This window comes from Zootoca vivipara, chromosome 8, assembly GCF_965207765.1.
Source record: "Zootoca vivipara chromosome 8, rZooViv2.hap1.1, whole genome shotgun sequence".
NCBI classification, from domain to species: Eukaryota; Metazoa; Chordata; class Lepidosauria; order Squamata; family Lacertidae; genus Zootoca; species Zootoca vivipara.
Window position 1 is genome coordinate 24,794,770 of NC_142591.1, and position 288,358 is coordinate 25,083,127.

General features: G+C 45.3%; 2 protein-coding genes and 5 long non-coding RNA genes across 27 annotated transcripts; 3 read left to right on the top strand and 4 right to left on the bottom strand.

The window, feature by feature from the left end:
- Positions 1–8,343: 8,343 nt before the first annotated feature.
- LOC148684769 (uncharacterized) lies at positions 8,344–12,981 on the bottom strand. Its single transcript, XR_015951686.1, has 2 exons — positions 12,645–12,981; positions 8,344–9,657 (listed from the first exon to the last, which is right to left on the bottom strand). It is a non-coding gene; the product is annotated as an uncharacterized LOC148684769 (long non-coding RNA).
- Positions 12,982–26,809: 13,828 nt separating this feature from the next.
- On the top strand, positions 26,810–46,990 carry LY86 (lymphocyte antigen 86). 2 transcript variants are annotated; one of them, XM_035126227.3, is made up of 5 exons: positions 26,810–27,147; positions 39,043–39,129; positions 40,595–40,723; positions 46,218–46,270; positions 46,431–46,990. In XM_035126227.3, exons 1-5 carry the CDS (start codon positions 27,033–27,035, stop codon positions 46,512–46,514), a joined length of 468 nt encoding a protein of 155 aa, XP_034982118.3. In that variant the 5' UTR covers positions 26,810–27,032; the 3' UTR covers positions 46,515–46,990. The 2 variants fall into 2 exon arrangements, with proteins under 2 accessions (XP_034982118.3, XP_088531271.1); XM_088675145.1 differs by having other exon boundaries at positions 26,859–27,270.
- On the bottom strand, positions 28,140–35,194 carry LOC148684770 (uncharacterized). The gene is made up of 2 exons (XR_015951368.1): positions 34,779–35,194; positions 28,140–28,526 (listed from the first exon to the last, which is right to left on the bottom strand). It is a non-coding gene; the product is annotated as an uncharacterized LOC148684770 (long non-coding RNA).
- A 24,176-nt stretch (positions 46,991–71,166) lies between the features above and the next one.
- RREB1 (ras responsive element binding protein 1) lies at positions 71,167–197,362 on the bottom strand. 19 transcript variants are annotated; one of them, XM_060277985.2, is made up of 15 exons: positions 197,070–197,362; positions 190,924–190,967; positions 129,298–129,394; positions 128,487–128,562; positions 127,473–127,578; positions 126,106–126,318; positions 119,163–119,252; positions 118,278–118,441; positions 105,352–105,499; positions 103,743–103,882; positions 94,902–95,091; positions 90,741–93,408; positions 85,195–85,359; positions 78,725–79,474; positions 71,167–77,163 (listed from the first exon to the last, which is right to left on the bottom strand). In XM_060277985.2, exons 6-15 carry the CDS (start codon positions 126,217–126,219, stop codon positions 76,649–76,651), a joined length of 4,944 nt encoding a protein of 1,647 aa, XP_060133968.2. In that variant the 5' UTR covers positions 126,220–126,318; positions 127,473–127,578; positions 128,487–128,562; positions 129,298–129,394; positions 190,924–190,967; positions 197,070–197,362; the 3' UTR covers positions 71,167–76,648. The 19 variants fall into 19 exon arrangements, with proteins under 19 accessions (XP_060133968.2, XP_034981400.3, XP_034981399.3 ...); XM_035125509.3 differs by lacking the exon at positions 197,070–197,362 and adding an exon at positions 196,645–196,783 and having other exon boundaries at positions 128,487–128,557; XM_035125508.3 differs by lacking the exon at positions 197,070–197,362 and adding an exon at positions 196,645–196,783.
- On the top strand, positions 196,673–200,963 carry LOC148684771 (uncharacterized). 2 transcript variants are annotated; one of them, XR_015951371.1, is made up of 3 exons: positions 196,686–196,807; positions 198,232–198,539; positions 199,959–200,811. It is a non-coding gene; the product is annotated as an uncharacterized LOC148684771 (long non-coding RNA). The 2 variants fall into 2 exon arrangements; XR_015951370.1 differs by lacking the exon at positions 198,232–198,539 and having other exon boundaries at positions 196,673–196,807; positions 199,959–200,963.
- Positions 200,964–202,258: 1,295 nt separating this feature from the next.
- On the bottom strand, positions 202,259–226,037 carry LOC148684772 (uncharacterized). The gene is made up of 2 exons (XR_015951372.1): positions 224,916–226,037; positions 202,259–209,826 (listed from the first exon to the last, which is right to left on the bottom strand). It is a non-coding gene; the product is annotated as an uncharacterized LOC148684772 (long non-coding RNA).
- A 236-nt stretch (positions 226,038–226,273) lies between these two features.
- LOC148684773 (uncharacterized) lies at positions 226,274–232,529 on the top strand. Its single transcript, XR_015951369.1, has 2 exons — positions 226,274–226,628; positions 230,297–232,529. It is a non-coding gene; the product is annotated as an uncharacterized LOC148684773 (long non-coding RNA).
- The last annotated feature ends 55,829 nt before the right edge of the window (positions 232,530–288,358 follow it).

Genomic DNA, 288,358 nt, shown 5'->3' on the forward strand with positions numbered 1-288,358 from the left:
TTTCCCATTTAATTCAAATTGACCATTTCCATGGAAAATCTGATGGAAAAAAAGAAATCCGGTGAAAATGGTCAGTCTGGATTAAATGGAGGAGGAGAGATAATGGTTGGCATATTAATGAAGATGACACCACACAGACGTCTGCACAAAACTTTCCTGCATGAGCAGGACCAATAGACCAATAGACCATAGTGTCTGACCAAAAAGACGCACCTGCAATACATTTGTGCCACCAAATGATGCCATTTCTCATTGTTTGCAAGATGACCCAAAGGTCCAAAACAAGCTATCCAAGGCACACAATCAAAGCTTTCCCTGGGCTACTTTTGCTTCTCGAGTACAACCAGATATTACCATGGTATCTCCAGGTAGGGCTGTGAAAGTCTCCTGTCGAAAACCCTGGTTAGATACACCAACAGTCAAGCTAAGTTCTTAGCCATTTTTCTTCCATGCTCCATGCAGAACATGGCTGTTCCACAGTTAGGGGAATGAAGCAGAGAGCAGAGGGTAAGGAACCATTGATTTTGCTGAGAGTTGTGAATATGCAGGTGACAAGGTAAAGGTAAAGGACCGCTGGATGGTTAAGTCCAGTTGAATTCGACTATGGGGTGCAGCACTCATCAGGGAGAAAGAGCCAGCGTTTGTCCGCTGACAGCTTTCCGGGTCATGTGGCCAGCATGACTAAACCACTTCTGGAGCAATGTAACACTGTGACGGAAATCAGAGCATACAGAAACGCTGTTTACCTTTCCACCGCAGCAGTACCTATTTATCTACTCGTGCTGGCATGCTAGGATGGCAGAAGCTGGGACAAAGCGATAGGAGCTCACTCCGTCGCATGGATTCGAACTGCTGACCTTACGATCAGCAAGCTCAAAAGGCTTGGTGGTTTAGACCACAGCGCCACCCATTGGAGCCCATTGCAGCAGCGTGAGGGCCCAACAGAGCCTATCGCAGCCCTGCCAGGCCTTTCAGTGGGTGCACGAGAGCCCCTTCCCTTTGTGACATCGCACACGATGTTGAGCAAAACCTGACATGCCTGGCGCATGCTCAGAGTATGATTATTTTTGGAGTCCATGAAACTTCATGCCATAATAAGATGTCCCGAGTCTGGTTTTGTGGTACTTTATCTCATCCTTTGCTTTCTTAGGGAAAAGGAGCCCTATTCTGGGAACTACACCAAGGTCCCCAACCACATTCCCCCCCATGCACTTTATGGATTTAATTAAGTACAGTGGTACCTCAGGTTAAGAACTTAATTCGTTCTGGAGGTCCGTACCACTTTAGCTAATGGGGCCTCCTGCTGCTGCTGCGCCACCAGAGCACAATTTCTGTTCTCATCCTGAAGCAAAGTTCTTAACCCGAGGTACTATTTCTGGGTTAGCGGAGTCTGTAACCTGAAGCGTCTACAACTCGAGGTACCACTGTATTACAATTATTCCATTATTATTCCATACAATTATTCCACATAAAGTAAGATACAAAAAGGAAAAATCAATTCAACATCATATGTCACTGATACATTAAATCACAGATAGATAACCTTCTATTCTTTAAGTGTGACTTCCAGGGCCGGCCCTATGGCAAGGCTGGGTGGCGCAGGGCTGCCAGGAAACGGGGCAGGGGGGGCGCCGGAGGGATCTTCGCGTCACAGCGCCAGATATGCTTAAGACGGCCCTGGTGACTTCCGTCCACCTCACTACAAGTCCTTCCTTCCTTTTTTTAACTAAAAAATAAAAATCTGAATTTGCATGAAATGTAGCATGAGAAGTTTCAACAGGATGTTTCTTTTCCTTCGTAGATCACTGTGGGAAATCCTATGGCAAGATCTGCTTGGGTGAGCAGCTTAGAACACAGCAGATCTCCGGTTGATCCAGGATCCTGGCTCAGCTGCGCTTAGACAACATTAAGGTGAAGATGACGATGGCATAACTTGCTCAGCCAAGCTTTAGCTGAAGCTGACAGAGCCAAGGCCAGTTTAAGTCCCCAAAGAGCGGCATTCTGGGGGCTAGACCAGAGAGTGGGGACTTAGCCTGGATCCGAACCCCATTCAGCTCAGTCACACGACCTGGCGACTTGGCATCGAAGACTGTTTGAAAGACTTACCACCCACTGCTGAATGGCTTTTGGATCTGGCGTAACTATATGGCGTCTTAACTTGCTTTGCGCCAGTTTCTTGTGCAAAGCCTTGGTCCTGTTCTGAATGGAAAACACCATGTATGAATTAGCCTGAAATTGTTTAATGGGATTGCACAAAAACACTGATAATATGCACAGAACCCTCTGTAGCGAGAGGGTGTGTTCAATAATTCAATTTTTTGCGCCCGAGGGAATCAATTGGCAGGCCGCATTTTTAAAAAACAAGCAAACAAACAAAAGAGAAACCTTTTTGCTTCATCATCTACTTTTCTAAAGTTGACAAAATGAGGGGGAAAGCTAGAAAAGCAGCCGTTAATGGATAATGACAAGTAGTTTCTTGTGGTCTTAAAACAAGCCATCAATTTGCAGGCAGCCTTTTAGATTCTACAGGCTAAAAAAAGAAATTCAATACCATTCAAGCCGGTTGCATGTTGCTGAGTGATTTTTTTTATATATATAAAAAAACAAAAAAACCAGGAGGGGAGGGTGGGGATGTATTAAAATGAAATGATGCCCTTGTACTTTATCCTATATAATAATGTCCATGTTGTCCCTGCGTCCAGATGTCCCGTGTGTCCCTGGGTCACTGCGCATGTGCCCCAGGGATACAGGGATTGGACAGCAGAGACTGCGCGCGCGCGCACTCTCCCCCCACTCTGCCTCCTCCAACCGCCGCTCCCGCCGGGGTGGAGGCCGGCGAAGGCCTCCTCACAACCCTCCCTGGCCGTGAGGAGCGGCGGTTGGAGGAGGCGGGGGGGGGAGAGTGCGCGCGTCCTTCCTGTCGGCGGCTGGGGGAGAGGAAGGAAGGAGGAGAAAGCGCCGCTTTCTCCTCCTCCGTTCCTGTCCCCCTGCCGCCGACAGCAAGGACGGGTCCCAGGGTTCGGAGAAGCGCTGCGCAAGCGCTTCTCCGAACCCTGGGATGTCTGCTTCCTGTCGGCGGCTGCGGGAGAGGAACGGAGAAGGAGAAAGCAGCGCTTTCTCCTCCTCCGTTCCTGTCCCCCTGCCGCCGACAGCAAGGACGGGTCCCAGGGTTCGGAGAAGCGCTGCGCAAGCGCTTCTCCGAACCCTGGGATGTCTGCTTCCTGTCGGCGGCTGCGGGAGAGGAACGGAGAAGGAGAAAGCAGCGCTTTCTCCTCCTCCGTTCCTGTCCCCCTGCCGCCGACAGCAAGGACGGGTCCCAGGGTTCGGAGAAGCGCTGCGCAAGCGCTTCTCCGAACCATGGGATGTCTGCTTCCTGTCGGCGGCTGCGGGAGAGGAACGGAGGAGGAGAAAGCAGCGCTTTCTCCTCCTTCGTTCCTGTCCCCCTGCCGCCGATAGCAAGGACAGGTCCCAGGGTTCAGAGAAGCGCTGTGCAAGCGCTTCTCCGAACTCTGGGATGTCTGCTTCCTGTCGGTGGCTGCAGGAGAGGAACGGAGGAGGAGAAAGCAGCGCTTTCTCCTCCTTCGTTCCTGTCCCCCTGCCGCTGACAGCAAGGACAGGTCCCAGGGTTCGAAGAAGCGCTGCGCAAGCGCTTCTCCGAACCCTGGGAGTTCTGCTTCCTGTCGGCGGCTGCGGGAGAGGAACGGAGGAGGAGAAAGCAGCGCTTTCTCCTCCTCCGTTCCTGTCCCCCTGCCGCCGACAGCAAGGACGGGTCCCAGGGTTCGGAGAAGCGCTGCGCAAGCGCTTCTCCGAACCATGGGATGTCTGCTTCCTGTCGGCGGCTGCGGGAGAGGAACGGAGGAGGAGAAAGCAGCGCTTTCTCCTCCTTCGTTCCTGTCCCCCTGCCGCCGATAGCAAGGACAGGTCCCAGGGTTCAGAGAAGCGCTGTGCAAGCGCTTCTCCGAACTCTGGGATGTCTGCTTCCTGTCGGTGGCTGCAGGAGAGGAACGGAGGAGGAGAAAGCAGCGCTTTCTCCTCCTTCGTTCCTGTCCCCCTGCCGCTGACAGCAAGGACAGGTCCCAGGGTTCGAAGAAGCGCTGCGCAAGCGCTTCTCCGAACCCTGGGAGTTCTGCTTCCTGTCGGCGGCTGCGGGAGAGGAACGGAGGAGGAGAAAGCAGCGCTTTCTCCTCCTCCGTTCCTGTCCCCCTGCCGCCGACAACAATGACAGGTCCAAGGGTTCGGAGAAGCGCTGTGCAAGCGCTTCTGCGAACCCTGGGAGGTGTCCTTGCTGTCGGCGGCTGCGGGAGAGGAACGGAGGAGGAGAAAGCAGCGCTTTCTCCTCCTCCGTTCCTGTCCCCTTGCCGCCGACAGCAATGACAGGTCCCAGGGTTCGGAGAAGCGCTGCGCAAGCGCTTCTCCGAACCCCAGGATGTTCTAGAGCCCGTTATTGAACGGGCTGAAATACACTAGTCTGGATAATAATACCATTTGGATAAGCATTCCACAGACGCTTGGCTAACTTTCATCCTGGTGAAAAAGAAAAACAACGCAAGGAACATTTGAAATGCTACAGCAAGGTATTCACTTAATTTGCTGCATCGATGTCGCCTGAGCTAGGAGTGAACTCGTTTTTTGAATGATCACAAGAGCCATGCTGGATCAGGCCAAAGTCCCAACTAGTTCAGCACTCCATTCTCACAGGGACCAATCAGATGTCCGTGAGAAGCCCAAAGGCAGAACCAGAGTTCAACAGCACTGCGATTCCCAACAACTTGCATTCCGAGGCATACCGCCTCCAAGAATAACCAGTATCATGCACAAACGTCAGCTTGGGGACAGGACCGGCCCTACCAGTAGGCAGAGCGAGACAGCTGCCTCAGGGAGCAGCAGCAAGGCATCAGAGGCAGATATGTGTTTGCCACACTGTCCGTTCTACATCCCCATAATGATCCTGCTGCATTTGGGCATGATGTCCTGTCGCCAGTGTTGAAGTGAGATACGGAAATAGGGGAGAGCCACCTTGTCCTTTGCTTCGGGCAGCACAATCTCTTGGGCCTGTCCTGTTTGGGGGCGTTGTGATTCCTTTATTGGGACTAAAATGCTGGTTTAAGGCACTTCAGGCAATACACATGGTTAATCCCATACAACAAAGGCAGCTGCTCTAATTGTCAAAGTGTTATAGACATTGAGCCAACACTGCCACCCCGCTTTGCTGTCCTATGTACAGTGGTACCTCGACTTATGAAGACGATCCGTTCCGCGGCGCTCTTCGTAAGTCAAAGTCTTCGGTTGTTGAAGCACCCGTTCTGCGCATGTGCAGACCGTATGCGCAGCAAAAAGACTTCCAGGGTTGTCAACTTCATAAGTCGAAACCTTCAGAAGTCGAGTCATTCGGATGTCGAGGTACCACTGTATAGGAATGGGGGGGGGCTCATTTTAGGCATTAAGTGTTTCTGTAATTTCTTGCTACACTTAGTCAGTGGAACCCTCTGTTCCTTTCTGTTTCAGCTAATCCTGGACCTAAGATCTTCTCGGTGGCTGCTCCCAGACTTTGGAGCTCCCTCCCTAGAGAAGTTAGACTGGATCCCTCCCTATTGTCCTTCTGCTGGCAGGGGGACATCCAAAATGGATGATGAGACAACAGAGCAAGTTGATGGAGACCCCAACCCCAACTTCAGGGTCCTTGCTAGCACACTGCCCCACATCCTACTGGAACACTTCCTCGGATTTTTGGCCAATCCTGACTCAGCCAGCCTGTGACAAAAATAATTATACTGGGTGCTTTCCCAGGGGGATTTCAATGTGACTGGATCACTCCCATTATGACTAAAATTGGTCAACAGGGAGTTACATTTGTAGATGAGGAAAGATATCCACGTATGACATTCAAAGATCTTTGCGGGATAGATTGAGAGACACAAGAAAATAAGAAATAAGGTGATGGGAGTGGAGAAAGATACTTAATTAAAAAGAAAGGAGAAGCTCAATAGAACACAATAACGAGAGGGAACCAATGATAAGTGTTTGGAAGTCATATCTTTATTCTACTTCACATCATACTTACCTTTACTTTCCCTACTCTTACTTTTCCCATTTTCTCTCCTCTTCCTTTTCCTCCCCTTCCCTTGTTCTCCCTCTTTTTATTTTATCCTACCCCCCTTTTTGTCTTGCCCCCCCCTGTTCCCTCCTCTTGCCACTGACTTACCTGGGATCTCTCCTTTACTTTGTCTTCTTTCCGCCCCTGCTTTCTTCCTATCTGGCTTTTATATCTCGAGCCTCTCGGTCCAAGATTGTAAAAATTGTAAAGATCAAATCTCAAATTACCGAGACTCGGAGGCCGATTTTATAACGGTACAATTTGAAAATATTGCTTATTTGTTATATATATTTTGTTTTGTTTTGTAATTGAATAATATGTGCTTTCTATGTATTTTCTTATGTATTTTGTTTTCTGAAATTTTATAAGTAAATAAAGGTTTTTCTTAAAAAAAAAAATTTAAAAAAAAAAAAGATCTTTGCGGGAAACGCAAAATGCAAGAAGATACAAAGAGCAATGTATTGCTGAGGTTATCTTACATTTCTGTGCTGTAGCCCCATGGCACTTCCAGCCTGACGGAGGCCCTGCTCAGTTTATCACAAGTGACAAAATACCACAAGAGATAAAATAATGCCGCCCCCGCCCCCAAAAAAGAAGAAGAAAAAGCCATTCCTGGTTGCCACTGTTCTCTCTTACCTCAAACAGATATTGTCTCATTGAGATATGCCGAGCGGTTTTTTAAAAAAAGTACTTCATAAGCGATTCTTGCTGTGGTCCGAAGAAGCCACCAGAAAATATATATATATATGCTGGCACATTGTTTAAATGTTTACAAAAAACAACAACAACCCCTGTGCATTTAAAAAAGTAAATAATAAAAACTACTTGTATTCGCTGAAGAAGAAGACGAAAAGGCAGGGAATTGCCTCATGGATTGCAAGCGGTGAGCAGCTATTTCTCCTTCTTCCTGCTTGACCTCCCCACGCCTCCCTAACAGATCACTCTGGGCTGCTCAGCCTCACCCAAAGCGATCCAGGGCTGTCTCAGCCCAAACCAACACCCAGATTCCCCCGAATCAGCCCAGTTTGGTTCAGGACTCATTCGAATCCAGTGTGCAGCCCTAATATAAACTCCTTGCATGTAAAATCTAGCACTTCAGGGAGAGAGGCTCCCATTCTGCTGTTTTCTGCCTTCAGGGATGCTTTTCGTATTATGTAAGGGAACATTCAACAAGACAAGTTTCCCGCCCACAATTTGAAGTGATACAGTCCATTCCACCACTGAAGAAAAATACACCACATTCTGTTTGCTCTGCAGGCCAAGCTATGTGGAAAAGCTCTGAATTTCTACAGGGAGAACGGACATTGCACTTATCAGTAAGCTGCACCTCAAAATAGCTAAATATTTCATTTTTAAAAATTTTCTGCACACAAAATGGGGTAGAGTGAGCTGAGCTCCAGCAACATCTCAAAGGCTGCAGGTCCCTCAATCCCCATTTTAAACAAATGATGTATTCAAGAAGTGTGAGCAAGCCATACTCTGGCTCCCACTTTCAGTTTTGCAGCTCCACCCAGTTATGAGTTAGACTTTAAGATCACATTTGGTACCTCTCGAGTAGCCTTTGAGAACCTGATGTCCTCCTGGTGTTTTTCGACCACAACTCCCAGCACTTGCTAGCTAGGGATGATGGGAGTTGTAGTCCTGGAGACAGGTTGACAATGGCCGCTTTGTGGACAGAGGAGAACATACAAGAACACAAGAAGAGCCTGTTGGATTGGGCCAATGGCCCATCTAGTCCAGCATCTTGTTTTCACAGTGGCCAACCAGATGCCTGTGAGAAACCAAGGAGCAGAACATGAGCACTAGAGCACTCTCCTTTCCTGTGGCTTCCAGCAACTAGTATGTGGAAGCCTTGCCGCCTCCGACTGTGGAGGTAGAGCATGGGTTAGTAGCCATTGATAGCCCACTCCTCCATGATAATAATAATATAATAATATAATAATAATTTATTATATATACCCCGCCCATCTGACCCACTCTGGGCAGCTTCCAACAAAATATTAAAATACAGAAATCCATCAAACATTAAAAGCTTCCCTAAACAGGGCTGCCTTGAGATTAGAATTTGTCTAATCCTCTTTTAAAGCCATCCAAGTTGGTGGCCATCAGTGCCTCCTGGGGGAAATAATATCTTAGAATTTTGAAGTGTCAGGCATAGCTCTAGTGGCTTTAGCCCAAACGTAGCAGAGTTTTCCTGCACAGCGCAGAAGCTAGTTGAGGTGGAAATGACTAGTCGGCTAGACGCAGAATAACTATTTACAGGATTTATTAAAAGAAAATAAAAGCAGCAGAGTTTCTGCATACAAAGCAAAGCAAAATAAATCCTCTCTGTCTCTCTCTCTCCAACCATACGCAGCACTCCTACTCCTAACACCCAACAAGAAACAACTGTGCTAGCATTCCTAGATAACAGAGTTCAGTGCTGGTCATTAACCAATCAGAGAGTAGTTTCCAGGCCAGGCAGACCTTGGCTTTCTGCCAAGAGTAAATTGACACTGCCTTGAGTTAATTGTATGAAGCAAGAATCTGTAAGTTTCCCATGAGAACCAATTAACCGAAACTGAACATAAAAATAGTAATTTTGTTTGTTTGTTTGTTTGTACCCCACCCATCTGGCTGGGTTTCCGTAGCCACTCTGAGTGGCTTCCAACAGAATATTAAAAACATGATAAAACATCAAACATTTTAAAAATTTCTAAACAGGGCTTCCTTCAAATGTCTTCTAAAAGTCAGGTAGTTGTTTCTTTCCTTGACATCTGATGGGAAGGTGTTCCACAGGACAGGCGCCACTACCAAGAAGGCCCTCTGCCTGGTTCACTGTAACCTCACTTCTCGCAGTGAGGGAACCGTCAGAAGGCCCTCAGAGCTGGACCTCAGTGTCCGGGTGAACGATGGGGGTGGAGACGCTCCTTCAGGTATACTGGGACGAGGCCATTTAGGGCTTTAAAAGTCAGCACCAACACTTTGAATTGTGCTCGGAAACGTACTGGGAGCCAATGTAGGTCTTTCAGGACCAGTGTTATATGGTCTTGGCGGCCACTCCCAGTCACCAGTCTAGCTGCCGCATTCTGGATTAGTTGCAGTTTCCGGGTCACCTTCAAAGGTAGCCCCACGTAGAGCGCATTGCAGTAGTCCAAGCGGGAAATAACCACAGCATGCACCACTCTGTCGAGACTTCCATAGTTCAGCTATGTGCTGAGAGGGGAAAGGGTGCTGAGCTATCCTAAGCAGGATGGAACTTTGTCTTCTACAGGGACCTGCCTCCTGTCATGCTGAGGGGTGGACAGGATGGGGAGAGGTCCTGATCCGCTTGTTTTCTTGTTTCAAAACTTCCCTCCTCCAGCCCTTCAGAGTCCTTCAAGGGCCTGGTGCTGTTCCTCAATAACACTCAAGCCAAAAGGAATGAAATGCAGGGAGAACGGAACTGTATTTAATTATTCATTTTATGTAATCTGAAATGAATGGGACTGGAAAGTATCATAGCAGCCTGGAACAAAGTCTCTCGAGATGGCATCACTTTAATCACACCACAAGGTGGTCCTCTTAAGCACCGTTGACATAAGCTGAAATAAATCAGAACTATTCTCCATTATATTACAAGCAAACAAAGCTCTGACAGAAGAGCCAGAAAACAAATTCTTAGGGAAAGAGCTGGGTGCAAAGAGCAACGTCATTTTTTGGCACATCCTCTTCACTCTTCATGTAGGGCAGGGAAAAGAAAACAGCTTAACGTCTTACAAGGTTCTTCCATTGAATCCTGCTAAAATGCCCCTTTGCCAAGAATCTTCCTTTGTTGGGCCTCATCTGCACTATACATTTAAAGTGGGATCATGCCACTTCAAACAATCATGGCATCCCCCAAAGAATCACGAGAGCTGTAGTTGGTTAAGGGTTTTCGGGAGGCACCTTATTTCCCTCACAGAGCTGCAGTTCTTAGAATGTTTTAACCATCAGTCCCTCTTCCTTGGGAAATCTGAGAATTGTAGCTCTGTTATGGGATAGAGGGGTCTCCTAACAACTCTCAACACCCTTAACAAACTACAGCTCCCAGGATTCTTTCGTAACTGTTTAAAATGGTATGGCACTGCTTTAAATGTATAAGTGCCAGGGACCGTGCTGAGGAGGGCTACACTGAGGAGGAATGGTGGGAGCCACCCCCTCCCCCTGCTCCTGCTCCTGAATCTTCCCAGGAGCAGGAGGACAGTAGAGATTTAGAATAGTGGTTTGCAAAGGGGCATAGTTCAGAAGGCAGAAGCTGGGAAATACTGGATGAGGAACAGCTAGGAGAAGAAACACTGGAAGAGAGATGGTTAACAGATTCACAGTCGCTGGACAGCATTCCTCCGCTCTCCCCAAGGTTAAGAAGAGCTCAGAAAGTCTCAGAACAGAAAGCTCAGAGGGTACAAGCTCAGATTACAAGACGTAGGAGTGACGTAGATTAATAAGGATGGAGGGGGTGTGATCCTTCATTGGGAGCACCGCCATTCTAGGGAGACGTGTTATTTGTTCTCTCACTATGATTATTAAAGATTCTAACTGGTAAGACCTTCCTTTCGTTTGATCCTTTGTTTACTGCCACGGGAGAGGAAGCTGATTCCCCAAAGCTTGACAATATGGTAGATGGGACCTAAGTGACCATAGCTATGAAACCTGGTGACAGGAAGGGTGTTTGTCAATGCTAGCAGAAAATAAACCTGCTTAGTCGTTGTTCACCATTCTTTGAAAGGCCCTAGACCTCGCTAACTAAACGTTCCCAACAGTTTGTGAAACCATTACCACAATTCTTTGGGGGGGAAGACATTACAGTGAAATTTTACACTTTCAAAGACATTCACATGTGTAAAGGCTGTTTGAACCAAGGCTAACGTGAAAGCTGTTGTATGCTTTCATAAGCCTGTATAACTCTATTAAAGGAGTAGGTTCATGAGCCAGACCACCAGCAGTTCATCTAGAGCAGTCTTCGACAACTGGGTGCCATAGGTGCCAAGTTCCGGATTTAAAGATCTGGGATCAGCAGCGCCGCGGCACTGGAAGTCACTTCTACCCTGTTTCTCATATTTTAAGACATACCCATAAAATAAGCCATAGCAGGATTTTTAAGCATTCAAGGAATATAAGCCATACCCCAAAAATAAGACATAGTGATAGGCGCAGCAGGAATGCCGGCCACGGCAGGAGGAGGAGGAAAAAAATAAGACATCCCTTGAAAATAAGCCATAGTGTGTTTTTTAGAGGAAAAAATAAATATAAGACATGTCTTATAATATGAGAAACACGGTATGCACTTCCGGACATGCATAGAAGCGACTTCCGATGTCGTGGACATTTTGGAAATGAGCACAGCGGCATCGGAAGTCGCTTCTACGCATGTCCGGAAGTGCGTAGGAGCGACTTCCGGTGCCAGCGCAGCACCAGAAGAACATAGCTGCCGGCAGGAGCTCCGTAATCCGGGGGGAATACAGGGTATTTTGCCATTCGGGACACCTGCGGGAAACAGTAAGAAAATACGGGGGTTTCCCGGGGGAAATGGGGTACTTGGCCGCTATGCTGGGTGCCCTTAATATGTTTAGGACTACAACTCCCTTCAGCCCTGGCCAGCACATCCCTCGGCCCAGTAAAAAATACAGAGCAAGACAAAGGGTGTTTATTATCATTAAAGAAAGCTACCTTTTAGTTAACCATTTGCTGACTTGCCTTGACACTCCAAATCAGCTGCCTGAGGGGACCATCTTACCCTGCCTAATGGTAGGACCGGCACAAGTGCAGATTATTGCTTCATAATCCTTCCCTGCTCTTTCCCATTTCCCACTGCATCCTGTGCTTTGCTCCTGTGCACATCCAGCAACATGCCATAATTAAGCACCTTTCTAATGATTTTCCAGATGCCGTAAGTAAATCCAGAAGAAGAAGAAGAAAAACCTGTGAAGTTCAGTTAGAGCTCGCCCACACTTCTATTTACTGGTGAATTAGAGCAAACATCAATAGGGTTTTCTGCAGATTGACTTTGTTCCAATGCAGCAGGTTTTCCCCGAGGAAACAGGTGAGACAAAAGAAAAAGCTCTCAGACCCATGCCTAGAAATTGTGTGGATGGCCCAGGAATCGAGAGATATTGTTATTTGGGAGGGGCATGAAAAACATTCCAGCTTGCAACTTGAGCAAAAGCAGGAAAGAAAGGAAAAACTAACTTGAAAAGATGCCCTATCTTCTAAGGAAGGATTCCCACCTCCCCACCCCTAAGCAGGTTTTTAAAGCAAAGGCTTTTAAAGCAAAGGTTCAGCCACTGGCTGAACAAATGCAAGCTGGTTCACATTATTGAATATGGCATATACACAAGGGAGAAAAGCCAATGACAGTGGAGAAGCTGACTGTGCTAATTTGAGCCAGCAAGCTGAAATTCAACTGTGCAGAACCGATTCCATCCACCCAGCCAATGTTTGCTATTTATTATTATTATTATTATTACTACTACTACTACTACTACTATTGAAAACTAAACATTTAGTTAACCATCTGCTGACTTTCCTTGACATCCCAAATCAGCTGCCTTACCTTGCCCAATTGTAGGACCAGCCCATGGGCAGATTATTGCTTCATAATCCTGCCCTGTTCTTTTTCCATTTTCCATTGCTCACCTTCCTCCCTCAGCAGCTGAAGCAAGGAGCACTTTCGTTTCCCATCCTCACCCTGCAGCAATGGGGAGAACCAGACCAGAAAGCACAGCAGTGACCTTTCCTGCTGCATGGGCAACACGGAAGGTAAGAGTGCAACCTTGGGTTGGCAACCTGGCAATGCCAGCTACAGTCATGTTCCCCTGATGCTGCTTCTCCTTCAGAGACTGTGCCAGTTCTGGACTGTTGGTCAAAGGGCAGCCCTGCAGTGTCTCAGCTCTTCACAATGCCCCTGCTGCTAGCGTTGTCAACTCAGCTCCTGTCCTTGCTTTTTATCCTGACACACTTTTGGGAGGGGGGGGGGTGAGCTTTCCTGATGACTTCTCTCCATGCCAGGAAAAGCTTCCTCTGTTCTCGGTGTATTAAGATGAAATTTGTAGGGATTCAGGGGAATGGAAATGTGTTTTTTAGTTTTGTTTTTCCCCGTTTCATAAGTTGTATTTTTAAGCCATTCACCACCCTGGGCTCCTGCGGAAGGATGAGAGAGAGAGAGACAGATTTCCCCCTACATATATCCCCCTCACCCATCTGTTTTTCATTGATTTCCCTCTCTTCCACCAGTTTGCAAAATCAGAACTGAGCCTGTCTGTTCCTTCCCTAGAGTGATGGGACGTTTGCCGGGGACAATTAGCCGGCACAGGAGGGAGTATGCAAGCACTCCTCCTCAAATCCTTCCCTGCCAATGTCCTCTCCCCAGTATTCTCTTATTCTTTTTTAGGATTTAATTTCTGCTGAGGATGGGACTAATACATGACTGTATATACATGGCTTCTGGCTTCTTAAGTTCTTATGACACCCGTTTGCCTAGATAATGTCTAGCTTGGCTCTAAATCTAGAATTCTAGGGGAAACTGTATTGACTCTTGGTCTCCATCATGTCCCAGCAGGATGGAGATACAAAGATGTTGTCCAATGTGGTCTGGGTTCTGCATGATACATTACCCAAGCCCTGAGTGGGCCAGGGATCCACTTTGGGAACTGCACTCACCATATGAAAATGCCGTTTTATTCACGGCAGACACCTGGAAATTAGACACCAGACATATTTGCCATTATGGACACTTTAACAATTATGACGTTTATGGGAGTCTGGGTTAATGATTTTTTTGTCTCACAAAGATGTCTTGTTACACAGGATGATAAGATTTAGAAGGCAAGGGCTTTAAACAGAGGTGTACTAAACGCACCCTGGAAAAATAGCACTGGGGATATATCTTTGATTTTTGCCTTGAGTCACTTGACGCTACATCTCTGCAAGTTTGAACAGTGGGCGTGTTTGCTTTTAGAAGCTGCCAGCTTTAGGACATAGAATTAGAATGTCTTATTTCAGTACAGAAGAGGGTGCCTGAACTCTTAGGGGGAAATCTCATTGCATGCAGCTCCTCCTTTCATTCCTCTATTACTACTGGAAAACGCACCAGCAAAAATTCTTTGTTTTAATTCTCCCATTAAAAGGACAGGATATCAATGCTGTAATCCTGTGTAAAGGGACTAGGAAGTAAACCCTATTGACGTCAGGTTCAAGCTGCAAATTTGCCAAGCCTACATAGAAACCCTGCCCTTTCCTCTTTAGATGAACAAAGTTTGGTCAGCACTCTGATTTTAAAAACATCCATTGAAATATTTGAACTTGCATGCACTGTCAACAATCCTGTGCTCAGGTCAAGTGTGCTTCCTTTTGAGTCTCATCCCCGTGAGTCCCTAACGCTCAGAAATCTGAATTTACAGGTACCTAGCCTGCTCTGGCAGCTTTTTGAGATTGGAATGGGTGCCATAGTTTGAGCCCTGTAGTGGACAGCACATAACTCACCTCTGCCATCTAGGGTAACAGAATCGTAGAATCATAGAGTTGCAAGGGATCCAGGGGTCATCTAGTCCAACCCTCTGCAATGCAGGAATCTCACCCTTGAACTGAGAAGAGCACAAAGCATTTTATTAATTTTTCTGAATTAGAAACAGTTGCAATACTGGTTAATGCCTAGCTATCAACCAATGGTTAAATGTTCTGTACAAGATGTTTTTGGACTGGAAAAGTACAGTCAAAAAAGGTCAAAAGGGAAAGTTTCTCTCTGTGTTGATTAGATTTCACAATAACTAGAATAAGAAGTTCAAGAGGGAGATTCGTAATTACAAGAGAGGGAATGTATAGCACCTGGGGAGGTCTCAAGTGGCTTGCCGAAAAAAGGGGGGGAGATGATTGTATAAATTCTGGAGTTATTAAATTGAAGGTGGGGGTTTTTTGTTTTTGTTTTTTTTAGTTTTCAGAAATTTGAATTTTTTTCTTATTTCTACAGTTCTTTCAGCTGCTGTGTGGACAGATGAAATAATGCAGGTTTGGGGTAGGCTGAGAGAAGCTGATGAAGTGACCTTTATGTGGGCATTTTCACATACAATTCGGTGAGGCATGGAAGGCTTGAAATAATTTGCTGCCTGTACTGGAGGAGTCCCACAAAGCACAGCAGCGGTGAGTGTAGCAGGGTCAGGCGCTATAAAAATCTGTGTGTGGCTGCCACATATAGTGAACTACAAGTGGAAGCCTTCTTAGCTTCCAGATTGAGTCCATCTACCCAACCATTGGATCTTTCCGGGTAGGAAGTAGAAGAAAGGATTTTGTTTTGTAGTTTAGTATTGCTTAAGCGACAAGGTCTTTCTGAGCACACTGGTATGTTCCTGTATTTCCTCTGTGGTCCTGACGTCTGCCTTGCTCTGACAGGTCCAGCTCAATTCATTTTCCTGCCTGAGACAAAGGACAAGATGGCTCCTCCTGGCGCCAATTCTATGCACCATAGCTGACTGGACTAGCAAATAAATCTTAATTCAGTACTGGAAAGAGGATGGTGCTCTCCATTAGTGTACCTGAGCACAGCTTGCTAGTTTAGGGGTATTATGACACACACAGCAGAGGACAATGGCCTGGGAACTCAGGAAGAAATGGATTGTGGGGCTGTCCCATTGCTTCCCAACATCTGCTTCACTCTGCCTAATGGTAGGCCCTGGCCTCTTTGGTTCTGACTCCTGGCTGGTTCCTTAATTCTGCATCCTGATGTGTCCCTCAGTCCTTTCTTCATGACCCATAACGTTTCACGTGACTCTTAATTCCCCGTTTCTGTCTCATCTCAAGCTGCTGCTTGTTCCCCTGCATGTTCTATTTAGAACTGGTTTTTACCTCAAACTTGGGTCCCTGGCTGTTGTTGTTGGACTACAACTCCCATCATCCCTAGCTAGCAGGACCAGTGGTCAGGGATGATGGGAGTTGTAGTCTGACAACAGCTGGGGCCCCAAGTTTGAGAAATACTGGTTTAGAACAATGGCCTTTGGTGATGCTTTGATAGTACCATGGACAGCTCCATGCAGCCTCTATAAGACCAGAGATGAGATGTTGCTTCAGCAGCAGTCAGCCTCCGACTGCACCTTAAGCAAGAGCAGCAGCTTTATCTCAGGTGCTATCCCTGCCTTTGATGAGCAGAGCCTCATCATTTTGAAGGACCCAGCCTTCCTTTAGCAGTTGGAGTCCCTCGAGTCAGAAGAGGAGACTGTGATGTCCTCAGGCCTGAGAGGTACTCGCACCAAAAGCTTATCTTGCACAAGATCTAGGCCTGAGGGCAATTCTATGACAAGAAGGAAAGATTCAATTCAATTCCTATGAAATACTGCTCTTCACAACCTACTGTTCATGCATATATGGCAGGGATGAGGATCATGGGGTCTTGGGACCAAATGTCGCCACTCTACCCGATCCTTAGAAATCTCTGCAGGCCAAACACCTCTGCCCAAAGAAAAACGTCATTTTCTGCCTAATTTTGCCTCTGGCCCTGCTCAGCACTAACACGTTGCCGCTGGGAGGTTGTTCAGAAATGAATGTGTCCCTCAGCCTTGAAATGCTTCCCTACCCCTGACATACAAGGACAAGCCAGATCATTCCCCAGGCCACTGATCTTTAATGAAATAGCCTCCCCTTCTCATTTTAATAATCCAGTTTTCTAAAAGTCTTGAGGGAATAGGCATCAGTCAGAGAAAGGTGTTGATGGAATGAAATAAACCTTACAGCCTTTAAAAATAGGCGCACACAAAATATTTTGCCACCTGCCGTGCCAGCAATTAGTATACATCTCGAAGACAGCAGCCATGTGGCAACCTGCTTCAGGTTGAGCACGCTGCTCGTGGATGCTCTGCCATGGAGCGGCGCTTTTGACGGGATTCCTAGGGAACACAATGAAATATTCATCAGCTCATATTTGTAAATGGCCCAGCAACATACTGAGTAAATGACCTCCGATGAAACGTTCGCATTAAAATGGAATAGAAACCAGGCGAAGCGAGGGAGCTACAAACAACCCGTGTGTTTTCTCAGTGCTGAAAAGCAGCAAAAAAAAAAAAAGAAGGATTTCCTGGTGTGGAGCCACTGCCTTGGCACTGAGCTACACACAAGGAGGATGCCTGTTTACCTGGGAGAGGCTCACCAGCGGGGCTGCCAGCACTAGATTGCTCCATAAGCATCTCCAGGAGTGCTTGTGCCTAGAAAATAGCTGCGGCAAGGAGAGGGTCTTGTTTTATTCTCTGCACTAAACACACACACCTCCAAGCTGCTTTGCCAATATGCAGGCCGCCAAAGCACATTCGGCAGCTACCTATTGCCATCTGAAAGGAAGCCTGTGCAATAGACAAGCCAGAGTTGCACCTCCTTCATACCTTCCAACTCCCTGTTAGAAAAATCCGGGATCAGCAGCGCTGGCACTGGAAGTTGCTTCCAGACATGCGTAGAAGCAACTTCCGGTGCCAGCGCCACCCAATTTCTGGTGCCCAGACATGGGCAGAGCACCCGACATGCGCAGAAGGATTCTCCCTGGCAGGTACTAAAATCTGGGGGATTTACAGGATTTTTTCCAATCCGGGCTGCCAGGGGGAAATGGTTTAAAATACAGGGGTTTCCCGCAAAAAACGGGAGACTTGGCAGCTATGACCTCCTTTCTTTCTTTCTTTCTTTCTTTCTTTCTTTCTTTCTTTCTTTCTTTCTTTCTTTCTTTCTTTCTTTCTTTCCTCCCTCCTTTTGGCACCTCTGTTGAAATTGAAATTGTGAGCTCTATAAGGCAAGGGTACACAAAACTTAGGAAGCTGCTTTATACTGTGGATCTGTCTAGTTCAGTATTGTTGACACCGATTGGCAGCAACTCTTCAGGGTTTCAAACCAAGATCCCCTCTGGTCCTATATGGAGATGCCATGAGCTATGGCCCATCTGAAGGACAAGATGTTTTCACTACATCACGCTGAAAAGTGCCTTGTATGGTCAAGGATGTTATTAAAATAGTAATGAAATAATGCAAGAGGCCCTATAAGATAAAGGCTGTCTTTCCCTTACGTAGATAGGGATACAGAGCTGGGCAGTTCTGCAAGATCAGTTCTAAAGCTTGTGATCTTTCATATTTGGAAAGCCAGCTCTTTTAAGGACTGCTTCCTTTGGGACCCTTCCCACCCAAAAAGAAAGTTGTGTAAGTAGGAACTTCTTTGGTCTTGCCTTTTGAGGCTGTGAAGAGAGATGAGTTTTCTCTCTTCCCTTTCAAGTCATCATCACAATGCAGGCAGTGAAATTTTCAAGGAGGTTTCCAGTTCTGCAGTGCATCACCGCTGGCGGTTAGGTCCCCGTATAGGAATGTTCCACTCTTGAGGTTGTGCAGGGAATACAAAACCATTTCAGAAACCTGCCAAAAAAAAGAAAGATGTTGGTGTTCTGAGATAAGCCCAGGCATCTGAGTCCAGCTGGTTTCCCCTCTATCATTCCTTACTTGTAGGCCTGAAATAAAAGTTTAAAATTGATTGCTCTGGCACCTGCAGCAGGGTGAGATACTGTCACTAAACCAAACTGGAGACAGACAGACAGACAGACAGACAGACAGACAGACAGACACACAGACAGACACACAGACAGACACACAGAGAGAGGGGGGGAGATGTACGTATGTTAAATGTTTCACATTGAGAAGATTTGTCTTTAGGTCAATACTATATTGTAGAATGAAGAGGTGGCTTGCAGAAATTAGAATGTAAACAGCACCATCTGGTGGCTAATAGAAGGGGGAAATGTCTGGAGCAAAGACATTTTCAACAATAATTGCTTTTGAACACTCCATAGTGCCCTGCAGATGTTTTGGACTACAACTCCCATCGTCCCTGGGCATTGGAAATGCTGGCTAGAGCTGGTGGGAGTTGTTGCCTACAACACCCAGAGGGTGTTGGCTATTCCCACTAACACAATGGGGACTTTGCCCCCGCCCCCCGTGGTGCCTCTTCTCCCCCATCTTACAAGTCTCTTAAGACCCACCACTCCTGCTGACTCCAATCTGCACCACGGCCCTTTTAAGCCCAGGTTCCTGTTTCTCTGCCTTCAGCTCCCAGTGGTACCCTGGTGATAGACATCATCAGAGTATGCCACCAAGCTCAGAGCTGACCGCCATGCTGCAAGGGGCAGAGAGTCAGGATCTGTGTGGCTTGTTTCCAAAGCACCTACAATTGGAGAGTCCAGTCCACCACGCTGATGGCAGGTGAGCCTCAGGCCCAATGTAGCTTCCATGATCCGCTGCTATGGTCACTCACTCTCTCACTCAATGCTGGGGCAGCGCTGCGAGGGATGGAGGGAAAACAAAGCCTTGAAATCAGGACGCCCCGATTTCAAGTCAGAAGCCGTGGTGGCTTTACCAATTACAGGACTGTGCTAGGAAAATCAGGGCAGTTGTGGGGTATGCCCCTCTCTCCACCCTCCATCAGGGTAGCCAAACAACATTATCACAGTTCAGCATCACACCTCACCCAAGGAAAAGCACTTGAGAAGGGAGTGGGGCAGGACGTGCCATGGGGAGAGGTGTGTGCCCTCCTTAGAAGAAGAGTTTGGATTTGATATCCCACTTTATCACTACCTGAAGGAGTCTCAAAGCGGCTAACATTCTCCTTTCCCTTCCTCCCCCACAACAAACACTCTGTGAGGTGAGTGGGGCTGAGAGACTTCAGAGAAGTGTGACTAGCCCAAGGTCACCCAGCAGCTGCATGTGGAGGAGCAGAGACGCGAACCCAGTTCCCCACATTACGAGTCCACCTCTCTTAACCACTACACCACACTGGCTCTCCTTAGAGTCCTGGACCCCTGGCTGAGAGCCCTGGAGGGCTGCATTTTGCCCCAAAGGCCTGTGGTTCCCATCCTTAATTTAGAAAGAAGGATAAACAAAAAATTGCAGCTTGGGGATTTTAAAAATATGTGGGTCCCAAAATGCAGATTCGGGGAGACCCTGGATCTAGAAAGGGTTGAAGAGCAACACATGCCTCTTTTCATAATGTGCTAACATTACCAGCAATGTTAGCTTCCAGAGTGGATGTTTTTGAAAAGCGAAGAACAAAAATGACGGAAGACACGATTTGCATTTGTACCATCATAGCGGCAAGTGCTGCTGTCAGCTTGAACAGATCTGTGACAAACCGTACAACTGGAAGGTCAGTCGATTGCACAAGCCTCCGCCTCTGGGGCAATGGGGTTCCTGTGTTCCATTATAAGTGGCGACCCAAAGCAGGCACAGGTCACCGTTAAAAGGCGCTGAAAATGGATGCTGAAATTCTCTGTTTCCTCTAGGCATAGTTGACTAAGCCAGGCTGCATTACAAACCAGATTCCCCACCATAATGATCTGGGTATCACCTGCCTCTTATGAGGAGGATCTTCCTGCACATTTACCTCAGATCTTCCGTACAATTAGTGCATTGAATTTTGAAGTGGCATCGGTCCATTTAAAATTTAAAATAATCATTTTGCTACTTGGGTGAGATTTCACACATGCACAACGAAGCTTTGTCTCAGTACCAATTTTAAATGTAGATCTATTTCAATTATTTTGTCATTGCTAGTGCATGTGGTTTTTCCTTCCCAAACTGCTAATTGTGGCAGCTTACTGTCTAACAGCACCACAGGCCTACTCAGAGGTGAACCCCATTGATTTCCATGGGGATTACAAGCCAAATATATGAATTCGCGCATGGCGGTAAGAGGTCGGGCAGAGAAAGAATGTGTAAAATTGACTTTGCAAGCTAGCATCCAAATTGGACTCGCACGAAATTCTCAGTTGGAACTTTTTGTCAATATTAAATACAGCACATTTGCCGCCAGTGCCAGACACTCCTTCTCCATCACATTCCCTTGGATAATTGTTCTTGCTTTAACCAGACATTGCTATTGGTTTGTTTGATCAATTGTTTGATCAAACTAGACAGATCTATGGCCCCGCTATCCCTCTCCTGGGCCAACTTACGTGATCTGCACTGCAGCTCAGGTGTAGATGGGCTGACTCTGAGCCTGCCCACTTCTAATAGGAAGTGAAATAACACCAAGAGTGCAAACCTTGACTTGTGCTCACATGTGCCGCTCTGTATATAAAATGAACTCCCAATTGTTACTTTGCAAGCACTGATCTGCGCTGACAGTGAGCCCCACTGAGATCCTCATGGTGCCATGGGTCCCCTGGTGGGTTACCACCAATTGGGAACCACTAGTCTAATACCAAGTCATCGCAAAATATAATGCTATGGAAGCAGTAGGTTATGGGGAAAGGACAACGTGGGCAGCATGAGAGAGGTGTGTCCAATTATTCATGGTGTACTGTAAGTGGGTGGGGAAGAAATTATTCTAGTTCTCTCATAAAGCTAGAACCCAGTGCCATCCAATGCAGCTCAGTGTTTCAAGACATACATTTTCACACAGCGCACAGTTAAGCGATGCAATTCACCCCCACATGATGCTGCGATGGCCACCAACTTTGGATGGCTCTGAAAACCATCCTGGAGGATAAGGCTATTGTCAGGGGGTTGTTGCAGGGAGTAAAGACGCTCCAGTCTGCGCTGTCTTTAAGAGTTTTATTGTGCATACTATTTACAGTGCAGAGATATCGGAAAACATGACCGCCTAGTCACTTTCAGAACTTGGCAATGGCTTCTGTCTGCTTTTCGGCCAGCATAAAAGCCTGGGCACCCCAAAACGCCGCCCCTTCACCCTAGGTGTGGGCGCGCACCTCAATTCGGGCACCGGAAGGAAAGGTCTCCCCTCTTGCTGGCTGGGGCGGCGCCTGGGCTCCAACGTCTCGCTGAGCCCCTCATCTGCTGACCCTTGACCAGTGTCCCTGAGCCCCTCCTGCACTCTCTGTTCCCCGTAGCGTTGCCAGGGCTCAGGCGCCTCACTGAGCCCTCTCTCCATTCTGCTCCATTCCTCATTCCCTCCTCCTGACTCGCTGCTCGTGCTATCGCTAGGCAAAGTGCTGGTCAGGATGACGGGGGGGGAGGCTCCCTGTAGGGTGTCCCCCTGACAGCTATCAACAGCTACCAGCCACAATGTGTATATATTGCCACCAGATTCTACTCAATATTGATCCAGAGCAGATTCCAGCATATAGTTAGCAGAGTAAAAACATAAACATGCTGCAGGATTACCAAAAAATAGACCAGAGGCAATTGTATTTCATCCAGCAGAGCTTTACTGCTACTGAAGGCAAATGAGCAGAATGGTGACAAATCCAATACAGTAGTACCTCGGTTTTCAAACATAATCCATTCCGGAAAACCGTTCAAGTTCTGAAAACCGAAAACTCAACAGCCGACAGCTAGGTCTCAGGATCTTGGACTCAGCAGAAGCCACATGGCATGTTCGACTTCTGAGGCATGTTCAAAAACTGAAGCATTTACTTCCGGGTTTACAACGTTTGTAAACCGAAATGTTCGTCAACAGAGGTGTTCAAAAACTGAGGTACCAGTGTACATTCAGGATTGGCACTGTCCATAAGAAATCCAGTTGCAGCAGACTTAACTTAAACTTACAATAAATTATAATAAGACTAAACCTTAACACTATAGCATACTGTGTACAGAACACCACATCAGAAGTAAAAAAAGATAGAAAGTGAAAGTGAAACCCAGGCTCCTTCAGGCCTCTTATAAATAGACTATACCAGATCACAAGAAGTTGTTGTTGTTTTCTAAAAAACAATAACCAATGAAAGAGAATATTATTGAGTGGCAGAACATGGAACCATGTGCTTCAGCCTCCTTTGAAATTGTTCAAAAAACTTACTCTAAATACTCTGCCCACAAGCAGAGTGCAGCAACACTTTCCCCACTTGTTATTGTCAGTTTGCATTTCTAAGTGCAGAAAGTATTGATCTGATGTGTAGAGATCTTTCCTATTCTAATTAGTTCAAGAGGGTTCTGGAAGCTTCTCTGTGTGAAAGAAACAAGCAGAAGGTTCTTGATGCTTGGGTCATTCCTTCCGAGAAGCTGAGTACAGCTGGTGGCTTAAACTGGTTCTGTTATCTCTTCGGTCAAGGTCATAGTGACTATTCTCACATCATAGAACTATACTGGTGAAATATCCGCAACAATGTAGTAGGGAAACCCTAACCCCTTTCAGATATTTACTATGTAGATGACCACAGCATTCTTCTCCACAAGATTGAGAAGCCAACCGTGTAATGATTGCACATAACCGAAGGTGGAGCCGCTTACCACAGCGCCACTGCCTTGTTTCCATGCATGTATCAGTAGTATGAAGAATGTCTTTAAAAGGAGACCAGGAAGAGACTTTCTCCCCTGTAGTGAGATCCCTCCCTTCCTCACACTGATAAAGTTCTCAAGAACATGCGCCAGAGTAGTGTCCAAGGAGAAGTTGCTCCCATTGCCCTCTGGAAGCAATCATTTCTGCCTCACCCGAAGCTGACAATGCTCACTTGACAAATCAATATCAACACATCTTTTAAATTGGGATTTTTCACAGTATTGATGGACCTCATGCTTGCTTTTTTTCTGAAGTCATTAGGGCTCTGGTGTGTCAATGCAGTAGAGGGACATGAAATGTTTTTGAAGCTTAAAGTGAAATGATGATGGAGATGATGATGATGTTGGCTTTTGCTTTGCATACAGTGGAAACTTTTGATTATCCTTATAAGTTTTTCAGCACATAAGAATAACTCTCCTCTGTTCCTAGGATCCTTACACAGCATTACCACTGACGTTTTTTAATCTGTGAATGTGTTTAAATGCAGTCAATTCATCGAGTGAGAAGCTGCATTGTAGATCCATTCAAAAACATTAATTTCATTAATGCACATCTCTGCAGTATCCTCATTTCCATTAGTCTGCTAACACCTTGCTTTGCAAGTAGTTCCATCGAAGTAAAGTGGACCACTCAAGGCAAAACTACACATTTTATGGGGATCCATTCCCAGACCCATCAGATGTATAATTTTGCTCTTGTTAAAACACACACACACACACACACACACACACACACACAAATTAAACACATCAAAATATGCAATTCTTATGTAATACATTAAATTTAAGATAGCAGCATTTTGTTGTTGTTGTTTAGTCTTTTAGTCGTGTCCGACTCTTCATGACCCCATGGGCCAGACCACGCCAGGCACTCCTGTCTTCCACTGCCTCCCGCAGTTTGGTCAGACTCATGTTGGTGGCTTCGAGAACACTGCCCAACCATCTCGTCCTCTGTCGTCCCCTTCTCCTTGTGCCCTCCATCTTTCCCAACATCAGGCTCTTTTCCAGGGAGTCTTCTCTTCTCATGAGGTGGCCAAAGTATTGGAGCCTCATCTTCACGATCTGTCCTAGCAGCATTAAAGACTTCCAAATCCAGACCAGGGAAATGAATCCCAAGAGCAAAAACACTGTGGGATGGAACACTGGGGCAGACAAGTCACAACAGTTCCTAGAGTGTCCACTAAGAGGGACTCACCTGAAGGGACACCTGACTAAGTTCAGCTTCCTGTTCCTCCAGATATGCAAATGAGATGGATTAACTGGCAGACAAAAGCTCCTAGCCAGCAGCCATTCTCTCTCTTAGCCATTTCTCCTTCAACGGGAACACATCTCCAGAGAATCTACAGTTAGGATGGTTCTCCCTCTTGGCCTGCAGCCAAGAGAGAGACCAAATGGAGCCTTACTTTACTAAGTAGTCTCCACATGCATACATTTGTAACTTTTCTACGTAAACCTGCCTTTCTGAGATTATGCTGTTAACTCAGGATGAAACTGTAAGTAAACTCTATCTTATTTTATAAACACTGTGTTGTGTATTTCTTTTAAGAGGGACAAAGGGGACTTTGCCAGGAAGTATAATATTGTACAGGTTCTAACAAACCTGAACGCACACGCTTTGCTGCGCACAAAAGGGGAATGTCACTCTGCTGATATTGGAAGATTGCTAACACAAGCTTGGATAGGATCTATCTAATAATATATCCTAATCCACATCCCTAACATTCCCACAAACACCACCTTTAAAACTCCAGATGAGCTGTTTCTAGAAGGGTTGTCCCTAGTACTACCCAATCATTACTTTTCTGTTGATGTTCTACAAGGAGAAGTGGAATTGACTTTCCACACCTTCCCTTTGCACTTCTTCTGTGTGTCATCAACACCAGTGGATATGATTATAGCCGCTGCGTGGTTGAGAACATTTAAAACTCAGCACTTATTCACTATAACCCGGGGCAGGGGAACTTAATGGTCCAGGGTTTTGTTTTGTTTTAAATCAAGCTACTGCAAAACAAAATCTGACATCTGGTTGGGGGGGGCACATTATGCTCCTTCTTGAGTAGTTTGTCCACCTTTGGTCCCCACCCTGCACTCAGCTCTCACCTGTGGTTTCTAGAAGCTGGCAGCACGCAACTGCAACCACATCCTAGAAAGGGCTCCAAATGGCTGGCTAAACCAAGTGAGGGAAGACAATAGGCCTCAAACTCTCAGTGAGTTAGGGACTTGCCCTGCATGCAAAGTCATGCTCTGGCAGTTACAGGTAGGTAGCCGTGTTGGTCTGACGTAGTCGAAACAAAATAAAAAAATTCCTTCCAGTAGCACCTTAGAGACCAACTAAGTTTGTCATTGGTATGAGCTTTCGTGTGCATGCACACTTCTTCAGATACCAATCATGCTATGGCAGATTGAGCAGATGAGACCAATAGTGGGTCCAGTGGTCAAGAAGGCAGTTTCTACACATGCAGGGGAAGGTGGGGCTTGTCAACCTGGGAAGGCAGCCCATCAGGGAGAAGAATAACTCTTATCCTAAACCCATATGCAAATCTGGTAAACCATATGCAAATCTGGAGTGGAGTCCCTAGGACAGTTGGATAGCGCCTTGTACAGCTCCTTCCAGGAATTCCTGCATCCAAGCCAGTGTCAAACATATTGCTCTGCTTTCCTTTGGCAAACATCAGTGAGGCCAAGAGAGAGGTCTTGTTGTCTGGGCTGCCCAGGACCTCCATACACACTGGCCAGGCTTGCACACCATGGAAGGTCACTTTGGTGCTACTAATGCAACGGTTTGACTTCACCCCCAGAAGTGCACTCCATTGTCTCTCAAGACAGACAGGTGAGACATCCATAGCTCAAATTGACACATGTAGTTCCTCTCTTCTCACCTCTTCTCATCTCCTAAACACCCGCAAGTTTATAATACAAGTTATTCTATTTTTTTAAAAAAAAACCAAAGCAAAACAATAGCAGAAAAGGGCTATTGCTATGTGCACATTCGTAACTGTGACATTTACTGGCTGGAGGAGCACGAGGCTACATAAGGGATGAGACTACAGCCACATAACTTTTCTCAATTCAGACACAACCTGTCATTGGTCTGGAAAAGAAAGCCCTGTGTTCACTCTCTAATAACAGGGATACTCAACCAAAGGTGCAGACCATCAGCTTCAAATTCCCTCTTAAAAGCCTTGCATCACACAGCAACTATCCCATTTTGTAAATGGAAAGAGCAGAGAGGCCCTTCCTTAGAAGTAAGTCCTATTGAACTCAGTCAGTAGGTTTTATTTCTGAGTGGATTATGTATGAGACTGGACTGCAAAACTGGTTGGACTTTTCCTTGTAACCTGATGAAGCATGAAGGCGCTATAAAGGCTTTTGGGGACTGCATGGGCGATAGCATGAGTGTTCTTGCCGCATGGAATTGAGGTTTAGCGAGTGACTCATTCTTGGACCCTTCATTATTAGCACACAGTAGCAGGAAACACAGCACAGAGATCTTAAAAGAGGAACACCGCCCCTCTGGTTAGCCAGTTGCTCACTCTTTTATACCATCTCAAGGCACGAGTCCTTATTGGATTAACATTTGTTTAAGCAGTTTGTGTAGTGGCTTGGAGCTGCTGCATTTACTAGAGGGAGGAAGTAGGCAAACTGACTGTTTTCAAGAAAGAGACGCAACCACACAGTCCCTCTTCAACAGCGTGAAGATGTTTAAAGTTGTTTCCTTTGTCTTTTTGTTGGTTTATACCACCCCCAGCGTTGAATGGCCTATGCACCTCCTCTGCAAGACTGATCGGCTGGAGGTAAACTACAGAAGCTGTGGTGAGATCTTTTCGCTCCATTTAACTTTTCCTGATCAGCAGAAAACAGGCAGCTGCAGAGCAGTAGGTGGCTTGCTAGAGTTGGACATGGCAGACCTGTGGCAGATACCACATTCAGCCAGAGGTGTGTGTGTGTGTGTGTGTGTGTGTGTGTGTGTGTGTGTGTCCCTTTCATGTGCAAGAATCTCCATCTTTTTCCTCTTTTTTTGGAGGGACCTGATCGACATACAAAAATGATCCAGATACAAAATTACATTGTGTGGATTGTTTCCTCCCATTTATCTAAACAGAGAGACCATTCTGTGCAAGGAGCTTCTTGCGTACATCAGAGTTCCTCTGCTTAGAACTCATCACTAGATTGGAGCAATTGTTTTCCAACCTACTGGTGGGGGGGGATGAACCATAACTAAGTTGTAGAGCATATGCCTTGCGCACAAAAGGTTCCAGGTTCAATTCCTGACTTATCCTGGCACTGATTTGAAAGACTTCTGTCTGAAATGCTGGAGAGCTGCTCCTGGTCTGTGTAGACGATGTGGAGCTAGGTGGATCAATAGTCTCATTCAGTGTATCATTCATTCTGTGTTCTTAATCTGCTTCCACTGGGCCATGGGAGCTTTGCATCAGGTAAAACTGTGCCATGATGAAACTTTCAATCGTCAAGATTAAAAACAGTTGTAATAAAATAAAGAGATAAAATATTTGAGGGGACCAGGCCCCCCGAAATTGATGGACATTGGCATTCAAATGGTATGTGTGCCGCATCTTGTGATCAATTATATGGGAAGGGACTTATCTGCCACCCCCCACAATATTTTATTCAAGTTGGCACCCCTGCAGAGATACAAGAAAAGTCCCTAATATATGTCTTTCACCAATTCAGCATGAATTTGGGCTTTCAAACCAATTTCTAATAAAATCAACAAGGAGGTAAGGATAGGCCCACTGCAAAGATGACCCATGAGCAGTCAAAAAAATAGGTATAGCTCGGAATAATGCAATTTTGTAACTTAAAAAAAAAAGATTTAATCATGCTTGTTTATATACCAACTTATTTTCTCTCTGTAGCTGCTTGCCACAGTGGTGCAAAATTCTGGATTTCTCTCCCCCCCCCATTCATACACCCTTCCATTCCACCTGACATGAGGCTTAACGTGCTACTCAGAAGGAGCCATGTTATCGAAAGCTGGCGCCGTGCTCAGCCATGCGGCAGCTGCTCCTCGCAGCGGCATTTCCCATGGACTGTGGGCTTGTTTGTTCTTCAGGTCTGCTGGAAAGAATGAGGGAAACAAGCTGCTCCGAAATGAATGGAAACGCAGCCGCTTGGGAGTGCTTCCTTTTCAACTCGGCACCTCGGCTGGCCTTGTGCTGCGCTGATGCGCCCTGCAGTGGGGACAAAGGGAATTAGCTTCATAGGCATCTCATTCACAAGAGGCACGTGACGTGAAAAGTGATTAATGGCAAAGGAAGAACCCGAGCGTTTGTTTTTCCAATTCATCCAAACACAAAGCCTGCCCTCCCTGCTGCCGATGGGGCCTCTCCCCTCCCCTGAAGCTCAGGCTTTACACATCCATTAAAATAAAACCAGTGAGGGGCACGAGGAGCAAATAAATATTTGGAATGAAATCTTTTAGCAGCCGGTTCTTAGGAGACAAAGTTAGCTTTCAGGTATTATAAGCGGATTCCCCTCCTGTAATAGGAAAATAGAACTGGCGCTATGAAACTGGCTTGTTTTCTCCCTTGTTTTCAGATGAGGAAAAACACACAGGTATCCTCTTACTGGTAGTCCAGTACCTGCCAGCCTTAGCTTTCCTAGACTTGCTACCTGTGACCCTTTTCTCTAGTCTAGACACATGGGGTAGGGGGCATTTACATTTTTAAAAACCCATGAGGTAATTTATATGCATAGCTTCATATTTAGAAACGATTACTAGAATTCAAATAGAAATACAAATTTGCATCTCGCCACTGCGGAGAAGGTTGGGAACAGGAGACCTGGGTGCCGGCTCAGTCTGTTGTTCAAGTGCTGCTCGCCATTGATGGGAAACCTTGTGGTTCTTTTGCCTTTAAACTGGACTTTAAAATAGAAGAGTCCTGCAAACAGGGGACTGTCAACAGATGAGCCACTTTTTACAACCCAGTTGTAAAAGCCAGTTGTGAGTATCCCTGAGATCTAAGGATGAAGGGCAGTATACAAATACAATAAAACAAAACAAAACTCTCTCACACACATGATAAGCAGACAGGTTTATTAAAAAGTATTTTCCTATATATATATACCCCAAACTTTATACCATCTGGTTCGTGCCACAAACATTGACTAGTGAACACAATCCTATACCTTGGTAGAACATGAGGTTTTCATCAGCCTAAACATGGTTAACCCAATGCTGCATGTGTTTTTGAAATGTGTTAGCCAACCCTACTTCCTTGAATGTTTGATTTTTCCTTACAAATGGATGAGTAAATGAATTAACTCTGGTTGGTTAGCAAATGGGGGCCTCTAGACCAAATGTATGCCCCCAAGAGCATAGATTTTTGCCCATCCACTAGGTTAACTGTGGGGAAAGCGAAATTTGTGGCAGGCTACTTTAAAAGCTGGTGGCGTTGTAGTGTAAACCACTGAGCCTAGGGCTTGCTGATCAGAAGGTCAGTGGTTCGAATCCCCGTGGTGGGGTGAGCTCCCGTTGTTCGGTCCCAGCTCCTGCCAACCTAGCAGTTCAAAAGCATGTCAAAGTGCAAGTAGATAAACAGGTACCGCTCCGGCAGGAAGGTAAATGGCGTTTCTGTGTTCTGCTCTGGTTTCACCAGAAGCGGCTTACTCATGGTGGCCACATGACCCGGGAAAACTGTCCACGGACAAACGTCGGCTCCATCGGCCAGTAAAGTGAGATGAGCGCCGCAACCCCAGAGTCGTTCACGACTGGACTTAACTGTCAGGGGTCCTTTACCTTTTACTTTAAAAGACAGAAAGTGATAGAGTGATCCATCGCCACACTCATCCATGTCCATCCATTTCAAAATGGCCATTCATGAAAACTGCTTGCTGACCAGTCCTCCGACCTCTTTACTTATGGAGATCATGAGGAGAAATAAGCCCTGACAATCATCTTTCCTGAACAAAAGTGGATTTGAAGGGTCCCGTTTTGAGCAGAGAAGCAGCTAAAAAATTTTGTCTCCCTGCCATCCCCAGCTCCTTTTCTCATTGTGAGGTTTTACGTGCCAGCATTTGGAATCCTGTAGGAGAAGATGCAGCCAGGGAAGGGTTATTTGGATCAGAAAAATAGTCCATTAAGGATTCCTTCCCCTATCTGCCACTTCTCTGATCAAATTGGGACCCTCATTGAGGGGAGAAACCAGCCATATTGGAGCAGGGTTATGCACATTAGTCCCTGCCCCCCAGCAACAGATTGAAGGACAGTGAGCTTTGGCTGAATAAGGGCTTGGACCTGGATTAAACATCCAGCCCACTGGATGTACTTTGGCTGTGGCTCTCATGAGTTTTTTCTTCAGCTCATTTCTCAAAAGAGCTTAAATCTAAAAGCATGTGATTCGGAAGATTAGGCCTGTCTGAATTTCTGTGCTTCCCTTGTATCAAATTAGCGGGCAGAGATACAGAGAAAAATAAGAAGTTCATACCTGAGGAGAAAAAGGATCTCTCTCTCTCTCTCTCTCTCTCTCTCTCTCTCTCCCCTCTACACACACACACACACACACACACACACACACACACACACACACACACACTTTTCTCTCTCCACAGCCAAAGTACTGTTCCTACCCTCTCTCTCAGTCACTCTGACAGATTAAAACCCGGGCTCATCAACCATCGTGACAAGAGATCAAGAAAAAAAACAAACCCAGAAGCCAGTACATTTCAGATTTGTCTTTCCCAGAGGTTGTGGGCTTAGATTAAACTCTGTCATTTAACATGAAGCATAACCCGGTGCTATTTCCAGAAATCAACACTGTGGCAGCAGGAAGAAAAATATCCCTAAGCTTCAAGGTACCAAAATGGCTCCCCAGTGCATGCTTAAGGAGAGTCAGCAATAAAGACAGATTAGGCGCCAGATGATTTTACTGATCATGTGAGGCACAAATCAGGGCATGTCAATAGAGGGCGACTTATAAAGCACTCAGGTACCTGACGCACAGGATGACCTGAGCAGGCCCCAACCAGGCTCTGCTCTTCGGGCAGGCAGACGCTGCAGTATAGGCAGCCCTTTCCTTGAGGGCCAAATACCGATGCCTTCACACTCAACCAAGCAATTCAAGTTATATTGCTTGAAGTAGGCTCACGAGAACCGTTTCAAGTCTCAGCAAAGGGAGAGGAGGGGAGACAAAATTCACCACTTGGATTTAAACACTTCTGGATGTTTCCTAGATTAAACCACAAAAAAGTATTGTTGTGAGTTCGTGGGGGGGGGGGTGGGCTGTTTGCCTGAGTTCCCTTAAAGGGTTGCCATACATCCAATTTCCCAGACATATCCAGGATTTAGCCCTTGTATACAGTTTCTGGGAATTACGGACGTATGGCAACCCAGATGTTTGGGCAAAACTCTTTTTTTTTTAAAGCTCCCTTTTGGAAATATGGCAACCCTACCTTCATGTTCCTGAATCCAGCAAGGATTCCATTGCTGGAATAGCCAGGCCAGCTTCTTGGTGAGATAATGGCACAAAAAGCACAAAATCCAGAGGGGTGTGTGTGTGTGTGTGTGTGTGTGTGTGTGCTAGAAGCAGGAGGCTGCAGGCTGAAGTCAGTGAGGGAGAGCCATGCTTGATTTCTGATGGAATTCAAGGCAATGAGAGAAGCAAGACCTTCTTGGGGTGTTAATGCTGTGAGCACTGTGAGCACTCCATCATATGCTCAGGCAGTGTTTCTTTTCTGGGGGGGAGGGGAGGTGCCAGTACTTCACTGGCACCTCCTACGCCCTCACTGCTCTACCCATCATGAGCATCACCAGCAAGGAAACCAGGGTGCACATGGCAGGCAGCAGAGCGCACTGCATGGTGGAGAAGCACATGCCATGCCATGCCATGCCACCCATTCAATCTAATCTCAGTCTAATCAGCCATAGTTTTTTGCCTGTGTATTCTTTCCTCCCCTAGCATCCTTCTTTTCCTCACACATTTCAATAAGAACACTTCTCAGGGCAGGGTTGGGTGGGACATATCCTGGTTTGCAAAGGGAAATTAAATCATCATTTCCCTGTCAGAGTGCCTTAAGAAACTGTGGTTTAACAAACCACAATAGAAGTACCAAAGTCAAGTGTGTGCAGGGCCACATGCTTCATTCTTGGTCTAAAAAGCCCAGGTGTCTGAGATTTGAGTTCGTCATCACCAAATGTGTCATAGTCTTCATACCACAGGCAAACTATTGTTTGCAGTAATCAAAGTTTGCCCTACTCAATTGTTATAGAGAAGATGAAGCACATTTCCGAGCGCAGTTCAAAGTGTTGGTGCTGACCTTTAAAGCCCTAAACGGCCTCGGTCCAGTATATCTGAAGGAGCGTCTCCACCCCTATTGTTCTACCCGGACACTGAGGTCCAGCACCAAGGGCCTTCTGGCGGTTCCCTCGCTGCGAGAAGCCAAGTTACAGGGAACCAGGCAGAAGGCCTTCTCGGTAGTGACCCCGCCCTGTGGAACACCCTCCCACCAGATTTTTAGGAGACATCTGAAGGCAGCCCTGTTTAGGGAAGCTTTTAACATTTAATAGATTATTGTATTTTAATATTCTGTTGGAAGCCACCCATGGGCGGGGTATAAATAATATATTATTGTTATTATTATTAGCCAGAAAATTAGGGAGAGGAGACAACGGAAGCACATCAGGGGAAATGCAGGCATGAAACCATGACTTGGCTGTGACACCTGAACCAAATGCCAGTATGCCGAATTAGAGTGAGGAAACAGGTGTTCCTGAGAGACAAGGGTTGTCTATTATGGCCAACAGTGACTCTCTAGGGTCTCAGATAGAGGTCTTTCCTTTCACCTGCTATCTGAGATATTTAAGAGGAAAACAGCAGCAGCAGCAATAGCCTGGAGATGCCAGGGATTGAAATCTGTAAGGAAAGCGTGTACTCTGCCCAATGGCCTTGCATCCCAAGCCCTTGGGTGTGTTGGGGCACACATGCCTCATAACCGATTGACTGCCTGAAATGTTACAACTTCCTCCTTTCTCAGGCAAATTGTTTGGGGGGGGTGTTTCATCCCCCAGCAGGAAGTGGGGTGGCAGAAAGCCCAAAGTGTGTTCACAGTGCTGCAGACCTCTTAATAATGACCTTCTGCAACTATGCAAGTGTAAAGCTGAAATGTGGGGGGGGGGGAGAGAGCTTGCATCAGCTGTCAGAAGTTTTGGGAAACACTGCGTTCAGCAAAAACATTAAACTATGATTTTTTTAAAAAAAAATGTCCTGCAATCATTTTTTCATCAGTGCTGTTGGGAGTATTAAATGAGAGGGTGTATTTTTAAGGGCTTTGAAAGCACTATGTAGGTGTTAATAATTATTCGTTCATGTGTTTGTTTCCAGCTTCCTTCCTGCTCTATTTTAGTGTGAATCTGGGGGATGGGGGGAATGAGCTAAAATAATTCACTGCCCTGCCATTGTTTCACTGCTCCCAGAAGTGTAGTACGGAAAGGCCAAAGGATTCCAACCACCACCACCACCACCAAGAACTACATGAACTCAGCCAGATCGATGCCTTAGTAGAAACCCAAAGCAATAATGTGTTAGAAAATTATCCACTAACCGTTCAGGGTTATTGAACCAAATCATGCATGGGCAGTAAGAGGATATTGGTGGAGGAAGTGATGGAACAAGTCTAAACCCCTGTTCAGGTATTCAAAGAACAAAAGGGGAGAAAGAGTGGAGGGGGCAGGAGGTTGTGGATGCTAGCCCCTCCCCCAATGTCCCTGTAGGCTACGCCCCCCAACCTTCACTCATTAATGCTAAATGCCTGAACGGGAATTATTTATGGAAGGAATTCAACTTTGTGCTCTTCTGACCATTAGTATTGCAGCTTGACAGGCAAAGCGATTCCCCCCTCTCCTTCCTCTTAGGAGTTCTCCTGACCCCTCCAGAGCTAATTTCAGGGGGACAGGATGCACAAGGAAAGGATCCCTGCACACCCAGAGTTCCTGAGCACAGGGAAGGTTCTAAGCAGGCTCAGCCAAACAAAGAACCGCCATCAGATCTTCAACCTTGATATCCAGGGGATCTGGGTTGGTTCAGGTGGAGAAAGGGGGCATTGGGGGAGAGCTGGTACATGCTTTTATTCCCTCCTGTTTCTTTGAACACCCGAATTGGGCTCTAGCATGCTTCTATTAGTGATTCCAAAATGCTGGGAGGGTCTCCTCTCCCCAGTGGGTCATAGGAGCATCAGATACTTCATTGTTTGGGACAGAGCAACCTGTTGCTTAGATCAGTGTTTCCCAACCAGTGTGCCTCCAGATGTTTTGGGACTACAACTCCCATCATTCCTGACCACTGGTCTTGCTAGCTAGGGATGATAGGAGTTGTAGTCCCAAAACATCTGGAGGCACACTGGTTGGGAAACACTGACTTAGATTATTCGCTGAAGGGATGAAAGAGATGAGAATACAGAGTTGGACAGGCAGCTAACCAAGTATTTACCCAAGTTGTTCCCTGGCTTATGGCCTTTTTGATAGGGTGTCATTGCGCGCACACACACATCTCAGCAAGCTTCGTTTCCAGAACAGGAGTCCATTTCCTTTTACCAAGTCAGGCTGTGGGTCTATCCAGCTCAGTGTGGTCCAGTGTTCTCCAGGGTTGCAGATTGGGGGTCTTTCCCAAACCTATCTGGAGATGCCAGGAGCTGTCCTTGGGACCTTCTGCATGCAGAGTTTGTGTGGCACAGCATATCCCATCCTCAGAGGATGTAGGGTCCAGTTTGCCATTTTTTTCCTTTCTCTTGGGGCATTTCTGCTTCTCGTTGGCTCATGAGGCACAAGGTGCATATGCAGTTATTCTATGATCAAAAGGATGAAGTATGACGAGTAAACTTTGGATTCTGCGAGTGGGAACAGATTGGAGGAAGTGGGTGGAGGGAAGGCTGTGAATTCAACAGTGCCACTTTTTTTCTAGAATGTGGCAGCGAAGTGAAAAGTTGAAGTAAGAGTGTCATTTTCTCCTAGGAAAGAAGGGTAAACATTATGACTCTGTGAGAACGGAGGATGTGCACATTTGCAGCCTGCAGTTGGACAGGTGGGTGGATGGGGCTCCCTCAGTGAAATAAGGAGAAGACTGGTGCTTAGTCAGGACTGCAAAATTGGGCTGGGCTTCTTTGATTATAGTAACTCACTCTATGCGGGGCTGCCCTTGAAGCTGACCCAGAAACTCCAGCGGGTGCAGAATGCCGCAGCGAGGCTCCTTACGGGGTCCCGGCCGCGGGATCACATTCATCCAGTGCTTTACCAGCTGCACTGGCTCCCGGTGGAGTACAGGATCAGGTTTAAGGTGCTGTTTTTGACCTTTAAAGCCCTATGCGGCTTGGGACCCTCATACCTACGGGACCACCTCTCCTGCTATGCCCCGCGGAGGACCTTAAGGTCCACAAACAACAATACTCTGGAGATTGTTTAGGTGGCTAGATTGGCCTCAACTAGGGCCAGGGCCTTTTCAGTATTGGCCCCAACTTGGTGGAACGCTCTTTCACAGGAGACCAGGATCCTGCAGGATTTGTCATTTTCCACAGGGCCTGCAAGACAGAGCTGTTCCACCTGGCCTTTGGGTCGGAATCAGTCTGACCCTTGTGTTTTCCTCCCTCATGGTTTGGATTAATGGACTACTTAAAATGAGGCTGCATTTTAAATTTTAATATTGTATTTTAATCTGTATTTTAATTAATTGTTTTCTTTTCTTTTACGTCTTATTGTAATTTTATTGGTGTTAGCTGCCCAGAGCCTGGATTTGACTGGGGAGGGCGGGGTTATAAATAAAAACTTATTTATTTATTTATATTTCCAGTCTGTGCATTTCAACGTAAGAAGAGTTTGCTGGGCCATCTAGTCAAGCATTATATTTTCACAGTGGCCAAACAGATGACTGCAGGAAGCCCACAAGCACAACAACACTCTCCCCTTCCTGTGGTTTCCAGCAATGAGTATTCAGAAGCATTGCTGCCTCCCACAGTCCACTGCTTAATCTGAGCCAGAGCTCACCTGGAGTTAAGCCCAGAATCCGCTTTCAAAAGCATAGCTCAGCATCAAAACCTGGGAAATAATATAGACAAGAATGCATATATACAGCACCTTTCCTTTATCAGCTGAATAATCACCAACAGCCTCCCCACCACACAACCTGGGGAGCGCAGAAACACCAGACAGACGTGCAAGTTAGACGGCACAGCACCCAGGCTATTTTGAGCATCAATATCCATTAATCAAGATGGGTCGGGTTAATTGGCTGTCCCAGGCACAACTCACTAGCTTGTGTCTCCCAAGCTACACAGTTTTCTTAAATGGCCTGCAGCACCCTGTAGAGCAAGCATGGCCAAATTTGCCCCTCCAGATGTTTTGAGACTACAACTCCCATCATCGCTAGCTAACAGGACCAGTGGTCAGGGATTATGGGAATTGTAGTCCCTAAATAGCTGGAGGGCCAAGTTTGGCCATGCCTGCTGTAGAGGATAGGAAAAAATGCTGCATTGACTGAAATTAGCCCAATTTGCCATTCTGTGGATTGCACACACACACACACACACACACACACACACACACACACAAACACACAAACAAATATACACAGAGAGAGAGGTTTCATGGCATCTGAAACAAAGTACAACATGCCAGCTGCTGTACATCTCTCCCCACTGCAGGTGCGAAACTAATCCACACTTGAAGGCACAATGCACAGATAGAAGAATTACTGTTCTCAGATCTGTGACTTGTGCAGCATACAAGCAACATTTTGAAGAAGGAAGGAAGTGTCTCTCTTCCCCCCCCCCCACCACCACCCCTGACCTTCTGCACAAAAATAAAAAAGAAGCGAAACCTTCTCTTGCAGAAGTCAAATTATCATTATCCAGAAGAGGCTGAGGAGGAAATGGGAAAGGGGTAATGAAAACGCCGAAAAGAGAAGTCAAAATCAACCTGGTTTTGTAGGTCCTTCCCTAAAATACAATGACAAAATGACTGTCAGAAGTTTTTTAAATTAAAAAACCCATCAAACAATGTTCTAATGCTAACAATGTCAAAAAAGAAAGAAAAAGATTGCTGCCAAGTTTCCAACATACATTAAAGGGAGGTGCCTGGGTGCTTGTCTCTTTATGTATCTCCTTGGCTGAAATAAATGTGCGACATGGCTTCAACTGTGTTGGCATTTTCCGCAACCCGCACAAAAGGCAGCCAGTGAAGAAGACTGAGGGAACAGAGAAACACGAACGCCAGGAGATCACATCTGCAATATTTGAAAACCAGTAGGGAAATCTCGAAGCCTAGCTAGCTTTGACATGTAACCACTGAAAACAGAAATAGCAGGAATGGTGAGGGGCAAAAGTAGGGCTCCATTTCAATAATTGCCCCATAATTCAGGGCTGGCCTGCAGTCTTTTTTCTATAGCATTGGCTTTTAAACTGTGGCGTGGGAACCACCAGTGGTCCTTGGTGCCCATAAGGCGGTTCTCAGCACATAATGAAAGCAGAGGGAAACACTATGAGGTTATTGGGGGTTGCTCTGTTTCAAGTGCCATCTCAGCAGTAGGGGAGGGGGGGTCTGATGCCCCCCAAAAAGAGTTCAAGTTTGGATAAAATCTAGAAGGAGAGAAGAGGTGGCAAGACAATGGTTTCAGAATTCTGAGTGACCCTGGACAGCTCTGGACAGCTCCGTACAGAGCTCAAGTGGGAGACTCTATAAAAAGTTGTTTCAGATGTTGTTTCAGCCTCAGACTGAACCTCCAAAAGGAGCTGCAAATCTGAGTAACTGGGTCTGTCTTCTTGCTTTAGTAGTCGTCAACTTCAACTGAGATGGGGAGACTGTGGTCCCACTTGAGTTTCTGACCTGGAGTCCTCAAAGTCTCCAGGCATGACCTCCTTGGACCTAAGGAGTACAGGCATTGTGGGATCCTCTTGCACAAGTTTTTCTGGATTAATATGGATATCAGGGACAGGGGGCAATTGCTAAGCTACGCTACGCTACGCTACGCTACGCTACGCTATGCTATGCTATGCTATGCTAGAGTTTATTTATATACCACTTTTGCACCCAAATCAGAACAAGGCAGCTTCCTATGCTGCTATGTAACTGCAGCAGGTTTTGAGGTTCCTTGAGTTCATAGAATAAGGAAGAGTGGTGGCACTCATAGAGAAATGGAACACCACATCATCAGACCAAAATAGTGGTTCTCATTGCAACATTTCAGAGTGGCGCTTTCATAGGACATTTGATCTTAGGGCCCCTCCAGACTGGTGTTTTATTGCAGGTTTTATTCTTAATGCAATTAGTGCATTAGTGGGAGATATCTTTTACAGTACAGTACTTTATTTTGTCCTGTGATGCTTTCCCAGTGCTACCATATTATTGCCGTCCAGAGGGGCTATAGCCCAACAAAAGCCAGACAAAAATAACCAGAACATTTGTGGTCTAAGAAGTGACAAGATTTCAGCGGGAAGTTACAGCATTGGTACTGACTGGAAATACAGCAGTGTGGCCAGCCCAGAACCTGTGTAACTGCAAGAAAGGGGGGTTGTGTGTGTCCACCCTAATAGCATCAAATCATCATGAATGAGTATTCAGTGGAGCCACCAGATTAGCAGAACAATATTTTTTGGATATCTCTACCAAACCTGCCATTTAGGGGTCCACTTGCTCCTAATTCAAGTCTCCTTTGTAATGTATAGAAAATTGGTTCACCTGTGGCTTTCATTTTCTTTTCTTCACAGATCCACTACAAGATTTGGCTTTTAGCATTGACACCTGCTCCAGTGAAGTGCCCGAAACTCTTAACATCAGAATAGCAACCATTTTAAGTAAGTATAACATGTTTGACTGTCTCCCAGGATCCTCAGTCCTCAGAACCCAACCACAGCCAGATGATACCTCCAAGGATGGGGATTACTGAGTCCCTGAAGCTCCCAAGAGGCAATTGTCCCTGGACAATGAGGCCTCCATCCCTGCTCTCCGAAAAGGGCATTCTACTCTCCTTCCTTCTCAGACTCAGATGACTCCTCCCCTGAACTATCACCAGCTTAAAAACGCCCTCTTCCTATGCTACACCAAACACAAGGGTTGCAGGGTATCTTTCAAATATGGCATAGCACATACCTATGTAATGGGACACATAACCTTTATTTTCCAGAACAGACCCCTGCCAGGGAAGTGGGGGGCTCACCCTGACCTCTCTCTGACAGTCTGTATAATGCACCCATCGACTTCAGGCCAGTGCTGAAGCAACGCTCCAATTTCCTTACTTCCAAACTTGCTTTTATCTATGCAATAACAAATCACACGCGATGAATTGCCATTGCAAGAGTCCAATCCAGATCAGGACCCAGGGAGCAGGACAAGACTGAGTGTGTGTCTAGATACATTCAGCCAATCTGAGCCCTGATAATTGGCCTTTCCCCCAACATGTACTTGTCTAATGTGGCAGTTGTGGACATATGTGTTTAGTTGGACTTACTCCCAAAAAAGTTGTCTAATTTTGGAAACCATCACTATTTATTACACTCAGAAATGCATAACATCTTGGTGTCACCAAGGTCCTCTTCAATATGCGTAAATTTGAAGGATATCCTTCTTGGAATCAGCATCCCAGTAATGGAATTCCTTCCCTTTTCAGATTCATTGGACATGGGCTTTGTTGGGTTTTCAGGACCAAGCTGAACTTGTTGTTCATACTGTTGATTTCAGCTTGTTCATTGTGTTTGTTTTAAATGTGTGTTTTGTGTTTGTTTATTTTAATGTAGGGGACCCGTGTGGTGCTGTGGGTTAAACCACTGAGCCTAGGGCTTGCTGATCAGAAGGTCGGCGGTTCGAATCCCTGTGACGGGGTGAGCTCCCGTTACTCAGTCCCAGCTCCTGCCAACCTAGCAGTTCGAAAGCACGTCAAAATGCAAGTAGATAAATAGGTACCGCTACAGCGGCTTTGTCATGCTGGCCACATGACCTGGAAGCTGTACGCCAGCTCCCTTGGCCAATAATGTGAGATGAGCGCACAACCCCAGAGTCGGTCACGACTGGACCTAATGGTCAGGGGTCCCTTTACCTTTACCTTACTATTTTAATGTAACCCTCTCTGGGGTTGTCTTGGCAATGATGAGCAAGTAGGAAATATTTTAAATAAATAAATAGTGGTGATTAAACCCATTATGTAAACAAAGAACAAGATTTCCCTCCCTCCCTCTTCTTTAAAAAACAAAAACCTAACATAGTGACAATGTTCTGATTTCCATACAATTGCTCATTAGATTTATATTCTGTCTCTCTCTACAGGGTACAGCATCAGGAAACTGTCTGTGGAAGTAACTCTTGGCCTAAATGGGGGGAACTTTCCATTTTTCTCCAAGGAACTTTGCGGAGAAGATCACCCAGAGTTTCGTTACTGCGGAAAGAAGAAAGGAGGTGATTTATTTTTCAGGAATAACATGCTAAATGTTCAGTGGCAAGCAGTTGTAGTGAGCAGGGAGAAGATGCAGTGTCAGTTGAACACACCAGGTTGGAAATATCTGACCAGCCTGTTTAATTTCACACAAACAATTTTCCATGTCGAAATCTTATCCTACAAAAAGCATTGTGCTAGAATTGTCTTGTAGGAGGTTCTACTTACAAGGCAGAGCACAATGTGAAGGTATACAAAGCTTACAGGTAGACAGGTGTTGCTCTGGTCTGGTAAATGCATGGACGGAAGACTACCAGCAAAGCTCATGGGTGTCTTGTTGAATTCCAGGATGAGCAAAGATAGGACACAAACATCTTAAATAAATGCAAGCCCAAGGGATAAGTGAAGCACAGCACCTTTAGCAAGGAAAGGGCAGTAATTTAGTGGTAGAACACCTGATTTGAATGCAGAAGGTTCCAGGTTCAATCCTTGGCAGCTTCAGGTAGGGCTAAGACTGTCTCCTACCTGAGACTCTGGAGAGCCACTTCTGGTCAATGAAGACAGTTCTCAACTAGACGGATAAATCTTACTACTACCATTCATTCCTTATTACTGCAAAATGTCTACAAGTAGAAATATGACTGGGTTAAATTATGCAAGGAGCATGGAGCAATTGCAAAACACACAGCTGCCATTCAGTACATATGCAATAGCGCTGTTTTCGTTACACTGGTATGCATGGTATTGGTCACATTCAACAACACTGAAAAAATATCAATAGTCTTTGCGATAATGAACAACATTCCCACTGCCAAACATGCATTTCCACAGCTATATACCATAGGGGTAAAACAAATCGTATTCTTGGCATACATGACTGGTAAGCAGGGTGATCAATTCGTTAAAGATTTGTCAATCGATCAATCAATCAATCAATCAATCAACTGCCTTGCTCGGAACAATTCACTAATGAATTTTCCATAAATATAATGACCTATTGCAAAGTCATACTAAAACAGCCTTTTTAAAGCTTCCTTCCCACATTACTTAAAATAACTCCTCATTTTATCCTAGCTTCTAATAAAGACAATAAGGGGAAGGCATATTTTAATTTTCTCAATCATCAGATTTGGCATTTGGAGGAATGCCTGGCCTGCAGCGTGAGAAGTCCTTCAGGAGTTTTAAGCGTTGTTATGGGCCCTATCAATTAATCAGGAGGAAAATGGTCATCTGCCATTAACACGTTAGTTTATTAAGCCTGAAATGCTATATACCAGGGGTGGCCAACTCCCAAGAGACTGCGATCTACTCACAGAGTTAAAACTGGCAGTGATCTACCCCCTTTTTAGGGGTTCAGGTCAAAGTTGTTGAGTTTTTTCAGGGAGGAGGTAAAATGTTGAGCTTTTTTCAGGGGAGCCACAGTTCAGCTTCTTTGGGGGGAGCCAGTGATCTACCAGTGATCTACCGCAGAGGTCCAGTGATCTACCGGTAGATCACGATCTACCTGTTGGACATACCTTCTATATACACTTACCTGGAATTTGGAGAGTCCAACAAGTTCTGCTGCACTGGGTGCCAGCACTAGAGGGCACTGCAGGGCTTCCCAGCTACAACATAGTGACTTGAGCAGAACGGAAGGTGAGAGGTGGGGCGGGGTGCCAAATTTTGGCTTCGTATAGGGTGCTGTCGAAATGTTAAAGACCAACACCTGCCAGTGAATTTGGGGGACTCAAAATGTCAAGCTTCAGTGACCAGGAAAAGGCTGAGCCACAGAAGCAGGTTTTTAGAGTTTAACTATGAGGGTAGGTTGAACATGCTACTGCTTGGTGGAGCATCAGATATTGCTCATTGCTGTGCAGCCCTGTAGCACACGCACAGACAGTGTGCAATAAATGAGAAACAAACGTGCTTTGGTAGCACAATAAGGTAATCATGTGCAAAGGCCCCCGTCGCTCTTTCTCTGCTGCGGTCACATCTCAATCTGAAACATAATAAACACTGCGCTGTGAGTTTCATGACCACGCAACAGTTCATCTACTAAGATGGCCTCGGAGGAATTGCTAGCACTTTTTAAAAAATATGTCACAGAATAATAGACAAATACTACATGAGCAACCAATCATGCAAATTATAGAAGTCGGACTGATGGAAACATTACATTCTGAGTCTCTCTTTCTCTCTCTCAATTGTATATTGAATTAAAGAAAAATGAGGAGGAGGAGAATAAAGGCACCCACAGATCTCCTGGCCGTCTGCCTTATTCTGATGAAGTGCTTAATAAGAACCTGTAGAAAATACATTAGAGAGTACTGGAGTCCGTCCGTCCCAACACAAACTGCTGTGCACATATTAAATCAGAAGGCCACATTTTTTCTGTGGGTTTGCAAATCCTCAGTAAGACAGGAAGTATTGTTACACACACACACACACACACACACACACACACACACACACACCAAAGTGAAGCATATTGTGGCAAAAAGTCACAGCTAATTCTATTAGATATTACTATATATCTTCATCTATAGACGCTGCTCCCAAATGCTAATAAAACTTTTTCCTCAGTGCTTTGAATTGAAGCTACTTTCCCTTTAGTGACATGTGATTACCGGTACAAATATGTCCACCCACATGCTCAAGGAGGATAATAGTACAGGTTATCTATCTATCAATCATCTATCTCTACACTCTAGATCAGGCATCCCCAGACTTCGGCCCTCCAGATGTTTTGGACTACAATCCCCATCATCCCTGACCACTGGTCCTCTTAGCTAGGGATCATGGGAGTTGTAGGCCAAAACATCTGGAGGGCCGCAGTTTGGGGATGCCTGCTCTAGATTCTAGTGTGTAGGACAGAGGTAGGAAACCTTTATGTCTCACAAGGCAATACTCTTACCAGGATGGGTAAGAGTTACCAGCACTAACCACCTGTCAGTCACATGACATCATTATGACATCGCAAGATTGCCAGGTGGATTGTCCTGCCCACTTGTCAAAATCCCCTGCAGGCTTCCCAAGCCCCAACTGCCATGGAGAAAGAAGCCTGCATTTTAAGGTGCAGGTTACAGGTAGGTAGCCGTGTTGGTCTGGGTCGAAGTAAAATAAAAAAATTCCTTCAGTAGCACCTTAAAGACCGCTACTGAAGGAATTTTTTTATTTTACTTCGACCCAGACCAACACGGCTACCTACCTGTAACCAGAACTATGGAAGGCACCACATTGAGCCGCATGAAATGGAAGTCCATCAACCTCACCAAGAAACTTGCACAGGTACAAACTGACATCCTCTTTCTGTCTAAATGCAAAAACCTGGACAACCTACCTAAGGGTCTTAGAATTAAGAACCCTCTTCAATCAACTTATCCCACAGAATATACTAGAAAACTATGCCACACTTTATCTAAGAAACTGCTGAAACATCTTATCGGCGTTCTGTATTCCAAACAGAAGTTAATAAAGGAGGAACTCTCTGCACTGGACAACTCCATCAGGAATCACCCAGCCTGGCAGAAGTTCCACAAGGAAAAACAAACCATTTACCACTCTCAACTGGAGTTACTGAAGAACCAGAAAAATAAAAAAACTCTGCAACCTTTCCAACCTACAGGCCACCAATCAAAAAACTTAGTTGGTCTTTAAGGTGCTACTGAAGGAATTTTTTTATTTTAAGGTGCAGTTACGCTTGCTTTCCACAGTGGCAGCAGCAAATGGGGAGAAAGATGTTCACACTTCAGCACTGGAAGAGGGAAGGATCAGCACAGGGCAGCTTCACAGAGCCACACTGGGAGGGATAAGTGGCTGCCATCCTCGAGCAAGGCTTACACCTACTGCTAATAATAATAATAATTTATTATTTATATCCCGCCCATCTGGCTGGGTTTTCCCAGCCACTCTGGGCGGCTTCCAACAAAATATTAAAGTATAATAGTCTGTCAAACATTAAAAGCTTCCCTAAACAGGGCTGCCTTCAGATGTCTTCTAAAAGTCTGGTAGTTGTTTTTCTCTCTGGTGGGAGGGCGTTCCACAGGGCGAGTGCCACTACCGAGAAGGCCCTCTGCCTGGTTCCCTGTAACTTGGCTTCTCGCGAGGGAACTGCCAGAAGGCCCTCTGTGCTGGACCTCAGTGTCCGGGCAGAACGATGGGGGTGGAGACGCTCCTTCAGGTATACTGGGCCAAGGCAGTTTAAGGCTTTAAAGGTCAGCACCAACACTTTGAATTGTGCTCGGAAAAGTACTGGGAGCCAATGTAGGTCTTTCAAGACCAGTGTTATGTGTTCTCAGTGGCCGGTCCCAGTCACCAGTCTAGCTGCTGCATTCTGGATTAGTTGTAGTTTCCGGGTCACCTTCAAAGGTAGCCCCACATTGCAGTAGTCCAAGGGAGAGATAACTAGAGCATGCACCACTCTGGCGAGACAGTCCACAGGCAGATAGGGTCTCAGCCTGCATACCAGATGGAGCTGATAGACAGCTGCCCTGGACACAGAATTGACCTGCACCTCCATGGACAGCTGCGAGTCCAAAATCATTCCCAGGCTGCACACCTGGTCCTTCAGGGGCACAGTTACCCCATTCAGGACCAGGGAGTCCTCCGCACCTGTCCCCCCAAAACAGTACTTCTGTCTTGTCAGGATTCAACCCATTATGGGTTGTAGACAGTGCTTTTTGATTTTATAAAAATGTTTAGAGGTACTCTCATTTTGACTCAAGAAAATCACCATTTTATAGTTCAAATCGGGGGAAATAAATATACAGTAAATGGACAAAAGTACAAAGATTCACATAATGTTTAAGGGTATGCGTACCCCCCCCCAAAGAAAAAAAGCACTGGTTGTAGGCAGCAAAGGAGCAATCAGGAGTCCACATTCAGCTCCCAATCGTTCCTCTGCAGCCTTGCCATTACCTGAAGTCATGCATGATGTCAGAAGTAGGGTGAGTTGGCATGGCTTCCTCAAAACAGCCTTGTGGGCTAAATTGGGAGGCTGGCAGACTAAGTCTGCCCCATGGGGCAGAGGTTCCCCACCCTGGTCTAGAGCAAGGAACTGTATTCCACAAGATGGAGGCAACAAGCAAGAAAGCCCCTTTTCATGTATCTTCCAGACATGCTTTGGAAATGAATAGCCATCTCTCTCTCTCTCTTGGCCCTGTTTTGGTTCCTGTCTTGTTGGCACTGGCCACATCTATTTGATATTCAGGAGGAGTCCTACTGCCCACACTCAGTTAAAACAGCTAAATACCCATATGTCCCGGTCACTGTGATAAACTGCTAGATGTCCAAAAAGTTTGTATGTTCTTAATGCACCAGGGAAGAAGCGAGCTGGAGAAAGCACATTAGACATCTACTGGAACAGCAACTCTGGATCTCAGTTCGTTTCTGAGCAGGGATTTCATTTCTAGTTTTCTTCCAGTATATTGGAGTTATCCATTATAACCATGGATATTATGTGCTCAGACAGTACACTACCTAGCTGTAAAATCATTTCTGGCTCTCTCACTTGCTACTGATTTATTTCCTTTGCAGAACTAATCTACTATGAAGGGCCTGTCTCGGTGGGATTCCATGAGCTCCCTCAGGTAGGCTTTTTCTAGTTTGCCCTCTGAAATACAAGTATTATTCAAGTAGCAAAACCACCAGGGGCAGTGATGACATTATAAGTGAACATGCCCCCCAAAGGGGTGAGCCAATCATTGCAGGGTTATTCTGATCTAATGACTTCCTCTTCTTTCTTTCTAGGGAGACTTTGATGTGAAGGTGGAGCTTTTAAATCAAGACCATCGCACTATTATTTGTGGTAATTTCACTGTTAAGAGTCACTGAAAGGGTGTTGCTATATTTTTGATGCAGTCATTAAGGGACATGACTAAAGGCACCATGAATTAGAGAGGGGATTTGTTTTGCTTTTGGAAACCCTACTGTCTGCAGTCTGGCAGATGTGGCGTGGCAAAATAATGTAACACAAAGGTTTAGTTGCAATTGCTGTTTACATTCTGTTGACCTAAAGAAAGTGCAAGATCCCTGTGCGCCAATTTGTCCCGCCAAGGTTCAACGCAATATATTCAGCTTTCCTTCCTATAACACTCTGCTTCCTTTCATTACATGTATTGTTTAAACTCAAGAGTATGAATCGAAGGATAAGTACATTGAGGTTCTCTCAGTTACTCATTCTTCCAGTCTGAAATTCAGTTCCCCACATTTCTGCAGCTTTTTGCAAAATCCTATTTTTTTAAAAAAAAATCATGAAATTTCTTCAGCATTTTGCGCAACTTTTTCCTAATAAACATATTTTATACGCAGTTTTGATTTGTATACGCTTATGTGCAACCAATTTCTCATCATATAATGTATTTTAGTATGTTATTTTCTTGAATATATTCATTTTTATGCAATTTCCCCTCAATATATGCATTTTTGGAAACATTGTTTACAGTAGTTGGAAAACTGTATCACAAAATCTGCTGTCTCAGGGAAACTGGTGGAAAGTATTATTAAAGATAAAGTAAAGCATATGGAAGAGCAAGTCTTGCTGAAGAGCCAGCATGGCTTTTGCGAGAGCAAGTCCTTCATGAACCATTAGAGTTCTTTGAGAGTGCCAGCAAGCATACAGGAAGAGGTGATTTGCATGACATAGTATACTTGGACTTTCATCAAGCTTCCAGCAAGCCTCCGTGGTTTCCCACATTCAGTTAAAGCCCAGAACATGATGTCATGAGGTAACAGCCAGGGGCTGGCTGGTGACCCACATGTTCCACCCTGAGTGCTGTTGGTGGGGAGGAAGGCAAGGCGTAATGTAAAAAAATGGAACCTAGAAGTAAGTCCAGATGAGGCAAAATCAGAGCAGGAGATAGGAGTTACAACCATTTGCAGAGGAGATCAACAAGCGCAAATGAAGCTAAGCACCTGCCGATTCTCCCTTTGCAAGGCACCCTGTCCCTGCCTCACCTTTGTTTCGGCAATCGTGGGTGTGTGAACACATGCCTACCAAGGTAGCATGAAGTCCTGTCCTAATTTAGAACTGACTGCATCTGGCTGCCTGAAATAGCTTTGCAGAGCCAAACACAGCTATGCTTAGCAACCTCACAGATCCCGATTATAACCTGAGCGAAAAGAACACCCTATGGTGACACACAGCTCCAGGGAGGAGGTGGAAGATGCTTTTAGAGAAGCAAGGAAGCCCACCATCTTCCTGAATATCAAGAGAGGCAGAGGCTCAAAAGCTTTCTCGGTGTGTTGGAAAGAACTTTGAAGTTTGCGCCCCGCCCCCCCAAAGAGTAAGGATTGACTGTCTTCAAAAGGAGCGCTGGAGGAGGGGGTTGCGCAGCATGCAGTGATTTTATTTTTAACACCTTTGTGTTATCACTTTATCAATGAATTTTGAAGCAATGTCTCTAAGGCTGTTGCTCTCCACCTCTTTTGCACATTTGGAGACCTAGTGCTGGCAGCTCTCACAGCCAACTCTTATGAGTATAAATACTTAACAGGTTTTGCTAGGGTTTGACCATTTTCCTTGTCCCACCTTTTGGGGGGGAATACGTTGCATTATGCATATATTACCAGACTTGCATGGTCACATAAACATCATCATGACATGCATTGTTCTTATTTATTTGATATGATTTCTGTACCCACTTTCACCAGAGGATCACAGGGCAGTTTGCAAGATAAAAATTACCATCATGGAAATTTATGTGTAGATTACAGAACGATGTGTTCGCGGCCTGTAGTTTGTGGTATGGTTATGTACTATTTTTGTGTATGATCCCTGGACCTTTTTTGGAGGGGGGGAAAGAAGATGCTAAGTAGGCAGCTTGAACAGAACTGGGTGCTCATTGTAAGAAGGGATAGCATAGGAGACAAATCTCAAACACAGTGGAACTCAAATTCTTACTGAGATTCATTTGTACCTCATTATTGGCCCATCCATACTTCACACAAATGGCACCTCAGTACACAATCACATTCCTGAATCTCTTGCTTATGCTTAGAAGCTAGCGGCAAGTGCAAAGCAGCCCTACGCTGCAAACATTTCAAGCTACCTAGATACAGCCGTTGCACAGAGACCAGATCAGATACAGTGTCAAACTATGGTTTGTTGCTGTGCGATTCAGCCCTGTGTTCAACAGTACTTCAATTTATCTCATACACTTTTGATTTAGCAGTGCAAGAGGGCCCCTCCAAACAAGAATCGTGCATTGCAGGACAACCAATAAAATAGATTAACACCACCACAAATGCACTACTATTGCATCAATGACATTTTACAGAATACACCTGCAAAGAAGGAGGGGGAGAAAATGCTGCTCTGCATTGGCTCTTGCTTAAACAGCAATCCTTAAAACCAACTAGCAGGTGGCAGTGTTAACCTGTCACACGGCCTTGAGGCAGCCATAATCTTTTGGCGGGAAGCCAGGTTCTAACTGACCAGAAAGCCATTGAAATGGCTACTTAAGCTTGTTGTTGCTGTTGTTGTTGTTGTTGTTAAATGACAGAAATGGGAATTTTTGAAACATGCAGCAGCATTATGGCTGTGCTATAATCTGCCGTGTTTTTTAAAGCACACACCTTCCAGGCTTCTTGACAGTCATTGGTAAACTACCTAAAATCCTAGTTACTGAATGGAAACAGAAGTTCAGACAGGGCTTTTCCCTCACGTGCCTAAACTGCTAAATTTGGAGGATTCTGGGCACTGTAGATTACCGCTCATAGAATTACAAGTCCCAGTAAACCGTCACAATTTACAGTGCTCAGAGGAATGGGGAAATGTGCTTTGAATTTGCTTTAAAAGCATAGTGTTTATGTATGTCACCATCAATTTAGCAGTAGCATTTCTCACAACTTGCATAGGTTTGTGTGAGCAGGCCCTGCCCTCTGTCGGGAGCATGCATGGGTTTTGATAGCCCAGAAACAACTGTTAATGTAGAAGCCAAAATTCTCAGAATTTTTGGAACGGCAGGCTTTCAGAGAAAAACTTGCAAATCATTCTGTGATAAAATTGAGGTCGTAACAAGTTGAAGTGCATCAAACTCTTGGGGCCCCGTTTGCCAATTTGGTATGTGTGTGTGTGTGCGTGCGCGCGCACGCACGTGAGTTTTCCGGTGGGGATGCTGGAAGAATCATATTCCACTGTTATATTATTTTGTAAATTGCTTTGGGTTACTTTTTGTAAGAGGAAAGCGACCAGTCAGTGCAACCGATAAATAAAAATAACAACAGCATCCTTCCATGCAAACATAAGAACAGCTATTTGGGAACTGTGTTTGGACAGTAATATGCCAACAACATCACCAAATCTTGGCCAAAGGCAGCAAAATAGCCATTTAGCTCCGTCCAAGCCACTAGCAAACTGCCAAGTGATTTGCTACTCCAGCTAATCTGAATCGCTGGTGGGCATCTGAATGCTTTCTCCTCTTAATTATAGCCTTTGTGTTACAGTGATTTAGACTGCTCTTGCCTTTTGTTTGCGATGAGGGCTGGGCGTGCATAATAGCAGGTAACACAGTACGGCTACAGGAGGGGAGGGCAGGCCATGCCAGCATGTGCAAGAGCGAGCTAAAAAAACAAACCAGTTCATCTGGAAACGAACAGCACAGCAGCAAAGGAGTGTTACTCATCGTCCATCATCTCCCCTCCATACTCATGCAAGGACAAGAGGCAGGAGGCCAGTGAGTCTTTGTCGTCCCCGCCCCCCCCCCCCACAGTGTTTGCATACAGCTAATTACTGCCACCAGTCTCCTTGGCAAGATAGGAGGGCATTCCTTCTGGGTGCCTTTTGAAAGTCAGGCCAATTATGTTCAGTGCACTGTCCCAGACTTTGCGTGTTGTGTTGTTGTAGCTAACCAAGCGAAGGAAATGAGAACCCCACTGCGTACACACAATTCATTCAAAGAGCATATACTGTAAAGCACAGCCCCCTTCCAAACCATCCAGGGAACTGTAGCTACAATTCCCGGCACCCTTAACAAACTACAATTCCCAGGATTCTTTGGGTGTGGGGTGTGCTTTAAAAGCATGGTGTGTGAGCGCTTTCACTTGTCAGCAATTTTGTGTTGTTTTTTTAATGCACAGTGCCAGCTATCATTAGCAAGTGCTGAGCTCAAATAAATTTGCTTGCTCATTTGTTTGTTAATACGTCTATATTCTACCTATCTTCCAAGAGTTCAAAGTGGATGGGCTTAGTCTCATAGGCCAGATGGGAAATTTTGGTCTCAATAATCTGGATTACAGTGGTACCTCTAGTTACGAACGTAATTCGTTCCGGAGGTCTGTTCTTAACCTGAAACTGTTCTTAACTAGAGGCGTGCTTTCGCTAATGGGGCCTCTTGCTGCTGCTGCGCCGCCAGCACACGATTTCCATTCTTATCCTGGGGCAAAGTTCTCAACTCGAGGTAACTCTTCCAGGTTAGCGGAGTTTGTAGCCTGAAGCGTTTGTAACTCGAGGTACCACTGTATTGGTATTCCAAAAGTTGGCAAATTGCCCTTCTTTTTTTGGGGGGGGGGAATCTCACATAATCTAGAAGTATTCAGGGGCAACGTTTTTGAGATCACTTCTTTGCCATTTGTTTGAATTTTATTTTGTATACAAAGGGTATCAGGTTCCACTAATTATTGACCACACATCCTTTCCCTCTTGGTATGATATATTATTAACTCAGTAAATTGCACACCTGAATGCTACACTTCTTTATTGGCAATTGTGACAACTGAATCTCTCTCTCTCTCTCTCTCTCACTCATAATGTTTTTTTCATTATTTTTATTTTTGAAACTTGTTTGTTCATATTAAAACTCAATTTTAAAAAAATGGGGGAGGGGAGAGAATTAAACCTGGAGGGTTTAATTCAGGCATCCCCAAACTGCGGCCCTCCTGATGTTTTGGCCTACAACTCCCATGATCCCTAGCTAAGAGGACCAGTGGTCAGGGAAGATGGGAATTGTAGTCCAAAACATCTGGAGGGCCGAAGTTTGGGGATGCCTGGTTTAATTCCTCTGAAGAGCGCTGGTTGACATACATAGTCAGGATGAGAGATGGTAAGCTGCCCAAGGCTGCTTTGGTGGCTGAGCACAGATCCCAGGTCTTCCTGGTCCAAGTCCAACGCCATGCTCCACACACCACACACACGCTTCAAGCTCTCTAATCATGCCTTCATCCATTTTGTTATCATCCTTCCTCCAGCCCTGAACTTTTGTCCTAAGCAACATACTTGGTTCCCTGCCAAAGATGACTGGATTATATTTTGCAATTGTTCTCTCCGTTTCATTAGTCATTAACCCAACACCACCTTTCCACTCCCCCTTGTGTTCTTCACTCTACATTGTGCCCGGATCACTTTGACATCTTAAAGTCTCTCCTGGGCTTGCCAAGAAAAAGAACATGCTCTGCAAGGCTGATGAGGCACTCCCTTGCACCACAAAGAAATGCCAGTTGGTCCTTGGAGGCAAGGCATCGTACCTTACTCCCAACAGGTGCAAGTTCTTCAGCAAAGAGCGGGGTGTTTAGTCCCTGGTCCTGCTCACCCAGGTCGGATAGAGTACAGATCGCTTCCTGAGGACAGGACAGGAGTTGTGACATGTCCAGTTGTAAACTAAACAGAAGTTCAGAAGCTGGCTCACTCCTACAATAAAGGTTTGTTGCTAAAGTAAACCACCTGTTAAATATTATCCAGCTAGATCGCTAGTTCTCAACCGTACAAGCTGCAAAATTACAGATGTGGAAGTTACTCTTTGAACTCCAGGCAAGAATGGATTCAAAGAGAGAAGATGTGCATTTATTTACGGAACAAATTCCAGGTCATGCAGGATGGTGGAGCTCAGCCGGCCAATGTCAGACCACGTGCTGTGAGGGGATGCAAATCTGGAAGATGTGATGCAAGATGGAACCGGCAAATTCTGGAGCAACAGCAGACAGCCTGGTGACAACTCGGACCAGAGACAAAGTCTTTATGGGGACAGGTATATAACCCCACTGACCACCTCAGGTCTGAGCTAGAAGCTGCAGTTCTGCCCTTTGGCCATCTGCAGTGAGGGCTCTTGAGAGCAACTCCCTCCTCTGTCGAGCTGCCACAGTGGAGCAGATAGCACTGGCCCTGGTTCTTGCCATCAAATCCCTGTTTCAAATCCAACAGCCCCTTTCATTCAGTTGATTTACTGGCTTCCATGTTGGACCATTGGCTATCTTCTGTGTCTGTTTCCTTGCTTACTTCCTGTGTGCCATGCACACTGTCAAGATCCCTGCAATTTGCATGCTGACTCTCCAACCTACCCATCGTAATCACAGGAATTTGCTAGCAATAATAAACCAGGTATTTTCTCCACAGCATTGGCCGTCTCAAGCCAATCAATCAGGACAAAACTCAGTAAGAACCATCTCCCTTAAAGAACAGCAATGCTCCAATAACAACAACAACAAAAAGTGTAAAAAAATGGGGTGATGCTCTCTCACCTTTGGAGTGCCCCAAAAGGGAAGGTCCCCACTGGTGTTTTCCTTTCAGAATCACCGCACAGAGTGGGGCTGAATTATGGTGATAGGTGACTGAGTGACAGAGAAGTTGCCAGGTCTTATAAAGCCCACTGACCACTACCCCTTCTTTCTGATTCATGTGGGTACCAAAAATACTGCCATACATAGCCTGCAGCACATAGCAAGGGGCTATGGGACACTGGGCAGGGAGATGAAGAGACTTGGGGCACAGGTAGTCAATCAATCAATTCTTTATTGCATTAGCATTTAACAAGATAGAACAGAACAGTGCCAAATGCATGCCACCCAAACTTAAATCGATCGATGCTACAGACAAGACATGGCATAATAAAACTAAATTACAATAAAATAGGTAGAGCTAAAATCTAAACACTAAAGACCAAATATCTAAAATTACTAATAGATATATAACAAATAAACCAGGGGTAACCTCTACAAATTAGACTAAGAACAAAATAAGGAGGGTGATGATGGTCCAGGGCTGAATCGCGCTACCTTGTCAAAGAAACCATGAATTTCAATGCCTGTAAGATGAAAACAGCATGAAACTTGCGTGTTTGCGTCCACTAATAGGAATTTCAAACAGTCTACCTTAGTTATAATGGTGGGTGGGATCAGGAGAAGCAGCTTAGATCTTATTGAATCATATAAAGGGCAGTTTAAAAAAATGTAAAAATTCCCCCATCTCTTTCATATTACAGGGGCAGAGGCGCTGATCAATAGGGATCTTAAGGTATATACCCTGGAGGAAGGCTGTGGGTAAAGCATGCAATCGGGCCATAGAGAAAGCTCTTCTTAGATTGGGCTCCGTCAGATCACTCAAATAGTTTGCAAGTGATCTTACGACCTTCACTCTGGGGAACTACATAGAGAGATGGGCTGTCTTTGACCGCGCCAAATCCATGGCTTCGTCTTTAGCTAGGATCCAATCACGAATTTTGTTTTTTCATCAGTCCTTCCTGTTGAAGGTCGTGTGGCCCAAGAAGAGAGAGGAAAATCCCCTTACTGTCAATGTACGGGCCTCATGGCATCATCTCAAAGGAAGGAGTGGAGATAAAGCAGAACGCCTGGAGAAAAACTAGCCTGATAGGCGCAAGGGTCATCGCCAGGGTCATAGCCAGCCACTGCATGGGTACCCGCTACCACTTATTTTAAGGAGGCCATATATAACAAAAGAATTTCAAAGGGAGGCTCCAGCCTGATTACAATCCGCTGGATCACAGTGAGTCAAGACATTCCCCTCTGTTCCTTTGGATATGAATAACAACAATGGTTTCCTTTCCCATTGAAGATGTTAATTAACACAGCATTGCAAAGTTGCATTGTTTCATCAGCTATGACTACTGTTGTAAAGGCGCACAGTGCTTATCTTGCATACATGCTGGTTCTAGCTGAATTGTTACTTATCTGTGCTTCTTGTCTTCCACTTCCCTTTGATCTCAATGCTTACAGCTCTTCCGCCTTACTACCGTGTGTGTGTGTGTTTCTGCAACTGAGGATTATGCCTCATCTAATGAAATCTGACGAAGTGTACTCTAGTCCAGAAATGTTTGTGCCATTTGTAAGTCTTCCAACTGCCACCAGACTCTCTGATGATTTTGTTTGCAGCAGACTAATGCAGCTGCCTCTCTGGAAACTGATACTGTACGAAGGTATGGAAGTACGACAGCACCCAGAGAGGTTAGCCATAAGAGGGCAGCATGCACTTAAGATAGATATACTGTATAACAAATTGAACAGCGCTTCCATTCAAAATGTCCTCAGCTAGAGGAACAGAGGTAATTTAAAACAAACCACACAGGAAAAGGAAATAAACTCCCGGGATAACAGTGTGTGTGTGTGTGTGTGTGTGTGTGTGTGTGTGTGTGTGTGTGTAAATAATATTTAATATTAATAATATTTCCCATATAATATTCTTATCTGTTATTTAACTAACCAGGAGATCTGGCAACTGCAGTTTTAGCTTAAAGGTAAAGGGACCCCTGACCATTAGGTCCAGTCGTGACCGACTCTGGGGTTGCGCGCTCATCTCGCATTATTGGCCGAGGGAGCCGGCGTATAGCTTCCAAGTCATGTGGCCAGCATGACAAAGCCGCTTCTGGCAAACCAGAGCAGCACATGGAAACGCCATTTACCTTCCCGCTGTAGCGGTTCCTATTTATCTACTTGCATTTTGACGTGCTTTCGAGCTGCTAGGTTGGCAGGAGCTGGGACCAGACAACGGGAGCTCACCCCGTCACAGGGATTCGAACCGCTGACCTTCTGATCAGCAAGCCCTAGGCTCAGTGGTTTAACCACAGCGCCACCTGGGTCCCTGCAATTTTAGCATAAGATGGGTTAATTTTCACTCAAACGAAGGAGAAACTTACATAATTTTGTCACCTTTTTTGTTGTTGTTCTGTCACGCCACCGTAATAGGGAACAAAAAGGGGAAAGTAGGGAATGCTGGTCTCTGTTTCTGCTGTTCAATGGGTTGTTCCTTCAAATCTCATAAAAGCGTTTTGCAGACAGGTATCAAAACACGTAAATTTATTTAACTGTAACTAGCCAACGAATGATTTAAAAGGCAGAGAAGTCATCAACTAAACATTATTCGTTAACTGACAGTTCTGCTTTCCAACCACCTGATGCCAGGAATCTTACATTTGTGGCTGGGAAGCCTCCAAGAGTTACAGGCATTAAGAGGCTGAGAAAGAGGAAGATGGAGGCAGACAAGGACCAGGTTCTCACACAGAGTTAGCATGAGAGGGTACATGGAGAGAAAATCACGGCCATTGTGCTCATCCCCCAAGTCCTGAAGCCAAACTCAGAGAGAGGGAGCATACCCTCACATGAGATTGTCGAAATGGTGAATAGGAGCGTGGAGCCGGGGTTGAGAGGAGGCTCCGTATTATGTTCAAGCAGTGAGAGAAATAAAGGGCATGGCCCACCCACCTCATCTTCATCTTCTATTACTGTCTGTGATGCAGGTGAAATCCTTGGTGGGTTGGGTTCAAAGTCAGATAAGGATGTTGAGTCGATGGTGACCCAGCGAAGGCCACAGTGAGCCCTGAAGCGTGAATGACTCAGTAGAGAGAGGAAGGAAGGAAGAGAGAAAGGACAGCTAATTAGGACTAACGATGACCAGGCAGCTCAGGGGTTAAGTAGGCAGCTGGGGGTACAATAGGCCAGGGGCTAGCAGTCATAGAAATGAAGCCCAGGGTTTTCTGCTGGAAAGAATAGCTATCCTGCCATCTACAGATGTTGAATGAGAAGGAGGCTGAGAAGGAGACATTTTTTCCAATCCATTCAAACCAGGGTCCTGCATTGCAGGGGGTTGGACTAGATGACCCCCGAGGTCTCTTCCAACACTACAATTCTATGATTCTATTAAATGGACTCTTCAAGGTTGCTGACTTTCCGCTTTGTGATTAGGAGCACTGCTTGGATCATATATTCTCCGAAGTACATCCAGGAGCTTCACCTAAGGAAGAAAATAGCTTTGTACATGCAATTATAAACACAACAACGAGCAGGGTTCATCTAATGAACCCCATCAGTAGGACTTCTGTTTGTGCAATCTCCCTGCGTGCCCCCCCCCCCAAAAAATGGCTCAAAGGAAGTTGGGCGGACCTCCAGGACAGTTCAGGGAGAGGACGTTCCCTCTGACAAGGTGATATGCTTGCATAAAGGAAACATTTGCAATAGCACAAGATTGAATTTCACCCAAATATTCTCCTTATAGCAGGCAATAGAGCCCACGTGCAAGGTCTTAGCTTTTCTGCCCTCTCCCCCAAGCACAGTGTGACGTTAATGTACTTCAATGGAAACCCAACACAATGACAAGTTTGAAGCCTGCGTTGCTTGATCATCCCACAGCACAAATCAATAATGAAGTGATGCTCTTTCCCAGTGTCCACCCCAACTGCAGAAAGGCCCAGCTGAGAACAAATGGGAGCAGTCTGCAAATCGCTCTGTAGAAAAGAGCAGGCGTCGGATTAATGGGGACTACAGCGATCTATCACTCTCCGTGAAAAGGAAAGGAACCCTGTGCTTCCTCCTCCATCCCTTTCTCACCCCCATTTTCATCGCAGCTAATCGGGCTGCCACAGCAAACACTCTCATATTCCAGTGTCTTCAAGGCATATTGAAGGGGGGGTATTATTATTATTTAGAAAAAAAGAACAGAACAGAACAGAACAGAAAAACCAGCAGGAGTCTCATTCCTGCTCAATAACACATCGTCATTTAAATTGATTTAAACTGCACTAATTTCCCCAAGGAACCATGAGGATGATTGCTTAGCGAGGAAATTCCATTTTTTAAAAAACTAGCTTTATGGCGGAAGAGGGTTACCTAAGGGGGAACCCTCAGGAACCAGCTTGTGCTTCTCAAATAGAAACAGTTTAAGTCAGCGGCATAGCTGCCAAGTTATCCCTTATTTTAAGGGATTTTCCCTTATGCTGAATAGGCTTCCTCGCGAGAAAAGGGAAAACTTGGCAGCTATGGTCAGCGGTGGTCAGTTTGGGTCTAATGCAAGCTGGTCAAGAGACCCTCCCAAGGAACTGGAAGCGCAGTGGACCAAGAAGAGTGCCATATACCCAAGCTAAGGAACCTGCCAAGTGCCATTTCAAATATGAAATATGATGCCCTCGAGGCCTCAGGACGGGAACCTCTGCAACCCTCCATGACTATCTATCTGGCCCTTGGGATCATCCGAACAACACACACCCATCTCAGGCTATAGCCCTCACCATCCCTGCTTTGCACCTCCTTGGCTGTTTTCGCCTTGCTGGAATAATAATAATAATAATAATAATAATAATAATAATAATAATAATAATACCCCGCTCATCTAACCGGAGTGCCCCAGGCACTCTGGGCAGATGGGTGGAATGTGTCCTGAGATCTGTTCAGGGCCGACCTGCGCATGAGGCAAGGTGAAGCAGTGGCCTCAGGCAGCAGATCCAGCCTTCTCTGCAGTGGCAAGCTGGTGGTGGCAGTGGTGGTGGGCAGTGGCAGTGGCAGAGGAGGTGGCTGGGCCACAGATGAAGTGACCACAGTGGTGGGCGGCCATGGAGGAGACAGGGGTGGCATTTTCTGTTTTCTTGAAGCAACAAAATGTTCTGGGCTCGCCCTGACTCTGTTAATACTGTGACAAAAAATGGGTGCCACCCTCAGACACCCCTCTCTGCCCAGCAGCAGCAAGATTCCAGGGGGTTCCAGGCACTCACCCAGGGTCTGTGTTCCTTTGAGAATCAAGACTTGGCAGAGACTGTTGTATCTTTAAGAAATATGATTTATTCACATATTTACACCTGAGATTGAAGGGAGGGAGTCCAGATTTTTACAGCATGGTCATCTCAAGAGGGATTTGTTTCCCACAGCAGTGCAGCAAGGCATCTCTCCCAGCCAGCCTTCAGCCAGCCTTCCCAATATGGATCCTTGTCTTTTTCTCCTCCTCCTCCTCCTCCTCCTCCTCCTCCTCCTCCTCCTCCTCCTCCTCCTCCTCCTCTTCTTCTTCTTCTTCTTCTTCTTCTTCTTCTTCTTCTTCTTCTTCTTCTTCTTCTTCTTCTTCTTCTTCTTCTTCTTCTTCTTCTTCCCCCAGCACACCTTGCTAAAGACACTCTTTTCCTGTCACCTCTCTCACACACCCTGCCACCTTGAGCCACCACCACCTTTTGTCATGTTAACGCCTCTATCCCAGGTGAAGCCCTGACTTGGAAAAGAAGTTGAGCCTGTATTTTTCCACTGACCTGCAATCTTCCCTTCAATACTCCACGTGGTTGTTTTGCATATCCCACGAGGTCAGGGGATTTGAAATCTGATCCCCAAGCATCTGTATGTCAGAGAGGTGGGTGAGAGGGTTTGTAGAACCTAATACATTTTTTATTGGTGCAACTGATGCAATTCATTTGCCTCCATGAGATGATGTTGACCTAGAAGCACCTACGAGGGCTCTTAAGTCTGCACTGTGTGTCTCTGTACTTCTGAACATAAAAGCTTAAGTGCATCTCAAAACGATGACCTTCCTGGTAGTTGTACTGCTCTGTCAATCTATACAGTATATCTAGCCAGGTCCTTTTCAACCCAGGTGTTCAAGGGCATCAATCCTGCTCATTGGTTTAATCCCCACCAAAGTTACAGATGAAGTAGAACCATATAACGTCTGGATGAGTTTTAACCTCCAAGGTCCTTTGTGCCCCAGTTCCCAAACGTATTATATGAATGAAGGAGCACTTCCTTGCATGCACACAAGTGGCTATTGTCAGAATCATTAGCTGTATGAAATGAAAAGGGAATTTACGGTGCTGGGTTTCACAGTGGCATTCTGAAGCTTAAGATCAAGGGCTGTGACATTTTTATAGTCCTTTTCCTCTATCCCCAACATAAAGATGAAGCAACTTTAAGGGAAAACATCTGGTCTCACTTTTCTTTTCTCCACCGCCGTTCCCATCTGACAAAACTGCAACGCCCGCCAGTTCTCCCTAGCAAAATTAGCTGTTTGTGCTTGTTCTGTTCGAGAGCCCAGGCTCTCTCGACTGCATCATCTCAGCGAGGCGAAAGAGCTCTAAGCATTGCGAGAGTGCACTCTGCCTCAGGCCAGAGGCATCCTTGGTCTGACCACTTGAAAAAGCAACACCTGGCCCCCAGGGCTTGGGCTACCATACATCTGGATTTTCCTTGACATTACCGAGATTTCAAAAGCGGAATTGACATTTCCAGGGAGAGTTTCCAAAGGGTGGTGCTTTGTCCTGGATCTTAGTATCTTTGTGTTTTTGTAAAAAGCTCAACAACTCCAGTGGTTTCCTTAAAAAAAGCTGAGCCAGGGGTGTCCAGGTTTTGGCAACCCTACACAGGGCCCAAAGCTGCCTTGTGAGCCACGCTCAACATCTCTACAAGCCACACTGCTTGTTAAAAGCATTAGGAAAACAAGCCATTTAAACTGAAACTGAGTCTGTGGGCTACTGCCACAACATTGAGATCATCTTTTACAGTTCAAGAACAGGGCTTTCTTTTTTCCCTTCAGAGCAGATTTGGTGAAGAAGCCAAAAACAACTTACTCCAGATTTCTCCTGTTAAGAGGTCCTATGGTAGCCTGCAGGTCCCCATACATGCCTCTTAAACGTCTCACGACCTCAATACTTCAAGGACTGTCTCTCCCATATGAACCAACACAGACCCTACGGTCATCATGAGAGGGCCTTCTTTGTGTGTGTTCTTTGCAAGAGGTCCGGAGGGCAGCAACACAAGAATGGGCCTTTTCTGCAGTGGCTCCTCATTTGAGGAATGTTCTCCCCAAGGAGGCTTGCCTGGCGCCTTCATTATATATGTTTTAGGCACCAGGCAGAAACATTCCTCTTGTTCCTGTCCGCCACCCATCCAGAGCAAACAGGCACCTGTTGCTGCCACCCCAGCCATTGGCCATGCTGGGAGGAGCTGAAGTCCAGCCACAATTGGGGGGCCACTGGTTCCCCCTCCCTGCTCTAAACAGTTGCGCTAGGAGACAAATGGTCTCCGACTCTGAATAAGGCAACTTCATAGAGGCTGCTGTCTGTACCCATCGATTCATGCCAACTAAAGGAAACAGTTTGTGCATGTGACAATGTGGATTTTTACCCACGATGAAACTTTAAGCCACCCAAAAATAAATTAAAAAAAATGGTTTAGTCTGTTAAGGTTTCACCAGAAAGTCTCCTTCAGCCTCTGCAATATGTAACAACAAGGACAACTTTAAGCCACCCAAAAATAAATTTTTAAAAATGGTTTAGTCTGTTAAGGTTTCACTAGAAAGTCTCCTTCAGCCTCTGTAATATGTAACAACAAGGACAACTTTGATGATGTGAATTGGCTGTACCCACAATCCACAATTCATTCCAGTCAATGTAAACCCTTCCGTTCCTTCCAAATCAGAGAAGGAAGGGAGAAGGAAGTAAATGCTTTGCAATCTCTTCCTTAGCTTTATATGCTTTTTTTAAAAGTGCTTTATTTATTTATTTTTACAAGAAACACACATAAAAAGAAAAAGGGGCCGAAGCACTGAGACACACACAAAAAGGCCTCTGTTTCTCTTTGATCTGTTGTTGTACAAGTACCAGGGAGAAGGGATCAAAGAAAAGCAGCTAAATTAAACATGGTCTTAGAACAGTTGTTGCAAAAAAAAAAATGCCCCAAGTGTAAATATTGAAATATTTCCACAGAACCACCTTCTTATTTCATAGCACCTTAAGAACTCCTCTATCCCAGATACATTTCCGAACTATCTTCATGGAGGGAGATCCCATAGTTCTAACTGCTCCTATCTACTAGGGATAGTTCCTGGGACCTGCAAATCACTGTCTCTTAAATCGTTGTCATCATCATTACCATCAAACAGGATTTATATACAGCTCAATTATCAAAACCTCAAAGCACTTTACATAACATGCACTTTAAAATTACCGATAAAATCAGACAACTGACACCATATTATTGTATAGAGCAGGGTTGGCTAGCTCAGATCCAGCTGCTCTCCACACCCCACAGCAGACCCACACAAATTTGGGCAGCGGGGACAAATGGGACAACAAAGGATGACACTGCCCTGGGGTAGGTGAAGAGGTTTGAACTTCTCTGCCCTGCCCAGTGCCCTGATGAGGATGTGAAGTATCCCTTCCCCGGTCATCGGATCAATTGCCTGATTATCAGGGAGGAGAAATAAAATACATACCGCCTCAGCTGATATCAGGTGAAGAGAGAGAGAGGCCGGTTTGGTGTGTGTGTGTGTGTTGGCCAGCCACACCTGCTCAGGTGACTGGCCAGGGGTGAACCATTAGCTGCCGCCGCCCCATCAGAGTGTCAGACTAGAAGTCCTGGGTTCCAATCCTTCCCCCACCATCTTCACTGGTTGTGAGAACGAGAGGGGGGTAAGAACTGTACATAAATCACCCAGAGCCACTTGGAGGAAGGAAGGCTATAATTAGAAGAAGCAAAATAAATAAAGGCAGCACCAGATACAGCACAGTGCACTCTAAGAACTGCCCTGAAGGATTTCTTTGTGCTTGCATTAAACTCTAGATGAACTCCCACCTTTCCATTGCGAAGGGTTCCTTGCGTCAATTCTGTTATCAAATGCCCCGTCTCCTGAGAGCCAGTGTGGTGTAGTAGTTAGGAGGGGTAGACTCGTAATCTTGTGAACCAGGTTCGAGTCTCTGCTCCTCCACATGCAGCTGCTGGGTGACCTTGGGCTAGTCACACTTCTTTGAAGTCTCTCAGCCCCACTCACCTCACAGAGTGTTTGTTGTGGGGGAGGAAGGGAAAGGAGATTGTTAACCGCTTTGATACTCTGTTGGGTAGTGATAAAGCGGGATATCAAATTCAAACTCCTCCTCCTCCTCCTCCTCCTCCTCCTCCTCCTCCTCCTCCTCCTCCTCCTCTTCTTCTTCTTCAGCTTTGCTCAGGCCGGTTTTGCAGCAGTATGTGAATGACAGCTCTTGTAGGAGACTCCCTTTATTTCCTCAGCAAACATTTTTATTTTTTTTATTTTTGGATGAAATGCCATCAATGACAGTTGCAGATTATATAACCCTAAGGCAGAGCAGGATTTCCTGGTGTACAGGAAAAAATAGTAAAGATGCACCACAAATGCCCTGGATTGCAGAGAGAAACTAAATGCAGCAAAGCAGAGCGAACTGGTTCTGGATCCCCCTTTGTTTGCTCTTGTCTCCAAAATACAGAAGAAGAGCCTAGCAGGGAGCAGCGGATGTCAGAGTTGGCAATTTCCCTTCCTTTCTTTGCTTCAGCTCCTCAAAACTGCCCTGGCTGCCTAAGTGCCCACCCACAGGCCTGGCTTGGGAGAAGCAGCCAAGCATATTCTGCCCCAGGAGCAAACCGTGCGAGGCTTGAGCCACACACCTGTGAGCCACACATGCAGGCACCTGTGCGAGCCGCTCACTCGGCCTCTCCTCTGCCGAACCTACTGCAGGACCTGAACCGGGGCTGGGAAATGCCAGCCCATTCTGCAAGCCACGCCAAAGGAATCACAGCAGCTGTCGAAATGCAGATCGCCCGCAGCCTGACAGTTGGGAGGCTTCGAGTGCAGCGGTTTTTTCCCCTGGCAGTGGAGAAAGCTGCGTAGAGGAGAAGAGGTTAACAGGGACAGGAAGCCTCCAGAGTTAAGGTAGACTTCCGGATGTTTTCACGGAGAGAATCAGAGACACAGTAGGCCATCTAGACCGGAGGAAGATAGTCTCCAAAAGAAGACTGTCGAGCATCACCCTTTAATACAGGAATCAGGGCCGCATTCCATTCTGAGCAATCCTCCGAGGACCATATGGCATGGATGGGTTCTACACTCACTCAACTCCATCCCAAAAGGCTCCAGACTCTTCTCTGCAGGCAGATGCAAGGGCAAGGAGGAGATGGGGAAACTTTCCACAAGCATCCTTAAGTTAACAATATTTTAGGATCCAAGGGTACATCCCCGAGGGTGTATCTGGCCCGAATTAGGATACATCCCCGAGGGTGTATCTGGCCCGAATTAAATTTCTAAGCCTTTACACAACTATCAGATTTGCAAGGCAGTTTATTCATGTGATACTAATTCCAGCAACAATGCCATCACATTGTTAAATCAGCCACAGTAATGCACTAAAGCTCGACTCTGTAGAAGTTCTCACATATGAAACAATCTTCGAAGCGCTGTTTTAGCTTCATTGCATTAAAATCCACTGGGTCCCATTTAAACATCAGTGGTGCTGCATAGCTGATGTCCGCAGGGATCTAGGACAACCTTCGAATCTTCTCTTTAAAAGCAAATCACACCAAAGTTTTTCCCACCAAGCTGCACAACTGACATTGGAAGTTCTATCTAGTGTGACCGGGCAGAACCGTGGGGGAGATGTTTTTACAGCCACAGGAAACTGCAGCCCAAGATGGGCAATTTGGGGCAACCATGAAGCTATTGATAAAATCTTTGAAATGGATCTGAGTGGGCATCTGAGATGATTCACTTGAGCAAATCCACTTTTATTGTTGTTTGTTTAAGCAAGAATGATTCACACACATACCAGGTCACAGTCAGGCAGGGGTGTGGTTAAGTAATTTTAGATGCTGAAGTTACAATGGTCACGGCCATCTTCCTTAGATGGCAATGTAAATTACTTCACTTTTTTCACTACTGATTTTTAAAAGCACTTTTTCTTTTCTTTTTACCAGATCTGCCTAGTATACCATTGTACTGTAATATTCAAAAGGGAACCTCTATGGCAAATCCCTGCCAATGCAAGAGGGTTTTGATTAAAGACCTGTTTGTTGTTGGTGGTCTTTGAGCGATAATATACGTTCCCTTCAGGTTTCCACTTAATGTGGGAAGATCAGGGCGGAGACACTTCCTTACTCCATGTGTAAGAATACCAGAGGTATCCTTTGAAGACCTAAATAGGGCTGGTGACGCTTGGAGATTGGGTAGGGTTTCCTCGCCATCTAGGCTCCAGCCCATGGCAACTTCCAGTCACTGCTGACCCTAGCTGTGACACATCTGTCCAAAGTATGCAGGTGGTGCTGTGCTCTAAACCACTGAGCCTCTTGGGCTGGCCGATCAGAAGGTTGGCAGTTTGAATCCCCGCAACGGGGTGCTCTGTTCCAGCTCCTGCCAACCTAGCAGTTCGAAAGCACACCAGCGCAAGTAGATAAATAGGTACCGCTGCGGCGGGAAGGTAAATGGTGTTCCCGTGCGTTCTGGTTTCTGCCACGGTGTTCTGTTGTGCTAGAAGCGGTTTAGTCATACCGGCCACTTGACCCAGAAATCTGTCTGCAGACAAATGCTGGCTCCCTCGGCCTGAAAGCAAGATAAGTGCCACAACCCCATAGTCGCCTTTGATTGGACTTAACCGTCCAGGGGTCCTTTACCTTTTACCTTTTTTTTTACCAGCAGAAACTGACCTCTGGAGGCAACACTGCAGATTTTATTTTTATTTGTTCCTTTGGTCAGGCATGGGCCCACACTGTGAGAAATTACGCTCGTGACTTTGTGCAAAGGATGCAGTGTACTTGTAAAATGCTGCAACACAAGATAAGACACCTCAATTCACTCCTATCCGGCACTTGTGTTTTGAGAATGTAGACAAAATTGCTTTGCAACTTAGAAGGCCAACCAGACCCAACCAGTAACTGAACGCTTTTCTTCCTTTTTTTTTTTTAAAAAAAAGGAATAGGCATTGAAGCTGCAGGAGGCCAAGAAAACAATGGAGCTCACGCTCAGATGCTTCCCTGAGCAAATGGAAAATTGGGAGTGTGTGTGTGAAGCCGCAAGTACCATTGCCTTGTGCTGGACCAGAACGGATGGAGGCCTGCCATTAGGTTCGCTGAATACAGCAGCTGATACAGAAGCTCAACTTTTCACCAAACGTTGTTAATTCCAAATTCTGTCTCAAAAGCTCTTTGCACTTGGTTGCTTCCGTTCCAGAAACCGAATGCATCAAGCTGCCTAGCTAACAGCCTGCTGGGTTTTTCCTTCCTCACAGAGCAGAGAAGGGAACAAGAGGAGAAGCTGTTGGGCTTGTCGGGTTTCACAGAACTCTGCGTGAACCACTTTTCCACATCCATTCAAGCAGCTCAGGGGAGCCTGTCAGGGTCAGGAACCAGGACAACAGTGGGAGGGTCCTCACCACCCTGCTGTAGCAACAAAAGGGGACCGTTTATAGAAAGGAAGGAAGTTCTCTCTCTCTCTCTCTCTCTCTCTCTCTCTCTCTCTCTCTCACACACACACACACACACACACACATATAGGAGTCAAACTTTCAGACTTCCACATCAATCATGGATGTTAAAAAAGGAGGGGGGGAGATGAGATGTTGGAGAGGAAATGCTATTTAAAACAAATTCCCATGTGCAAAATCACTCCGACACACTGTTCCTCGGTGCCTAGCAGCTCTTGTTTGGTTAGAGCAGTTTCTACATGAGCTGCAAGGCAAACCCATCTCTCTGCCTGAGAGGAAAAATGTCTAATCTACCTTAGGGGGTTTTTCTGAGGATGAGACAGAGAAGACTCAAGTAGTATGTTCCTTTTTGTGCGTTTAGCAGAGGGTACATTCTTCCTTAACTAAAAGCAGCTTGGGGGTGGGGTGTGAGGAGAGAATCAGTGTTGGATCGCTTGCACTCTGGACCGGTGCCACCCTTGGCTGATAAACATTTAGCAGGGAGGGGACAGGGAGGAGATAAACGTCTCCCTGCGAGAGGGGGTGGTCCATGCCTGTTTGAAGGGGGCAGAGGTCAAACCACTCCTTAGATTCGGAAAATCTAAGTAACTACCGGCCAGTTGCCAGTTTCCCCTTCTTGGGCAAGGTTCTTGAGCTGGTGTCTACTTCAACTAGGCCTTGGGCTGATTAACATTCTACGGGCTTTTAAATGTGTTTGTGGGAGGAAGTTATTGGTTTGTTTTTTTGTTTTATTATGGGTTTTGTGTTCCCATGTTGTATTTTTATATTGTGAACTGCCCTGCAAACTTTGAATGAAGGGAAGTATAAATTATTATTATTATTATTATTATTATTATTATTATTATTATTATTATTATTATTATTCCCAATTGTGACTGCAGTGTATGTGTGTGTATGAACCCTTTCATCCCATGGTACACCTTAGGCATGCTGCAACTGGCACCCGTTAATTTGGGTTTTCAGAAATAAAATGGTTTGGTTGTGTTCCGGTGAGGAGCAAATGGAAGGGAAAGGGTTGTGGTAGAGGCTACCCACCAAAATATCACCCCACACATAGCAAACCACCCACCAAAGGGGGAGGGGATGCATGAATGAGCTTACACATCAGGAGTGACAGTGGCTGTATAATGGGTTTATTAGTACAACACAGAGAGACACACACACAATTAGATCAGTCGGCATTTTGATGATGATGTAGTGTGAACCCTGCAAAAAAACTTGCATACCTGTGCAACACTGATTCCTACTATGGCGCAATGGGTCTGGCTGTTGCCCAGAAGGCTGGTGGTTCGACTGTGAGCAGGATTCCTGCATTGCAGGGGGTTGGACCAAATGACCCTTGGGGTCCCTTCCCACTCTACAGTTCTGTGATCCCTGGTCTGGAAGCATTCGAATTAAACCAATTGTTCGTTTTATTTTAAGCACCCATATATTGACTTTCAGGTGTACAGCTTCCCCAAGGTGTTTGTAAAATGTAGAATAGAGTGGGGGCAATGATGATAGTATTCAATAATGATGTATGCAAATAGCAGACTGGATAATAATAATAATAATTGTCTTCATATGACACTGAAACACCCCCAGTTGACTTTCCCTGGAGAGTTTCAAAGGCAACACAACAAGTCATTACTGCAGATGACCCAGGGACCCACAAATGGGGCTCAGACGAACTTTATAGAATCTGCAGTGCTGTTTTACAAAAACAGATGCCTTCCAGCAACTCGTAAATGTACCGACTGTCAGCAAATACTGTCGCTGCTGGGACGGGGTGGGTGGGGAGCTGCATTAACAATAACTGTTCGCTTTCCCTGCTGCATGGGCTTGTAAACAACACTTGCTTGGTTAGCTCTCTGGCAAGCAAGCATCAACCTCACCCCCTAAGTGACCATGCAGAAAAGCTCCCTTAAAACATGGAGAGTGTTGTGCCATTCCTTCGCAGCCCCTGCTCTTCAAACTGCTTTTGAACCACCAATGAGTAAGACAGTGGGCAAGTTGGCAGGATTTGGGGGGGGGGGGGCGCTACTAACTTTTACAGCTCAATTTCCAAGGCTGGGTTCCTACATTTGTCATCAGGTACCAGAAACTAAACAAGAATAATGATGGCCAAATGTTGTTTACTTGCATGTTTTTTTTCCCCCAAACTGCCAGCAAGAGACATGCTGGCATCTGTTGGCAATTCTGATGCAAAGCTTCCACTACACACCTGGGTCTTTTTTCGGGCTTTTATGCATCCCGAGTGCCACAGCAGGCTGTCAGCTGTTATTTTAGCAGCTCACGCTAGCCTTCATTACGAAACCTGGAAGGGGTGCAGAAGCTGAAACTGGAGAGGTTTCAAACAAGAACCAGAAGTGGCGTTGGAAGACGTGCGGAGATATGACGACACCCCACGCTCAATTTTGGGTGGTCCGCTTTTCAAAGCTGCATACACGGGAGCCACACACATGCACTCTCTCTCTGTGAATGGCTTAGGCATCTGAGCACTCCACACGCCCCAAAAGCAAAGGCAGATATTTCAGTTGCTTAAAAAAATGGACTAAGGATCGACAGTCATGAGAGCCATAAAATTAGAACTTGCAGCAGATGCTTCAAACTCACATTTGCATCTGGCCCTTCCTCAGCCATGCAGTTCACAGGGCGACCTGGGACCAGTCAGTGCTTCTCAGCCTAACCTACTTTGCAGGGCCATTGTGAGAATAAAACTGGGGAGGCAGAGAATCAGTTGGACGAAAGCTGGAATAGACATGAAATAATATCAGAAATTATTCCATTCCTCCGATAAGCTAAGCAACAAGCATCATGGTGTTATGAGTTGTGAGGGGCCAAAAACTACATAACCACTATATTCAGTGAAAGGTTAGAATTTGGACAAACTCATAAACTCACGAATTTCGCAAAGGCTAGGAAATAATAGTGGCTATCTTCCTCAGGAGGTCAGGCTAGCAATGGCTCACTGGGTCATTGAAGAAACAAAAGGCTGAGAATGGCCTGGGTTTGTTTGATAATGGTAAGCCATGGGCGAAGCAGAAGACCCTCTGGCCTAGTAGTTTTGGGGAAGGGCTACTGTTGGCTACTGATGTCATATCTGCCAAGTGTCCCGGAAAAAGCAGGACATTGTGGCAGCTATTTTGGGTGCCACAATCTCTCACTGGGCTCACCGCCTGAAAAAACGCTTTCTTCAGGGCCAAGTATTTGGGCGCGGGGAAGAGCACGAGGCGCAGGCCACAACTTGCCAGAGTGTATGTCCCAGAAGGTGTGCATCCTGGTTTTGGGTCTCCAAATTTGGGCAGTATTTGATGTGAACAGTGGAGGGAAATGTCTTCTGCAATGGGCTTGGGAAAGAGGGGTCGCCAGGGTGACCAGGTTGGGATGCTGGAAGCAGACAGGGAGCTGCTGTTTTCAGCAAGTGCTGCTGGGAAGGAAAATGAACTCCATACAGGAACTGAAGGGCAGCTGACACAGTGGATGGTTGGTGAAGGCTGTGACAGAGAGACAGGAGATGGTGCATAGGATGCCTCTGAACCCAACGCCATGCTGGATCCAAGCCCCTCTTAGGGTGCAAATGCTCTGCATCCCCTCCATCGAGGTGCAGGTTGCATATGTGTGTAAATAAATCATCTCTCATAAAGACACCATAGTCTCTAATGTGTCTTAATTGCCCCCCAAGGGAACGCGGACCCCAGTAAGTGCCCCTTGCATCTCACCCTGCTCATTGAGATTGGGCTGGTGTGGAACATTTAAAACTTGATGCAGGCTCGAAGAGCCTCCCACACAAATCAAGGCGGTGACAGTTCAAGCTACGCAAACCTACGCAATGTTGGCAAAGCTTTAGAATAGAGGCAGGGAAACGTTTTAAGTCTGAGGGTCAACTTTCCATGGGGCGCATGTCTGTGTGGTGTGGTGCTAGAGGCATTTGTGGGTGCAGCAACAGTACGCTACAAACTGCCTACCTCCTGCCAACCCGCCCCCCCCCCCAAAAAAATCTCAAGAGGCAAGCAAGCTTTGCCACATTTCAAGGATAAACTCTAGTCTGGCGCAGAGGAGGCCTGTGAAGAATTTAGAAAGCCAATAATTTTATCCCAATTCAATCTGGCTTCAGACCTCCTTTCAGCACCTGAAACTTGGAACATGTTGGCGGCCCACTTCCTTGAGAAACAGGCTCTCTCTGGGCCACGTTTCACGGTCTCCACATCAATTGCAAAACTGTATTTGAGGGCCTTAGGCATCTCAAAAGCCTTGTTATCCACCTCCTCCTCTGCCCTAACTGCATTTACACACATTGTGGGATGGGCTTTTCTCGATTTCCACCCTCCCTTCTAACCAGATCTACTGCAAAATGGGCAGCTTATTTAAAATACTTCTTAAAATCACACTCAAGGCAGTTCCCAATAAGAAGAAATTATTAAAAGACACCACAAATCAAACATTAATGCTGCTAGGACTGCCTGTTCTTATTTTCAAATCCTTCTGCACATGGAAACTTGGCCGCTATTCCTCTATTGTGTGTGTTGAAGTTAATTGCCTCCAGGGGGGTTACGAGTGTCCGTGGCCAGTTTTTACAAGGAAGTGTCAGCGTGTGAGAGAATTTAAAAGAAGCCTGATCTTCTTCCACGGTTGCTTGTCCTTATAAGTGTGCCTCCCAGTGGTAAAGGAGAAACATGACCAAGAGCAATTCCTCCCATTTAAGAACTAAGAATCCTTTCCCTTTCGCTATTATTTTTGATTATTAGTCAGGCAAAGGCACTGTTCCTCTAAGCTGGATTTTGGTGGCATAAATTAAAGGGAGGAATGAGGGAAAGTAATTATGATATTATCTATTCCAATGGCCTAACAAGCTATACGTCCAACTAAATAAACGATCAAATGATTCAACAGAGGTGAAACAGCAAGCACGACCAATTTAAATCACTACTAATAAACATAGTGTTTTGGCAACTTAACTCATTTTTTTAAATAATGGCATAACACTTTCATGGGCTAAAGCCTACTTCATTAGATGTACTCTAGCGCATTAAAGTTTACACCATTCCAAAAGTTGCTAGCCTTTCAAGGTGCCACACAGCACACTGTTGTTGATTTTGATGCAACAGACTAACACTGCAGCTTCACTGGAAATTAGTAGTGAAACACACATACGGTTTTTATGTTTGGGAGAAAATTTACTTAGCTGCAGTTGGCAGGACAGAAAGAAATGTGAACCATCCCTCAGCACATGTTTCATTTAGAAATGTCACCTGCAACACACTGGATTAAAATACAATACAATCACATACAACACCCCCCCCCAAGAAAAACAGGTGCACATTTTGCGACCTCCGAGGTTGTTTCTTTGTTTTTTAAATATAACATTTTATTGCAAAGATTGTTTGATACAGAACAGCAATTACTTTCATCGTGTTGAATTTGGAAGTAACATACAACTGAATGAGAAGAGGAATAGAAATAACCAAACAAAACGCGTGATTCTCTGTTCATGTGGCATAAACCAGTCTTGTACATAACTTGTAGCAGCAGTTTTTAAAAAGAAGTTCCCTTTAGAAAAAAAATTATATATATATTTCTATATATATATATATATATATCTGCATGTGGATTCTACACACTAATTGTTGTTTCCTTGCACAGGCTGAAAGTTTTAACGATTGAACTTCCTTCTCGAGGGGACAAGGGGAGAGGGACAACAGAGACAGCCCATGCCCCGTCCTCTTATCTCTAGCGAAACTTGACTCAACCAGCCCAGGGACAGTGCAAGGGGGAGAACCTGCAATGGATACGTTGGCTCCTCAAAACCATTATGATGTTACCCGGGCTAAAAGAAAGAAGGCAAGGATTTACCACAACACATCAGTGTATAGACCTTACTGTATTTCCTTTCCAGGACCTTTTCCATTAATCGCTTTGAGGGGCTAGATAGAACAAGGATGACAAAGCTTCGAAATCTTCCTGGACTCCAGCTCACATCAGCACCACTCAGCATGGCCAACTGTCAGGGAGAATGGAAGATGCAGCCCAAATGCACCTGGGAGGGCTGCAGGTTCCCTACGCCTGCACTAGTGGATCTGCTCCAAGTGTCCTGCTCTGTCCTCACAAATCATCTCACCACAGTTTCATGATCTAACCAACACAGGGGGTAGAAAAACAAGAGACTCATCATGGGGCATGGAGGTAACTCCAGTGTCTGCTCTAGGGTGATGGGAGAATTGGGGGTTTGGGTGCTAGGTGCTAGAAGATAAAAGACTCTATAAATCATTGGGAAGCTGAAATCAAATCAGCAGCAGAGCTAGCTCCAGATGAACTATGCCAACCTTCCCCAATCTGGTGCCCTCCAGAGGTTTTGAACTAGAATTTCCACCAGCCCTGACCACTGGGGCTGGGGCAGGTGGAGGCTGCCAGCCAAAGAATCTTGAGGTTGCCAGGCCTGAGCTATGCCATTACAGCTGCAAACGTCAATTGTCTCTTTTAAACCTTGCTTCCATTCTTCCACATGTATTGCTTTCACAGTCAGGTGCTTATTGTAGTGATTGAATTTTCAGCATTTGCTCCTTTGCAAATCCAACAAGAGAATTTCATAAAGGGGGGGAAGGGGGGACATGTTGTTTTAAAAAGCCCTGAGAGAAGAGGAGGTGGGGAGGGAATAAAAAACAAAAAAACAAAAAAAGGTGTAGAGACGAATTAGCTGAACATGCAAACTAAGCCTAAGATTCACCCATAGTTTAAACACGTTATAAATTTCACAGTTTAATATTGGGGGGGGGGGTTGTGATGTGAAGAGGATGGAGGGGGGCAATCAACAAAAGGGGGAGGGAAACAAGAACAGAGGGGTTTTCTTCCTCCATCAAACGCGACTAAATAAAAACATCAATAAAATGTGGCAAGATTTTATAATCTACTAGGATATAGATAAAGGCTAAATAAAGCTTTAAATCAATAGTGATTATTGCTAGCAGATGTCCCGGCAGGGTGCTGGGAAAATATTTGCCACATTATTCCTGCAGCATAGAGTTTAGTTCACGTCTGTCAAACCTGCGCCCGCCCACCCACCCCCAAAAGACAGAAATCATGTGAATTGGCCTGCGATGAGCCTTGGCATGTCCATGGAATGACCCACACAGTCTGGGGTGGGGGGGTGGGATCAGTTTTTAACAGTCCTGGTTTAGTTAATGGCTTCTCCCCCACAGTATTGCGCAGTTTAATGTGGAGAGCTGCAAATATATATATCTATATATTTTTTAAAAACCAGACCAAGAACAAAAATACCCCCAAATAATAATAATAATAATATAATAATAATAATATAATAGCAATTAAAAATTAAGGGATGCATTAAATTGGCTTTGATGAAAAGACTCATTTAACAGAGGGATTTTGTAAAAAGAATCATTGGTACTGATTTTATACTAATCTGGAGGAATGGTTTCAAAACATATTTTTTTTAAAAAAAATCCTCAATAACAACAAAACCTTATCTATACCTCAACACCTTTCCCCTTGCTTCTTATTATATATTTACTATTTTCAGCTCAGAATGATTTCTACCCTCTTCCTGTGCAGTCTGATTCGAAGTGCTAAGAAGCAGCAGACATTAAAAGATGATCGGTGTTGGGTTTTGTCCTTCCAATTGCCAAACTGAATACAGCTGTGTGAGTGCGGCTGTGCAAGATCACTTGAGGTACGGAGCCTCACTGAGGGCAGGAGAGGTTAGCAGTGTGGTGGTGAAGAAGAAGAGGAAGAAGAGGAAGAAGAGGAAGAAGAGGAAGAAGAGGAAGAGGAAGAGGAAGAGGAAGAAGAAGAAGAAGAAGAAGAAGAAGAAGAAGAAGAAGAAGAAGAAGAAGAAGAAGAAGAAGAAGAAGAAGAAGAAGCCGCCCAGGGTAGAAAAACAGCAGGGGCTCCAGAAACACTTAACTTCCCCCTTACCCTGGAAGACTAAGGGGCAAGTCTGGTATCCAACTAATTCTACTCTTAAGACGCATTGAAATTAATGGAACGGAAGCTAGCCATGACTAACTGATTTTAGCGGGTCTCATTTGAGAGTGACTTAGTTGGATACCACCCAGAGCATCATTTCCCAAACTTGGGCCTGTAGCTGTTTTTGGACTACAATTCCCATCATCCTTGACCACCAGTCCTGCTAACTAGGCATGATGGGAGTTGCAGTCCAACAACAGCTGGAGACCAAAATTTGGGAAACCCTGATCCAGAGCTTTCTGCACAATGCCCAGCTACTGCAGCAGAATGCTTATGCTTGATCCACAAGTCAATCTGAACAAGAATACTTGGGTCTAAGCTGGTGAACAGCCTGCTGCAGACTACAGGTTTAACCCAGCAGAACCCATCCTACAGAAGTTGGTTCTGTTCTGTTTTCAGTTTTGAAGGTTCGCACACCTACAGTTCCACTGCCCACTTCCAAAGGCTCCATTCTTACAGGAGAGATGGGAAGTCAATGTGTGGGAACTGGACTCAATTGAACTGAGGGACGAGCCCAATGTTACTTCCCAACATTTTAAAAAAGGAAGCGACAGAATTGGTGAAACCATCCAAAGATGTGCGCTTCCATCAAGCTGGAAAGGTGGAATATAGAGCATGACACACAGGCATCGGAAAACTCATGAAATGTATCTGCGAGAGCCATTCTGCAGAGCCTGATGGCAGCAACATGAGAGGCACAATTTAAATCCAACTCTGTGTCTGTATCTTTAAATGCAAATGAAGGAATGTAACAATGCAGGTAATCTTGATCATGTGATTCAAGAGAAGGAAGTTCAAACTAATGGATTATTTTTCTCCCTCTAAATAAATAGGTTCAGGGTGAAAATAAAGCTTACATCCCAGCATGCCAGCTTAACTGGTCTGCAGGTCACAGTCCTAATGTGGTTGACTTGCAATGGCTCCTGCTGCCAGCAACAGGACATGCAGTCTAATCCTGGCTCCCAACTTCATGGGAAATTTTGGGAAGGAAATTTATTTTGTCAATCCCTATTTTTTTTATCGCCGGTAGTATTTTCTTTTATTTTCCTTTAAAGCACGGTAAGGTAGCTGCATCATTTAAGGCTTGCAATTTTATTTTCTACATTTAATCTGGAAGACTGAATCATCGTGCTCATTAATGTAAGAAATAAAATAAAAATGGTAACGCAACTATTGCAGTTTCGAACGTCAACTTCACAGAATCCTGCAGTGCCTTCCTCATGCAATTCGGAGGACCTCCTTGCCCCTAGCATCTCTCTCCACGCAGTCTGCTGCTAATTCCATCAGTCCTTCTCCTTTCCACTAACTCACATTGAACTGTTCACCCATGAAATGCCCCCGTGCAATTTCGACAACGGCTTAGGCCTTGTCAACGCAACCAACTTGGATAAACTGAATGCACAGCGGGAAGGAGGGAGTGGGAGGAGGGAGCAGCAGTGCTCAGATGACCATGTGAACAACCCTACAGTCATGCCACCTGGATGGATGGATGTGAGCTTGTCCATACAACCAGGGATCCTGCAATTGGGGGGGGGGGAATCACACACACACACACGTACAATGTGTATGCGCATAGGGCACAAGTGGTGGGTTTTCCCCCTACAATTCCACTCTCTCCCTCCCTGCCACACTCGTTCGGTCTACCTGCTCTGGTTGTGTGAACGGGGCTTGATTCCCGAAATCACTTGATTCTCGAAATCAGAGGACTCCGTGTAAATACAGTAGAAGAGTTGCCGTCCCGACAGGGAGAGTCGGTGAGAGATTAGATCAGAAACATTTAAGCAGGCAATCCAAACTGCGTTGTAGATTTCCGTGGGCAAATATTGCCCATTGGTTTCTGCTGAACGCAGAGATTAGCAAACTGACAAAAAAAATTTTTTATATAAAATATTAAAATAACAATAATATATTGAAGCACAAATCAAACATATATATATAACAAGTGGGTGCATAATTTCCATAGGGTTTCTTTTCTTTTTTTTTAAAGTCGCTATGCAACTCTTTCTGTAGAGTCTTTTAAGTCCACAAGGGCCAGAAAGAGCCTTTTACAAAAGGACAGTAGCTAGGACATCATCATCATCATCGCTAATGCGGAAGGGGAGAGGCAGAGAAGCAGAAGTGAGTGAGGTTGAACATTTTCCTTTTCCTGGTTTTTTGGCTTGGACCAAGTTTAATCAACCATGTTTATACCTGGAACTGGTTTTAACTCTCCCCTCCCCCCATGTGGCAAAGTACAAAAAGAAAAGTAGCAAATCAAGAATAGGAAAACAAAATCAACACCTTATTTCTAGTTCCTCCGTAGGGGGTTTCTCAAAATCTTCTTCCAGTTATCGGCTGCAGTTTCCAAGGGCTTCCTCGCCCCAGTGACTCCTTGTTTCCAGGTCAGAGAACACACAAAAGCGGCTATCACAGATATACAGTAACAAGCTCACACACCCCAATACAAAAGGTAACATTAATGCTCAAATGAAAAAGGTCCTCTCCAAATAAATTTCATTAATATTTTTTTTCAATCATCTTTTTGTTTGTGTGTTGTTGTTGTTTTTTTAATAAAAAACCTATGATACCAAAAGACCTAATAAAGTAGTAAGGCACTCAAATCAGTATATAACTGTAGTCTTTTGCATTTTTTTTTATACTGAAAGACTTATGGCACTGAATCCAGACTGCCGTCTTCCCACTCCCACCAATCCCCCAGCCCTCAAGCCCATTCCTGCATAATGACAGCAGGCCAATTCAGCATCTCAGAAAAAGAAAATAAAAAAGCTTGCATTGTCAACTTTATTCCATGTACGCTGGGTCAGTTCACTGGGGGTGCGGCTGATGATGCCGCAGCTGTCATTCGACACCCAAGAGCTGAGGTGCACTCTCTGCAGAGGCGAGAATGTGACTCATGGAAGATTTTTTGTTGTGAATCTCCAGCAAGTCCTGGATGAAGCCAGACGGGCTCCCGCGATCCCCCTTCCCTCGGGACTCTGTTTGCTTCTGGGCATTCTTGCTGGACTCTGCAGGACAAGGGCCTGCCGTCCGACTCCCACTGGTGGGTTTGTCTTCTTTGCAAACGGCCTCCTTTGCGGCGTTGAGTAGGCTTTCCTTGCGGCTCCTGGTGACTGGGGAATGGCTTCCGAGCCCCGCAAGCGAGTCGGACTCGTTTTCCGAGATGGGGTTGGTGCTGCTGTGGAGAGACTCGTTTTCGCTATCTTCCTCGCCCCGAGAGTGGCCATCCTCTCGGTCGCTCTCCTTCTCGTGGTTCTTAGTACTCTTTACCTTCTGATGGATACGCTGGTGGCGAACCAAGCTGTGCTTCAGAGTAAAGGTCCGTTCGCAGGTTTGACATTTGTAAGGTCGCTCCCCTAGGATAAAATTAAGATAGAAAGGTTTATAAACTCCTCCGTCCTTCCTTCCTTCCTTCCTTCCTTCCTTCCAGGGTTGGAATGCAGTCTGCCATGTAACACAAACCTATTTAGCAGAAGCTGGCAGAAGGCAAGTGATTGTGCCATATAGTAATACAAATTTAGGTTTCTTGGAATCTTTCCGCCCATAAAACGGCAACCCTGCATTAGAGAGTTTCATCTGTCAAGACCGTGAAAACATCAGCAATATCACCTCTGATTTCCCACCATGGAAGAGGTGATTCTGCCAGAATGGAAGCTCGTGTTGGTTTCACTAACAACTGATCGTGTGCGTTTATTGTCAAAGAAAAGGGACACCGGGTTTCAATGAGATCAGGGATGGGGAGCCTGTGGTCCTCCAGTTGTTGTTGATGGCAACTCTCATCATCCCTGACCTCTGAGCCATATAGACTTGCACTGATGGGAGTTGGGAACCCATCATCTGAAGGGAGGCAGGTTCCCCATCTAACCACTCACAACATACTAAAAGCAAGAGCTTTTACAGCAAAACAAGAAACTCTACGGACCACAGTCTGAATGTACTCCATGTTTTCATTTGCTTGCTTAACCCCTGACTCTTGGGAGTAAAACCTGGCAAAACCAGTTATTGTACTTTTCTGAAGATCTGTGTGCTTGTGCTTTATTTTCATACTGCATTCATCTCTCTACAACCATAGTTAAGTGCCTCAAAAAGATTGTTTCCAAGGGGGCTTTCACTTTGCAAAAAGATGGGATAGAGAGATGCTCTTAGCAAGAATTAGGCCAAAATTAGTTTGACATGCTGCATGCAACGTGAGCGATTTACAAGGTGTTCATCCTCCCCCTTCTGCTTTCTGCAGAAATTTTGTGAAATGCATCCAGCAGCAGTGACGATGCACTTTCCCTCTGCAGTGTAAACAGGCTTCCTTCTCTTTCAGGAAAAAAACCCACACAAATTTTTCACTTATTTTCCAATTGGCATAATACAGCCCCAGGAACACGAAAAACAGTCCAACAGCTCATGAATCAGCACTTCTTTCTCAACCTTCAACGGAAGAGCAAATAAAGTAACACACATGGAGAATGAACTGAGTTCTATTTCCTGGTGGTTGTGCTTTGCTATAAGGAGACTGGTTAATTTATTTTATTCTTTCATTTTTTAAAAAAGGAAGGCCTGGGGAAAACAGTTTAAAACAAACTACAGCAAAAATTTAAAAGGGGGTAACATGCTGCAGCTAAAGGATTCTGGATATTATAAGGGTTGAAGGGAGCACAAGAATACCTCTTTGAAAAGAAACATAGTAAGCACTCTAGCTATATATACAAGGTGGGAGATCGAAGGCTGTTTTCCCTCCTCTGCCTATTGCTTGCCTACAGAAATAGGCAAGTCAAACCACTGGCCTTCCTGGTTGAGGATCGTCTAAACTGGTGGCAGCGCTCTCAAGTTTTCAGACAGGGTTGATGCTGGGAATAAACCTAGGAGCTGCTCCACCCAATACAGCCTTTCCTCACAGTCATACTGTTGTGAATAACGCCCTCTTACCTGTATGGGACCTCATGTGCCTTGTCAAGTCTTGCAGAGACCAAAATCGCTTGTTGCACACTGTGCAGACTTTCTTCCTCTTGTCTGCCTTTGACTCACTCTTAGTCCCGCCATTCACTTTTGACTTCCTGTCGTCGTCGCTCTTCTCCGAAGACTTCCGCTCTGTGCTCTCCCCCTCGGAGATGCTCTCGCTTTCCTCGTTCTCCTTCCCCGTGGCCTCGCCGTCCATGGGAGACTCTGCTGCTTTTAGGTCTCCTGTGGGCTCTTCCTGCTCAGGAGAAGACTCCTCCTGAGCCATAGGAACTTGGCCTCCGTCTTGGACGCTCTTGCTTTCGTCCTCGCTGCTCTTTTCGTCCTTCCTGTCGTCGCGCTCGTGAGCCTTTTTGTGCCGGCTGAGAGTGCCTGCGAACTTGAAGGACTTCCCGCAAATGTCACAGGTGTGCTTCTTTTCTGCCTGAATGCCACTACTGGTGCTCTGGTCGCTCTCAGCCAGCTTGAAGTCCATGAGCTTGCTAGCAAAATTGAGGTCAAGGCTCCTGTTGCTGGCGGAGTCTTCTTCTGGCCCCTCTTCGTCCTCGCTGAGTTTCTCTTGTGCATCTTCTTCCCGTTGAGATGTGTTCATCTTCTCCTCTTTGGGACTGCGCTCAGGGTCTGGAAGCTCAGCGGCCTCCTCTAGGTGGTCTCTTTCGCCAGAGGTCAAGTCTAACGCTTCACTTCCCACACTTGCATTCTCCAGATCCGATTGGCTGTCTGCAAGAGAAAACAAGAGAAACATTGAAGTTCTTCAGCAATCAAAAGCACCAGGAATCATCACACACACAAAGAGTTTCACTTCACCGCCACCCACGCATCAATTTGTTTTGAGTCAGAGTCCAACACATTCCTGGTCAAGGATAACATCAGAAGGCATGATTGGATGTGTTTTTTCACCAACTTAAGAGCTATTATTTTTGGGTCTCCAAGTCAAATCAATAGTGTTACAACAGCCAACCTTGGTGCAAAACACTTCAGCCCAACTCACAGGCCCAACAGTAGCATGGCAGTGCCTGGCATAGCACCCCTAAGCATCTGTTCCAGGGGTCACCAAACTTTTTCAGCAGGGGGCCTGTCCAGTGTCCCTCAGACCTTGTGGGGGGCCGGACTATATTTTGGAAAAAATATATGAACGAATTCCTATGCCCCACAAATAACCCAGAGATGCATTTTAAATAAAAGGACACATTCTACTCATGTAAAAACATGCTGATTCCTTGACCGTCCGCGGGCCGGATTTAAAAGGCAATTGGGCTGCATCCGGCCCCCGGGCCTTAGTTTGGGGACCCCTGATCTGTTCCATGTGGCTAACTGTTTGGGTGCCATCCTCTCGGTCGCTCTCATTCTCGTGGGTGACTTCCAGCTGAACAAAGCCAGCATGAAGACACAGAAACTTGTATCTGCACAAGATTTGGTGCGTACAACAACAAGGATCTCCACATTTTTTTCCAACTAAGAAAAAACGAACTGCATGTTTTTACTTTTGGCGAGTTGGCATTTTTATTTTAAAAGGTATGTGCTTAGATGGACAAAGCCTAAAAATGTAAGAAAAATTATAGAAGGATCTACCTGTTAGAGGTACTACTTCCGGGTTAGTGGAGTTTGTAACCCAAAGCGTTTGTAACCCGAAGTACCACTGTATATGATTTCTCCATGCCTATCCCTGATGGGGAATCTATTTGGGAGGGGTTTTGGAGTTTTTGAGAAGGCCTTCTACACATGACAAGCACAAGGTGGCTAAAAAGCTACAGATAACAAGTCTAAGCCTTCAACTCATGAATGCTTAACAGCTGCTGAGTAACTATGGGGGATTTACAAACTCTTGATAAAAAGAAATGTTTCGGTTCCTTTTGTGCTGACACACAGAGCACATATTTATAAATGAGAACCTCAAAACCTAAGATAGGGAGAGTTCTTGGAAAAGAAGATGACTTTCAAGGCCGAGACGAACAGAAATCAACAAGCTGTAGATGTTTTAAAGCAGACTGGTGATAAGATGATGGGATTTCATGGGGGGAAATGAGGAGAGTTGGACTGGTGCAGAGGCCACGTGGAACCACCCGAAGACCACAACGCACACATTTGTGAGCTAACCGTTTTTAGCTGTAGAAATGTTCAGCGTTTTGAGAGAAAATGGCAAACATAGCTAATCCCCAGGAACAAAACAGAGAAGATGGTTATGAATATAACCATATTCATCACAACAGATTGGCAACAGCTTCATCACAACATTCCTGTAATTCAGAATTTATCATAGCAGTTAGGTTACAGCTCAAGAGATGGCGTTATGAGCCCAAGAACCCACAGCGCAGAATGGAAGGCAGAGAAGTCCCCAAGAGCCAATTCAGTCTGTAAAACAACCAAATCAGCAATACTTGATCAAATGAACTATTAAGTGGCTTTCAGTGGCAAAGAATATTTCAACCCTATCCTTCCTTTATAGAAAGAGGAGTCATCATTTACCAAGTTACATACAAACACACACAGTAGAAAACAACAATAACTCTCTCTCTCTCACACACACACACCCAAAAAATCAAAAGCACAATAATTTTTTAATTGTCTCTGGCAGCAAATATCCCAGAATCTCCCCTTGAAATCACAAGTTTGCATTCTGCCTTTCTAGCAAAGTATTTGCTAACATTTCTCTTTTTTTCTTACAACCACAGCAGCTTCCTAGTTCCCCTTTTATCAACTCCTCCTTTAATCAGCATCCATACAGCTAAGTAGTTTAAGCTCAAGAAAAGCAAAATGTAGCCCATCCACCCACACCAAGAACCTCCTGCAGGGGCAACCACATTTTGACCGTTGTCATAGCATGGGGGGAAATCCAGAAATTTTGGTTGCTTCAGGTAGCAGAACCAATAGAATGCAGTGGCTAGAATCCTGAGTTTGGACATAAGAAGCCCAGGTTCAAATCACCATTAGAATCATAGAACTGTAGAGTTGGGAGGAACCCCGGGGTCATCTAGTCCAACCGCCTTTCAATGATGCTCAAATGGTGGTCTTGCGTGAATTATTCACCGTGAGGCAGGGATCAGGAACCTGCTCCCATCAGCCCCTGCAGGCATAGCCAATGGATTATGAAGTTGTTGTAGTCCAACAAGATGATGAGATCATGAGAACCAAAAGTTTCCCATTCCTGCACCATGGGATAACCTACCCTACAAGGTTGTTGCAAGGATAAAATCGTGTTCTGAGTGGGTATTTAATATCATTTTTGGATACTAGAATGTGGGAATTATTCCAGTCGGATAATCTTTTGTGCATTCCAGGCTTAATTTCAGGAGCAACCAACTACTGACCACATGAACTAATTGGGGTTAGGAAATAGGATGGTGAGCTATGTGTGGTATTTGGAAGCTGCCTTCTCTCTTGAAAACTAGGTGGTATGCCAGTTTTAAAAATAAACCTGCAACTAGACTCCCTATTCTTGGAAGTTGCCCACCTTTTAGTATTCACTTAGCACATTTTGTTGACCTTCCTTGAAAGAGAGGGCCTATTTAGCAATACGTATTGCTTTGCTTTCCTTTGACCACAGCCTTGAGTCAGGGGGAGGGGGTCTTGTCTGGGCAGCCCAGGACTTCCATACACACTGCCCAGGTCACTTTGGTACTGCTAACACAACAGTTTGACTTTACCCCTGGAAGTGCACTCCATTGCCTCTCGAGACAGATGGATGACAACAAGAACAGCAGGACCTATTTTAGCATGCACACACTCCAAAAAATAAAAACCCTTAATGTTTCACTAAAAAAATACATGGCTGTTGCATGTATTGTCCCTATAAGCCTATTTAAGGGTGGCAAAACGCTTGTGGGCTTTTGTGAAAGAACTGCTGACTAGGAAGCAAAGTGTGAACAGTGCATTCTTGTTGTGGCTAAAGGAGGAACTCTTTATGGGGTGGGGCAGAAACTGGAATTCACTACTTAAAACCTTGAAATCTAAGAGACTAACTGGGTGGAGCCTCCGAGGTATTAAAAAAAAGCAAGCCCCAAAACAGGTCTAACTGAAATGCCTACATATGAATGCGAGAGATAAAGGACTATATCATTTGCATAACTGACAGTTATGCAACGCCAGCATGCCAGCTTCCAGGGATTTCAGTTATAAGCTACTGTTCTGGGTCCTCAGGAGGACTCGTTTTTTTCTTTCTTTCCGTCACGTACCAGGGGCGGCAGTAGCAGTAGCAGCAGCGGGGAGGACCAGAAAAGGCCTGAGTTAACACCTGCTTCTACACACACACACACCATACTGAGGAGGCAAATAATGCATGCAACTGCAATGAGAAAGAAGTTATACTAGGCACTTGCCTTGTGCTGCACTGATAGTTGCAACAACCCTATGAAAAACAGTGAAGATTGACTGGTAAGTGCTCCAATTCCAAGCACATCCACTATAGGCGCTTTCCATTTTTGCAGAACAGCCAGGTTGGTTTGGGGTTCTCCCCCCATCATCACTCTCCAATCTCAAACAGCATCCACTAGGTGGAACACTTTGGTAAGCTAGGAATCTTACAGATAAAAGGATTCACCAAAGAGACCTTTCTCATTTCATGTCTGAATTTATCAAGAGGTACCTGTAACAAATGCCTCACCATCGTCACAAGCTGCCCTTTATTCATCCATCTGTTATAGGAAGCAACTAAACTAAACTAAACAACCATAACGGTATATTCCAGGACACACACCAAACTCCCTCCTCAAGCTACTAAATTGCCTGTTCTGAACTTACCTGCACAATTTAAAATTTAAAAACTTCACAACCAAAGCACCAACACTTTTTTGTTGTTCTTGGGATATCAGAAGTTTCATGGTCTTTTTGCAAATTCATCACATCACTAGAAACATATCCTAGTCTTCAGATTCAGGGGGGAAGCGCCATGCACATCAATGCAATTGGCTGCCGTTAAATGAGGGTTTCAATCAATGAGAAGAATCTGATTTACATCCAACTAGTGAGAACAATCTGATTAACATACAACTGAAAATTCCAATTTAGTTTAGAATTCGAACTACTGTGAAATTCTGAATGGATTGGCAAATCTGAGAAAGGAGAAAACTGATCAGAGATGATATGGGGATGAATTTCTACACAATCTGGACTTTTAAACTGGGAGCATCTTTGGTAAGGCGGCTGTAATATTTTGTGATCAAAACATTCCCCACTGCAAAGACTAACTCAGGAGATCCAATTGCTATTTAATTTCCTTTTGGTTCAACCAGCTGTTCAACAAAAACTGGGTCAAACCTAATCAAAAACTTCCTCAGCACACGAGTGTGTCCTTTTTCTGTATGTCTGTAATTTTAACAAACTAGACTTCATCACAACTACAATTTGCAGAACTTGGTCATAATAAGGCAGTGTTGCTGGCAAAGCTCTCTTGTTGTAACGATGGTTTGTTTGTTTTTTAAAAAAAGTTTCTAGGTTGCTTAACCTATTTAATCAAACCAGAAACAATGAAAACAACAACTGCCCTGGGTGCTATCAGGTGATTATTTACTCAGCACCCACCCCCTTCTCAGGGCTAAGCTGGATGCAACAGAAGCACAGCTATTGTGTAATACACATCATGAGCCTTGGTGGTCTTGTATGAAGCACGGATGGGACATCTATGTCCAGAATGAGGGGACAATGAATGCTCCCCTCCTTGTTCTGAAGCTACCTCTCTCCAGCTCTGGGTGCCCCATCTCGGGGGGGGGGGGGAACCAGCAGGTTGGGTCAGGAGAAGATGGGCAGGATTTAACACAGGGCCTTTTCTACCTATAAACACTGAACTTTAAAGGAGATGGAGGGCATTTACAACAGAGGAGGACGGTAGCGCAGTGTAGCACCTGCTTTGCATGCAAAATTGATGTGGTTTGAAGTTTGCACAGTTTGCTTCCCAGCATGGCTGGGAAAGATTCCCAGGCTAAAACTCATTGCCGGTCAGTGTAAATAATACTGGAGGACTTTTGGGAGAAGGAATGGCGGATTGACCATCTCACTATCGGCTCACCGCTGATAGAAGATAATTATGTGGTGACTGGTGATAGGCAGATGGCCTGGCTATTAAATCACCCTGGAAGATAAGAGTGATCAGACAGGAGCAAGCTGAATGCTTTGATCAAGTGTAGACAGTATTGGGCTAGTATTCAGCAAACTTGGCCCTCCAGCTGTTTTTTGGACTACAATCCCCATCATCCCTGACCACTGGGTCCTGATAAGAATGATGGGAGTTGTAGTCCAAAAACAGCTGGAGACCGAAGTTGGCGAAACCCTGGACTAGGTGGACCAGTGGCCTGATTTGATATAATCTTCCTGAAGGAGGGCATCCCTCATTGTATTCACACATGCCTGTGCTGCTGTGACATCTAGCCAGTCATTCATCTAAGGGGCCCGAAGGAAAAAAGAAACACGACTTTGTTTTAAATTCTGGAACAACCTAAAAGAGCTACCTGTGCTATCATGAGCTCCAGCATCACTTTCTTTAGACTGGGGGATAAGCCCGTTTCTTCTCAGGCAGTAGTTGGCAATTCCGTGTTTGCGTAAGAGGTGGCGTTCACAGTTAGATTTGGTGGAAAAGAAGGCATCACATTTTTGACAGGGGTAGGGCTTCTGACCTGAATGGAGCAGGGAGAAAAAACACATTTATCTTCTTTCTAAAGTGTCACAGGAACTCCTGCGTGTCTTTCCATACCCTTCTGCTTGCTTTGCGCAACTGCGGCTAAGTTTATAGTAGCTCAGGCATGTCCAACAGGTAGATCGTGATCTACTGGTAGATCACTGGATGTCTGCAGTAGATCACTGGTAGATCATTGGCTCCCTCCAAAGAAGCTGAACAACTGTGGCTCCCCTAAAAAAAGCTCAACATTTTACCTCCTCCCTGAAAAAAACTCAACAACTTTAACCTGACCCCCCCCCATGGGCCTTCCTCCTTCCTAAAAAAAAGCTCAACAACTTTGACCCGAACCACCCCCCAAAAGGGGGTAGATCACTGCCAGTTTTTAACTCTGTGAGTAGATCGCAGTCTCTTGGGAGTTGGCCATCCCTGCAGTAGCTCAATCCTCCTCTGAAGGAAGTCCAGAACAGAAAGGGGAATTACTTCCCAAACAGCACTTTTAAGACTGCAGCTGTGGCCTAAGTTAAACTCTCATATAAAATAAAATTAGGAAGGTTGAATATCAAGGCTCTGAAATTCAAGCCCCCTGAGAAGTGTCCAATACAATAGGACTCAAGTTTAAGCTCTTCTGGGCTTAAAAAAGCAGAGCAGCTATTTAGAAGCAGAGTGGTTAAGAAAACTCAACTGTATCAGAGTTAACTACTGTATTACACAGCTGCACATACACCGCCTGCCCTTCAGACGCCATGATCCTGCGCTAACCAGACGAATCCAGAAGAAACTGCATAGCCAGCTGACTGCGAAGGATTGTAATACCTGCTTTTGGATTGGTTTATGCAGTAGTGCACTTATCACACAGAGATGTCTTCACTGGATGACTCCCCCTTGTTATCTCCATCGGACATATCTCTATATACGGTAGTTTGTAGGATGTTTTTCCCAGTAGAGTATATTACAGCACCAAGAGAAGACTGGTCACATTGCAAATTTTTGACGAGATAACATGCAAAACTGGGCGTCAGGGCTACAAAATGAGCTGGACCCAGAGGAAAACAGCTGAAACAGGTGGGAACTTAGGAAGAGCAAGGGGGATTAGGATGGGAATGCGTTATGGATGCCAAACAGAGGCTGGCTGGAAAGGACTCCGTGTGCTCTACATCATACATCTAACAACCACAGAAATGTCTGGCAAAAACACAAAGACACCCTTCTCTCTCTGGGAGATGTTTGAGAAGCACATGGCAAGTCATGTTTGGGAGAAGGGCAGCAGCGGAGTGGTAGAGCACATGCTTCGCATTCGAAGAGTCCCGTGGTTCAATCGCTGGCTCCACCAGGTGGGACGAGGGAAACGTTCATTCGAAACCCCAAGGAACCTGTGCTATTCAGGGTAGACCCTATTGATAAGGGAGCTTCCTTGCTGTTCCAGCTGCTGCAAGGAGCCATCGCCTTGCAAAGCCCATTTTAGCCATCTGGCGTTCCAAACAATTTCATCACACTTTAGAATCCAAGTTGAAATGTCAGTGCAGCTGTCGTGATTCTGTACCATTCAACACAATGTGGACTCTGATGAACAACTATGACTCTGCTCCATTAAAAATACCCCTGAGCTCAGATATCTCCCCAGCCAAGCTCTCTTTCAGCTGCAAAAAGTTTAATGTCCTTAGGAGGAAGGGAGTCTTCCATTTCGCACGTTAACACAGCGCCAACAGCAACCTCTGTGGCGCCACAGGCCTGATCTCTACACACCAGTAGGATGCAAAAAATAATGGCGAGAGAACAGGAGAAGAAGAAATCAGCTGCTATAGCAAAGTCAAGAATGGGTGCTATCACTGCCTCTCCAAAACACAATGCAGGCTTTTAAGGGTGTTTCTGTCACATTGATCTTGGCTTCTGCACTACTTAAAATCTGAATCTGAACCTGAACTTGAGAGGGTCATGTGGTGTTTAAAAAAAACCAAACCACTTGGTCATTTCCACAACATGCAGAGGCCTGGAAGTGGAAGACTTGTTAGCTGGCTTGCTAATTTAAGGTTACCATTCCGAAGGTCTCTGGGATGGTTCACATGATGTTGCTTTTGTTTGTTTGACTACACAAATAGTGACTTTCTCTTGCCAACAAAGAACGAAAAAATGACTCCTTCAGATTGGAGAGATCAATGCTGATTACTGATGTAAACCTATAGAAAATACTTGAAGTGAAAATGGGCTAACTTTCCATTTTGCAGAGGAGTTTGTTCAGTGATATCTGAAGAATACAGCACCAAAACATGAAAGCCTGTTGACAAATTTCCAAAGAGTACTCCAGCTACTGCTCATTTCCAAGATGAGCTAACAACCCACTGTTTTCACACACACAGGCTTCAAAGAATACATCCCATATGCCATGTCACAAAATGAATACTTCTTTTGCAAGCTCTGCAACGGATCCAGGTATACATGCAGAATTGGGCTGCACTAAAGACAGTGAGGGTGGCATTAAGAGCAATCACCAGGAGCAAGGACTTTTTGCTTCCCTTTTTAGCCTTTCGTTTGTTAACATGGAAAGCATCTTGCTAATGTAATGTCGCGGCTGGGGGGGGGGGGAATCTTCCCTGGGCGCTGTCACATCTCAGGAATGCAGGAGAAGTTCACATTTTGTCATCTGCTTCCTTCCCCATCTACCCCAAGTCTGTTGCACAAGCAAATGAGTCATCAACATTTTAGTGCTGGTGGCTTCAACCACAGCACAGGCAAGAGCCAGTGGAGACTTCCAATGGTGTTCTGAGCGGCTTCAGACTCTGAGCTAGCAGAGTTAAGGCTCTTCAGGACTGCTCAGAGCCTCCTTTTTTATTTATTTTTACTTTGTTGATAGTTCACAGTGTCAAAGGGGGGGATGCAGAGATGACTAGCCTGGAGCTGAATTGACTGGGGGAAAATGATGTTCTTTCATCATTTGTATGTATCATATGCATCATATGTATTTTGTTGCTAATGATCTGAAAACTAAGCTTGAATATATGTGATTAAGTAGGACAGTCAATACTAAAGTAGCAAAAGGCAATGAACGAATAAGCTATATAGGTATGCTATGCACTGAGTTTTCTGAAGGCTCCCCGTTTTTCGGAATGCTCTCTCCCCGGGGAGGTTTGTCTGGCGCTTTCATTATATATATTTTTAGGCGCCGGACGAAAATGTTCCTCTTTAACCAGGCCTTTGGGCGATTCATATTCTGCAGCCTTTTAAATGCGCCGGTGGGAGTTGGTTGGTTTTGTTTTAACTACTTGTATGTATTTCTAATCTTGGGAATTGCCCTGAAATTCTTTTGAAGAAGGGCAATATGTAAACCTAATAAATAAATAAAAATTAACAGTTGGTTAGCTGGTGCTTACAGACTGTGGGGAAATCGTGTGAACATGGGTGATGGAGAGGCGCTCATTTCAGTCCCCAACCATGTTATTTCAGAAGCACCCCCGTGTTCAATAATTTAACCAGGGACTATGTTTACATGAACCTGGAATGTGCAATCTCTCCGCGTGCCCCACCCCACCCCCATTTTGAGGCCTATTCCTCACTACCGTGTACTGCTACAGAGAACAGTAAGTTTACCTCATTTCTGTCAATACAGCTTCAGTGTGCTCTCATCACCTGCCTCCCTTGCAAAGCTAAAAGGTAACCCAGCAATGCATGTGCAGGAACCCACCAGTATCTGCACACCTGAGTGTCCCAGCATTTTGCAAGCCATGTATCCGAAAGAACCTGGATAAGATGCGCTTCAGGTGAGCGGAAAACTGCTCCTGTATCCCACTCACTAAGATGCCTCTGCAAAGTAAGCTCTGTGCAGTGGAAAACTCTATAGAGGTTGACCCTTGCTCCCTGCAACGAATGTGGAAGTATGGAGGGTGCTACATTTCAGACTGGAAAGACTACAACTATCTTATTTGGAACCAGAGAACCATCAACAGGAAAAATTCCCCAGGGATGCTCGAGATCCTTCAGCGGTAACACCACTTCAAGATGTCTACCATGAGCACAATCCACAGGAGCAGGAGTTTTCAGTAGCAAGCCAGTGGGAGAAAAATATGCTACTATGATAGTTGCTCAAGTTTATTTTGTCCTTTGCTCTGCCTCTTTCTTTTTTGAGAGCAGCTGTGGCCTCTGAACCGCGCAACTAAACACCGTGAGCTTAGATATGAAAACAGAACCACCAACTATGGCCATCCACTGCAAGAAAGGAGGTCTGTTTGGTTATTATGGTGTGTCTGGGGATTGGTAGAGGCAGGCCAGAGCTGCAGCCAAACACAACATTCACAGCAGTCTTAAAATTTTAGAGGACTTAAGAATTAGGCTTATAGTAGGGCCCAAACTATGTGTTACATGCAAACGCTCTTTTAAACAGTAGCTCAACAGCTTGTTTAAGGTAAGGAAAGCCACTTTTGGTGGTGGCAGATGGGAGTAGAGGCATGGTGAAAAACTTGGGATGCTCTTTCGCTTTTTCCAAATCCCACCATTCCCCCAGAAATTTCTCTGATCCTCAGGATTATAAATGTGGAGGAAATGAGCACTGAACACCCCACAAGGGAGAATAGCTACTATGGGGGATCTGAAGCAGATATATAGGCTTGGGGGTGGTGGTACTAAGGAGCACTCCCTCTGCTGTTTCTCCCCTTCCGTTCATCCCCTTTCAACAGTTTCCTCAGACTAGTGTGGCAGGTAGCCTAAACCAAAAGATCCATTTAACCCAGTAGAGTCCACCCAGACTGGCAGGGACTCTCCAGGCAGTTGGCCATGAATGTTTCCCAGCCCATCACAGTTATCTAACTAGGGATCCTGAACACTGAACACCCTAGCAAAACCATTGTTCCAGGAGTCCTTCCAAGTTTTGCATTAGGGCAGAAGAAAGCCCTCGAGCAAAACAGCCCTTATAGATGCTATGGGATCAGTTCGCACATGACACTGAGCCGTTTCTGGCAGAATGGGGACAATCCCCGGGCTTGCACATGTGTTCCCTCCAACTCCACTCCCATCACTTCCTTCCTGGTTTCCAAGGCACCATGGTTTAGTTGTGCAAGCTTATATTCCTGTAGCATTACATGCATGCTGATCCAATACATCTAGCATCAGTCATTACAAATGGCCTATTCAACAACGTATGAGCACGCACTTGAAAACTTGAGTGGGATTATCTCAAAGATGACCTGCTAGGTGGTTAACTGGGTAAGAGCTCACATAATTCTGAACAACCCCACCGCACCCTTCCAGGCTCTGTGTACTAAAGCGGGTTCATCCTGGCAATTTCCCTTGGGCCAGAATGACCCCCCCACCCCCAATCTATAAGGATGTGCTCTACAGCAAGCATCCGTTGCATAGGTCCCCAAAGCCATTTCACAATAAAAACTCTCTTACCTGTGTGAGTGAGCATGTGCCGCTGTAAGGAACTCGCCCAGGGGAAAACTCTCGGACAATGAGGACAGTTGATTTTCTGAAAGCAATTTGAGTAGGCGTTTCTCTTTCCCCGCAGGAGTTTGTCTTCGGCAGTTTCTTTCTCCTCCTCACTGGTTCCGTTTGGGTCAGCCGCTGCTTCTTTGAAGTCCTCCGTCGACTGCAGGAACGTGCTGAACTTATTGGTGTCTGTGGTTGCCAGCATCTTCTCTATGCTGGCGAACTCCCCGCTCGACTCCAGGTCCACGCTGCTGCTTGCCTTCAGCTTGTTCTTTGCCCCTTTCTTCCGGCCCCTCTTTTTCACAGACCCAGACGTGGTGGACTTCTGGGGCCCATTGGGGCTGCATGCATGCGGGGTCAACTCAGTGGAAACGATGGGGTCTGCCTGGGCAGCAGCCACGGAAGCTGCTTTCGGTTTTGGGGTCCTCAGCTTCTCAGGGCCAGCAGCTGCTTTGGGGACAGAGTCCGCAGCGTCCGTTTTCAACAGAGCGGGAGCAGACGACACGGACGAAATAATCTGCGCAATGGAAGCAAGGGGTGGCAGCTCTTTCGCCACGGAGGGCTTTGGCAAGAGGGGTGGTGGCTTAGGCCTCAAGGGCCGAAGCAAGGCAGCATTTCCCAGGAGGGAGGGAGAAATGATTGGGACTGTCAAATGCAGTGGACCCTTCAATGGCTGGGAATGTCCGGGAGCTCTGTTTTCCGGGTTACTGTTTGCTGGAGGAGACTGCTGGCCGTTGTGGAGATTCTCCTCGTGCCCTTCCTTCGCATCCTGACTCGGGGCACCGTCGTCCGTTTCCTTCTTTGGAGCTTTGGGGATCGACAAGTCTATGGGTTCCATAGAGCCGTCGTAAACAGAAGACCCGAACGGGGTCTCCTGCTTCACCAGCACAGAGTTCAGGTCTTTGTTCTTTTGCGAGAAGTCCAGAGGCTCGTCGAATTCCATAGGGAAGCTGCTTGCGTTTTCGAGTTTGATCGATGTGTGAGAAGGGGCGCCCCTCAAGAAGCCGTTCTGCGACTCCAGGAACGGGGCGATGGGCTTGCGGTCTAGGTAGGCGCTGTCTTCGAGAAGCAGGGTGCCCGGCTGGCTCTCCGGAGGTGTGCAGTCCACAGCCAGCACGTAGCTCTCAATCTCCCTCTCCTGGATGTGCAAATGCTGCTTGAGGATGTGGTGGATGCAGTTGCGCTTGGCCGAGAAGGCAGTGCCGCACTCCTTGCACTCAAACGGCTTCTTCTTCTGGCAGCCGCTGTGCGTCCGCATGTGGATGCGGAGGGCTCGGTAGTGCTTCAGGTCCTCCCCGCAAAACTTGCACACCGTGTCCGGAGAGCAGAAGGCGTCCACCATCTCCGCCGCGTTGCTGGCCACGTACTCGATGTTCTTCTCTATGTCCTTCCGCGTCGTCTTGAGGTGCTTCTTCCGCAGGTGCCGCTCGCAGTTGGCCTTCACCGTGAAAGGGTAGTGGCAGATCTTGCAGATGTATGGCCGCTCCCCGCTGTGCGTCCTCAGGTGCCGGATCAGCGCCGCCTTGTCGGCGGCAATGTAGTCGCAGATGTTGCACTGGTACGGGGAGATGCCCAGGTGGGAGCGGATGTGAGCCCTCAGGACCCCGGAGAATGCGAATACTTGCTTGCACAAGTGACACGGGAACGTCATTTTCCTCACGGCGGGCGCCTTCTTGCTTGCTGCCCCGGCAATCATGGCTTTGAAGTCCCGCTCCATCACCTCCTGCTTGATTTTCCCCATCGTCAAGGGCAGCAGGGCCTCGATGATGCTGTCTTGTTCCAGCTGCGTTTTCATCTCGCTCTGGCTCAAAGGCTCCGCCTTGGCCTGAGGAGAAGGGCTGGGTTTGGTTCCTGCTTTACCATGAGGAAGGTGAGAGGCCAAAGTTGACTCTTCAGAGGTTCTGAGTGGCTTGGGCGCCGCCGGAGGAAGGCTTGGGCTGATGCACCCGGGCGAGGCTTGCTGAGTGCTGGCCAGCGGAGGAGGCGTCGAAGCTGCGACGACCGTCCTGGGCGCCACCAAGGGCTTTGGCTTCAGTGGAGGCATGTGCTTGAAGAGGGACTGCAAGGGGACAGGAGGCGCCTTCGAGAGGGGCGGGAGGCTTATCGGCGGAGTCGCAGAGGAAGCCATCTTCAAGATCTGCTGGATGTCCGCCAGCTCGCCGGAAATGGGCTTGACGACAATGCTAGTGTCGGGCTGAATGATGAAGCCTTTCTGGAAAGGCTGTAGTGACAGGAGCTTCATGTTTTCTTTCGTAGGGGCGAGGACAGAGAACGGCCCTCCCACGGAAGCAGCCTCCAGAGGAGACATGTTCAACTGGTTAGCACTACCAGGTTCCTGAGGTAGGTTACATTTCAGTGTTCGGAGCTGCGTTTCTTGGGCCTCATCTGAAGCCAGCTCCTCCTGCTGGGCAGGTTCAACGTCTTTGGTATGCTGCAGCCCCAAGGATGCCATGTAAGCGTTCCGGTCCGGGTCCTCCGAGGGCAGCTCGTGCTTGTCTCTTTCCTGATCCGCGGCGTGGGTCTCTGCGTGCAGCTTTAGCGCTGAGCGCATGGGGAACGCCTTGTTGCACACCTCGCAGACATACCGGTGATATTCACTAATGCACCGCCGCAGGTTCGTTTCACACCAGACCTACAAGACACCACACGAGAACGCAAATAAACATCATGGAGAAAACATCTACCTGAAGCAGCTAGCTTGTATACTCCTTGTACACAATTATTAATTGCTGGATTTATGGAGTCACCCATCAAAAATATTCCCTGAGCAGCATACAAACAAAACAAGACTTGAACCGCCCCCCCCCCAACGGAATAGGGTCGAAACCAACAAAAGAAAATAAATTCTGCCAAAAAAAACCAGAAACTACCTTTCAGTACAACAGATACAGCAGGCATCCCCAAACTGCGGCCCTCCAGATGTTTTGGCCTACACCTCCCATGATCCGTAGCTAACAGGGAAGGGAAGATGGGAAGTGTGGTCCAAAACATCTGGAGGGCCGAAGTTTGGGGATGCCTGAGATACAGCATAAAAGCAGCCAAGGTTTAAAATCACAGATCCAAAAGCCTGTGGTCCAAAAGACCACAGTAAAGGCACCCAGCAAGCCTCTCTGGGGACTATTCCTTAACTGGGGTGCCACTACTAAAAAAGGCCCTTCCCTTGGCAGCCACCTGCCTCACTTCATTTGTTGGGGGCACCTGACTATGAAAATTATTGCAGGTTTTTAGATCCTTGACAATCAGCTGTCCTAAGGAGGCTCTTTGAAAAGCGACTATGGGACTGTGGGTCAAAATGTCATCTCAACCCTCAGGTGGCTCATCAGCAAGTCCCTCCTGTTACAGAAACTGCCCCTTCCACACTCTTCTCTAATTATTAGCAGGCAATGGGAGAGTCCATTTGCACCTCTCAAAGACCAAATTGGTCTGAGGGGTCACCTAGGTATTGAACTCCTGCCTTTCATTTACAAATCTTTTAAGCTGCTTGACCTTCTCTCCAGGGTGAGCATCTGGGCCACTGATTCCCTGTGTTTGCTGGGTAGGCAGTCCTGCATGCTTTGGAGTGTATACCCATATCAGAGGCAGAAACCATTTTCAAAAACATTATCCTATAAGGTAAGGGGTAGGCAATGATTATTTTTTCCCCTGTTGGGAGCTGCAGACCAATTGAGATTGGGCAATGCAGTGAGTAGAGTCAAGAGCCAACAAAGAATATGCATCAATAGGACTCCCAAGATGCCATTAGCATCTGTTGTTGCAGCACAGCTAGGCTCTGGTAATTCGATTTCGTGTTTATACATACCCTATCTCACAGTTTTATTTTTTGGGAGCTGTCAAGCCCCATAGAGATATGGCTTGCTGAGGTGCTCCTATTTTTATTTTCATTTAAGCAATACTTCCTTGTAAAAGTATCCTCCATGGCTTCTGTTTAATATTTAATTCTTCTCTATGGGATGCAAATGTGTGCAGGTTTTAAGTATGTTGATTTGGACCAAGCCAGTTGATACTCCAAGTGCTTTGTTCCCAGAAAGAAAGAAAGAAAGAAAGAAAGAAAGAAAGAAAGAAAGAAAGAAAGAAAGAAAGAAAGAAAGAAAGAAAGAAAGAAAGAAAGCCAAATGGGGCAGATACCTGAGAAATCCGAGGAAATTTCCTGCAGGAGAAATCTGTGAATCCCAAATCGTGGAAGCCTGCAGGAATCGAAGGGTTATTCTGAATAAAAGGCTTTCCCAGTGGGTCCCTTGGAAGTTGTTTATGAATAACCGCATTATGCCGCAGCAAACCCCGGTGCGTGCGGAAGGAAAGGCAACAGGTGTCACACCTGGAGGGAGAAGAAAAAGAACTTATGAAGAATTTAAAAGTACCATCTCACATACCTGGTTAAATGTTCGGCAAACCTCACACCACCTACCCCAACAAAAACAGAACACCCATCTATCGTCGTGTACTCCGTTAGCTACTTATCAAATAATACCAGTACAATCACCAAAACCAACAGGAGTTTGCATTTTACAACTTGGCTAAGGGCAAGCTGCACCTGTTCTCTTACTCTTGTCCATCTTCTAGTCTTATAAGGCCAGCAGTCCTTTGAGGCTACAAGAAGAAAAAGTCAGCTAGCTATATACCCTTGGCTTGATACACAGAGGCTGTACCACTGTCATGGTGTTGGAGGAGAGTGTGAGGGGACGGTGACAGTGTGGGAATGCAACACAAGGATGTACCATATTTGAGTTAGTATTTTCAGAGTTGCATCAAAAGGAAGCACATCACGGAAACTCTCTAGTTAAAGTCAGCACAGCCAGCTTATAACCCAAGCTGCAGGCTGCTCACCAGCCATATTGACAAGCTTAGTAAGACTCCTGGCTCCTCAACAAAGGCCGGGATACTTAGACCGCAATGCATAAACAGTAGGCTACAACCCAGCCTGGTAGGCCACACAATGGGTAGGTATTTCCAAAGGACTGGTCATTGGCATTTTGACACCTCAAATCCCTCCCCACCCCCAATTCCACTACCAGCTCCTGGAGTTCCTTGTCCCAGCAGCAAATCCTTGGCCATCCTCCCTGGTCCTTGAGATTGTTGTGTCCCATTGTGTCTTCTTTGGTCACACAATACAAAGATGGCAGCAAGCCAACCACTCCTCAGAGGTTTGGAATATATGGATCTTTACTATCTAAATAACTTTCCACGTTATCATTTGGAGCCCCCTTCCAGTCCTCTTCTTCTGGTGCAATATGTAAATGCAAGTGCTCTGGTATGTTTCACTGGAAATTGGGTTTTCCCTAAGCATTATTATTTTTTTGTAACATAATTTTTTGCTTGTCATACTGAATAAGTGAGCACCACAAGTCCAAATGCAAAGAGAACGGTTCCAGTGGGTGCAGGAAGCAGTTTTTATCAAGCACTAAAAGCTTTCCAATTGCCTTTCAAGTTCTGGTTTTGTTTTGTTTCTAATTTCCCTTTTCTTTCCAGGAGATGCTGCAATGCTGCCTCCTGCAACTGCTTCAACTCAGTGATTTGTCCAATCCTCATAGTGCGTTGGTATCACTGCAGTTCTCAAGAAAACAGCTTCCTGAACCCATTGGAACACCTCACTTTCCACTTTCCCCCCCTTTTACAGGCGTTGCTGGCAGGCTGACGTTGTTGTTGTTTGTTATTGTTGCTGCTGCTACTATTACTATTACTGCAACAGCATTTCCACTGCAACACAGACCACTGCAAATTCAGAGCCCTGGGGAAAATTTATAGGCAACGCTTCACAGAGAGAGAAGGTATCTTGGAATTACTTCATATAATGTGAGTACAGAATCACCGCAAGGCCAGAAAGCATTTGAAGTAACACTCAACACCTGTTGTCATGACTGCAGATGGAAAACTGAAGCAAAAGCCAACAGGGGAAAGTAGTCACCCAGAAACATTTGAAACAGCCTGTATCAGCCAGACACTCTTGATTTCAACACACCACTCTTCCCAAGACCTCCCACCTACTCTCTGGCACCTTGTGTCTAAATCTCACCAGAAAGACAATGAGGGTCATTGTGAGTGCAGTCTCTCAACTCTCAAGGTCTCCCAGGATTTGCAAACCCCACTTGGGCTTCTCAAAAACGCTTGCAATTCACAAGCCGCAGTGAGATTATTATTTAGCAAACCACTTGGGTCCATGGAAGATGGCAAGGACTAAGGGAAATATTAACAAACTCACGTTTTCCTCTGCTAGTGACCTCAACAATTCACTGGTACTGCAGGGAGGCAGTACACCAGGCAGGGAGGACAACAAGGGCTTTTCAGAGCAAATCTCAGGCAGCTCAAGGAGTAGCAGACCTCATCTCATCCCAGCGAGGTCTTGCAAATGTCAAAAGTTACTAGTCCACAACATTTGCTTGTTAATTGACTAGCCTCCTACCACCACGGACACAATTATTTGGCGAACACAGAGGCAGCTGGCGAGTTGTTTGGCTGCTCCCCAGCAGCTACTGTACATCAATAAAAGGAAGAGTCCTGCCCTTATTTTTCAAGACTGATAGGTAGCAACCAGGAGGCACCATAGACAACAGCTTGCAAGGGGCAGAGTAACTCCACCAGGGGGAAAGGTACCATTTGGCCTCTGCTTCAGGAAGCCAGTTTCTTGGACTGGCATTGCCAAGCTGAGCACCAGAATACACTTAAATCAAGTTAACAATAAGCAGTTGTGTGGTCTCTCAGTGATTTAGTACTAACTGTAATAAAGGGTAAGAAATATAAACAAATATTTGCTTAAATATAGTGAGGCTCCTTTTCACATTTTGGGGCCTACTTTCTGCTGCTGCTGGTGCTACTACTGTATGAGAAAAGTACACAATAAGCGCCAACTATTTGTAAGTGCTGAAGAAAGCTAATAATAATAATAATAATAATTTATTATTTATACCCCACCCATCTGGCTGGGTTTCCCCAGCCACTCTGGGCGGCTTCCAACAGAAAAATGAAATATAATAATCTATTAAACATTAAAAGCCTCCCTAAACAGGGCTGCCTTCAGATGTCTTTTAAAAATCTGGTAGCTGTTTTTCTCTTTGACATCTGATGGGAGGGCGGGCGCCACCACCGAGAAGGCCCTCTGCCTGGTTCCCTGCAACTTGGCTTCTCGCAACGAGGGAACAGCCAGAAGGCCCTCGGTACTGGACCTCGGTGTCCGGGCAGAACGATGGGGGTGGAGACACTCCTTCAGGTATACTGGACCGAGGCCATTAAGGGCTTTAAAGGTCAGCACCAACACTTTGAACTGTGCTCGGAAACGTAAAAAAACAACAACCCAACAACCACTTTTCTTCTTCTGTTTAATGGCTTCCGAGTGAGCATTATTTAAAGGCAAGGAGCTGGACACCTCAAACTGAAAAAGCTTTAGAAACATATGGAAGCACTTTGTGTGTGATGATGCCAAAAAAAGAGAGGGAGGGAGAAGCTTGCAGTCTAACAAGGATACCCCACACAGACTGTCAAGTCAAATAAGGAAGGGCTGAGTTACGTAACAGAGAGACTAAAGGAGACAGAAAGAGTTAAGCAGAGCAACAAATGACAGCAGAAGATGATATTCTTGCAAGGCAGTCCCACTCGGCCACACAACACGCTGGGTGACCTACCTACCTCACAGGGTTGCTGTGAGCTTTAAGTGAGAACCATATATACCACTTTGAGCTCATGTTAGAAAAAGCTGGGTGGGTTGCATTTATATCTCTTTTTTGTGTTACTGTGCATTCCTCGTTTGCAGGTCCTTAGCAGTGAAAGGAAGGCATTTTGTCCATGCTCAAAGGCACTTTGATTATCCATACGTGAATGTATTTTCAAAGACAAACTCTGTTCCATTTTACATCAGCCCTTTTAGGTTCTGCTTATTTTCAATGGGCGCTTAAGCACATAGTTAACTTCGCTCATGTAAAAGCCAACAGGAATCCAAAAATACCTAACTTTGTAATGTGCCCAATGTTAGTGCCTAGGCCTATACTACATTTTTTTAAAAAAAAACCATGTAGATGTTAGCCACTGTAATAAAACAAAAAACAAAAAATAACCCAAGCTGCACTGACCCAATGCGAGGCTTGATGATTTACACTGAAATAGCACAACACTGGTCCTTAACAGAAATCATTTTCTTAAATCTACAAAAATGCTACTTTGTTTGAAAAGCAAAATTGAATCAAACTCGCTTCCAGGAGGAATGCTGTTCTTTAACATAGTTATATAGCAGCTTTGAAAAGAAGGAACACCAGTTAGCACTTTGAAGCAAGAGACTTATTCCTTGTTGAAAGGATTTCATTGTTCACCCTTGTCAAAATGTGCACTGGTTAACGTCCCTGTTAACACCAGCCAGCTTGCCACATTGCTCTCCTTTTGGGACAAAACTCTCCTCTGTCTCTCCACACATGGGCTCCGAGGAGGAGAAACAGCATCATCAAACAGCTGCTCCGCAGTTGCTGGTGAGCAGAACGAAGGCACAGTGGCAACTCTCAAGAGCCGCTGTGATGTCCAAGGAAGATGCCAAAGTTTAAAAGCTTCCCCCGCCTGTGTGTGTGTGTGTGTGTGTGTGTGTGTGTGTGTGTGTGGCTGGAGCAACAAGACAGCTTATAGCTATTGCCACCCTTTTGCCTGAAAAAATAAAAAAGGACCAGCACCATTACTGAACATTTAGGCCTGTATCCAATATAGCACTAAGCAACACATTCCATCAGCACAAGGATTTCTGCTTGGAAGACGCAACTTTCCCTCCAATAGCCTCCTCCCATGCACCCCCTTAAATCTGTTCTGGGGTTCCCACAACACTAGGAGCAAAATTGGAGACACAACATAGGAGGAGACGCAACATCTTGCACAAATGGAACGAGTGTTTCGGATGGGACTGACAATCCTCAGCCTAATTTCATACAGGAGGTATGCTTGGCAGGGGGTTGGACTAGATGGCCCTTGTGGCCTCTTCCAACTCTATGATTCTATGAAATCAGAGAAAGGCCAGGGGTGGGGTGGTGGTGGAGGGCACAAGCCCCCTGCAAACAACCAGTTCAGAACTCCTTGGCTGAGCGCTTCTGCAGACGTCCTTCCCAGCCCTAACTAGAGACGCTAGGGATCAAACCTGGTTCTCAGCCTAAACTGGGACTGGGTGAGGTATCAATACATCATCCATAACTGGTTTAAAGTCCACACTTTGGTAACGGTTTCTGTTGTAACACTGTGTTAAAGGTAAGTAAAAACGTACCAGTTTTAGACATCTAATTAGTAGCAGTTGCAAAGACATTATCCTGCTTGCCTCTACAGTAGTACCTCGGTTTACAAACTTAAGCCATTCTGGAAGTCCGTTCTTAAACCGAAACAACGGCTTTCCTTAATGAGGCCTCCCGCCGCCGGTGCCCTTCCACCATTCGGATTCCATTCTTACACCAAGGTAAAGTTCTCAAACCAAGACACTATTTCCGGTTTTGTGCAGTTTGTAAACCAAACCAGTTCTTAAACCGGACTGTTCTTAAACCGAGGTACCACTGTACATAGTTCCATCCTTATTTCAGACATTGTGATCTATTGGTATATTGCGGCGTTTAGCTGGGGTTATATCACGATGTTGGAAACTAGACATTGCTCAGCCCTAGCTGAAACCATGCGAGAGAATTGTGGTAAATTGAGTAGTGGGGCAGTGATACAGAGCGGAGAACCTTTGGAGGAAAAGGCAGGATAAGAACACGACACAACTAATGTGTATCGGCCCTTCAGAAAACCGTGTTTTGAGTCATGAAGCCGATGAGCAATTTAAGAGAAGATTCATAGCCTCGGCAGGAATAGAAAGCCGCACACAAGGGAAAAGGCTCTGAGAGAAGAAGCCCAAGGCGGCTTCTTGTTTGCCCTATTGGCTGTGTGGCATTTCCCTGCTCTGCTAATTATATCGGTCATTCCTATGTAAACGCACCGAAATAGCTGGAGCCTCTCTGGTGGGGCAGGCTGCAGAGAAAACTGTTGCCTTTAAATAGCCCTAGCAGGAGGGGAGCGAGGATGAAAAGGATAGTGTTGTGCCTCTGACACCAGCCAGAGATAATAATGGTCCTTCACAGGAGACATCCTTGTGGTGGCCTTGCTCTGTCTAGCTAATGCAGCTAATTAGGGTGTAACTTCAGGACAGTTCACTGGGAGGAGAGACTCAATGGGAAGAGTTAATTCCATGGCAAGAGGCCTCACTGCTCCAGCCAGTTGTCTTAACATAACAAAAGGTCCCACTCCCCCAGGAGACTTGTCTTTACCATAATTATCTGGCAAAGATGCATAATGTAAAGGCTTTACATCATCAAAAGAGACTGCCCTAAAAAGGAGGGGAGGGGAGGCGGGGGGGGGGGAGTCTCTCTTAACCTAATCAATGGATTAAGGATGTGTTTTTCCTTGGTGGGTAATCAAGAGAGGGGCTTAACCCTCCAGACTTTTGTATTTCAGAAGATAATAGGGCTCACTCACCAAGGCGATACCAAAATCCAAGGTAATACCAGGCATTTTTTTTTTGTTCTTGTTTTTATTTTGCCCTGGGATTAATGTTGCTCATTTGGTAACACCAGAACAGGGTAGGGGGCCAGCCCTGTCACTAGTTCATGCCCACTCGTTGTACCAATCCAAGCCATGTCACCCAAATTTTACGGAGATTAAAAAGTTCTCTTCAAGTCAATGAGAAGAAAGGAGTGGCAGCGTTCTATGGTGGTGAAGTTTTTTCTTGTTTTTTTTTAAAGGTTCTTAAATTGTACTCCTCTTTACTGAGAACATTAGTTACTGGGCGGTGTAACAAATCTTGTTTCTTTGTTTATATACTGCTCTATCATTAAAATATACCACAGCGGTTCACAACAATATAAAACCATGTAGTAAATTCATAATAAGTTGAAAACAAGTTAAAAGCAAAAGAATTTAAAAACTTCAGTAGAGCATTGTGGTGGATGTACCCTTAATTGCCTGCATAGACCTGGCAGAATAGAAAAGACTAGAAGTTGGCACAGAAGGCACCCCCTGAATCTCTATTGGCAGGGTGTTCCACAGGACTGGGCCAATGACACGAAAGGCTCGGTTTGTCGTTGTCATCGAATGAGCCTCACCAACTTGGGGAACAATCAGAGATGTTCCTGAAGATGATCTTGGTGATCAAGCTGGGATGGAAGGGTTCAGGTGGTCCCTGAGATAGCCTGGACCTAAGTTGTTCAGGGTGTTGCAAGTCAATGCAAGAACCTCTGAACCTGGCTTGGCAGTAGATGGGCAACTGGTGCAGCTGTTTTAACAATGGTGTTACATTTTCTCGACCGGAACCTCTCATCAGCAATCTGGCCATAGCATTCTGCAGCAGATGGAGCTTCCAAACCAGACCCAAGGGCAGCCCCACACAGAGAACACTACAGTAATGTAGCCTCAAGGTTGCCAATGCGTGGACTACAGTGGTCAAGCTATCCCTGTCAAGGAACGGCCACAATTGGCAAACCAACTGGTAAAAGGCACTCCTGACCCCAGATGTCACTAGGGTCTCTAGTCACAAGGATGCACCCAGGAAAAACCCCCAAGCTATGCACTTGCTCCTTCAGAGAGAGTGCAACCCCATTCAGAACAGGTAACTTGCCGATTTCCTGAACAAGGGAGCCACCCAACCAAAGAGCCTCCGTCTTCCTAGGATTCAAACACAGTTTATTGGCCCTCATCCAGTCCACCAACATTGAATCCAGACACAGGTCCAAAGCTTTCACAGCCTCTTCTGATGTTAGGGAGAAATGGAGCTGCGTGTCATCGGCGTATAGGTGACACCTCGCTCCAAAACTCCTAATGACCATTCCCAAAGGCTTCACATAGATATTAAGCAGCACTGGGGAAAGAACAGAACGCTGTGGAACCTCATAGCACAAATGCCAGGGGGCCAAGAAACACTCACCCAGTTAATGAACTAATAAAATTAAGCTGGATTTTTGTTTTAAGCATAACCAAACGTGTGCTACCTTTCCTAGTAAAAGTCCTGCACACTTGCTCTAGCACCCCCCCCCAAAAAAAATATTCTGGATTTAACATGCTCAACATGAATAGCTCCCTGATAATAGGAGTATCCTAGGAACTCAACTACATCCATCAATGCATGCTCCATGAGAAAGGTGAATCTTGTTCAGTTTGCCAAGGATTCCCCTTTAACACCCACCACACGGAAGCATTATATGCTCATACATTAAGATGCATGCAGGGCCTCTTCCCACTGCTGCCAAATGCACAACCCTCAGGCACATTGATGGGGGAGCTTAGCTATGCAGTCTCTTCACATGCGCTTTTAACACACGGAGTTCATCTGGACTCTGGTATCTCATCTGCAAGAAGCAGATGACATAGAACGTGGGAAGTCGTCTTGTACTGAATCAGGCCATTTGGTCAGTCTAAGCCAGGCATAGGCAACCTTGGCTCTCCAGATGTTTTGGAACTACAACTCCCATGATCCCTGACCACTGGCCCTGTTAGCTAGGGATCATAGGAGTTGTAGTTCCAAAACATCTGGAGAGCCAAGGTTGCCTATGCCTGGTCTAAGCTCAGTATTGTCTACCCTGACTACTAGCAGCAGCAGCTCTCCATGGTTTCAGGATGAGGGTGTCTTCCAGCCCCGCCAGGAATTGAATTTGGGATCTTGGGCATGCAACGCAGATGGCTCGACTACAAAAACATAGCCTTTCCCCTACAATGGTTCATCACGACTTGCCAACACAAAAATCCTATCATCACCATGCCAGCCCCCCAAGCTTTTGCCACTTTGTCAAAAACTTACAAGAACTGGAATAATATTTAAATAGTTTTAACAAAAACGTAACCTCAGGTCAGATTCAAATGAGGTTTAATACATAAATAACCTTATTTACTCAGTCCCACTGAATTCAAGAGGGCTTAAAATGTGTTGGAACATAACATTTGCATCAAACAACCACCTTCCACAAAGCCACATCTCCTACGCTCTTTTCTTACCTCAGTGAGGTGTCTGGATGTGCCTCCATGTGGCTTTCCAGCCCATACTTGCACGAAAATTCTTTGAAACACACTGGACAACGATAAACTTCATCCTCGGCCTTCTTCTCAGCTTCGCCACTTTGTGGTTCCTCCACGGCCTGTTTGGTAGAGAAGGGAGAGTTCTCTCACGCAAAAACCTGACTGAGCGCACCAATTCACATGGAGTGTGATTCCAGCCTCTTTGGGCTGCTTTGAACATTCCCACTAAATACTCCCCATCACACAGAATATGAACACATAAGGGGAGGGGGTGTCTTTTTGTGTGTTTTTACATCAAAGAAAACAGCTTTCCGAGAAGGGGGTCATTGCCAGCCATGAAATTTGAGGGATTCTGAGAAAAACAATAATATTTTTTAACCAACAGAGCCTTATAAGAACAGCAGACATAAAAATGCTGTATTCAATGAGGTTTGCCTTGCTTAAGCTGTTTTCATGACATCCTCTTTTCAGGTCAGCCACTGCAGATATGGAGATGATCATTTGGACCTTTGGACTTCCTTTGTGTCTGTCTGTACAGTAGCAGCTATCTGCCAGGTTCATTCACACTTGCCCAACGTTGTACTGCATTAAAAGGGCACCAGGCTGAAGCAACGCAGAAACTTGCCTGAATGTGCCCTGGTTAAAAGCTGCGACGGGACTGAGGCACCCAACCAAGTCCCACCCGGCAAAACCTTGGGACACATCCAATCTTGTGTGCGTTGGCCCTGATCGTCCTGCACTGAGCAAGGGAGGTCCATAGGGGAGGTGGGCTCTGACTTGCATTTGCTTGAACACGAATAAAAATCTCCACTCCGTTGTAGTCTCCGACAAAGCAACGCCCCCAGCTACATGGAGGGGTCAACTCCCATTCAGGCAAACACGAATGAAAGCCCTCAGTAGACCTTCCCTACGTAGGGCGTGTGCATGACTTTCAAATCACCTTCAAAAGCATCCTACTTCCTTACGGGCGACGCCATAGCACATGTCACTTCATAAAAATGAATGCGTACAACACACACACACATCCCTACATTTTTGAAATTTTAATTTTGGCAACCACAAGCCTATTATAATGTCCCCACTTCCTCTCTTCCATTCTCATGTGATGAAGAGAATTTCTAATGTCTAATTTTAAGCTGGTCATCTTCTTATTAAAAAAACAAACAAAACAACCCACCCCATGCATAAATCAAGGATGGAGGACCTGCAGTCCCCCATATTTTTGTCCGAATACAACTCCCATCATCCTTGACCATTGGCCACACTGGCTGGGGCTGATGGGAGTTGGAGTCCAAAAACATCTAGGAGGGCCGCAGGTTCCCCCATCCCTGGAATCAATGGAAAGATATAAAGGGAAAGGGTGAGGGAGGAGAATGTAACTTCGGGCAGATCCACGCCCTACTTTTAAAGCACATCCCATAACATTTAAAGCACATGACGTCCCCCAAAGAATCCTGAGAACTGTAGCTGTGTGAGGAGAAAATTACACCTCCCAGGATTCCTTGGGTGAAGTCATGTGCTGCAAATGTGTGTTGGGTGTGCTTTCAACGTAGGGTGAAATTTTACTCAAAACATCCTAGATTCCAACCTTTTTGGCTGGAATTCGCTCCTCTTTGTCTGCCTCCGTTTCTTGGCTGAGTTTTCGTTTTGTGGACAACCGCCTGCGTTTCAGTGGGGAGGCAGGTGCTGTACTTGTAGTAGTGCCGTTTGGATCCTTCTCGTGGATTTTCATGTGTCTAAAGTCAGGTGGGAAAGGGAAGAGAAGAGAAAATATATAAAAAATGAGCCAGCTGTTCCACTATAGATTTTGAACCAAAAGGAAGACAATGATGACGATAATAAAATTATATTAATTCATACGACTTATCTACAACCCATATATTGCGCCTTAAAGTATATCTAGTTATATCGGAGGTAAGCTGATATTAAACCTTGATTGTCAACAATGAAACAGTGCCCGTTAACGATCTACAGCAACAAGAGAAGACACCTCAATTTCAATGTTATGATACTGCCAGTACGGTATAATGGGCAGTGTAATCTCACGGGGCGGGACCCCTGCTGACACCCCACCCACCACTGGCAAAGCAGTAGTGGATTCTGGCAAGATCTCGCTAGAGTTCAACAAGATTTCATCAGAAGTTGTTGCCACGCAACCCCAGTAAGCAAGGCTTCAGTGGGGGCGGCAAAATGGGATGGGCTGCCCCAGACCAGTATCATAACCTGAAAGATAAATTGGAATTTTGTGTGTAATAACTGGGGAAAATGTATATTATAGAATGATCCTGCTATTCACTACAGTAAACTGGTTTATTCTTTTAACAAGTTCAACAGGTTCCCCCCCCCCCCTCTCAAATAAGGGTAGGGCAAGAGATTAATGGAGTTAGCAATACCAGAGATTTTGCGGTATAAAATACAATGAGAACAGTTCTTTCCACGCTGGCCCTTAGCAAGATTAGATGCCTTTCACTTTTCCCAGACTTGCCTTCAACAGATATTTGACAGAGAGCATGCAAAAGAAACCCTCTCAGCCACACATTTAAGCTCATTTCAAAAATGATATGCAATAATGACGTGGCAACGAAGTTTAATCCCTAAAAGGCACCCTAGACATATCTTACTAGTGTATCTTTTTAAAAAAAAATCATTGTAGTTATTTCCTATTTGCAGAAGTAAACCTGAGTGAAAATAATCAGTTTTCCTTGTACAGTGGTACCTCGCAAGACAAATGGCTCGCACAACGAAAAACTCGCAAGACGAAAGCGTTTTGCGATGTGTTTGGTGACTCGCAAGAAAGTTTTCTATGGTCGCGCTTCGCAATAGGTTTTTTCCGCAGGGTTTTTTTTTTTTTTTGCTGCGGCAAACCGCGCCTTGCAAGACAAAATTATCGCAAGACGAAGCAACTCGCGGAACGAATTAATTTCGTCTTGCGAGGCACCACTGTATTACAAAATTCAATATGAAGTTTTAAGACTACATAATTAAAAACATAACTAGTATACAATCCTATGCTCCATTACCAGGGAACTTTTGAGTAGATATATATGATTACACACTACTTTTCTCACCACCAGTTGCCAGTTAAAATAGTCTCCAGACCCCACCAGTTGATCAGCCACAGGGCAATTCATTACAGCTTTTGAAGCAGAGAATTAATGACACAGAGATTAAAACACACACATTCTCCAAATAATGAGAGGTGCAATACTATGGGAGAATGGGGAATTTGTATTAAGCAAGTACGGAAAAGCAAGGACTCTTTAATGTGTGAGATTTTTATTTAAAGAAACACGGCAGCATCATGGTTTCTGTTTATTTCCTACAAGGAAGCTCTTCAGGTTTCTGATGAAATTCCAGTCAAGTACAAATGCCTATTATTTTTCCTGCCTATGATGTATATCATACCTTATATATCATTCCATAACATATATATGCTACGGCTAGTGAGTTTCTCCTAATCCAGTTTCACTCCATTTGTCTCACAGGCATGATTTTAAAAAATAAAAGAAAGATAGCAGTGATTCTTATGACTCTTCCTTTTAGCAAGGAGGAATTTTTCAGTCTCTTTAGGGCATTTTAACCACACCCTAAATCTAAAAGGGCATCAGCACAATAATCTCCCTCCAAGGCCCCAGAGGACGGATGATCACACAATGGGAAAATATTAATATAGATATGTGGTTGCACTAAAGAGTTCACAAACATCAGAAGAAGAAGAAATGCCATTCACAGTTCCAGAAAGCTTCATCTTTTAACTAGACTTTTAACTAAAGAGAAGGAGGAAGGAAAACAACTGATCTTCAGGACAGAGCCCAGTTGTCCAAACAACTCACATTCAATCACAGCTCTGATGTCACTCATTGTCTAAAAAGACTGAGCAATGGGAGCAGCCAAGTTGGCTCATCTCAATGAAATGACTTAGATGGATACTTGAACATTTTGCTTCCTAACTTTTTTTGTAGGAGGGCTAGAGACTTGCCTTCCTTTTAAAGAAAGGAAAGCTCAGAGTCTGGTTCCCCTGCTAGCTTTGGGCCTGATAACCAGTTAACCTTTCTGCCGTTTTTGACTACGTAAAGATCCAAATTTGGAGAATCAATTCACTACTACCTTAGTACGTACGAAATAAAACCGCAGGCAGAAGTCTTTACTAAGTGCACAAGATAAATGCTTGAATGAGCATCAATGTGGTCCATTTTGAATCATCGCTCTATAGGGCTAAGTTAGGTTTCACAAGGAAGTACACGAAATTACAAAGAGAATGAGGAAAACAAATCACTCGATTATGTTTCTCTCAAATGCGCTTCTGGGTAACTGCTGCTCTGGTTCCACCTTAACAAGCAGCTAGATTCAACTCCCACCAACTTGCCCAACTGGTTCTGCTTTGGCATGCAAGAATGAGCAAATATCAGAATGTACCTTTCTTGTCAGCTCTCTTTTAAACAAGACCAAGAAACTGTCACCAATTTCATTCTGGTTTTTTTTTATAAAAAAAAAAAGAGGAGTAAAGACAAAGAAAATGAAATTCAGCATGGGAGTTTGAAAGCGAACTGCCTGTCACATCACCTCCATTTTCTCATTTTGCACGCAACTTGCCTGCAGACTCAATGATCAAGAGCGTAATCCGTGCATAAGAAGTTGGCTGTCAATGCCCATAACAACAAGCAAGGCAGAATAACATGACACTGGGAGCATTATATGTTCTGGACAATTGTAACATAAGGACTCGATGATAAACCATATGGGAAAGGGAAAGAAAGCCAGCAGTAGGGGGACAGAACTCACCACTTAAAGAAATGGTGCCTATGCTAACACAGAACTGACCCAAGGTAGGTAAATATAACATTACAAAAATGTAAAGGGGCCACATCACTTCTTTTTTTAAGTGCACACTTAAAAAATTATGTGTGCTTGCAAACATCTCACTTTCTCTTTCTCATACTCAACACTAAAGGGGCTAGGATTGGCTATTGCTCCCATTCCATTCAAAGCATGTTTGCAAACTGTTCTCAAAGAATGGCTTAGGACGCTCAGCATTAAGCTGTACTTCTCTTGCAGAGAGAGAAAGATCAGCAGCTGCACCGCTTAGAACTAAACTGAAAACATTCCCATCACTCTGCCACGGAGTTGTGCCTCTTTGCTGTCAACATGCCTCTGAATGCAAGTTGCTGGGAATCACAAGTGCGGAGAAAGTTGTTGTTGCAGGATCTCCCCATGAGCATCTAGCTGGCCACTGTGAAAACGAAATCTTCGACTACCGGTACGTGGGTGTTTGGGCCTGAGCAAGAGGGGCTCCTCTAACGTTCGCTGAAATCCCATGTTTAAATTATCTGATGCAAAGCAATTTAGGGCGCACCTGCAAACGCTCCCAAAAGAACAGAGAAATATTATTTATTTTCCCATTATATACGCCACTGTTCAACAAGCTGGCCCATTGCTTTTAGTCCTCTCTTGGTGCTGTGTGTAGCTCCCAACTATAAACACCCTAGGAATAAATCGTGACTTCTTCTTGGATTCCCCCCTTCGTGGCAATAAGTGAGGATATGCAGACTCTGCCAGTTCCTCTGTATTTGAGGGGAATAATGCAACAGTGCAGGTAGTTTGTGCTGGTGAGATGCATTGCTTATGTTGCACCCGATCCCTAAAACCAATAATCCTGTGGACATGGCCTTAGACTGCATCCAGTCTGTTTAAGACCTTTGGTTCTAGAGCAGGGGTCCCCAGACTTACCGTGCGGCGGGCCGGTGCCCGCCGCGCCGACCGCGCGGTGGGCCGGAGGGCAGGGGAGTGCGCGCGCAGCGGGCCGGAGGGCGGGGGAGTGCGCGCCCGTGCGCATGCGCACACGCGCCCGTGCGGGGAAAAAATCGCCGAAAATCGCTTGTGCGCATGCGTATGGGCCTCCCCTGACCCGGAAGTGCACCAGAAATGACCTCTTCCGGGTCAGGAGAGGCCCATACGCATGCGCACAAAGGATTTTCGGCGTTTTTTTGGCGTTTTTTTAGATCGCCGCTGCGCCGCGCGCCGTGAGAGCGGGCGGCGGCAGCGGGCGGCGGGGGTCGTCGTGGGCCGGATTGGAAGGCCGATTGGGCCGCATCCGGCCCGGGGGCCGTAGTTTGGGGACCCCTGTTCTAGAGATACATTCTGCATATAATACAAACTACTATACTGTTAGGAGAACCCACGCCTAGGCTCAGGGCAAGATCAAAGCTGGAGCACAGAATTCCCGAAACATCTGAAGACTCATGGATGGGAACTCTCTCTCACACACCTCCACACCCAGTGCATGAAGTTGGGTTTGAAAAGATTAAGGGGTGACGTGTAAGTCACAGAAAGAAAATTAACAAGCCTTGCTATTTGAGCAATGTGCTTGGGGGGGAAGGAGACATGAAGGAGGCACCAAGCAACAGGAAAGGGACGGCAAAACCCAAAAGGCTACTGACAAATACTTTTCGCCGATGCATTGACTTGACAGAAGAACACTTCTTCTGCATCTGAGAAAGCTAGCCATAAACTGCAACTTGTTGGGCATTTTACTGTTGTTGTTTTTTAATATTAGGGCTATTCTTCCAGATCCATTTGCCAGCATGATTTTGAGGTGCTGCCTCTCTCTTTTGCTTCCTTGGCTTTTTGGCGTTATCCTTCTGACAAAGGAGCTCAAAGTCAGAAAATGGCTAACTTTACACAGAAAGCAGCAACCCTCCCCCCCCCCAACATAGAACTTCTTTAAAATGAACATGCTATACACAACGAAGTTTAGAGGTACAGTCACGTTGCTTATTTCCATTGCACATAATTAAGAAAAATGGAGAGCAATTGTGTGCATGTCATGGATATGAAGGAATGGTTGATTAACAATTTATAGATAAGAATACATTGTTCATTGCAAATGCGATGGAAGAAAAGGAGAAGCCAAGAGAGAAAGTGAACTTTTAAAAATACAGGCAATGAAAGGATCTTGGCTTTGGGCAGGGAATTTGGAACAGATGGACGCTGGTCCTTTCTTGGGAGTGGGCATCTTTTTACTAGTGTGCTGAGTTTTCATCAAGAATCAGTACCAGGCCTCCAGGCTTATCTCCACAACCTTGAGCGTTGTAAACTGACATTCTTAGGATTCTCAAGCGTAGTGCCTGAGAGCAGCACAAACTTGCTTTGTGGCAGCTCATGTGCTCTCTGTTCGGTTTAGAATCATGGAATCATAGAGTTAAAAGAGACCACAAGGGCCATCCAGTCCAACCCCCTGCCAAGCAGGAAACACCATCAAAGCATTCTTGACATATGCCTGTCAAGGCTTAAAGACCTCCAAAGAAGGAGACTCCACCACACTCCTTGGTAGCAAATTCCACTGCCGAACAGCTCTTACTGTCAGGAAGTTCTTCCTAATGTTTAGGTGGAATCTTCTTTCTTGTAGTTTGAATCCATTGCTCCGTGTCCGCTTCTCTGGAGCAGCAGAAAACAATCTTTCTCCCTCCTCTATATGACATCCTTTTATATATTTGAACATGGCTATCATATCACCCCTTAACCTTCTCTTCTCCAGGCTAAACATACCCAGCTCCCTAAGCCGTTCCTCATAAAGCATCGTTTCCAGGCCTTTGACCATTTTGGTTGCCCTCTTCTGGACACGTTCCAGCTTGTCAGTATCCTTCTTGAACTGTGGTGCCCAGAACTGGACACAGTACTCCAGGTGAGGTCTGACCAGAGCAGAATACAGTGGTACTATTACTTCCCTTGATCTAGATGCTATACTTCTATTGATGCAGCCAGAATTGCACTGGCTTTTTTAGCTGCTGCATCACACTGTTGACTCATGTCAAGTTTGTGGTCTACCAAGACTCCTAGATCCTTTTCACATGTACTGCTCTCAAGCCAGGTGTCTCCCATCCTGTATTTGTGCCTTTCATTTCTTTTGCCCAAGTGTAGTACTTTACATTGCTCCTTGTTAAAATTCATCTTGTTTGCTTTGGCCCAGTTGTCTAATCTGTTAAGGTCTGTTAAGGTTTAAATGCACTAATTCGGACACCAAAACCATGTTTATTTCTGCTGCCTCTGAAATTACTTTAGGAGACTCAAAACATAACATATGCAGCAGAAATTCAAAAATATAGGTATGAATAGAATGGCTTGGAAAACAAAGCTTCTAAAGATTACATTGTTATGGTGCAAGCAGAGGTGACCAAAGACCAATCCACACAAGGAAAGAAATCACATTATAGTACCCATCTCACCAGTGTGCAGAGTTTTAAAAGTGAGCACAGGTTGTTGTCTCCCCCCCCCCTCCCGCCCTTAAAATCTAATATAACCCAGAAGAATATTGGCAGAAATTATCTTATCTCAGGTTGAACTAATTGCCTATCTAGTTTGGCATTTTGCATTCTGACTGGCATCAGGTACCCAAGGTCTCAGGCAGCAGTCTTTCCCGTATCACCTTGCCACCACCTGATACTTCTGAACAGGAGATGCTCGGAACTAAGCCTGGGATTGGACCTGGGAACTGCAGGGTGCAAAACTGTCCCCTTCTACTGAGCTATGCAGTCTTACACGATGCAATCTATAAGCCTGATTTCTCAACATGCAAAGGTCAGTCCACAGGCCACATTCTAGTGAGCAAGTGTGGATGAGCCACAGAACCTTGCTCCACATCATGTGACAGAACCTGCAATCAATCGCCCCCTTCTCTTGTGATTTGATTGTGCCAGGCTCTAGGGATGAGGGCTGCTTCCAAAGCCATCAATATGCGACGCTGGGGGTAATTTCTTCTGCACTATCCCCACCCCCACCCCACCCCCAGTTTATGGCTCAGCACTTCCGCACAGAAGAACCAATGGCTGCTGCTATGCCAGCCTAATGGCTAAGGCAGTGACCCTCCAGATACAGAACTACAGTTCCCAAATCCTAACCAAAGGCCATGCTGTCTGAGGCTGATAGGAGCTGGAGTCAGCCGCCATCTGTAGAGAACACCATGCAGCTAGGACACTGGCCATTTATTTAATAAGCTGTGTTGGTAAACAGGTACTTAAAGGGAGGTTAAAACGCAAGGTGCAGTGTGATGAAAGAGTCCAGTCCAAAATAAGTAGGGCAGTTTGTTAAAGGACATTCTGTTCAAGCTCTGTCCTGCAGAATCGGCACAACAGGGGAATTTAGACCCAAGGGTGACAACAAAGGGGAGCAGAAGCTATGAGCAATTCGAGAGAAGCTCGTGGGAGGAATCCATGTTCTCCAGCGCAAGCCCCACTGAAATCACACTCCTGTTTCATTACAAAGAGTTTGGGGCAGGAAAACTTCCGTGTGCCCTTTGCCGCTTTATCTTTTAAGGCTGACAACAGAAACTAGACCGTCCAGGTGAGAAAACAAACAGGCACTTCAGGAAGATGCTATCAGCGAGATCGTGTCTAAACCAGTTTGTCTTTTATGAGGATTAGGCATAGGCAGGAAAAGTTCAGAAGATGTACCATGTACAAAAGACTGGAACTCTGTCTCTCTTTTTGTACAAAAAAAGACCCCTGCCTCTTAAATGTGATCGTTTGAGTTTGCAGGCTCAGAATTGAAAGCCACCTAATGCAAGCCTTTGAATGATGCAGGAAATCTAGAGCTAGAGCATCTCCAATGCACAGACTTGTACAGCCTCTTCCTAAAGAGCAGTGGTGGCCAAACTTTGCCCTCCAGCTGACAGGACCAGTGGTGAGGGATGATGGGAACTGTAGTCCCAAAACAGCTGGAGGGCCAAGTTTGGCTACCACTGCTATAAAGACCTCTAGTGAGGGTTAGACCAAGGTAATTGGTACCATTGGACTATAGGAGCATGGGAAATCCAATTCTCTCCCCCCCCTTCTTAGATCACCTTTTTAATATGCTTATTTTATAGAATTACATTTTTAAAAAGCAAAAAGTCTACAACTCTGGAGGAAAAGGGGGTTAGTGGGGGTGATAGAATGATAGATGCGGTTTTGTCAAAGGTACACACATTTCACCCTAGCAGAGAGCTACCAACCCCCAGAAGGCCCTCACTTTGCAAACCTGCCTTGTTAATAGAAGTTAATGCATTGTTAATCAATGTTAATGCCTTCTCTCCTGCGGCCTGTTACCTTGCAAGCAAAGCCTCCAAGAAGATGGAATTATGTTGTGCTTGAACACACACATTGCATTTTGGGGCAATGCCACGAGATGCAACTAAGGATAGGGCAACAGGGAACACCTGCACGGAAAGTAAGTTGGGAAGTTGAGTAAAAATGGTTGAAGGAACTGCAATTCCAAGGGTGGGTATTTTTTTCCTTGGAAAAGAAATCTAGGCATGTTATTAACATGCGTGACACAAGGCATGCCCTTGCAGATATGACTCAAGCACAGCAACTTGAAACATTTCAGCCCAAAGAGCCCCACCTTTGCTTGATTCAGGATAAGCTCACTGTTTTCTCAAGGGAATGGGATGTCTCCTGGCATCGGTTTTTGACGCAAGAAGGAAACTGCAAACCTGCACGTATTAAATTCGTATTTACTTTTATCAATGGAGCATGTGAGCACCTCCAGCGCTGCCCTCTGGACCTGACCAGAATTCCACAGGCGCCTCAAGTTTTAAATGGGGAAGGAATTGGGGGAGCGGGGAGATTTCAATAGCTTATTTGGAACTTTCACACTAAGCTTCAGCATATCTGTTACTGTTGTTTTAAAAAAAAGAATAGCACAAGGATTGCACAAGGCAAGGCATTTAGGGAAGCAGTTAAGACATCTCCTCTTCTCTGGGCCTCTTCTCTTTTTCATATAAAGTATCTAGGGAGTTGGCAACATGTTTCTTGGGAAAGCGGCATGGGAGATGAGCACAGTGTTTAAGTTACGTTCTTCTTGATTCTCCGATCAGGAGTGAGCACGTGCCAGATAACTGAAGTTGCAGAATTCTGCCCGTGTGACCGAGGAAGCAGCAGCATGGGATGTTGGGGTAAAAAGTGCTTGGTTTGGGCAAAGAGCTAGGACACAGTGGCTAGGTGCATTAGAGCAAGGGAGGTGACCGTTTTACCAAGACCCTACCTAAGGCACACATCTCAGCATATCTGGATGGGCAGCCCTGCAGAGCAGAAAGATATGGCAAGTGGCGTCAACAAAAATTCTATGCTCATTGTCTCCCAAGATGCACAGCTCGCCGAAGTGGTTCTGCGGACACATCATTGCTGCCTCTCTCTTATACTGGGCTTCTCCATAACATTAAACTGAAAGATAGGGAAGAGCTATGAACATGCATGGTCAACCTGACACTATTTTGCAGGGTCAGTGCATGGAAAAGTATTGAGGAGAGTGATGGAATACCAACACTGTGGTTCGCTCCTTGAATGACTATACCTGTACAACACAGCAGCATCCACTAGCTACATGGCTTTAGGAAAGATTAAACCAGCTTTCCCATGCCAGGCTCTCTTCCAGGGGTTGTTGAACTGTAGCTCCCCTTAGCCCTAGCCAGCATGGCCCATGGTCAAGAATGGTAGGAATTGTATTCCTGGAAGCACCTGGTTGGAGGAGGCTGGACTAGATGAATTCATAGAGTAGGAAAAGCAAAAGTCATTAGCCAAAGACAATTAAAGAGAACCTCCATGTGCAAGAGAATGAATGAACCTCTGAATGTTAATCAGGGACACACTGCTACCTTAGCACCTTGCCGGAAGGTTTCCCGAAGGCATCTAACTGGACGTTCTTAGAAACAAAGACGCCAGGAGGTTATATGGCACCTGAGCCATCCATATTCAGAGGAGCTTGCTTATGTTCTCATGGAGTTGGCCACCAAAATTCTTAACCTTCAGAAATTTCAGACCAGTTTCTAGGCACAACAGATGCGTAGACATATCTGAGAGCTTGCCAGAAGAACGCATTTGATTATGTCAAATTCTATGTGCTTCCTTCATAAAGTAATGTACTGCTAGAGTTGGTGGGGAGACGTCTCAGTCCCAGGGGCTGAATCAACCAGCCTCCAGCCTTCTACACCTGGCCCTCAGTGTTCCTCTGAAGGCCACACACCCTCTTCAAGGCTGACCCCGCTCCTCAAACCATGCTTCTGATCCAACTCTGCCCCACACTCTCCTTCTTGAGTGCTGTTGCCTGGCTTAAAAGTGTCTCCTGAACTGTAATACTGCCTCTTCCGTGCCTGGTTAGAAGATGAAAAAGGGCTGTGTATTGCTGAGGGGTGGGGAGGATCAAGGGCTTGCCCACTGTACAAAAGAATCACATTCATTGCTTTGCCCAATTTTGCATTTGGCTGTGCAAACTAGCAGCGCAAGGCACCCAAAAGGCTCCCGATGAAAGCACATGGCCACCAGCCTGAAAAGGGTAATCTGCTGCTCATTTATCTGTCTCTCCCCCCCCCCTCTCCCTCATTTTGGCACTGCACCTCTTTACCTGGTCAAAAAAGCATCTAATTCAAAATAAAAAATAATTGAGAATTCCTGTGTGCAAATAAAGCAACTACCTTTGTTTGCATCACTGGGAACGCATCTACAAAACAAATCTGCGTTATAGTGTCTTGGGCACTGGATTCGGCTCTTTAGCATAGAGTATGATCATCCTGGGAAACAGAGCGCCCTATAAAACGCTAGAGGGGGTGGGTGGCAGGGAAATTACCCTTCCCTCTGGGCTTGCCTGGCTAGAAATTTGTGCTTGAAAGCTCACATCTAAAGATCTGCCTAGAGACACGAGTTAATACAAACTGCTCTGTGATTAGCAATCGGTTTACAAAGATCCCTATCTCATTTCATACTGCTTGTTGCATAGAGTACCAAACCTTGGGGTGGAGAAGTGCAATGTGTATTACAGCTGTGATGCAAGAGGCGTTAACACCTTCTCTGCTCTAGTTCCCTATTGAAATCCCACTTGCCTGCAAACTTTGCTATCAGCCATGGAGGGGCAAGGGAGGCTGGGGGAAACAGTGCCAGTTTTACCAATCCAAGTCACTCCTCCTCCAGGCAACTACACGAAAGCATCAGGAACGAAAACAATAGATTTTGAAGAGTCCAACATGGATCTTTCACATGATGCAGAGTTGGGCCTCGACAGGAAACATCCATTACCAGTTCTTACACCCTTCACAATTCCTATGGATTCTCTTTTGTGTAGGCTTGTTAACTATGTGTGCTTACTTGGAAGTGAAGCCCCACCGTAGTTCACTGGTATTTACTCTCTCCCCCCCCCCCCAGTATATTCATAGGACTGAAGTCTTATAAAACTCTGCCCATTTTAGAAAGAAATATTTGTCGTTTAGCAGCCACACATTTCAGGAACTGAAGTATATACGACACAACATACAAATCAAGCGCAAATTAGGGATGCCTTTAGAGGGGCAGTATTTTAGTGCAGTGGTACCTCAGAAGTCGAACAGAATCTGTTCCGGAAGTCTGTTTGACTTCCAAAACGTTCAGAAACCAAGGTGCGGCTTCCGATTGGCGACAGGAAGCTCCTGAAGCCAATTGGAAGCCATGGAAGTTGCGCCGGATGTTCAGGTTCCAAAGAACGTTTGCAAACCGGAACACTCACTTCCGGGTTTGCAGCATGCGGGACCCAAAACGTTCAACTCGCAAGGCGTTCGCGAACCAAGGTATGGCTGTATTTTAGCTGGGTCCTAAAAATGACAAGAACCTCATTGAGTATTAGTAAATTATTGGTATTAGGAAACTTGTTGGAGAAAAGCACCACGATCCATGGGCATCACAAACGGATGCGTGCATAGTTTATCAAATCACCACCACCAAACAAGCTATCCATTCCTGCATTTCAGGGGGTTGGACTAGATGGCTCCTGGGGGTCCCTTCCAACTCTACGATGATGCAGCTCTATGATTCTAAGAAGAAAAGGTTTGTCAACCTAGACAACATCTTAAAAAGCAGAGACATCACCTTGCCAACAAAGGTCCGTATAGTTAAAGCTATGGTTTTCCCAGTAGTGATGTATGGAAGTGAGAGCTGGACCATAAAGAAGGCTGATCGCCGAAGAATTGATGCTTTTGAATTTTGGTGCTGGAGGAGACTCTTGAGAGTCCCATGGACTACAAGAAGATCAAACCTATCCATTCTGAAGGAAATCAGCCCCGAGTGCTCACTGGAAGGACAGATCCTGAAGCTGAGGCTCCAATATTTTGGCCACCTCATGAGAAGAGAAGACTCCCTGGAAAAGACCCTGATGTTGGGAAAGATGGAGGGCACAAGGAGAAGGGGATGACAGAGGACGAGATGGCTGGACAATGTTCTTGGAGCTACAAACATGAGTTTGAACAAACTGCGGGAGGCAGTGGAAGACAGGAGTGCCTGGCGTGCTATGGTCCATGGGGTCACAAAGAGTCGGACACGACTAAACGACTAAACAACAACAACAATGATTCTAAGGGACATATGCAAGGAGCTGCTGGCAGGAGGCTACAGATGCCGAAAAGAAGGGATTATTTGGATTGTGGCCCTCAGGTGGAACAGGGCATGTAGTAAACGGTCACCAACACACGCTCTCACATTTATCAACCTTTTCCCACACTGTCACCTCATGGCCAGGTCTCACCTGTGCATGTTTCCATTGGTGGTGAAGGACTGGTCACACACCGAACATTTGTAAGGCCTTTCACCAGAATGGACCAGCATGTGGCGGTCGAGGGAGCTTGCGGAGCTCAGAGACTTTCCACAGATGCTGCAGGAATGGTCTGTCCCTCCAGTGTCCGTGTTATGCTAAAGAAAGCAACAGATTGTTGGTTTTGAGTTCTTCCTGTGCAGCTTCAAGGACATGTCAGTCAACTGCAACCATCATCATCATCATCATCATCATCATCATCTAAGAAGGTTTAATGCAATGCATTTAAAATTAACATGGCATACCTGGGTAAAGGTGCAATTCTATACTCCCCGAAAAGTTGGCTGAGGGGCTTTTTAGCACATGACCTAGTTGCATCTCTGCTGGTGGAGAAACAAGGTACATAGGCAAACGATGCGTATGTCACCTGAAGCCCCCCCCCCAAAAAAGACACTGACAGAAATGGGGTGGGTCAGGGAGGTATAAGGTATGCCGCATCCAAACTGTGAGAAGCACCAAATTAGCTTGGGACCTGAAAGGCTTATGCTGAAACTACAGACCACTTCTTCCTTGGCAGAGTAGCTTTGTAAAACCTCTGATTATTTTACTATACTACCGAAAGGGGAAGGGAACCTTAAGAAGTGGCAAAAAAAATATGGGAAGGACAATAAATGCAAAAGTACAGTTGAGGGAGTGAGGGAAGAAAGCAAGCATAAGGAAACAAGCTGATAGCCTACTACCGGTATAATGTCTGAGTTTGGATGGTTTTTTTTGGGGGGGGGGTAAAACCAGTATATTTTACTGTACTGACAGCTGTTTGTCTCCAAGGAAGACACCTTCAATGCTTTTTTAAAAAGTTTTTAAAAGTCACCGGCTTACCTGACGAATATGCATTGTCAACTGATGCTGAGTAGTGCAAATCTTTTCACAAAGAGGGCAGGTATAGGAAGACTTGTCATCTTTTGTTTCCTGTATACAAAATATTTTTTTTAATAAGCAATTGATCATAACACACATTTTAAAAGTAATTAAAAATGTACAGACTTGAGGTTTTTCTCCCTCGCCCATTCATGCAGAGAATGCACATGCAGCAGCAAAATATAAATTTACATAGGAAATTTTTCTAAATGAGACCCCTTTTTTAAAAAGAAAGAAAGAAGGAAAGAAAGAAATTTGAAATCACAGTCTGAGTCAGTGAAATTGAGTGCGGTGCAGGGTGTTGGCTAGAACCTAATCCTTCATCAAGCATTAGGACTATCCAGCCAAAAGTCTACCCAATCCAGCCCAGTGGACGACCAGATGGCTTTTTGGGAAACCCACAAGCGAAGACATGAAGGCAATGCACACCTCCAAGAGTTGTTGTTTAGGGAGTGGCGTTCAGGGGTATGATCTGTGAAACAGCCCACAGCCTTCATGGCTAGTAAAACAGCCACCAATAAGCTCTACCCTCGATGAATTCATTTAAAGTCCTTTCTAAGCCATCCAAACCATTATGGTTGCCCATTATTAACGTATCTTGAGGGGGAGAGTTCCGTTCAATGTGCTGCTTGAAGTATGTGCTTCCTTTTGCCTATCCTATAATCTACAAACCATTTAGCTCCACTATCGTGAGAGAGGGAGGAAAACTTCCTCTCTCCCTATGCACTTTCACTACACATGCATAATCCCCCCCCCCTTGGAATTTCACCAGATGGCATCTGAACAAGTAACATGGCACACCTCAGTTTCTCCACCTCAAAGACTTAAGGTAGAGGTGAGGAAGCTCCCCCACCGAGCAGGGACACCCGTTCTCTCTTTATGCTCCTCCTCCCCTCCCCCACCCCGTTTCTCCCCCTCTCACCAATTCTTATCACCGCATGAGGACCACCGGTCCCTTAGCACCTGGCTATATGGTTATGAATCGGGTGCAGCGGTGGATTCAAGGTTTCCACTCTGCATGGGACAAATTGATTTTTGCTTTAATCTGTGCACTGCACTCCACTGCAAAGGGGAACTCAATCCATATAGGGTGCCAGCAGTTGCCACCCTCACACATACAAGGCACCCAACATTCCCCTGCAATTGTGCACTGCAGGGAACTGAATGGTGAGAGATTGGCTGTCTCTCTTAATTCAAATGACCTTGACAAAACATTCTTGATCCTCCAATAAGCTTCCGGTGTAGGGGGGACTACAAGGGGAAAGGAAATGCTATGACCTTAAAAAAAAAAAGGAACAGCTAAAATTAAGGGGTTTTTTTTGCTGGGGGCGGGATAGAGAGAGAAAATTACAACATAGTACGAGGAAGAGATAAATTCCCTTAGCTAGCTGAAAGGCTGGCCAGTTTGAAACTTCCCCAGCTACAACTTGGCCAGGATGTTTGTGCTAACAGAAGAGATCTTCCCCCCTTTCTTTTCTTTTAAAAGTTGCCCACGGGATGCTTCATGAGAACAAGTCGCCCACACACCCCTGGCATAAGTGTAGGCTTTGCATCACACCTCTATGACAAAGCAGCAAGTTTCTACCCTCAGCACCAGCCATTCCAATATCGTCTTCACATGTAGCCCCAAGAATGAGCCACACCCACTTGGCAATCAGCCCCACTTCCTGGAGGATCCCAAGTTTCCTCCCCCCACCTGGAAGGAGATCTAGGCTCACTGTTGAAAGCTGCAAGGAAATCCTAAATAAAATCATCATGCCCTTTGGGTGGTAAGGTAAGTTAAGGAAGGTAATTCTTGACGCAAGAGTGGCATTTGCATTCAAATAAAGAGCCTGGGTGTAGGCATGATTGACACTGTCCTTAGAGCTGCTGCAATCAGAAATTAAAATGAATCTACTCGTATGTAAGAGAAGAACACCCTGTGTTTCCTTTTCTTTTTAAGGATGCCCTTGAGAGGCTGAGTCAGACACCAGCCTTTCCAACCAAGGACAGAATGGGAACTTTTGGCTTGAACCAAGTCTTCTCTTGCCCAAATGTTTTAAAACAGGCAGCTTGATTCCCCAGAATCCACAGATTCCACAGAATGGGGCACTTGTTTCCCACACTTTGTTGTAGGCTTGCAGATAAGCCCATAAAAGCTACTGGCCAGCCAAGAAGCTAGTAACCTGTGTTTGTTTCCTTGCTGGCAGCACAAGGAAGGGGAACACAGCCTACGAGCATCATGGCAAGCTAGCAAAAGGAAAAGCAAGGCAAGGCAGGCAGACTGGTTGAGCGCAGGATATTCCTGGAGGCCTCAACCTGCACACAACTCCTGGTCGCCTACAGGAACCTGGTGATTGCCATACACAAGGCTGCCTTATCAGTAAAGTTCAAACACTCCTGTTTCGAAAGAATCCTGCCTCTCCACTAACTCTACTCTCCTTTCGTTACTCCATTACAAATAAGGATATCATTTCCATTTTGAAGAAAAGGCTGAACCGGTGTTTAAGCTTCAAGAGTCACTAAAAGTTTAAGAGTTGCATCATGTGTTATATAGAGAGCATTGCAGGTACCGAGCTGCCTTCATCACCCTCTTTTTCCTCCCTATCAACCTGTTATTGGGGTCCAAAAATCCCCTTTAAATTCCCAGCAATTATTACCAATTTTAAAATGACTCTAGTTTAACAGAGAAAATAAGATTTGATAACGGAAAGCGTCTGGACCCCACGTTAACCAAATCAAGGACAGCCAACATGGTGTTCTTGAACTACAACTCCCATCGGGCCCAGCCAACATGGACAGCGGTCAGGGATGATGGAACCTGTAGTCCAGTAACATGTGCAAAAGCACCATGTTGTCCACACCGGCTATCTCAATGGGCTATCAGGGCCCATTGGATCTCAGGAGTAAGTTTCACCCTAAGGGGATTTGGCATTATCTTGGCAGAAATGACACACAAACAGCACAAAGGAATGTTATGCACGTATGTTTCGGACTACAACTCCCGACAGCAGAAGTAGTGGCCGGAGATTATGAGAGTCAACGACATTTGGTGGATATTATGTTGGAGAAAACTGTTCCCTCTCCAGCCATGCATATAGAGAGATATATCCACTCAGGATACTGTAGCATTTAATGCATCTTATGAAGAACTGAAGCTTGTGCCATAACGATTTGCTATTTAACAGGTTATCACAAAACTCTAAGTTTTCTGGTGTGGTTGTTGCTCAGAGCCCGGGTTCTCTCCCGGAGACCATTTGGACTCATTGCATTGTTCCTATGAGGTTCCGTAACACTCAAATATACAAATGCATCCAACTATTTCCATCTATCTTGTTTTGCGTTGAGCTACCGTGTTTCCCCCCTTTTAAGACACCGTCTTATAACTTTTTTCCCCTCAAAAAAACACAGGGCGGCTTACTTTCAGTGGGATGTCTTATTTTTTAATTACTGGTACGGTTTTTACGGCTCAGGGCACTGGCTCAGGGCGCTGCTGTGCTCTCTTGAGTGCTCAGCACTGCAGCAGCCACCGGTTCCGGGCGGCGGGGCAGCAGGCGTCCTTGGCCAGGCCAGGCGGAGGCCACTGGCTCAGGCGCTCCCCCCGCCGCTGCAGGGTGCTCCAAGCTCCTTGGCTGGGCCAGGCAAGGAAGAAGCAGTGAGCCCAGCGGTGGTGGCAAGCGGTGGTGGCAAGCGGAGCACGGGGATGCAGCCAGCAAGGCGGGAGCGCGATCAGCTGTTAAGCAGAGCTCTTGGCCGCATGGAGCGACTCTGTGAGTGGAGGTGCCTGTGGGGGTTGGTTTCCATGGCGTGGAAGTATGGCTTATTTTGGGGGTATGTCTTATATTTCTCAAATGCTTAAAAACCCTGCCATGGCTTACTTTATGACTATGTATTAAAAAGGGGGAAACAGGGTATTTTCACCTATCAGGGTTTTCCTAATTATTCTTTTCAAAGAAAATCAATGCCGATCAGTAAAAGTGTGTGATTGTAAATCAGCTCCTTTCACTGGTGAGAGGATCAGCCTACTGTGCAGAAGTAGGTGTCTCAACAGCTGCTCCGCCCACCTTTTGCCTCTGACTCCACCCACTATGGGCATGGGTATTAAGATTCCTCACCCCTCCTTCAATCCATTTATATTTCCAGCCTTTGCCATTTCCTCTAGCAGCGTGTCCCCTGAAGCTTAAAAGATCATCGGGTAAAGCAATTTCTTTTCGCTGGTCTTGAACCCTGCTGCCTACCGTAACAAAGTTCAAGGGTCTGAAACAGGAGGTACCCACCTCCCCTTGACTGCCATTATGATGATGATGATGCACACATTTTGCCTAACGCACCACGCAAACACTCCTGTGCACCCTGCACACAGCTCCTCCCAAGGACCTTTCATGTTAATTTACGGGAACAGCCTTCAGATCCAATTTTACTGCAGCCCTGTTAAATGTTGTCTCAGAGCCGAGAGCACAAACAATATTGGGAGGAAAATCCTTGCAGCTGTGCTGACCATTTCAATGTTTAATCCCTAGGGCTATTCTCTGAAATCAGGCTACGGTTCTGCTTGCTGGAGGAAGGAGCTAGCTATCTCTCAATGCAATGCTATTAATTGTTTCGAAGCCTTGCTTTCGACAATGGCCCCCTTTGAAATCGGCAGATCAACAAAGGGCAATTACTTCTCACCTTGAAAGCAACGAGCAACATGCACAGTGCGGCACTGCCAGAGTTGATTAGTGCAAGCCTTCAGATTTAATATTAACCCAACCCCAAAAAACCTCTTCCTAGCATTCACTCAGGGTCCAGGTTGCATACCATAACAGCAGTGAACCAGGCAAGAGAGCAGCAATCCAAGGAAGAGGATTTATTTGACCCAGTATCAAGCACAAACAGTTTAGCATAACTTCTCCAGCTTGGGCTAGAGAATTTGAACATGCAGCTCTGCAATGACAGAAGAGTACTTCCCCAAGTCAAGAGACAAAAGTACCAGCTAATTTGATAACAACTCTGACTTTATTAAAGTGACCCGACACTCCTCCACTAGCAGCAAACATCTCTTTAGGCATTCTGTGTTTCGTTGCTCTACTTTCCCTTTTGTAGAAAAAGTCAAAAGAGTCCCCATTTCATGACACAGATTAAAGGAGGGGAGGAAACATGGTGTGATTTTCAACAGGATATAATCCTAACCAGAAACTAAGTCGTCTGTCACAACACACACTTAATGAAGGAACCAAAAATTAAAATGGCTAATGAAGCAGTGACCAAGACGTTATTTCCACAAAAAGATGATGGATTTTTAAGAGCTAAAAACTAAAAGTTTTACCGTGAATTGGCCAGAAGAATAGTCAAAGGTGGCTCCCAAATAATCCAAAATTCTACTATATTTGGGGCAGGAATTCATCTGGTTCTACATTCTATGGAAGTGGTCAACCAAACACTTTTAGAAAGTGTACATGCAGCTCCTAAAGGCCACCAACATCTTTTTTGCTTGGTATTTCCAAGGCACACAGGTTCTTAAGAAAATGGTTTCATGTGTCTATCAAGACCAATAGTACCAGAACCACCACAGTAAGACTGATTGCCAAAAATCAAACAATCCACAGTTCTCCTCCCTCTCCACTCCCACTTCTCTCACCATGCCAGAGATTCCCTATGCGAATTTTAAACCTCAACACAATCTTGCAATTGCCACTCCCTTCAATTGGATAGAGGGGACTGCTGTTTGGTGATAACACTTTACCCACCCTGCAACAGCCTTGGCGGGTAGCTCCCCCAGAAAAAAAAGGGGGGGTTATTTGCCTGCATGCTGTCTAGGTACCACAGGATGGTTTGAACAGTCAAACCTGATTAGTAGCGAACTTCTGTGCTGACCTACAGGGAAAGCCATTCTTGGCCTTCCTCCCTTATTTATTTATTTTTATAGCGCAAGTATCTCTCTTAATCCAGTCACATTTTCTCCCTTGATCCAGCGCCCAGTGAAACGGCTGGTGGAATTAAAAGGTCAGTGGCTCCAAGCAAAAAGCGACACACAGCCAACCCACCCACCCTTTCATGCTTTTGCAGCAGCCAGCTGTACAGCAGGGTCTTCACCACCCACCCTGTTCCAAAGCTGAGCTGCGAAATTTTGTCCTCCCTGAAGGAATCAAGCTAAGAAGTCCCCGATAGGGCATGCAAAACACACACTGCGTTCTGTAAGTTATGCTGCAGAGTATCCAACAATCTGACTATCTCTGGGATTTAAAATTTCTTGTTATCCAGTGTTAAGTTATGCCCAAGCCTTAGGTCAGTGGCAGGAAACACATGCTTTGCCAATCTGCACTCAGTTCCCAAGAAATTTTGGTCCTGCCACAAACTCTTTAAAAAGATTCGTAAGAATTGCAGCATTCGTTTTTATTGTTATTTTAATCCCAACAAACTAGCAGGCTGTTGTTTCTGGTTCACATGGAAGGGATGGGCTTTAGAACACAGTGACAGGTCTTTAAATTAAAAAATAGAATGGCTTGACAGTTGCATTTGACCATTTGATGCGTTCTTTCTTCAACTCATGATATTGAGAACTGGTCTCTGATCACATGCAAATTAAAGCATTCAGATTAGCTATGATGTACTAGTTTGTGACATAATGGGTGGTATCCAACCAAGAGCTTCCAACTAGCCTTGAACTTTTGGCTGAGCAATGGGATTTTGTACTCCCTCTCCCCCTGTGCAGCCTATGTTTGTTCTGGGTGTCTACCAAACCCCCAGAGCAGATTTGGGGAGGGCACAGAGGGGGTGCAGAGAGAGAAGTCCTGCCATGCAAGCAGAAATCCTTATGGTAATGGGAATTGGATACCGCCCAATTTCTCCCAAGGGTGTACGCATAAGCGCACTCGGTGCCCTCAAAACAGCTTCACGTGAAACGGCATTCGTTTATATCAAAGTCAGTGTGTTGATTCTTTACCTGGTTTCTCCTGCCAATCCGATTGGGAGCAAGAGGTTTTGGTGGGGACTTGGCGTTCTGAGATGGTGCGGTGCCATTTTCAGCGATCTTCCCCAAGCTCATAACAGCTGCCATTATGACGCCGACACGCGGCAAATCTGCGCCTTCAAAACAGTTTGAGAACTGTGGTGGTGCTGCTGCTGTGCAACCGCTTTAAGCCTCCGAATTTATTCTCTGGAAATGTAAACAGAAACAAATTGTGTTGTGAATTTCTGAGATGGAGAATGAGATTGGTCGTGGGAGCAATAAGTAGGGTAAGTATACACCAGGCATCCCCAAACTGTGGCCCTCCAGATGTTTTGGCCTACAACTCCCATGATCCCTAGCTAAGAGGACCAGTGGTCAGGGATGATGGGAACTGTAGTCCAAAACATCTGGAGGGCCGAAGTTTGGGGATGCCTGGTATGCACTATTCACTTTTTGTACACACAAAGCAATTCCAAATCATACAGTACATTACATCTTGAATGGGAATCTGTGGCCCAAGTTGCTGTTGGACTCCAACTCCCATCAGCCCCAGCCAGCATGGCCAAGGGTCAAGAAGCATGGGGTTTCTTGAACAACTAGAGTGCCACAATTACAGACATTATAACCACTGCATAAAGGTAAAGGTAAAGGTAAAGGGACCCCTGACCATTAGGTCCAGTTGTGACCGACTCTGGGGTTGCGTGCTCATCTCGCATTATTGGCCGAGGGAGCCGGCATATAGCTTCCAGGTCATGTGGCCAGCATGACAAAGCCGCTTCTGGCAAACCAGAGCAGCACATGCAAATGCCGTTTACCTTCCCGCTATAGCGGTTCCTATTTATCTACTTGCATTTTGATGTGCTTTCGAACTGCTAGGTTGGCAGGAGCTGGGACTGAGTAACGGGAGCTCACAGGGATTCGAACCGCCGACCTTCTGATCAGCAAGCCCTAGGCTCAGTGGTTTAGCCCACAGCGCCACCTGCCCTTCTACACTAACATGCATGAACCAGGCTTTCAGTTATTCTGGTTAGGAAGACCTATGTGGATTATTCACTTTTAAAGAAGTGGAACTGTAAAAGGCATGTTAAATTGAAACACATGTACAACATAACCCCACGTATATTTACTCCAAAGTGAGTAAATTAGGGTTAGATTATTTAATCACACTTATTCCAAGTAATTCAAGAGTGTTTAGAACTGCAGCACTGATGTATGAAGAAAAACAGGACTTCCATGCATCACCCTTTTTGCTAAAGGAATATCAATTTTTGTCTAGTTATCTGGCATGACCAGCTATCCACAATGACATACTGTTTTAAGCAACAGCGACATAAACCAGTGATTCCAGCAGAGCCAATTACCTTCATTTTCCTTTCTTGACACTGTCTTTCCTTGTGTGCTGCTTTTCGGTATTTGCCTAACAAGCTGAAGATCACCTAAATCCAGAGAGCCTTTCCTCAGCAGCACCTGTTAGCAATGAGTGAAGAGAAGAAGGGAATAGGTTAAGTTATTTTTTCTTTTCAAGGAGGGAAGCTGAGAAGTAGTGTTAAAAAAAAGAGAATTTGGTACATATTCAGTTGCTGAAAACAGAAGCAAAAGCAGCACAAAGGATTAGACAATGGATCTCTTCTTACATAAAACTTTTTCAGCTAGGCAAAACTTTAAAGATGGAGGCTTCATACAGGCTGTCTCGTTCTTGGGGGAGAGTACAGTACAACACTAATTACGAGGAAACAGAGATGCCTCCAAATATTATCAGGTTTTTAAAAAAGCATTAACAATACAGGAACTATAAGCGCTCCTCCACTTCAGACTACTTCAGACCACTTCAGACTACTGAAAATTTAACTGTCTTTTCAAGTCAGCTCCTCACAATCCACCCATAAGCGCTGGATCAGACCCAAGGCCCATCTAGACCAGCATCCTTCACTCAAAGCAGCCAACCAGATGTCTGTTTTTATTGCATTCTGCACACTGCCTTGAGACACGTGTGAAAGGCAATTAACAAATGAATGATAATGTGTTTTTCAGCCGGAACTTGCCGGAACTCAGATCCGGCATCTCTCAGGTGTGTGCCATTGCCATTCTAAGAGAATAAGGGAGGTGTTTGTGGTGAGTTCCAGCACCCCTTTTTCTAGAAAATTTGCAGTTGACAATAATGTAATGCAACACTGAGAATGCTAGTTTTGGTTTCAAGAATTTGTAATGCTTAGAAATCTTTCTGAGGCCTTGGGCCTTCACAACGTGCTCCGTCGCCTACAAGATCCCTGCCTTCACACCTTCAGGGGAATCTTCCGCCACTCAAAACGATGAGAGGCTAACAGTGCTGTTTTCATGGCTGTATTCTCATGAAACTCTTCCCTGAGGAAACTGACCTTTGCCCTCAAGGAGCGAGTTCCCAGGACATTCGTGTACGTCTGATGAAAGCTGCACAGAAAACGGCCAGCTACGCTATGAAAAAAAAATTGGGACCCTCTTAGATCAAGGGTAAAAAGGAGAAGTATTAGCAGAGGTTAAAGTTCGCAGGAATGCTCCACCACTTCCATTTTGATGCTGGCACTCTTAAGGGGTGTGGGGGTGGGAAGGCACTACCAGAACTGTTGGCTGGGAGATCTGTTGCAGACATAAACAGGCTATCAGAAGCTACAGGGCAGCAAAAGAAAACGGCTGGCTTTTGACAAAGGCCAGCCCTGAAGCAATACCACAGTAGTCAGCCAAAAACATCCCGAAAGAGGAGTTTAAAACAAAAGTGATTTTTTTTGGGGGGGGGGGTTGGGGGAGAGAGAAATGAAGTTAAAGTATGTTGCTTCCCATTCAGTCTCAACAGGAAAACATTTGCTAAATCTATTTCCTCCTTTGCCGTTCTTTTTTGAAGTGCTTTTTGACTGTGTGCTGAAAACTCAGACTTTTACAATATTCACTCCCTGTAAATTTGCAGTATGGGGGAGACAGTAAATGGATGTTTACAGCATCCTTTCTTTCCTGAATGATAAGAGGAAAAGACCACCTTTCAGTTTTCCTTTTCCTCTCTCCATCCCCCACCCACCTCAGCCGTTCAGGATGCTACCGGTATAGTGTCTTTGATTTACTTGTCATCAATATGCTTCTGCAGAAAAGGTTTCCCCAAGCCACAGTTTCTCTGGACTGGCCTTTGCATTGATTACTCCTTTCTCTCCAGCCACTGACCTTTCAAGTTTTGGGTTTGCTCTTGTTTCTAAGATGCTGGTGCAAATGGGACCCTGGTGGAGGCGTCAGATCTGTGTCAGCACAATTGGCGGACTACCTAGAAGAAAGAAAAGCAAAAATAAATTAAAGCTCTTTACCAACTGCAGATTTCTATTGTTGTTTCTTCGTTGCATTCACTGGGTGATCATTATCTACCTCACGGGGCTATTGGGAGGAAATCTGCAAAAGCGGGGAAAACGTATTCTCTTCTAACTTCCTTCGGCAAGGAGTAGGATAAAAGTGTTCAAAATGAAATACTTAAAATGGGGACAGTTTGATAAATAAAGGCATGAATTCTGGAGCAAAGAGGACTCTTTCATATTCAAGCATATAGGTCACTTTGAACATCTCCGTAAGGACTAGGAACTGAGGAGGAATTTATTCGATACATGTTTCAAAGTGAGCCAATTCCAAACTTGCTTGTGGACCTGACTGCAACCTCCAGACAGATACTGTGATGTAGTTTTGGTGTGCAAGAAGTACACACAAAAATGTGCATTTGATGTACAAAATGCATACACCTTTGTGAACAGGGTGGAATGCACCTATGGTTGAGCACCCAACTGGAACAGGACTGAATTAGACAGCTCAGTCCACTCCTAATGAGGACTAGAAACTTGTATTTTTAATGAAAGGTGGCATTCTTAGAACACAAGCCTGCAGAATGTACTAAATTGGTGGTTGTCCGGTGCGTGCATCTACTCTGACTCAATGAGTTTCGTATTTGTGAAATAGGTTTGGTGGTAAAGATTCATAGTGTGGAATCTAAATGTCTAGCAGCAAAAGAAGAGCCCTCAGTCTTTGGGACAGACTCTGCCGTATGATGCAAACAAAACTTGATGACCTGAGCCAAAGGAATGAGAAGTCAGTGCCTGGTACTTGGGTATATCCATTTTGTGTCAGCAGACTGCAAGCCTCTAATTCCCCAAAATATTTTTTACTGGCTTTTATAACTTTCACAAATGGCTAAGTTCATTAGCAGCTAAAGGAATCAGCCACTGCATTGCCTTAATTAAGAATATAGAATTTAGAATATAGGCATGGCTGAAGGTCTATGGTTCTCCTAGCTAGAGACAAACTTTTCAGAAAATTCTACGCATTGGAGGAAAGAGAAAATCATTCGTTTCCTTCTAAAAACCTAACAGAACATTTCATTCTCTGCCCCTACAGGTTTTAAAACTAAATTCTAGTTGGCTGAGTCATTTTTATCCTGCCTCAATGCCAAAAGTGCCCTCTTGGTAGCGAACAATAAATGGAATTTTAAAGAGAGAGATTATCTATCGATACCAAATAAACTACATATGCTACTACGAACACTGAGCAGCAGATACATCTTAAGATATTTGCAAATGCCTGTCTGAACATAACGTAAGAGTGAAAAAAGCTTTCCTTGCGCTCATCTGCTTAAAAGAGCACCCTGGCAAATCAGCTACATCCCCACTTTAAAAGTTTGTTAGCAAATATTGGCATGTGAGGTTGCAGTAACAGAGCTGGTTCAATAATGTAACACACTCTTTACACTGCTGCTGGGACATGGAGCAGCTTTCAGGAAACTGCACCACCCAACTTTGTGGCTGGATAGATGAGGAGGGATCCTGAACCACCGTGTTGATTTTGCACCCAGTGCAACACTGCACCAACTAAGAATAAACAGAAGTCACTCCCTGGAACAAACGGCAAATGTTCTCACCCAGTGCACTGTTAGGCTGGAAGCCAAACCTGCCACCTGCAGCTCCAATGCCTAGGGGAGGAGGTGTCAAGACTCACAGAACTGTGAAGTCTGGAAAGGACCCAAGGGCCAATCTAGTCTAACCCCCTTCAATGCACAAAGCATTGACGTCACTTGCCCAATGAAAGAAATGTGCATATGCCTGTGTTCCAAATTATGGACCGCCCACTTGCAGTACACAATACAACAGTACCCACTGAGTCAACCTACATACATCTGATGCATAGCCAACTCTGGGGTACCATGACATGGTGGGATATTTGCATCATGGGAACCCTGGAGAACAGCTTTTATACGTAGATGTCTCAAATTGGGGGAGCAAGAAGTGAGACAAACTGGCCCCCAACTCTCAACAGCAATTCCCAAGTTATCTTGTAAAAAACTGCCTTTGCTCAGTTGTCGAGGATGTTTATTATCCTGCTAACCTAGGCATCCCCAAACTTCGGCCCTCCAGATGTTCTGGACTACAATTCCCATCATCCCTGACCACTGGTCCTGTTAGCTAGGGATCATGGGAGTTGTAGGCCAAAACATCTGGAGGGCCACAGTTGGGGATGCCTGTGCTAACCCAACACTTAGCCTAACCTTACTAGCATAGCAGCATCTCTACAAAATCACAGGGAGAGATCGATTTTAGCTCCAAGACTCAAGATCCTTTCAACTGCATTAAATCAAGGACCTTATCTACGAAAAACCTACCCTAGGCACCATGGAGCTACAGCCCGTCATCTGATTCTATGCACATGATGCGTCGAGAGCTGCATTCCCTCAACATGTTGCCTCACAGCCCTTTTTTGTTCAATCAGCTGTCTGGCTTATCTCGTCTGCTAAGAGAATGCCAGAAAACAAGGGTTTGGTCTGTTGCAGGAGGCTTCAGAGAACATGTCCAGGCAAACTGGAAACCAATATTTTCAAAGAGGTGCTTCAAGCAGCATCTTTGGCTACGCAAGTCAGAACAACATGGGCAATTTCAAATGCGTACCACCACTTCAGGCAACAGCTTGAGAAAATTGGAAGCAAGCGTTCCCCATTAAGCCCCTTACACGAGAAGGGCACATAAGGAGACAGCTTTTCCTGTAGCCACTAGACACTACCCATGAGATGCTACTTTGTTGCAACAGTAAGTAACCAGATACACATATTCCCAGAGTCATCCTTAAAAAAAAACAGGCAGCAGTCACTAACTAAGCATCCTTGTCTCTCCTTTGAAAGCAAGAGTTCCCTAGATTGAACTTGCAAGCCACCACTCTGCATGCGTCCCAAAGGCTGACCGCTTAAAGGAGCGACCTAAAAGTGCCAGCGCATGAATTTCCGGCTTCAATCGTGTGTGCGCGCACACGCGTGTTTGAGCAGCCCTGTCATAGCCATGCCTGCTTCTCCCTGCAAGACTGGCATGCATGGGCTGTGCTATTCTGTAGCTGGGAAACAGGGGCTTGTTGCAACACGCCCTGTAATACTTGAGGTGGTAGCTTTGATTCATGATACCTCTTGCTTTGCATCTTCCCTTCACAAGGTGATTTATCGGATTTGTACCCCACCCTTCCTCCAAAAGGAGCATCTATTCATTACCACCGTAAGAGGAGTGACTTCTGCAAGCCTGCGAGGAGAATCATCAACAGGTCCCTCGCTCTGCCAGTTTCTCTCCCAATAAACGTGATGAATCAAAACAACCAAAGGAGCAGCCCGTACCAAAATCGGGCTTGAAACCAGTATGAAAGGGTCATGGTAATCGGCTTCATTCTAGCATGCCTGAAATATTGCCTATGTTCTCTCAGGCACCTTGCTAGAATAGGGGGTGCTGGCAACTGGGCAGTCCATCTTCCAAGCCTCTGGAGCATGTTCTATATACTGTCAACCTAGCTCAGATATGAGAGACTGGGTACCTACACCACACCTGACTGCCTTCGTTCATTGACAGTGCTACTTCCCAACTTTTAGCTAGTCTTGAAGCTCACCTTCCACTCCTGCCCTTATAAATTCTTCTGTTTAGTAAAAGATTCATTCTCCCATTAAGGGTTTAAAAAAGTAATGCTGCTTAAAACATTTTTTGTTTATTAAAAGGGCTTTCCCTGAAATGTGACCCAACCACTGACACTTTTGATCAAATTTATACTAATGCTTTATTTGCACCCTACAGCATTTTATTGTTTTATATTGGACACCACTCTTGTATTATTTCTTTATTGAGCGGCATACAAGCAAAAATTAAAATGCAGTGTTCCTTGTTTTGGGACCTAATCTCACACTGCGGATACAACAGAATGTTTAATCTGCACTTCCAATCCTCAGGACCACTGCAAGAGTTCCTCATTCATACGACAAGTTCCCGGCCATCTGAACTCATCATCTGTGGTTGCAAAGGTTCCTTGGGATCAATGGTCCCAAGAAAACTCAAAACAGCCAAGAGAGATCTGCAGCTGTTTCAGCCACTCAGCTCCAAAGACTAAACTGCGAAGGCAGCAGGAGACAGGAACTAAAGCCAAAAGCAAGGTGACGGGAAAATGAAGGAAAGATGCAATGCAAGAGGTTCCAGGAATGAAAGCTGATTTACCACAGAAGGCCAACACGCTTAATAAAATTATTTCCCATCCTGCACTCATCCCAGACATACAACTGACAAGCTGCTGTGCAAGTTAGGGTCTGTACAAGCATAAGGATGCTGCACAAAAGATGGTTTCTCAAGACACTCAATTTAAGCACACACCAGGTTTCTGATTTCCATGGAGATGGACAAGTTTAATCAAATGCACACTACGCAAATTCTTTCCCCTTTTACCTCCAACTCCTTACCAATATTTTTTTAAAAAGAGTATTTTTCAGGTGTGTTTCACAAAAAACTAATCTTCCTTATACTTATCCCAGGTCTAAAAACCAGGACATAACATATGCAGCCTCTGTTCTTGAATAATATTCCAGCCTTGATGAACAAAAATAGTAGCCACTGTGCTTTTTGAGGTTTGCAGGTTTGTAGAAGGAAATTTGCTTTCAGAATACACAAGCAAAATGCATCCAGCTTTTTTTAATAAAAAAAAAGTGGAAAGTTTTCAAGGCCACTAAAGTATTGCAAAGAAGTTGGACCAGAGTCTTCATCAACATGTTGGTTAGATAACAGAGAAGAAACAATTCCGCTAACTGGGCCACTCTATATTTAAAATGTGGAACACAAGCTTTCAAGTTTCAAAAACCTTTCTTTTCTTTTCTTTTTTCTTTTTTTCTTTCTTTCTTTCTCTCGCTTTAATTAGTCTTTATTAAATATTTTCATGTGTTGCAAACAAGTACATATAGCATCTCCATTTTTTATTCATAAAGTCATTTTCATAGTTCGTTTATGTTCTGCATGAGACACTATCATCATGAAAAAGAGGGAAGAGACAGAGGGAAACATTCATTAATTCTATTGCGTAGCGCTTGTGTAGGGTATTGTTGCTTCATCATCACATGGGGAGGTCCTTTATTCGTACATTTATTTATTTTATTATTGCATTCAGTTGGTTGAAGTGTGGTTTGCTTGTGTGTGTGTGTGTGTGTGTGTGTGTGTGTGTGTGTGTGTGTGTTGTTGTTGTTGTTGGGTTAGATTAGGCATATTCTTTCAGAAGAAAGTTTATAGTCTTTTCTTTCTTTACCACCTCTTCCATGTCTGCAAGAAACAGCAGTGAGGTTTAGCTTCCCCTACAAGGCCTCCATCTCCATCTCAAAGATGCATCTTTAAAATGCAGAGTTAAGCTATCAATTAAAAACCTATTCATCCCAGACGGAAAGTGGGCTATCTCTACATGACAGGGAAATACTGCAGCGGTAGGAAGCAGAACCACATAAGTCACAGTGCAACGCTCATTGCTACAGCTGGTCCTTATTTATTTTTTTAAGTCAAACCAAACCTTTGGGCGGGCAATCTGGGACTGCAGCAGGCAGCGTAATTAAGAGGCTTGCTGCAAATTACCGTTTTCAGATACCAGTTTGCACACTGGAGACGCTTGCCCCCCCCCATCAATTGGTCATGCAGATGCCTAGGCATGCAACACAATGATGAACAGGCCAGGAGCAATCAGGCCTGGCTGTTCCTATTAAGGCATGGTGGAAACCAGAGAAGCCGTAATGCCGCGACGAAGGAAAAGCTGCAATTCAATGATGTCAGAACTCTCTGTGGGCATTTGCTCTCTGCACCTGTTATAGCTGGGAGGGGAGGCAGGGAATCTCCCCTCGCAGCCCCCGGCTTACAGGCCTGGCAGGCACAACCAGAGCATGCCACAGCTCTTGAAAACTTTGGGAACAATACATTTACTCTGTTCATCTTCACGGCAACACATGTGCTTTCCTCCGCGCTTTGAAAAGGAAACGGTTGAAAGCTAATCTGGCCAGTGCACATTTATGCAGCAGTTTCTCTTCTAACTCTGGGGTGTGGGTGTATAAATGTGTTTTTTTCTTGCTGACTGCCCATGTTCAGTTTGTTTGTTCCATCAGCAAGGTGGAAAGGGGGGTAGATGGGGGGGGCAGAAGAGAATTTAATCAGCATAGTTCATGCACAGGAAGCAGTGGAAAGATGCTCACCACCCTGCCTCTCCCCACCAGGTTGCCCTGGTTATGACCTTCAACCATCTCAGAGACTTCCCCATCCTTTCGGCAACCAATCCTTCTACCATTTCCCCACTGGAAACGCTTCCAGTGATAGCACTTTAAGTAGAAACTGCTGCTGCTAACACCACCTCACTTGGAAGCTATCAGCGAGCAGCAGAATTTCCCCAAATCTTGGCATTCTCAGGTTCATGAGCAATATGGAAAACGCCTCTCCCGCCTCCCGGCTGCAAAAAGAAACAGGAATCCAGTAACCCATGGCTAGCCACACAGCTACAGTACTCGTGTGTAACAATGAGGCACAAAGCTCTGCCATGAAATAAAAGTTCGCGGTTCCACCTAGAAGCTACTCGTATTTCCAGGGAGCACCTGATCTCGTCCTTTGAAAACCACTGGTTTCTAGTGATTTCATTTTGGGATTGCAATATTATTTGCACCTTATTTTGCATGTGAAAAGTTCTAATCTACTTCTGGTGTGCCCTACTTTTCTCTCTCTCTCTCTGCAACGAAAAGAGGTGGAGGAAGAAACCCATTGGTTCATCCTGAAAACTGCATCCCATAATATGCACCTCCTATGTTGGGTCATAGCTCAGAGGGCACTAGGGAATGGGATGCAAGGAACAAATTCTCCTCCTAAGGAAGACCATCTTACATTTTACACCTGAACTATTTTTTGGCTCAACAACTTTCAGAATGTCCTGGTTTTTACTTTTTGGAATATGGCACATGTTGTAATTTAGTGAGTGGGGCGGAGCACCACTGCCTTGTATCTGGCATAAAGGATGCTCAAAATCTCATTGTATTTGATGCTAACTGAAAACCCAACTAATATTTGTTTTATATAATGCAAAAACCAACAACACTCTCCTCTGCACATAGAAGCTTTCTTAATGGTGGCAATGTCGACTGCATCCTTGGTGCCTCTTGTTGTGTGTGTTTTGGTTTTTTTCCAAAATAAAAGCCAGCAACGGAAAAAAAATTAACAAAGATCAAGACTGAGGAAGGATGAAACTATTTTTTAAAATCAAATAAAATCAAAAATCACATTCCACAGCATGGATTTTGATCAATTGTAATACAGCCCCTACGAACTTAGTTTTAAAGCGGCGTTTGCAGTCCTGGCTGCTGCTCTCTTCCAGGATGCAGGCCCCGCTGACAGAATTAAGTCCAGGCAGACTCAAGAAGCCGGGAGACAGCTGCCACATAGTCATTTATTACAGAGTGCCACTCCTCTGGAGTCGAGAGAGAAACAGACCCTCTTATTTTCAGCTGTGTTATCAGCAGGGGTTTCTTTGCTCAGAGGGCTTTAGTGACTAGGCCTCTCCTGAACAAATATCTCCTTGGCTGTCTCTTCCACACACACAAACCCCACCCCGCAGCTTATCTTTCTCATCCTCTTGTCCTCTGCTTCCAGTCAAACACAGGAACTCTCCCTTCTAGGTTCACAACAATCCAGGGCTGGCGTTTCTATATTGTAGAAGCCTCCATCTTTTCAGCCATGAGTCTCGGGGAAACTCCACTGAAACGCCGTTAATCCTAGCGGAAACATGTGCAGGGTGTCCCGTCCCCCCCGTTTTGCTTTTTCTTCTCGTTTTTGACTGCTCAAAAGTATTTGCCAAGTTGCCTTCCATTTCAATAATCAAAAGGCATTGACCTGTGCTTGTCACACCTGAAGCCTATGCATGAGAGCCAGTATGGCGTTATGGTTAATAATGTTGAGATAGGACCTGAGAGGGCAGGGTTCGAATCCCCACTTAGCCAAGCAGCTCACTGGGTGACCTTGGGCCAGTCACCATCTCTAAACCCAGGCATCCCCAAACTGCGGCCCTCCAGGTGTTTTGGCCTACAACTCCCATGATCCCTAGCTAGCAGGACCAATGGTCGGGGAAGATGGGAATTGTAGTCCCAAAACATCTGGAGGGCCGAAATTTGGGGGTGCCTGTCTTAACCTAACCCATGGTTTCCCAAACTTGGGCATCCAGCTGTTCTTGGACTACAACTCCCACCATCCCTAGCTAGCAGGACCAGTGGTCAAGGATGATGGGAATCATAGTTTTTATATATATATAAAAAAGTGGGAGACCCACGTTTGGCCTAACCTACCTCACAAGGTTGTTGCGTGGATGAAATTGGGGGTGGGGGGAACAATGCACACCATGTTGAGATCCTTGTAAGATGCAGGTGGTATTAGAAATGAAATGAATGCTACTCTAAGGGAAAGTCCTGCCTGTGTTCAAAAGGGCTCACTTTCAGAACAGCAGCCTTGTGCTCCCTTACCTGGCATAACCCTCATTAATTTATTGGGATTTATTTCTGAGTAGAGATGAATAAGATTGGGCTCCTTGATCCCAGACCTTGCGCTGCTCCTCCACAAGGGGCTGACGGGAGTCTCCCAGTTACATGGTCCCTTCATGCATACCCTCCAAAACTGTCCAGCTTTATTCCACAGCTTGTTACAGTTCCTGTTATAGTTGCATTGCACCCTCTGAAGCTCAGTGCAACTGGCAGGGGATGAACCCCATCCCTCCTGTTTAAACGAGGGATTTTTATCTTTTTTTTTCAGAACTGCTTTTCAATAGCCACTCACCTGGGACAATTATCCAGCTTTTTATTATTTATTAAATCTGAAGATCACGCTTCACACAACACAAAAACACAGGAACATTCCAGAAGTCATGATTGTTTTGTTGTCTCCCCACCACCACCACCACCACCCTTCCTTTCACGTCACCAATGGCTAAACACAAAAGGTCTGCGAGAGTGAGCAGGCTAGTAAAAAGGTTTGTGGGCCGGTCACTTTTGCTGACTTCTTCGCCAGGCTGGCTTTAACAACGTGCTAAAACAAAGGAGGTGAGAGAGATGGAGAAGTCATTCCCAAATAAGGGACTCGGTACAACATGTGGGAAAGTGGTTAAGTGAATCTTAATGTCGGCAACCAGATGGCAGAACACACCTATCGAGAATTAAGCCAAAGCTGACACAGGCTCACTTCATGGGATCAATGTCTAAATTGTGAAACAGGGAGCAGCAGCGAGGGAGCCCCACTCCCTGTCAACAAGCTATGGCAGAGGCAGAAAAAGGTTCTGGTCTCACATCTGGTATGGATTTCCAAGTTTCTGTTTTGCCTACTGGGAATTGGGACAGAGGAAGAACTACTTTCTCGAGGCAATTCGATGTGTAGAGAGAAGAACATAGGCAGTTGCTTGACCACTGGTCTTGCTAGCTAGGGATGATGGGAGTTGTAGTCCAAGAACAGCTGGAGACCCAAGTCTCCAGGGATCTAACTCAATATTGTCTACACTGACTGGAAGCAGGGTTTCAGGTGAGGAACATTCCCAACCCTACCCAGAGACTGAACAGGGGACCTTCTGCATCCCAATAAGATGCTCCACCACTACAGCCTTTCCCAAGAAGGGGAAGACATGCAAACTCAGTGGGGCTTCATTGCACCACAGTATTTCCGCATTCTCAGCGGCTAGCATCAGATTATCAAAAAACTATTTTTGAGGAGTGTTTGTGCAGGGCTGAAGAAATTTCTCAAGCTCCTGTTCTTCAGAATTATTTTTTATATATATCCCGCTTTTCCTCCACAGAGCTCAAGGAGGTGTGCATAGTTCTTCTCATTTTATCCACACAACAACAACCCTGTAAAGGTAGATTAAGCTGAAAGTGAGCAAACTGGAAAACACAGCAAGCTTCATGGCCAAGTGGGAATTTGAACCCGGGTACTGCATTGCAGAGGGTTGAACTAGATGGCCTTTGAGAAGAAGAAGAAGAGTTTGGATTTGATATCCCGCTTTATCACTAACCTAAGGAGTCTCAAAGCAGCTCCAACTCCACAATTCTATGGTTCTAGGTCCTAGTTTGACGTTCTATCAAATTCTTAGGCATCTAAACAGCAGAGCACCTAAGATTCTTCTACAAACTATACTAAATTCCAAATGGGCTCAAAATAAAGAGCAGTGAGCTTGTTTTTTGACATCTCCATCATAGTAACTCTTAACACTCATGCATGTTGGCTTATAATATAACATGACACATTATATATTATATATATGCACAGACTTTTAATGCAGATGCCTTAGCAGAATACTGATGCCCCTAATTTCAGAAACAGAATATCTACAGTGTCGCCTCCTTTTCAGAAATCTTGATCTGGCCAGCCTTATTGGTTAGCTGCCTTTCCGAAGTAACAAAAGGGCTTTAAAATAGCAGTAAAATGGCTCAAGGGAGCGTGGCTCGATTCTGGGGATTATTGCGTTTTGGAGGATGTCAAGAACGTGCATCCTGGCTGTATTTCATACCCTCATGCACCCAGGGGAGCGATTAGTTCATGGATAAGGCCATTCCCTGGAGTGCCTAATTGCTTAACTGGCTTACCAAAACAAAACGGCTGTGCCAGTCTGAATCACACCAGATTACAGGAGACGCCTCTTCCCTTTTCTTCCTTTACAATCTCACCCATTGACTAAAACACACAAAGCACTTGGGAGACCTATGGTTTTTTGAGAATGTACTCGCTGCTTAATTGGTAACAAATGCTCTGGAGTTTCTCGCCCCTTCCCTTTGGGTGAAGCGTCAGCAACTATGGATGCGAAGAGAAAAACCGGGGGGGGGGGGGAGGATGCAATAAATATAGATCAGATGACTTTCAAATAGTAGCTCCATTCAGTTATTGCAAACTGCTGTAATTATTACAGAGCCTATAATCAACAGGGAGCTCTAAGGCAGAACGTTTAAAGGAGAGGGTGTTGTCTGGATTCGGTTGCGAGTGGTGGTGGGGCTAAAACCTAGCGCTATCTGGTGCTGTTTGAAGAAAAAGATTCTATCGATAAGCTAGGAAAAGGGAGGGGGGAAGGAAAAACATTGCTGTGTGTGTAATTTCTGTGCAAACAGCCTAATCTGCCACATTAAAAAGGGGCAGCAAAACAGAACCTCACTGTTCCAGGCACCAGAACCCTTTAAAAAGTCAAGCATCCGTTCGGCTTATGCCTAGCTTCTTCTGTCTTGAATTTGTAAGAAGTACCCACAACAGGGCAGCCCCTGTTCTGTGCCTTTGGTTCAGCTTGCCATCTGCCAGCACAAGGGAGTCCGTCCCCCCTACACACAGCTGCAAATGTCTGTGTGTTTTTCAATCTTTCGCTGACCACGCAACGGCAAGCTGGATTTCCTGCTGCCTTCCTAAAAGGGGTTGGTTCAACTTAAGTAAATACTTCTTGCATTGAGACCTTTGGAGTCTTGCCCAAGCAATGTTACTGCACAGGTCTCTTTACGTTCCACAACGCATTATGCTCTGCCTCGCTGAGAAGGGCCTGATGCGGTTAGATATTGGACAGTCTTCCATTTATTTTCTCTTTTTTTGAAGACCTAGCCTCTTTCCACACGCCACAGTTTATTGCAAAGCTGGGAGGGCTTCTGACTCCTGAATCTGCACTGACTTTAATTCTCAAAATCAGCACATTCAAATTAGCAGGTTGAGCTACTGCCAAGAAGAAAACAGGCATGTGCCCATATATTGTTACTAAACAGATGTGTACAGTTAGCATTAGTTCATTACTTTACATCACAAGCACAATCCGAACGGCTGCAGAATTCAAGTCTTACAAGTTAATTCAAGCTCCCCGCGTTTGTAATTCTTCCAAGACAACAAAAATGCTGAAAGAATTCCAGGCAGATCTCTCAGCCAGGTCACAAAATATGAGAAACCAGCAACTCGCCAGAAATAGCCTTGGGACTGGGGTTCAAATCCTAACTTAGCAGGCAAATCATTCTCATCTCAGCCACAACTGGTTTTCTGTAAAATAGTGACTTAGGGTGTAACAATATTACAAAAGCAGCAAAGGTGCTAAAGCTGGATGGATTTTGAATGGTTATTTATTTATTTATAGAAGAAAAAAGCATGCCTTTACAATAGGCAAACCTCTCCGCCAAATTATCTGGCTAAGTCTTTTATTCCTAATAGGATGTTTGGATAACCTGTGGTCCTAAAATGCCAAAACATGAAAAAAAAAATGTAAACACTGGCTCAGTTTCATTTCTGTAGCTATGAGGGGAAAAACATGTTCTTATTTAATAGTTAAGAACTCAGAAATACAGACGGGAGCCTTGGGATGCTAGTGGTCAAGTCTGATCATCAAATGGTTCCTTCCACACAGCAATAGTTCTTCCATAAACAGAATTTGTTCCAATGCAAGTCAGCTGCTCCGCACTTAGCAGCACTGCCTGCTAAGGACCAGGATAATCACAGGCTCAGTTTATCATCTGGGAAACATGCATCTAGCTCTCTATGGAAACTGACACCAACTTGCCTACTGGGCTCCCTTAAAGGAAATGTGTTGCAAGCCAGCTCCTGCATCAGAAGAAAGCTCATGTTCTGCAAATTCCATGAATCATCCTTCTCAGCACTGATAGGGAGTCTTTTTTCAAAAGCTTTGCCCTTGAGAGAAAAGGGGGAACAAGAAATTGCAACCCTTTTAACAGGCTTCAACTGATGCTAATAAAAAAGAAAGATGTGTGTCTCAGAACAGATAAGTTCATCTCTCGTGAATTTTGCAAAGTGCTTCCTTCCATCCTCCTTTCCTAAAGTTTGCTTTGTTTCTTTCTGAATGTAATCTCTGCCACCCACCCCCCACAGCCTCAAGACCAAAGGTTTTACCATTCCTTTTGAAACACTGCATTTCGCTAGCTACTCTCGCACCACTTGCCTGGAACAGAAACACAGCACCAAGGTCAGTGCGGACGTGGGGGGCTTGAAACTTCAGCCCACAGGAAGCAGAAGCTAAGAAGCCTCACCAAGCCATGTAAGGACCAAGGTTCACTTTCAGCAACCCCCACTGATCAATTTCTGCAGAGAGACCTATTCAGAAAGCTTCGCACAAATGCCATTCAGAACCACGATGGAAGAAAGTGTCCCTTGCAAGAGAAAAATATATGAAATCACCATCAGCCAACTATAGGCAAACCAAGAGCATCATCTAAGTTTCTGCCACTGAAACTCTCAATTGCAGAATTTTATAGTGAAAACAGAATTTAACCGCTTGGGCACTAGAAATCAGTAAACAATTAACGCTGGGCTATGGGAAATTATGGGAAATTTCTAAGTGTCCTGCAATTCAAAATTCATTCATTCTTGTTTTCTTAACCACTACTGTCCTAGACTGCGCAGTCCACTTAGGTCCCAATATTCCTTATTTATTGGGCTCCTGAAAGTAAATCATTCCAGTTTCTCTGAAAACTTTTGAGGAAAAACTACAGCGCTAGTTCTGGATTCCCTTATGGCTAACAAGTGTGAAATTAACTCGCAACTCCCATCTTATCTCACCACTTTCTCAATAAGGATTGTTGCAGTGTCTCCCCGCCATCACAGATCAAAAAAAGAAAAGGAAAGAAAAGTTTGGGTAAATCCATGCCATACATTAAGAGCACACGACTTCCTCCAAAATCCTGGGAAATGTAGTTTTTTCAGGGTGCTGGGAACGGCGTCTTTTGTGAGGGGGACAGTACAATTCCCAGGATTCTTTGGGAAAATTTGTGCGCTTTAAATGTGCATCAGATGTGTGTTAAATGTATAGTGCGGATCTGCCCAATGTTAATACAATGACACCAACCAGACATCTGCCTACCAACAAACAAAACCAACTACAGTACAGGGCTGTAACTGCATGGCTGAATTTTTTAAAATGATTATTCCCATTTTGAGCTATGTACACATGCGCAACTACCCTTACAAATCAGACTAACTACAATCTTATCAGGAAAACAGTGGGGAAGACCCAGAGCTTTTGCCTCCAGCTGGAACTCAATGGAACTCAGTTCTGGCACCTCTCAGGTGTGTGCCATTGCCATTATAAGAGAATTGGGGGGGGGGGCGTTCACAGTGAGTTTCAGCACCTCTTTTTCTGGAAAAATAGCACAGGGCAGACCCAACTGTTGAAGCACCTTTTGTTTTCAGTTCTTAAATCCCAACTATAGAAGCCATTTTTATTTCGTATGAAAAACAAAAATTACTACACTCAGAATCTATGGAAATCTGCATGAATACCAAGGACCTTTTCACACCTTATTAAAAACAACAACACCCTTCTGTGATAAGAGATCATATGGAACCCATTGTCATGCTGCTGTATCGAACAGTATAGCACAATTGGGCTTTTTGCTGTGTGGACAAAAAGCCAACATGCCCAAGATGGCACCCGCACTTACACAGACTCCAAGTTAATTGTGTACAATGGCTTGAAAGAGAATCCCGACAATCTCTTCTTAAACAAAATGCATGTTTCTAGCCCTCATGGTGCCAAGACACCCGATTCCTGCATTGCAGGGGGTTGGGACAAAGTGACACTCACAGCCCCTTCCAACGATTCTATGATAAAGCTGAACCAGATTTTTTTAAAAAAGAAAAAAGAAAGAGGGGGGGCAGTGCATTAGGATTTTGCTAATGATGAGCAAAAACTAAGCACAATAAAATTCTTTATTGCAGGTCTCGTTCTTATGGGGCCTCCTGAGATGCTGTCCTTTTGTCTTTCTCCCCTGACTCTGGTGGGTGTCAGGACTCCTGTGTTCCCCCATATATGTGCCATATTAGACACACTGCATAAATATGCACACCAGACTTGTATTTTAAGCACTAACACAATAGCCAAAGCTATCAGGAGCTATATACAGGAAAGTCCCTGTACTCCCATGAGGTTGAATGTGTGAGCTGGCAGCAGGAGAATGGGGAACTCTGTCCCTCATCCACACCCACCACAGAAATGAAGTTTGTGTTGCTTCTATCAGTCCTGCAGCAGGCCAGTTTAAAAACAAAACAAAACCAAAACTGTTGCAAGCTACTGACTTTTGCAGGCGGATTCGCGAAGCTGGTGAGCATCTATGCACAATATCCAGAAATTTAGCAGCCTGGGCCAATGTGGTAGGAGCTACAGTATATGCAAGAAAGCCAAAGGCCCCAGGGCAGCAATTGTGGGAAGCTTTGCTCGACAATTTAATTCAACAACTTCTACCTTTTTAGAAATCTCTGCCCTTCCCTTTGCCAGGAACTCCACATAATACGAGCAAGCCAAGTTACAGATTCTGAAAAGCTGCACCTCTGTAATGGCGCGAAGCAATGAACAATGCACGGAATCCCCTCTGTTTGCAGAAAGTATTCCAGTTCCATAACTTGGAATGGTGGGATGTTGTGGGAGGGCAGCGCTGTCGGCCTGCATGCTGCATCTTTCGAGACATGCACAAAAACCATAAAATGTGATGTGCCGACTATGTAAGGACACCTGGCCAAAGGCATCGTGGTGCCAAAAGGACTTTCCCCCATCACTTCAGCCTTACAATGAGCACAGTCAATTAGCGAGTTAAGAGAGAACAGCAGCTCAGCAGCTCCAGTCTCCCAAGATGAATTAAGGGCTCTCTTTGCAGAAAACAAACTTGATCTCTGCAGGACGACACTTGCCAAGTCCTGACAAACAAGCCAATCATCATGAGTGTAGCTCGAAGTCTACTAAATCTTAATCTTTGTTTGGAGACACTCAAAACCAGCCAATTTTTTTCACGGGTTACCTGTAATTTTAGCATCGCCAGGCCTTCCCAGCTCAATTTCCTTCCTGGCCCTTCCTACGATATCAACCACTATTATATTCCTCACTCAGCAGCCCGGGGGGGGGGGGGGAATCCAGGGGGCGGGTAGGAGGGGCAGAACAGGGCCGATTGTCTGAGAAGATCCCATGGTAATGCAAGTGTTTTAGCTTTCCTCGAGAAAGCTCTCTCAAAGCTTGTAGGTGTGTCACATTCCTTTTTCTGAGCATTCCCGCTGTGTAGAAGGGGAAGGTAAATATTGGTGCAGTGCACTGCAAATGCACGTAGAGATGGCAGCTCACAAAAGATACTGACAATCAAGCGAAACAGACTGCAGATGCAATCCAAGAAACACATCCTGAAAACAGAATTTCAACAAGGGCAGTCCTGAATACAGTGGTACCTCGGGTTAAGAACTTAATTCATTCTGGAGGTCCGTTCTTAACCTGAAACTGTTCTTAACCTGAGGTACCACTTTAGCTAATGGGGCCTCCCCGCCACCGCCGCGCAATTTCTGTTCCCATCCTGAAGCAAAGTTCTTAACCCGAGGTACTATTTCTGGGTTAGCGGAGTCTATAACCTGAAGCGTCTGTAACCCGAGGTACCACTGTACTGTCTGATGCAGAGATCTCTTCTAGCTTGGACCAGATAATCCCCACACGAGGTAGCAAAGTCAGCTCACTGAGGGACCGCTGAGATGGATCATTTTAGGACTCCCGTTTGGGGTGGGGAAAGGATTACAGCTTTTGAGCATTGCCCTACATTAAAAACTATATGCTAACAGGATATGAACATTCTAGCTCAGGCTTCCTCAAACTCGGCCCTCCAGATGTTTTGAGACTACAATTATCATCCCTGACCACTGGTCCTGCTAGCTAGGGATCATGGGAGTTATAGTCCAAAAGCATCTGGAGGGCAGAGTTTGAGTTCTAGCTCAAGCTTCTGTGTACAAGTCGGAAAACTGGCACGGCAGGAAATGCTTCGTGGAGGGAAGCATTAAAAACGTGGATTCTTCTCACCTGAAGTGGTGCAAGGAACTCATTCTGGTGCACAGGCAGGTTTAAACCTTAGGATCCCCTACATTTTAACTTGCTCATAATGCTCAGGAAAGTCAGAAGCCCCGGGCCATACAAAAGGAGCTGTGACTCTTCTCCACAGTAGAAATGGGCAAATGTTGGCACAGGAACAAACTGCAGGGTAGGGGTGGGTGTGTGTGTGTCCTAAAAAAAAAAACATGGCCCAGGGGTTCTCCAGCTAGAGTAGCGTGGGAAGGAAACATACTGCAGCTCCCGTACCGCGAAGGTAAGTGTCAGAAAGGGAAGGGATCCGTACCACTTTTTACAATGCTGTAAAACCCTCTCTTGTCCCAAGCCTGCTGGGCCTTTAAAGCCGCTCTCCAACACTTTCAGTGGCATATGCTACCCATAATACAGAACTGAGCCTCATCGTGCCATGGAAGAGGCAAGCAGGTATGGCAGAAACACATCACTGACCACATTTCGGGTGGTATTCAAAAGCACACCAGTGCTCCGACGTGGAACATAATTACAAGGAAACAAATCCTGTTGAACTGAGCAAGACTCGCTTCGGAGTAAACCTGCTCTGAATCATAGACTTCTCTACTCTCTCAATCACCCCTTCCTAAGCTTATATAAACCCAGTAGTGACCAGCATGTTCTTAGACTACCACTCCCAGAATTCCTGCACCTGGCATATTGATGGCTAGGACTGAAGGGAGTTGGAATCTAGCAGATTCCTGGGCAGTGCCTTGAGCATCATAGTTAGCATGGCACTGCCTTAATGGTTAGTCATGTAAACACTCGAGAATGGTTCATTCCCAGCAGGAATAAGCATTAGAACTGATTTTACATAGATAGCTAAGGCAGACAAACACATACATACACACACAGATCTCAATTATTACTATAACTGAGCGGTATTGGAGGATGGAGTTGCCCTGTATCCAAATGTCTATGCATGAAAAAAGCTCAAATGAAGCAGAAATTCACTCATGGGAGCAGAGGAGGAAAAGGACAAGTCACCTGCTCCACAATTCTTAGATCCTGTTCAGCAAGTGCGGAAGGTGGGAAAACTTTGCTTCTTACTTGTGTTCTCCCTCTGAACATTTTTATTAAAACCTGAAGCAGATGGAGATCTTTGAAGTTTGATATTTAAGGCAAAAAAAAAGAAAGGCACACACAAACTCTCCAAGGCATGCCCAAGTTTTACTTAAAGGGTGTAGAGAGCATCGAAAGACGTACATTTTCTGGGCAACCGTGGGGAAACCCACTTTAGCTTCAAAAGTGAATAGAAACAGGCCTGTAGCCGAACGAGGCAGTTTGAAACACGTCTGATCGCTTGATTATATAACCCATTAAATAGGATGTTAAGCTACTGGTTGCCAAGCCCCAGCTGGGCGCGGGGGGGTGGGGGTGAGAGAAAGACTCCCATGCTTAAATTGATGTGAAAGATACAGCTCCTTTGCCTGTTGCATCTCCAGCTGCACAGCAATTAAAGACACTGTTCCTTTCTTGTCTTCAAAATTACGCTCTCAAGGACAGTTTTGACTCCAAAAGTAAGCTCCTGAAACAACCATCCCCATGGATGATCAGATTCTACAAAGTTAGCTTCACCTGGCAGCATGGGCTTTGTAGGCATGGAGCACAATGTTTATCCATTCATTCATAAATACATTTATATCCCACCTTCTGTCATGGAAGCCCACGCAATATGCTGTACACATAGTTCCCATAGTTCCCACCATCTATGGTTCCCTCCTTCTTGCCCTCCAAAGTTGCTGCCATGGCCCAAACATCTCTGAGAGCCTGGCTTGTTGTCACACTGCAATTCACAGCGCCACCTGTTGGCAGTCAAGCAAACTGCAATGTGATGACATCCTTAGGAAAATATGTATAGGAGAGAAAGTTCAGAAGGCGGCAGAAATGTTAAGTAGCTTTCAAGGCCACATTTCATCTGTGGCCTTCCTTCCTGCCTGCTGTCTACCCCAAAGCTGACATTAAGTCCACCACATGAGTCTCTCTGATACTGTTCTTCGGTTCTGTTAAGGCACTTATGAAAGAGGGGAGAGAGTTTGTTTTATTTCTATAATAGCCATAATTTCTTGATAGTGTTCACTCACCACCACAGATCAAAATTGCTACCCCCACAAATTTGCAAGAGCCTTGTGGTAAACAACTCACCTGGGTCAACAGAGATATGGAACTCCATGAAAGCAAGTGGCCTCCTTTGGGCCTCAATGGCTAGCATGGAAATGCAGCTTCTTATAAGGGTAGTAAAAAATAATTTTGAAAAATTACAAGCTAGTAACTTCTTGCTTATACAGGTGAAACTTGGAGAATTAGAATATCGTCGAAAAGTGCATTTATTTCAGTAATGCAACTTAAAAGGTGAAACCAATTATATGAGACAGATGCATGACATGCAAAGCAAGATATGTCAAGCCTTTATTTGTTGTAATTGTAAATTATTTGTCATTAGGTGGGTCAATTATAAATGGAATGTAATTAATGAAATGTAATAGCGATGGTTACTTTTGTTTATTTTTGTATTATTGTAACTATTTGTTTTATGAATTTCCAAAAGAAAGCATTTGTAAAAATTAAAAGAAAACTAAAAAGTTGCATTACTGAAATAAATGCACTTTTCGACAATATTCTAATTTTCAGAGTTTCACCTGTATACAAGGCTGACACATAATCATAAAATGGTGGGGGAGTAGTAGTGGGCGGAGGGGAAAAGGTTTTCAAAAAAATGTGCATCCTTAATATACTTTTAATCGGTGCGGCTAAATAGTACAGTGGTACATCGACTTACGAGTAACTCGACTTCCGAAGGTTTCGAGTTACGAAGAGAGTTCCGTCCACCATTTTGGATGTGGTTTAGATAGGATTTTTTCAACTTCCGATTTTTTAGATAGGATTTTTTCGACTTCCAAATTTTTTTAATTCCCCCCCCCATTGGCTTCTACTTACAATTTTTTCGACTTACGAAGGTCCGTTCGGAACGGATTAACTTCGTAAGTCGAGGGACCACTGTACTTTGAAAGGGCCAAACTAATCCATGTAAAGTGATCTTGAGTGCAAGCCCTTAAGTTGCAGCAGGATTTGCAAGGGACAAGGGAACGCAGAGCAGTAGCATTCGGACACTCTCCTCTTTGCAAAGTCAAGAGAAACATTCCAAAAAAAAAACACACACAACCCAGCTGTGAGGAGGGGCAGGATAGTCTCCCATCCATTTCTGTAGCAGCATTCCCAGCAAAAGCCATTCTCCTCCTCCTCTTCCAGCCAAAATGACAGGTTCACATTTAGCCAGTCTTTTTTAGACAGCGCCGTCAGAGACTCTCAATTGAAGCTCAGAGGCAGCAGCTACGTGCAACTTGTGTGTTTGTCACCACCACAGCAGCACACTGCTTCCATTTCCTTCTAAAGCGTTTCCAAAGGGGAAACACACTGCTTTAAAAGTTGTTCTTCCCACCTCACACCCCACCCTGTTCTCTCCAAAAAGCACAGCCACTCCTTGCTTCGGCTGATTACCAAGCAAGGTTAAAATTTCCCTGTCTCACAGAGGCTGTGTGTGTGTCCCTTGATGAAGTGTGTTAATCGCTAATCCCACAATACTGCCCAATACCCAAGCAAGACCTTTGTTCCATCTAGCAGCTCTCTCTGTCTGGCAATGCCTCTCCCAAGGTCTCCGGCAAAACTTTCGCTACCTGATCCCTTTATTCCTGGAGATGCCAGGATCGATTCTGGGCCTGGGATCAGCCTCCCACAAAAGTAGCTCTCTCTGGCCCCTGAGGGCTCTTTCTGAACCAGGTACAACACACACAGGTGAAATGTTAAACTTAACCTCTTAAAAATTAAAGACAGTAGGAATTAGTCTTTAAAATAACCTAGGAAGATTTTCCTAGGACCAGGAAGTATGGCTCAGAAGCTGAGCTGCGAATCAGGAAGTTCCCTCTGACAGGAACTCACGAAGCAGCCTTAGGCAAACCACACCGCCTGTCACCAATATAAAGACAATATTCTTCCTTACCAGTTGTTGTAAGGAGGAGTGCTAAAATTTATGTGAAGCTGCTCACATGCTAAGGACAAGTAAAAAAAAAAATTAGAACTAAAGGAAAGTAATACTTTGCCTGAATAAACACTACTATGCCAGTATAAAGGCTGCAATCCTACCATGGCCCCTTAAACCCCTGGGAAACTCTTGGAGAACGACAGTCATGTAGTGTATCCACAGCAGTGACCAGAGGAGGAATGACCGCTGGGAAGAGGGAAGAGAAGAAGCACTATGGTGAACCTGTAGTAGCAAAACCAGATCCCTTCACCTGCCCCACCTGCATTGAAGCATGTCTCTCCCCTATCGGTCTCTACAACCACAGCAGACAATGTAACTCTCCAACGGTTTGATGTTACCCCCGAAGATGCACTCTACCATTGTCTCTCAAGACAGAAGGATGCCCCGAACAACAACAAACAACAACAACATGGGTTCTGGCAACTAAACTGAATGCATGGTTGCAGGCTAACTACAGTATATAGATAACTGTGTGTGTGTCAGTAACAATAACTGCTAAGCATTTTCTCATAGTACACTGTGCTTAGAATGTTTAGTGAATAAATAAATTATTCACCTTCCTAAACAGTTTATCTTTTATTTTGATTTAAGAAACAAACACTTGTAAAGAGCTTTCAAGTGTTCTGCAGGCATTATCGAGCTGCCAACCTTGCAAACAACCCTGTAATGCAAATTAGTATTAAAATCCCTCATCATGCAGATGGCGGAACAGAGAGAGACTAAACAGACTGACTTGCCTTTGGGCCACCTTCTGAGTTCATAGCATGGGCAAAATTCAAAGGGCTTCCCAGTTTGTGGTGGTTATGCTACTACACCAACTGTTCACCAGGAGAGACACCACTGGTTCACCAACTTGCAGGGTTAAGAATTGTAACAACTCTAGAACAGGACACGGCGAGCATCAGATAACTTTTAACAAGTTCTTTCCCTTTGCAAAAGCTAACAGGTATCAACCCCATTGTTGCACAGTGATCCAATTTTTTCTTAACTAGCTTGGGGAAAATGCTAAATTGCAGCTAACAGCTGCTTTGTAATTGTGCCAGGACTCCATTGCCTTTCCATAGCACACCCACCTTAAAATCCAAGAGGCAACTGGAAACTAATAGCAGGCAGACAATAACAATAAATTCTTAAGCCATGTGAAGTTTATAATCAGCCGCTGAAGCTCAGAACCCCACTCATTAATGTTGTGGGAGGGAACTCGATTCAAGAACGGCACAGGCCATCATTTTTTCCCCTTTTCGTTCTCGTGAATTCCCTCAATCAGGGAATGAAATTCTCCAATTCTCTTTTGAGTGCTTCCCCCAAGTGCTTACAACTAGACATTGCTTCAAGAAACATTCGCACAGACTTTAATTGCAGAGCAGCTAGAACACATTCAATGTAATAAAACACACAGGACACAAGGGCAGCTCAAATTAATTTAGGTTCCTCAAATAATCTTTGTTTTGTGAATGTACTACCAAGGTTTTAGGGGTGTTTAATGGGGGGGGGGTTAGAACAAACTGTTTTCCATTTGGAAGAGGGACCTTTCAACCTTGACGTGTGATGTTAACACAGGAACAGGGATATGTGTGAAATTGATCTACATTAAAATCCAGGGACACGTGGTAGAAACAGAGTCTGCATATCGTCAAATAACGTGGCTTCAACTCAAAACCGGCGTACTATAGAAGCAGCCACACTGGTATTAGTATGTTTTATACTAGAGAGAGAGATTTACAGGTGAAACTGGGAAAATTAGAATGTCGTAGGAAAGTGCATTTATTTCAGTAATGCAACTTATTTCAGTAATGCAATATATGAGATAGATGCATGACATGCAAAGCAAGATATGTCAAGCCTTTATTTGTTGTAATTGCAATTATTTGTCGTTAGGCGGGTCAATTATAAATGGAATGGAATTAATGAAATGTAATGACAATGTTTATTTTTGTATTATTATAACTATTTGTTTTATTACTGTGGAATTTCCAAAAGAAAGCATTTGTAAAAATTAAAAGAAAACTAAAAAGTTTCATTACTGAAATAAATGCACTTTTCGACGATATTCTAATTTTCCGAGTTTCACCTGTATACAAGGCTGACACATAATCATAAAATGATGGGGGAGTAGTAGTGGGCGGGGGGGGGGAGGTTTTCAAAAAAAAATGTGCATCCTTAATCGGTGCGGCTAAATAGTACAGTAGTAGTTAGTCATGCTTCTGAATACCAATTCTAGCACAGGTCAGGGAGAGTGTTGAGAAGGCCCTGGTTCTAGTAGAGGCTAATGTGATTTCCTTCGGGCCCGGGACCTCTAAGGCATTACTGTTTATGGACCTTAATGAGCATATTTTGATCTGGTGCTAACCAATTTGCGCAAGAACAGAAAACTGAGCATCTTTTGGTCTGGCGGGAGAGGGCAAGACCAAAACAAACAAACAAAACAAAACAGGACATTCCAGGATCCAATCAGAAGCCAGGATGGCATCTGTAATTCTGGGAGGTCCCACTCAAATCAGGACAGTTGAGGAGTTTGTAGCAGCCATATCCAAACCAGGACCTGGAGGTCTTTCCAGTGCAGAATCCTTGAGGTCTAAGAGTCAGGGCTTGACTGAGAGACGCTTGAACCTAGAATGCCATCCAAAAAAACACACCAATTGGCTGATCAGGCAAAAGGCTCCCTAGTCCTGGCCAATCCAGAGGTTTCCTACAGACTGCCAACTGCAGGGGCCATTGCTATGGAGCCATTCTGCACCTCAAAGTCCTGAGAATTACATACCGTGCTTGTCCACAGAAGCTCACTAGACCTAGCTCAAGCCTCCCTCCCCAACACTCTCTTTCTCTTTGCATCAAGTAAACCATCTCCCACCCACCCACCCCCAAAAAATCAATACCATTCAAATGAGAGCCTCTAAAAATTCTTGTTCTTCTACTACTGCTCAAGCCCTAATAACTAAATGAGCATTAGAAGCAGGCAAGAAAGGATGCGTTTACATGCATATCTGTTACACCAGACTGCACCTTTACTTCATCTGTTTGTTAAACTGGCCGTTTTGCTTTAAGAGAATCCGCAGAAGAAGACGACGACAGTGGAGGAGGATTTGGAAGATCTTCTGGAAAAGGCTAAGACGTTGGAGGATGTTGTGCGCACAAAGATGCAGCTATTAGAGAGACCACAGTGCCCTCATTTAGTCCAGCAAATAGGAAAGTGGTTATTCTGTTCTGCAGCAGCTTTAGTAAGTTCTCAAACAAAGAAGCTTGATGAAGGCAGACAGAGAGGGACTTATCAGCTTAGGAAATGGGAAGGATGCTCCAATTAACTACCAAGCAGTCAGACGTAATTCACTCTGATGAGGCCAATGAGAGAAGACAAGATGGAGAAAATTCGTGGCCCAACCACTTACACAACACTCAAAACATTCCCCTGCTGGCAGTTAAGCTGCCCACTCTTTTCTACAACTTTCCCCAACCACGTCAAGAGGTCATAGGTACGTTTATCATCCTAGGGAAACAATCCATGGGAGAGTTGCTCTTGTACAAGCCCTAGTGACACAAATCTGTTTCCATTGCTTCAACTCCATCTCTACTAGATGAAGGTTTACCTGCTGAGAGTCCAGCATGTCAGAACGGCTGTTGAAAGGCAGCGGACAAGACGCCGTGAATCTAGTGTGTAGCAGTGGCAGTGCACCAGCTTGAGCTGGGATCCTGCTCTTTTCTGGTGCCGTTTCCGCCCCAGGAAGTGTGCACAAAAATATTATTTCACATTAAAAAGGCACGCATAGTTAAGTGTTTTTAGGGTTGGAATGCAATCGGATGCATTAAAAAAATGTGTATTTCACAAGAAGGATGCATATAAATTGTGTGCGTTTAGCATACAGATTTTTCATGTGTTGCTTCATTATGTCCACAAAGAACAGGGACAAAATGGAGCTATAAGTGAGTGCCAGTGAAATTGACACAGAACAGACTTAAGCTAGTTGTGTGTTCTGACTTGTCATAGACACGCTATAATACTGTATTCACCAGATTCTGGAAAAACCAATTATTTATTACAGGCAGTGACCATTTTGTGCACATCTGACACACGGAGGCCGACACAGGCACCACTTTTGGCCCCCAGCGGAGGCAGAATGGGACAAAATGACCCGGAAGGCAATCCCTGTGCAAACAGGAAGTTGCCTATATTATTATTTATTAAACTGTATGCTGTCCTCCATCTGAAGATCCCATAGCAAAGAGACATGGGTTAAATAAGAAGTTGAAAAACCCCAAACTCATCAGCTCTCATGGTACAAGAATAGGCCTTGAGACTCTTCCACCTAAAATCTGTTGTTTGACCTGGATTTAAAGTAATTGTTACTAGTCACAGGGATACTTCAACCTCAGTACAGATCATTGCTCTGTATTTAAAAACAAAAACAAAACAAAAACAGTTCGCTCTCCCTTCTGTCTGTTTAGCATTATAGCCAGTGCGAAGGGCCCCATTTTAAAATTACACCATGTGCAAGAAGTGTTTTGCAGTGAGCTGCATGCCTGTAGTGGCTTCACCACAAGGATCAGGCAGTTTTCCACATGTCACCTCCAACAGTCATAAAGTGAGGCTCACATCATCATCTGCACTTCACCAGAAAATGGCTCACCATGTATCAGCAGCCTAATCTAGAGTGGTCAGCCCATGGCAGCTGTATAACCTCACCCTAAGCTAGTCATGACGTAAGCCTGAGAGTATTTCAAGTTAGCCAGTTTCAGCAATGAAGTACTTATCTGGAAAACGCCGGCCCTGAACCATTTCACTCTTCACTGCATATCTATGGAGATTTATCAATTAATCAAGCATCCCATTTGTAAGCCACCTTTCCAAAATTAAAGTCATGCTCAAGGCAGCTGACACACCATACGAAAAATTGCATCACTACAAGCATAGCAAAAGGAGTCATAAACAAACAAGACGTCAAAAAAACACACAACCAAACTGAACGATTCCCACCTAAATAATGAGATACAAAATAAAGATACAAAAAATTAAAACCATCAACAATCCACCCCAACAAAAACCCTTAAACAAGACCCAAATCCATGAGTCTGTTCAGCACTCAGCTTTTGTAACTGGAGTCAGTCAGAGCCCCACCTGCCCAGGCCAGGTGGGAAAAGGCCTACAAGATAGGGAGCAGATCTTCCAGGACTCATAGTGAAGGTGGTGTCTACCCACCCCAACAAACCACTCTTGCTTTGCATGCTATTCAGAAAGTCCCATTTCCCCTTTGCACCCAAAGAGCCCCACAAAAACAAATAAGGAAATGATTAGTAGAGAATGGGGAAAGGTGCAGTCATGACAAATATCATGCGTTATTTCACATCCCAGGAAGCCAGGAATGCCAGCTCCAGACCTTTATGGAAGTGTGAGGTGCTCCCCACACACTGCCCACTATCTGCATATACCAACACATACAGTCATACCTCTGTTTGCAACCGCTTCGGTTTCCGACCACCGCGGGCCCGGAAGTGTTTACATCCGGGTTCTGCAGTGCTCGGGTGCGCAGAAGCACTCTATCAGCACTTCGCGCACACGCAGAAGCGTGCATCGGGGAGCGACCAGCTCCGTGGAACGGATTGCGGTCGCAAACCGAGGTATGGCTGTACGTATTATATATATACAGGGCTGCTCCTCAACTGGTGTGCTCTGCGTAGATAAGATCTGATGAAGTGGCCGTGGAAGCCTGCCTTGCATGCCAAACTGTCCATTGTCAGGAATCTGGAGAGTACCGTGAAGGAGGGCCTGGAGTTTAGGATCACAACTCAGTCGACAAGAGCCTGAAACTCTTAATCTCAGGGCCATGGGTCCGAGCCCCACGTTGGGCAAAAGATTCCTGCACTGCAGGGGGTTGGGGCAAGGCAACCCGTGTGGTCCCTTCCAACTCCACAATTCTGACAACCGCAGCAGCCTTTTGGAAGCTCCAGTCAGTGACGGGTCACCTGCTGGTCTGCAGGCCTCATCAAGATGCCAGACTCTGCTAACCTTTGACAGTAAGCATGCATTCCACATCCTAGCATACATCTAGGGGCAACACAGCATCCTTTTAAAAAGCACTGTTGACATCTCAGCTTGCTGGAAAACCAATGAGTGTGTGTGTCTTGGCAACCCAGGGTAATTAGCCTGTGCCCTTTTAAAATGAGTTGGGGGGGGTGTTACCGGGTTGTTCTTGCTTTAATTTTTTTATCATGCAGTTCTTTTTTTTCTTTATAAAATGTTTAGGGGGTACTCTCATTTTCCTACTCATTGAAATACTGCCCCTCAATGAGGCCAAACTTAGATTCACAACATGTTTAGGGGTATGTGTACCCCCGCGTCCCCCCCAGGAAAAAAGCACTTGCTATTATGTACCTTGTGTGATTTCTTTGTGGTTTTATGTTGCAAGCCTCTCTGGGACCTGTGGGTTATAGGGCGGTATACAGTGGTACCTCTACTTACGAATTTAATACGTTCCAAACGCACATTTGTAAGTAGAAAAAAATTGTAAGTCGAATCCCATAGGAATGCATTGAGAGAAAAAATTCGCAAGTCGAAAAAATCCTATCTAAACCGCATCCAAGATGGCGGACGGTGCTCCATTCGTAAGTAGAGTTATTCGTAAGTAGAGGTACCACTGTACAAATATATGGTGGTGGTGATGCAAGCATGCTTTGTATTCTTGAAGAACCATCCTACATCACAGTGGGATGATGGAGCAAGCAGAATCCCAGGCTCTATATGGTATGTTTATCCAACGATCCGACATAAACAGGTTACCAAAAAAAAAAGACAACGGTGAGCAGAAGTCTCAGTTCAGATCCAGAGTTTTCTGACGACCTGCCATTGGCCACCAAGTGGCTTCACCTCATTCCTTGCAGGCATGCGAAGCGAGGGTTCTTGAGAAGGCTCTCGAAAGCAGGAAGAGTTCCACTCTGCTATACCAAAGAGCAGCTATCTCTCCAGAGCTCTCCACAGTTGCTGGCTCGGCTCCACCCCTGCATTCTGCTGCTGCTGCTCCTGCCCCTCCTCTCTGCCCCATTCACAAGGCAATCCCCATAGAGGGCACGAAAGTACATACGGCAAAGAATGCTGCCTGTTCCAAAGGTTGACGAGCACCGACAAGTGCGCCATCGACTTTCTTTAAGGAACAGCTGGGAGCAGCCAAGAGCACGGCGCTCTCTGCCCACCCTAAGCACAGGCAAGAGAGGACCTTTGTAAGACCATTTCATAACAGATCCAAAAAAGAAAGGGATTTTTTTTTTGGAGGGAGGGTAGTTGTTTAAAGGGGTGGAGGGAGGGAGATTTGCTGGAGATGCCTCAGAGCATGTAGAGCAGACTCGTAACTAGATTTAGAGTCCTGCCTAACCTGTTTTGTGGTATGTACTGTTTAACTGTGCTTTCCCTTCCCTCCCTCCTCCTTTCTTGGCAAGGAGATCGCAGCCCCTTTTCCTCCTCTCTCTTTCACTCATTTCTAAGAGGCTGCGCTGTGTTTAAAGTGACATTTCAAAAGAAGCCCATCAGACTGGCACAAATGTTTATTAAGGCATACAACATCTATATTTCGTAGCACTGAATTGTTCGGTGCATTTTGCTTTCATAAGTTCCTTTAACCCTCTTAGCCTCCTCTCCTATTGGGAAAACCAAAGGTTCTCAAATAAAGCACCTTTTTTCAAAGTAAAGATTAAAAAAAACACCTGTACACCGCTTTGAGACTTTTTTTGCAGTAAGCGACAAATAATTATAACAAGTCTAGCCAGTCCTAACTTGCAAACCACCCCACCTCCCATGCAGTAAAAGGAAACAAACCTTTCCTTTAGCATTGCAAGGACACATGCATGTATATATGTCAATGGAAGGAAGGGGAGGGGGGAAATTAGAGTTTTGCCTGCTTAAAAAGAAAGAGCACCACTGCTAAACTTTACCACAGGACACAACAGCAGAGAAAAGAGGGCATTCTAGTGATGGAAAGAGGAAGATGTTCAGCAGCTGTTAAGCAGCTGACATCAATCATGGCAAGGGAGCAGTTAACAACAACAAAACGAGAGCAGAGAGGGAGGAAAGAGGAAGGTAGGAAATAAAGAGGCTTCTCAAAGACTGGTAATGTTATTTGAATGCACTTCAGAGATGCTCAGTGCAAAAGCTGAGCTGGACAGAAAGCTAGGCACGAAGTTCTAAAAGCAAGCCTCCGTACCATTCAAAACCCATCAGGCTGAGGCCCAGTTTCTGAGACCCACTTTGCTCCAATCCCCAGCATTGCAACACAGAATCTGGAGTAACGCTGCCCCACGGCTCTGCAAAGTTACCCCTTTCTCCAGGTGTGCATGGCTTCGCCAAGGAGCTATTTATTGCTTGAGGCCCTTTCGCTCCTTTTATCGTTTTTCAATGAAAAGCACGACAAGGGTCTCTTGGGATCCAGGACGCTGCTTCAGCAGTCCAAGCCCTAAACAGAGCGAGCTGTGTGTGTGTGTGTGTGTGTGTGTGTGTGTGTGTGTGTGTAAAAAGAACTGAAAATCTTAGAAGTGAGATCCATGGTAAAGCTCATAGTGGCATGGTTCAGACGTCACCCTAAGCTGAACCATGGTTTGGAACAAATGTGTGAGCTCCTGAAAAGGAGATCACAGCAGCTTTGCGAATCAGCAGTCATTTTACTGCTGCTCCACACTGACAATGCCAGTTGATCCAATCCTAAATCACACAATTTAGCCCTCTCTGCGCTAACCACAAGCTGTAACCAAGGTAAGTTTTGTCTGGTGATTTTCTGAGTCCTGGTTTGTTGGCTTAGCACAGCGGCAAAACTAGGAGGGAGGAGCGAAGTGACCGTTCTTGCCTCTTCCAGAGCCCACAAGCCAGTCCAGCTAAACCATCATTTGGCTTAGCATAACAGTAGGGAACAGGCCATACATCAGCTGCTTTAACACTGTACCCTCAAGGTGCTGATACTCCACTTTGAATAAGCCTGAATATTTTGGAATAAATTTTATTTCCTTGTTTCAAAGAAAAATTATCTGCTTAAAAGTTGTGCTGAGCCAATGCAATACCTCAAACAGACAGGGTCAATGTAGCCCTATGAACCCCTCCCTCAAGATAATTTCCTCACATCAATCTGAATTTGGGCCTTGGCTACAACAGTTTAACAGCTTCCATTCTGGAAATCTTTTAATTTTGTGTATCTTCTGATGCTGCACATACCAAATTACAACACGCAATCTCCAGCGGCGAGGTGATAAGGACATTTGTGGACCCCTGCTCTGCAAAAGAGAGGCAAAAGAGAACAAGGCTTCTGCGTCTTTAAATGGTTACAGGGGTTGGAATTCCTATAGTGACCACTCCTCTCGTTGTATGAGATGGTGAACGTACTAAAACTTCCTCCATCCAACTCTTTAAAACAAGCAGTGGTCCTGAGGTTGTGTTTGAAGACTTTTCTCATCAATAAGAGTGCACACAAGCTGAATAAGCACAATGAGGGACACCTTTTTTTCCCCAGTCACCCCACTGCCCCTACTTGACTGGATATCCAGACTAAGGGAGATGGTGTTTGCAACTACCGTGTTTCTCATATTATAAGACACGTCTTATATTTATTTTTTCCTCAAAAAAAGACACCATGGCTTATTTTCAAGGGATGTCTTATTTTCTTCCTCCTTCTCCTGCCGCGGCCGGCATTGCTGCTGCGCCTATCACTATGTCTTATTTTGGGGGTATGGCTTATATTCCTTGAATGCTTAAAAATCCTGCTGTGGCTTATTTTATGGGTATGTCTTAAAATATGAGAAACAGGGTAAAATAATAATAATTATTATTATTATTATTATTATTCCAACCCATGCAAATAACTGTACTACCTCCACTTGTGTTCTGTTTCTGCAAAGCCACCCAAAGCATTGGCATCATAAGCCTCGAGTGTGTGTCTCTTGCAAATGTTCCAATACCTGCAGTGACAGCCAAGCCAGAGAGGTTGAAATATAGCGCCGTCAGCCTTGCCAGTTGCGCTAGGCAGCTCCTTCTCTGCTCTAAGGTGGGGGCATAGCAGGTGCTTATTATTAATCAATGTGTCATTCGGAGGGACCTCTGCAAATCTGCAAGGGATCATTAAGACAAGCCCCAAAATACACAGAAAGCAAGAAACGTTACAGCCATCACCACTTGAGCATGTCCGCTAAATAACAATTTTGCAGTTCTCATCTGCACTGCTGCATTTATTTATTGATTGGTTGATTGTGTATGCATCTGGGGAGGAAAAGGTGCATTACTCTTTTTACAGATGGAAGAGGGAAAGGGATAAAAAAAAGAACTCAACTGCCAGAAGACAAAATGATGTTGCTTCAAACACACCCAAGAAATCTGCTTTGTGCAAAAGACCTTCTGCAGACCAAACGGGACCCAAGCAGAGTGGGATGCAGCCAGTTATATCGAACAGTTGTGCTTCCAGCAACAAACAGGGCATTCATAAAAACTGGAAGAGCCACTGTTCTGGGGCTTTAAGTTCTGCAAATGAAACAATCCACTGCTGACGCTTTTCAGAGGGAGTGTTTTTTTAAAAAAGTGTTTCGGCGAGGGAGGGAGGGAGATGCCTCAGCTGCAGAAAATGTTATATGCAGAATATCAATTAAAAATAAACACACATGCGGCGCTGAAAATGAATGAGAGCTACTGTTGAAGCATTGTCACTCATTACTGAAAAGGTTGCCCCAAGGCAAAATGAACAGTATAATAGAAAATATATGGAAAGCTGGAGTTGGGGAGGAGGAATGGCAAAGAGGAGGCTGAGTGAAGGGGGCGGGGCGGGGAGACAGACTACGCATTATGCGCTTTATAAGTAAAACAGGAAAATAAGGCATTTTGACACTCCAACATACGGATTTTGCATTTTCATCAACTAAACAGGAGCACCTAGCTTGCTTTCCTAACAGCAGCTACACCATTTCCACACTTGAGCCAGAAAAAGGAAACATCTGGTGCTAACTGTCAATGTAGTCCAACCCCTTATAAATGTTTCAGGGAGTTTGAGCGATTCAGCCAGAGGCTTTTTACACAAAACAGTATCCCTTTAGTGGTACCAGGGTGATAACGAACCCCAGTCCATACATCCAACAGGCTAGACCATGCCTTCTGCCTAGATGGCAGAACAGCAGTTTGCAGATCCCACACCTTAATGGTGACTCTCGCTTGAGACAAAGCCAGCTGAGCTCAGAATACCTCAGTTATGTCAATGTTTGATCAGTATGTGAAGCCAGCAAGCAAGCTGGAGGTCGAGGGGTTGCAGGAGGAGAAACAGGAAAGGAGAAACAAGTGTGCAAGGTTCTGTCGCATTTTAGATCGGTCCACATGTGACCTTCATAATTGACCAAAAGGGTATTTTCAAGGCTGTCCTTGGAGTGGGGAGGGGGTGTCCCTGTTATTTTGCAAATGCTTGTCCACAAATCTTCTCCTGGGTTACACTGGGTGTTGAAACAGTAAGGAAGATTGTTTATCTTCCAACCATGTTGTGTCTCAAGCCTTCACAAACCTCCCTGAAGAGACCAACAGTTATCTTACATCATGTGCAAACATTCCAAATTTAACTGGTTTGTACTCTCAACCCCGAAACCAGAGTCCCCCCCTTCCCCCCTTTTCAATGTGGAAAAGAATATTCAGATGTGTTTTATTTTTCCTGAACGATGCCAGGCTGTCAATTCCACAGCAAGATGAACCTCCGCTTCCTGGCAACATATAGGAAATGCACAGCTTTTTCTAACAAGATAACAAACGTCAAAATTATTAAGTTCTATACGGGTACTCTTTGAGAACATTTTGGTCCCACAGACTAGCTTTAAGGAGTAACAGGTGCATTCAAGCAGAGGACAGGAAGGACATTGCCTTTTAGTGATAAGAAAAGCACAAGGAAATCTTTGGAACATATTTATTAAGAGAGAGAAGGAGGTAGTTAAAGTTAAAGATAGGATTGGTCAGGGTTTGGAAGATGCTACTCCCCGCCTCTTTAAAAAGCTGCAGTGCTCCTTTTCTAAACTACATTTAGAAGACAACCGCACTTTCGCTGGAACGCAAGAAAAACTTAAAATTCTGTTGTTGTTTTTCTAAGGGCTTGGCATATTTCACATAGTATTCTTGACCCCAGCCCTGTAAGGTAGACCAGCACTCTCCCCCTACTACAGGTTGGGGGCAGGGGGCAGAGGCTGAGACATATCAACTTGCCTAACGTTTCCGTGCGAGCTTATAGAGCAGGTGAGAGTTGAGCAGAGGCTTGCCTGGTTCCTATTTTATTACCCTCTGGAGGCTTGGAGAAGACTTATTTCCCCAATTTTTAAAGATAATCTTAATCCGGCTGCTTCGGGCTGGCCTGGTGCCAGCACGATGGGGGGACTGCCAAGGGCTGGTACCAGATCAGCTAATGCAACTCTGCTGGGTGGCAGCTATGGCAAGCAGAAATCCATCCTCTTGGCATGGGTGCCGCCCTGTTAATGGCTACAGAGAGAGAGAGAGAGACAGAGACAGAGACAGAGAGAGAGAGAGTATATGCATACACAGGGCCGGCACGTCCATTAAGGCGAACTAGGCAGCTGCCTAGGGTGCCAAAATGGAGGGGACGCTGGCCAGCCTGGCCACTGCCCGTTGCCCCCCGGTGCTGCCTGGGGCCGCCTCCACTGCGCCTGTCAGCTGTTGAGCAGATTCAGGCCGCTATCCCAAGGCGCGCGTGCCTCCGGAGAGCGGCCTGAAGCCGCTCAACAGCTGACAGGCGCAGTGGAGGCGGCCCCAGGCTCGTGCTCCCCGCGCGAAGCTCCAGAAGCCCATGGAGAGTGCGAGCCTGGGGCCACCTCGCCGTGCCTCTCAGCTGTTTTTTATTTTATTTTTTATGTTTATTTTTTTCTACTTTTTATTTTTTTCTATTTTCTATTTTTATTTTATTTATTTATTATTTTATTTTTTATTCCACTTCTATTTTTTCTTTAAAAAAGGTCAACAACTCTAGGAAAAAAATTTGGGTGGGTGGGTGCCAGAAGGTGATCTCGCCTAGGGCGCTAAAAACCCTAGCACCGGCCCTGTGCATACACCATGGTTGGGGTTGACAGTCTTAGCAGTGGCGCCAGCCAAGTACACATGGGTGGGCCATTAAGGTGGCAACCTGGTTCTAGCTGGTTCTAGCTGCACTGAGCAGGGCTTTGGGCCTCACCAGTGTGCATGCTGGCACACCACACGGTTTATGATGCCAGTCCCACCAACGACATATGCATGTCAAAGGGCAATGCCGGTGTCCTTAACAGGGTGGTGCCGGGAAATAAGTGCAGACTGAGTGGGGCCAGAGCTCTGCTTGCCACTATGGGCTGCACCCACTAGCTATTAAGGAGCCGCAGGGATGCACACACCACAAGCGACTTACCTAGGGGCCCAACAGAGCCTGAAAATCCTGGGTTGTCGTATTTTAATTTTCGCTTCTAAACCTAGTTTTTTGCTAGATTGGCTTGTTCATTTTCATAGCATTTGCTGTTATGTTGAAGTGAACTAACCCTGCCAGAATCAGGAAAGAGTTCAAAACACACCAGATCATGGGCAACGCAACACAGCAACTGCAGAAATAGAAGGTGTTTTTTTTTTGCTGAGAAAAATAATGTTTGAATTAAAATATCACGAGCATGGCTAGCGTCTTGGGGATTCTGATGCTCTCAAAAGAAAACTTTTAAACTCTTCCCTGTTCCGTCCTGGTTTAGAGTTCATCTGTTAAAACATCGATAATGTTTAAGTATCTGAAACAGTAGGGTAGCTGTGTTTGTAAGCCATGTGAAGGCTGCAATTGCAATGCTGCCTTCTCAATGTAATCTCTCTCTCCCCTCCCCTCTCGGTCCCTTTCAAGAGCTACAGGCATGAAGATGCAGGCCAAAGTACAAGCAAGGGATATTAGGCAACCGGAGCTGCGGAGGCTCACCTCCTCCCTAAGCCCATGTGGCATCTCTGGACCAATCAACAAGCTCCACCCAGCTGTTCAGCTCTGCTCCCAGCACCCAATGACTGACAGCAGTGCACTGTTACTGCAGAAGGTGTCATCCGTCACTGGAGAAAGAGCTTTTCAGTGTACCAGAAACTTTAGACATCTTAAATCCATCCTAACACCTGCATTTTCTCCTTCCACACCCTGTTCTTTTCTCTCCTTTTAAGGGGGCGGGGTGTGATTTGAATGCATGCACACATACACATAGAGAGACCCAAAAGCGGACCCCCCCAAAAAAAACCTTTTAAAACTTCTTGTTATGACAGAGTTTTCAGCCACTGCAAAACAATAAAAAATAAACTCTGCATACAAACAGCTTGTCAAGGATCTGAAACACCCTGCCGTTGCGTTGTTCTTCCAACATTGTGTAACGCACAAACAACCTTACGTTTGCCTCTCCTGAACCTTTAGGAGCTATGGGTGGCATGATATTGCTAAAAAACAGAAGAAAGAAATAGACCTGACAGCATATAATATATGCCCAGATGACAGAAGACTGGCTTTACTAAAGACTCACGGGCATGCAAAATGCTTATCGAATGAGGCAGCTAGTATTTCCAATGTGGAGACTCCTCTAATTTCTCTACAGAGTCTATTTTTAATCACCAACTACATGCACCCTCGTGTGTGCATACGTTCCACAGTATAAGTGAACAAGCTCAGTATTTCAGTGGTTCTATTTCACAGTTAACTTTGTGCTTTCAAGTACTGTATGACAGGCACGTCCAACAGGTAGATTGTGATCTACCGGTAGATCACTGGACGTCTGTGGTAGATCACTGGCTCCCCCCAAAGCAGCTCAACAACTTTGGCTCCCTTAAAAAAGCTCAACATTTTAGCCCTGCACCCCCCAAAAACGATGCTCTCCTCCTCCCTAAAAAAGCTCAACAACTTTGACCTGAATCCCCAAAAAGGGGGTAGATCACTGCCAGTTTTTAACTCTGAGAGTAGATCGCAGCCTCTTGGGAGCTGGCCACCCCTGCTGTATGAGAAGAAACATTTCTCCCCTTTCCTTTAGAAATTTTGCAAAAAGCAGCTAAGGGCACAATCCCGCTGCCTGATCTGAGATTCCCACATCCCCAAAGTGCAAAGTAAACCGTTTGTCAAGTGCATCCCTTAATTCTTCCCATCAAGCCTGTATTTCCCTCCTATCTTATAACTCTCTTAACTTATGAACAGCAATTGAAGGATTAATGACAGAGCTGGGAATTTTAACCTAGGGCTAGGGCCAGAGATTTGAAGGCATCTATAAAGTACGAGAGAGAGAGACCAGGTACAGCTCACTCGCTCTCCATGTCCCATTTACTACCTTGAAAGCCTCTTGCTATTTTCGCGTCCAAAACTAACATCTCACAACTGCTCAGTTTGCACAAGGATAGTTTGCCTATCACGTTACGCAGTTGAGAACTGGTGTCATCCAAGCAAAGCCCAGCCAACCCCAGAACATTTCAAATTAGAGCTACGTAACCCACCATCTCCCAAACTTAGGTCTAACCAGGGTTGCACACTGTGTCGGTGCCAATCGGTTTCATTCATGAGCAATAACATGACGCAACAGCAGCAAGGCTACAGAGCGTGCTCAGACGGAACAAAGTGACCTGCAAATCTGTTTACCCTAAATTTGTGCTTTACTTTTGAGATCAAAAAAGTCCAATCCTCATGGCACTTTACAGGCAAGACCTCTTGGGCTAAGCAACTCATTTAAAGTAGAGCAAAGCATTGTTGGTCTAGAGAGGGCCATGCAAGTAGACTGGAGATTAATTCGCCGATTAAATTTTCTAGTTATGGAACAGAAGAGACAATAACGGCTAGGGAATTTACTGCACGCTTATCAGGGAGGGCGTTCACTTGCACGTCAAGATTTGAAAACGATACACATTTTGAAAACGGAAAAGATCAGGTCCAGTTCCAGACCATTTTTCTCCAACATTGTTGCCATCCAAAGTGGGAGGTGAGAAGCGTAAGACTTTCTGCAGACAGGAAATTGGCATGGTTTTTCTTTCCCCCAGTCAGGCAGTAGGTTGGTGCAGCATATGCCCTCAAAGGACACAATTTAGATGCACCTTTTTGATGCACAAGAATTTGCAAACATCACCCCTGACAAAAAAAAAAAAACACTTGTGTGAGACTGGACGGTTTAATTGCATTAATAAACACTACACACTTTCTTGGACCGTTGCTCAAGCTTCATGGCCTCTCTCTGTTATATTTAAACTGCAAGTTGCACCTTAAGCATGGAAGGGAAGGGCACCCATTTGCTTTCTAGCCCCTACATCCCCTTATTTAAAACCAAAAAAAATATTAGTAATAATAATAATAAAACTCTTCCACCCCCCCTTTGACCTTGGACTTGTTCATTTTGTCGGTGTCTTTCAGCACATTCTCTTTGCTAACTATTCCACACACTGCGAGCCCTGATAAAAGTGGTTAATGTTTACTGAAACCTGCGCATGAACTGTACTAAACCTGATAGGGAGGGGAAAAGGCAAAACGTTCTGCTAACAGCATCTCTGACATTTTTTATTTTATTTTATTTTAAAAGCTGCACACATTTTGAGGTTTTTAGCAAACCGTTTCAAATAGACTGTATGTAGTTTTGGAGTGGGGGAGGCTGAGGAGAGAAGGGCAGGCAGCACGAGATCAGAACAAGTAATAAAAAAAAAAGAATGAATTTCTAGACTGCCTGCACAGCAGCTGACCCAAACACAAAGATGTGTACCAAACCAGCCTCTTGGAGTCTGGGGAAAGAATCCATTAAGTTTTCTTCATACAGAAACAAAAGGTGCAGTAGCAGGGAGCTGAGAAACCAAAGATCACATGTGTACAAGGTTAGCAAATAAAAGCTGTCAGAAGAAACATATTGGCATCTATTCTAAGGCAAAGGTGCAAAGGTTGTGGCCCTCCAGATGTTATTGGGACTACAATTCCCATAAGCCTCAGAAGCATGGCCAATGGCCAGAGTTGCAACCCAGCAACATCTGGGACGGCTATAGGTTACCCATCCTTGTCCTCGGACTCCTACTCAGGTGCACAGGCATGACCTAATATCCCATTAAACCCAGTGCCTGCAGTTATGCTGCTGCACATTACAACACAAGGTTTCTGTGATGCGCAAAGCGAGAAGCCAAAAGCCAAGATTTGGGGTGCCAGAATAATTTTATTGCTTTGGTCCTGCCAGCCTTCCTCAGGACATCAACAGAGCTCTCCCAAATTTTCCAGGCTATCGCTGTGCTATTGCTATCATTTTGTACAGATTAGCTATCGCTTTGTGCTGCTGGTTCAATGGTTTCTTCCACACAGTCATTGTTCTGACCCGGATTTTTTTTTGGGGGGGGGGAGTGCATTGTAAGCCATCACCATAATTTGATCTGATAAATTTTCCATTCTTCTTCTTCCTCCTCTTTACACATCAAGAAGGGCACTGGGGGGAAAATGCTTTTAATTATGTTAACATATTTGTGCATAAGGATCAAAACTCAAATCTGAACTCTGCAGTGGGAGGAGGGAGAGCCGCTCTTCCCCCACACACACACACTTTTCTTTTTGCTTTTTGTAAAGCAAGATGCTCTTCCAGGTGTTTAAACCAACTTTCCCCCACTCTTCCCTACACAGCAGCAACAGAAAGGCAGTCACCTTGGAAACAAACATTGCCCAGTGTTTGCAGAACAAACAATGGTACCTTTTCAGCCAGTATGAAGCAGGCAAGGCATGGGGCAGCCAAGCAATCCCGGGGCTTACGGGAGTGTTAACATATTGCATTCATTCAGAGAGTCAAAAAATAGTTCAGCACTAGAAGTGAGACTCTCTCAAAGAGTGAATCTTTGGCTGGAAACCACAGGGAGACAATCTGGTGAGGTCAGCCCAGTCTCCCAACTAGGTGGCAAACTTAAGCCTGACAATTATTTTAATTGCCTCATGGAGAAAGCAAAGCAGTTAGCTCATCCCTCCAAAGCAAACTTTGAAAAAGGAGCGAATGCATGAAATGCATATCCGTTTGCACCCATACGCTAAACATATTTTATTGCACTAATTTCACAGGTGCTTCTCACCAGGTGACAATGTTTAGGATTGCAGTCTCTGGGACTGAAAGGTGTTCTATTATTTCCCCCCTGAAAACTGGATGCAGAATTATGCAAGCACATGCAGGCATCTCGTCATGGACCCGGGTCTCAGCCGCAAAAGAATGCTGCATTCAGCAGACAAAAATTGTGATTTATAAAAAGTCACCACCTCAACCTGAATACACAAACATAAGCAGGGCACTCAGGTCACAATGCTAATTTCAAAAAAAGTTGTTGGGTTTTTTAAGAGACACTGGCCGTATGATTCTGCACAGTAAACAACTAACAAGCTGTTAAAAACAGTAGCGCTTTAGCCTATCATAAAAAGTAAAGCTGTTATGCTTATAGAGATGCAAATGTAAAGATATGGGGGGGGGGCTATGAGCTTGACACCCAGCGACACCACTTTGCATAGAAGGAATGAGATGTAACAGAGTCTGGCTGGATCAGGCCAAACACCCTTCTAGTACAAGCATCCTGTTCTCACCATTGCCAAGCTGATGCTCACGGGAAGAACTCAAGCAAACCCCTAGTGCAACAGCATTCTCCCCAAATGTGATTCCAAAAAACTGGTTCTCAGCGTTCAAAATCAGCCGAGCGCCAGGCGCATTTTGCGACAGGCAAACAGCCTTTGCGAGCAAGTTGAGATGTTTGGTCGCCAGGTTTGGTGCCTAACATCTCCATCTGGCTGGCTGGCGTGGGTCTTTTGGTGTTGCGGTGCCCCACAGACCATTTGCCTTGTAATCTTGGGGGGGGGTATTTAAAAGGGGGGGCGCTAAGCATAGTGATGTGGCGACCATAACCTAGTTTTAAGGTGCCACCTGGCTCCTAGATTTTAAATCTCAGTTTCTAACAGTGCAGCGGTACTCAAAGGTCACTGCCTCAAATAGTGGAGGTTGAACATGGCTTCGTAAGTATCAATGGCTACTCTAGCCACGGTGACTATGTCAACAACTGTATGTTGCACCTCTGCACCCAGCAGTTAGTATCTAGTAGTCCTTTCTCGTACCAGCAGGAATATAAAAAGGTCAAAAACTGCTGGGAGTCTCTTTGCACGCGGTCAACCGAACTTGCCAAAGCTCAAGGCGTGCAGATCAATTAATGTTTTAAGCTGTGGTGGAAGTAGTGAACTCCACACCCAGAATTCTGTTCAAGCAACCAATTTAACCCACAGTCCAGTATGCAAAAATATCTGACACAGAAACACAGGAGCCCTGGAAAATGGTGTTAAGCTGTGTGATGCTCGCTTGGTTTCCCCTTTGGCAACCCCAGCAGCTGATCAAAAAGAAGGAAACAAAACCCTAAGACGATTAAGGAAAAAACAGCATTCCGAGTGGACCATCGCTGTGCTTCATCGCCAGCTCCAGCTCTGCCCTGAAATCCTGGCTACATTCCTGAGAACTATTACATATAGGAAACGCCTGTTTATATTAATTGCATTAAAGCAGAAGAAGCTACTGCTTAGCGGCCTTTATTGTCGCAACCCTAGAAAGCTAAATCCCGTTCTTCCTCTCCCCCTCTTAGCAAAGCCTGAGAGGCAAAGGAGGAGTTAAAAATGTATAAAAACATGGTTCACAATGACCCGTCGCTCACTTAATAACAGCGGCGCACAAAGGGAGCGCATGACTGGAAGCAGAAATGTCTCGAGGATGCTGTTCCTATGTTAGCATGCTGCACTTTCTAAGGAACTTAGAAAGAAAAGGGGGAGGAATAACTGTTTCTGATGCTAAGTTGAAGCAACTTCGGGCCTCATCCGTTCACACCCCTTTCCACCCTCCACTCCCAGCATTATTTCTCCCTACGGAAACTCAAAGAGTAAGCAAGCCCCCTCTTACCCCCCCCCCCGCCCAAAGATGAAGGAAGAGGAGATTGTGAGCTTCTTCGGCAACTGCCAAGGAAGAAAGGGGTTAAGTGTGACCATCTTGCTGAGGGAAACAGAAAGGAGCAGAAGGCAGAGGTGCAGCAGGCACAAACAAAACGAAGAGTGAAAGTTATCGGTAGCTTTCAAAAACCGCACCCACAGAAAAAACGCCTCTCCTCCACTACAAACACAGGCAAGCAAAACAGTTGCAGCAGAACAAATCCATCTCTATCTTTATCCCTCCCCATCACAAGTTTTCAGGACAAAACTCTTTCAGTTGCAGGGGGCTGGGGGCCCTTTGCTAATCAATAACATTTTAAAGCCTTGGTGACCCTTCCCAGCTTCTGCCCAGCTACAGTTAAGATACTGCTGCACACAAAACAATAAACATCTGCAGTGTGTGTGTGTGTGTTTTATAAAACCCTTTGCCTCCCCAACACATCCCAGCCACCTCCACTCCTCTCTTAAGCAACCCCAAAACTGTTGTACGAACTTCTGGCCGCAAAGGCTTGCTTCTACTCGCTGCACGATTTTGACAGGGAATTGACAAGCAATGTGGCATAGTCTTCCTCAAGTCTGAATTATCAGAGGCACCTAGCTTCTCTTCCTTCACAAAGTAGTTCTCTTGTTATTTTTAATATTTACCTCACAAAAATATCTAGTATGAAGCCATGCTTTAAAAAGACTGCAAGAGGTGATGTCAGGGTTGCCAACTATTTTTTTTTCTTTTAACCATACATTGGCTAAATGTCTTGATCTGCCAATGTTCCTCTCTGTTCTGGGAAGCCAAGTGTTGTTGTTTTTTATAGGTCAGGTTGCTGTCAAGCATAGAAACAGGCCAGGCTATTGTTTTCTGGTCAGCTGGCAACCGTAGGTGTTACACCTTTTCTCTTCAACGGCTTTCCACAAAAAATAAAAAATGTTTTTAAAGACATCTTTGGCAAACCAACTATTGTCCAACTCTTACTGTGCAGAAGAGCCCACAATGTAGCATTCAACTCCATGGATGGTGTTCTTCACACCTGGCAACACACCTTACCTCTAGATCAGTTTTGAAATTACACGTTGGAGGCAAAAGTGAAACACTGGACTCCAAAAAAAAAAAACCAAAGCACCAGTCCTGAACACACCAATTCCAATTTAATGAGCTTACAAATCAGACTGCAATTCTGTAAGAGGACACAAGGGTCAAGATCCACAATATCAGGATGGAAGCGTGCTTGGAATTGAAGCCCAGCTTGTATTATTTAAACGTGCAGAAACCCAGAAGGTAACTAACACTTCTTCCATCCTTGTTGCAGATCAATGCCAAGATGATTTCCAATTTTGATTGTGTGGTTAAAGACACAGCACCCTTACAAGGGGGGAAAGTAGGCAACCTTACTGTCCCGAGGCTGGAAAACAAACTGAAGTACACTATCCTCCTATCAAACAGTCATGTTCCAGTTCCTCTTCCCCCTTCCACAGTCATTTTACCTTCCACAAAATGAAGCAGAACTTGCAGTAGGTGTGTTTGCCAGCAAACCATTTATTTTTAAAGTGGGGTGGGCACACTGCTGACTAAAAGCAAAGGTCTATCACCTCTTTTACTTTATGTATATTGCTGCCAACTCATTCCAGCTAGTGTAAGTCGAGTTATGAAACTTTTCAACCAGCTCCGGCAGCTGCACATGTCACAGAGCAGATGACCACATCCCTCTCCATTTGGGTACCAATTTTTGCACAGCATGCTGCAGTGGGGGGGGGGGAGACACAAGAACAGGCCAGGCGCTCTCCCACAGGACAGTCGGCAAGGCTAAAATGAGATGCGGCTGATCACTGTTCCCCGTGACAAACATGCAAACCTGAAAGACCGCCTCTCCCCATATAAACCGCCCCAAATAAACTGCGTTCATCATCTGAGGTGATTCGTGTGGCAACACGAGAACAGGCCTTCTCTGTTGTGGCTTCCTGTTTGCAGAATGCTCTGCCCAGAGAGGTTCGCCTGGCGCCTTCATTATACCGGTATTTTAGGCACCAGGAGATAACGTTCCTCTTCAGCCAGGCCTTTGGCTGATTAAAACCCTACCACCTTTTAAGTGTGTCTTTGAGAAACGGGAGGTTATTGTTTTGCTGTTTTACTTATTGTTTTTACTCCTGTATTTTATTCCGTGAACTGTCCTGGGATCTTATGATGAAGGGGGTTCTATAAAGCTAATAAATAAATAAGACGCGGGTGGCGCTGTGGGTTAAATCACTGAGCCTAGGGCTTGCTGATCAGAAGGTCGGTGGTTCGAATCCCTGTGACGGGGTGAGCTCCCGTTGCTCGGTCCCAGCTCCTGCCAACCTAGCAGTTCGAAAGCACGTCAAAGTGCAAGTAGATAAATAGGTACCGCTCCAGCAGGAAGGTAAACGGCGTTTCCATGTGCTGCTCTGGTTTGCCAGAAGCGGCTTAGTCATGCTGGCCACATGACCCGGAAGCTGTACTCCGGCTCCCTCGGCCAATAACGCGAGATGAGCTCCGAAACCCCAGAGTCGGTCACGACTGGACCTAATGGTCAGGGTCCCTTTACCTTTTTACTCCTGTATTTTATTCTGTGAACTGTCCTGTGATCTTATGATGAAGGGAGGTATATAAATCTAATAAATAAATAAGTAGCAAATGCATCACTATTAAAAGCCACTACTATAACATATTCTACTGATTTTTACAAAGTTCACTTTGATCCAATGCTCAATCTTCTTCCAACATAAGCAGCTGACCAAAGGATGACATAGTAAGAGCACATGATACAAGTGGAAAGCACTTACTGACATTGAAACTGCTCCAGAATTTTTTTTATTTTTAAGGCTGTCACTTTTTTTTATACAGCAACAGCTCCATAGAACTCTTGGTAACCAACACGACAACTCTGCAAAGTAGGCCAGTAGCATGTCCGGATTGCTGATAGATGATCAAGGATGAAAGAAAAGACTGCTCAAAGTTGTCATCCAAGATGAGAGGTTTAAATTGGGGGCCTTTCTTTCTCACCAAGCTCAAGCTACTCCAGTTCACAAATTTGGCTCTACCTTATGTATCCATATACAGATTCACAAATTTGTAGAGTGGGAAGGGACCACAGGGATCATCTTCTAGTCCAACCCCTTGCAATTGCAGGAATCTTTCACCCAACGTGGGACTCAAAACCACAACCTAGAGATTAAAAGTCTCAGGCTCTGCCAACTGAGCTATCCCTCCTCATACCATGTTTAAAACAGGTTTTGTTGGGTTGTTGTTTTTTAACAACCAACTCATTTTAAATTAAGTGAGCAATAAAAGAACGTGCAGTTATCTAGCGTGATACCAGAGTATTGCACACCTAAGTATTGCAGTCCAGTTTTGTCCAATGCAGTTGTAAACACTAGAAATTCATCTAATAGATTGTTAAACTTTTACTGTATTATGAATTATTGGCAATTCATATACAACTTAAAAACAAAAACAAAACCACAGTGCTTTATAGCTCCTGCTAATGATCTTACAGCTATTACCTCCATTCTACAGAAATGGAACCTGATGCTGAGATGTCAAACTTCCCCAAGTCATCCATATGGATGACAAGGAATTTGAACTCATAACTCCAACTCCCTGTCTATTGTACAATGCTTCATCTTCACATATAGCTCCATCAGTAGTAAAGCATGAGACGCTTAATCTCAGGTTCGTGGGTTCAAGGCCCCACGTTAGGCAAAAGATTCCTGCATTGCAGTGGGTTAAGGCTAGGTGACCCTTAAGGTCCCTTCCAACTCTACTATTCTATGATCTCAATACATGACACCAAACAAGTGATAACCATTCCCATGACAGAGACACACAAACAACTCTCCTTCCCGACACCAAGGTCACAGTGCTATCCACATGGTAGCCATATGACCAGATATGGGAAGTCCATTCTGCCTCTCATGTTAACAGTTATATTCCAGTGCTCAGCTCCAGGACGTCTTTCCAATGCATGGAGTCAACCCTGAAACATAAGAAGCAGCAATAAAGACCAATGATTTCCTATGCAAGGGCATCAGGCCTTTCGCTAAGCACTTAAGCACACAGGCAACTGACACTGTGGACCATGGAAGAAGGTGGATTCCATAGCAAGTCAATGCTTGTTTCCACGTAGACTTGAGGCCCAACATCTCACAACAATAAGCTGCAATACATATCAGATTCCTAGTGTTCTTAAAAGTTTTTTTCCCCAAGCTAAGGTTCATCTTCATGCTAGAATTAAATAATAATTCCATTTTCACATTATATGGAAAGTGATCCTAAACCTACTACTTATATTATTTATTATTATTATTTATTGAATTTATATACAGTGGTACTTCGGTTTAAGAACAGTCCTGTTTAAGAACAATTCGGTTTACGAACTCTGCAAAACCGGAATAGTGACCTCGGTCTGAGAACGGAATCCGAACGGTGGAAGGGCACAGGCGGCGGAAGGCCTCATTAGGGAAAGCGCGCCTCGGTTTAAGAACGGTTTTGGTTTAAGAACGGACTTCTGGAATGGATTAAGTTTGTAAACCAAGGTACCACTATACCGCCTCTATACCTGCAGGTCTCAAGAGTGGTTCACAGCACAAAATCAGAACACGAAACCACAAAATACATAATCAAAACAAAAACAGCCCGACAAACTCCCCAACACACTTCAAAAGGGCATAGGATGTCAATCAGCCCTGTTAAAACACTATATATGAACAATTTAAAAGCAATTTAAAAGAAGAAGCAGTACTCTCTTTCTTGCTGGGCAGCAGCAGTCCTTTTGAAGCCTGTCCAGCCCCGCCCTGGGCCAGGTGGAGAGAGGCAGAAGCAGGGCCCTCAGGCTCCCACCAAGACACTCCTTATACTGGTACCCGTACACAGGCCTGGTTTAGATGCAAGGATCACTACCCACTCATCTCCCATAAAAGGTGTACTAAAAAGCCGTGATGGACAGGGAGAAGAATGATTCATAGGAGCTTACTTTGACATGACTCATCCAACATCTGTTCGTTGAAGACAGGTGCTCAGAGGATTACTACCTGGAGGCAACTGGGAACAACATAGCAGTGAGATTATGCCTCCCATCTCCTTTGCAATATTCAGTGGCAGATCCTGGTACCAGGACATGAGGAGCTCAGGGACATTCTGACCTCTGCCAACAAACTCCATCTCCAGTTTGAAGATCTATGAACTTGACTGGCAAAGGAGGATGGCTTATCTCAGTAACAGGAACCATACAACAGAAGTAGGTTGACCAAGTCTCATCACACATAAGATCAATTTACATCCTATTGCCAATGAGCACGAAGTGAAATACAGAAAGAGCGCGCATCCTTCTGCGCTCGTTTTCAAACTGACTTTTAAACTCGGCTTTTAAACAGAACAAGGATCGCCACCCTGTAAGTTTCCATCTCAAAGGGGCTCAAAACAAATCCTCTGCCAATAATACTGAGCCAGACTTATTCACACATTTTTATAGGGTTTACTTGTCCAGAGGTCTACTTCCCCTCAATAGTGCTGGGTCATATGACTCAACGCCTGTGAATGCCAAGAGAACTCTTATGCCTCTTGTTTATAGCATGTGACACTGTGGCACGATGGAACCGTGCTTCCACGATTCAAATTCCTTCACTCGCTTGACTGTATGATGAGCTACAAGCAGGAAGAATCAAAACATAATACAGGCTGAAGTGGCATCAGCAACAATAAGCACCAGGAAATGAGAAAAGGACAGTTCTAGCTGTACTTCTCTCCTAAGCAAAAAAAAAACACCCAATCAACTCCAAAGGATGCCATAAGGTGTTCATTTTATTAAATTGGTGCAGTATCTTTGTGTGTGGCTAATACAAAGGATACAAGTTTAACAGAGTCTTAGAAATCTGCTCTATTTCTGGTAAAGAGGCCAGCAGCAAAAAAAAAAAAATTGGGGATGTTCCTCGGACAATGAGAGCACAGTTTGGAGAAAAGGGGCTTGAAGGCCTAATTAAGGCCCCTGTCAGACCAGAGATTCTCCATCATTGCCACCAGAAAAAAACACTTCCAGGGTGAAATGTCACACACTTCCATCCACACATTCCACAGCATCTATGGTGAGCACACAGACTACAAGCAGATCCTAGGGATTTTGGAAGGAATCTAACTTTATACCAATATTGTTGTGAAATTTATCTAGCCCCTAAAAATATTTTTTTTCTGCAAGACCAGCACCACCGAACAGAATCCCATCAGTAGGCTTCACAACAGCCTTGCCTGTATGAACACACAGTGTGGTTTAATCTAAGTGCTGGTACCTGAAAGTCAACATCTTGCCAACCTGCCAGCGTCACAGAATGCTCAAACACCTGTCTCCCACATGAGAGTGCCAGATGCAGGGGAAAGCATTCCGGGGCTCCATCCTACATTTCATCCTAGAGCAGATCTGGGGGGGGGGGGGGGAGAGACTGGTATCTGTACTCACCTCCCTGGATTCCAAAAATGAACATGGAGACAGAGCTCAGCCAAAGCGCCAGCAGGAAGAGGGAAACCGATGAGATGGATTGCAGAGCAGAAGAAGTAGGGGTCATCAGGATGGCAAGTTGGTTCCATAGAATTGCAGAGTTGGAAGGAACCATGAGTGTCATCTAGTCCAACCCCCTGCAGTGCAGGAATATTTTGCCCAACGTGGGCCTCAAACCCATGACCCTGAGATTAAGAATCTCATTCCAACCTCCTATAATACCTTTTGATTACATTCATATGTACATTTTTTAAAAATAAATATATATATATATATATTATGGTAACCGGCTCACTCTAGATAAGGACACCCTTGATGTTGTCACTGGGGAGATAAGTAAATATCATCCTTAGTTCTAACACTAACAGCCCAGAAGCACTGTGATCCCAGGTATGTACCCTAAACAAATTTTAGCCCCACACTATTGCTTTGGGGGCACAACTCCTACAGTAGAGGAACCTACCTAGTGGCAATTACCATAATCCACCTGCAATTATAGAGCCAGAGTCTCAACGAAATGACCACTACTCTGTGACCCAAAATAAATACTGCACCATTCTATCTTAATGGGACAAGCGTCAGTTAACTCTCCGGGGGGGGGGGGGGTACTAAAGTCACTTGGCTATGGAACCAAGGAAGCAAAACTGACAATTTCCCATTTTTACATAGTGATTTGAGCGGATCAAAGAGCTGATTAAATGGCTAGCTAATCTACACAAAGCAAAAGCCATTTCCCAAACTTGTATCAGTAGATGCAAGTCATCAAAAACACAGAAAACATTAAATATGTTTGTGTGAGATCAACCCATACAGCACACTCCCATGTAGGTCTACTCAAAAGTAAGCCCCACTGAGTTTAACGATACTTACTCCATGGTAAGTTTATTGGATTGCCCAATCATCCCAAAACCTGGAAAACTGAATTAAGATACCTGTCTAAAAGTCACCAATTACGTAGATCATGCAATGAAAAATCCATTCCTACTCTCTTCAAGAGTGCTAGCAAACATGACCATACATGTCCACAGGAGTTCAATTCAATTGCATGAATCCATTTTCTGTTTTCAGGAAGGTTCACTTTCGATACATATTCAATGATCACATTTGAAAGATTATTTTAGGAAAGACATAACTGTTTCAAAGAAAGATGCCACGAGCCTTATAAAGCATTGCATACACTGGCAGCCAGAACAGATGACAAACCATCTAAGGTTGCAGCAAGTACCCACATACTTGGGAAGAAGACCAAGTCACATCAACAGAATTACCCTCCAGAAGACTGCAAAGGGTTGCAATGTTAATTCAGCTCAATTCATTGGGCATTGACCTTTCACAGACATATACAACATCACTGCAAAATTCCCATAGGTCCAAAAACTCAAGACGATTTGGTCTCAATTTAGTGCAGTATTCCGAGGATTGAGATTATTTTGCATAAACACTATAGCAAAATCTAATTTTTCTGTATGTTTTGCATGTTTTGAGTCATGCACATTGCGTAAAGAGGAGTCTCAACCACACACACAAAATTGCTAAGGACCAAGAAGCATCTGCGCTCTTGAGAATTATTCCACCCACGGGATTTAATAACCTGGCACCCCACTTCTAAAAATACACCTATCAGCAACAGCACACCGGACAGCTTATTACCAAAATAGCATCCTGTGCAAGGCAAGTGGGCATGGCCATCTTGCTATGCCGCATGCCAGATCCAATGTAGTTTTATTGACAAGACAGCATGTACAAAAGTCTTGTCACAAGCACCACAAGCTGGTCTTCTCCCAGTGCAAACAATGCACAACATAAAACCTATTCAGGTGTTCTTTTTCCTCGGGGGATGAGGGGGCGAGGGTGTGTACGTGCTGGTCTGCTCTGCTCCCTCTCCAATGCACTGGAGGGCAACTGTCTATGGCAGGGAGCCTGCTGTTCTAATGGAGGTCTCCTTCCATGATTATGGAAGGTTGTCAATGGGACAGGGAACCCAAAAAAGCAGAGGAACATTCACAGGAAACAAACCCACTTCAGATTTTAGTAACTACGCCACATACAGTATTTATGGCGATGACATACTGTGTGTCTCAAAGTACTTGGGCGTTCAATTAACATTAAACAAGGGCAGCCTGATCAACCAATCTCAATATTGGATCTTCCAAGACCCAACTGTTACTATTGCTGCTTCAAGTGAATGAAACAGGGCATATGCTCAGGCACATTTCTGAGCATCAGTGTCCAACTGAGGGCTTTTTAAATATCAAAGCAGCATACAAAAAACGTCAACAGTTCTATATATTATTTAAGTCGCTAGAAACATGGAAGCATAAACCATCACCACTTTGGACACACAACAAAGTACTATGGGGTAAAGAAGAAGAAGAGTTTGGATTTAATATCCCGCTTTATCACTACCCTAAGGAGTCTCAAAGCAGCTAACATTCTCCTTTCCCTTCCTCCTCCACAACAAACACTCTGTGAGGTGAGTGGGGCTGAGAGACTTCAAAGAAGTGTGACTAGCCCAAGGTCACCCAGCAGCTACATGTGGAGGAGCGGAGACGCGAACCCGGTTTACCAGATTACAAGTCTACTGCTCTTAACCACTACACCACACTGGCTCTCACATGTATACTCAGAACAGTATGTTTCTACATCAAACGACACAGGAGTGTTTACACAGCCAATAGGGGGTTGCAGTAGTGCTTTTCTCAGCCATCAACCACAGGGCAGTAGTCAAACCTGGCCTGTTGCAAGTCAGTACACAACTACACTGGAAAAGCCAGGTCACATACCACTGGTGGCAGTAGATATAATGAGGCCCGGTTGTTTGTTTATATGCACATCAACCCTCTTGCCCTCTACAATACTGTATGTGGCTTTGGCTCACATCTGCCACACACTATAGGCCAGCGAGTCACAACAGGGCTCAGTTGTGCTAACACACCCGGAAGAATAGAATGGAAATGCTGCAGCTCTCCTCCCGAAAATCATAGTTCACATCTCTATTCAGTATTTTCTTCCAGCCTCAGGATTCACACAAAAAACCCACATGTGAATCACAACAGCCTGCAGCGTGGGCAAGCTGAGAGTGATCAAGTAGCAGAGATTTTCTGTGCACAATTAAATGCAAAAAAAAGTGATTAAATGTGTGCTTATACAGTCAGCCCCCCCCCCAAAAAAAGTGGTGGTGATTCCCAGATGACTATGGACTTCGCTTTTCTGGGAACTGCTCAGGGTTTGTATTCTCCTATCCACATTTTGTTGTGGTGTATAGGTAAAAAACTCTATGCATCCACTGCATTCCAAAGTATTTGTGGTCCAAAGACTAGTTAGCCTTTTCTTTTTTTAAAAAAAAAAGTGAGCAGGAAACATGAATTCACCCACAAATGAAGTTTAGCAATGGTACGTGCAAAAAAGCTGCTTCAGCCACAGGGTGTCGAGTAACAAATCACACTCCTCTACGCAACAGGTTGCTTAACATTTCATGCACCTGCCCACTGTCTTCAGAGCGCCTGGCTCTGCAACCAGTGGAAGCGGGCTGCTTAATAAATTGCAAGGATGCCAAAAGGAGGAAAGCAAAGGCATACACACGGGTAAATAAAGGATCTTCCCCAGGGTGGGGGAAAGAGTTTGTATTCTTTCACATATTATCGGTGTCTCGCTCCCGCTCTCTTTTCTTGAACGAGCTCCACCCAACTGGAAGACCCACTTGTCTTTTCATCAATACCAATAAGCAAAGCCACACACATCTCAGTACAGTTTCTGGGCTGGGGAGCAGTTGCAACAGTGCACAGAGCTGTTTGTGAAGGGGTGCAGAAGAGGAAACGGCATGTGTGCCGCTGGGAGTCAGCAAAGAAGAGAAAGAGCTCAGCAAAGCCATTAAGGCAAGCCCGGCAGTGAGGAGTCCTAAAAACACAGGGGTTAGAAAAGACAGATGAGCTAGAGGAGAGCTGCTAGGAACTCCATGTTATCTTTGCAAATCTCATTTTGTCAGCATGCTTGTGGCACCACAGAGGCTAAAAGACCGAATGGCCACTTGGGGAAGTCCCCTGCCTTGGCAATAAATGTGCTACGTAGCCTTAGAGCAGAGTTTCCCAAACTTGAGTCTCCAATTCCCATCATCCCTGACCACTGGTCCTGCTAGCTATGGATGATGGGTGTTGTAGTTCCAAAAACAGCTGGGGACCCAAATTTGGGAAACCTTGCCTTAGAGGAAAACTCACTCTATAAAGTACATGGGAACAGCAACATGGGTCTACCATTTCAGGTGTTTTGTAAAGATTACAGTAAGGTAGCAGTCACTTTGAACATTCTAAAATACGAAGAAAATTCCACCTAAACATTAGGAAGAACTTCCTGACAGTAAGAGCTGTTCGGCAGTGGAATTTGCTGCCAAGGAGTGTGGTGGAGTCTCCTTCTTTGGAGGTCTTTAAGCAGAGGCTTGACAGCCATCTGTCAGGAATGCTTTGATGGTGTTTCCTGCTTGGCAGGGGGTTGGACTGGATGGCCCTTGTGGTCTCTTCCAACTCTATGATTCTATGATTCTATGATTCTATGATTCTACGAAATATTATAAGCGTTCCAGTATTTCGAGTAACCCCAAATAGCTAAGATACCAAATTATATGAATCCATTGATTACACTTCCCTGGGCTTAATGTGTGCAAGTCCTCAGCCCCAGCATCTGTTCTCAAAGCTACTGCTCAATCGCAGAAGAGATGGACTGGCACTACTCAGCAGGTGAAGAGGGAATTTCTACTGTCCCTGGGCAACCAGAGTGGCTCTGGGCAAATGGGAAAAGCTTCTAGGATGGACTACGCTCCTTAAATTTCTGGAGAGAAAGACTTTCCAGCATACAAGAGCGGGATTTCTCTCTCTCCTTAAAAATTCATTTTGCCCTGGCAAGTAGTAATACTCAAAAACCCAAACCATTTTCAGTGTTGAGCATCATTTACCCAAGTATAATACTTTCCAGACACTGAAGCAGCAGGATAAGAAAATTTGCGGCCCTACGGATGCTGATGGGACTCTCAGAGACCATCCGCTCCAGCCAGCAGAGTCAATAGCCAGGGAGGGCAGGACCTGTAGTCAAATCCACATCGGGAGCATCACAGGTCCCCCACTCCCTCATTTAAAGTAATGTCCACTGCCTTGGAAACCACCAAAAATGGCATCGCCAACATATTCCATTAGCCACGTGCTAAGAGCTAAACATTTCCACCATCTTTATTTCGTGCCTCTTGTAACCAGTGTTCGAAATTAGCCAGGCGCATTTTGCGACTGGAGTGGGTCCAATTGCGACCATGTGGGAATCTCTGGATGCCAGGTTAGCGAAATGTCACTTTGAGAACAATCTGAAATTATTTTCCTTGAAGCTTAAATTAGCGTTATTCTGGATTGGTTTATTTGACGGTTTAATGTGCTGCAAACTGCTTTGAGATCTGTTCTTTAAGATATACAGCGGTATAGAAATGGAATTAATAACAATAATAGTAATAATAAATAATAAATTCCGGGGGGGGGGGGACACACAGCACCGAGACATTCCATGGTGGCGACCGCAGCCCAGGTTCAAAGTGCCATTTGGTGATTATATTACATATCTGAGTTTCTAACACTGCTTGTAACTTCTGTGCATGCCGTAGATCAGGCATAGGCAAATTCTGCCCTCCAGATGTTTTGAGACTACAATTCCCATCATCCCTGACCACTGGTCCTCTTAGCTAGGGATGATGGGAGTTGTAGTCCCAAAACATCTGGAGGGCCGAGTTTGCCTATGCCTGCCATAGATGTGTTAGCTAGCACCCACTTCAAGCCCCCAAATAGAGAGCAATGTACAAAGGCCACAGCAAGCAGCAGGCTTCTGTTGTTGTTTTTAGAGACACTTCCTAGAATACCAATATGAGTAAGAGAACTAAGGGGTAGTCATAGCACATGACACGTACAAACACAGAGAGCAACCTCAGTAAAAGGCCACAGCCACACTTCACATACTGACACAGCAGAATTCCACATGCAATTGCGGAATAGAGCACAGCCTGAGCTCCGCTTGATCGTTTACCCATATTTAGGTCCTCGGCTCCAGCAGGGCTCAAAGCATGTTTCCACTAGGGTGGCCAGATGTAAAAGACAACACAGCTCTGGTGCTCGCTTAACAGCTGTGCAGAAGAGCAACCGCTGGCACAGCCAGAATCCCCCCCCCCCATCCACGTAAACCTTAAGGGTCATCAGAACTTGGTCTTGCCTTCCCCTCTGATCACCTTCACTTAGAAATGTCAAGTCTCTCTGAAGCCAAATATGTGTCAGGCAAAGTACTGTTGCCAGAAGCAGCAGACAACCAAGCACAACTGCAGCGTCTTATTGGTTTCTGTAGGATTTGTGCAGCAGCAAAATCAACCCAATGAGTATTTTGTGGGTTACTGCTGAAAGCAGGCATGAGGCCCAGAAGGTTGTGAGCATGAAAATAGTGTTAGCAATTCAGATATATAAACTCATCGCCAAATGTCACCATCAACCTAGGTTATGGTCGCCGCAATTGAAATGTATAGGTGTTTGCAATTGAACCATTATTATAATTTTTATTATTATTATTATTATTATTATTATTATTATTATTATTATTATTATTATACCACTTTATATATTAAGGAACAAGTCTCAAAAGTGGTATACAACACATTAAAACATCAAATAAAACAATCCAGAATAAAACAAACTCAAGCTTCAAGGAAAGTATTTCGGATCCTTCTCCAGGTGACATTTTGCTTTCCCTAGTTGCCAACCTGGCATCCAGAGATCTCCACATAACTGGACCCATGCCAGTCACAAAATGTGCCTGGCTAATTTCGAACACTCCATGGAACTTGCAGGACTTCCAAACTCCCTACTCCTAGCTATTAGTCATGCTGTCTGGAGCTGATGGCAGTTGCAGCCCTCCCAAAAGGTGTTGCAACTACAGGTTTCCCATCCCCGAGAGAGAGACCTGTGTCTTAAAATCAGGGGCGAATACTTCCTTCAACCACTTCCTTAAAATGCAATGAATTTACCTGCTAGGCAGCTCCACCTAGTCCAGCAGTATTCAGTGTTTTTGATCCATAAGGAACCCTTTCCACACAGACTTATTTCCAAAAGAATCCCTGTAGAGGATTCTGGGGCACAGACAAGTCTGGGGCACAGACAAGCGCACTGACCAGGCCTATCAGGCTTTAGCATCACCTCACATGTACCATGGGTATATCCAAGAGTATCACCTGACACTTCTTTGCAGCAGAAAACTGACTGGTGATCCAAAATGGTGGCCAAGTCATGTTTCAATAAAGTTTGAGGAATGATAGCTCGGTTAGAGAATACATGTTTCACATGCAGAAGGTCTCCAGGTTCAATCCCGAGCATCAGGTAAAACAGGTCTAAGGAAAGACATCTCCTCCAACCCTGGAGAAGTCATCCTGCCAGTCGAAGAGGAGGCAATGTGGCTTCCTCTGTCAACCATGAAGCCTATGAACCCTCCACCCCTTTGTCATGTGGTGGGGAGGGTTGTTACCATTTCTCCCCCAGCCCCTCAAAAACACATAAAAGTGAAAGAGGAAGTGGGAAAGCATTTTCAAGACACGGATCGGCACCTGAGCAGCTGAACGGAAAGCAAAGCGACCAAAAGCGTAACAGATGAGCACGAAGGAAAAGTGGGGAATTTTTTTTTTTGGGGGGGGGGTTCGAAATAGGCAACTGGGAGAAAAATGTAGCAACCAGAGAGAGAAAATGAGGTGCCACAGGAGAGAGAGAAGGCAACGGCACATATCAAATCCAATAACATGGAAGTTGCATTTTTCACAGGTTCCTCACACATAACAACCAAATCACAGCTCACATCTGCATCGATTGAATGAAGCATAAACATTATGGACCCAGAGCAGTCGTGGCACAAAAACATGGATCTGAATCACAGGTCTAAATGGATCTTCAGGAGGCTTACAAGGGCTTCCCTCAAAACCACCACATCATAGGTCACCTCACCTGTGTCCAGAGAGATGCTCTGTGATTTGTTGATAGTTTCGCTGTCATCCTATGTAAAAATAGCCTTGAAAATCCGTGAGGATCCATATATTGAATCAATGCTTTCATGGTGCTGGCTGGCTGGCTGGCCTGCACTGGATCTGTTTTAGTTGGTGTTTTAATGTGTTGCAAACTGCTTTGAGATTTGTTCTTTAAAATAAGAAGCAGTATAGAAAATGAAATTAATAAAAATAATAAATCCCATAATAATAAATAGACCTTCTATTGTGGCGACCATAACCTAGGTGTAAGGAGCCAATTGGCAATTAGATTTTATATCTGAGTTCCTGACACTGGGTTCTCACCCACAATTCTGAGATTAAGATTCATGCCCTCTGTAGTCTAAAGGGAAGCATCAGTTGCTGCTACACTGCTTTAAAAACCAAGCCTCTAAAAAACTACCAGATTAAGAAGAGTACTCCTGTCAAAAAGAGCAAGCTGCCTTGCAGTATTAGTTTTTCTGCGAGTCCGAAGGGCAGATCTATGCAGTTTTGTTTTGTTTTTTTTAAAAAAACAAGGCCACAGAAGCCTGCAGAGTCCTTAAGATTCCAGAGGCATGTGCCTCAGAGTGACAAACTTCAGCAATATGAGGTTATCCCACTAATTTTCTCTGAGCAATCCAAGCCACCTGTGTGTCTACACCGTCAGCCCTCTGTGCAACTACCAAGAAAAGGCGAGTCAACATTCTGGTCTGAGCCAGACAAGTGCAAACTGGATCATACATAAAATCTGGACTCAGAGGGGATAGGGAGGGTGGGGCACATTCCCTAGCAACCAGCTGCAGAACTTTAGGATGCCTCGGGTTCTGTTTCTACGAACCCTTGCTTAAAAGGTGCCCCCCCAAAAAAAAATTGCACGGAAAATCCAAACTGTATACAGAGTCTGTTGATGACGACCGAATGCATGTAGAAAAGGTGTCTGTGCAGAATTTTCCACACCCCTTTAATCGCATACAGTCGTACCTTGGGTTACGAACTCGATCCGTTCCGGGTCGCAGTTCGTAACCTGAAAAGGTCGCAAACCGAGCGCCATTTTTGCGCATGCGACGAAAACACTTCCGGGGTTGCGGAGTTCGTAACCCGAACTGTTCGCAACCCGAGCGGTTCGTAACCCGAGGTACGACTGTACTTTAAATGGAAGCCCAACATCAGGAAATGATAAACAATCCTTAACCGAGCAGCAATTATAACTCTTAATAAATTAACGGGCTTGCCCATTAATTCCCAGGAAGCAAAGATTCTACTTAAAATAAAATAAAAAGGACCAAAACAAAACCCCAATTTATTTATTTTTGCTAAGGGCCACCCACTAGCCAGCGCTGCCGATGCCATAGTTTGGCAACTTGGAGCAACCCATGTCTTTGCATACTTCTCCTCCCCACTTGCTCAGGCGCTGCCTCTTCTCCCTTTCAGTGCAAGATAGCTATAGTTAGCATTTTATGAACACAAGCCAGAACCCCAAATTAAAAAGGTATAAGATGGGGTGGGGGGGTTAAAGAGAGCAAAGAGGGGCATGCAAACCCAGAAGATGCTTCTGACTGCCAAATCATGGGTCCGTGGTTCAGTGGTGGAGCATTTGCTTAACATGAGGAAGGTTTCAGGTTCAAATCCTGACATCACCAGTTAACTGGACCAGGTAGCAAATGATGGGAAAGACTGTGTGGCCAGTGACCCCGAGAACCACTTTTCCCTCCTTTGTAGTACTACTTTACTACTTTACTACTACCTAAGTAGTAAAGAAATACCCAGGTGATTTGTATGGATGTTCACTCACACTGAAAAACTTTCACTCCAGGGATCTGCCATACTGAAAGCCAAACCCCTGAGCACTTGCAAAAAGTGTTCCAAGAGCTATGCTTGATGCAAAATGGCATTTCAGAGAGAAAACTCAAGTCTCCCTTTGGAAACCACACAAGACCTTGTGGTGGTTCCAGAATTATAGAAAGGGACACATTTCTTTTTAATCTGTTGCTCCAAGAGTCCTGTGTCATCTTAAAGATAAAAAAACCTCCAAGAAATCAGAACGTGAGCTTTCAGTTAGGCCACAGGTGTCAAACACAAGGCCCGGGGGCCAAATCCGGCCCGCCAGACCTCGTCATGTGGCCCGCCGAGCGCCCCAGCCAGCGGGACCCAGCAGCGGGACCTTGCTGCTGAAGCGCCGCGCCGACAAAGCGCCGGCAAACAGCTGGGGGTGGGGGGTGGGTAGAAAGGCGGCCAGAGCAGCGCTGCGTGGAGCACCCCGAGCCACAGCAGGAGAAGGAGGAGGCAGCTTGCCGGGTCAGCGCCCGGCAGCGCCGCACGGAGAGTCCTGAGCCTCTGCGACGCAGCAGTGCTCTGTAGCACTTTGAATCCTCCTCCTCCTGCCACGGCTCGGCGCCTGGAAACGGCTGCTGCTGCTGCTGCTGCTGAAACACAGACAAAGCACCCAGCAGCGCCGTGTGGAAGAGGAAGAGGATTCAAAGTGCTACAGAGCACTGCTGGGTCCCAGAGGCTCGGGACTCTCCGCACGGCGCACGCCGCCTCCTCTTGCCTCACCTCCTCTTCCTCCTGCCGCGGCTCAGCCTCATGAACATGAGCTCAGCAGCGGCTCAGCCTCACGAACTGCAACTCTGAGGCTTTACGCACTTCTCCTAAAACGGACACCCGCTGCCTCACGCTGCACAGGAAATGCTTTTTGCCCCTGGGTCCCTTCGTGCTCTTTTCTGGCGCTGAATCAAGGCGGCGACCCCCCGCTTCCCTTTCTTTCTTCCTCTCTCTCATTCTTATTCTTTCTTTCCCTCTCCTTCCTTCCTTCTTTACCTCTGTCTTCTCTCCCTCTTTCTTTTTCTTTCCTTCTTTATTCTTTCTTTCCTACTCTTCTTTCTCTCACCTCTTTCCTTCCTCTCTCCCTCCTTCTCCCTCTTTTCTTTCTTTCTTTCTTTCTTTCTTCCTTCCTTTCTTTCTTCCTTACTTCCTTCCTTTCTTCCTTCCGTCCTTCCAATCTTTCTTCCTCTCCCTCATTCTTATTCTTTCTTTCCCTCTACTTCCTTCCTTCTTTCTCCCTTTCCGTCTTCTCTCCCTCTTTCTTTTTCTTTTCTTCTTGGAAAGAACCCTGGAACCAGGAGAGCAGCTCCAGTGAGTCAACCTCAGCCAGTCCCTTTGGTGAAGGGTGGTGGCTCACTGGCAGAACATCTGTCCTGCATGCAGAAGGACCCCAGCATCTCCAGGTACTAGTAGCTCTGCAAAGGTCCTGCATGAAACCCTAGCGAGCCTCCACCACCCAGTGCAGTTACCAAAAATCATTTTTCAATAAATTGTACAATAATTGTACATTTGAATATCTACTTGCCGTTATTCTGACTATGTTTCTGCTTTCAGAGCTAGTTATTACTTACATTATTACAAAAAACAGTAATAATTGAATGCAGTGACAATAATTTATGATAATAAAGAGTGGACACATAGTCCTACAGATACAACCGGCCCTTTGAGGGTGACTAAACTGCGGATGCGGCCCCCGATGAATTTGAGTTTGACACCCCTGAGTTAGGCAATACATCTGCCAGTCTTTAAAGGTACTACTACCCTAAGGCACTCTTTCTTCTGAAGGAAGGAGCTAGAGAATTTGCACTAAAAGGATACAATGCAGACTCACTGGTCTAAAGCAAAGGGGAACAACAACTACTACAAAAAAGTCAAGATCTTCAAAGCAACGGATAATCCTCTTTAAACATAACAATGCCTGCATGGGGGTTTCAATTGCTTCCCTCCGCCTTGTTGGTACAGACCCCTTGAAAATCTGCAGGTGAATCCCCCTTAAAACTATTCAGCTGCCCTGTCTCAGAGGCCTTCGAATTCCCTTAGCATTACTTACCTGAATCACATTGAATAAACAGTCCCCACCCATCACCTACTTCTTTTGTCTACAGCGCCTATTCACTGAGAGCTACCTTTATTGACTGCAAGGCTGGTTAGCATGAAAAACTGGAGAGGTAGCACAGAGAACAAGATGCACTAGAATGGCTTGCATCCTGCTTTAGGCAACGGAATCTACAGGCTGTTCTGCTGAACCAATAGGGTGCAACTCAATATTCATTCCAGATCTGCAAGGTTCGGTTAAAAGGCCCCTGCCCTTCACAGGTGAGCTGCTGTTCAGCCATGATATAGCCCACTGAGGAAGCCAAAAGCAATTTTAAAACAGCACACCAAAAAGTCAGTTTCTTTTGCATTTCACAGAAAAGCAACTGCCACGGGGTACAGCTTTTAATTGGGCCTAGAAGTGAGCACTTAAGAGAGCACATCACATCCGCGTTATCCTTAAGATTCACACCAAGAAAGAAGCAAGGATGCTTCAGTTTGGCTATTTCTTCTGCCAACACCTGTTGCTGCCTTAAATAATGTATGTCCTACCTGTAAAACCATTGCCCTATTTAATGCCAACAAGGAGCAGAACTGGGCTGCAAGGTGGGAACGTTTCAAAACCGTTTTTGTATTAGAAAAGGTCCAACCGTTCAATTTCTCCACTGAATCCTTGGCCAGGTTAAGTGCCCCCTTGTTTTCATCAGCCAATATTTCAGGGCGATAACGTTCCGTAGCATAGAAATGAGCATCCTTTGTTTTATGCTACTGCTACCCAGAACGGTATCGTTTCATCCCATCGCTCATTTCCAACAACTGGATTTAGCACCTTTTGCACAGAAATGCACAGATTTGGAACCTGTTGCAAAATGAAACACACGAGGCTAATCTCCCTCAAATTCCCCCAGTTCCTTTGTGTCCTAAAAACAACCAACTTCCCCCTCAACCCCACACACATACACTCAACGCAACCTGGAAAGAGGTGCGAGAGAAGACACATAACCTCCCTATACCTGCATAGAGAAGATGCCAGGACCACCCTACGGTAGCAAATTAACACAACATAGCTCCCCGAAACAAGGGCAATGCTTCAACCAGGCAATATATTTAGCAGAATGTGATCGTGCAAGAATCCTACCAAAAAAAAACAACATTCCAGTTTGCGAGCAGTAAGAATTTGGAATTTGGTTGTGGGGAATCCACACTGAAATACTTGCTCAGCTATAGTGCTAGTTGACTTTGGATGCCACCGCTATCCATCTTGCAGCCAAATTTACTTCTCTTGGCTGCTGTGAGGCAAATAGGCTGCTCTGAGCATCTTGGAGAAGGGCAGGATACTAATAATCCTCCACAAGAGGTCCAGGCGGTGGCAACACGAGAACAGGCCTTTCCTGCAGTGGCTCCCCGCATATGGAATGCTCTTCCCAGGGAGGCTCGCCTGGCACCTTCGTTACATGTATTTAGGCGCCAGGCAAAAACATTCCTCTTTTCTGGCTTATTAAACCATCTTTGGCCTTTTAAATAAGGGGGGTATTGTTTGTTTGTTTTTGTTATCATGCCATGTATTTGTCTGTTTTTATATTGTATATTCGGTTTTTATATTGTAACTCAGATGAAGGGCGGTATACAAATTTAATAAAATAAAAATGCAATGAATACAAGCAGAAAACACACTTTTCTCCTATTCGAGCCAAGTCCTATTTCATAAGTGAAGAATTTCATTTTAAGAATAGGTATCTTTGTGGACAAGAGCATCCATAAACAGAACAGGTGTCAGGGTGGCAAATTTGCTTGAGAGAGAAACACCCACAGACCACCACCCAGTTTATTACATTTATCTGCACATTATTTTTCCACGAACCCAACAGGCATCAAATTAGTGAGTCACACACACACTGCACAACTTTCTTATTCACTTAGGAATCGATTCTTGAAAAGCAGTGTATATTTCTGCCCTGACATGTTTCCGTCCGCACTATTTGTTTCAAATTTAGTTTTCATTGTTCCTGCCACAACCGTGAGGACTAGCAACCACAGGCTTCTGACAAGACTTTGCTGCCCACACAAGGCCCGCAGAACATGGGATGATAAAACCTACTTCTTATCACAACTGCTGAAGACTCCAGGGCAGGCCACGATTTCTGAGCCACTTTAGAAATTCAGAATTCCTAGCCTTAACAGGGTTTTCCCTATCAATTAATAAGATAGCGGCCATTGTCACCATTCATTGGGGAGAGTCTCTCTTATCATTCCACTTATCTGCTTTCCCAAGACGCTTCTTTGCAAGCTTGAGGGCAAAGGTATTTTAAAAGGGAGAGGGGTGGGGGAGAAGAAAGAAGGAAAATGTAAATTAATTCTTACCCCTTTCTAAGCTTCGGATCGCTCTTCAGAAATGCACTTTATATCTGTAAAGGGGGGAAAGAGAATTAAAAGTTAAGCTAAGTGTGTAGTGTGAAAAAAATATGTAAACCAGTATCCAGAAAGTTAAAAAGTGATTGGGGGGGGGGGGAAACAACCAACATTATTCATCTGGTAGCATGTCACATAGCTTTTCCCAACGTAAAATGAATTGACACAAGCACACAAGCTTTGAGAACAGCACTAAAGTTACACACCAGGACTCCAGCTGTGCTGTAATAGACTTCTTTGTTTCCTACACAAATCTATCTGATGTTTGAGGGAGAAACATTTCATTCCACCTGTGTTTCAACTCACTACATCAGCCAGTACTGGGGGGGGGGAGGTACGAGAAAAAGGAATTTCTGCTGCTAAAGTTTCTATAAACACCAAGTTGGAAGCAAGTATGTTCTCAGGACATTTCCTGATAAATTGCCACCATCAAGCCTAAAAAAAAAATATAGACTTATATGGAAGCACATCACATTTTGAAAGTTACCTGTAACCAAGACTTCTATCCTACTAACCCAGCCACACTTGGCAGGGAGCAAATTCAACATGACTTGGTTCTGAGTAATGTTTATTAAGCTCATGATGCCATGTGCTGTTAACTTCTCAACTCTATGAAAGCATCCATTAAGGGAACGCAGGTCAGAATTCTGCAAATACTTAAGATACAGGAGCTTACATATTAAGAGTGCGATATGAAAATATTTCCAACGTTGAGCACAAAAGTTCAGTCTGATTTTAAGTTCGAGATTCCCAGCGGGGTAATTTAAGAGGAAAAAACGTGGTTTTATTTTATTTACAAAAGGAAAGGAGAAAGAGGATGAATCCCTGATAGATGCACTTGGGTTAATTTTAGCATCCTTCTATTTAGCTGCTTAGCAACACTTATCCTATGACCTTCTCCGCACCACCTACTTTCGCAAGGGATAACATGTATAACCTGAGAGATCTAGCAATGATAGCCAGTTTTGACTAGCAGTGTAAGACAGCTGATGCAAAAACCAGCTTTTACTACAAGCAAAAAGGGGGGGGACCAGGGAAGAGCATCTCTAATTATGACACCTTCAGTAACGGAAAAGCTGAGTGTAGATGCGGAAATGCATCTAGAGTACATAAATCATCTTGAAGAAATCCAGGAAACCCATAAGGCTACAAGGGACATTTTGCAAAGGCCTGGAAGAGGAGGGGAGGGGGAATTTTGAAACACACTGTCTGCCCTTAGGGCCAAAACAAGTTTGCTAAACCCACTACGAAGTCACAAGAGATTTTCCCACCTGAGGTTTAACTTTAGCAATCTCTAGAGCAGGGGTTCCCAAACTAAGGCCCGGGGGCCGGATGCGGCCCAATTGCCTTCTAAATCCGGCCCACAGATGGTCCAGGAATCAGCATGTTTTTACATGAGTAGAGTGTGTCCTTTTATTTAAAATGCATCTCTGGGTTATTTGTGGGGCATAGGAATTTGTTCATATTTTTTCCCCGAAATATAGTCCGGCCCCCCACAAGGTCTGAGGGGCAGTGGACCGGCCCCCTGCTGAAAAACTTTGCTGACCCCTGCTCTAGAGACTCTCAGAAGTCCAAGCAAGGTTCATCATATGACAAAGATGCAAGGATGGGCATCATCTATCTGGCTATTGAACAGTTCAATAATTGGGTGTGTTCCAGTTTTTAAAACTTTGTATTAAAAACTAATTATAAGAGGGGGGGACAGTTTTATTAAATGGGCATGAATTAGTTGAAAATTTTCAGGTAGCTGAAATGGAGCATGTTACTTTCCCCTTAAAAGGTCTGCAAAATTTTACATTAACACAAACTTAACATACTCCACGTGTACACGGCTGGGATTGCTATAAGAGGCAGACACACACATACACAAGACATCAGTTTCTGGCCAATTGCCCTGAAACAATTAAAGCCATTAGGTGTGTCTTAAGAGAAGGATGAAAAGAATTGTTGTGGTAACTTGATTGATCGGATGGTGGAGCCATGCTGTTTCTGAGTTTCTAACACACAAAGGGGTCTATTCTCCCAGGGATGTACTTGCAACACCAGTTAATGCTAATGGGCATTATGCACACACATCAAGGAGGACTATACCCCTAAGCCTTCAAAGGGAAAATAAAACCCTAAAACAAATATGGCTTGTGTGACCATGAGTCACTGGGTCCATGTCTATCTCCCCCTGCATGCGCATATACACATATCTATCTGAGGAGAGAGACCAAGCGGCTGGGCTGAGGGCAACTTTTTTAACCCTTCCCAAACTGCATGCCACCATACCCTTTTAAGGATATCAGTCAATATTTGGTGGAAGGGTCACAATTCCAGGAGTTACTGAAAAAGCAGCTATCTTAAAAGAGGCAAGCATCACCCCCCTATCGCACAGGCAATTTTTTTCCTGCCCAAAGGATGAGAAAAACTGCATTAACATGAGCGACTTTGTCCAAAAGGGAAGACATTTGCAAAGTAAAAGGCAGTCAGAAAATGTAAAGTTTCAAGCACTTTTCCCTTGCCAGGGATCAACCAAATAACTTAACTGCCTTCTCAGACTGAAGACACCACATTTATGCCCCCCCCCACACACACATACCTGTTACAGATTTTCCCCACCTAGCACCAAAAACTCTGTAAAGAAAAAGGTCCTCAAGAGAAAAAAGAAGGGAAGTGCATCTACTCCGCCATCCTTTTCAAAGTCAGACACTTAGAAGTCAAGGAAATAGCATTTTAATGAGTTATTTTCTCCCCACCACCCAAGGGGGGGGGAACTAAAAACCCCAACCATCTCCCCAGGAAGAGTGCAGTTTGGGTATTGCTTAGAAGCCCCTGCCGAATTTGGGACTGTCCAGGGGGACCTGGGCTCTTCGTTCTCTCCCCTAGCCAGGCAAAGGAGCACAAATGTGCTGAGCTAAGAGAAAACTTATCAACCGACATGACAAAGTTCAATCCACCTCCACCATCAACAAGCAGCGGCGGCGGCAGCGGCTCCTCCTCCTCCTCCCTCTGCGAAAGTTTTCACAGCATCTCCAGCCTCTTCTCTCGCTGCTCTACTCTGCCCGGCAACGAGATGCCTCTCTCTCTCTCTCTGCCTGTTGCACAACTGCGAGCTAGAAAGCTGGAAGTTACTTTGGCCGAGGACGGAGGAGAGCAACCACCACGTTTTCCATGGCTGCTCTTCACCCACATACACACACACACACCTTCTCTCTCTCGGTTAAATAAAGGCAACAGCAAGCGAGCCCAACGGCAGGGAAAAGTTTGAACAAGGGCAGAAAAAAAGTTTGATCAAGTAGCAAAGAGCGGCGAGAATCTCTCTCTCTTTTTTTTGCAAACTGGCTCCATGTTTGCATGGGTGTGGGGAGGTCATAAAAGATCTCCCCCTTTTTTCTTTTCCCTTTTTAAGTTCCCCCCAAAAAGGAGAGACATCATCTCTCTTTTAAGAAAAGAGAAAAAAGAGGGGGGGAAAGGGTGGCGGGGCAGGGAAATACGTCTTTCGACCAGGGGCGGGGGAGAGAGAGAGACAACCCTTTCCCCCGCTGCTTCTTAGCAACGATTAAGGTCGCAGTTTCCTAAGAGACGAGTCCCGACTAGTCTGCATTAACACGGAGAGAGGAGAGGAGAGGGGGGAGCAGGGGGGAGGACGCTTTTAGAGAAGTTTTGGATGTAGCAATTGTTTGGGGGGGTAGAAGGGGGTGCGAGAGTTAATAGTTGTTTGTCATCCGAAAGGGTCGATGGAAAGGATTAAAAAGAGATGCGAGAAGAATCCTTTTTTAAAATAACACAGAAAAAGAGAGAGACCTGGACCAGTTAAGTTCAGAATTCGACGCAGCATATTGAGAAAGAAAGAAAATAGAAGTAAATAGGACACGCGACATTTTCCTAGGTTCGGACGCACGCGGCTTCCTGTACTCGTGACGATGCGTGTGTGCGTTTCCTCCTATAATCCATTGGAAGGGGGTGGGGGAAAGAGAAAGATGTCCCTCGGAACCAGTACAAGGAGGGGGGGGGGAGAGAGAAAAAGAAGCGCAGATCCCCTCCCGCACATACGTATACACATACTACCCCACACAGTACCATAAAACACGCCGAACCCTTCCAAACTATTCAAGGAGGAAAGGAGAAGAAGGATGACGCGCGTGCACCTTTGCTGAAGGCCAAGCGAGAGAGAGAAGCAGGACTGATCTTGTGAAGGCTCCGACCTCTCCCTGTCCCCCCACCCCCACCCCCGAGGGTGAAGGGGAGGGGAGGGCAAAGGGAACGAGAAGTACCAAAGTACAATTATATATATATTAAAAAGGAGCGACAGAAACAACACACGCAGATGCTTCCAGCAACCGACCTTGCAAACAAGGAGGGGGAAAAGTTAGCAGATGCCCGAGAGAGAGGGGGGGAGGGAGTAAAAAAAGAGACTAAGCGTCTGGATTTTTGGGGGGGGGAGAAGAGTTGTACCTTGAGAGAGAGTCGACTCCACTTCAACTTAAAGGGAGGGGAGCTACTTCGCTCCCCATCATCTTCAAATCATAAAAGCTTTTCCCTCTCTCGCACAACCCCAACGCAACAAAAAAAAAAAGGCTGGAGAAGGAAGAGGAGAGCGAGCCGGAGGAGGATGTAGTTGCAGGGAGCGGAGGCCAATTGGGTTAAAAGATGCTTCTCCTTCTCGCAAGCCCATCCAAATCGTTGGTTAAAAATAAACTTTGCAGTAGGAGGGGAGGGAGAGAGATGATCTGGATGAATTCCTGAGCTCAGACGGTTTAATATGGATGAGCATCAGGTCCTGCAGGCAACAGGCTGCAACGGGTGTTGCTGGTTGGTACAGTTTGCAACACGGAAGGAGAGGTGGGGGGAGCCGAGAAGGGGAGGCAGGGAGGAGCGGGGGATGGGAGAGAGAGAAGCTGCCCCAACTCAGCAGCAGCATCTGCTCGGCACCACTGCCAACCAACTTTTCAGAAACTTTCCTTCACAACACACAAAAAGCAAATAAAAAAACACCCGGCCACCTCTCCCTCCCCAAACGCTACATTTGCAACACCACTAAGAGTAGTCGCGCCGCTTGAAAAGGGGGGACACTTTCTACCTTTCGCCACAAGTGTCCTCCTTCGTCATCCCCACCCATCCATCCGCACGTTCGGAAGGGAAAAAAGTTTCTTTGCACTCCTCTGAAGCTCCCCCGGGCACCTTCGCTCCCAAGCTGCGCCTTTCCTCTCTCTTCCTTCCCAAGAGGCGCAGGTAGAAAGTCGCCCTCCTGGCATCAGCCTCGCCTACTTACGTCGGACTTGCTCCGGGCTGGGCTGCCTGGCTCGAGCCATGATGGAAAGCGGTGCGGATGGACGGTGGTGATGATGATGCACGGCCGCCCCACCAGGCCTCCCTCTCCCCACTCCCCCGCTATAAAAAAAAAGTTAAGGATAATAACCGGGAAAGGGAAAGGCCAGGGGACGCGCAATTACCAAAGGAAAGCAAAAGTTTCCGGAGGGAGGGAGGGGGGGGGAGAGCGAGCAGCAGCCGAATTCAAAATGGCGTTTCGATGGATGTGCAAAGTTCATCAACTCCCCCAGAACTTCCCTTCGTCCTCTCCTCCCTCCCGGAGAAGGATGAGGCGAAGCCGAGGAGCCCTCCGGCCCGGCAGCGACGCCCGACGGTGCCCCCAGTCTCCCTCACCCCACACCGCGCGCCCCCGCTCACCCTCCAAGGCAGGCGCATCACGTGTGGCTCCGGCCAGGCTCCCGGGGACGTGTTACTCAGCCAGGCTGCTGCTGCCGCCGCCGCCTCTTGCAAGCGGTAGCATCCCTATCTCGCTCGCTCCCTCTCCTCGCCTGGGAGGGGCTCTGCTCCTCGCAGAAGAGAAGTGAGTAAAAAACTTTTCTCCTTCCTCCTCCTCCCAGTTGCACGGAGCCAGCTCAGCCTCCTCCTGTTGCTCCTCGCTTAAGCAACTTTTTGCTAACCATCGGGACAAAAGTCCAACCAATCTTGCAATAAGAAATAACTCCCCCCCCTCTCTCTTACTTGCTTGCTCTCCTCCTCCTCCTCCCCCTTCGCCACACACACACGCAAATGATGGTGGAAAGAGGGAAGTTTCCAGACTAGAAAGTCTCTCGGTGGTAATGTACCATCTGGCTGCTGCTGCTGCTCCCCTCCATTACAGGCTTGCAGTTGCAAGGAGGAAGCGCCGCCGCCGCCGCCGCTGCGCAGAGAGAGGCAGTTGAGTGTTAGGGACTGATAAAGCGCTAGGGATGCAGACGGTGCAGTATCGTCTTTGAAGGGATCGCCCGCTGCCTGTCTCGAGCTGCTTAATCCATTGTCAACCAGGTGCCGCGCATTCAGCTCTCTCTCTCTCCCGTCTAATTAACGAGAAAGGCAGAGAGAAGCCCCACGTCGTGGCTGCTGCTGCTGCCGCCGCCGCCTTCCAGCCTGGAGCGGATGGAGCAACAAGTCTCAGCAATTAGCAATACACTTGCAACCTTAGGCATGAAAGCCCTGGGTGGCGGCGGCGGGCATCCCTTCCGTGTCACCAGTTGCTCCACCATCCAGACGAAGGAGGAGGCGCGGGGAGGCCTACACAAACACACGCAGCCCTCCTAGGTTTAGGTTGATTGAACACCTGGCAATTAAAACGCAGACAATGGTGGTTGTAAAAAGAGGAAAAAATCCTCCTTAGGCATAAGGTAGGCCCAGACTCATGGATATTTTGAGGAGGATGCTAGTGGATTAAAAAAATCCTCTGTTTAAGAAATCTGGTACCAGCCACCTCTCCCCCCCCCCAACTCCCCCCCTAAAGTCAGATTTCTTAGAAAAATAAAAATCCCTCTATCAAATTAATTTCTGGTTGGTTGGGGGTTGGTTTTTACAGTAGCACAGGGTGGTCCATCGCCCCTGCTATTTTTGTAAGCAGGATATGATCAAACGCTTAATCTCCAAGCGTACAGTAGAATCCTAAGCACATTTGCTCATATGCAGAGTCCAATAGGTCTTAGTCCCAAATAAATATGCATAGGATTGTGGCCTTAACTTGGCTTTGAGACCATTGAAAAATATGGAATTTGTTCCTGTTCGTTCTTTGCTTCAACATTTCCCCTCCCTGCTATACTTGACAAGCAAGTAAAAAGTAACCCATCACTTCATGCTCATCCAGACAAAACAGTTTGGTCCTCTGAATCAAAACACTTTTGGAGGTGACCTTGAGTTCTAGTTTTTGCATAACTATATAAACAGGTATACAGCCCCGGAAGCATTGTTATTTCTGGTTTTTAATATCATTTTTTCTATACTTAGGGGCAGAAATATATCTCCGTGGGCTTCCAGTCTTTCCCTTCCTGCCTAAATTCCTTCTGGGGATGCCAGGAAGAAAAAGAGCTCAGTTTCCAGGCAGTACCAGGGAGAGGAGGAAAGGAATCTTCCTCTTGCTGTGGCATGATTCAGTGTGTATTCCATCCTCCACCCTCTTCTGAGGAAACCGCATGGGGAGCTGAGCCAAGCCTGGGCTATGCCAGGGAGCAGGAGGATCATGCTGTTACATGGGGTGCCTTCACTTTCCCCACTTTCCCTCCTCAGGAAACTGAGCAGTGCTAGGGAAGTTACAGGTAGGTAGCCGTGTTGGTCTGCTGTAGCCGAAACAAAATAAAAAAATCCCTTCCAGTAGCGCCTTAGAGACCAACTAAGTTTGTCATTGGTATGAGCTTTCGTGTGCATGCACACTTCTTCAGTATCTTCAGTGTGCATGCACATGAAAGCTCATACCAATAACAAACTTAGTTGGTCTCTAAAGTGCTACTGGAAGGAATTTTTTTTATTTTGTTTCGAGTGCTAGGGAAGTACCTGATCCCTCCTCTCTTGCAAACAGCAGGTGCTCGTCTTTCCCTTCTAATGAAAGGGAAACAGGTGAGCAAGAAGGGAAGTTGAGGCCTGGGTGTGTGAATGGAAAGAGAAAGAGAAATGCCTCTCTCTTTATCCACCAAGAGGAAAGTTAGAGCTGGGGGTGTTATTAGGGCATGTCCTACGTCGCATAATTACATTCCAAGACGCAGCACGGTTAAGTGAAATTGCGTATATTTGAAAAAAAACATTGGAAAAGTCTGAAAACACCCCACCCCATTCCACCCCTTTGGGGGATGTTTTTGGGTCTCTTCTGGGTTAGGCGCAGTCACACACAAATCGGATGCACCTAAAACGGTTTCTGCCTGTATCATTGATTTTAATAATTTTCTAAATTTCATTGTTTTGTTCATATAAATTCTATGACAGAAATAAACACAACTTTTGACCGGCTGCACTGAAACACAAGCTGCTAACACAGTGCCAAAGTTCCATGTAACAAAAATAATAATCTCAAGAGGGCAGCTCACGTTGACAGTTCTAGTATTTAAATTGTCTTCTGGGACAGCACAGCAAAGCACTCACTTAGTTCCTGAATGCAAAAGGAAGCAGCAGTTAATGGAATATAATCTGTATGATGTGTATGACAGCTTTTTCCAACCTGGTGCCCTCGATGTGTTTTGAGATACAACTCCCATTGGTTGCATCCAACACTACTGTTTGGCTACAGGATGGGTTTCCTACAATATCTTCTTGCTCCCTTGAATTTTGCACACTCTTGCAGGAACCTTGCACCCACCAAACATGACATTCAGCTGCAGCAGGTTAGCTTATATTTGCTTCAGTATCTTATAAACAGACGCCATATATATTTTTGGGGAAATTTATAGTGTGGGGAAAATAACAGAGATTGATTATATTATCAGCAAAGGGACAGGTGATTAAAGATTAACTGCTTGACACCATCCTGGTATATACTGTCATATATTTAATTCTGCTACGTAATTCTGCATCCAGTAATAGTTTCAGGATGCAATTATAATAATTATAGTGTCAGTCCAAAGGAGAAACTTTAAATAATTACGGTGGATTCAGATGATCTAAGGGATTGTTACAGTTGTCATAGGGTATCTGGTTAACTGAAGCTTTCGCAAGAGGTTAATCGGCTGTGTCATTTTGTCTTCTAGGAACAATAGCTTACAAGGAGAAGGAACTTCCTTCGTGATAATGTTATCACCAGTCGGGAAGGGGACCCACTAAGGGCATCTCGCCCAAGGACCTGTCAAAACCTGGAGCCATTGTTGGTTCTTCCAAAAGCTATTGGCACAAGTGGAACCACCATAATGTGAGGAACTATGTGCTTGAATAGCGAATACCAGAGTGGTAGCCATGTTGCAACAAATCAAAGAGTCTTGTGGCACCTTCAAGATCAACACATAGGGCAAGGATGACAATGTGGTACCCTCCTGCAGTTTCTGGACTACAGCACCCATCATCCCTACCACTGGCAATGCTGGCTGGGGCTGATGGGAGTTGAGGTTGTTGTTTAGTCGTTTAGTCGTGTCCGACTCTTCGTGACCCCATGGACCATAGCACGCCAGGCACTCCTGTCTTGCACGGGAGTTGAGGAGTCCCCCCAAAAAATCTGGAGGCCCCACATTGACTACCTCTGTATCAGGGCCTAAGCTTTTGAGGGCTACAGACCACTTCATAAGATGCACAATGTTTGTCTTCAGCCAGTGGGTTTACATGGGCACATAGGGACAAAATGCAAAGAGTGGAATCGAATGTTCGTGAAATGTAAAAAGCACATTCTGTGACATTCAATTAAATGTATGGTGAATAAGCACAGCCACCATTAGCAACAACAGGAACTACATTGTGATAATGCAATTATCCTAGATTTGCATTGTAGTGAACGGCTATCTCTAGCATCCTTTTGATAGTCAAACGCCACCAGGCCCAGCTGATCACTTTGGGGAGACAGTAGCTGACTAATCAGCTATGTCATTTTGTCTTCTAGTTGATTAGTAGCCAAGCACTGCCACCATTCACAACAGAAGTAACAACTTGACAATAACACAAATTATCCTAGATTTGCATTGAAGGGAATGGCTAAGATTTACCGTAAATCACATTGACTTCTGACAATCATCCTTTTTATAAAGACACTACTCGAGCCAAAGAATTGATATCCTGATCCAGGAAGACAAATTCTTACGACAACTGCATGTTGCTTGACTGTAGAGCAGAGGTGGGGAACCAGTAGCCTTTCAGGTGTTAGATTAGAACTCCAAACGTCCTTGGCTGTCTTTTGATTATAATGGCTGGGGCTGATTGGAATCCAACAACATCTGGAAAGTCCAAGCTTCCCGATCTGTGCTGTTTTAAAGAGCTGAAAGTGACATGTTAGAGCTATTATTATCTGAGGCATGCACACACTTATTCCTTTTTGTCCCACTATCATTTCTGCTCAAGCAGGTCTGGCAGCTTTCGATGCACTGCAAAAATCTAAAAGGCCTGTTTGACCAAGGAATACAGTGAGAAGATGACAGAGGGCTTTATCGTTGCTACTTTCACCTTTGCGGGGAGGAAAACAACTACCTTTCATCTCCAGCCTTTGTGCCTATACTCCTAGATTCTACATCATGTCATAAGAGAAGAAGGAAGAAGTTGTGAGAGAATAGCAACTAGGAAGTAGCAAGGGTTGTGTCTGTTAGGCCTGGGGGGAAATGAGACAGCAACCAGGAAAAAGAGTGAATGTGCATGGGTAGTTTTGTGCAAGAAGGGCAAAGCAAATTTGTGGAAACCACTAAAGAAGACAAAACTCACAGTAGGAGTGTGGCCTTGGCAGCTGCTACGAGAGGGGAGTGCATTTAATCTTCCTCAAGTAACACTCAAGGTATTTTCCACATTTTCTCATGGTGATGGCCGGGGCAGAGAAATAACTGGCAGTCTAATCCGATACATGTCTACTCAGAAGAAAGCCCAACAAATACAGTTGCTCAGGTGACTATAAACAAAATTGCAGCCAGATTTTAATATGAAAGAAGGTTCTTGTGCAATTATTTTTTAAAAATAAAGGTTGTGCAAAGGTAGAGTTTTAACCACCATCACCACAGGAATATGGGAGGAGAACCTTTACTTGTTGCTTTTCTTTCCTCTACACCAGGCATGTCCAACAGGTAGATCGTGATCTACCGGTAGATCACTGGACGTCTGTGGTAGATCACTGGCTCCCCCCAAAGAAGCTCACCAACTTTGGCTCCCCTAAAAAAAGCTCCACAACTTTGACCTGAACCCCTAAAAAACAGGCCTTCCTTCTCTCAAAAAGAACCTCAGCAATTTTGACCTGAACCCCCCAAAATGGGGTAGATCACTGCCAGTTTTTAACTCTTTGAGTAGATCACAGTCTCTTGGGAGTTGGCCACCCCTGCTCTACACCATAGTTTTATAGTAAGGAATCCAGCAATTTGGGGGGGGGGGGTTTATGTCTGAACCTGACTTTCCTTTGATCTGGGTCACCAGAGTCTTTCCTAGGCATCATGGCTCATTTGAATATTTTTTAAAATAACTTTATTGTTGATAGCTAATAAAAAGCAGATAATGAAAACGTGTGTGGGAGGGATAAGTTCAACAGACATGCTTTACCCCTGTCACTGTCAGCCTGATCCTATGCATATAATTCGGATGTAAGCTCAATTTTAGTCGGCTTCTCCCAGGTAAGGAGAAGCAATAAAAATGCCATCTTGCACAGTGCATTACAATTGCTATATTGATGCCGAACTTAGTGCGGACACCTGATCGGCATAGCCCACAGCAGCCCCAAACTCCTGAGTTCAAGCGATCCGCCAGACTTGGCCTCCAGGAGTAGCTGGTTTACAGGCACGCGCCACCGCGCCCGGCTTAACAGGCCAAAATAAATAAATGGTCCGCCAATACCCTCAGTACTTTTCAAGTAGACTGGGGGTGCAGGGTGGGAACCACCGGCATATGAAACTTCAGACTGAGATGCGGGGAGAAATTCCTTTGTCACTTGTGAGCCTGCAGAACCCTTAACCGAAGGTAAACTTAGTCCAGGCTGGTTCCTAGCGATCCGGTACGATGGTAGAAGCTGTGTGCTGAGGCCTGTGTAAACCATCTCTAGATAAGTGGTTCTCATATTCCACAGGCCTTGAACACCTTTGCAAATAATCCAATCTATCTGAGCCTGCAAACTTGCACAAGTGTTCATACCAGTGTCCTCTCCCACAATCCACTACCTGTACCCTGTGAAGAGGAAAAGGAGCGAGGAATAGGGAGAGGCTGAACACAACGGCGTGTTTGATTCTTGGCACAATTTAAAGTGCTGCTTATGACCGATAAAGTCCCAAATGCTTTGCGATCAGGTTACCTGAAGGGCAGCTTTCCCCTCATATAAACTTACCTGAGTTTCAAGTCCTGCCAACATCTGGGTGGCAACTTAGGAGAGGGCCTTTTCAGTGTCTGCACCCAGGCTCTGGAACTTGCTTCTCGGGAAGAACCATTTCAGCTCCTTCCACAACAACCTTCTCCAAGCCAATAATAAAAATGCTATTGTTTAGATGGGCCTCTGAACTGAGTTGTTTTAAGTGGGCGCTTAACGCAGCAAAGTGCAATATCAGTTTAAACAAACATGCCACACCCCCATAGCACTTCCATAGCAATTCAGTTCTTAGCCTGCACACACACATTTACATCTGCTATACCTGTTGCAAATGCATTAGTTTCTGTATCCTTATCTTCCACCCAAAAGCTCAATATAGTTGATAGTTTATTTTTGCAGCAAACTTGCAAAGTGGATTCAGCACAGAAAGAGCAAAATGACGAAAAATATCACGTAGCTTCATGGCTGAGTAGGACCTGGACCCAAATGTCCCTGATCCAGCCCGTTCTCTATTATATCACACTGACTCTCTATCATCACCCAACTTCCCACTTTCTGCCGCAAGTTGTTTCCAGAATGACCAGGAGAAGCAGGGAAATACATTGTGCCTTTTCACCTGTCTCATAGCAGTGGCTGGGAGGCAGAACGGAATAAGCTTGCATACTAACTTTGGGACCAGTAATTCATACCCTCCAACTATTCTCCGATGAAACTAGGGACGTCCTATTCCAATAATGTTATTTATACGCCACCCATTTGACTGGGTTATCCCAACCACTCTGGATGACTTCCAACAAATATTAAAACATAACGTTTAAAAAACATTTTAAAAAATCTTCCCTATACAGATGTCTTCTAAAGGTTGTACAGTTGCTTATCTCCTTGGCTCAGGGGTCGCATAACTTCATACCCTCCAACATTTCTCGATGAAAATACCGTAAGAGCTTCCTAAGGGTAAGCATGGGACCCAGGTGGCGCTATGGTTAAACCACTGAGCCTAGGGCTTGCTGATCAGGTGGTCGGCGGTTCAAATCCCTGTGACGGGGTGAGCCCCCGTTGCTTGGTCCCAGCTCCTGCCAACCTAGCAGTTCGAAAGCACGTCAAAATGCAAGTAGATAAATAGGAACCGCTACAGCGGGAAGGTAAACGGCGTTTCCATGTGCTGCTCTGGTTTGCCAGAAGTGGCTTTGTCATGCTGGCCACATGACCTGGAAGCTGTACACCAGCTCCCTCGGCCAATAATGCGAGATGAGCACGCAACCCCAGAGTCGGTCACGACTGGACCTAATGGTCAGGGGTCCCTTTACCTTTACCTTAAGGGAAAACAGAGCATTCCGGGATCAAATCAGAAACCAAGACAGCTTGTGTAAATCTAGGACTGCCCCTGGAAAATAGGGACACTTGGAGGGTTTGGAAACTTGCCCTTTCCTCCCCTCTAGCATGGAAAGGAGGAGGAGAGTTGAAATCAATGCATTCTTCTAGCTTTGCCTATTCATCTAAGGTGAATAACAATAGCTTCAGGCAGGAAATTTGCCAATCCCACTGCCCAAGTTGCCAGTTGACACCTATGGGCTGATTGAACTTGATGTGCCTGGGACCAGGAGGTTTTCCTGAGTCTTTGCATAGCTGTTCCAAATGCTACCACAGTGTTTGGCCACCACAGTATGGAAACAAATTCCCAAAGACGTGTAAATTAAGTGTTTGTTTTAGGGATCCCTACCCTGTCCTTCAAATGCATTCGCAGGGCTGTTTACAAAATAGGTTTTAAGAAACAAAAATGAAATCCTAGAAGCAGTAAATCTAAAAGCAGCATCGTAAAGCCATCTTATTTCTTTATGTTATATGCCGCCTTCGAGCATAAAATTCTTCTAAAGGGGTGAGATTAAAACAGATTAGACGTAAAGGCCTCGGAAAATTATATCTGGAGCCAAAAACATCATCAAAGGTGAACAGGTGATATGCATGAACTGTGGATGAGAAATAGAAGTCTTACCTTGATTTAGGGAGCAATCCTGTAGCCCCTGGGTTACAGGATTGAGGGGGGGCCCATAGGATACCATGGGGGGCATAGGATACCATGGAATTCCTTGCTCAAAGCCAGAGAGATGCCCAAAGTCAAATACCTTTGCATTGCAACAGCAGAAAGCTTCACTGTCAATGCTCCTTATGCGATCAGTGCGGGTTGAGAAGGGGTGAGTTAGGGAGTACTGGAGATTTTGGATCCAACATGAGCCTGGCTTCACCAGGCTACTTAACTGCACTTAAGAATGCCAACCAGCTAGCATTTTACTGGTCCAAACAGTAAAACAGTAGTAATGGGGTCTGAAAAGGCAGTCAAATCAATATAGGCCCTGACTATATGACCAGTGTTGCTGAACTACAACTCCCATCATCTCTGGACATTGTCCATGCTTCCTGTGGCTGATGGGAGTTGCAGTTCAGCAGCATCTGGCGGGCCAAAGGTTCCCCACATCTGCTATAGGGGAAGCATGGAGTTTTTGAAACCAGCTGTTGGCAGCTTTAATTGACAGAATAGTACTCTTATTTAGACTTCAGCCCAGAGAGATCCCGGTTCAAATACCCACTCGGTCATGAAGCTCACGGAGGTGATCTTGGCCAAGTAGTCTCTCTCCCTTTCTAGCCTACCTCTCAGGCTCATTGTGAGAATAAAATGAAAGGCAGAGAACCAGGCACAGCACCTTCAACTCCTTGGAGGACAGGCAGGATAAAAAAAACCCCATAATATATCAATATTTGGCACAGTTGGCCTCAGCAGAGAAAAAGCATTGTGTTGTTGTTGCTAGTAATGGCTCCATCACAGCATAATTTCTATCTCATAGACCGGGTTGCCTGTGAAATAATCTCACCCACCAGTCCTTTCTCCTAGGAAAGGAGAAAAATACCAAAACAAAATGCTAATAATTCATAGGCACGTTCCATTTCCATTTGTGGACTGATTTGTTTCCTCCTCTTCTTGACATACTCTGAACTGATAAGATCCCAATTATTGGATGACATCGTGTCACGTCTTTCTCGCGTATGGATAAAGATTAACCTCAGAGCCCCCTTTTAATAACATTATATTCTCTGACAAAATTAGCAATGAATGCGGAAAATGTAAGAGCTGACTGGGAAGCCTCTTGCAAATTGGGGGGGCGTGTTTATGAAGCTGAGAGCCCAATGGATTAGGAATCAGGCCTAGCCTTTTTACCTCTGGGAACCTGGATTCCAATCCTGATTAAGGACACAAATGGAAATAAATTTGATGAATTCCTCCTGGCCCCAGCTAACCTGATGTGGCTGTATAAGCAAAACAAAAACCACAAACCTGCCACCACGCCTGATATTTGGACAATGTAACATGCCCAATTTTAGAATTTTTTTTTTTAAAAAACTATCTTTTTAAAACACTCAAATGCAAATAATATACACAACCATAAAACCAATAGTATAAATGACACATTTTATATGGGCTTACTGTGTTCTTTTCTTATCATATCTGAAAGAATGTGCAGAGTGGATCTATAGATGATGTTTCCAGTATAAACAGTAGATCCCAGGAATACAATGATATACTATTTCTTTACTTGAATTTCTGTACTATCCTATAATTACTTTCCTCAAATAAATAAAATAAATATTGGAATGTCTTGCCCATTAATATTAGGCTGGTCCCTTCCCTTCCCTTCCCTGCATTGTTTTCAGTGCCTTCTAAAAAAAATCTTTTTTATTCTGGCAAGACACTAATGTTACTATGTATAATGGTTTTTGAAATTGCTGGTTTAATTTACATATTGACAACATTCTATGTTAATTGGTTTATAAGTTTGCTTTTACTGGTACAGTTAAATGAATGTTTTAGATTGCTCTTTGTAAACCGCTTAGAGTTTGGCTGCTGAGTAAGCAATATATAAATATGTTAAATATGAATAAATAAGTAAAATAGGTGCAGTGATTTTCTTACTTTTTTATGAAATAATTTATAAGCCACCTTTCAGCATATAATTGTCCTGCAGTTTTTTAAGACCATTATCTTCATCATCTAAGGCGGTTCAATTAGCACCCGCTTAAAATTGAGCAGTGCCTATTAATTCTTCACCACGAAATTAAAAGACGCCTGCTTCTTGGGAGAAAAGCAATGACAAACCTAGACAGCATCTTAAAAAGCAGAGACATCACCTTGCCGACAAAGGTCCGTATAGTTAAAGCTATGGTTTTCCCAGTAGTGATGTATGGAAGTGAGAGCTGGACCATAAAGAAGGCTGATCGCCGAAGAATTGATGCTTTTGAATTATGGTGCTGGAGGAGACTCTTGAGAGTCCCATGGACTGCTAGAAGATCAAACCTATCAATTCTTAAGGAAATCAGCCCTGAGTGCTCCCTGGAAGGACAGATCGTGAAGCTGAGGCTCCAATACTTTGGCCACCTCATGAGAAGAGAAGAATCCTTGGAAAAGACTCTGATGTTGGGAAAGATTGAGGGCACTAGGAGAAGGGGACGACAGAGGACAAGATGGTTGGACAGTGTTCTCGAAGCTACGAACATGAGTTTGACCAAACTGCGGGAGGCAGTGCAAGACAGGAGTGCCTGGCGTGCTATGGTCCATGGGGTCACGAAGAGTCGGACACGACTAAACGACTAAACAACAACAACAACATTAATTATTCACAGCAATTACCAAAAGTGGAAATAAACATAGTTTAAGTTTTTTTGTTTTTTGTTTAAAAATTGTGCAGATGGACCTACACAAAATTCCTTGGGTGACAATTCCACATTTTCCTAGACAAAGAAACGCTGGGCAAACACAGTTCAGTAAAAGAGGTTCACATGTGATCCATAACAAGAGAGTAGAGACTTAAGACAAAGGTAAGCTAAGATTTTCTAAAACCTAAAACTGTAAGGTCGCGGGCCGATTTCTGTGTACATTACCACAGAGAACAGCTGTCGGCAGGTTCTGTGTCCTACACAGAGAATGGCGCAAGCTCTGCTTTGCAGAAGTTGTTTGTTATGTCTGTTTGCCTGGCCAAATTGTATCCCTGGGCCTCCTGGGAATACATAAGAGGAAATCAGGAAACAGGACGTGTCTGGTAGATGTGAAGGCTACCTAAGATGCTGCTGCAAAACATATCTATTGTTTTAGGCCCGGCTTGCCTTTCTCTCCCTTGTCTTATTTTTCCTGTTCCTTCCACCTGTTCCTTACCTGAGGAACTGACTTCAGGTTATGTGCTAAGTATGCAATGAAGCCCCTATAATGTGTGTGTTCTTTAAAGATTTAAAACAGTTTCAGGAAGGGTGGTTTTGAGTGGAGAAGATGCTTAACGCTTTCCCCACCCGCTTTCCCTCTACTCCTAATAGCTTCTTCAAGTGGGCCAACAGGCTAAAGCTATATGCTGTGTTCCCTTGTGCAAAATGGGTACTTAGTTCCTCGCCTTTTCCAGCTGATTTTGGCCTCCTTGCATGTTCCTTCACAGAGATTCCTAAGACTCCTTCTCTCTCTTTTCCTTTGGCTTCTGTTTATACATAGTACCTGATGGATATGCCTGAGGTAAAGTCTGAATGGAGGGCATAATCCACTCATCCGTATTTACATATCAATGCAGTTACACGATCTATTCACACGTAATCAGTGTGGCTTAAAAAGTAGACAAACAGGGTTGTCCTGAACTCTCTTTTTACAAGTTACAGGTAGGTAGCCGTGTTGGTCTGAGTCGAAGCAAAATAAAAAAATTCCTTCAGTAGCACCTTAAAGACCAACTAAGTTTTTATTTTGGTATGAGCTCAGAAGTGTGCATGCACACGAAAGCTCATACCAAAATAAAAACTTAGTTGGTCTTTAAGGTGCTACTGAAGGAATTTTTTTATTTCTCTTTTTACAAGACATGTTTTGCTTGGAGCAGCAGTTCCAACTGATTTTTAAGATATTCTCTATATTTTACCCATTCTTTTGGGGATTTTTGCTTGGTTTGACCTCTAATTGTATCCTCCGTGCTTTAACGGTGTAGCCAGGATTTTTGTTGGGGGGAGGACTTTGTTAGGGGGGTAGAGCTGTCGTGATTGGTCAGTTAGTTAAGTGTTTCTGTTGTTTTACTTGGGGGGGGGGCTGTCCCTCCCTGCCCCCCTGGCTAAGCCCATGAACCCCTCTAAGATATTGAGCTCAGTATCCAGGTTATAGCCTGACAAAAGCAATGAATAAAAGTGATCACAGCTATGGCAAAGGTGCCTGTAAGGCAAGGAATAATAATGCTAAGTGACTCAGTCAAATTAGCTGTGCCAGACTGGCTTCCAGAAAAGGTGGGGTGGACAGCAACGGGAAATTAATGCCTTTCTTTCTGCCCAAAGAGAGCTGACAAATTCCTAATAACAGAAACCTGTTCAGTAAAACTTCTAACACTGCTTGTGTCTGTAAGTTAACCATAAATGTAAACCTTACATAGATATGAACCATTCAGTTGCGATTGCTATTCAAGGTAGTTAACCATTTGCTTTAAAAGTACAAATACTAATATTTTCCAAAGCTGTGTTAGCCTGTTGCATCAACAATGGCAAAGGCTTATATCCAAAATAGTGGTAAGTCTCTCATTCCATTAACACAAGGATTTGCCTTTGCATGTCTGAACGTCCACTCCTCTCTTCCCTCTGCATGGCATGATCTGTTAAAACAAATGAAGGTTTGTAAGTGAACAACAAACCGTGGCTACAGAAAATGTCATTAAATACTCCTTGAAAATCGCTAGTGATTCTACACCAGTGATATGCCGCGGAGAAAAGTCAAACAGCTGGAGGTTTCCACCTGGATTTTCCTTTGCAGCCAACAAGTTGCTTTCTTTTTATTGTTGAATTATTATGGTTTAAAATCTGAAAGTGTCAAGGCCCTTTAGGACAGTTTGGATCAAGGAGGGAGAGCACTGTAAAGCAGAAAATAAATAAATAAACTCAATCAAAAACAGCTTACCTCTTCCATCTATACAAGCGGTCAGAGCCTCCATTAGTACAGTAGTTACGAACTCCGGTTACGAACTTAATTCGCTCCGGAGGTCCGTTCTTAAGCTGAAACCGTTCTTATCCTGAGACGCGCTTTTGCTAATGGGGCCTCCCGCTGTGTGCACGCCTCCAACGCGTGATTTCCGTTCGCATCCTGGGGCAAAGTTCGCAACCAGGAGCAGCTACCCCCGGGTTAGCAGAGCTCATAACTTGAAGCGTTCATAACCAAAGGTACCAACTGTAGTATAAAATGAATTTGTAACAATGATCTCTGAATAATAGTATATTGATTGATGCATCTGTAAAGCCCACCTATGCAAACTTCAGAGAATCCTGGTTGCGCTAAGATTCCCAAGTTATGTGCACAGAGGGGCTTATTACACACATGCACATCTTACACTCAAATCTTCCTGCTAGAGACAGTCATGCTCAATTTTGGCAATGACCTTTAGAGTCACAGGGCATGTCCAGACCTTAGAAATCCCCACCTGCTTCTTCTTGGCCATTCCATCCTTTCCCCTTTCACTCCACACACCCGTTTTCTATACGTTTCCTTAAAAGATGCAGCTAGGGAGACGCAATTCATTTGAATATTTATTTCCCCATCTTGGATGTTTATTTCTTGGAATCTTGCAACAACACTAAAACAATAAGCAAGCCATTTATTTGCTGGTGTATTTAATGCTTGACTATGCTGTTTCTCGTTTGAAAGCTTAGTTCACGCTACACACCATCAAATTTGCAGTGGAAAGATATGGAGAGAGTAGGGAGGGATCTTTTAGTCTCTTGTTTTGTTATTTTGCCTTGAGGCATAAGGGTGGCTGATTAGCTCTATCTTGGCAGATATAACTAACCGCTTGTTCTTGTTTTTTGAGACAGGCTGGCTAGGTGGAAAAACTATGGCATGACCAAGGCCATCCAGTAGCTTCACCAAACAAAGTGCTGGTTCGTATAATATTCTGCATGCAGCCTCTCTCTTTCCATCATGACATCCTCATTTCATAAAAGGGGGTAGAATAGTCAGTGAGCTTTTCCAGAAAGCTCTGAAGCCGGTCAAAAGTACTACTTCAGTGGGGTGGTATTGGCAGGCATTCAATAGGCATTCAACAGGACCCAGGTGGTGCTGTGGTTAAACCACTGAGCCTAGGGCTTGCTGATCAGAAGGTCGGCGGTTCGAATCCCTGTGACGGGGTGAGCTCCCGTTGCTTGGTCCCAGCTCCTGCCAACCTAGCAGTTCGAAAGCACGTCAAAATGCAAGTAGATAAATAGGAACCGCTACAGCAGGAAGGTAAACGGCGTTTCCATGTGCTGCTCTGGTTCGCCAGAAGTGGCTTTGTCATGCTGGCCACATGACCTGGAAGCTATATGCTGGCTCCCTCGGCCAATAATGCGAGATGAGCGCGCAACCCCAGAGTCGGTCACGACTGGACCTAATGGTCAGGGGTCCCTTTACCTTTATTGACAGGCATTCAGTGGGGTAGTATTGGCATGAAAAAAACAGCTGCACAAATATAAGATGGGGGACACCTGGCTTCCCAGTAGCACATGTGAAAACGATCTAGCGGTCTTAGTAGACCACAAACGTAACAAGAGTCAACAGTGTGATGCAGCAGCAAAAAAAGCTAATGCTATTCTAGGATGTATCAACAGAAGTACAGTGTCCAGATTAAAGGAAGTAATTGTACTGCTCTGTTCTGCCTTGGTCAGGCCACATCTGGAATACTGTGTTCAGTTCTGGTCCCCACAATTTAAGAAGTATATTGACAAACTGGAACATGTGCAGAGGAGGGTGACCAAGATAATCAAGGGTCTGGAAACCAAACCTAATGAGAAATGGTTGAGGGAGTTGGATAAGAGGAGACTGAGAGGAGATATGTTAGCTATCTCCAAATATCTCAAGGGTTGTCGCATGGAGCAAGCTTGTTTTCTCCTGCTACAGAGGGTAGGACCCAAAACAATGGTTTCAAGTTACAAGAAAGGAGGTTTTGACTAAACATCAGGAATAACTTTCTGACAGCAAGAGCTGTTTGAAAGTGGAACACACTCCCTTGGGAGGTTGTGGACTCTCCTTCCTTGGAGGTTTATAAGCAGAGGTTGGATGGCCACCTGTCTTGGATGCTTTAGTTGAAATTCCTGCATTGCAGGGGGTTGGGCGCGATGACCCTTGGAGTCCCTTCCAACTCTACAATTCTATGATTCTATAATCCCCACAAACGGTTCTCCTTAAAAATCCAAAACAAGCTACTTTTTCAGAAGTGTACTGGGACCTGTCCCTTAATAAAAACTTAATCAGACACCCAATTGATCTCTCAACTGGAAAATTTAAATCTTTGAACAAGGTTGCTCTTAACTCTGCATTGATTAGGCAGAAAATAAAGGGAGATGGTATCTATCTCATTTCAGCCACTGAGCACTGTTTGTCTCCAAATCAGAATAGGAAAACATCATAGTTCACTCAGTTAGGATGCAATAGCAAACCTGTGGTTTGGCTAAACCCAGATGTGAGAGATGGTGAAAGTATCAGTGGGGAGAGGATACATGAATCCAGGGAATGGGTCTGGCAGTCAAAAAGTGTTTTTGGATGTTTAATGGGAACTGAGTGTGTGACCAGTCATGAGGGATGCATCTGCGAAGCTGTGTGAATAATCTGAGATGTTTCAGCTCTGAAATTGGATCTATAAAATGCAAAGATCATTTGAACATGAAAAAAACGACTTCAAGCAAGTTTTCGCTTGCACAAACCAAGTATTCTGAGATGTCTGTAAGCATCTTCTTTAGATGAGTTATAAACCATAATTAAATACTTTAAAGGGGGGGGGACTAAAATAATAAAACCTTCAAGAAAACATGGTTCATGAATATTGCTCTTGTATGAAATTTTCTGTTTCAGAGGTTCAGTTGTTGTTACAAAACTCGTTTTGTAAAGCCCTCCAGCAGATGGGTGTTATGAAAAAGCAACTCGACTGGTTTTAACACATCTTTTCAGGACTGATAAGCAGGAGTTCGTTTAAGTGCTTCTGAGAAACAGGAGCAAAATAATCATTTCCTTCGATTTTCCATTCAGCGAAGTTCAAACATGGGCCAATGACACATTATTCTCATGAACTAATATACACCCATTTTTAATGCAATTAGAAACACTTCACAATAGTTCACATACTGCTTTATGGACCAGTGTCACATCCTTTTAGCATCTGAGTTTAAACCCGTTTTGCATGTACCAGGAGGGACTGAATCTTCAACCGTGAGCACCTTTGATGCTGTGTTAACCAGTCTGAGAATCAGGTAGACAAATGGTTGTATTGTAAGCTGTTAAAGGTGAGAGTCTCAACCACTTACTTACATGGTTTTCTGAACTTGGCTAACACTGCAAAAATGCCTTTAAACTCGGGATAAAAGAATACGGTAATAGATTTCATAGTCCCTGCATATGCTTATTTTGGGAGTGGGGAAGATGTTATCTCTTCAACCTGTTTGTACAATTTGGACAGCAATCCTAGGCACACTTACATGGGAACGAAGCACCAAGAAATTGAATAAGAATGAGAGAAGTAGAAAATTAACTGCACTATATGTTTGTTACTCTGGTTAACTCTGAAGAATTTCTGTAATTGGTCTGCAGGCTGCATACACACATTAAAACTGATTAAAGTACATTGGGGAGTAATGAATAGTTAAAGCTTCCTTAAGGGTCTCTAATCATACAAGTTGTATTTCTCCAGAGCATCCACAATGCAGACATGGTAAATTACAGCCCCTTTTCTTTAACATACGGTGCCATAGACACGGCTCATGCGAGAACTCATGAAGGCCATTAAAATGATTTGCCCCAAAATCCTATTAAGAAACAGCTTTGAAATTAAAGTGCTTGCCATCACCCACCAGGAAACTTGGTGAGCCCTTTGCCAAGGTAACCACACTACCCCAAACAAAAACCAGCCTGTTTTATGATGGGGACAGACAGGCCGAGAAGAATTTAGCTTGAGTTTCAAATGCAAAATTGATTGGCATCGCCCACAATTTTAATTGTGCCTGGAAAATCTGGATATCATGTTTTGTGATACTGTGGAGGCGCTCCAGTCTGGGTATTCCATCCTTGGCACTTTTACTAGTATAATAAGGATTTGCATCTAAACCTTGTTCAGTCCACAGCCAGATGTGGAAAGCTTAACATTAGAACTAGTTTGCAGTAAAATGACAAAGGGGAAAACCCCTCTCTAGGTGCAATAAGCACAGGATGACTCTCTCTAGAGAGCCAGTGTAGTGGTTAAGAGCAGTAGACTCGTAATCTGGTGAACCGGGTTCGCGTCTCCGCTCCTCCACATGCAGCTGCTGGGTGACCTTGGGCTAGTCACACTTCTCTGAAGTCTCTCAGCCTCACAGAGTGTTTATTGTGGGGGAGGAAGGGAAAGGAGAATGTTAGCCACTTTGAGACTCCTTCGGGTAGTGATAAAGCAGGATATCAAATCCAAACTTTTCTTCTTCTCTAGCAGCTGTGCTCCAAGGCTTGGGCATATAGGGCTTTCAAAACTGCAGAGTGGGGAGAAAAGCACCTGGATTCAAATCTTTGCTCAGCTCCAATGTTCACTAGGTTGTTGTTGTTTCAAAAAAAACCAACATAGCCTGTTCCTCAGCCTCACCTAACGAGCAAGGATAAAATGTGATAACCCTGCAAACTGTGTTTGTAAGTCCCACATTTCAAACACAGCATCCCCTGTGGTGTGAAGTGTGCTGGCCTGGCGAGGCAAGCAGAATTAAGTTTTGAGGTGCAGTCATCTGTGACCATTGCACCGGGTCCAAAGATCCAAGAGCCCTTGCCTAAGGCAGGGGTAGCCAGTGTGGTACCTTCCAGATCTTTTGGGCTACAATTCCCATCAGCCCCACTCAATACAGTCAGTGATCTGGGATGCTGGCAGTTGCAGTCTAAAAAATATATATATTCAAATACCTCAAGGGCTGTCATAGAATCATGGCATTGGAAGAGACCACAAGGGCCATCCAGTCCAACCCCCTGCCAAGCAGGAAGCACTATCAAAGCATTCCTGACAGATGGCTGTCAAGCCTCTGCTTAAAGACCTCCAAAGAAGGAGACTCCACCACACTCCTTGGCAGCAAATCCCACTGTCGAACAGCTCTTACTGTCAGGAAGTTGTCACGTGGAAGATGGAGCAAGCTTGTTTTCTCCTGCTCTGGAGTGTGGGACACGTATCAATGGACTCAAGTTAAAAGAAAGGAGATTCTGACTAAACGTCAGGAAGAACTTTCTGACTGTGAGAGCTGTCAGTAAGAACGGATTCACTCAGGAGGTGGTGTACCCTCCTTCACTGGAAGTTTTTAAGCAAAGGTCATCAGTCATGGATGCTTTAGTTGAGAATCTTGCACTGGACTAGATAACTCTCAGGGTCCCTTCCATCTCTACGATTCTATAATTCTATGATGCTATTTTGGCTACTCCTGGGTCTAAGGTTTCTTCTATGGTACCCACAGACTGCAGTAAAACCAGTGTTTGAAACTCTCATTGTTTTAGGGGTATTTTGCAACAGGGAATTTCTTTAGTGCGGGCAGTTTCTGAGCTCTAGATGCAGTACTGCACCTAAGATTTCATATTAAAACTGCAGAGTGGAAGGAAAGGAGGGCCTTTTTCTGCCTCCCCACTTTCAGCTACTCTCTGAAAACTGGAAAAGAGACCCCCTTAAGAATATTAGTTGGGTGGGCAGGGGAAGGACTGGACCATGTGAAAACTGAACACAACATTTTAGCTGCAGTTCATTCATTTTCAGCTTTGTATTCTTGTTATTAAAAAAAAGCACGCCTAGATAATTCGGTTGTTGCGCCCATAACCTAGGTTTAAGGTGCCATTTAGCTCCTAGCTTTCATTTCTCAGTTTCTAACACTGGGTAAAACTCTCCACTTGTTGAAAAAGGAAGATCTTCAAGGACAAGAGAGGAGGTGCCTGTCTTATATGTAGTGGAAGGGAATTCCAAAGGGTAAGGGTCGCCCCTCTAAAGCCTTGGTTTCTATATCATACAAAACAGATGACCTGAGGAAGCTCTCACCTGCAGAGCACAGAGATCTGTTGGGTACAAAAGGGGTTAGTTTATCTTTTGTACACCAGTACCAGCATCTTGAACTAAGCCCCACAGCCTGTCATGATGGTGACAGTCTGTCCCAGTTGCTGCATTTTGCACTGGCTGCAGCTTCTAGGCCGATTTCAGGGGACAGACCCACATGGAGCACATTGGCATACATCGGCGTGGTGGTTACCAGTGCACAGATAAACAGTGGTCAAAGTATCTGATACAAATAGCTAGGGGACAGTTTGGAGAGTAAAGGGTATATTTCCTAAGAAGCCAAGGTCTAGAGATGCTTGGAAATGATGAAATGCATTTTAGTAGCCCATTGGTGGCTTGCTCTTCCATGAATTATGTACCACAGAGGCAACAAAGATGAGAATGGTATAACTTATTACAAAGTGATTTCTCCCCAGAATCTAAGGCTGCGATATTTAGTGCACTTAATGGAGAGCAAACCCCCATGAACTCAGTGGGAAACCTCTAGGCTGCTTCCTTTGCTTAGACAAAAGGAGTCTACAATTTCTGTCTCCGGGGTTTGCTGTTGTCTTTTGCAATTAAAGACAATTCTCCCTCTTTATAGATAGGTGTCCACTTAGGGTTTTTTTTACATTTTTGTCCTGTCATTCTTCCAAGCTCGGGGCAGCGTCCACAGGATTATTCCATTTTATGCTCACAAGAATGCTTTGAGGTAGGCATGGTTTAAGAAACAGCATTTGCCTAAGGCTGCAGTTTCCAAGTAAACATGCATAGGATTCTGCTGTGAAGATTTGCATCCATGCCTCCCCAACCCAACTCCTGTGCATTCATTATTAACCCGAGGGCTTCTCTGGCAAACCTAGAAAGAGATCTGATTACAGCAGTAAGCCAGAGAGGGACTTCTCAAAGTATACATTTTGTTCCTTTTCCCTTCCCAGTAAACGTGAAGCCGATTTGCCTAACCAGCTTTTCAAGAAATGCTCAGGGCCCAGTTAATGCCTGCATAATCTGTTCCTTCGGCCAACTCCAAGGGTGTGTCTACAGGGCATGGAAAAAATGGCACTTCGTTTCTGCAAACTACTTTCGAATTAAGTCCATCCGTGGCATGGAAGTGGAGAAGGGAGAATTCTCAAGCTGGCGGTGGGGAAATTCAGGTGCCGCCAAGGCTTAAAGCCTGCTGGGCAGAATATTTAATATGTTTCGGGCCTGCACCCTGCTTCCTCCCCCTTTTAGAAAAGCTCACCTAGGATATTTACTGCACCATTGCATCCAAGCTAAACTTGGTTGCTGAGGAAACCGAGTCGCTCCCCCCCAACTTTCTCCAGAGGTCACAGCGTACACACATCCTTCAGAATTCCTTGGTAACCATCGGCCAGCATGGTTGGGGAACATCCATGGTGTAACACAGTCTTTCCATCGCTAAGGCACTGCGGCCTGTGTCGGAGACGGAGTGGGTGGGAGCAGAGTCTAGTTACATTCCTGACCCACTTTCCCATCCCCTCCCCTTTCCTCCCCCCCTCCCAGGGAGCAGCCAGTAGGAGCCTCCACTTACAAGAACCAGCACACCTTCAGCTACCAAGCAGCGCAGGGTGTGAGCCGTCTGCCTGCCAACTGACTCCTGTCTCCGCACAGTTTCTTGCTCAGCTATGACTCAACTCAAAACATGCTTCCTCAGAGAGACAAGTAAGACGGAGGAGCGGTTCTTAAGTCTGGAGAGACACCTGCAATGGAAAAGCCATTGCTGCAAACTTTAGGCTGGGGTCGATCGGTTCTACCCGAGCAGATTGCAGGGATGCGGAGAGGTTGCTATTAGATCCAGCGGGGTTCCTCATTCCCAGTTCTTCGCCAACCAAATCGACACAAAGGTTTCTCCCTACACACCCTTTCACCAAAGCTGCAGCCACCCCATACGTTTGAAGCGCTACGACACCACTTTAAACAGTCATAGCCTCACCCAAAGAATCCTGGGAGATGTAGTTTGTTAAGGCTGCCGACAGTTGATAGGAGAACCCCCCTACTTCCCCCTGCAAAGCTACAGTTCCCAAAATGATTCCCGTAGCTCAACATCCCATCAGACGTGCTCAGTTTGGCTTGCTCCGCGCTGGAAAGCTAGCCTGTTGATATGGTAAACATCGCAAACCAAGCTTTGTGTGTTCAAGTGAAAATGCCTCATTTTCAGACTTTTTGGGTGATCGTTCAGGCTTTTAAATTTATTTTAAATGCGGCCACTAAAAAAAAAAAAACCTCCCAAAGTGATTTATAACCAAAGTGAACCAACCATACAGAGGCAAAATCCCACAAACATTATTAAATGAAAAAAGATCCAGCACTACAATATACTTGGTGTTGCCCAGACATCTGGCGAAATGAAAGCGGCTTTGCTTGGTGATGGAACAATGAAAACATTGGTGTAAGGTAGGCCTCTCTGGGGGCAGGATTCCCTTGGTCAGGGGCCACCACTTAGAAGGCCTGTTCTCTTGTCACCACCCTCTGAAGCTCCCTTGGCAGTAGCACACAGAGAAGGGTCTCAGATTATGCTCTCAGGGTCTGGGCAGTTCATATGCAAAAAGGCGGCCCTTTAGGGATCCTCAGCTTTAAAGGGCAAAATGAGCACTTTTGCCACCCACCCACACCCGGGAAAACCCACTTTTTACCACTGAATCACAGCAAATGTCCATCAGGTTTTCTGCAGATTGATGTTTGCCCTGATTCAGCACTAAAGAGCAGGATTTGCTGGGGAAAGCGGCAGGGCAAACAGAGAACCACTCAGTCCTGTGCCTAGAAACCAGAAAACAGCTTGGACCCACACTTTCTAGGCACGGAACAAGGGGAAGTGGAGATGAGCCCAAACTGGCAGCCAATGCAATCAGGCCCAAACCAGTATTATCTGTCCATGCTGTCTTGTTCCAGTTAACCTCTCCTCACAGGGAAGTGTCTCAAGCCTCTCGATTGTGTCGGTTGCCCTTTTCTGCTCCTTTCCCCAATGTCTTTTTTTTTAGGGGCAAATGACCAGTAACCCATACACAGTATTCTAAGGGTGGTTGCACCACCCTAGACGAGTATAAATAATACTGGCAGTTTTGTTTTCAACCCCTTTCTCAACGATCCCTAACATATCAGCCAACCCCAGCCTTGAGATCAAAGGAGATCCTTCTCATTGTTCCATCTGCCTGTGTGGCTCGCTGTGCAGTGACACAAGAGAGGACCTTATCCCCATTGTGAAACTCCCTCTCCCTGGAGGCCTCTTTGCTGGGCTTCCCACATCCTGTTAAGACATCTGTTCACCCAGGCTTTGGGTAGAGGTGATTAGACTGCTCAAGTTCTATTGATAAATGTGTGACTTTTACGCCTGCTACTGTGTTCTGCTTTCTGCATTTTGTTTATGTTGTTCTAATACATTTGGATACCGGTTCCCGCCCCCTTAAAAATATCTGTTTTGCAAACAGCCATGGTATCTAGAGCAGGGGTGTCAAACTCAAATTCATCGGGGGCCGCATCAGCAGTTTGGTCACCCTCAAAGGGCCGGCTGTATCTGTAGGACTATGTGTCCACTCTTTATTATCATAAATTATTGTCACTGCATTCAATTATTACTTTTTTTTGTAATAATGTAAGTAATAACTAGCTCTGAAAGCAGAAACATAGTCAGAATAATGGCAAGTAGATATTCAAATTGTACAATTATTGTACAATTTATGTATTTATGTATTGAAAAGATGTATTAGAAATACAGATAATACAACAATAAAAATACCACAGCGCTGGCCCTTTCCTCAAAACACAGTCAGTTCCCATCTGCCAGCAGGGAGGGAGCCCATCTAGCTTCCCTAGGCAGGGAGTTCCAAAGTTCTCTGGGAGGACTAGAGACCTTTTTTAAAAAATGAAAGCTCAGCGTCTGGGGTTGGGGAAGAGGTTGGGTTGGGGCAGACATGGAAGGAGGCTCCTCTTCACGGGGGTCTGTCTGTGGCTGCTCAAGAGGGAGGCTTGGAGAGAGGGGATGTATTTGGACAGCAGGTTTCAGAGCTCCAGCAGGTGCCCCCAGCAAAAGGGTTGCCCTTTGGCTTGATGGGGAGGGCTTTGTCTTGCAGGGGATGAAAGACCCACAAGGTGCGCACACACACACACACACAGCTGCATCGGTCATCTAACCCAACCCCCTGCAATGCAGGAATCCTGGCAGCTTTTCCCTGGCAGCAACTCCAGGCAGGGCTGAAAGCTGGAGAGCTGTTGCTGCCAACCAGTGTTGGCTGCACTGAGGGAGATGGACTGTCCCAGGATCTGGCAGGCTCCTCTGTGCCTCATCTTTGGGAACAGACATGGCATGTCCTCTCTGGCCAGCTGACACCTAGAGCCTGCCTGTGGCGCTCTGGATCGCCTCCCTGGGCTCCCAGCCAGGTAGGGGCTGAAGGGCTCCTTGGGGGGCTGAAGAGCTGAAGCAGGAGCCTTGGGGGTCCTGTTAGGGGCTGGGGTGGTGGGGCAAGTGTTTCCTTGCAAAGGTGGCCCTTCAAAGGTGCAGGGGAGAGGAGGGGCAGAGAGAGAGAGAGAGAGAGAGAGAGAGAGAGAGAGGGAGGGAGGGAGGGAACTGTTAGCCAGCGGGGAAAGTGAACGGCAGGCACGCTCGATCAACTGCACAGGCACTTCACAGAAATTACTCGGAAGTCGCCCTCCTCCTGCACGTGCTTGCTTGTCCTGAGGACATGGGGCTTCCTGAGCGTTGTCCCTGCACAAGTTGGCAGCGCCGAGCTCTGCCGCAGGACAAATAAAGGGGGTGAGAGGCTGTGCCTTCTCTGTCCTGAGCCCCAAAGCCAACCGCGAGGACCTCGCCCGCCCTTTGCCGCTTCCTTCTTGAGGCAAACAGTTGCGAGCAGCAGGCGGCGGGCCACAGCACGAGGTCTGGCGGGCCGGATTAGGCCCCCGGGCCTTGTCTCTGACACCCGTGATCTAGAGGATACCATGTGATGCCACACATTGGGTCAACATTTCCAATGATGCCAAGGTTATATACTCAAGGAATTGTAGAGTTGCAAGGGAACCTGACGGGTCTGAGGTAAAAGGTAAAGGACCCTGGACGGTTAAGTCCAGCCAAAGGCAACTATGGGGCTGTGGTGCTCATCTCAATTTTCAGGCCAAAGGAGCTGGTGTTTGTCCACAGACAGCTTTCCGGGCCCCGGCTCATGTGGCCAGCATGACTAAACCGCTTCTGGCGCAACGGGACACTGTGATGGAAACCAGAGCGCACGGAAACGCCGTTTACCTTCCCACCGCAACGCGACCTATTTATTTACTTGCACTGGCATGCTTTGGAACTGCTACCGGTAGGTTGGCAGGAGCTGGGACAGAGCAATGGGAGCTCACCCTGTTCCGGGGATTTGAACCACCGACCTTCTGATCGGCAAGCCCAAGAGGCTCGGTGGTTTAGACCACAGTGTCACCTGCATCCCATAACCAGCTTCTAGTCCAACCCCATTCAATATAGGAATCGCAGCTAAAGCATCCCTGACAGATGACCATCCAACCTCTGCTTTAAAACCTCCAAGGAAGGAGAGCCCACAACCTCCCAAGGGAGACCGTTCCACTGTCAAACTGTCAGAAAGTTCTTCCTGATGTTTAGTCAGAATCTCCTTTCTCCTACCCTCCAGAGCAGGAGAAAAGAAGCTTGCTCCATCTCCCATGCAACAGCCCTTAAGATAGTTGAAGATGGCTAACATATCTCCTCTCAGTCTCCTCTGACTAGGTCCCTTTTCTTGTCAGTCATCATCCGTTCGGTCCCCATTCTATGCGAAACTGGTAGGAATTATTTTGCCCCAGCATTCACCCAGTTTGGAGACATCCTTTTGGATTTCCCCACAATCCCTTTTTTGGCCTTACATAAGAAGAACCAAAGGCCCATCTATTCCAGCATGCTGCTTTCACAGTGACAAACCAGACACATACAGTACATACCGTAAAACCCGCAAGCAGGACTTGGGAGAAAATACATGCTCCCCCACTTGTGATTCCCAGCAACTGGTCACCCCAAACAATTTGACGTAATCGGCAAACTTGGCCATCTCACTGCCCACCCATGTCATTTATGAACAAGAAGCCCTGGGCTTGGTGAAATAAACAGTCTGCTTATATGTGTATATGCAGTTGTTTCAGAGTAGGTAATAAAAACTATTTGCATGTAAATTAATTTAGGGAAATGGAATTACGGGATCCGGTATACACTTAGGAAGAAATCCTACACATGTGCCATGTCTACTCAGAAGTAAGTATCATTACTAGCTCTATTGCATTAATTCCCAGGTAAGTGGGTACAGGATTAAAGTCTTATTTACCTATGTTTTGCAAATTTACCTCTGTTTGTTTAAACAGCTGTTTCCTTTACACTTTTTGCAAATGTTTGGGGATTTCTACATCGCCAGCAAGTTGTATAGAAGTTCAGAGAAGTTGCATTAAAACTATATGCCAATTCCTGCGTTGAGAGGGGCATTTGCCAAATAAAACCAAATACTCTCCCAGATTTTTTTTTTGGGGGGGGGGAATCTACTCATGAAGCAATAGAATCATAGAATCATAGAATCATAGAATCATAGAATCATAGAGTTGGAAGAGACCACAAGGGCCATCCAGTCCAACCCCCTGCCAAGCAGGAAACACCATCAAAGCATTCCTGACAGATGGCTGTCAAGCCTCTGCTTAAAGACCTCCAAAGAAGGAGACTCCACCACACTCCTTGGCAGCAAATTCCACTGCCGAACAGCTCTTACTGTCAGGAAGTTCTTCCTAATGTTTAGGTGGAATTTTCTTTCTTGTAGTTTGAATCCGTTGCTCCGTGTCCGCTTCTCTGGAGCAGCAGAAAACAACCTTTCTCCCTCCTTTATATGACATCCTTTTATATATTTGAACATGGTTATCATATCACCCCTTAACCTTCTCTTCTCCAGGCTAAACATACCCAGCTCCCTAAGCCGTTCCTCATAAGGCATCGTTTCCAGGCCTTTGACCATTTTGGTTGCCCTCTTCTGGACACGTTCCAGCTTATCAGTATCCTTCTTGAACTGTGGTGCCCAGAACTGGACACAATACTCCAGGTGAGGTCTGACCAGAGCAGAATACAGTGGTACTATTACTTCCCTTGATCTAGATGCTATACTCCTATTGATGCAGCCCAGAATTGCATTGGCTTTTTTAGCTGCTGCATCACACTGCTGACTCATGTCAAGTTTGTGGTCAACCAAAACTCCTAGATCCTTTTCACATGTACTGCTCTCAAGCCAGGTGTCTCCCATCCTGTATCTGTGCCTTTCATTTTTTTTGCCCAAGTGTAGCACTTTACATTTCTCCTTGTTAAAATTCATCTTGTTTGCTTTGGCCCAGTTGTCTAATCTGTTAAGGTCATTCTGAAGTGTGATCCTGTCCTCTGGGGTGTTAGCCACCCCTCCCAACTTGGTGTCATCTGCAAACTTGCTCAGGATTCCCTCAAGCCCATCATCCAAGTCATTGATAAAGATGTTGAACAAGACTGGGCCCAAGACAGAACCCTGTGGCACCCCACTAGTCACTACTCTCCAGGATGAGGAGGAGCCATTGATGAGCACCCTTTGGGTTCGGTCAGTAATCCAGCTACAAATCCACTGAATGGTAGCATTGTCTAGCCCACATTTTACCAGCTTCTTTACAAGAATATCATGGGGCACCTTGTCAAAGGCCTTGCTGAAATCAAGATAGGCTACATCCACAGCGTTCCCTTCATCTACCAGGCTTGTAATTCTGTCAAAAAATGAGATCAGATTAGTCTGACATGACTTATTTTTCAGGAACCCATGCTGACTTTTAGTGATCACAGAGTTTCTTTCTAGGTGCTCACAGACTGTTTGCTTAATGATCTGCTCTAGAATCTTTCCTGGTATTGATGTCAGGCTGACTGGGCGGTAATTGTTTGGGTCCTCTCTTTTCCCCTTTTTGAAAATAGGGACAACATTTGCCCTCCTCCAGTCTGCTGGAACTTCGCCTGTTCTCCAGGAATTTTCAAAGATTATTGCCAGTGGTTCTGAAATCACCTCTGCCAGTTCTTTTAATACTCTTGGATGTAGTTCATCTGGCCCTGGAGACTTGAATACATCTAAACTAGCCAAGTATTCTTGTACTACCTCCTTACTTATTCTGGGCTGTGTTTCCCCTGCTGAATCATCTGCTCCATATTCTTCAGGTCGGGCGTTGTTTTCTTTCTTGGAGAAGACTGAGGCAAAGAAGGCATTGAGGAGTTCTGCCCTTTCTCTGTCCCCTGTTTGCATTTCACCATCTTCTCCTCTGAGTGACCCCACTGTTTCCTTGTTTTTCCTTTTGCTACGGACATACCCATAAAAGCCCTTTTTGTTGCTTTTAACCTCTCTGGCGAGCCTGAGTTCATTCTGTGCTTTAGCTTTTCTGACTTTGTCTCTACACGTGCTGGCTATATGTTTGAATTCCTCTCTGGAGATTTCCCCCCTTTTCCATTTTTTGTACATATCCCTTTTAAATCTTAACTCAGTCAAAAGTTCTTTAGATAGCCAGCCTGGCTTCTTTAGGCACCTTCCATGTTTCCGTCTCATTGGTAATAGGGAGAATTGACTGATCCCTCAAATTCAGCGTTTTAAGATTTGACAATATTTCCTAGTTTTTATACTATAGTTCATCTTCATGTAACCTCTTCTTGTGTTGGATACAGAAAAGTAAATAGTTACCCTCCAGGATCAAAAATAATCTTGTTCCGCATCACACATAAGGCTTAGGGTTGCCACCTTGACAGCAGCAGAGCACAATGGACATTTTGCTGGGGAAATGTCGCCAAGAATCTCCATCTCTGCAAGTGTTTTTGAGGTCCACAAGGGAGAGTCTAATTGACTTCCCCAAGCCCATCTAACGAGTTTCAGCAGGGCATGCTAGTCATTTGGCTTCCGTTTATTTTCAGCGTATGCCAATGCAATACCGTTTTCCCGCAATTCCTTCTGCAGAAGGCGAGTTTGCAAAACACGTTTTAAGTGGAGAGCAAAGATGCTGCACGTTGCTGCATTTCGAAACGAAAAGGTGCCTAGAAATCGCGCGCTCTGAGCCACAAAGTCTCATCGCTAGCTGAGGGCGGGGGGGGGGGCGTAAGCGTCTCAATAGACGAGGGAAATGCATTCAGAGGTACAGTACTTGAAAATTTATAAACCGCGCTGATCCGCAAATCAAAACTCGGGAAGGGCACGACAGAAATGGTTTTATCAAAAGTCTGCAATCGGCTACTTTTTGTTTAATGCTGGTGGGATTTCGGGACCACTGACAGAATTTCCGCTTGTGAAGCTTTTTCCTAAAGTGGGGTTGTGAATAGCAGCAGTTGAATTTCTGCCTGTTATTCGGGCGTTCAGGAGGATCCAGAAACCAAGATCATGGTCAGGAGGGGTGGGGGACTGAAGTTGCACCCCCTCCCCAGTCTGTGTTGTGATGGGGAGGGGCCCAGAGACGGCTGATTTTTCCTACTTGCCAAAGCGTCGACTTCCAACGCCGTGAGATCCCCACCTGCAAAACCAGAAACTATTGAGATCTGCCCTGCTGCAAGACAATTATGCAGAGCGAGGTAAACCCGCCGCTGAAACCAACGGGCTGCACGGGTTCAAGGCTATAAACTGCTGGAAACCCAACCCTGAACGTCCCATTTAAAAGACGGCGGGGTTTGCTTCGGATTAAGCAAACCACCAGAAACTAAGCCAGCCGACTCCCGATCCGAGGACGGGAACTGCAAAGCCAGCAGCTCTTTAATCTGGATTTAAGGCTGCGATCCTGAAAACAGGAAAATAGTAAACCCGGTTGGAGCGCAAGCGGGACTTGCCGCCCAATAAAGACGCGCGGGGTTGCGCCCTAAAGTCTTGATAATATGCGAGTCTTACTTCCGAGGAAATTGGGTTGCTGGTTCTCCGGCTCGTGCAGAGGGCTCGGATCGCGCCCTCTTCTCCCCCCCCTTCCCCTCCTTTCGGCTGGGCGGCTGCGCGCTGCGCTCCTCCACCCCCTTGGAGAGCCACGTGTCCCTGCCTGGTCTTTATTGTGCTCGGGCTCCTCGCCCGCCTCCTCGCTCCATGAAGCGCGCCCAGCGCTCGAGCTTTGCACACACACGTACGCACGCGTGCACGAGGAGACAACCGAGCAAAGGCGCCGCCGCCGCTTGTGGTTCCTCCTGCAAGCCGGATTAAGGCTGCTGATCTGATGCTCAGCAACGCCCCACGGGACCCGCTTCCTGGTCGGCCGGCCGGGGGACAGGTTGGGTGGCAGCGGCGCTTGAATGGAGCTGCTGCTGCAAGGCGCCCGGCTAAGTCGGCGGCGGAGGCGCAGGCGGGAGCTGCTGCTGGAGGGAATCAGGTTTCCTCCTCGCCACCGGCAGCCACCGGAGGAGGAGCAGCAGCAACACTGCCTAGCCCCGGGTAAGGAGCATCGCGCTCGCTCGCGCGCTTTTTCCGTGTTTCTCATGTCTCGAGGGAAGGGCGATGCGATGGCAGCCTAATAAAAAGCTCTCGTCCCTCTCCAACCCATAGCTGTCAGGTTTTCCCTTTTCTCGCGAGGAAGCCTATTCAGCATAAGAGAATTTCCCTTAAGAAAAGGGAACACTTGACAGCTATGCTCCAACCTCTTCCCCCCGACGCAGTAAGTCAACAGGTGCGGTTTTGCAATGCGCCCATTGGATAAGGCTTCCCCTGTTGAACTCTTTTTCTTGCTAAAGATTGGGGGCGGTTCGTGTTGTAACGGAGAGGCGGCAAGGTGTGCGCTGAGGTTTAATTCTATTTCTGTGGCGTCCGCCCTTCTGTCTTTGAAGTCTGTTATCATCTCTTCCGGAGAGGTCCGAGCTGCAGTATTTTCAATTAGTAACAGAGACCTCTTTTATAAACTGCCCGTGCGATTACCTGTTCCTGCTGTCATAGCTGGGAAGCCGGGCATTCTGTTCTAGAGTGTTTTAATTTTGTGGTACGTCTCTCCCTGTGCCCACGCATTCATATGCACCATAACACTTCAAGGGCTCGAGCCTGTCGGGTTTTCTCTGTGTTCTTCCTCTTCAGCCCCACAATAAGACCCACAAACATTCCATATATCAAACTGTTCTCAATCATAGAGTTGGAAAGGACAATGAGGATCATCTAGTCCAACCCCTATGCAATGCAGGAATCCTTTGCCCAACGTGGGGCTCAAACCTACAACCCTGAGATTAAGAGTCTCACGCTCTGCCGACTGAGCTATGCTGAGCTATACTGACTCCCATAGTTTGCGTAGTTACACTTCAAAATCTCCCTTTCTTTCTCTTGTAGGCTCAACTGTCATCAACTTTCTGTCAGCTCTCAAGTTCCTGTTAAGCACTTTCTGGGTTGTGGTTGTGGTTGTTTAAAAAATAAAAAATAATTTAATTTAACCCACAGCAACGGTATGTACCTACGGTTTCCCCCATGGCGCGTAGAAGCGGCTAGTTTTCTTTTAGGTGGTCCTATGCTTCTTCCAAATTGATTGGTACTCGAGCACCTGAGTTTGCTATTAGAAGGAGTGATGTTGCTGTAACTGTGGCCTGTCATGTTTCCACATAAAAGTATGGTGTATTTAAAACAATGAAGACAGGAACTTGTGGAGGTTTCTCATGTACAGTGGAACCTCGGTTTATGAACACCTCGGTTTATGAATTTTCGGTTTATGAACCCCACGGACCCATCTGGAACAGATTAATTCATTTTCCATTACTTTCAATGGGAAAGTTTGCTTCAGTTTATGAACGCTTCAGTTTATGAACAGACTTCCGGAACCAATTACACCCATGCTTCAGTTTATGAACGCTTCAGTTTAAGTACTCCGCGGACCCGTCTGGAACGGATTAATCCACTTTCCATTACTTTCAATGGGAAAGTTTGCTTCAGTTTATGAACGCTTACTCCGCGGACCGTCTGGAACGGATCAATTCATTTTCCATTACTTTCAAGGGGAAAGTTCGCTTCAGTTTATGAACGCTTCAGTTTATGAACAGACTTCCGGAACCAATTGTGTTCATAAACCGAGGTACCACTGTACTAACTCTTAATGTGGGCTAGGATGGGCCTTGTTCATCACCAGAGGGGAATTCCACAAGGTGCCACAAAAGTGGAGGGAACTGATGCTGAGAATATTTATTTTATTTTATTATTAAATTTCTATCTTGCCCTTCCTCCCAGAGGAGCCCAGGTCTTAGTATGAAAGCTGATCGCTTGAGCCCAGGTGACAATTTCCGCACTCTGCCACACAAGGGATTTGTGGCCCTAGCCATGCCATTCAGTATTTTTCCAGACTACTGTATTATCTTTCACATTTAGCTGCTGCATTGGTGGGCAACCTCTGGCTTGGGGTGGGGGTGGGGACACATACCCCCTCCGTCTGCTCTTACATGGTGACCCTTGGAATCTGACCCTCATGTGTCTCTCCTTCCTTGTTCTTGTATCCTCACTGAAAGAGTGTCAGATCCATACTTATATCTAGTATGATATACAGTATTGGTATTGGCCTCTACCAACATGCAGCCCCTGACAAATGGATTAAGCCCTTAGGCAGCGTTCGAAATTCACCAGGCGCATTTTGCACCTGGCCTACCGGCCACTTGTGACCAAGTGAAGATGCCCAGGTGCCAGGATGACTCCCGACATCTCCACCATCTGGAGGTGCGTTCCTGGGGATCCTCGGATCTCGACTGTTTTCACACACTAATACTGCATCCTGTAGAATTCTATCCGTTATATTGTATCTGCACAATCAAGAATGAATTTCGGGAAACAAAAAAGTCGTATTGAAAAGCACGACTTTCAAGCTGTCTGGACCCCCCCCCCCGAAATGGCAACTAGACAGCATTCCTTTTTTGGCAATTGTATCCCTGTTTGAAGGAACCATTAGGCACCTAGTTTATATATCTGAGTTTCTAACACTGCCCATAGGAAATGTGGCCAGAGAGAGAGAGAGAGAGAGAAATGGCCCATTTCTGATGCAGAGGGCGTTGGGCATAGGAAGAGTCCTTGACTCGGCAGAATGTGTATCTGTGCTTGTTTCTGGGAAACTTTGCTTCCAGGGAGTGGTGCTGAATTTCTCATTTCTGGTAGCGAGAGATTCCCAGAATCAGGACCATCAAAATGGCAAACCCATTTTTCAGGATGGTTTTGATTGGAATAGCAGCAAGGCCAAGACTTATGTGTGCTTAGAAGTGTATAAACAGTGCATGAGCTAGTGAGCTGGACATTGACTAGGAAAGCACAGGCTCAATTCTCTGCTGAAACTCACATCTCACTGGGTGACTTTGGACCGGCCACTATTTCTCAGACGAACAGAGTTATTATAAGGATAATATATTTGTAACTTAATGTAGGTTGCCCAGATCTCCTTGGATGGGTGATGGGGTACAAGTGAAATATAGAAATATTGCCGTTGTTATGTCTTTAAAATCCAAATTGTTGTCTTAAACTAAATATCAGCTAAAAGCCCCCTGGCTTTCCCACATGGTTGTTGCAAAGAAAAACTTGATAACTGTAGTTTCCAAATATTTGGGTAAGAAAAAAGCAAAACCCCAATGCACCATGTCAGCAAAGAACATTATTTTTAAGCTGATCTCATGACTTGTGACATCAGGTTACACAGATCTACCAGGCTCCTGTCAGCCTCCACTGATAAGAAGGAATTTCTTCGATAGAAAAACTACAGCTGGAATTTGAAGGGAGGGAAGCACAGTTCTGAGCATATTTGCAGAGAATTAAGTGTTTTAAGGATCAGGCTGTGTAGACAGAGTCTCTCATGTGAAACTTAAAATCAGCTTTACTTTAAACCACTCTGCAATGAGAATGTGGAAGCCTGCTTTGGCTACAGTATACAATTGAATTCTGTTCCACATTTAATCCTGAATGAATAGCATTTTACATATGGTGTGATTAGTGTGAAAGAAATGTAGACCACATATTCTGTCTCCCACTTACATTGCAGTAAGCTCCATTGGGACTTGAGTAGGATAGGCGTGCAACTGTTACAGATATTTGTGCCTTGATTGCTTTTAAGTGTGGATGGGCAGATCTGCTATTTATTGTTGATTATTTTGATCTTTCACCAGAAGGTACCGAGCCATGGATGGAGATCTTCTGAAAAACTGGAAAATGGAGGAGTCTTCTTCCATCTTTATGTTCTACCAGCCTCTGGAGAGATACCAATCAAAGATGGCGCAACTTCACTTCTCTGCTAGGACTGTGTAAACTTCTGTGCCTTCCTAAGCTATTACCTTCTTCTCATGTTTCATGGCTGCTGTTATGGTTACAGTTTTATGCACGCTTACTTGGGAGTAAGTTCCTTTGGACACAGCGGCACGTATTTTTGGGGTAAACTTGCATACGTTGGAGCTGCGTGATAACCAATAATAATAATACCCTCTCGACCGTACCGTAATCTGCAGTCCCAAGTCGCAGGGCACCCAGAGAGGCGTTTTCGGTGCCAGCTCAGACACTATCAAACTCCCTCACTCGGGAGACTTGCCTCAGGTTGGACCACATTTAAAGCACTTCTCAAAAATTAGAGCTGGTGAGTGGAGCACCACCATGTGGAAAGAGATCTTCCGTGATTCTGAACACGCACTGCAAATACGAACGGACAAATGCAGTTTTAGGCATGTTTGTTTCGGCGAGCCTATGTGGCCTATGTAGAATGTTGATAGGTGTTTCGATCTGATTTTTAGGCTATTGTTGGTTTTAATTACTGTTTTAAAATAATTGTTTTTAATGATAATACTATTTTTTTAAACTATTTTTGTAGGGTTGTTGCACTAAAAAATAATAAATGAATAGATTTTAATAGCAAACTAAACAAAAGAATAACCAGTTGTGGACCAAGGAATAGTCTGCAGTGTGATTTTAGCCAGATCTATATATTATTATTCTTATGAAGAATGATTATTCTTCAGAGCTGAGCAGGCCCAGAGTATGTTCACCCACGAGTTGGTTTCCTGGATCCTAACAGCAGCCCATTTCACTTTCCGTACATCATTCACCTAGCAATGGTTAGAGTTTCAGTATAAGCTTTGAACCATCACAGCTCCGTTTCCAGAATGAAAATAGGTTAGTCATGCAAATTGCATTTTAACTGCTGGCTTTAAATGTGTTGCGATGTATTTTAACTATCTTCTTTTTAACCACTTGTGTTTTACAAGTGGAGATGGGCTATAGCTATATTAAATAATAGTCACCTACTGCGTTCAGGGAATGCATACCTATATTGTGGCAGTTCATAATCTGCAGGATAAGGGAAATAGCTATTAAGTATACTGGATAGTCAGAGCCAAAAAGGGCCGGCCCACCCGTGAGGCAGTGTGGGCAATGGATCCGGCCTCCAAGGAGTACTTGAAGTCTTGATCTGCCTCTACAGCAGCCTCTTGGTGAATAGGAGGCACTGTTGGTCTCCTCCCACCCTTGTTCCTGATGTAGATCTTCACCCACCCCTTCTTCCCCAATTGTAGGGGGAACCGTTTTGTGGCTCGCCTCGGGTACCAAAATGTGTTGGACTGGCCTTGATGGTGAAGATCTCAAGGTGTTCATAGATTATGTTTGCATACCAGGAAGTTCTCCAGTGTTGAGTCTCCCTGCACCTCCGACTCTTAATAGCAGAAGGCACCCCAAGCAAATGCACTACCAACTATCAGGACGTAAAATAAAATTGCAGTCCCACCCGGAAGTGGTTCATCCGCCAGGGACTGGGTAGTCAGTGGGCCACCGGCAATGCTTGCCTTGAGATGATGGGCGTTCCCAGTCATCAGTGATATCTGGCAGATTGCAGATACATATTATTCTGTATTTCAGCGGCTTGGCCATCTGTCTCTCTTGTAGATTTATATACCGGTAGATTAGAAATGGGCTCCATATACTTAGGGAACAAGAAATCTGTTAGCAGGTAACAGAAACTTTTAACTAATGGGATACCATTTCCATGGCAGCTTTTATCCAGAAATTTTAGAATCTGATTGCTGGGTCTTTGCCTGCCACTAATTTTGCAATAAACAAAAAACACTTCAGAATACGCAGCATAAACAAATTATTGAATATAAATGTGTGGAAGGTGCGGTTGTAAAACATAAATTGTATGTTACAATGCTTACTCAGATATGTAGACAGTTGGCCTGTGTTTTGATCAGGCTGTTAGCTTATTGTTGATTTTTTTATGTTTTAAATAGCTGTTTTCAACTGTTACTGCTAATTTATTTATTTTTATACTTGAGCTACTTTGAGTTTTTAAAAAACAATTGAGTGGTATATGAACTTTTCCGAAATAAATAACTTGTTGTTTTTGTTTCTGAACTGTAAGAGATTTAAGGCTGCATTCCTAAACTCCCTTGCTTAAAAGTGTTTTTTGTTTAAATGGGTGGGATTTATTTTGATGAAACATACGTGCGATGGGTGTTGTTGTCAAATGTATGCCCATCCCTGCGGTCACACTCCTATATCTTAAGGTAGTAGCTTAAAGAATTGCAGCATGTGTACTAGATAAGAGCTGGTAAAGTCCTCCTAAGAGTTTTGTGAATGCCTCTCCTAGAACACAATGTAGGATACCCCAGAGTAAGAAAGGAGAATACAGAATGATTCTGTGACCCGACCTTAATAGCCAGTTGGTGGTCTAGTAGCCATATGCAGTCGTACCTTGGAAGTCAAACGGAATCTGTACCAGAAGTCTGTTTGACTTTCAAAGAGTTCAGAAACCAAAGCATGGCTTCTGATTGGCTGCAGGAAGCTCCTGCAGCCAATCAGAAGCCGCAGAAGCCCTGTCGGATGTTCAGCTTCCAAAAGTAGTTCGCAAACTGGAACAATCACTTCTGGGTTTGCGGTGTTTGGAAGCCAAAACGTTTGAGAACTAAGCTGTTCGAAAACTACAGGTTTTATTTTGTGAAAGGCTTTAAGTTATATCAATAAAAGATGATATTTATAAACGGCCTGGAGTTTTCTAGACACCATTAAGATTAGAAAGTAACACAATCCCTGCTCACAGGCCACAATCTAAAAACCCCACCTGCATTAAACATTTAAAACAATATCTTAATATTTTAACCAGGGATGGCTTTCCCCCAAAGATTCCTGGGAACTATAGTTTAAGGGCGCTGAGAGTTCTTAGGAGACCCCTATTCCCCTCTGAGCTACAATTCCTAGAGTTCCCTGGGAAGAAGGATTGGCTGTGAAATCAGTCTGGGAATTGTAGTGAAGGGGAATAGGGATCTCCTAGCAGTTTTCAGCATTCTTAACAAATCGTAGCTCCCAGGATTCTTTTTGAGGGGGGAAGCCATTGCTGGTTAAAATAATATGATACTGCTTTAAATGTATAGTTAGTGCAGATGAGGCCTAACAGATACAATACAAAAGGGAAAACCAAGCAGCGTCTTGTCTTCGTTACACCATCAAGTTGCAAAGAAGCTGCTTGGAGCATGGTGTTCTTTACACCAGAAGGAAGCTGGAAACTTCTTAACACTGGGCTCTGAGCAGAGAACACGAATAGGTTTTAAAGTAAACGAGTGGGAACAGACAGTTATTGAGTAAATGGCAACCAGTGCATGTTAGAATTTGCTGTTTGCAGTGTGCATCATCCTGCTAAGGGTAAGAAAGGTTATATTGTACACCAGCTGAATGTGTGCTGACTTAATATTAGAATTAGTTTGTTTATTATACAATAATTGGTTGGCTTCTGTGTATTGATCGCTGTATAATAAGGTGTCACACTTTCTGCCTGGTATCTTTTCTGGTACCTTCTCTCTGTGTCTATGTCTGTCTGTCTCTCTCTGTACACACAACCCTTTACATTATTTAAGTGCCAAAATGGTCTGTGGCCCACAAAAGCCTATTTCAATCTGTTTGTTACTCCTTAAAGTGCTTTGGGACTTCATTGTTTTGCTGCAACTTAACAATATGGCTGCCTCACTGGGGAATGTACCTTTGGGCGAAAAGGGAATTGCCTGCTAATTTGTGTGCAATTGCTAACTTTCCGCCCTTTCTGCCCCTTGTGGAATTGGAAATGGTGAGTTTGATAGCACTAGGTTAGTGCCATGGCTATACAGATTAACCTTCCCCTACTACTTGGTGTCATAGCTGCCAAGTTTTCCCTTTTCTCGCGAGGAAGCCTATTCAGCATAAGGGAAAATCCCTTAAAAGGGGGGATAACTTGGCAGCTATGCTTGGTGTCTTCCAATTGATGTTGGACTCCCAGCTCCCAGCAACCCCAACCAGAATGGCAAATTATCAGGAAAGATGGGAGTCGTAGTTCCAACATACTTGGAGGGTCTGGACCTGAGGCCGGTTGCTCATAGATGATAATACAAAACCCAACGAAAGCTTTTTCTCTTGGCTTCTGGGCAAAAAGCTCTAAGCGTCTCCCTCTCCAGCTGAAATTTCACACAGGCCTCTTACTCCCCCACAGTTAATGTAATTAATGTTCCTTGGCATTCTTCAGCATGCTCCACCCCAACCCGAGAAGAGGAGGGAATTCTTCCACAAAGCCTTAAGCAATCAATGAGAATTGGTGTACAGGTCAGGGATAAGGATCTTGCTCCTGCAGGAGCTTTTGCAAAGCCTGTATTCATGCTCTGCTAACAAGGTACCAAGAAGAAGCCCAGCCTGCTTATAGGAACTTCGAGAGCTATCTCTTTGTGGCTGGGGAAAATGAAGGTGGTGGAGGGACGTGTTGGTTGTTTCTTTTTAAATCCTGGGGATGCATAAAGTCTAATCTGTGGTATATTGATGCATTTAAAATTACATGTGCTCCACATTTATTGGAATGTTTAAATTCTTCCTTCACCTGGAAAGGCACAGGAGGTGAACATCTGCATCTGGAAAGTATCGAGCAACTCCCACCTGCCCCCCAAAGGGAAGTCTAGCCCATGGATGCAGCCGGTTGCAGCTTAAGGCAGAAACTCCAGTGGGGCTGCCTAGTGCTAATCAGTAAATCTAAAATTAGTGATTTGCTCTTGAGCTAAACAATGAGATACCGTATGTATTTTCAAAAGCAGCAAAACTCTGTGTAGCACCTGAGTCCGGTTTCTTGGCAGGCTTCAGTGCTGCAGCCAAAGTATTCTAAGGGGTAGGTCTCAAATATGTGATTAAGGCAGCGTATCTCAAATTGTTAAAACTTGACTGCATCATCCGGTCCTTACCTTGCTGCCCCCTCCCACCCCAGCACCAACCATCTCTTTGAAAGCTAAGTGTGCAAGGATCTTTAAATGCTGCTCCAGACATCCCACAGCTGCACACAAGAATATGTAGTTCAGGGGCAATCATAGGTGCTTTTAACAGGAACCTCTACCCATCCCCTTACTGTCTTTGGGCTCTACCTTGTAGCCTGGAAGATAGAGGTCTACCAGTAGATCGCAAGAGAGAGAACTGGGTCAAACTGATAGCTTGACCATAACAAGGTGTGTAAATTAGGCTGCTAAAACAAAGATAGCTTGGTTCTTATGGAACCAGGAGTGGAGTTTGGGGTTGGAAAGACTAGGAGCTCATTTCTGATGCCAGAAACAAAATTCCTCAGCTGAGCACATGCTCTTCTCACACAGCCACTCAAGTTCCTTAAGTCCATCTGTGTGTCTGCCTTGGTTGTTATTCTGCCACCAGGCTCTGGTTGGTGGACCTAGAACCTCTAGTAAAAACGCACCAGCAAAATAGATCATTGAAGCCTAAAGTCTGCCCCCCTCCCCCCCCAAAAAAGCCTGTCCTCAGTCTTGGAAGTCCTGTGAGATTGGAAATAGTGGCGAAGAGTGCATTTGAGGACATGCAGAGTGCATTTTCCTCACAACAAGCTAACCACAGCCTACTCCCTGCCTGTCACTGGAGCCGGATGTAAGCTCAAGGATGGTAAACATTAAGCACAACAGTGGAATAAGCTGCTCTGCACAGTATGAAAGAAGGGCAAAGTCTGGGCACAGTGAGTTCGTTTGTCTGCTTGATTTCCTCTGGTTTGCAAGGTAGTTATTACTGTTTGACGAAATTCAGCTATCCAAGGAGAGGCTCTTTGTGGTTAGTATGACCTACAAGGAGGGGAAATAAACAAAACATAGTACCTAATGAGCCAGTCAAATTTACAGATATCCTTTTAAGGGGAAATATCCTTACAGATGGTGACAGCAGTCACAAAATTAAAAGACGCCTGCTTCTTGGGAGAAAAGCAATGACAAACCTAGACAGCATCTTAAAAAGCAGAGACATCACCTTGCCTACAAAGGTCTGTATAGTTAAAGCTATGGTTTTCCCAGTAGTGATGTATGGAAGTGAGAGCTGGACCATAAAGAAGGCTGATCGCCGAAGAATTGATGCTTTTGAATTATGGTGCTGGAGGAGATTCTTGAGAGTCCCATGGACTACAAGAAGATAAAACCTATCCATTCTTAAGGAAATCAGCCCTGAGTGCTCACTGGAAGGACAGATCGTGAAGCTGAGGCTCCAATACTTTGGCCACCTCATGAGAAGAGAAGAATCCTTGGAAAAGACCTTGATGTTGGGAAAGATGGAGGGCACTAGGAGAAGGGGACAACAGAGGACGAGATGGTTGGACAGTGTTCTCGAAGCTACGAACATGAGTTTGACCAAACTGCGGGAGGCAGTGGAAGACAGGAGTGCCTGGCGTGCTATGGTCCATGGGGTCACGAAGAGTCGGACACGACTAAACAACAACATCCTTACCGAAGTCAACCATCTTTTGAGTCCCTTGTGCTAGTTTGTTGGGTACGGCTTGATGGCAAGATGAGCATTGCCTACAGAAGTATTTAGTCCCCTATAAGCAAAAGAATAAAAAAAGCCAAATTATGACTAGGGATTGATCACATTGTTACAAATTTGTCTGTTTAGGCTGAAGTCCTATGTACGCTTCACCTAGGAATAAGTCCCACTGAAATCATTTGGGTTTTGAATAGACATGTATAAGATTCCACTGTTGGATTATTGTGAATGGATTTGCCTAGCATACTACCTAAGTAGAGATCACAGGTTAAGCAAAGAGGTATAATGTTCTTTAATAGCTGAAATATTCTCTCAAGCCTCATGTTACAGCCTCCGGCTGCTGGGAGAGGCAGAGAAACAACAGGTTGAATTTAGGTTACTGACCAAGCGATGGGAGTTCTGAGCTGGAGTCAGCCCAAACTGGGGTGCAAATAGGGGATGCCGGGTTAAATTGCAAGAATTGTTTTGTGGGAATCTGCTGCAAGGTTACTACTTCTTTAGGAGCCTGTTTGCTTCCAACATGCTCTTCCCCTATACTTACAACGAAGTTGCCATAAATCTCTCATAACTTGAACAAAAACTAGGCCACTCCTAAAACTTTTATTTCAGTCATGAAAGTGTCCTTTTCAGAACATAGTTAGTTGAATGCTGTCGCAAGCACCTTCTGACCTGCTCCAGCACAGGTTTTTTTTCCAGAAACGCATTAGAATAAAGATAAAACAAAAATCAGTCACGCAAATGTCAGCAACATTTTAAAATGAGGTGGAAGGGGGTGGTGCCTTTAAGCTCCATGATTCTTTAACATGCAGGGTTTTTATCTGCCACATGTTTCAATTTCCTTATTTTCCTTGGCTTTTCTTCTTGCTTGACATAATCCAATTAAATGCCTCTTTTGTATTTGGTTGTTATAAGGGAGGCGGGGAGAACTCATTCATATTAGGCTGTCTGAGAATATTGCAATAGGACACGCATTAGTAGAGAGAGTTTGTGGGGAGCATTAAGGGAAAACGTGAAACCTCACTGCAATCTGAAGTCCATACTATTACCTGTAAGGGGAAGGGAATACAGAGATCCCCCTCCCATCATCAAGAGCAGCTCCTCCAATAGCAGCAATGCCAGCGAAGAGGGGGAGGGGTCCAGTGAGGAAGAGGGATGCAGGGCTCCGGTAACACAGAAGAGCCCCTGCTACACATGAGGGAGGAAGAAAGAGAGGGGGGAAAGGGGGAGAAGGAAAACATGGAGTGCAGGCCCCTTTTCCCTCCGGTTCTGGAATTACGCAGGAGAAGGCGGGGAAGAAGGTTTGGCGTCCCGAGACACTTATGCTGGAAGAAGACGAGGAGCGCACCATTCCCGGATTCTGGCTCGGACTAAGCAGACATGTTTCTGCACCCCCATTTCACTGTAAATAGACTGCACTAAATAAAACTGTCTAAAGACAAGAATGTGGAGCGTTGTTACTCTAGAGTAGTCGCAACAACAGCCTCTGACATTACCACGGCACCCTACCATCATCTCCCCATCATTCAGATCATGCCTGAATAGCGATTGGGGGTCAATGGTGTCTGGTCAGGTCAAGAACCAGGAAGATCTGTGGCATGGCTTTGAAGACTAAAATTCATGCTCCGTTACCTCCTTGAAATTCTTCCTCCCAGTATTTATTTATTAAACTATTTGCATATATATGGTACCGGTACACACACACACACACACACACACACACACACACCTCAAGGTGGTCTACAACATATCAGAATAAAATCAGCAAAAAGCAACCTTAAGAACAGGCATAGGCAAACCAGAAGTTTTGGGACTACAACTCCCATCATCTCTAGCTAACAGGACCAGTGGTCAGGGATGATGGGAATTGTAGTCTCAAGACATCTGGAGGGACATCTGGCTGCTTAAGAACATCAATAAAACATCAATAAACAGGACTATCAAAACAATCAAGTTTTCAAAGAAGGGAGAGGTGATTTCTGCCAAAACTCCACAAGCAGGGAGTTCCACAGAGCAGAGCCTGGTCCCTACCAAAGACCATCTGAACCCCAGCAGTATGGGGAACCAGAAGTGCTCTAGCAGGGAATTGAGGTGGGACATAAGAAATCAGATGGTCCTTAAGGTACTTTCGGCTTTGTGGATTAACACGAGTACCTTGAATCTGGTCTGGTAACAAATTGGCAAGCAGTGTAGCTCTCTCAGCAGTGGAGTAGCCTATTGCCAGGAATCTGCTCCTATGAGCAGCTGCATTTTGTGCTAGTTGAAGCTCCTGGACCAGGTAACAAAGGCAGCCCCACATAAAGCATAGTACAGTAATCAAGCCATGAGATTACAAATGGTGGTCAGGCGGTAGCAGTGGAGGGAGGGTTGCCGCTGACGTATCAGCCAGAGCTGGAAAAAGAACTGGCCGCAGAAGACACTTGAGCCTTGAGTGACAGAGGTGGCTTGAGGGTTATATCCTGTACCCCTCCCAAGAGGTTCAGGGATAAAGGACACAACTTACTGCCTGCTACCCATGGGTAGGATCCTTAAGAGAGAATTAGGTGCTTATCATAACTGACACCATGGAATCACAAGACAAAGGGCAACTTCTCTGCAGTGAGGCTTGGCAGTGAGTCACAGGCACCAACCTGCCCAGGCAGTGCCACTACGGCAATGACGTAAATGGTCTCCGTGCATTTCAAGCAGGGTGTGGCCTGAGAAGGGAAATGCTCTTTCCTGGAAGGTGTGCATGATGTAGATAAATGGGAGCTCTTGGCTTTTTCAGCCCATGCCAAGAGGCACTTTCTTGGTTTTGCACACAAAATAGTAGCAGGTGGGGCTGTACTCTGCTCAGGTGTGTGGCCAACATAGTCTAGCTGAGCCCAGTTCTGCTGCCTTAAGAACAAATTAATTGGAACTGCAGGACTAACCTGGCCATGGGCACAGGGGTCAAAGCAGATGTGTCACACCTGGAAGAAATAGGATTCCTCGTTCCCTGCGTTGGCTTTGTGCTAGCCCTACTTCTCACTCACGGGCTGGACCGCTGCAAGGGTTGAAGCTCATATGGTGGGATGCTTCTTCATACAAAAATTTGCACCATTTAGCAAACTGGCACACTTGTTTTCTGTGTGATGAACATTTTATTTTTATTTATTTTATTGCATTTGGCCATTTGAGACTCCACTTCTGTAGCAGAGTAAACTAGCCAAGAAAACAACTTTGCCATCTGGTGTGTCCCAGGCTGCAGTAGTGCTTTGCATTCATAGAAGTTGCTCAAGCACCCTCATATTAAATTTGGAGACAGGAGCATGCCAGTGACAACTGGTTTGGCTTCATAGAGCAACAGCAACCATTCCTGCCATGTTGCTGCGACCTAAGCCCAGTTTGGATGACTGCTATGTCTCAACCTGAGCTCATGGCTTATCTCATTCTAAAAAAACCATGTGTTGTTATGAAGGCTTGTTCTTGGCTTACCACTCATAGCTTGTGGGAGACAAATTATGAGCCAGGATTTGGGTGTGATGCTAAGCAAACCATGGCTTGATTCCCAGGAGTGTGGCAGGACCAGGGAAGGAGCAAAGCAGCTACAATTTTCTCCCTGTGCACACTTGTTCATAGTTAAATCCATGGTTTGGCTTAGCGTTGCATTTTAAAGATTTTAGAAGCACCACCTTTCTTATTAATCTCTTGTGCTGATGACAGCCCCTACAACTCTGTTTGGCAGTCCAGTCACATGGGACTTAGAGGGCTTGTGAGAGACCAAACCTGATCATTGCAGTTTCTCCGCCCCCGCAAAAAAATAGTTTGGAATGAGCTGATAGGGCTGTTGGAAGAAGCAGCCTAAAAACCACTCAGCTTGTCATGGTCTGGGGTTCACACTGATTATTTTCAGGGGATAACAACTTGAAGAGCTGCTTTTGATTTCTTCTTAATCTGTAAACATGTTTCCACAAAAGCGTGACTCAAATAATCTCCCATGCTGATGGAAACTAATCCTGAGTATATATATAAAAAAAACCCAACACACTGCAGGCACACCTCATTGTTTTTGCGTTTACAGACAGTAACCCAATTCTTAGATTATGGGAGTAGTGTGTTTCCTTCTCCTTTCACTTGAGTCGATGCTGTAGTTGGCATCCATCTGTCTCAAGGCACAATGGGGTGCACCGTGACCTCCCTGGGGCACAAGCCTAGGCAGGTGTGTATGGAGGTCCTGGGCTGCCCAGGGGACAAGAACTCCCCTCTCAGCCTTGCTGATGTGGTCCAAAGGAAAGCAGAGCTATATGTTTTACACAAGCTTGGCTGCAGGAGTTGCCACCTCCAGGAGGATGCGTACATGGCACCATGGTTTTGTGTAGGGTTTACTCCTTAGCTTTTTCTTCTTCTGAAGATGCCCCACAAGACAGTGGAGGCTTAGGACCAGAGTTTTCCTTCTCCTAGATGGGCTACCTTCCAAGGCGGACAAGTCATTGGCTGCCCTCACCTGGTTTAGCCGGCCAGTCGGAGCCCTTCCCAGGGTGTAGCCATTGTCACAAGAAGCCACAGGTGAGTGCAGGGTGGGGACCAAAGGTGGGCAAATGACACTGGAAGGTATTAGTCCAACACCGTGGCAGAGTACATATGAAGAAATCATGTAGAAGAGTCAGAGCCCAAGTGTAACGACGCTGCCCTGGTCAGGCTTGTGATGCCAGCACAGTTCTCATGTGACTCTCCTGTGTTGGCAGAGCAGGTGCTCAGTGGTAGAGCAGAAGGTCCCAGGTTCAGTCTCAGGTGTCTCCAGGTACAGCTGGAAGAGAACCTCTGAACCGCTGGAGAGCTGCTACCAATCAATGAAGACAATGCTGAGCTAGATGGACCAGTGGTCTGACTCATTATAGGGCATCTCCCAATGTTTCTACCCCACTTTCCCACCTGCTTTCTTACATTTTGCTCTGACTGGGAGCAACAGGGACCACTGCCATAGGGAAGCAGAAGACAGCACCGTGCTTCTGTCATTTAAGAATCGGGTCAAACTTGGATGTCCTTCTGGAGCTAAACCCTAAAAAGACTTCCCTGAACTGCTCGGAAGGGAGAGAATGTTCTTCTGTTAACAATGGCAGCAATCTTGAGGATTGCCAGTGCGTGAGGTTCCCAGAGGTTAGGGGTGGGAACTGCAAAACTGAGATGGCCGTGGGCCAGACTGGAAACTTTTATTCATACCACTAATGACTTTTAGATACCAGCTTCAACTCATTCCAGTGCTTGTTCTAACACTGTGCAAAATAGGCATGGGAGGGTGACTGGCTGATTTTATTAATTACATTTTTCTTGTACTCTTTCCAGTAATGTTACCTATGGCCTGTTGCCCAGTGTGTTGAAAGGAGCACATTGATAGGGAAGAATCATGCCCTCCTGGGCATCCTCCTCCATCACTTGCGCAAAAAAGAGCTTCCCCAGCAACTAACATGCTTTATTGGCTTTCATATCAGCCAAAGACCACATATTTTATTCCATTAGTCAGGCTTTGAATTCCTTTTTTTTAAAAGGGAGGGAGGGGGAATGAGACCTGAAAGGCCACTGAAAATATGGCCATTTGTTACTAGGGTTTTGGCAAGCAGGACTAATACCCGGTATTGTAATATTAAAAAGGTGCCAATTAAGAGTCATTCTATGGTTTCTCTGTCATTTCATGTGTTGTAAATCAAACCCCATTCACAAATACGATTCCAACATGAACTCGTTAGCTTCAACAGAAAGATGTGGACTATTTGCAAATTTCCCCCACCGTTATCGATCAATCAATTTATCTGTATGCCTCCTTTCCAACGTTAAAACCATGCTTGAGGTGGCTTACAACAGCATATCAAAAGATCACGTAATTACAAGCAACAAAAGTAGACCTAGACAATAAAAAATGGTATCAATAGCAGCAGCAACCCCAACAACAAAAACCCCTAAACAATACTCTAGCCCTCTGCAGTTATTCAGATAAATGTATTGGTGATTTAAAACATTCTGATATTTCATAACAGAATAAAACCCACTCTTTATGGAGTATGATTTGCACCCCAGAATGAAAAAAAAAAATCTTCAAAAATGTATATGAAGGTGCAGTTACCTCACCACTGCAAGCTTTAATTGTTGGTCTATTGATGTCTGTCTGAAGCACTTGTGATGTTCCTATTTCCTGAGGTGTTTCCTCTCATGATTAATAGACTATTCTTTGAGCTGTGGGTTCCTTAAAATAACACAAAATGGATGCAGCGACAGGCTCATAGATACCAGTAAATTCACTAAGATACGTACACAGAAAAGGGGAAGACTGATGAATAGATAGATATGTACATAACCATACTGAAATTGTAAAGTGTGTGTAGCTCTATATGTAGATATAACCACAGATGTGTGACCATTTTGAATGTCCTGTATCGGACAAATATGTTATGACCTCTTTCATTATAAAATGGGATGATGTGTAAATCAAAGTCCCATCTTGCCATCCCAGTTTTTGCCCTATATCTTTTGTACAGTGGAACCTCGGTTTACGACTACCTCCGTTTACGAAAACCTCCGTTTACGAATGCCGCGGACCCGGAAGTGTTTACATCCGGGTTATGCGGTGTCGGATGCGCAGAAACTATCTGCGCAGCGCGCACGTGCGCAGAAGCGCTCTATCGGCGCAGCACGCACACGCGCAGAAGAATGCCTTTGGCGAGCGAACGCCTCCGCGGAACAGATTGCGTTCGCAAACCGAGGTACCACTGTATTTGTGTAATGTGTTCCTGAAACAGAATGCGTTACAAATAAATAAGATGATGACGATGATGAAGAAGAAGAATTGAATTTATATACCGCCCTATACCTGAAGGTCTCAGGGCGGTTCACATAAAAAGATCACAGTATATAAAATAAAAACAATAACAATAACCCAATAATACCCCCCCCCCAAAAAAGAGCCACATTTTAAAAGGGTATGGGATGTTGATTAAATATTTTAAAGTGGTCCGGTAACTTTGCTGGGGTTTGCAGTGCCATAAAATGTTTTTAAAAGATAGTTTAAGATTTAAGACACAAATCACAGTGAAGCCTACTGAGTTATCTAAGGATGTAAACATTTCCCCATGTGTAGGCCAAACTACATGCTCATGCTTGAATTATGGAAGGGTAAGTATTATTGCATGTTGCCTAATACAAAACATCTGTAGGTGACTTACATGCACAATTAAAAAATAATCATCAGATTGATCAATTCATTATTTAGGGGGGGGGCTGCAACTGCAATATAAGTACCCATATATTTGGGGGAACAGCATAGAGGAAAGGATTAAAAAATACATCTGTGGTAGTACCATAGCCGCAGTCCAAATAGCCACCACGCAACGTATTTTAGGAAACTTAAGAAGTCACCAGGAGAGCCATCTCTCTCAAGTCACATGTAGTTTGGCCCTATGTGTACACAGGACTACTACAATGATTTGCACGCACCTTTGGCAGTATGACTATTCCCAAGTGAGGGCTTAATATTGCAGAGGGCTTAATATTCAGATATAGCAAACGGCAGCGGGTTTATTTTAATTTATTGGATTTTCTCCAAGAAGGTTAAACCCAGATCAAATGGTTCTGGAAGCACCCTAAGTTGCACTGATCTCTTCTGAGTGAGCATGCATAGGTAAGAGTTGCCATATTTCAGAAAGTGAAAATCTAGATGCAAAAGTTGTTGAGCCTTCCTCCTCCTCCTCCTCCTCCTCCTCCTTTGCCAAAGTTGTTTGAGCCCCCACCCCACCCCCATTCCAACATTTGTTGACGTATGTCCAGATTTTCCTGGACATTTAAGCAATTTCCGCCCTGACACAGCTTCCAACTGCAGTATTATGGCTATGTCTGGAAAATTCCAGATGTATGGCAACCCTAGAGGCTGTTAGTCATGACTAACTTCATCGGAGTGTGATGATGTTATTTCCAACCTGAATTTGCTGAGCTGGGATTTATCTGGAGATCTGACACAATCTGGCTCAGACAAGACTGGGGGTGGGTGGTTCAAGATAGAAAGTGATTGTCCTGCTTTAGATGTTAGTGTAGACATTGTTCCTCTTGCTTTGCTAATTCATCACAAGCTGGGAGTGGGCAAGACCCCGTTTGATTGGATCTGCCATTCTCTTGATTGGATCTGGTTGTTCTTTCATGCTTTGCATTGGTGATGACATACTTGCATTTCTGAACCTTCTGGCCACATGTTGTAATAATATTTCTGTCCCCCACCCCCTTGCTGGCTTTCTTTTGGCCCAACTACCACACCAACAAAGAACACCACTTTATGCATCATCAGAGGATGGTCCAAGGAACCTTGTGCCACAATAAATATGTTGGTCTTTAAAGTCTCTGCATTGGTTTCGCTGCAACTGACTAGCACAGTTGCCCCTTTGCTGGAGTGTGCCTATTCTATTAAACAATTTATTGTTATCAGCAGTACATCATCTGATAAATTGACATGAAGCACTCAGTGTGGTGCAGCAGTAAAACTGCTAGCACATATGCAAAGCTAAGCAGGGTCCATTGTGGTTTCAAATCGGATGGGGAGCCACACGTTGAGATTCCTGCACTGTAGGGGGTTGGACTAAATAACCCTCGGGATCCCTTGCAAATCTACAATTCTATGATTCTTTGAGATCAAGAGCACCTATCTCTTGACGGATAGATTTAAAGTGAAAATAAAGTTGAGAATTCAGCAACGTGTCCCAAGTCCAAATATTTCCAAAGCCCCAGAGGAAGAAAAGCATCTTAACTGAATCACCTCCAACATGTGCACACACCTGCTTTTGGTGGACAGTTGGCAGAATTTGCCCACAATTCCCTTATCGGTGATGGACTCGAGTTGTTTAGAGGCTCAATGTGGCTTATAAAGATTAGGGTTTTTTATCATTGTAAAAAAAAAAAAAATTTAGAGGGGAAAAATCCATGCAAAAATCTTTGTTCCCCCAGCTATGTTAATTTAACTTTCAGAAAGAATGGTTATTCTTAAGCTGATCTGGGCCTTTGTGCTGCTGGTCCCCTTCTCAGCTCTTCCTCGGTTCAGTTTTATCCAGAGTAACATGATAGTGAGCAGCTGCTTCACTGCATCTCCCATAGTGACATCCCTTCCTTTTCATTTTCGGCTGAGCATTCCAAACCTAAAGCCAGCCTTTGTACAGAATCCCAGAAATCTCAGCACATGTTACAAAATAACCCCTCTACTCCCAACTCCCTTGCTCCTATAACGTTAACCATGACTGTATGTATAGTAGATGGCGATTCAAAATTTCTTATCTCCAATCTGGGTTTCCTACGCACGTCCCCCTACCCACCCCATCTCTTTCCTGTGTCTCTCCTCCTCCAAGGAACCACTGTCTTCTTTGCAGGAAAACTTTGCGCTCTGTGTTTTTCTGGCTGCTGCAAAACTCTGGTGAGTTTGAGAAGTTCCCGTTAATCTGCTCTGCAGATGGATGTTTCTGGATAGGGCTCAGCAGCAGCCAGACCCTCCCTTCTTTGTGTTTATCAAGTGAAGCAGAAAAAAAAACAGCACTAATTTAAATATGCTGACTGAATAACCAGGGAGACAAGATTGATTTGGGTCTCACCCATGAGTAGTAAAAAAAAAGCAAACGGACCAGCTTGGATGTGGCCTCCTCCTCGCAGTAATTCATTACCAATAAGGTCCGTAATCAGGTTTAACAGAGAGGCAGTAGGGAAGTGTGGGTTAATTATACGCAGGGAGAGGTGCCATTGACTAACCTACATCCATTGAAAGCCAGCGCCTTGTTGTTGCTTGCATTATTGTGCATGGGCTATGGAGACCTGACTTGAGGTCCCCGCAGGGTGACCTTGGGACTGTCAGCATCTAGGCCTGAACTATTCACATGGTTGTTTTGGAGATCGAGTGGGCTAATCCCACGTGTGACCTTGGAGGAAGGATTGGATACAAACTCAACGAAAAGATTCCAAAGTCTTGCATCACTTTATCCTTATGCTAGGAAACTGCTCCACCTGTTTCATGTCTGTGTTTCAGGCTGCTGTTAAAGGCACAGAAGCAGGGTCCTTCAGAAACGGTTATACATCTTTCCCACCATTTTGGTATTATTGTTATTGTTACTGTTAATTGATTGATTGATTTTTACCCACCCTTCCCCATAAGGCTCCAAGGTGGGATGCAATGCTATAAAGAATACAAGGAGGAATTCAACATAGGTCTATGGCTACTGTTCCATTGGCACACATTTTTCAACTTGCTGGATGGAATGGTCCTTCACATTCCCCCCTGCTCAGTATTCTGGGTGTTCTTGTGACCTACCCCACACCAAATTCAAGGGTCATGGGAGGAGGAGACAGGGGAATCTTTGTTGCACTAGCAGAAGTCCTTCCACCAGCTTCTGCTAGCAGGAACTGATTAGCTGAGCCCCAACCACAATATTAAAATCAGTTAAACCCAGGGCTTTTTTTTTTAAAGCTGGAACTCACCAGAATTGTTCCAGTACCTCTCAGGTGGGCATCATTGCCATTATAAGAAGGAAGGTGTTCATGGTGAGTCCCAGTGCCTCTTTTTCTAGGAAAATAGCATTGGTTGAACCAGATTACATGCTTATAGCTCAACTGGGGGTTTGAAATGATGTTTGCCGAGCTATGCACTAGTTTGTTCCAGAACAGCGCAGTCTTGTGGCACTTTAAAAATCCAACAGATGTATTAAGGCATACACTTTTGTGAAACGCAATCCAAACCCCATGGACCTGGGAGCATACCTGCCAAGTTGCTGTCGGAAGTAGCAGACCGGAAGTCGCACTGCAGCCATTTTGGAACTGGGCAGAGCAGCATCAAAAGTCGCTTCTGAGCATGCTCTGCCCAGTTCCAAAATGGCCACCGCGCCAGAATAAACCGGGGAAAAACAAAAAAATCCATTTTTTCAGCTAGGAACAGCTGGGGAAACGGGGATTTCCCAGGGAATACAGGAGACTTGGCAGCTATGCCTGGGAGTAAGCCCCCTTAAATTAAACAGAACGACCTTTCAGCTAGAGGCTATTTTACCTCTAGATTGCACTGTAAATTAGTCTTTAAGGTGTCACAAGGCTCTTTGTTATTTTGGCTGCAAGAGACTAATGCGGCTGCCCCTCTTGAAATAGTTATTCTCTCAGAACTAGCCAGGATACATTTATGTTATTTTCAGGAAAATAGAACTTGCCCTTGACAAAAGTTGCCTTGGTCCACTAATGTTGTTGTGGTTAGGAGACATTTTCACACACTGGTTGTGATGTAACCTCATGGAACATGAACCATGAAAAGGTACGTATGATGCAACAATTTAAAAACTCATACCACAGGATTTAAAAGCTTGGAGGAGAATAGAGAAGAGCAGAGATGAGAACAGGAATAAAGCGTGGACTTTTGGACTTTGGCCAAGGTAAGGCTTTCTTTCCAGGGAGCTTGGAGGATGCTCTGAAGACGTGCTCCAGTTGGCATCTGCCTTCTGTCCAAGTGTTTATAAGGAAAAACAAGACGGATGAGGCTGTTTTCAGTTTCCCACATTGGCAGGAGCAACACGCTGCGAGATTGCCGCAGTCATCTGAGTGACTAACACCAACATGTGGTGCTTCAGATGGGCACATTCAAATCTCATGCCAAAGCATAAAAATACCCCCCCCCTCATGTTGCGCTGGCACCATCAAACTTTTATTGCACCCCCCCCACCTCTTCCCCACCACATCTGGTCCTAATCTAAAGTGTGCCTCTCCTCTCCTCACCCTCCACCCTGCTACATCTTTTGAATGAGGGCACACTAGAAAGAAAGGAAGCCTCGTATTTCTACATTATTTTTACATTAGATCCAGCAAAGGAGCTCTGCACACTGAATCTCTGATATCACTGCAATTTCTTTCCCTCAGTTGTAGCCCCTTTCTTTCTGTACCATTACAGAAAGTCTTCAGAAGTAGTGGGGGGGGGGCTCAAGGAAGGAAGGCAGGAAGGAAGTGGAGAACCCCAAAACTCTGCTAGCCCTTCTCTCTGACTCTAAGCCAGAGTTTACTTCCAAAGGATGCCAGAAATGCTGGTTTTATTCTCACAAGCTTTCCTTTCAGAGTTTTGTGAAATGGGGACAGCTGCTCATGAATCAACTTGGATTTGTTCTTGGAATCCTTCTCTCCCTCTCCAGCCCTGCTTTTCAGTTCTTCCATTTCTTCTCACCCCCCCCCCCCGCTTCTGCTTTTCTATTTATAACATCGCTATTGCTGCGTCATGAGGTTGTATGGTCCCATGATGTGGTTCTGTGCCTGCATTGTATCACAAGGTAAAAGGAAGGCTACAAGAAGAGAAAAGGGAATGCAAACAACTTGCTTCTTGACTCAGTACTGCAAGCGGTATTGGTCTCCTCCTAGATAGTTTTCCCACGATCGTTCACTTCATAGCCTCCTCTTTCCTTGCCCCACCCAACCAAAGGAATGTGTCCATGTTAAAAAACTGAGAGCTGAGAAGATCTCCTGGTCTAACAGACTGCCTCCACCAGCACCTCTGAGAGAGGGGCTGAAAATGCCCTTTTGACAACACCATCTGTGAGCTGTCAGTACAGTACAAGATTTGTCCAGGCTGAGGAGACTTTTTGAGACATTTTTGACCTTTCCAATGGGTCCAGCTTTTAGCAATTATAGCGTATGAGCTTAGTTTGCAACACTATGTGAGCGCATGAGTTTGTGCATGTTTGTACACACACACGAACACACACCTTCCCCAGAAGTGACACTATTACTCCTGTCATTGGGAGTGGGCCATTCAAGTTGCAATCCTATACCTGCTTACCTGAGAGTAAACACACTGAACTCAAGGGGTTGTACTTCCAAGTAGACATGTATATAATTCAATTGCCCTGTCACTATCAACATTCCACTGCCATCTTTTTCATTTCCCACTCGGTACAGTTTTCAATTCCCCCTCTCCCCAAGAATGGATGGCAGCGTTCCACTTAAATATGAGTGAAGGTTAAAAAAGTGTGTTATTGGGGATGCTACTGGCATGAAGTTAAACTGCCCCTGACCTTGGTAACAACAGCTGCTAAGAATCTTATCTACATAGGGCTACATCCTGGGATTACATTTTTATCACAAAGTGGGGTGGGATGTTTATTTAATTTATTATTAAATTTATAGCTGGCACCTGCCTAGATAATGAATTTTGGCTGCTGGAGCTTATATATAAATTAGATAAGCTTAAATTACGTGTTGAGAAGTCCCTTGTGAAATCTCCGCCACAAATTCCGTAGGTGGCGTTAGGCAATTTGTTGACCTCACCCCTGCAGTTTTGTATATCAGAGTTGGAAAGCCTGAAGTCAAATGATGATGAGGATTTTATTATTTGTACCTCGCCCATCTTACTAGGTGGCCCCAGCCCCTCTTGGAGGATTCCAACACGTATAAAAACATAAAACATTACACCAACAAGATCCCAAGGGCCACGGGTTCTCCATTCCTGATGTATTCTAACAGCGAACTCATTTTTAAGTGTGAATAAGTGTGGGAGCCTTCACGCTCAAGAGGGAGGTATCAGCAGGTTTAGGGAATCCCAAGGCTTGTGGAACTAAAAATCTTATTTTGGCAGAGGAAAGGACCCTAATGGAAGAGAATCTCAAAACAACCCAGTGTCAATGGGTATAGTGGGGCTGCCCCTACCATTAGTCAATAGACTTAGTGTGCCTGCCCTCCACCCCCTAAGCCAGCCTACTGCCCTCAGCTGCAGTGGAATTGCCAGGGTTTAAGTAAGTTTCAGTCTTGTTGGCTGGCGCATGGGGTGGGAGGAAGCAGGGTTGCTTCAGGCAATGAGATGCCTTGGGCTAGACCTGGGGGAGAGAATGGCCAAACGTGTTTAAATGAGGAAAAATCACAACCGCAATGCCGTGATTATGGATTTTGTACCTGACTGAGGTGCTAAAACATTTCAAGGACTTTGGCAAGTTCGGTATAAATTCTCAAGGGTTATCATGCTGCTGTGAATCCAACAGTGAAAGGAAAATGGCGGATAATTACTTTTCGCCCTGAAAGCATCCATTATAAAACCTTCGGCTGCCCGTCAGTTTCTTCAGAATTTATGAGGGAGGAATATCATTGCCTTACAGCGTTACAGTCTCTAATCTCCCTTCCCCCATATATAAAGTGCAAGGTTGTTGCCTGCAGTCTGTTTTCCATCGCTGTGCTCAATTTATTTTTAAGTGAATCAAGATGGGCCCAATTTTAATGCTCCGAATCACCTGTTCCCTTCTGCCGTTTAAGCAACTCTGTTAATACTCCCATAAAACACACATCCATATTTTATTATTTCTGCAGTATTTTCCCAGGGCTTTAATTATATTCTAATAAATTGACTGTTGAAATTTAACAGCTATTGGCTTTTGGCAGCAGGCCCTGTGGGCAACACCTTTGGTGTTTGAGAGCAGCAGACAGTAGCAGCCCTTTCAGGTGTAAATATAAGAGTCAGCCACACAGTTTACACTCTCAGATTTTATTGCACTATTGTTTGGACTACATTTAAAGTTACTAAAATCTTGTTTGGGGCAGGGGAGTACAAATGAATTGGAAATCAGAACGATTTGAGCTTGTGGGCTGGAAACTGGGGTGACCAGGTACAAAAAAGGGGGGCAATTTTTGTGTCTGTGCCTTTCAGTGAATTTTGGCAGGTGCAATTTTCCTCAATCTCTGTGACAAGCTGCACCTGCTGAAATCTCCTCGTCTAAATGACAATTAAAAACAACACTGACTCCCACAGCACCTCACAAACTCGCCCGTTTATTGTGACAGAAACTTTCGTGAGAGAAGGGCCACTTTGTCATATATCTCATTCAGAGATGCTTACTACACTATAAATGTGTTAGTTTTTAAGGATTCTCTGTTGTTTTTCGTAAAGCACATTAACACAGCTGTTCCTCTGGAATTTACAGCCATTAAAGATCAAGAACCATGTCCTCCTTTGCCTCTAGTTACACTGACCCACAGTGCTGGGCGAATTTCGCTGCCTGAAGCACAGGACCAACCTAATCTTCAGGATTTTTTGCAGTCGTCATCATCATCTGATCAAGAGTTTCAGAGTTATTTGCTGTGGCAGCCAATGCCTTAGAACCTAAGCTCATCTGGACATTGTCCTCATTTTTATATTTGCTTTTTCACTCTCTACTCATAATAGAAGCGATAAACAAATCCTTTTTATTCAAATCTTCCTCCCGCATCTCGCTGACATTTGGTTTTTCCTTTCCTTGCCTCCCGGAACGCCAGCGTAAGTGACTTTTTAAAAGGATTAAACCAACTGAAAGAAGACAGATCTATCAATGGCTATTAGTCGCGGCAGCAAATTAGGACCTCCACATTCAGGAACAATATACCTGCGTGTGTGCATACACGCTGAGGACAAAACAACAGAGAATGGCTATCATACAATGCTTTGTGAGCGTCCAGAGGCATTTGACTTGGAATTGATAGAAACAGTGAGCAGAACCTGCCAGACCTTGCAAGGCAATTGCAATGTTCTTATTTTTATTTTTGCTAAGATAACGTTTGCTGGTGAAAGATCCGAGATGTTTGGATGCCTCACACCATCCAAACTCTCTAAAATGTACAAAAGCATATCAGATCTGTGTTGGAGGTGTGGGAAAACAAGAGGTGATTTGTTTCATATGTGGTGGGGATGCCATAAAATTAAAGATTTCTGGAATTCTGTATATGAAGAAATGAAAAAGATTTTTAGAACAACTTTTATAAAAAAGACCAGAGGCATTTCTTTTGGGAATCCTGAGTAAAGATATACCTGTAAAAAATAGGGAGATCTTCCTATATGCGACAGCCGCAGCCCAGTTGCTAATAGCTGCAAACTGGGATATGTTTAAAATATATCTGCAAGAAAATAATAACAATAATGTAATTTCCATGGTAGCCTTGGAATGACTGGCTTATAACATAAACTTATAACTTATAAGATATGTTGGTATGATTGGATTTTTGATGTACAAAAGAGACAATAAGAAAACGAAGAGGAAAGTATGTACATTAGTAATATAGATGAGGTGCACTCCGGGAGGTGACGGGAAGTCAATATTTTTAATTTAATTTCTTAGGTCTGATTAAGGATATTTGAGGAATTTTGATTTTTGTATATTTGATTTAATACCAATAACATTGAAAGAAGGAAAGAAGAAACAAATATGCTGAAAATGTAACAAATGTTTAATGATGTAGTAGTAATAATGTATATGTGCATTGGATTGTATAAGAAATAACATAATAAAGTGAATTTAAAAAAAAGAGAGATGTTTGGATGCCTTTCTCCCACAAAGTGTCTTTTGCTTTATTGGCATTCTGAACCTATCTGAGGAGTAGCTCAAATCTATAATTTGAATTAGCCAGAGCATCCATTATTCAATTGAAAACATAGAGCTCTAGGCATTTCAAACTAGTTTAGTCTGATTATTATTAATTGTCTTAAAGCGATTTTTGGAGAACAGAAATAACAAAAATTAAAAGCATACAAGCACCAATAGAACAATAACGTAAAATGCTCATCCATATATATATATATATATATATATATATATATATATATATAGGACAACTTCACCCCAATAAAAGGATGAGGACAAAAATAGGCTACAAATATAACTAATTACAGTTCAAATGAAGGACTGAGGACCTGGGTGAATAAAAATGTTTTTGCCTGCTACTTAAAAGCAGACAAGAGGAAAGCATTCCACACACAAGGAGCCTTCACCGAAAAGGCCCTTTTCGTTCATCTGAATGAAGCAATTCATACGTTGGGGCCAAAGTAAATGCAGAAGATTTGCAATAGGGTAGGCAGTTTTGCATCACACTCAGACAAAAAAGAACAGATTTCCATAACATATGCAGGTGTTAATTTGTATGCCCATTAATTTACCAAAAAAGAAAATACTATAATTCAGATTTTATTATTTTTATTTTTATACTGCCCTTATACGCGGGTGGCGCTGTGGTCTAAACCACAGAGCCTAGGGCTTGTTGATCAGAAGGTCGATGGTTTGAATCCCCGCGACGGGGTGGTGAGCTCCCGTTGCTCGGTCTCAGCTCCTGCCAACCTAGCAGTTCGAAAGCACGTCAAAGTGCAAGTAGATAAATAGGTACCGCTGCAGCAGGAAGGTAAACGGTGTTTCCATGTGCTGCTCTGGTTCGCCAGCAGCTTGTCATGCTGGCCACATGACCCGGAAGCTGTCTGTGAACAAAGGCCAGCTCCCTCAGCGTATAGAGCAGGCACCCCCAAACTGCGGCCCTCCAGATGTTTTGGCCTACAACTCCCATGATCCCTAGCTAACAGGAGCAGTGGTCGGGGAAGATGGGAATTGTAGTCCAAAACATCTGGAGGGCCAAAGTTTGGGGATGCCTGGTATAGAGTGAGATGAGCGCCGCAACCCCAGAGTCGTCCGCGACTGGACCTAATGGTCAGGGGTACCTTTAAAAAGGGGGAAATCCCAGGACGGTTTACACAACAGAACATTAAAATACAGTAAATACAAGAAAAGTCACAGTGAAATCTAAATATAAGACATTTCACTATACTGTACTGTAATGAGGAAGGCCGTGTCAAGCTGACCTGTGCTCCTGTTCAGTCTGTTCTTGAGGTGCTGTTGAAGGGCAACTTCAAGGCTGTTGCTATCCTTTCTTACGGTTTAACCCAGGATTGGACCAGGCGGCCCGCCAAACAGGCTCAGAAACAGAGCAACTGTAACTGGAAAACTACCAATCACAAAACGCTCTATTCCTTCTCCTGCATGTCTTTTCCTCTCCAATAATAATAACATGGTCTCTTTTGCCTACTTTTCTATGATTGGAGAAGAGAGAGAGAGAGATGTACTTTCCTACCACCCTACAAAAATAGTAAATCTCCTGAGTTTTTTGTTCACTAAACCACTTATTTTGAACAGTCCCCCCCCCTATTTTTTTGTTCATTTATAACTTTGGTTCCACTTCAGGAGAAAGGCAACCATGAGATTATGGTTGCAGTTCACTAGGGGGAAAAGCCCTCTGAGCTGCGTTCAGTTTGACCCCCTCGTTCTTTCCGTCCGTCCTGCAGCTTTCCTGCATTCCTGGTCACCTATCTGGAATTCCTCCTTCTGCCTGCTGCCTGAGTTAAGTTATTGCTCTGCTTCCAGTCTTGTCTGCTTATCTGCTTCCTGCCTTCAGTTCCTGGGCCTTCCTGATGCTGGTTGCCACCCTGCTGGCCTTCCCAGAACAATCTGTCCAGCATCTTATACCAGCCGATCATCATAAACCTCAAGGGGGAGGGGGAGGCACTTTGTGTATTAGTTCTTTGAACTAATAATGAAATCTGATTCTGTTCCTTTGGGCCAATAGCTTTCGGACCTTCCACAGATGCTGGTTGATTCAGCACTGCTAAGACGATTCTGCTGTAACCAATTACTGTACTGCTGTTGCAAACGGCCACTTGTACTTACTTTGCAGACATCTAAGCTCTCACTGAATTGTCACAGGCTGTCCTGTTTGCATGCTGTTACCATTTCACCCGACCTTTTATAGTTTTCCAGCCCTTGGCACAAATATCTATAGCTGCCAAAGTGGTTGGCGCCGCTCCACAAAAAGCTTATTCCGGTTAGTCTTTAAAATAATTCTGTTGCTTGCATTGCAGCAGGTTTAATACCTCTACCCTCTAGAAGTTTTTGTAACTGTGGTTTCCCCCTCTGTCACCTGGAGTCAGCCCTGCTTTCAAAAGGAGCTCTGGTTCAACCTGATTATCTTCAGTACGTTTTTAAACCTGCATTCTTAAAATACATTTCCTTATTTTCTCTGGTTCTTTCACTATGCATAAACGATCCCACGAAGGCTAAACTGTCATGGTGGCATGTTTTGATTGATCACCTGGAAAAACTCTTAGGTATGAGGTATTCTAAATAAATAGCAGCAGGTACATAGAATAAGAAAGAAACAGATTCTGTACCTCTTAAATAGAGAGGGTGTGCTGTATTTTGGCAGCACAGCAGTAAAGGTAAAGGGACCCCTGACCATTAGGTCCAGTCGTGACCGACTGGGGTTGTGGTGCTCATCTCGCGTTATTGGCCGAGGGAGCCGGCGTACAGCTTCCAGGTCATGTGGCCAGCATGACAAAGCCACTTCTGGCGAACCAGAGCAGCACACGGAAACGCCGTTTACCTTCCCGCTGTAGCGGTACCTATTTATCTACTTGCACTTAGTGGTTTAACCCACAGCGCCACCCGCGTACTACTGGTAGTGATTAAATCAAACCAGGAAAAGTTAACCAGAGGTAAATGAACGAGGCTCATGTGGTGTGCTTTAAGGTCGCTGAGATGCACAGAGTGACCAGCTGCCAAGAGAGCACACCCCAAAGGCACACACAAGCACTGTCAGTCATCTAAGGAAATCCTCGCTGTTAGATGTGGAGGGTGAGAAACTTAGCTACTGGCAGGACATGCCTTTTGGCTGATCTGAGCTGCCTGGCTGGGCACAGAGGGGAATTAGCATCTCAGGAGGAACTGCTCTTCAAAACAATGTGGGCCCTTAAGCAGCATTTGTACCATCTTGGGCTGAACCCAGAAGTGAATGCAATAAATGTACAGGATTTGCTATCATGCACACACTATGTACTCGCATCCTGTTGGGCATTGGCCGACCCACCTCTGCTACCATTCTGTAATAATGTCATGACATTATACATGGGCAGTAGCTGGCCAGGGCTGTCATTTAGAGAAGGCCAGGGTGGGTATCTTGAGTTTCAGACCGTGCATGGTCATTTCTCAGAAGCGCCACAATATTCATTATTCACTTATTTGTCAAGCAAATCTATAGACCGGTCGGCAGCATAAAGCCATCGAGATGATGGTGTGTACAGGGTAAAGCCAGAATAAAAAGAAGAAGCCTAAGCACCAAGAAAAATAAAATTAATTCAGTGATCTCCAAAACGCTATAGCCATGCAAGCTCTGAAAACAATGACAGCATTTCACCAAATACAAAAACAAAACAAAACCTGAACTTCCATAAATGACTGGGGAATTCTTCCAAAACAGAAATGTATTCAGTAGGTGCTTAAGCATCATCAGATGAGGTTTCGGCCAATATCTTCTTGCTGGTTTTGTTGATTTATATTTATTTCCCACTAGAATGTCTAAAAAATATATATAAAGAAGCCACCTAAGTGGGCCTGTGTCCTAATAGGATTACAAATCCCTTTGTGAAGGAAAGAAGGGTGACAAAAGGTGCTGTATAGCAACTAAAAAGGTGAGCAATAGTTTAGGAAGACCCTTGTCCAAATTTTGCTTCGGATAAATATCCCTGTGGATTTAGGCTTATGCGGGTGGCGCTGTGGTCTAAACCACAGAGCCTAGGGCTTGCCGATCAGAAGGTCGGCGGTTAGAATCCCCGCGACGGGGTGAGCTCCCATTGTTCGGTCCCTGCTCCTGCCAACCTAGCAGTTCAAAAGCACGTCAAAGTGCAAGTAGATAAATAGGTACCACTCCGGTGGGAAGGTAAACTGCATTACCGTGCGCTTCTCTGGTTTGCCAGAAGCAGCTTAGTCATGCTGGCCACATGACTTGGAAGCTGTACACCAGCTCCCTCAGCCAGTAAAGCGAGATGAGTGACGCAACCCCAGAGTCGTCCGCAACCTGACCTAATGGTCGGGGATCCCTTTACCTTTTACACTTCACTTTTGCCCTGGGCAAAAGGTTAAGGGATTGGTTACAGGTGTGAGTGGTTGGCGGCAAGCGCAGGAGCTCGTGTGGCGGTTCAGGTGATAGGGATGGGGGGACGCTCTTGCCATCCCTATGTGAATGATATTCCGTTAAAGGAATCCAGGGACTCAATGGTTTGGTCAACCCCTGAAAGGGGGTTGTGCCCGTGTGGAGTCCAGGGAGACATCTGGGTGGCAGACAAAGTCTGTTCCCGACTTTTCACCTATCCAGGTATTCACCGTTGGCTGACCTATGCTGGAACCCTGGGTCAGCGCGAGCTGCCATGGGCAGGGAACGAGTTGAACCAGAGCCTATGCAACCACTCAACTTCTGTAAACAATAAAGTTGTGGCCTAAATTCTGCCAAAAACCAAAACTAAAATTTGAGAAGTGTCTACAGTATTTATTGGGGGGGGGGTCCCCCTCTGGGTCTGAACAAGCAACAAGCACACAAGGATATCGAGTGGCTCCTGGCAGCCCGGTGCCCTGGCCCTCGTAGCATCATTGGCTTAGGGGAAGGAAGATAACACATAGACAAGTTGGACAAGTATCGGTTTCATGGGCACATTCTTCCCATTTCACTGTCAGTGTGTGAAAGGTCTTGGAAGCTATAGTTGTCGGCAGTGCCCCAGGGGCTACAGAACTCATCATGCTTTTCTTTTTTTAAAATGGAAAATTAAACCCCTCTAAGATGGCTCTCTTGATTTTTCTTCTTCTTTTTTTTGCAAGCTTCATTAATTTTGACTTGTTTTCTAGGAAAACAGAATGTGTGATACCTGGGGGGTGGGGGTTTCCTTTTCCTTTCCCCCTTTCTGCTTCTTCAACCACTTGCTTCATTCCGCTCCTCCTTTTTAAATTTTATTTTAACGGCACCTCTAAAGTATTGTATGGGCCTGGCCAGACATCTACACTATCTGGAAAAGCCAGTCTGAATATACAGGAATGTTGTTAGATGGGATGCACGGGGGTCATAGTGCCATGTGGGTGACCCGGTGAGTTTCTGAATATCTAATAGCCTGACCACCTGTCTCAAACCATCTCGCACGAGGGTTTAGGTGGGGGAAAGGGGAGATGGAACTGCACGTTAAAGGCACAAGGCAGACCAATACAAGCATTTTAATGGCACAGATAAATACACGCTTAATGATTTTTTGTTTTGCTTTAAGTGTCCAACTCAATCATGCCTTAAGATGCTATGAGGGGCGTGCAGGAGCTGCTGTCACTACCACCGCTGCGGTTCAGACCTGCAGCTCCCCATGCCCCAATTTTCAGCCTTTTGCACCATCTTAATGATGCGGGTGGCGCTGTGGTCTAAACCACTGAGCCTTGGGCTTGCCGATCAAAAGGTCGGTGGTTTGAATCCCTGCGACGGGGTGAGCTCCCGTTGCTCGGTCCCAGCTCCTGCCAACCTAGCAGTTTGAAAGCACCCCCAAAAGTGCAAGTAGATAAATAGGTACTGCTCCGGCGGGAAGGTAAACGGCGTTTCCATGCGCTGCTCTGGTTTCGGTGTTCCGTTGCGCCAGAAGCGGCTTAGTCATGCTGGCCACATGACCCCAAAAAACTGTCTGTGGGGCGGACAAACGCCGGCTCCCTCGGCCTGTAAAGCGAGATGAACACTGCAACCCCAGGACTGGACTTAACTGTCAGGGGTCCCTTTACCTTTTTAATGACATGAAGCAACTCGAGGACTCAGCAGTGAAAGGCCTTAAGATGCTCATTTCAATGGTTAAAACCTAACTTTTTGGAAAGGCACATAGTACTGACTGTAGGTGTCTGGATCTCGTTCTTTTTTTACTGCTGAAGTTGTGGATGCTTTTATGGATGTTTTAATTGCAGTGTTTTAATGGCTGTTATTAGCATTTTAAGTATAATTTTATGGCTATGGTTGTATTGGCATTTTGATACGTTCCACATGGCTCTGGTTAGCATTTTGCGAACACGATTTGGTCATTTTAGCAAAAAGCGATTACAGTGATGTAAATAAATTGCTCTATTGTAAATCCTTGATTACAAAATGGGCACGGCTATGAAAGGAGAAGTCGGCATTTCTAAAGGCCGAAGACATTACCATAGTAGTATCAAATGCTGACTTCTCGAATGAAATATCTCTGTGGAGAGAACAAGATTGGAACAGGGAAACCTTGGAGAACCACCGGAGGCAATCTTAATTTCATTTTCACCCTGTCACCTGTAAACAGTTGTTGCAGGCTCTGCAAGGAGAGTTGGCGCTATGACCTATTATTTCAGTGTGTCTCTCTGTGTTATTGAATTGTTAAGCCGTTGCTGAAAGATGATATAATGTGAACTGCTTGTGTTGTTGTAACTAGCAGTGCCCGTTACTTCAGGCACAGCCCTTCATTTTGGACTAAGTTTGCCAGATCTCTGGACCTGCTGCTGTAGCTTCAGAATCTCCAAGCAAAACAGTAAAATCTCATGATGGGATCCAGAAGCAAAGGGGGGGGGCAGATGATTATCCTCAGTCCATCCTTATCCTTTTTCAGCATTTTAACTGAAGTCCTCCTGTTCCAGATTCCAGCTAATCAGCCACACCTTCTAGAATACTCTGTTCTATCCTACTTCACCATCGTTGTTTTTTTCTGTTCCACCACCCACTGAGTGTATTTGGTCTTCATTGGGCTATTTTTGCAATTCCTCCCCCTGAGGATTTCACCCCCATAAAGAATTGCCTGCTGATACTCCCTTTTGTGCAGGCTGTTTTGGCTACAGAAGGATCAACATTCAGAGATGGAGTTCACTGTTAGTATATAGGACAGAGAGACATGTGAGCAGAGTACTTTATATCTTCAAGAAGATTAGAAGCCCCTTCTTTTTGTTCCCTCTAAATCCCTTTCGTTGTTCATCTCTCACTTCTTTGCTCTCGATTTACTCTTTTTAATAATAATAATAATAATAATAATAATAATAATAATAATAATATTTCATTAGAAGAATTTCCGTTGCAAAAGTAAAGTGGTAAAAGAAAAAAGGGAGAGAGAAAAAGAAAAATAAGAAAAAAATGTGAAAATATGACTAAATGCTATAATGCAATAAATATGCACAGTGCAAGGCTATAACTGTTTATGCAGGAGTAAGTTCTTCTAAACTCAGTGGGGCTTTTTCTTAGTAACACCAGATATTTAAAGTGCATGGCTTCCCCCAAACAGCCTTCGGAACTCTAGTTTATCAGACTTACAGTGTTACAATTCCCAGTACAGTACCTTTAAACGACTACAGTTCCCAGGATTCTTTGGGGGAAAGTCATGTGCTTTACATGTATGGCATAGATGGGAGCTGGTGTTTAGGGTTGCACTGCCTAAACACTGTATTGTGCATTCATTTATTGGAAGCTGCCCAGAGTGGCCGGGTAACCCTCAGCTCGGTGCCCTGTGTGGGAGAACAGCTCGCACTGCCCTAAATCCAACACTGCGCCGAGTAAACCACAAAGGTGCAGGATGAGCTGGGGCTGCAGGAGTAAGTGGGAGGGTGGCAGCAGCAACCACTGGACTGTAAGACCCACTGGCAGCACTGCAGGGCTGTTGTGTTGCGGTCGGGCAACGAAGGGAGTGCGGAAAGCTCTCTTCCCCACAACCCGCCGCTGCTTCGTCACAGGGACCGCATTGGCTACCTCTGCCCCAGGCCTTCCTGCTCCATCCCCACCCCACCGCCGCCCCATTTTGGAGTTTGAACTACAGAGACTTGGCCAGCCCTATTTCATCACTGTACTGTGTGGTTTGCACAAATCCGTAGCTGGGAAGGACTTTAAAACGAGAAAGGGCATGCCAGAGACCTTTTAAACAAGCAGCTGCCTCAAGATACCTGTTTCCCAATCAAACACCTGCGTGGGCCTGCAGCAAAGTTAGGAGTGACAGGAGGTTTGCGTACTTTGTTTGTTTGTTTGTTTAGAATGATGTATAGGTCATCTTTCAGGTTGTTGGATTGTTTTTTAAAAAAAACCTAGAGTAGCTTATCAGTAAAACAACAAAAACCAGAATAAAACACATAATAAGCTAGAATAAGATCAAAAGACAGCAGGTATTGTTATTGGCATCCATCTGTCTCGAGAGACAATGGAGTGCACCTCCGGGGGTGAAGTCAAACTGCTGAGTTAGCAGCACCAAAGTGACCTCTCTGGGCAGTGTGTATGGAGGTCCTGGGCTGCCCAGACGACAAAACCCTGCTCTCAGCCTCACTGATGTGGTCCAAAGGAAAGCAGAGCAATACGCTTGGCTGCAGGAGTTGCCAGAAGGAGGCGTACAAGGCACCAGCCAACCATCTTAGAGACCCCACCCTGGATTTGTGTAGGGTTTACTCCTTAGCTTTTTCTTCTCCCAAAGGTGTCCCACAAGGCAGCAGAGGATTCGAATCAGAGTTTTCCTTCTCATAGATGGGCTACCTTCCCAGGTTGACAAGACCCATCTGCAGGTATAAGCAGTGTAAAACAGAACAGATGAATCAAATGGTAAAATGGTATCAGAGTAGGCACAAGGGAAACCTCACGGAGAACACTCCACTCCACCACCAGGAAGGCCTTTTACAGCCTCTCATCACCCACTTCACCTAAGAAAGTACTGTAAGTGCACCCCAATGGCCTTGGGCAGGCTTACAATAGAGAAGCCAATTCATTTGAGCACCCTCTGTGTCAGGGAGTGGAGAACCTGTGTACCTCCAAATTCTAGAATCTCATCACTCCCAGCAACCACAGCCAATGGTTAGGACAACAGCATCTGCCTGGCCAAAAGTTCCCTGGCCCCAATACACTTGCTTGTATTTGCAATGTAAAAACCCACCCAATGGAATGAAGTTCATCAGTTCTGGAATGGATTGTCGAAAGCCCTTGTGACATGCGCATGGCTAATATTTAGGCTTCCAACCTAGCAACAGGAGTGGAAAAAATACCCCTCCACCTTTACTAAGCATGAATAAAATGTCCAGTTTTTCTCTCCCTTTGTATACAATAGTCAGTGCTGGGCCTGTTCGTTTTCTCCACTGGTTGATTCATTGGTCCAAGGCCTTCATGTTTCTGCACCCTTGGCAATGTTCCCTAACTCACACACCCATCATGCCTTTGCAGCTGCACATTGCAGGGCAAGGGGAGCAGTGGACAAACAAACTTCATTTCTGGGGTACTTTTCAACTGGTTGCCACTGGAAAAACATCCAATAATTCCCAAGAACACGGTCTGCAACATGGCTTCTTCTTTATCAAGCTCTCTCTTCCCTTTTTACGCTATCTGCCTTACTCAATTGGTTAGCCTGAGTTATTCTGTGCATCATTTACCATGATGCGAGCATGCCCTTGTGCATGAAGCATGTGCAGAGTGCTCCACTCACTGACCCACATTGCAGGTCAGAATGTGCGACTTTCCACTGGCCTCTCATTTTGTAATTCTCCAACAGTTGCTTGGAGTTTATCTAGACAGCCTCCCAGGTGGCTGGAATAAAAGCAAGATGCACATGAGCATCACGGCGCAGCCATAGCATCGGCTCACACGCCGGAGAGAGGTTATTGTGTGGCTACCACATCCTTGCATTACACCTCTAACAACAAATATAAATAAAGCAAACGACGGCAGTGTGCACAGAGAGACAAGAGACCAAATTTGTCCGACAAGCGTGGTGCTAAGTGACAGTTCCCATGAAGCCTGTGGCTCCATATATTCCAGGGACTGTGGGTTGATATTACATGCATGGACTCTGGCCAAAGGCATGGCATGTTGCGCAAGGCATAGAAGGTCGTAGTAGCGCAGGGTGGCAAGGACAGAAAGAAAACAGAAAGTTGCCCATTCCAACCCTTCTCCCCAAAGCAAGGTCTTTCATACACTGCTCTCCCACTGGATGGGTTCTCAAACGCCCTGAAAACTGTGGGAATGATAAGGGAGGTAGAAGAGGATATATTGTTTTGATATTATCCCTGCTCACTCACTCTAGTGAGGGAACAGCAGAGCACATTCCCTTTGCAAGTTGATGATTTGTTAGAATCCTTTAATTGTCTCTCTGTGCCCTTTTACCTGGTCAGCTAGGGTCACACCCATCTACCTGGTCACACACAAGGGGAGGAAGCTCCAGAGCAGGTATGACATGAAGTCCTCCCTGTCTGGAGCCACATTCCCCTGTGTGCCCATTCCAGGCAACAGGAAAATGTTGTACTTGACTGCTCTAGTAATAAATACATCCCACGAAAACACACTGCCAAGAGAACGCAGCTTCGCTCTGGCTCCTTGACCCTCATTTCCACGAGGAATGCAAGGTCTTAAAAGAGCACATCTGTGGCTCAAACTTTACAGTTTGAGGGAACCCTGTACTTGGAAGTGCTGAGACGTGTGAAAGGGCCCCCTCGGAGACGTGATCCAAGCCGCTTCCTGCCTGACAGGAAACAGTGACAGAGCCCTGATGAGCTTAGTGGTTCTCCATCTCTGCTGCGAAAACAAACAGGCAGACAAAAAACCTGGACCAGCTCATCCTCCAGGCTGCTTTGTGAGTAAGAGGGGAGTCTTTATTGTCCTTTCAGTTGGGAAGCGTTTAGCAGAGAATCCCTCTGCAAACTCCCAGCGTGAGCTGGCCTGTCACTTATAATCACAGGGCTTGCGAAGTGGTAATTAAATTGTGCAACGTGTCTGAGTAGCTCTGATTGGGATGTTCTAGCAAAGCAGGCAGGCAGGCAGGGCGGAGTTCCCCCGGCTTTCTCTTCCCCCACCCGAATGGAAAGGTTCCAGGGAGGGAAGGGAGTGCAGCATGTGAAAGGCTATTACTGAATTAACTGGGCACCTGCTGCTGCCATTCTTCCAGGGCTGTAAAAAAACACAAACCCATGTAAGCAGTTTGCGGCGCACTGAGCTGAGAATACCCATCAGGGGATGCTGCAGCTACAGACAGAGAAGCTGCAACTTGGCTGGAAGTCTCAGGCTGAAACTTCACAAGGGCCTGGGTCATCTATGGCCATGAACCCAAAATAGATCCAGTTTACTGACCATCGACAGTCAAGGCCGGGGTGACTGAGTGAGCACGCACCAGAAGACTCATTTATGCTGGCAGGTGTTATCAGCACCCAAGATATACTCCCCTTTGACTCAAAGGCAGAAGCATCTATGATTTCAGCTCCCACACAAGAAACTATGCCATCTCTTGTGACGGGCAACACTGCTATGTGTGCTGGACTGTAGCAGACCCCCCCCCCCACATCTCCCAAGGTCAGCTAAATCATCTTTTGCAAGGGTTCTCATCAGCATGTTTGTGAAACCTGCGTTCTCATTTTCTCGATTCTCGTAATTAATTTATTCCTTATTTTGTTTACTGTGAAAAGCATCGCCTGAGAGGGGATGGAAAATTGCAAGAGGTAAAGGTAAAGGTAAAGGGACCCCTGACCATTAGGTCCAGTCGTGACCGACTCTGGGGCTCCGATGCTCATCTCATGTTATTGACCGAGGGAGCCAGCGTACGGCTTCCGGGTCATGTGGCCAGCATGACAAAGCTGCTTCTGGCGAACCAGAGCAGCACACGGAAACACCGTTTACCTTCCTGCCAGAGTGGTACCTATTTATCTACTTGCACTTTGACGTGCTTTCGAACTGCTAGGTTGGCAGGAGCTGGGACTGAGCAACAGGAGCTCACCCTGTCACGGGGATTCGAACCGCCAACCTTCTGATCGGCAAGCCCTAGGCTCTGTGGTTTAACCCACAGCTCTAAAGAGCACCCGCTCCCCTTCATTTTGTCCTCGCATACACACTTTGTCTCCATCTATGACAGGCCGCAGGCAAGGGCTCACTGGTGCAAGAAGCTATGCAAGGACTAGCCACCCAGTCACCGCCCTCTATTGACATGGAAAAGAGAACATCCTGGCACTCTGTGCCTCAGGCCAAGTAGCTTTCAGATGTGCAGTCCGCCACCCTAATGCAATCAAGGACAACACCTGAGACCCCACCTGCATTATAAAACAGTATCATACATATTTAATGGCTTCCCCAAATACTGTACAGGTAATCTTGGGAACTGTAGCTCGTTAAGGGTGCTGAGAGACACACACATCCCACTCCCCTCACAGAGCTACTATTCCCAGAGCTCCTTGGGAAGAGGGATCAACTCTGGGAATTGTAGCTTGGTGAGGGGAATCGAGGTCACCCGGCAATTCTTGCTAACTTTAAACTACAGTTCCCAGACTGCAGCCAGCCATGGCTATTTAAAGTGCTGCAACTGCTTTACATTTATAGTGCAGATTGGGCCTGGGAGCATGAAATTATTCTTTGAATTCCAGCTACCCACCACCCAAACACACCAACCCCTTGCATCTCTTACGCTCGCCTGTTTCCTCTGCTGCGTTACAGGAGTCTGTCCCATCAGCAGTGGCATAGAAATAAATATAAATATAACAATAATTTTTGGCATTGGGGAGGTTGTTGCTTTCACCACAAGCTTGAATGTTAAAACATGGTGAAAACTTGGAAGAGGTATTAGCTGCCCACTTGAATAATTTTTGTCTTAGAATAGGAAGGAAGGGGACAGGAAAAGAATGGGAAATTTCTTCATGCCCAGGCTTTTGTAGTGTTCCTGGTTCTGCAAGGCGATGGGGCAGAGGGGGAAGAAGAATCTAGCCCTGCCTTGCTAAATGCATAATAAATAAGAGCATGCTTTGGAGATCAAGGGAAAAGGAGGAGAAAGTCAGCGTGCTTTCATCTACTTTGGGGGTTCTCACACGGTCTGCATTCCTTGAATCCTTTGTCAAGCCCCTCCCCCTCCCCAGTTCACAGGTTATGAAGCGGTCCAGTGTGTCTGTAGTTCCCTGACACCCTGCAAACTGGTCTTGCTCTACCTCAGGCTGCCCTAAAAGCCAACAGGGAGGTTTTACGGCAATACACGAGCCAACCAGATTGCAAGCAACCCTCTCTGTGCTTCTTTTCCCCTATGCGAGAGCAGGGAGTGAGCCTGAGTTGTGAGATTGCGGCTGCAGTCCTGGCAACGCATACTTGGGAGTAAACCCCATTGATTTCAACAGGACTTAACTTGCTTCTGCGGAGCTGTGGTTAGGGATGGCACTGCGAATCTGTAGCCAAGCAGCCCTGAGAGAGTGAGGCGCAGGCACGATGCCAAATGCTAAAAGAAATGCAAAAAGGGAAGCATATAGAAATGGATTATCCCCAGGCTGTGCCCTTTCCCAGACCACAACTGCCCCCCACCCTGCCCCAAGGCCATACACAGCCTTGGTTGCATTGCCTGGCTGGAATGTGCCCCTGAACTTCTGCATGCCTGGAAGCAGGATGGAGAACTCTGTGGCATGGTTCTCAGAGAATGGTCTATTTGCCGTGGTGTGAGAGGCAATAGAGAAAACTGTTGTTAAGTCCAAGTGCTAATTTTCCCCCCAATCACATTTGATGTCAAAATATATCATAGTACTTCTTTATTACATAAAATGATAATTTTTTAAAAATGAAAGTTTGAGTTCATTCCCTATCGGGGAACATTCCTTTTATAAAGCACATTCTGAGCAGCCTTGGTGAAATGGGTACCTTGCGGTTCCTGCAACAGATTTCCAAACGGGTCAAGGACCGTGGACCCCTGCCCCCGTGGTGACATTTAGCGAGGGTTGCCAACTTTTCAGTTAGTTTCTGAAGTTGAGCCTTTCACAACACCAGATGTAAGCACATGATACCATTTATCTGCATGATGTGAAAAGCACCATCTATTTATTACTACACATCAAGCTGCTGCTAAAAGCATGCTTGTAAAGCCCAGATTGAAAAATTGGAACAGCTAGGCTTATGAAACTGACTGGAAAAAGTGGCTTGGCTTGCTTGTTTGCCTTTAACAGTACATTGATCTGCAGAAAATAAGCAGCAAGGCTTCCCCTTCACTGAAGCATTGTAATGAGAAAACGTCGGCTGGTGAAATTCTTGCTTCCAGGCAACTATTTAGAGGTATAGGAGTCTTCCAAGGCTCTGGAGCTGGCAACTGTGTAAGTATCTGGTTATAGCATTAGAGAACCAGGTATGCCTAAGTTCAAATAACATGACATGTTCAGAGCAACCTACATCGCAGGGTTGCTGTTTGACTAAAATGAGGAAGGAGAACCGTAGGCACTACCTGACCTCTGATAATAAACAAACAAACAAATGAAAATGAAGTTACAAATAGTCTTTCAGAACAGCTGTAGGCTTTTTCTGTCTAGTCTTGCTTTTGCAAATGCAAACCAGCTGTAGATTTGGGTTGCGCCTGTGTTATGTGCAACAGGATTTCAGCTATATTTATCAGTAGCACGGCCAGTTATGCATTTGCTAAAGAAGAAATACGATGTCCCCCAAAATTGGACAAAATAGGGCACAGGTTTGCATAAAATCGGCACATGCTAATTTATGCCTATTTAGAAATGATTACAGGCAACTCCCCATTTAGGCGGAGGTTACATTTCTGAGTACCGTGCATATACGTGAAATCGCATATAGTGGGGAACACCACCTAAGAAACCTATAAACACCCTCTAACCTCGGCGCAAGGGCTCCTGGGATTGCTAGCCATTTCCCCGCCATTTTTTTTTTGCAGTTTTCCTGCTCTTTTTGTGCCATTTCCCCCCCCCACACCTTTTTGCACAAGTCAAACATACATTAAGTGGGAGACGTATTGTATTCCTATTTAAATGGTGGTACAGGTAGTGGGGGAGACGGTGAGCTGCGGATTTCTTTCAATCTGCTGTTCAGATGCTGGCAACTCCAAGGCCCCTGTTGTCCTTTCCTGTAGTTATCTTTAAACTGGACATGGGCTGGGTAGACCTTCAAATAGATGCTGTTGTGACGTGGGGTTTGTGATTTCAGCTCTCTTGACATAACATGCTGGAGACAGTTCTCTAGTAACAGCTCTTTATTAAAGTGAACAAGACTGAAGACTGAGGAGAGGAAAGCTACATTTATAGGGACAGGGGACTAGCTAGGAAGGGATACATTTTGGAGGGAACAATATCAAGCAATCACAGTGCTGCCTTTTGGAGGAAACCAATAAGACAGAGGATCCAAATACAGCAGCTTAAATGAACCAATAGTAGCTGTACCCTCTGGAACCAAAAGGCAGTTACTTTATCCTAATGCAAATACAGACAATAATAATACAGATATAAAATCCTTTGACTCAATACACAACACCCCTCCCCCCCTAGTGAGCACAGCAGACGTAATCCCTCAGGTACTGTGGGGTCCTACAACTTCTACCTGATCTCCTGACAACAGGTGTTGCAGGTTCTGGATTGGGTGTTACCTGTGGTGGAGGGGCTGCTATAGGGGTTTCGTCAGGAACAGATGGAGTCCCAGACATCTCAGGGTCCCCTACCTGTACCTCGTCATCCTGAGGACTAGCAGGCCCTGGTTCATTTGCGGAAGCCCCTGGTGACTGCACCTCTGGGCCATCTTCACTCTGGTCTCGCAGCTGTGCGTCATTAGCCAGGGATGAATTATCTGACTCCTCCCTGCTGAGCGCCCGGCGCCTCAGCTGATCTATATGTCTCTTCCAAACTTGCCCATTTTCCAAGGTCACATAATAGGACACAGGTCCACTAGCCCGGGTGATCACACCGGCCACCCACCGCGGACCTCGTGAATAGTTCCTCACCCAGACCAGATCTTCAGGGGCGAGATACCTTGTTGTGTCAGTCTCAGCCTGGGGGGTTGCTCTTGAATTACGGTTTGGCATTTTATCTGGGTGGACATAATCCAGCACCGTTACCAGTCTTCTACCTAAGAGCAGCTCGGCTGGCGACTTGCCCGTCGCAGTACATGGCGTCGCATGCTGCAAAAATAACATTCGCGCAATGCGAGCCGACCAGTTACCCTCCATTAAGCGCGCAATGGATTCTTTGGCTGTTCTTACCATGCGCTCAGCCTGCCCATTGGAGGATGGGTGAAAGGGCGCGGATGTGACCCCTCTTATAAAGTTATCAGCCAAGAATGCCCTGAATTCTTGGGATACAAAAGCTGCCCCATTATCTGATACAATGGTCTCAGGTAACCCGTGGCCTCAACACCTTGATTACGGCAGCTGATGCCATGCTAGGGACCATCGCCACTTCTAACCATTTGGAATATGCATCAACGATAACCAAAAAGACCTTCCCTTGGAATGGCCCAGCAAAATCTATGTGCAGCCGGCTCCAGGGAGTCCTGGACTGCTCCCACCAGTGGACTGGTGCTCTGGCCACTTCTGGCCGCACCTCTTGGCATGCCTTGCATGTTCGTACCCATTGTTCTATGTTCTGGTCCATTCCAGGCCACCACACATAACATCGGGCTAGCGACTTCATCCTGACCATTCCCGGGTGTCCCATGTGAAGCGTCTCAAGAACCCTGTTTCTCAGTGGTGCTGGGATGATCACCCTATCTCCCCATAGGAGACAACCCTTATGCATGGACAATTCGTGCTGCCTTGTCGCATAAGGCCTGAATTTTTCTTCATGCGGACCACCTGGCCACCCCCTCCCCACCCAAGTGAGCACACGGGAGAGAACAGCATCTTTCCTAGTTTTCTCAGCTATATCCGTAGCTGTTACAGGAGCCCCCGGAAGTGTTTCTAGCATCATAATGTGCTCCGCCGGAGCAGGATCCTCATTGCTCCCGCCAGGAAGGGGCAATCGACTCAGCGCATCAGCATGGCACAACTGTTTCCCCAGCACATGGGTCAAGGTGTACTGGAACCCATTCAGGAATATTGACCAACGCAACATTCTGGGGGAGAGAATTTGTGGCGTTTGTTTGTTTGGGTTGAACAACCCTAACAGTGGTTTGTGGTCCGTTTCAATGGAGAAATGGCGACCGTACAAATAATCATAGAACCTTTTGATTCCGGACACAATAGCCAGTGCCTCTTTATCGATTTGAGCATAGTTGCGCTCTGTGGGCGACAACGTACGGGAATAGAAAGAGATGGGCTTTTCCGACCCATCCGGTTCCCTATGACTCAGCACAGCCCCCAGACCGTATTGAGAGGCATCACATGCCAGGACCAGCGGCTTTGACTCATCATAATGAGCAAGGACGCTCCTGCTACTCAGCATTCCTCGCAAGGAGTCAAAAGCCTTCTGCTGCTCCCGCCCCCATCGCCACACATTCTTTTTCTGCAATAGTCTATGTAATGGTTCAGCTACCGAAGCTTTCTGGGGTAAGAACGAATGATAAAAGTTAATAAGTCCCAGGAATGACTGCAACTCCGTCTTGTTCTGTGGTCGTGGTGCCTCGATGATGGCCTTAATCTTAGCATCTGTGGGGTGGATGCCTGATGCATCAATTTTAAACCCCAAGAAATCCACAGTTGGCACCCCAAAACTGCATTTTTCTTTTTTCAGTTGCAACCCCACCTCCTTGAACTTGAGCAACACTGCACGGACACGCGCAACCAGTTCCTGTGGGTCTTTTCCAGCAATCAAAACGTCATCAAAAAATGGCAAGACCCCCGGCAGACCTCTTAACAGGCGTTCCATGAGCCCTTGAAAAATCCCTGGGGCCACACAAACTCCGAACTGTAATCTGTTAACTCTGAACGCCCCTTTATGTGTGACAATAGTCTGTGCTTCCGCTGATTGTGGGGTTACTGGCAGCTGTTGGTAAGCTTGTGCCAGGTCAATTTTGGCGAACACCTTGCCCCCAGCCAGTTTAGCCAACAGATGTGATACGACTGGAATGGGGTATGAGTTTCCCCTGAGTGCCTTATTGATAGTACATTTGTAATCTGCACATATCCTGACTTCCCCATTTGCTTTAAGGGGCGTGACGATTGGAGTCTCCCACTTAGCAGAGTCCACGGGTGAGAGAACTCCCTGCTTGACCAATTTATCCAGCTCTGCCTCGATCTTGGGTTGCAGTGCAAATGGCACTCGCCTTGGTTTGAGTCGGATTGGGGCCACACCGGGGTCCAACTCGAAGTCAACTGGGGGCCCTTTATAACAACCCAGTTTTCCATTAAAGAGACCAGCAAATTCCTTGCATAATGCCTCGCTCATCTCAGGGCAGGTTTGGATTGAATTAAGCCCTGAGATACTCAGTCCCAGGGCGGGGAACCAGTCAGTGCCCAGGAGACTGGGGCGACTGCCCTTCGCAATCACCAGTTTGAGTACAGCCTGTTTGTCCCGGAACTGTACTCTCACGGCACACATTCCCATAACATGGATGCGGCCTGCTGAGTACGACTGCAAGGTTGCCGGGAAGGGCTCCAGAGGGGGCAACTTACCCCTGGGGAAGAATGTCTTCGCGGTCTGGTCCGACACGATGGTGAATGCAGATCCGGAGTCCACCTCCATGTCGCACTGCTGACCCTCAATCTTCACCTTGACGTGTGCCTTGCCTTGCGCTGGAAACTGCACGGCCCTCCCGTTGATCTCCGTTACGTAGTGGCAGTCCTTTAGAAAATGAGTTGCTGTGGGCGGTCTGCGATGCTCCAGTCTAGGTGCTCCTGTTGCTCCCGACGCCGCCGATCTACAGACCCTGGCGATGTGACCCGTCTTTCCGCACGTCCGGCACATAGCATCCCTGAAACGACAACTCTTCCGCTCATGGTTTCCGCCACAACCTGGGCAACTGCCTCGGCGATCTTTGTGCACTGTGCAGGCCTGACGCACCAACTCGACCCCACGGACTGGGCTCTGGCTCGGAGTAGCCTCTAGCTCGTCCATGGCATGCGCAACTTCTATCTGTGGCTTAGTGGCCTTGCGACTGGCATCAAGCTCCTCTCTTTCATAATTCTCCGTGGCGGTGGCCTCCTTCAAGGCTGAAGCAAGGGTAACCTCTTCTTTAGCCACGATGCGTCTTCTGGCTTTCTTGCTGCTCAGACCACCAATAAACCGATCCAGGAGAGTCTCTTCCAGATTTTGGAAGCCGCAGTGCTGAGCGAGCTTCCGGAGTTCAGCCAGAAATGTGGATACAGACTCCCCAGCATGCTGCTGCCTCTTATGGAACTCCATCCGCCGGGCCATCTTGGTCTCAGTAGGCGCCAAGTGGCTTGTTAGGCAGGCAAGAATATCTTTGAGAGATGTCTCACTCAGCTTCGCTGGAGCAAGTAATGCCTTGGCCAGCTTGAAGGTCTCGGACCCACAGTAGCTCAGGAATGTGGCCCTTCTTTTGCTGGCATCGGTGATCCCTTGAGCCACTGCAAAGAACTCGAAGCGTTCGACGTAGTCTTCCCACGTGTGGGGCTCTGATGGCTGGAAGGGCTCCAATACCCTTGGACTCTCCATTGTCCTAGCGGGCAGGGTCGTCTTCTCAGCTAGCCAGTGAGTCTTGTTCTCAGCTGCAATCCGGACTCTGAGGCAGGGCTGTGTTTAACCGCTCCTCAGCATTCCGGATCCCACCTTCGTCGCCAGTTGTTGTGACGTGGGGTTTGTGATTTCAGCTCTCTTGACATAACATGCTGGAGACAGTTCTCTAGTAACAGCTCTTTATTAAAGTGAACAAGACTGAAGACTGAGGAGAGGAAAGCTACATTTATAGGGACAGGGGACTAGCTAGGAAGGGATACATTTTGGAGGGAACAATATCAAGCAATCACAGTGCTGCCTTTTGGAGGAAACCAATAAGACAGAGGATCCAAATACAGCAGCTTAAATGAACCAATAGTAGCTGTACCCTCTGGAACCAAAAGGCAGTTACTTTATCCTAATGCAAATACAGACAATAATAATACAGATATAAAATCCTTTGACTCAATACACAACAGATGCCTCCTTCAGAAAAGAGGACTGGCCTTTTAAAAATGAGGGCACAGGGCCTCACTGCGGTTGGCATGTTCAGTTTAGATCACAGTTCCTGAATGCCACAGTTCAAAAGGCGAAACTGGGACCACACGAAAAGTGCTGTTTTTGCAGAAGAGTGTTTCCTTAAAGTACTCCCTTCAAATGCTTATCTGAAGCAGTTAATTTCATCATGGTAAACTGGCTGAAGGATGCAATGGAGGAGCGGGTTCCTGTATCTTCCACGGTTGCACAGAAGAGGAAATTTCAGCCAGAGAAGAACTAATATATTTCTGCTCCTGAGGCAGAAAGTCCAAGTGGCCCATGGCAATAATACAATCCTGTTAAATAGCTGACAAATGGTCCTCTAATGCTATCACAATATCTGCCATTTGAGACAGGCTGAATGACAAACAGCTTCTGACAAGATTCCTCCTTCTGGGCAACTTTTAGAAGTACAGATCTGTGTCCTTCTTTGCCTGATGCACAGGAAAGAAAAATATAAAGGCAGGGAGGGTAACTTAAAGGCAGCAACCCTCTAGATTTCTTGAATTATCTCTTACTGTTCTTCTCCAGAAGAGCACCAGGGCAAACTAATCTTATTGAACTAAAAGAAAGCATGTTTTTCACAGAAGCAAAGAGGTTTACATTTTGCAGGTGCCTACGACACCCTTGGAAAGATAAGAGCATCAGGCAGGGATCCTGTGATTTGCCCTCTGGGTCTAATTATATTATATATTCATGACAAAGACACTAATTGCTTAATTATAATTAATTGTTATTATAGGTTTGATCTGGAACCCAAAGCAAGGGTGTTTAGGATTGGGGAAAACAAACATCAAGCTAGTTGTCTTCTTTGAAAAATCCAGACTAAATCATTAATTGATGTCACAAGCCTGCCTGAGGGCTCTGCGGAGGCTCACGGCTTTAAGAATAAATGTAGCCTTCTTCTTATGAGAAAAATTCCAAAGGAATAACAGCAACAAGGTCATTGCACAGTTAGGGAAAAATATTTGACAGCAAACATAGCTTATTGGCTGATTTTCAATATTTATATTTATATCCTGCACATTTGGTCCAGAGTAGCTAACACAGTATATTTGAAATTGCAAATCATATTAAAATAATAGTGGTGATGATGCAAAAAGCAATTCAGCTTTGGAAAACCAGGTACCATTTTTTAAAAAATAAAATAAAAATAATCTTTATTTTCCTTTAAAATACAAAACATATAAAATACATACAAAAAAAAAACAAAACAAAAAAGAATGATACAAAACAGAATCATAACAAAAACATAACTAAATCATAACAAAATCATAACCAAAATCATAACAAAATCATAATCAAATCATAACCTTCTGTAATCGGATCATATTCAAACCATATTCAAATCAAGACATAACATAATTTATACACACCAAAATAAACAAAAATAAACATACATAAACATAAACAATAATAAAATCTTATTCTTCTTCCCCCCTATCACCCATGACTTCCGACCTTTCCTATAAGCTGATTTTGCTTCCTTTATTTTGTGCGTCCTTTATTCTGTATTATTCCTGTTCTTTTCTTTTATTTGCACCCTTCATTATTCTGCTATAAGATTCGCTTTTTCAATCCTTTTCCTTAAATATTGATTAACTGGTTCCCATTCTTTTTCTGCCCTGTTTTCTTCTAATTTTTTTGGGACCCCTTCTTTTATTGCCAAATTAACCAGGTACCAATTTAAAGCAGGTCGGCATTCAAACTATTCCCAAAATTCTAGACTCAGAAAGGGCCTAGTAAGTCGTTCAGTTCAGCACCCACCCTGCCGCAACAGGTGTGCTCTCCAGCTTCTGCTGAAAGATGGACAGTCCATTCTGTTTCTGGGTAATAGTTCCATTGTCAAACTGCTCTTACTATGAATACATTTCTCCTAACGTTTCACCAAAATCTACCCTCAGAGGCGGAGGAAGGGGGATGTGGCGGTGGCGTGCGTCGCAACGGGGGAGGTGTGCGCCCCGGGTGCCATGTCTGGGGGGGGGGTGACATGCAGTCGCATGTGGAGGATCCTCCATTCGTAGCTAGGGCAGCGAGCGGAGGATCCCGGCGCCGGCGGCAAACCCTTATGTACAGTGCATGTGCAGCACCACACACGCTGTACGTTACAATGCTGCACATGCGCTGTACATAGCGGTTTGCCGCTGGCACCACTCCAACGCCGTGTGGACAGCAGTGGGATCCCTCCGTCGCCGCTACAGCCACGAGCAGAGGGTCCTGGCACCGTCCGTACGGCACTGGAGTGGCGCCGCCGGCAAACTCCTATGTACAGCACTCCTATGTAGTGACGATGTCCTGGGTGTCACGACGCCCTTGTTCGGCCCTCCCCCCCGGTGTCACCACTGAGGGGGGTGACAAAATGCCGAGCGGCACTCACCGTGGGGCCTGTAACGTTCCTGAGCCACACGTCTCTCCTGGGAGTGACATGGTGGCTTGGGTGCGTGCAGGCTTCGCGCTACCCCAAACTGTCTGCCTGTTGCCTTTTCCTCAGCTGTAGGGCGGCTGAGTGGGAGGAGGCAGGCAGACTCCTCGGAGCATCCTGCCCTGGCTCGTCCCACTCCCATGGGCGGCTGGCCCTGCCCCTGGGCGCAGGGCATGTGCGCCACCACAGGTGCCCGATCAGCTTGCTCCGCCGCTGTCTACCCTCCATTAGATCTAGTCCTCCTGCCCTCTGGGGGAGGCAGAGGTCAACTCTTTGCCCCCTTCCATGTGACAGATCCGATAGCCCTTGCGGCATCCAACTGACCATCTTCAGAAAACAAGCAGGGAGGAAAAGACTTGGAATTTACACCGTTGTGACTTCTTCCTTAGACATGTTGAGTGAGGGGACCTGCTGACTTTCCAACGTGGTGAATTTCATAACCCGGACACTGCTACCAAGAAGGCTACACAGAGGAAGGCACATCTCCTGCTTATTGCCGTGTGTGTCAACTTGGAAGGAAGAAGATGACCCATTGGATAAACCTGGTCTTAAGCAGTTGAGGTCTTAAGGCAATAACCAGCATCTTGAAATACAGTGCATTTCCTCTTGCATGAAATGGGGCTTGCTTTAATTTTTTACCTGGTATTTCAAAGCAATAAGGGCCCTTTAAGGGTTTGAACACACGAATCTCAGCATATAAATATTTACCCAAACACATCTGCCTGAAACTCTATGCTCTAAAAACGGCCAGCTTTATAGCCTAATGTCAGTGGGCTTCATCTCTGGGGACTTCAGTGTGACATGGAAAGTATGCACACATACAGCTGCATGCATGCTGCTGCCAACACACACACACACACACACCATCCAATTTCTTTCTTTTTTTTAAAAAAAAGAATTGTTGGGTGTAATTTGACATTACCCACAGGGGTCGTTTAACTGGCCCACAAGCCGTCCCCAAAGTGAGCCCCCCACTCGGCGAGTTCCCATGTGCTGCACAGTGCAGTGCCGGGACTCGCTTCTGCAGCAGCGCCAGAAATCACATCTGCACAGACGCAGACTGGAAATCGGGGCGCACACACTCACGGGCAACCCGCAATCCAGCCCATGAATGGGGCTCCACGGCAGTGAACCGGCCCAGGCAAGGTAAACCTTGCTGACCCCTGAACATCAGCTAAGATGGCCGTTCTGTCAGCACAAGCCTTTCTGGTTGTCAGACAGGATAATCCCTCCTCTCCTCTCCTCTCCTCCACTCCATGCCATGTTTTTAGGGTTTCCCTGACCTTCCCAAGCAGAACTGGGGGGAGGTGGGTGTAGGGGGAAAGTCCCATTGCACTAGCGGGACTCATTGTATAGGCTTCCGGTAACAGGGATTGTGGATATGCATCAAATATAGGGTTGCCATGTTTCAAAAAGTGAAAATCAGGACACATAAAATTGTTGAGCCCTTTCCCCCTGGCAAATCTCAAAAGAAGAAGAAGAAGTTCTTGAGCTATTTTTAAGGGAAATCGCCAAAATCTAGACTTCCAACATGGATTAGGCATATGTCTGGATTTTCCCGGACATTTCAGCGATTTCCGCCCAGACACTGTTTTCGACTGCCATATTCTGGATTTGTCTGGGAAATTCCAGACGTATGGCAACCCTAATATTGCAGCATACATACTATGTTAGGCCTGTGTATTTCGGACTAGTAAATGCATGGATTGGACCTTCAGCCACAACATAATCAATGTTTTTAACATCTGCCAGACAGTGAACGTACGTAGATGGATATTTACTATTCCCAATTAATGAATCGCTTTATATATACAGTAAATTTCAAGGCAATTTGCTACAAGAACAATTTAAGAAAAAGACAAGGAACAACTAAAGATCTGAATTACAGGTCCATACCCAAAGCAGTCAGAACAGCTTGTTGAAACAAGCAAACAAAAATTTCCCCAGTTGTTTCCAAAAACTACATGTAGTAGGTGCATTGTACCTCAAGTTGTATCTCAATGGGAATTCCTGCTCCACAAAATATACTCCGTCGGGGATGTTGCTGAGCATTGCTGCCTCTTTCAATGAGCAGGGATGTCACCTGCTAGAACAAATGGGGAAGTGCAGGATGTTGAATGAGCTACCGAATTCTTCCTGAGAATTTTAGCCTCATTTTTGTTTTTTAATGTTGGTTTCCAGCACTTAAGACTAGAAAAATATGCATGGAAGTGAACGAGCAATGCCACTTTCCATGATTAGCTAAAGCAGATTAAATTATGCAAAGTGAGGAATTCGTCTCTTGAAATATAAAGCAGCTGCTTCCAAGACTGAAAATTCATTAGCGTTTCATCCTAGAAAATAATGGCTTTTTAATGAAAACGGAATAAGAAACAGAGGGCTCTTGGCTGATTTGCTATGGCATACAATAAAGTTATTGTTTTGCTTCCTCCTCATCTAGGGGGCCTTCCTCCATAAAGCAAACATGAATTGGGACATTGCTTGCTTGCTTCCTGTAGCAGATCTTTAAAAGGCATCACATGTCTTCATATGCAGCGCAAGGAGTTTTCTGTCCATTCAACGGCTTGCTTTTGAATGGTATCTTTATAATTCATCTGATTGCTCAGTAACTTAAAATGCTGGCTGCATTATTGGTCAGATATCGGGATTTGATTTCGGGCTGCTCTTGCCAATAATTGGCCAGAAGGGAAAAGAAACCAACAGCAACCTGGTCTGCTTCTGAGCCGGGTGAACAGAGTTTTGATATGCAGAAAGGAGCAGGTGAAGCTTTTCCCAGATCAGATGATGATCACTCACCAATAGAGGCCACAGATCAAATTACAGGGACAGCTTTAAGAGTTGGCACCCTAACTACATATACGCTGTATAATATTATACAGGATTAAGGCTGGATCTAGACACATCAAAGAAGTGTTGTAAGTTTAAACAGGGAAAACAGGTGGAGAAAAATGGGACTTCACGTCGCCATCTGGTGGCACAATATTATATTGCACATGCAACGCATATACAGTGGTACCTTGCAAGACGAATGCCCTGCAAGACGAATTTTTCGCAAGACGAATGCATCTTGCTATCTGATGGTAACTCGCAAGACGAATTTGTTTTGCGAAAAAAATGTCTTGTGAATCGCGGTTTCCCATAGGAATGCATTGAAATTTAATTAATGCGTTCTTTTGGGCAAAAAAAAAAGAAATTTCAATGCATTCCTATGGGAAATTACGATTCGCAAGATGATTTTTTTGCAAAACGAATTGACTCGCAGAACGAATTAAATTCGTCTTGCGAGGCACCACTGTAAATCACTTTTTCTTTACCAGTCTATATATCTGAAGGGGTGATGAATGGAAAGAAGAACTCTTTCCAAGCACCAACACCAAGATCTCCAATTGTGCTTTCAAGATGACTAATGCAAATTAATAAAATGCTGCAATGTTTATTTAATTTAAAACAATGGGGTTTTGTTGTTGTTGTTGTTGTTGTTGTTGTTTTTAGATTTGTGTGGGTGGGTAGAGTTAGCCTAGAAAGACGGACTTGGAGACCAAAGACTGTCAAGAAAACATATGGGAATCAAGAGAGATGTGGGGAGTGTTCAGGCCACAGAAGTTGCCAGGTCACACAATCCAAAGATTCTTGTCACTTTCGCAAGTCCTCAGCTGCTGAGAAAGATACAACTTCTGCAGTACTGCTTCTCCCTCCCATCCTTGTGAAGGCTAAAACAACAAGAGTCTTCCATGCTCTAGCACAGGGTGGAAAGGTCCTCAAGAAGTTGAAGGACTCCAAACTCCCATCATCCCCAGGCAGCCTGGGACAATGGTATACCTTCCAACATTTCACCAATGAAAATAGGGATGTCCCATTCCATAATGCTAATTTTACTATCTATACCCCACATATCATATTGGGTTGCTCCAGCCACTCAGGGTAGCTTCCAACATATTAAAAAAACACACACATTAAAAACATTTTTAAAAACTTCCCTGTACAGGGCTGCCTTCAGATGGCTCGGGGGTTGGATAACTCCATATCCTCCAATGATTCTCCACTGAAAATAGGGACATCCTAAGGAAAAGCGGGATAAAATCAGAAACCAGGATGACTTCTCTAAATCAGGGACGTCCCTGGAAAATAGGGACACATGGAGGGTCTGTCATGGTCAGGGTCGATGAGCATTGCAGCCCAGCAACATCTGAAGGGCCCAACCCTGACCTAGGAAAGTGGTGAGGAAGTGTGTGGTGTGATGAGATAAATAAAAATTTGGGTGAGACATAAAAAGGCATAGCTTTATCCTCTTCCATAGCCTCCTGTTTTAAGACACCGCAGGTTCTCCAGGTTGTGATCTGCACTAGCTCTAAATACTATTTCTGCAGCAAAATCTTTTTGTTAGTATTGGAGGATTAAGGTTTGCTGATCATTTCCTCTGCCAGCTGTAGAGTAATGGGGGGGGGGATTTATTACCCAAGTCCTGTTGTTTCCTAACAAACCTCTGATAAACCCAGATCAGGCACAGCGATTACAGCTGCAATCTACCTCTGTTGCGAAATAGCTCCATTGAATACAATGGGACGGACTTCTAAGCAAACACGCATGGGGCTGTTGGTCTAGAATAGGAACTAATTTTGAATGGCTTTCAGGCATTTTACCTTTCTGAGCTGCAGTCCAGTGTTTCTGCTTGATCTCAGCTGAATGCAAAACATGTGAAAAAGCACTTTTGATGGAATTCCCTTAGCCAGCAGTTGGGCAGAGGGAAATCCAGTTATCCTCTCTCCTTTTTGCTTGTGGTGGTTTGTGGGGTCTGTGTGTGTGTCACAGGAGCAAGCAGTCCTGTGTCTGATCATGCTTATCAACCCCATACATGCAATTGCTGTTGAAAGGAATGGGAATTATGTGTGTTTTGATGTGATAATTGGAGTTGACAGATGCCAGGCTAGAAGGGGGCTCTCTCTCTCTCTCTCTCTCTCTCTCTCTCTCTCTCTCTCTCTCTCTCTCTCTCTCTCTCTCTCTCTCTCTCTCTCTCTCTCTCTCTCTCTCTCATTTTTTACCTTTAAGACCTCAGGAGCAAAGACTTCCTGCCCCCACCTTCCCCACCCAGCTGCTGCTGCTGCTGCTGCTGCATTCTCTACACTCACCTCTCTGGGTACAGGCTCTGCAATTCACAACCTCTGTGGTTTCAACACTCTTATTTTTTTCCTCGAACTCCTTTAAGGAGCCTGGAAAGCACAGACCTTGAAAAGTGTTGCTCTTTGATTTATGAGGATTCAGTTAAACCCAGTCAGGACAAGCTATTGGAATTTTGCCGCATCTCTGCTCAGGGCGGGGAAGGAGGAATGGGCAGAGGGCCCGGCTTTGCAAAGGATGCTATCACTTAGTGCAGGGGTAAGGGGCATCTTTTTATAGCCTGAGGGCCACATTCCCTACGGGGCAAGCTTCAGAGCCTTTGCCTTGGCTTCTCTTTTTATTCCTCCCAATCTTGTTTGACGCACCTGAACTTGCTCCAGCTGAGTAGCTGTGTCCTGCCCCTTAACAAAGCATGTGATCGTCACCTGCCCCCCCCCCAGCTTAAAAATGCTGAGTGACCACAAACCTCCTCCCAGACCCAACAAGTCTTGTGATCTCCACTTAATCGGCTAGTAAGCTGGGCTGTGTTCTCTCACCTCCTCAATCTCTTAAAGTGTACTTCCTGCTGCTCCAAACATCTCAGAGCCCATTGTGTTCACGGAGAAGGGGCACCTCTGGTTCTGGTGATGTGTCAACTTTCCTTGGTTCCTGTGGACTGTCAGTTGCGAATTTGATGTCCTCTGATGTCCACTGAGAACCTCTTAAACCCCCAACTTCCCTTTCTGCATCTTCAGCCTGTCCTGGTGTATACCAATTGCTCTAGTAATGGAAGAAGGCTTTGTGGTGTTGGGTGTTTTGTAAGAGCAAACTAGAGCATTCGTGATTTCAGGATTGGAACTTGCTGGCTGATTGGGGAAAGGGTCCCTGGCCATTTCACGTCATGCAAGGCAATGCAGATGCCTTAGCTCTTCCCAGGTTTTTGCTTACGTGCCGCTGTGATAGCACAGTATGTTTGCAAATGCTTTGGGACACATGACCAAGAGCAGCAGCTGCACCGTCTTCTGCTCTGCCAGGGAATGTAAAGACACACCTCAGATTAGTGGGTAGATGCAGACTAGCAGCACCCAGGGCGCTTCCAGACTGTCACTATTTTCATCTGGGATTCAATCACATCCTGGCAAATTCAGGTTGCACAATTGTTGCTGACTGGGAGGCCTTGTATGGTGAACTCACTTCCCAAAATAAATAAAAAAATAAAAAAATTGTCCAGTAGCACCTTTGAGACCAACTAAGTTTGTTCTGGGTCTAAGCTTCCGTGTGCATGCACACTTCTTCAGATACTTCCCAAAATAATGGGCTTTCCAATCAGCTCAGAGGAAACAAAGTAATTCTGTGGAGATTTGGGGGTGGAAGGGAAGAGTGTGAGAAGGAATTTGGTTTAAGATCCTGGTTGAACTTTTGCAACAAGGGAAGGAGCAAGAAAACGCACTGGAATATGTGGGATAACATTGGCTTTGATGCAATGTCATCTAACCACCCCACAATCAAATCAGGATGAATGCTCAGTCAACAAGTTGCCTGGAAGCACCCATCACCAAAGTGTGGAGCTCCCCTGCAAACAGTCATGGATCTACGTTTGGGGGGGTCCTGGAGCTTGAACTGTCATGGCCCCCCCCCTTTGCATCCAGCCACAAGGTATGGGTAACCACTGTTATCTTCTTCAACTGAGTTCTTCCACAACAGATCACCACAAATTTATTACCCAAATTTGTTAAACAATGTGGACTAAAGTCACTTCTGGGGCCCCTCCAGGATTAGGGGCCCTGAAGCTGAAGCTTCATTACTTTCCTACTAGATCCTTCCCTGCCTGAAAGTGCTTACATGGCAAACAGCACATTGGAAAGTGATGGCATGCTCAGGTTGCCACATATGTCAGCTCATAGGGAGCTGCTTTATGGTACTCCTGTGCATTTTGTTCAGTATCATCTACTCAGTGCAGGTGGTGCTGTGGTCTCAACCACTGAGCCTCTTGGGCTTGCCGATCAGAAGGTCGGTGGTTTGAATCCCCACAATGGGGTGAGCTCCCATTGCTCTGTCCCAGCTTCTGCCAACCTAGAAATTCAAAAGCATGCCAGTGCAAATAGATAAATAGGTACCACTGTAGCAGGAAGGTAAACAGCGTTGCCATGTGCTCTGGTTTCCGTCACAGTGTTCCGTTGCACCAGAAGCGGTTTAGTCATGCTGGCCACGTGACCCAGAAAGCTGTCTGTGGACAAACGCCAGCTCCCTCAGCCTGAAAGCGAGTTGAGCACCACAACTCCATAGTTGTCTTTGACTGGACTTAACCGTCCAGGGGTCCTTTACCTTACTCTGCACTGACTGGCAGCAGCTCTCCAGGGTTTCAGATGAGCCAGCTGGAGATGGCAGGGATTGAATCTGGCACCTTCTGCATGCAAGCAAGTGCCCTGACACTGAGTTATGCCCCCACCCCCGTGTCCCCACTCACTGTGCCAGTGAGTGAATACGACAAGCAAGCCTCTTTTGTGTTTAACCAGCAGGATCCATACCTGCCAAGTCCTGGACGGAAAAATCCGGTATCGGCAGCCCGCAACACCGGAAGTTGCGTAGACGCAACTTCCGGTGGCGCTTTGCCCTTCTATGGGCACCAGAAAAAGGCGGCGCCAGCGCCGGAAGTCGCTTCTACGCCTGACCGGAAACGCGTAAAAGCGACTTCCGGCGCCGCCATTTTCTGGTGCCCATAGAAGAGCAAAGCAGCACCAGAAAAATGGCCGCCGGCAGAAGCGGATTTAAGGGAGAATAACGGGATAAAAACCTATACGGGAGACCGCTGGGAAACGGTAGGAAAAAAGGGGGTTTCCCAGCGAAAACGGGATACTTGGCAGCTATGGCAGGATCAGACATGTGACACTTTCTATTGAAAAGGTTAACATGTTTTATTACCTGGTGTGAGCAAAGCAAAATAATGGCTCCCAATCTTGTGTAGAAACTCCAGAAGTGGCAATCCCTCAGCTGGCAAACAGACTTGTTTATCCCCATGCACCAAATTAGCCCCTGCTACTAAAACAAGCTGAAACTTCCTTCCACCCCATGTAGTCAGATGTGTATAAAATAAGCTCCTTTCCCCCGCCATTCATTCCCCAACTCCTTAACCGTCCTGATGCTGTATCTAAAATGCACTTTCTATATAACGCACGACAGAGACTGGAACATTTGCTTTCGAAACTTAGTTGTTGCTATGAAAAGATTTAAGTCAGGATTACAACAAAGTCTGAACAGACATGATGTTTAGGAACAGTTCTTCCCACGATTTTGCTAGCGCTATAGAAGAGCAGCTTTTGCATTCTGTTCTTGCGTATCACTTTGATCCGACACGCTTTGACCTGATAATAAATCCCACTGAATGAAATGGGAATTGCTTCCGAGCGGACATGCGTAGGATTGCAGGCTAAGTTGTCCTGATTTAAAGAGTTGTCTCTTATTTCAAAGCACCAGGACATAACGGATCCAAAATGGTGAAGCGAGGTTTCTGCAAGGTGGCTGGCATGGAAGGGCGAGACAGGAGGATGGAGGAGATGGGGGCGAGGATCGTGGCGCGCCCTGAGAGAAGACTTGCAAGCTGACCTGGAGCATGGATTTTTGAAAGACCCTGAACATCAAAGCAGCCCTCAATGGGTCCCTGATGAAGGAGAACAGCAAAGTCACCTGCAAGCTCTGCCACCATCGAAGCAGCTGCAGAAAACTTCTCCTTCAAAGGCAGCCTCTGGGAGACATCTGGGTAACAGCAGGCAATGCACACCCGAGAGGGGTGGGGCACGCTCCTGGTGGGAGTGAAGAGGGTGCCCTCCCAGGTGCAGGATAGCCACTCGGGTGCACGGAACGGCGCACACACCCTGCAGCCAGGGGCAGAGCAAGCTGCCCATGGGGGTGGAGCGAGCTGCCAATGGGGGACATTCGGCGCACCGCCTGCCTGCAACTGCCACATGTCACACCCCTCAGCGAAGACACCCGGGGCAGTCCGCCCCCCACCGCCCCCCTTCCTCCGCCCCTGGATACACTGAAGAGTCTTGTGGGCAGGCTGCAGAAGACCATGCCCACTGTTGAAGAGAGGGTGCAAGTCATTGAGCAAGAGATGAGCCATCCTTTCTCAGCTCACCCAAGAACTCAGCCAAGTGCGGAATGAAGCTAACTGGAGTTGAATGGTCTCATCCAAGTAGCTGAATGACTGTCATGGCATCCAAAGTACCTGATTCGTACCTGACTCTCCTATTTGAAGTTTCAGCTTAACTGCAAAGCTACCAGCACCTACAGAGAGAATTCTCTGTATAATGCAAAAGCAAAAGAAAATGAGAAAACAGATCCAAAACCACAGAGCTACTGTTCCTTATAAGAATATTATAGCATCATCCATGCAAAATCCATGCGAAGGGCTCCCAGTTTGCTACTTCTGTGCAATCCTAAGCACCCCAGCCATCCCATAATTGCAGATATGTGCATGATATTCCTGCTTGCACAGCCTTCCCTTTGGTCACAAGGCAGCACACAGGGAAATTCTGCCAGTGTTTTCTGCTTCCCCTCCTTGCAATCCTTCTGAAACACAGGCCCCAGTTATTGGGGATTAGATAGAACAGATGCATGTAAGATGCTTAGTGCTTTGGTCCAGACAAGGCCACTTTCCAATCAGCTCAGAGGAAACAAGGTAATTAGACGGAATCTTGGCCAGAGAGAGAGAAGGAATTTGGTTGTTACCAGACCATAAGATTCCAGTTCCAACCCCTTCCCTCTTTTCCCCTGTGTTCCTCATTTCCCTCCCCTTGTACACAGCAGCTGATGTCAGCTAAGAGCTGCTAAACAGGTCGGGTATCTGCTGAAGAAACTTGTGTCACTTAAGCAGGGCAATGAATCAAGAGTGTCCTTTTAAAAAGCAACAGCTTTTGGATCGGAGACAAACGGCGCTGTGTGTCCCTCTAGCTGTTTCTGGGTTGGCAGGGAAGTTGGCAGGGAAGCTTCTCGATACAATTTAAGCTTTGTCTGACGGTCTCATCATTAAAGAAACACACTCTGCTAATAAAGACAAAGAACATCGGTGCTGGGGAAGTGGTGGCATGCCGAGGGGAGATGAGCCACAATGACTGAGTTTCTGGTTATTACCAGATAATATGGGTTGGGAGCGTGTGAATCAGACAGACTGAGATGGTTTGAATTGATTGGCCAGGCCAAAGTTTTGGAGACTTGCAGCAGAGAATTGGACACAAAATGCTGTTTTGGTAGCATGTAACTTTGACCCTCTGAAAGCCCAGCTCGACACATGTTTAGTTTTTTTCACTCAGAAGTAAGTCCCACTATGTTTCCTGGGTGGCAGGATGGTCTAAACATGTCTCCGTTAGTGATGAATACCTATGAACCTGAAGCAAGCTTCCCTTGCTGAGTAAGAGAAGTAGAGAATTCCCATTTCTCTTGCCTTCCCTGCAGAGCCATTGATCAAAAGAGTGAAATAGTAATAATCTGAATGTGGGTGAGCGAAAGAGAGGAATAGGAGACTGAGGTTTGGTGGGGCAGATCTTTCAAAGAATTTTCTCTGCGAAATGCTGCATCTGAAAAACCCCCCAAAACATTCAAGTCTACTTTGGGAAACGTGTGCTCTGCCTTCACTTATTTTATTATATGAGATGGACAAAGGAAACTAACAACCCCACCTCACCCCTCCAATTAATTTTCAATTAAGTGTGCATAGCTCTATGGATGCTTATCACACTTCCAGTGCCTCTGGCAGAAGCCTTTCAGCAAACAAGCGCTCATCTGAAACTGCAAGCATCCTCCTATGGGCAAGAATGGACAAGCTATCTATTCGTTTTTGGTACCCAGTGCTACCTTGCAAGAGAAATCGACTTTCTGGGAGTGATTAATTATTTTGCAATATTGTTTATTAGTTTCATCATACATACAGTTTTAAAGCCCATCTTTTAGTCTTTACATTTTCATGGATTACACAATATACATACAATATATCGTCAAGTAATAATTCTCCACCATTTTCCCTTTACCCCTATGTGTTGACTTCCCTTCTACTTTCGGCTGCCTTATTTCTTTTTCTTTTTGTCCTTGTCTTGCACATTATTGTTCAATTCCTCTACCTAATCCTGTTAATGACATAACTTAAGCTTGAAATCTATAAATTGGTTGCACTCTTCTGTTTTTGTAATTAATTATTTTGTATTGAATGAGGGCAGGAAATAAAGTTTTAATTTGAATGGGTTTGTTTATGAAATGCTTGCAGCTGTGTTGGAAACATTAGAATAAAAATAATCAGAACACTGACAAGATAATGCCTTAAAGAAAGGTGCAAAATGATAAGCAAGCTTTATAGAGGGTTGGATGTTTATTCTCCAGGGTTGGATGTTTGTTAAATAAAAGCAGGAGAGGGGGGGAGACATAGTAGAAAGCCCCCAACATGGGTTTTGATGTAATTTCAGAAATGTAGAAAATGCAAATCCGGAATTAAAATAGAAACTTTTTCTGACATTATAGGAACTTGATACAGAGGGGAAGCCCGTGTTGGAGGTTTGTGCTGGTCTGAAAAAATGATGCTAGGGCCCTGTGCATCATATTTTATCACAGTGCTACACTATACTGAATAAAAAATTATATTGTGCCTTCTGTAGGCACCCGCTCCTTTTCCCTCCCTTTGTCACTTTGCATAGCCCCGTTTCTTAAGTATGTGAGACCTTGCTCTCTGCTCCTGCACAAACAGTTAGGCTTGTTTCCTTTCACTTCTGAAAGGCAGATTCTGTTGCAGTGTGGAACATTGCAAGGTTCAAGGTTGCAACCAGCCAGCCTTCCCCTCTTCCATGGATCCCCTCTCCCAACATTCAGGATTTGCTGGTCACAGACCATGTTCGGGTCTTCATTGGGCTGGGGTGGTTTGGGGGGGGGCAGAGGGTCTCCTTTGGGTTTTACCCTTCAATATTTTTGCACTTCTGCAAACTTTAGGGTTTCCTGATGCTTGAGACTATGCTCCACCTCATGTTTCGGATTAACCCCATTTTGGCTTCATCGTTGTTGGTTCTCGGCATCTGAGCTACTAAAAGTGATGATATCATCATAGTTCTTTCAAGTGGACAAAGCTCTTTATGTTGATTTATGGAGTTACCGCTGTCAGCTCATTTGCTTGGAGGGACCCAGGTGGCGCTGTGGTTAAAACAACTGAGCCTAGGGCTTGCTGATCAGAAGGTCGGCGGTTCGAATCCCTGTGACGGGGTGAGCTCCCGTTGCTTGGTCCCAGCTCCTGCCAACCTAGCAGTTCGAAAGCACGTCAAAATGCAAGTAGATAAATAGGAACCGCTACAGCGGGAAGGTAAACGGCGTTTCCATGTGCTGCTCTGGTTTGCCAGAAGCGGCTTTGTCATGCTGGCCACATGACCTGGATTCTATACGCCGGCTCCCTCGGCCAATAATGCGAGATGAGCGCGCAACCCCAGAGTCGGTCACGACTGGACCTAATGGTCAGGGGTCCCTTTACCTTTACCTTTACCTAGCAG

Bases quoted from the DNA above. Each gene is read 5' to 3' on its own strand.
- LY86 (XM_088675145.1), top strand. From the start codon at position 27,033: ATGTTTAAAGTTGTTTCCTTTGTCTTTTTGTTGGTTTATACCACCCCC. The intron at 39,130-40,594 runs GTAAGTATAACA...CTCTCTCTACAG, and splicing joins CAGAATAGCAACCATTTTAA to GGTACAGCATCAGGAAACTG. The intron at 40,724-46,217 runs GTGATTTATTTT...TTTCCTTTGCAG, and splicing joins CTGCGGAAAGAAGAAAGGAG to AACTAATCTACTATGAAGGG.
- RREB1 (XM_088675150.1), bottom strand. From the start codon at position 126,219: ATGGCAGCTGTTATGAGCTTGGGGAAGATCGCTGAAAATGGCACCGCA. The intron at 118,442-119,162 runs GTAAGCCGGTGA...TGCTTTCTTTAG, and splicing joins TGACAATGCATATTCGTCAG to CATAACACGGACACTGGAGG. The intron at 105,500-118,277 runs GTGAGACCTGGC...ACCTGACTTTAG, and splicing joins ACCAATGGAAACATGCACAG to ACACATGAAAATCCACGAGA.